This window comes from Cydia fagiglandana, chromosome 1 (assembly GCF_963556715.1).
Source record: "Cydia fagiglandana chromosome 1, ilCydFagi1.1, whole genome shotgun sequence".
Taxonomy (NCBI): domain Eukaryota; kingdom Metazoa; phylum Arthropoda; class Insecta; order Lepidoptera; family Tortricidae; genus Cydia; species Cydia fagiglandana.
Genome location: NC_085932.1, coordinates 26,543,001 through 26,769,418, shown reverse-complemented (window position 1 = coordinate 26,769,418; position 226,418 = coordinate 26,543,001). Strand labels below are relative to the sequence as shown.

At 38.1% G+C, this 226,418-nt stretch overlaps 7 protein-coding genes and 1 long non-coding RNA gene across 10 annotated transcripts; 5 read left to right on the top strand and 3 right to left on the bottom strand.

Moving 5' to 3' along the window:
• Positions 1 to 2,124: 2,124 nt before the first annotated feature.
• Positions 2,125 to 46,210, bottom strand: LOC134668821 (eukaryotic translation initiation factor 2-alpha kinase-like). The gene is made up of 17 exons (XM_063526282.1): positions 45,938 to 46,210; positions 45,344 to 45,461; positions 42,946 to 43,096; positions 38,572 to 38,749; positions 31,253 to 31,418; positions 30,292 to 30,432; positions 29,395 to 29,572; positions 28,295 to 28,440; positions 26,182 to 26,286; positions 25,725 to 25,912; positions 8,319 to 8,459; positions 7,674 to 7,835; positions 6,779 to 7,019; positions 5,784 to 5,942; positions 4,331 to 4,547; positions 3,709 to 3,902; positions 2,125 to 2,328 (listed from the first exon to the last, which is right to left on the bottom strand). Exons 1-17 carry the CDS (start codon positions 46,075 to 46,077, stop codon positions 2,188 to 2,190), a joined length of 2,766 nt encoding a protein of 921 aa, XP_063382352.1. The 5' UTR covers positions 46,078 to 46,210; the 3' UTR covers positions 2,125 to 2,187.
• A 588-nt stretch (positions 46,211 to 46,798) lies between these two features.
• LOC134668293 (zinc finger CCHC domain-containing protein 10) lies at positions 46,799 to 49,359 on the top strand. Its single transcript, XM_063525778.1, has 3 exons — positions 46,799 to 47,037; positions 47,119 to 47,295; positions 47,713 to 49,359. Exons 1-3 carry the CDS (start codon positions 46,994 to 46,996, stop codon positions 47,900 to 47,902), a joined length of 411 nt encoding a protein of 136 aa, XP_063381848.1. The 5' UTR covers positions 46,799 to 46,993; the 3' UTR covers positions 47,903 to 49,359.
• A 1,403-nt stretch (positions 49,360 to 50,762) lies between these two features.
• Positions 50,763 to 71,333, bottom strand: LOC134668267 (DNA replication licensing factor Mcm2). The gene is made up of 17 exons (XM_063525755.1): positions 71,211 to 71,333; positions 70,916 to 71,085; positions 70,261 to 70,424; positions 69,158 to 69,347; positions 68,467 to 68,599; positions 67,845 to 67,992; positions 67,290 to 67,501; positions 66,561 to 66,764; positions 65,918 to 66,149; positions 65,155 to 65,246; positions 64,953 to 65,038; positions 57,453 to 57,620; positions 54,798 to 54,959; positions 54,129 to 54,282; positions 53,541 to 53,640; positions 52,593 to 52,732; positions 50,763 to 51,700 (listed from the first exon to the last, which is right to left on the bottom strand). The coding sequence occupies exons 1-17, from the start codon at positions 71,211 to 71,213 to the stop codon at positions 51,413 to 51,415; spliced, it is 2,646 nt and encodes an 881-aa protein (XP_063381825.1). The 5' UTR covers positions 71,214 to 71,333; the 3' UTR covers positions 50,763 to 51,412.
• Positions 71,334 to 72,375: 1,042 nt separating this feature from the next.
• On the top strand, positions 72,376 to 73,137 carry LOC134668256 (mitochondrial import inner membrane translocase subunit Tim16). The gene has a single exon (XM_063525747.1). The coding sequence runs from the start codon at positions 72,525 to 72,527 to the stop codon at positions 72,906 to 72,908; it is 384 nt and encodes a 127-aa protein (XP_063381817.1). The 5' UTR covers positions 72,376 to 72,524; the 3' UTR covers positions 72,909 to 73,137.
• Positions 72,954 to 75,476, bottom strand: LOC134668246 (uncharacterized). Its single transcript, XM_063525740.1, has 2 exons — positions 75,230 to 75,476; positions 72,954 to 74,895 (listed from the first exon to the last, which is right to left on the bottom strand). The coding sequence occupies exons 1-2, from the start codon at positions 75,329 to 75,331 to the stop codon at positions 73,774 to 73,776; spliced, it is 1,224 nt and encodes a 407-aa protein (XP_063381810.1). The 5' UTR covers positions 75,332 to 75,476; the 3' UTR covers positions 72,954 to 73,773.
• Positions 75,477 to 75,685: 209 nt separating this feature from the next.
• On the top strand, positions 75,686 to 78,522 carry LOC134668278 (3-hydroxyacyl-CoA dehydrogenase type-2-like). Of its 2 annotated transcripts, none has more exons than XM_063525761.1 (6): positions 75,686 to 75,801; positions 75,883 to 76,047; positions 76,187 to 76,351; positions 76,725 to 76,857; positions 77,335 to 77,434; positions 78,283 to 78,522. In XM_063525761.1, the coding sequence occupies exons 1-6, from the start codon at positions 75,793 to 75,795 to the stop codon at positions 78,491 to 78,493; spliced, it is 783 nt and encodes a 260-aa protein (XP_063381831.1). In that variant the 5' UTR covers positions 75,686 to 75,792; the 3' UTR covers positions 78,494 to 78,522. The 2 variants fall into 2 exon arrangements, with proteins under 2 accessions (XP_063381831.1, XP_063381838.1); XM_063525768.1 differs by having other exon boundaries at positions 77,330 to 77,434; positions 78,283 to 78,509.
• Positions 78,523 to 102,760: 24,238 nt separating this feature from the next.
• Positions 102,761 to 103,884, top strand: LOC134668238 (uncharacterized). Its single transcript, XR_010098749.1, has 2 exons — positions 102,761 to 103,372; positions 103,520 to 103,884. It is a non-coding gene; the product is annotated as an uncharacterized LOC134668238 (long non-coding RNA).
• A 14,538-nt stretch (positions 103,885 to 118,422) lies between these two features.
• On the top strand, positions 118,423 to 216,406 carry LOC134668702 (F-box/LRR-repeat protein 7). Of its 2 annotated transcripts, XM_063526145.1 has the most exons (8): positions 118,423 to 118,830; positions 194,443 to 194,661; positions 195,633 to 195,824; positions 196,246 to 196,390; positions 201,945 to 202,130; positions 209,697 to 209,842; positions 210,751 to 210,924; positions 216,130 to 216,406. In XM_063526145.1, the coding sequence occupies exons 2-8, from the start codon at positions 194,452 to 194,454 to the stop codon at positions 216,340 to 216,342; spliced, it is 1,266 nt and encodes a 421-aa protein (XP_063382215.1). In that variant the 5' UTR covers positions 118,423 to 118,830; positions 194,443 to 194,451; the 3' UTR covers positions 216,343 to 216,406. The 2 variants fall into 2 exon arrangements, with proteins under 2 accessions (XP_063382215.1, XP_063382223.1); XM_063526153.1 differs by lacking the exons at positions 118,423 to 118,830; positions 194,443 to 194,661 and adding an exon at positions 194,762 to 194,844.
• Positions 216,407 to 226,418: the final 10,012 nt, after the last annotated feature.

Genomic DNA, 226,418 nt, shown 5'->3' with positions numbered 1-226,418 from the left:
AATTTTAAGAGATTTATACGGGCGTCGAAATCATGTTAAAGCTAACAAAAGGGGTAATAAAAGACAACAACAACAACTTTGCAACTAAAGATACAATAACACAGCAAAAAACTAGAATTTAAAACTCAAGCTAATATACAAAATCGAAAATAGCCTATCTGCATCCTTAATTGTCACTCTAACGAGAGAAGAGACGACCGAAAAACCGCCTGCCTAATTAATAGAAACATTCCTTTAGAACAATGTGGCAAGTTTAAACTTTGAAATTTTCAACTTGTGTTTAAAAAGACCTTACCTCTGTTAGCTTAGACTAAGATTTTGAAACCCGTATATTTCCATTATCGCACATCAATACCTCCATACAAAGTAAGAGGTAAACGCTACAATTATCGCACCCTCGTTACTACATCCGACGGCTACCTTGAGTAACTTTGTCTCAAAAATAATTACAATAAAATGACCAATTAGGCCGCATTCCCTATAAGTCGTAACGTGCGTATATATTTACGACGATAGACGACACGATAACGGTAATTAGGCTTGTTTATTTAAGGTGTTCACATATACATAGGACGGTACGATTACTGTCGTTACGACAGCGACATAGTAGGAACGCGGCCTTAGGCGTTTCAAGGAAAAAAATATTAAATATAGTTTTGAAACCACTTGCACCATTCCACTAATCCGCGGTTAACCGGTTAAACCTGGAGTTACCATGGTCACAAGTACAATTTGACACTGGGTTAACGGTTTAACTAACTTATCTCGAAATATTGCCCATTTTAGATCTGTCAAGTTTCGTAACATAACAAATCTGAAATGGGAAATATTTATCGACATATTAAAAATATCCCGAATGCCACCTTCTACTATAGTTCGTTTTTTACCATCTTCATGTGTCTTTTTATTGAAACACACGTTTTATAAATAAGTTACGGCAATATATATAGGTAACAATTCTGCCCTCCTAAGCTGAAAAGCGCTATCTCAAAAACAAATGATTTTGAAAATAGAATTCTCAGTTATAGAAACTAAAGTATAAATTAGCAATGTATTTTCTTTTGAGATAGCCACTCGGCTTAGCAGGGCAGAATTATGAATCTAATACGATCATTAATATTCTTCTGCTTTCATAAATAATAGTTACTGCTTTTTATTTAAAAAGCGTTTTTCAATTATAAGACATGTCAAGATCGCTTACCATCTTTCTAATGCTAAAAAAACTAACTATAGGTGTTACAGCTGTTATTGGACAACACAAAATTTTGACGCAGCATTTTATTTTCGATATATAAAATTACGAGTAAAAGGCTTTGTCAAAACTGACAAATTATAGCTGCGACATGTAATGCATAAGAAATACTTACATATACTTATATCTAAATATCTTTAATTACTCTTTGTAATTCACGTTTCCTTAAAATTAAAATTAAGTTTGAAACTATACTTAACTGAATTACTACTTTGGAGACTTGATAACTATTTTGAGTTACAAGATACGGAAAATAATAACAACGCAAAGTAAAAACATTCCGAAACATTCGTCAAAAGCTTAGCAGAAAATTACTGGCACATTCCGTGTGCCTCTAAGAAGTCATTAAAACGTATGCAACAATAAGTCAGTAAAATGTACGGACTTACTTTTGTTTAAAGTTTGACTGATAAACAATATAACGTATTAATTGTGATACTTTAAACTGGAGTTATAAATGCATCGCGTCTTATTTTAAAACAATAATTATTGATTGTATGCAGTCATGCCATTTTCGCACTAAATAGCCATTTTTATATATTTTATTAAAATAAGTCATATCTCTCTGAAAACGTCTCTTAAAACCTACCATCGATTGATCTAACTAATCCATTCCTTCAAATGAGCAAAAGATATTTCTACAAAATACAATAAGTGACAATTTGACTTCAAAACTTTATGGCAGATTGCCTGCCGATCCGGTTCGAAGGACCAAAACCGGAAAAATTGGGGTAACTTGCATTCAAAATCAGTGGCGCAGCTAGGTGTGGGCGAAGTGGGCCTCGCGCCCCATGGGCGGCCTCGCGAGAGGCTCCTTCGGGCACAGTGAAACGAAAAGGCCTCGCAGATGCGACTTCGCCCACGGCTAGATTAATTCACGCTACGCTACTGTTCAAAACGAAACTGTAAAGTAATGGTATAAGGTTGGAAACGGCTCACGCGACCACGGGGGAGGGCGGCAGGGTGAAGTGGAAGGCGTGGTCGGTGCGCTGGTAGAGCGGCGCCCGCGCGCGCACGCCGCTGGCCGTGGGCCGCCGCGACGGGTCTTCGCTCAGCATCAGCTTCAGCACCTCCACCTGAAATGTACAGATAACTTATACTTCTCCCATCCTCCTTGCGTCGTAATCCTCAGTAATGAGGGCGTGACCTCCCTTTTGAATCGCCTTCTCTCTCACAATCTCTCTCCATCTGGTTCTGTCCTTGTCGGTGTGGAGAGCCATGTGTACTGTGGAGTCAAGAGCGGTGCGGATCTGGTCGGACCAACGTATTGGACTGCGTCCACGTCCAAGTCTTTTCCTATCCACTTTGCCGGTCACAAAAAGCTTTTCGAGGCTGCCACCGTCTTTCCTTGCTATAAGACTGTATACTTTTCCTACTTACATATTATTTGAACTTTATATAATAGTACATTATTGTCGAGGCTCGGAAGTAGCTACTTGCAGGCTGAGGATTCGTTTTAAACGGACGACCTTGGGAGTCCGTTTAATTGAATCCGAAGCCAGCAAGTAGCCTTCCAGCCGAGTCATATATAGTGCTTTTCTCAAAAATGGTGCAAGAAATATAAATATCATAGAAATATTTTACAAAAGCAACATTCTTACGTATATATTTTCACAGAAAAAGGCCCTTGCCGCGTTTTTATTTTTTTAATAAAAAAATAGAAGTGTATTTTCCTGCCGAAAATACGCCAACCTATTTGAGACAGCTAAATAGTCGCGGTACTAAATCATCTGTTTGGCTGTTTAATGGGCCTGTGCCTTCATTTGATATGGCTACTTCAACTTTTAAAAAGTTTGGAACTCGACAAATAATGGAATTTGTATGCAACATTGCAGTCCCAAAATCGAGACTGCAATGTTTTTAACTTTTTAATTTTTGACTGACCATAAACTACGCGTTTCGCGACCTATTTTTTAGATGGCAAAGTCGATTTTGCCGTCCATTTTTGAGAAAAGTCAGTTGACAACCAAAACTCTCTAATTACTACCACAAGTTACTAGTTATAGTGAACCATATTCATACCTAAATAATTAGTGAGTTTTGCTTGTCACCTAATATATACTATAGGATAATTAAGGCGCTTAATGCAACATGGCATTAATCTATTTGATGCAGACATAAGTTTGGCGACACGCTCGGACTCAGTATGAAACGGTTGTAGTAACTTGAATAATATAATATGATCACACAAAGAGAGTAGATATTGACTTAATAGCTGTACAGCGCTTGTTATGGCAAAATGTAATGTACTAGCTTTGACATAAGGTTTAATTTCGCTCACCTCACTGGGACAGTTAGCGGTAAAATCAGCGAGGTAGTGGCAGTTTAGCAACACGTTCTGATTCGGTGTCGAATGGCTGTAGCAACTCGAATAGGATCACGACGAGAGAGTAAATGTGCGGTCGCTATGGCAATATGTAGCGTAGTATGTAGACATAAGGTTTAACTTCGCTCACCTCACTGGGACAGTCAGCGGTAAAATCAGCGGGGTAATGCGCAGCCCTGAGCGCAGTCAGTTTAGCAACACGTTCCGATTCCGTATCGAACGGCTGTAGCAACTCGAATAGGATCACCCCGAGGGAGTAGATGTCCACTTTGTAGCTGTAAGGCCGCCCCGCCAGTTGTTCTGGCGACATGTATAGGTGGGTGCCTAAAAAAAGAAAAAAATGGAGATAAGGCACGCAGGGCTTTCAAAAATCCCTTGAGAGCGAGAGGGATGATGATGGTGTTCTTATTAATAGCCTTTGGCTATTTGACTGTTTTCTTTAATTCAGTTGTCCAATAAAAGTGTTACTGTGTTTATTACCTACAATAAGCTCATAGAAGAGACCACGAGCCGAAGATTTTTTTTGCGTATTCGGGGTTGGTCCCATAGTAAAGGTTGCTCAGTATAATCCCAAAACCTCGCTGGCAACGGGAATGTACTTTTTCTTAGCCAACCTGTATATGAAACAGAATTTCTCGTCGAAATTTCTACGAGCAATTGCAATTTACCGACTTTTAACCTTGATCCGGCCATCGGGAACGTACATTTGACTGAGGGTTTTTTCTCTTTGAAGTAGTTAGGCAGTAACTTACCGACTTTATACGTATGTCTAGCATACACATCCATCTCCTCCGGCGGCGAGCCGTCCGACGAGCTGTCCCCCATAGTGGTGACCAGCCCGAAGTCCCCCACCTTGACCCGCCCGTCGGGCGCGAACAGTATGTTGCTGGGCTTAAGGTCGCGATGGATGAGACCCGCTAGGTGCACGTATTCCACCGCGGAGACTATTTGGCTGAAGAGGGTTTTTATCTGAAAATAGATGTCAGTCATTACGTTATCGAACACTGATTTTAAAGAGCACAGGGTTGTTATGGTTCTTAACGGTATGGTATGGACAAGTATGGAAGAGACAGGTCAGCAACATTAGGACATGATGTCACGATCCTCAGCATTGAGGGAACGACTGAGGATGATGATGATAGTTCTCAATTGATCTGGATCTCAATTTTCATGTATGTTCTCGAATTTTTCCAAGACTGCTCCGAATCCGATTAAAGTCATCTGGCGGCCTAGCCAAGGTGACAATCGCTATCGCTTCGCCATCGATTCGCTTTGTCTCTCTATCATTCTTCCATATTGCGGCACAGTGACATTTGCGTTTCGTTCGCTACCGTTAGCGATTGGCATGTTGTCTACGGGGCAAGTTAGAATCCTGGGGAAATCCAGGGAACTCTTCAGTAATCTAATTGACTAATTAAATATTCAATATATTAAACTCTTGCATTTGTTCTTGGAAAGTAACATTTGGCTATAAAAAATTTAAAATACTTTTAAGGCTTGGCCACACACAGAGCGCGACGCAGCGCCGCGTCCGCGCCGCGTGATGCCGACGCGAAGCCTGGTCAAACAGGGCGCGCGCCGATCGCGCCGGCCTCACGCTCTCAACACGCCCTCAAGGCGCGCGTGAACGCGGCGCGGCCGCGCGGGAACGCGGCGCACCGCTCGCTGCCTAACGTCCGATCCTACTGACGTGACTTTGCGAGACGCGGCGGGCCGCCGCGTCCGCGCGGCGCAGCGCTGCGCACGCGCCGCGCGGACGCAAGGAGCCGCGCGGCGCGGGGCGCGACAGAAGCGGGGCGTGATACCGGCGGGACGCAGTCTGTTTGACGTCGGTAACCTGTTAGCATGTGCCGCGGTCGCGCGGCGTGGACGCGGCGCGGACGCGGCGCGGACGCGGCGCTGCGTCGCGCTCTGTATGTGGCCAAGCCTTTAAATTTTAGTAAACTCGGTTATTGTTTTGCTAAAGGTTACTTTAACAAATAAATATAGAGGTAATTACTCTGGTACACTCACTTTATCAGCCCTGGACTCCCTTGTCCTGTTCTGCCTGAGCCAATCGTGCAAGCTATCTCTCATGCACAGCTGCATCTGTATGTAGAGGTACATCTTGGACGCCGTCGGTGTTGCACTCTCTCGCACCACCATGTCGAGCGACCAGTGACGGGTGTGGCCCTTCATGTTTGAGAAAAGGATTAATTCACTTACTTTATCAGCCCTGGACTCCCTTGTCCTTATCTGCCGGAGCCAATCGTGCAAGCTATCTCTCATACACAGCTGCATCTGTATGTAGAGGTACATCTTGGACGCCGTCGGTGTTGCACTCTCTCGCACCACCATGTCGAGCGACCAGTGACGGGTGTGGCCCTTCATGTTTGAGAAAAGGATTAATTCACTTACTTTATCAGCCCTGGACTCCCTTGTCCTGTTCTGCCTGAGCCAATCGTGCAAGCTATCTCTCATGCACAGCTGCATCTGTATGTAGAGGTACATCTTGGACGCCATCGGTGTCTCACTCTCTCGCACCACCATGTCGAGCGACCAGTGACGGGTGTGGCCCTTCTGTTGACAAAACTTATGGTAAGTACTTATTTCAGTATAAATATAATGTAAATTTTACCGGTATCAACATATGCAGTATATAGAAAACTAGTCCTTAACTAAACCTTTCGGTCACTTTAGACCAATTTGAGCAGCAGCGTCTAGAAGACCTAGATGCTAAGCGTCATATCCGCAAGACTTCCTACACATACACCCGCAACTCGACTAGACAACTCCATTGCGCATCGTGTGACCGCATCTTCAAGACAAAGTTTGGTTTTGAGTGCCACATTAGGGCATTTTATAATCCGGATAACAATTGTTGATGGAGTCGTCAGTTCGCCTGATAAGGCAAGGAAGATTGAGAGTTAACAATGTATTAGAAAAACCGTCACATAAACTGGCCTCCAACTAACCTTCTTCATCTTCCCCGTGCTACTCGTACTCTTCACATAGCTATCGCACTCTTTCACTCTCTCCAACCTCTTGTCTACGGAGCCGTCTCTCGCTTCTGAAGCCTTGCTGACTTCGTCTTCGTTGGCGAACACTATGAAAGAATTGTCGGTGGACTTGGGAGGGGGGTGGGGTAAAGTGGGCGTGTGGCCCGTTGGCTGTGTTATTTTAAAACCGTGTTAAAAACTAACCTATAACCTATAACTCACCTTCTTCTTCTTCCCCGTGCTACTCGTACTCTTCACATAGCTATCGCACTCTTTCACTCTCTCCAACCTCTTGTCTACAGAGCCGTCTCTCGGTTCCGAAGCCTTGCTGACTTCATCTTCGTTCGCGAACACTATGAACGAATCGTCGGTGGACTTGGGAGGGGGGTGGAGTAAAGTGGGCGTTTGGCCCGTTGGCTGCTCGTCGAACACTATGCTGAATGATTCGTTGCAGCTTAGTGACCTGGGTGAATAACATTTTATTTAGAAACAAATCTATAAATGCAAAATGAAATCGGTGGCAAATGGAAAAACAGTAGCAAACTTATGAAAGTCAGCAAACTCAGACCGGTGAGTCATGTCACAAAAATTGGAGTAAAACTGATAGCTTATTTAATAGGAAAAATTGTTGCCTGATAAAAAAAATGCTTGTGACTCGATCCACTGGTCGAGCTCAATTGGCAGGTTCCCAACTCAGAATATGATCTTGATCAAATCTCCTATTGTGAATTTCCACATACATATACACATACATACAGACATAACACAATGCATTGAACGGTATTCATTGCGCAGTACGCGCAGTGAAAAAGCAATCACCAGCAGTTTGGCTTAAAAGCAAACTCACCTGCGTAGTTGCCCTGCAATACCTTAATCAGTTCCAATACTTCCTTAGGTCGATCAAACTACACAAATTATCGACCGAACGAGTCTCTGGCGATACCGGAGCACTTTTTACCAACTTATCTTAGCGTCCTGATAATAGTTTAGGGTCTTGTGGAGGTCGAGTTGACGCTGTCTTCGAGCGGCGCGGGCGAACCCATGCCATGGATACGGGCGAATCCATGCCATAGATACGTTAAGTTTAAAGGTGAATGAGAAACGCTAGTTTACTAACCTGTTTCTCTTAGCGGAGAGTTGCTTCTCAAAGTCGAGCGCGTCGACGCATTCGTCCAAGGTCTTGTGGAGGTTGAGTTTGACGCTCTCTTCGCGCCGCTTGGCTGGCGTAGGCGACTCCACTGTGTAATCTTCCGACATTTCCACTGATACGTTCAGTTCACTGGGGACGAGAGACAGAATCAAATGTCGGTAAGTGGGACGATGCATCAAAATTCCTTTTAACTTCAATCTAAAACTTGAAACTTTGAAGGCAGTACTTTGACTGACAAGTTTCGACCTCTGGGAGTTAGATAGGTAGCGCAGAATTTATTGTGACTGAATATGCATATACTTATACGTTTTATATGCTAATAATATAAGCAGCTGGTTAGGTTTAATAAGATACAACAGTAACAAAAGTTTAAACTTTTTTATACGGGTCATAAACTGTCCTTGAGTGTGAATTGTTGCACAACTTGATCATTGAATGCCTGAGATTCTCGGCGTTCAACTTTACAAATGCAATTGTAAGATGTTTTTATCCAGTTAAATTTTAATTTAAGGCCTTTGCCCAGCAGTGGGACATTCAAATAGGCAAAGAAAAAAATTACTCACTAGTTTAACTATAATGTCATGCAAATAAAATAAATTGTTGAAGTCATACCGTTTCCACACGGCATCCCGCTGCTCCTGCCAGTTGGGTGGCGGCTCCTCGACCCACGAGTTGAAGTACCGGACTATATTCTCGTGTTCGAGCTTCGCTAGCGCGCGGACCTCGCGCAGAACGCGTTCACGCTTGGACTCCCTGAAACAAGTATGGAGTAACGGTGTAAATACACATGATATTAAGTCGACGACGAGCGTATGATAGTGGTAGAAAAAAATGTCTAAGGGTGGTATTCCACCTATCCAATTTCTTTGTTTTTGCTTTAATGAGAGTGAGACGCACTGACATTGGACTAAGAAATTGGACAGGTGGAATACCACCGTAAGTGACATTGTAGGTTAAATCCGTCGCACGCGTCCGCGCAAAACGAGTTAACGAAAATGTAAATGTAGTAGTGTGTTTATGCCGCTCCGAGATCAGAACTTTTCCGCCAGAGGGCGACAGTATGTATGCGTAAGGTAGTGACAATTTAGTTCACCCTACTCCCCGCTAGATGGCGCCACTGTCTATGCGCAACGTTAGTTCCAAAGGTCTCCGCTAGATGGCGCCACTGGTTAGTTCACTCTACTCCCCGCTAGAGGCGCCACTGTCTATGCGCAACGTTAGTTCCGAAAATATCCGCCAGCCCCGCCGGAGGGCGACAGTATGTATGCGCCGCTGGTTAGTTCACTCTACTCCCCGCTAGAGGCGCCACTGTCTATGCGCAACGTTAGTTCCGAAAATATCCGCCAGCCCCGCCGGAGGGCGACAGTATGTATGCGCCGCTGGTTAGTTCACTCTACTCCCCGCTAGAGGCGCCACTGTGTATGCGCAACGTTAGTTCCAAAAATCCCCACCAGCCCTGCCTGGGGGCGACAGTATGTATGCGCAAGGTTAGTTCCAAAAATCCCCGCCAGCCCTGCCTGGGGGGCGACAGTATGTATGCGTAACGTTAGTTCCAAAATTATCCGCCAGCCCTGCCTGGGGGCGACAGTATGTATGCGCAAGGTTAGTTCTAAAAATCCCCGCCAGCCCTGCCTGGGGGCGACAGTATGTATGCGCAACGTTAGTTCCAAAAATATCCACCAGCCCTGCCTGGGGGCGACAGTATGTATGCACAACGTTAGTTCCAAAAATCCCCACCAGCCCTGCGTGGGGGCGACAGTATGTATGCGTAACGTTAGTTCCAAAATTATCCGCCAGCCCTGCCTGGGGGCGACAGTATGTATGCGCCACTGGTTAGTTCACTCTACTCCCCGCTAGAGGCGACAGTATGTATGCGCAACGTTAGTTCCAAAAATCCTCACCAGCCCTGCCTGGGGGCGACAGTATGTATGCGCAACGTTAGTTCCAAAAATCCCCACCAGCCCTGCGTGGGGGCGACAGTATGTATGCGCAACGTTAGTTCCTAAACCATCCGCTATGAAATGAATAAAATTATATGTGAGTTTGAATTCTGCCAGCCCCGCCAGAGGGCGACAGTATGTATGCGCAACGTTAGTTCCAAAACTGCAGTATCAGAGGAGAAACGCAAAAAGTGACGGGGTGGTCTCCAGTGGCGAAGGTCGGATTCGAACCGGCGCATCTTTAGCTAACCGGGGATATCGTCACCACACACTGTATGAACCCTCTAGGCCACCCCGTCACGGTAGGACCAGCCTCAATTTCTCGACTACATTCTCATAATCACCTCGCCCCCTACACCCTGCCCCCTGCCCCCTACACCCCGCCCCCTTCCCCCTGCCCCCTACACCCTGCCCTCCTGCCCCTACACCCCGCTCTCCTATGCCGCGCTCCCTACACCCCGCTCTCCTATGCCGCGCTCCCTACACCCCGCACTCCTATGTCCCCGCTCCCCTCCACCGGGTTTATAAAAGAGCATGTTCAGTCATAGTAAACAGTCATTTCACCACATTCTCACTAGAGTGTCACTACAATTATCGTGTTGAAATAATATTCTACAACAATGGATCCACAAGCTTCATCACATACCAAATGTAAGTTTCTTTTCAAGTATAGTTGTATCATACTAATTTTTTGAGTATATGAACTCTGTTCTGTCTTTGTAATTAAAAACTTCTCAATTAGAAACACTTTTTGCTTACTTTTAATATAAACAATAACAATATTTTTATTACATCTTCCCCAGCTGACATTAACAGTACCATGACCGCTTGGTGCTGCCAGTGCTGGTTGTCCACGACCACAGGCGGCGGCGGCTGTGACGGTGGTTGCAGCAGCTCCACTTCACACTCACCACCCGCACAACCGATGGCAACAGCGAAAGCACAAGACGACGGGGGCAAGGAAAAACACACCAATCCCTTGTACTACGGCCACGAGAGCGATTCCAGCAACGAAGTGAAATCTTTTCATCAACAATGTAAAAACGAGTGGATGGAAGCGTTCCAAAAGAACACATTGATTAATAGATGGCGCGTCCCCATGCCATTACACTCATTTAGAGCAGAAGTGGCGAGATTGTTGAAAAGTTTATATGTCGAAGGTCACCGTGACGATTGTCATATTTACCGTTTAATTGTAATGTGGGACGATTTAAACGATGAAGCGGAAGAAATAGTGGGAGACGCCCAAATCAATTTTCAAGACTGGATTGACTTACTAGGCGGTGTTACAGCGGAACTTTTTTCACGCGCAGTGTGCAATTCGGAATCTTTTACATATTTAATTAATGTCATATTTTGTGTGGTAGGTCCAAACATAATAGATTCTGGTGATTATTAATGATGGTGTATTTTTGTTTCCTTTTCATTGTTTACTTTTAAATTGCTAGCTCACTGCACATGTATTATAATTGTACACGTATAGGTATACTAATAATAATTAATAACAATAAATATATATAATATTACTGAATATAGAGATGTTTTATTGAATGAAACCTCATTGATTTAGAGTAGATAAATGTTTATTGAACATAATAATAGTTAGACAATGTTATCTTTATCTATCCAACTTTTTTCATTTAAGCCGAGCCATTTTACATACACTTTATTTCCACGACGTTTCAACACTTTTTCCACTAGATAAATGTCATGGTGTTTAGTTTTCTGCAACTCTTGTTCATAGAAACATCCAGAGATGGGTTGGTGATTAGCGTCTTGAAGTAAATATGTCACTGGATTAGTAGTTTGCACTCTAGTTATTGTAAATATCTCCGTAGTCCAATTGCCGGTGTAGCCTTTGGCGAAGGTGGATTTATATTTACTAATTCTCACGTGTTGACCCACCTTGAACTTGGCCCGTGGTTTAATTTTAATGTTATTGTAGACTTTATGTAACAACTGTTTAGAGTTGTTTTTATTCACACTCGCCGGCGCCATACCGATAGTACGATGCGGTTTGTTATTGTAATAATGCTCCACTTGGCTTATCAGTTGTACCCATGTGTAAGAACCATTCAAGCTAAATTGCTTCCAAATCCAATGTTTTAAGGTTCTAATTAGTCTTTCCACTATGGAAGCTTTCATGACGCTATAGGTAGAGTAGTGGTTGATATGATGACGTGTCATGAGCGATTTAAACTTGAGATTGAAGAATTCCTTGCCGTCATCTGACTGAATATTCTTGGGCCTTCTCCCGCCTTCACTCAAAATTTTGCTCATTGCCCTTGTAACATCGTCAGCGCTCTTGGATTTTAGCGGCTGCATCCAAGCGTATTTCGAAAAAGTATCAATGCACACTAGAATGTATTTATAGTTGTTATTATCCTTGGAGTACTTTTGCATATCAATCAGATCAATCTGCCATGTGTCATCGAGCCCCCTCTGAATGAATCGTCGACGTGGAAATGTCTTTCTCGCATACTTGTGTATCTCGTCGACTACTTGAGCCTTACTCATTTTTCTTCAATGCAATGCGCTTTCCTGGAACTGTTGCCGCTGTCGATGGTGGTGTTTGAGGTTGTGACGGAGTTGGTGCAGTAATTCTTTCTGATAATTTTTCAAGCTTTACCCGTAAATCTTTTATATCTTTAATATTCGCCTTTAGCTTTGTGTTTAAAAATACTACTTGTTCATCTAGTTCAGCTCTACAGACGGCATCAGTTTTGAGGAAAGACTTGTGAATTCCTGCCACTCGTCTATTTTCAAAATTGACTAAATCTCGTTCCACTTTTATATCGTCACGGATTGTAGATTCGCTGCCCAAGTATTGTCCAAACTTGTTAAGAGGCATTGTGAAAGTGAGCGATGGAGGGAGCCTTCATCAGTATTTATAACAAGGTAACCAGGGAGAAACAGATCGGTTTTACCGGAAAACAGCTTTTAAAACAACAAACAGAAGCGGGTCTGTTTTCTTACTTTAAAATTATACCGCTCTCAGTCAGTTCCTCAACGATTGCATTGATCTCGTTCGAATGAGAGGTGTTGCCAGCGTTTTGTGATGCTATCAAAAGCTGTAAACGGCTCACCAGCTCGTTGGGGTCATCCCAATAGATGTAATCGGTTTTTGGATAAAAAGTTTTAGTTGTTAATATATCTCTTTTACCAGAGTTCAAACATCCACCTTCTTTATGTTTCTTTGATTCTTGTGGTTGTTTAATGTAGCGCAGATACTTTAAACTTCTATCTCCACTCAATTGGCCGTTGGGTGAGAATCCTCTACGATGAGCGTTTGTCATGTCTAAAATCTTATTGTAATCATCTACATCTTTTTTCAAAATTACATTCTTGTTTGGTACTCGTTTAAAGATAAGTTCCAACAGTCCAGGAGTCATGTTGAATCGTGAATCTTTAATATACAACACGTCATCAATGATTCTAACTCGACTATTACCAATATGCATTTTATCATCCTCGAGATAAACACCAAATGGTATCTTTGGTGTTTTAACAAGATGTTTAATATATTTATTTTGTAGATCATCAATACTACTATTACCACCTTCATCAATTTCAAGAGCCGATTTCATATCTTCATCATCATCGCTAAGCTCTTCATCTCCCTCTGTTTTTTTCTCTTCATCTCCCTCTGTTTTTTTCTCTTCATCGTCATCATCATCATCATCATCATCGTCATAATCATTAGAATCAACATCATCATTATCAATCTGGTGTGTTTTTGTTAAAGGATGATTACTCCACTTGATCAGTTTACTATTGGGTTCTTCGGTTTTGATCAGATATTTCCTTTTACGTGAACGTTGTGGCAATGGTGTGGAGGTTTTTATCAAGGGGCCATGAGGTTTATTCATAACTGCTGGTTTAGCATTGTCATCGTCATCATCGTGATTCTTATTACCCTTGGATTCCAAAGCTTTATTCATTAAAACATTGAGCGGTTTTGTGATTGGTTCAAAGGTTTGCGCTAGCGAAGTGTCAAGCGACGTCTTATCTGCTCGCAACGCCTTTACTTTTCTCTTTACACTCTCAATTGAATTTACGAGTTTCCGTTTCAACTTTTTACTACCAAACATGTTTGCTTTTGTTATTTTAGATAAAGAGGTTGTTCCTCAGTAGCTGACAACATAAAACTGATGATAAACCGGAGATGACACTAAATTTTATACAATAATGTAAACGTCAAATCCTTTACGATATCGACCCTTGTCAATGTCTCTCTCCTTGTCGATTGTTAAAAAAGTGTACTTTTTCTGCCAACACTCGCGACAAATTCCCTTAAACTTTCCCCAACTCATGTCGGTGTTCACGTGATCGTCATAGGCATGTTTTAAATTCAACTCGTCCTGTTTGAATAGCAATATAAGATTGGCATTGTCACGTACCAACTGTTTAGGTATCCTACTATATGTCTGACACAAGTAGAAACAATCCAACCAACGATGCCGTCCCATTGCAAAGTACTGACGAATGGCATCTTGATCTTCCAAAGCCACATCATCGAATACAATGACGCTGTCCTCGGCGGCTTCCTCCGGTGGGACGACTTGACTCTTATCATTGTACGTGTGAAACGGAATGTCACCCGCTTGCTCTAAAACTGTACTCAGAAACTGGTATTTGGGTTGATTCAATGATTTCGAATAAAGATAAACATTATGAAACTTTACACCGTTCGGATGTAAGAGCAGAGTCAATAGAACATTTGTCTTGCCACAGTTGGAAGGTCCACAGATGAGACATCTAATGTTATTCGCCAGCAACGAGCCGTGTTTAAAGGAGCGATGAGTCACTGTTTGTTTCACATTATCATCCAGAACAACACTCCAATCTTTAATAGCGAGCGACGTGTTTTGTTTTTTAAGCTTCATTTCACTGTGACATATCAAATCATTAGGACGTGTATTTTATACTCACACATATACGCACCCAAATATTAAATATATATAGGCATACTTTATACTCACGTACACAGTCAAGTATAGGTATTTGAGATGATAACACACACTGGTGGGGTTAGTGTTAAACATAACCCCAAACTACGTAGACGTAGACAGCAGACTCACATAAGCGGTGGTGGTATTATAAATAGTTTAATTAATAATCTACCATTCGAAGCGCACATACCCGGTTACAATTATTGCGGTCCCGGTACTAGATTGAAGGAGAGATTGGCTCGCAACGATCCCGGTGTGAATCCGCTCGACGAAGCTTGTAAATTACACGATATTGCCTACTCGCGTGACAAGTCATTGGAGGGACGTCATCAAGCAGATTTACAATTGGCCAAAGCTGCTGAAAATCGTTGGCGTGGTCACAATCCAATTGGTGAACGCATTGCCGCGTTAGCGGTAGATAAGATTATGAAGTATAAAGTTAAACACGGTATGGGCATGGTCCCCATATCAAAAGTCATAAAAGCAAGTCGTGACGCTGTAAAAAAACACATTGCGAAAAGGAAGGATACAACTGCTAATAAACTACTCAAAGTGGGCGTAAAAGCGGCAAAACATTTTGTTAAAGGGAAAATTGTCAAGGGACATCAGAAACAGCGAGTCATCCCAATACCTAAGAGAGGCGGTTTCCTACCGGCTTTGATACCGCTACTGGGTGCATTAGCCGCCACGGGAACTTTGGCCGGTGGTGTTACCACTGCTGCTAAAAATATTTATGAAATGGTAAAGAATAGAAATAATAATAATAATACCGAAAGCAAGATTGTCGGTAGAGGTTTATATTTAGCACCTTATAAACGTGGAATGGGACTCTACATTACACCGGCTAATGGAACAGTAGCGGCAGCAACTGCAAAATTGATGAAGAAAAGAAAAAAAAAAACAAGAAAATAAATTTACCTCCAATGGATAAAGCTCTCACCGATTTGGACATTGTGAGATTTGCACGTAGAGAGAAAATCCCCTACTTTAGAGGTGTTTTCATGCGAGATAATCTCCCAAAGAATCCTCACTATTATGAAACTGGTATCATTAATTTAGACTCTCAGCGTGGTGAAGGTACACATTGGTGTGCCTATGCGAAAAAGGGTGATTATTGTCTATATTTTGATAGCTTTGGTGATTTGAGACCACCTCGAGAGTTTATTGATTATATAAACGGTACCAAACTACAGCGCAACATGCGAATAGAGTATAATTACAATCGCCTACAGAAATTTAATACTGTAAATTGTGGACACTTGTGTTTGGATTTCCTGTGTACCAATGCTAAGCGTTTGTTTTAAATAAATATCATGAGCATTACATGTGTAGTTTCATTCTTACATTAAACTTCTACCCGTCAGCAGCAGCAGCAGGTATCATGTCCATGACATCATTCACAATAAGTCTGAGCGGTAACGAGTCTGTGTTGAATGTAGACTTTCAACCGGCTCTAGAATTGGACAATGATGGTTTTTACGAGTGTGCTCTCGTGTACTTTAAGACTTTCAACACTATTCCCAATGTTGATAAGAGCAATAATCTGTTTCACTATGGAGATGATGTAATCGCGATTCCTGAAGGTTCATACGAGCTCTCCAGTATAATACACCTCTTGAAGGAGGAAATGACCAAGAGGGCTAAAGGCCCAGAGGGTGAAAGAATGGCGGTGGCAGATATCTTTGTAAACAACAATACCTCCAAGTGTATGATATTCTCGCCAAAGTATGATATTCACTTTGACAAACCAAACAGCATAGGATCATTGTTTGGTTATTCACCGAAAAAGCTTAAAGCAAAATCATCACATTGGTCGGATAAAACAATAAACATAATCATAACAAACACTATAAGAATAGAGTGCAATATTGTGGAGGGCTCATTCGTAAACAACAAGCCGTCGCATGTTTTACACGAGTTTTCACCCGACGTCCCGCCCGGCTATCAAATTATTGAACAACCTACCAACATTATATATTTACCTGTCAAGAAGAGTAACAATCGCATACAAAACATTGAGTTGCGCATTGTAAACGAGCACGGTAATACGGTGAATTTTCGAGGTGAAAGCATTGCACTTCGTTTGCATATTCGTAAAAAGTAAAAAATAAAAAGAAATGATTATTCATAACAATAAAAGCCTTGGTAACAACACTTCTACAATTAGTCGAGATCTTGCTCTCGTGGGGGCAAGTACTACTCGTCGTCGTCGTCGTCGTCGTATTAACAACGAGAGACAGCAACGCCAGTCACTACAACAGCCAAAGAAATTGACTAGAGAAAATAGTGCATTTTTACAGAGTATCGGTTTCCAAGTATGTCCTCATCATCTATCTTAAACATTGGTGAGAAGGTGTTATTCGATGATAGTATAGAAAGTATAGAATTTCACCCGTACACTCCGTATAATGACTCGTTCAAAAATAACGAAAACATCCACATATGTATCAACCGTCAAGATTTAATTCTACTACCGAGTCACAGTCAAATATTAGTGGAGGGCACAGTGGAGAAAGGATGTCTACTGATCAACAACGGTGCTGCATTTTTATTTCAAGACATTCGTTATGAATTGAACGGTGTGGAGATTGACCGCGCGAGAAACTGCGGTATCACGTCCACCATTAAGGGACTAGTCTCATACACCAAGGAAATGGACCATAGTCTTCAGACGGCGGGGTGGGAAGTTGGTGCTAAAAAGATTCAAGACAAGTTTACTGTGACTATACCACTATCTCATTTCTTGGGTTTCGCCGAGGACTATAAAAAGGTTATAATTAATGGGAAACACGAGTTGATATTAAATCGCGCCAGTACAGATGTAAACTGTTTAGATTTAGCACCCGTTGATGCGGAGAAGGTACCGCAACCGCCAACACCAAATGGTGAGATTGAAATCACCCGTGTCACATGGAGGATGCCAGTCATAAAAGTATCTGATAAGGAGAAATTGCGTCTAATGTCGTATGTTGAGAGGGGCATACCGGTTCAGATAGCGTTCCGCACCTGGGAACTGTACGAATATCCCATACTGCCTGCCTCACAACGTCATATTTGGTGCATCAAGACTAGCACTCAGCTGGAGAAACCTCGCTATCTCATTGTTGGTTTCCAAACGGCTCGTAGGAACGAGAAGAACAAAGATATGAGTATATTCGACCATTGTAATCTTACCAATTGCAGGGTGTATTTGAACGCACAGTATTATCCATACGATCCCTTTTCGGCTGAATTTAAAACAAACAACTATGCGCTCTTATATGACGCATTTACCAATTTCCAACGGTCGTACTACAACCGTCATCATACCAGCCCTCAGGTAAATTACGCTCATTACAAGACACAGTCTCCATTAATTGTCATTGACACGTCAAGACAGTGTGACAGCTTCAACTCGGGAGCTGGTGCTATTGATATTAAATTGGAAATGGAGTTTAAAGAGGATGTGCCGGCTAACACCACGGCATACTGTCTCATCATCAACGATTCACTGTTTGAGTATAACGCTCTCACCAGTACCACTCGTAAAATTATTCAGTAGACCATTGACCGTCCTCACTTGTAAACGTGTCGTGGAGCCTTTAAAATAAAATAAAAAATGAATTATTCAAACATTTATTCACCTTCTTACACACCGTCGATTGATTGTTCCGGCAGCGGTGAAGGTGTCGGTCGCTGTGAGCTGAGCAAGAGTGTCTACAATCTCAAACGCTGTCCTGCTGGTGCAAGTGCTCTGATTGAAAATATCCATGTATACTTGAAGTTGCAGTTTATTGAGGCTAAAATCAGACTAGATGTCTGTGTCAATTTTAATGAGCGATATGAACTCACCAGTGAAGAATGGAATGCAATGTTTGCGGAAAAAGTTGAAGTCATTGGAAACTTCTTTCATAACCCAATGAGTGTTTCACCGCAACTGATACAGTGCAATCGTCTTCAGATGTGTATCTCTCCGGTGCCGTTACTTTTACTCACCTGTGACGATGATCACGAACCTATGACAAACTCACACCCCTTGGTGATAAACCACATGGAATGGAGCCATATCGAACATGTCGTGGAGTGTATTAACGCACGTATCGGATACTTGAACAAAACAAAGTCTACCTACGAGAACCGTCTCAACTTTTTCAAGAAACATTTCAAGATATATCACCCCGTCAATATTCAACAGGCACGCAATATCATAGGTAGTTTGTGCAATGTAAACGATATTGTCGACTCTGAAATCAAGTGTTATGCCGCCGATATTTTGTGTAATACCTATATTTTCCATTGAATCGGTTAAATTTTGATGAAAAATAAAAAATAACTAAACGAAACCCATCTTCTTTTATTTCACAATAGAAACTTCCAGAGAATACTTACCCGATGACGCAATATTGAGTCACTCGCAGTCGAAAGAAACACGCGCAAATTGCACAACATTGCGCAATATTGCGTCACTCTCAGTCGACTGAAACGCCGTAAGCGCCGTGAATTCCCCGGCGCTTACACGTTTAGGTCACGAGATTCACACCCCGCTTCTGTAACGATGTAAGCGCCATGAATTTCACGTCACTTACGACGTTTTGATGTTGCGATGACCGGGGGGCCGCCCCACATCACGCGACATCGGCCTTGATGGCGCACCTGGCCGGCGAGTCTCCCCTCCTCCCTACGCCCGCCGCCAGTTGTGGGTTTGGAAATGCTCCGCCATTTTGGTGCCACCCGACACCTGACACCTGCGCATGACGTCACTGCTCCGCCGGGGCAAGGCACACGTGCACATTCAAGGTCGATGTCGCGTGATGCGGCGCGTCTCCCCTCCCCCGCTCTGCCGCGCTCCGCAGCCGCACGCGCAGGGCCTGGCAGTTGCCCGCGGTCCGCCACACGGCACACCCGCAAATCATTTCCTTTCGCGTCAGTCTCAGTGTAGCCACGTAACAAGACAATTGAAAATGTTTCCGTGTGAATATTGTAATCGCAACTTTACTCAGAGAGCCAACATGCTTAAACATGTGACTTACTGTATGAAGTATTTAAAGTCGGATAAGTCAGCGAGTTTAAAACGTGAAAATACCATACCTACCAAATGTGAAAAATCAAATCAACGGTTGGTGGGGGAGAAACGCAGTCGAGTTAGCGATGAAGGGCCATCAGTACGAGCTAATGATGACGCATCACCCTCCAAAACGCAAAAATGTGATACTTGTGATATAGAGGTAAAATCATTGCATAATCATCTGAAAAGTGCAATGCATAAACACAGTCTAAAATGTAAGATGTATGACGAAGACACTGAAATATTAACATCAGCGTTCAAGAGCCGGATCATCTCTTATAGACTGTTTACCAAGGAAGAATATCTCACTCCTGACGATTTCATGGACAGTGTACGCCAACGAGTTGTTAATCTCATAGAGGAGAATATATCTAGGGTTAAGAGCGCTGTTAAGGTGAATTTGCAACTTTTCGGACGATATAGTAAATGGATCAAGGTGAATGATAATGATCAGGAGGTGGAGGAGGTGAAATCTTTCAACACCAAGAATAAAGTAATTTCATTAGATGGGTGCAACGTAAATGAAATTTATCAATTGTTTATGGAGGAGATCAGAGTTAAGGCTGAAGACTTTCAAGAACGGGACAGTGGGTGGGCTATAAGTAAAGTGTTACATCTAGAAGTGAATATTAACAAATATCAACCTTTGCGAGGATCATCATACCTGCCCCTACCAAAGTGGGTGCAAGGGAGGCAAGCCTGTATTAATGTTAAGAATGTTGATGACGCATGCTTTGCGTGGGCCATTGTTAGCGCTTTATATCCAGCAGATGAAAATGTGGATCGTCCCTCGTCATATCCCCACTATAAGGAGATACTAAACCTAGAGGGGGTGTCTTTTCCCATGTCATTGTGCGGGATTAAACGGTTTGAACAGTTGAATAATATAAGTGTTAATGTTTTTGAAATTATTGATGAGTCAATAGCAGGACCGGTGTATCATACAAAAAAGCGACGCGACCGTCATATAAACATGCTCATAATAGAAGATGGTGACCAAAAACACTTTTGCTGGATTAAAAATATAAGTAGATTGATAAGTGCGCAGCTTTCAAAACATCGTCATAAGATGTGGTTTTGTGATGGATGTCTTTTACCTTTTTCCAATGAAGTAAAATTCAAGGAACATATAAAACGCGACTGTTCCCATGTAAAGACCATTTTACCGAATGAAGGAGAAAATATATTAAAATTTAAAAACTTTCGCTATCAATTACGAGCACCAGTTGTCGTGTATGCAGATTTCGAGGCTATGTTAAAACCTATTATACCCACTTGCACGCCATCTCAATCTTCCTCATATACTGTAGACTATCAGTCACATGAGCCGTATAGCTTTGGTTATTATATCAAATGCTCATACGACGAATCAAAATCTAAATATGTGACATTTCGCGGCGAGGACTGTGCGAAAGAGTTTATTAAATCATTGGAGACCGAGTTAGCGCCCTTTGCGAGTAAGATTAAAACTATAATACCTATGCGTTCTCTTACACGAGAGCAGCAGGTGCAATTCCAGTCTGCAATAAACTGTCATATTTGTGGGGGAGTGTTGGGAGATGATAGGGTACGGGATCACTGTCATCTCACGGGTGAGTTTAGGGGTGCTGCACATTCTAACTGCAACTTGAATTATAAAATTTGTAATGAGATTCCAATAGTGATGCATAACTTCAGTGGGTATGACTCACACTTTATAATTAAGTCCTTGAAAAAGTATGACAATGTTAATGTTATACCTCAGAATAAAGAGAAATTTATATCTCTTACTTTGAAGAGTGATGTTTTAGAGTTAGATCTTAGGTTTATAGATTCTTTTAGATTTATGGCGTCCTCGTTAGATACATTAGTGCAAAACCTTCCAAAAAATCAGTTTAACATTATCACCTCACATTTCCCTCATGATAAACTCGATTTACTAACACGCAAGGGGGTGTTCCCCTATGAGTACGTACGGGGGTGGACGCAGCTTGAGGAAACTTCACTACCTCCTCAGACCGCCTTCTATAACAGCCTCGCCAGCTCCCCCATTTCCGATGAGGATTACCAGCATGCCCAAAATGTTTGGGATGCCTTCAAAATTGGAACTCTGGGGGAGTATAGCGACCATTACCTTAAGACTGACGTCATGTTATTGGCAGAAGTTTTTGAGAACTTCCGTGACGTCTGTCTTGAGACGTATAAGCTCGACCCGGCTCACTATTATACCGCCCCTGGACTCAGCTGGGACTCTATGTTAAAGCACACTCAAATTGAGTTAGAGCTACTCACTGACATGTCAAAAATTAAATTTATTTCATCCGGAATACGAGGGGGGTTGAGTCAGTGTTGTGGGAAATTTGCAGTAGCAAATAATAAATATTTAAAAAATTATGATTCAGATAAACCCTCTAATTATATAGTTTATTTAGATGCAAATAATTTGTATGGCTGGGCTATGTCCCAGTATTTACCTGTAGGAGGTTTTCGCTGGCTATCTGAAGAGGAAACCATCAATTTCGATATGACTAAATTATGCCCCGAAAATGAAAAGGGTTACTTTTTTGAAGTAGATTTAGAGTATCCTACGAGCTTACATGATTTACACAATGACCTCCCGTTTTGCTTTGAAAATAAGGCTCCATCGATAGGGACGAGTAAAACAAATAAATTATTAGCTACACTAGAAGATAAATGTAATTATGTAATTCATTATATAAATCTGCTACAGGCTATAAGACATGGGTTGAAAGTAAAAAAAATCCACCGCATCCTTGAGTTTACTCAACGTCCATGGCTTAAATCGTACATTGATCTTAATACAGACAAAAGAATACAGTCTAGAAACAAGTTTGAGAAAGACTTTTATAAATTAATGAACAATGCAGTCTTTGGTAAAACTATGGAAAATGTTGAAAAACGACAGGATGTTAGAGTAGTAAGTGCTTGGGAGAGTCAGGGAAGACGGTTGGGTGCGCGCGCTCTAATCGGTCGTCTTAACTTTCATAGCTCATGCATAATCAATGATGATGTTTCGATAATACAAATGACTAGAAATTGTATAAAATATGATAAGCCTATATATGTAGGGTTTACAGTCTTAGAATTAAGTAAAACCCATATGTTTGATTTCCATTATAATTATATGCTACCTAAATATAGTGAAAATATACGACTATTATATACAGATACAGACTCATTCATCTATGACATTAATACAAATGATTTCTATGAGGATATCAAACCGGATGTACAAGATAAATTCGATACATCAGATTTCCAAATAGATAATATTTACGCGTTACCTAGAGTTAATAAGAATGTATTGGGAAAAATGAAGGACGAGGTTAGTGGGAGAATAATTTCAAAATTTATAGGAATAAGATCAAAGTGTTATTATGTGGAGAAAGCAGCAGCAGAGGATGTTTTAATGGGGAAAATGGGGGGTAAAGAGAAGGAAGGGGATAATGTTATTAAAAAAATCAAGGGTATAAAAAAATGTGTCATAGCTAAAACTGTTTCCGGTGAGGATTATCACAATTGTATTATGAACGCTCCACCTCAGTATAGGAACATGAATGTTATCCGTAGTAAAGGTCACCAGTTATATTCGCAACCTGTCAACAAAATTGCTCTCAAGAATTATGATGATAAGCGATTCCCAATCCCATCCAAACCGCATCAAACATTAGCCTTAGGACATAATGAAATAGATACCTATTATAGATTATTTATAGATTTATGCTAGATATAAAAATATTATGTGAGTAAAAACATTATTTTATTATGCCTCTCCTTACCCATTGGGACATGTGAAAAAAAAAAACTTATTGAGTCTTTTTGCGGTCGGTAAACTACAAACTCTATACATTTGATAAGCACAACCGACAAAACCAAACGCAAATAAAAATGCATCCGTGGTAACAATAGAATTCGCAGGCGTCCATGGGCTACGGTGACTGCTTACTGTCAGGTGGGGTCGTCTGCTTGTTTGCCACTGACGTGGTATTAAAAAAAACACCGATATATGCCTCATATTTTAAAACAAAGTTATTGAATCTTTGGGCAGTCGGCAGCGCGCTTGTATCCACCCTGGAGTTGCAGGCGTCCAAAGGCTACGGTAACAACTTACCATCAGACGGACTGTATGCTTATTTGCCACCAATGTGGTATCATAAAAGAAAAACCCCTTTGCAGTTGGTAAACTATAAACTCCATACATTTGATAAGCACAAGCGACAAAACCAAACGCAAATAAAAATGCATCCGTGGTAACAATACAATTCGCAGGCGTCCATGGGCTACGGTGACTGCTCACGTGTCGCCGAGGCGCTTACCCTCTCCCCTCACCCCGTTAGGCACCCTCCCCTCCCGGTCCCCCTCCCCTCAAGGTCACGCCCCCTCAAGGTCACGCCCCCTCAAGGTCAAGGTCACTCAAGGTCAAGGTCACTCAAGGTCAAGGTAACTCAAGGTCACTCAAGGTCAAGGTCACTCAAGGTCAAGGTCACCCAAGGTCAAGGTCACCCAAGGTCAAGGTCAAGGTCACTCAAGGTCAAGGTCACTCAAGGTCAAGGTCACTCAAGGTCAAGGTCACTCAAGGTCAAGGTCACTCCCCTCCCCCTCCCCTCCCCTCCCCCCCACCCCCGCGGGGGGACTTGAATACCTAAACTGAGGCAGCTCTCTCAAGCAGGCGTCCAAAGGCTACCGTAACAACTTACCATCAGACGGACTGTATGCTTATTTACCACCAATGTGGTATCATAAAAGAAAAACCCCTTTGCGGTTGGTAAACTATAAACTCCATACATTTGATAAGCACAAGCGATAAAACCAAACGCAAATAAAAATGCATCCGTGGTAACAATAGAATTCGCAGGCGTTCATGGGCTACGGTGACTGCTTACTGTCAGGTGGGGTCGTCTGCTTGTTTGCCACTGACGTGGTATTAAAAAAAAAAAAAAACGCCGATATATGCCTCATATTATAAAACAAACATGATGGGCCTTTTTGCGTTTCTCCTCTGATACTGCAGTTTTGGAACTAACGTTGCGCATACATACTGTCGCCCCCAGGCAGGGCTGGTGAGGATTTTTGGAACTAACGTTGCGCATACATACTGTCGCCCCCAGGCAGGGCTGGCGGATATTTTTGGAACTAACGTTACGCATACATACTGTCGTCCCCAGGCAGGGCTGGTGGGGATTTTTGGAACTAACGTTGCGCATACATACTGTCGCCCCCAGGCAGGGCTGGTGGGGATTTTTAGAACTAACGTTGCGCATACATACTGTCGCCCCCAGGCAGGGCTGGCGGATATTTTTGGAACTAACGTTGCGCATACATACTGTCGCCCCCACGCAGGGCTGGTGGGGATTTTTAGAACTAACGTTGCGCATACATACTGTCGCCCTCAGGCAGGGCTGGCGGGGATTTTTGGAACTAACGTTGCGCATACATACTGTCGCCCCCAGGCAGGGCTGGTGGGGATTTTTAGAACTAACCTTGCGCATACATACTGTCGCCCCCAGGCAGGGCTGGTGGGGATTTTTGGAACTAACGTTACGCATACACAGTGGCGCCTCTAGCGGGGAGTAGAGTGAACTAACCAGCGGCGCATACATACTGTCGCCCTCCGGCGGGGCTGGCGGATATTTTCGGAACTAACGTTGCGCATAGACAGTGGCGCCTCTAGCGGGGAGTAGAGTGAACTAACCAGCGGCGCATACATACTGTCGCCCTCCGGCGGGGCTGGCGGATATTTTCGGAACTAACGATGCGCATAGACAGTGGCGCCTCTAGCGGGGAGTAGAGTGAACTAACCAGTGGCGCCATCTAGCGGAGACCTTTGGAACTAACGTTGCGCATAGACAGTGGCGCCATCTAGCGGGGAGTAGGGTGAACTAAATTGTCACTACCTTACGCATACATACTGGCGCCCTCTGGCGGAAAAGTTTTGATCTCGGAGCGGCATAAACACACTACTTGTATGATGCAACTGGTTGCTCATACAATTTTTCCTTAACCCGCTCACCCGCTCGGTGCAACCGCGGCAGCTAACGGATGCCTTAACGTTAGGGCGGGTTAAAACAAAATAGCAACGTACCGTCTGGGTAGAGTGATCCTCTTGACGGCGTACGAGCAGTGGTCGATGTTGTTCCTGGCCTCGAACACCACGCCGAAGCCGCCTTGTCCCAGGCAGCGGAGCGGCGTGAAGTCATTCTCGTACCGACCGCTGTACTCGGCGCCGGTTGAAGGGGGGCGGTCGTAATGACGCTCTACTATTACCACCTCCTAAAACAGTTGAAACATATTAGAAATTGAATAAATCTGCGTACACTTAGGAGACGCAGTTATCCTGATATTTTTCGGCGAATGTAGATGGCGCTGTATGACTCCGTACATCATGCGGTAAACCTAACTCTCAAAAATGGACGTTTGATAATTCAGTCTTCAGCTGTCTCGAGGGCATATTTTCATAGACTTAATCAATGAATATTTGAATGAATGAATGAATAATATAAAAAGTTGAGGTTTATAACTTAGAATCAGCTTCGACTAACCTGGTCTACAGGCATCGGAGTATGTGGCCTGAACTTGGGCGCGAAGAACCTCGGCCAGATCATCAGGTTCATCAGCAGCGCGGAGCTGACGGCGATCAGCAGCACCTAAAAAAATTACAATTTGTTTATTTAATTCAATTTTAGAGGTACCGTGGAACTGCCATTTGTAATAAATAAGTAAGGTCCGATGTTACAGGAGTGTTGTTGTTTGTATATCAGTCAGAACTCAGTTATAATCTCTAAGTTTGGAGGTTATCTTAAATAAGTTTAGCTTTAATTAATAGGTAAGTATTTTATTGTTTTAGGTAGATAGTATATTTTAAAATAAAAGCTTTCGTAAAAACTAGTGCGTGCGGCAATTGGCCTGATGACAGTAACAAAGAATCATGGAAATAATGGTTTCAAAGAAACGTATATGTTAATATGATTCTAAAATATGGCCCAATCTCAGTATAAACTGAAGGATTATTAATATATTCAATAAAATAAAAGTGTGAAATTCTCCACTCGGCCATTTTGACTGAAACACCAATCAGAGGCGACGTAAGAGTTGACGTCATCAATGCATGACATAATTTCTTAGAGCAACATAGACAACCTCATTGACTGTAATCCATTACGTACTCGCCAAAGAGTTTGGAGGTTCAAAAAAAATATTGTTTCGCCACTAAACATTTATTACGTCCAAAAAATATTATTACACGATATAAAGTAAATATTTATTTGTTATTATATAAATAAAATGCTAAATAATACGATATTTCACCAAAAAACTTTTTAATTATTTGGCTGAATGGAACTATCATTGCCATGTTGGCTGTCGTAACTAGAAAAAATTAAAAATTAAAAAGTAAAACCGGCCCTCGGTGATTTTCACTCAAAATTTACATGTATCTAAATAATTCATCTTAAATTGCAACCGTGACTCTCAGTCTTTGTATAAAATGACTTACTGTGAACAATTTCTGTAACGTATTTATGATCTCTAATCGTAATCTATGGTGCTGAATTAACAATATCATTCGGATTCAAGGGAAATTCGTAACTGTAAGTATGTAACAATGTCTACCACCATAATTTATGACGTCACAAATGGCGTGCGAGGCGTTTTCGCGCGAGGTTTAAACTAGCTATAATAAAATGCAATTATTTATGTTAAATCTTATGAGTATAGCTGAAATATTGTGTTTTTTGGAACCAATACAAGTGTACCGACAATATTAAAAGGGATTTCAAAATTTGTCATCAGGCCAATTCTTGTTATTAGTTGCCAAGGGGACCCCAAGCTCCCACGAGCCGAAGAATGCCGGGATAACGCGAGGAAACATTAGTTCATATCAGTCAGTGCTTTCTTAAGGGCTCATTTAGACGATGCGAGAACTCGCATGCGAGTTTCATTACATTGCGGTTTTTGATCGGTCGGTTGAATTGGACGTACCAACAGTCCGCAATGTAAGTAAAATCGCATACGAGTTCGCGCGTCGTCTAAATCAGCTAGAAGTGTGTCTTTACTTTTATCAGGATATTCTAACCACCTTTCACCAGAACCAGAGCGAGGAGACGTGCACGTGGATGTGGTGATGCTCGTTGGTGACGGGCGGGGGCTCGGGGAAGTCTCCCGTCACTTGGACGGCTTGGTCGCACTCTTGCAGGTAGAGGAAGAAGCCGTGGTTCGCTGGATATCATGATTCAAAGATAGTACTTTATCAGGATATTCTAACCTCCTTCCACCAGAACCAGAGCGAGGAGACGTGCACGTGGATGTGGTGGTGCTCGTTAGTGACGGGCGGGGGCTCGGGGGAGTCCTCCGTCACTTGGACGGCCTGCTCGCAGGTCTCTTGCAGGTAGAGGAAGCCGTGGTTCGTTGGATATCATAATTCAAAGGGTATTTTTTACTTTATCAGGATATTCTAACCTCCTTCCACCAGAACCAAAGCGAGGAGACGTGCACGTGGATGTGGTGGTGCTCGTTGGTGACGGGCGGGGGCTCGGGGGAGTCCTCCGTCACTTGGACGGCCTGCTCGCAGGTCTCTTGCAGATAGAGGAAGAAGCCGTGGTTCGCTGGATATCATGATTCAAAGATATTACTTTATCAGGATCAGGATATTCTAACCTCCTTCCACCAGAACCAGAGCGAGGAGACGTGCACGTGGATGTGGTGGTGCTCGTTGGTGACGGGCGGGGGCTCGGGGAAGTCTTCCGTCACTTGGACGGCTTGGTCGCAGGTCTCTTGCAGGTAGAGGAAGAAGCCGTGGTTCGCTGGAAATAATGATGATTGATAATTTCAGCCTATATACGTCCCACTGGTGCACAGGCCTCCTCTCATGCGCGAGAGGGCTTGGGCTATACTAGTCTCCACGATAGCCCAATGCGGATTGGGGACTTCACATCCACCTTTGAATTTCTTCGCAGATGTATGCAGGTTTCCTCACGATGTAGTTCTTCACCGAAAATCTAGTGGTAAATATCAAATGATACGTACATAAGTTCCAAAAAACTCATTGGTGCGAACCAGTATTTGAACCCACGACCTCCGGATTGAAAGACGGACGTCATTCAATCGGTCACCACCGCTTTCGGGAATAATGATTCAAATGTAAATGCTTTTTTGAGTGGAGTTTAACACATTCACTGCCAAGAACTCGCTAGTGTGTGTTAGAGTTAGGTTATTTTAAACGTCAAACTTCTATGAAATCATTAATGGGCATTTTCATTTTAATTTGTGTCCGAAGACTAAGCTTTCTCAAAGACAAAAACTCGTGGCTTGGGCGTCACAAAGGTAGTAGACTATATCGCCAACCCGAAATAGTTTTATATAGTTCTACTTTCTTTTCGCAACTCTCTCATCGCAATTATGCCGCAACAAAGAAGGCCACGATTATTTTAGCTTCCAAAATATTTTTCTTTTCAACTAACCCATGCAAACGCCGTCATTTATTATCAAAATTAGACCTTATTACAAAGCAGTTAAGTCTCTACTCACAAGTCGCCGGCGCCGTGTATAATGTGACGAGCGAATTGGCCGGCGGGTCCTTGAGTGAGAGCGCCGTGTCGCCGCCGTTTAGTAACGGCCGTGTTTCCTTCAGCTTCCAGGGTATTGGTGATGCTGCTACGGAACTTTCGAGTTTTTGGGTGTAGTGGTGGCTTTCTTGGATTTCTATAATTTATTATCAAAATTAAACCTTATTACAAAGCAGTAAAGTCTCTACTCACAAGTCGCCGGCGCCGTGTATAATGTGACGAGCGAATTGGCCGGCGGGTCTTTGAGTGAGAGCGCCGTGTCGCCGCCGTTTAGTAACGGCCGTGTTTCCTTCAGCTTCCAGGGTATCGGTGATGCTGCTACGGAACTTTCGAGTTTTTGGGTGTAGTGGTGGCTTTCTTGGATGTAGAGCTGTGTACAAAAAATACAATACTTAAACAAAGCAACAACATATACCGGGTGTGGCCTGTAATATGAGCAAAAAATTTAACTGCAGGCTGCAACATTTGTTCAGCGACTTTTAAAAATAACTTGTGGTTTGATTTTTAATACACTTTAAAATTTATTCTAACACGCAATGTATTGCGAATTTTGTTATGTTTAAGGCGTGACAAGCAACGTTAATTACAATGATATGGCGCGGCGATGGCGTTCATTGAAGATAATATTTATTTTGAATGAAAAATATGGAGTCTAAATACCTTATAATTGTTAAAAGTTGAACAAAAATGTCACCGTTTGAGGAGTACAATCTATGTTTTAATTGTTTTGCTGTTTTTCAAAGCACCCGCTTGGAGGCGCCAAATGTCTGCTACTAGGCCAAGTAGGAGTTACCTGAGTGCGGTGCACCCCAATATAAAGTTGTGGGGGAAGAGAGCCATCGTCTGTCAGGGCTCTCGTATATTCCCATAGTATGTCGATGGTTTTCAAAGCACCCGCTTGGAGGCGCCACATGCCTGCTACTAGCCCAAGTAGGAGTTACCCGAGTGTGGTGCACCCCAATATAAAGTTGTGGGGGAAGAGCGCCATCGTCTGTCAGGGCTCTCGTACATTCCCATAGTACGTCGATGGTTTTCAAAGCGCCCGCTTGGAGGCGCCACATGCCTGCTACTAGCCCAAGTAGGAGTTACCTGAGTGCGGTGCACCCCAATATAAAGTTGTGGGGGAAGAGCGCCATCGTCTGTCAGGGCTCTCGTACATTCCCATAGGACGTCGATGGTTTTCAAAGCGCCCGCTTGGAGGCGCCACATGCCTGCTACTGGCGCTTCTAGCTGTAAATCGAAAGCCGACATTAGAAAAATAAATTTACTATAAAAATATACAGAAATTAGAAAGAGACGATGAAATGTATTTATGCGCGACAATTATTTTAAAATCAACAAAATCTCATTTCTAGTGATAAATAATTCCTTTGTGAGCCCGATTTACTGTGGTCGTGATTTTTAGAATAACTTAATAAAAAACCGTTTTCATGTTTTATGAACACTACCTTATTTGACCGGTTTATAACACTACCAGGAACCAAGCAATCCGGTGTGGACTGACCGGTAACTGATGCTGTGCTTTACTTAAGGATAGTATTCCACGTGTCCAATGTGTTGCGTCTCACATTTTGTTTAATGAGAGTGAGACGCAAGCACATTTGAATAAAAAAACCGGGCAAGTGCGAGTCGGACTCGCGCACGAAGGGTTCCGTACCATAATGCAAAAAAAAAACAAAAAAAAGCAAAAAAAAATGGTCACCCATCCAAATACTGACCACTCCCGACGTTGCTTAACTTTGGTCAAAAATCACGTTTGTTGTATGGGAGCCCCATTTAAATCTTTATTTTATTCTGTTTTTAGTATTTGTTGTTATAGCGGCAACAGAAATACATCATCTGTGAAAATTTCAACTGTCTAGCTATCACGGTTCGTGAGATACAGCCTGGTGACAGACGGACGGACGGACGGACGGACGGACGGACGGACGGACGGACGGAGAATAAATAGATATTATAGGATATCTTTACACAAATTGACTAAGTCCCACGGTAAACCCTAACCTACGATTTTGAGTGTAGTACTGATCATAAGGATGGTATTCTGTACCTGCTGCTGCCATAGATACTCGGTCTCGCCGGGCCGGGCGACGCCGACCGTCCCCTCCGGCATGGCCACGTGCACGGCCACCGGTCCGGCACCGGCGGTTGCCGGACCTAAGCAGTCCGGACTGGCTGATAAAGCTAGCTGATGTTCTGCCACGCTGAAGTTCCATCTGTGAGCAGAGCAATATCATGAACGTGTGTAGTCGAATTTACTTTTCTCTCTTTCTCTCTCTCTCTTCTCTCTTTTTAATAGACTTTCTCAAGCACTAACAGTCCTAAGGAGACCTAGGCTCTCCGAAACATGTCGCTCGAGTGACTAACAACAAGTGAGTCTAAACCGTAAAATTATTCAACGTGTGTAGCTTATAGATGAACAACCACAGTACGTATTAAGGACTGTTGTAGGATATTTTTAAGTTGCTATGATTATCAAAAATTTCAGCTGAAAGTGAATTATTCAAAACACAACAAAAAATATTCAGCACTATATATTACTTCGTAAAACTAGCGCATGCGCGATGTAGCAGTCTGGCCATTCTCTCTGCACGTGACAGCGCCATCTCTTGAACATATGAGTAAACGTCACTTTTTTTTTTTTTTTTTTTTTTTTTTTTTTTTTTTTTTTTTTTTTTTTTTTTTTTTTTTTTTTTTTTTTTTTTTTTTTTTTTTTTTTTTTTTTTTTTTTTTTTTTTTTTTTTTTTAATGGCTTTTACTCCTTGCTAAATTTAGCAAGGTGGATTCTGCCAATGTCGAGGTATAGACTTTTGACTTGTGAGACGAGAATGTTCGGTAAAATTTTGATTTTTGTGGAAGGATAGACGGGAACCTAAAACAAACAAATTATTGTGGACATCACAGACAAATACATTACATGACACAATTAACACAGTAGCAACATTAGTGAGAAAGAGCGGAAAGCGGATGACAGATTGTTAAGGCAAGCAACATAGCGGATGAAATGGAGGAAAAAAACGTAAAAATTAAATATAGATAGATAGAAGAGCTGTAATAATTAAAGTTTTATATTATGTTCTTGTACATACTTAATAATGACAGAAGTTAGGGGAGGGTCCATTAGAGTGAGAAGTGAGTAAAAGTTAATGGGTCGCGGAATATTTGAAGGTAACACATCATACAAAGAGTAACTGAATCTCGGACAGGAGAAGAAAATGTGATCTACGGTGCCTTCGTCTAACCCACATTCGCACAGTGACGTATCCCGGACCCGTATCTTGGCAAGAAATACAGGGGTACAAACTGGCCCCAAGCGTAATCGACAAATTGTAGACGTGACCCATTTAGGATAGACTCGGAATCTGAAAAACCATGGTTTACGTGGAATATTGGGTTGAATGTGGCCATAATGTTTTCCTACCTCCAATCTGGAAGAATTCCAGAGATTTTGCCACGTGTTAAACATATCAGTCTGTGCCTGGCTTAGAAGGTCAGAGCTGTATATCCTGTAGTGACCTGGTGATCCCATCTCAATAGCTCTCTTTGCCCACAAATCTGCAGACTCGTTTCCAGGAATGCCACAATGACCTGGGATCCACCCGAGCACTATTTTTAACCCCTTTGAGTCACATTTTCTTAATAATGTTTTGATCTGAAGTATTAAGGGGAATTTTGCCTTCATTTTAAACTGATTGCCCATAATAGCCTGCAGGCAACTCCTGCTATCTGTAAAAATGATCATTTTTGCTATATTGTGAGAGTCAGCATATGCAATAGCTTCCAAGATGGCAACTGCCTCGCCGGTAAAAATGGATGATTGAGGAGGGCACTTGAACATCAAGACAATGTTATATTTTGGAATCACCACTGCTGCTCCAACACAATTTGCGGGATCATTTTTGGATGCGTCAGTAAACACTGGTAAGTAGCCTTCCCACTTTTCTAAAAGATTTTTAAATTTGTTGTTAGCTCCCGGGTCATTTTTAAATATACCAAGGTCTAAAATAACACTAGGGGTGTAAATTAAAGTTTCAAATTTTGTTTCAAATAAGGGGTTTGTTCCTGATTTATATAATATGGGGTTTATACGGTTTAATTTAGAATAAGAAATAATAATTTTTGGAAACTCCTTATGCATCCAATATGGGTTTTCAGTGACCAATGAAGCAAGAGCCCGCAAGCGTGTAATCAGCAAGTGATTGGAGTTGGAGATAGCTCTTATGAGGAACCTGTCAGCAAGATATTGTCTACGCAGCACCAGAGGAGGCTCCACACATTCTACTTGCATGGCATTTTTTGGGGAAGATCTCATGGCACCAAGTATGATTCTTAAGCATTTAGCCTGTATTAAATCTAACTTTTGTAAGGATTCCTTATTACATGGTTCTAATATAAAGGATCCATAGTCCATGTGGCTGCGAATAATAGCATTATAAAGTAGCTTTTGACAATATGGATGAGAACCCCACCAAACTCCTGATAGAGCTCGCAAAATATTGATTCCTTTTTCACACTTGTCCTGTATATATTTCAGATGAGGTTTTCCACTCATTTTTCGATCCAAGATGATACCCAGGAATTTGGTTGATTCTTTATTGGGAATGCTTTCTTCACCATAATGAACATCTGCAGTTGGCATGTTCCTTTTGCGACTGAAGGTCACAGCACAGCTCTTGGAAGGTGACAAAGACAGACCATGCTCTTCAAGCCAATCCTTCAGGTAACTCAGGCCCATGTTCAACCTTGCAGACGCCGTATCAACAGATTTTGCAGAAGTGTAGAGGATTAGATCATCTGCATACTGTAGAATGTTACAGAAGGGCAACACAGATTGTTCCAAATCATATGTATATATGCTGTAAAGTATTGGACTAAGAACGGATCCTTGAGGAAGGCCCTGCCACAGTGTACGAGGAGAAAGATAAGAGCTGCCATCACGGATTTTGATGGTTCTTCCTATGAATAGATTGGAGACAATTTGTACAATCTTCACGGCAATGCTCAGATGTAGCATTTTTGCTCTGAGCACCGGAAGAAGGACATTGTCATAAGCTGCTGAAATATCAAGAAAACATCCTAGAAGGTCCTCATTGTTAGAAAGCGAAAGTCTGATATCCGTGGTTAGTATGTTTAAGCTGTCCATTGTGCTCCTACCTTTTCGAAACCCGAATTGGGTGTTTGCTAACAGTCCCCTGCTCTCGACGTACCACTCTAGCCTATTCTTTACTAGATGCTCAAGTATCTTGCCCATCGTAGTGGAGAGCGCAATCGGTCGGTACGAGCTGGCCTCTTGTGGATTTTTAGTCGGTTTCAGTATTGGGATGATAATTTGAGTTTTCCAATCTTCTGGGATCTCTCCTGAGTCAAACACGTGATTCAGAATGCCAAGGAAGTATTCCTGTGAGAATGAGCTCAGTTCTGTTATGAAACAGTAAGGAATACCATCTTCTCCTGGTGAAGTGTTGCGTAGTCCATCCAAAGCTATTTTGAGCTCCGCAACCGAAAACGGTTCGTCAAAGGAGGTCGACGTAGGAGGGAGTGGTGGTGACTCTACGCAGGATAATTCTGGGGCAGTTGGGGGTGCCAGTTTGTCAGCAAAGTCCAAAAGCCAAGATGACCTGTCAGAAGAACATATGACATCCGGTTTAAAAGACCCTCTGAACCGCCTTATATTTTTCCATACGACTGATGGGGGAGTTCTAGGGGACAAGCTCTCACAGAACCCTTTCCAACTCTTCTTCTTTGTTTTGGACAATAAGCGTTTAGTGCGGGCCGAGGTTTTCCTGAAATTGATGAAGTCCTCTATGTCACCTGATTCATTAAATCTTTGTTCAGCTTCATCTCTCTCTTTCACGGCAGCTGTGCAGTCAGCATTCCACCATGGAGGTGAAAGAATTTTATCCTTTTTGTTTTTTTTCTGGGGGATAAACTTATCAGCTGCTTCTAAAAGTAAATTTTTGAATTTTGAGTAATTTTCCGTATTGTCATTTAAGTTAGAGTCCCATTCTTTAATTTTTGTTTCGACATAAAGTGAAAATTTCGACCAGTCAGCTGATTGTAATCTGTATTTTAGAAGCGGTTCAGGAGACGGGGATGGAAGAACAGATGAGGGCTTGGAAATAACAATGGGAAAGTGATCGCTGCCATAGGACTGACGAAGCACAGTCCAAGATAACAATGAGGCCAAATTAGGGGAGCAAGCTGACAAGTCGGGAACGGATTGTGGGTTCTGGCCTGGATAGACTCGATGTGTGGGCGAACCGTCGTTTATAATGCAAACGTTGATTTCATCGAAGATTTCTAACAAGAGTGACGAAAACCCATCCGAATGGTATGATCCCCACGAAATGTTGTGTGAATTAAAATCGCCTAAAACTATATGAGGAGGAGGGACAGAGGTTAGGATCGAAGATAATTCAGGAATAAGGTCAAGTTCTGGGTGAGGAATATATATTGAAATGAAATTAATGCCCATAACTTTAGCAGCTACGGCATTAATTTCATTTCCATGAGGAGGTAGGGGAATTTGAGAGAAGGGGTAGGATTGCTTGATCAACAAAGCGCATCCTGCACGTCCATCGACGCGGTCATCCCGGAGGCATGAGAAGCCCGGGAGTCTAAACCGAGACCCGGGTCTAAGCCACGTCTCCGAGATGGCCGCGACAGACACAGAATGGTTGTTGATCAGCTGGATGAGGTCTGGTTTTTTAGGAATAATACTCCGGCTATTCCATTGAAGAAATGTGGCCTGGCGGTCCATGGTGGTGAGGGAAGGAGAGTTTTTCTACTAGGGTCAACATTAAAGGTGCAACGTCGTTCGGTAGTATATCACTCCATTTTGCGATGATATTCGTTAACAGTTTAAGGAGGAGCTCCATGAGGTCCTCATTAGGAGTTTCTCTGGTGTATGAGTTATTGAGGGCTTGTCCATTAGGGGTTTGGGATGGAGGGGGTCGGACTATATTGTTATGGGCTTGTTGGTCATAACCTGGGGATAAGGAAGGTCTTGACCGAGGTGACAAAAATACTGTCTTGCGGTGAGAGGTTCTGGGAGGGGTAGAACTGGTAGAAGGTAAGTCTGTTAAGTCAACGGGAGATTGTGATGGGGGGGAAAATTCTCTTGTGGGGCCAAACATTATATTTGCAACGTCCGCATAGGGTCTACGAGTTACAACTGGGACTTGTGTGGATGCTTCAGCATATGAAATATTTCTTTCAGACATTATCAGTTTGATGGTCTTTTGTCGGTGATGTTCTGGGCAGTTTCTGTCAGTGGCATAGTGTCGGGCAGTGCAAAAAATACAGGATATGTGTTCGGGAGCTACATTACACCCATCACCCGGGTGTTTCTGGGCACATTTGTAGCAGCGGGCATCTGAGCGACATTGAGTCTGGATGTGTCCAAATCTAAGGCATTTTCGGCATTGAATTGTTGGCAGTAGGTATACCTCCACAACTAGAGAAGTATAATAAGCAAATATTCTAGATGGCAGAGTTTGACCTTCAAAGGTAACTACTACAGTCTGGGTTGGAACCCAGGATGGAGAGCCATCCTCCTTGGTCACTTTCCTTTGTAGTCGACGCGCTTTCAAAATCCTACCTTTACCTTCTATTAAATTTGTACCCTTAACAAAATCAGTCATGGACCAATCTGTTGGAACTCCTCGAACTAGACCCATACGAGATATGTTGTATGTTGGTATGTTTGCTGATAGTTTATATTTATCTAGCATAGGGTTTTTTAAGATAGAGTTAGCATCAACGGCTTTATTGAATGTAACTGAAACTCTATTGCGACCTACAGATTTTATCCCGTCCTTCTTAATATTTGTGACATTTGCCTGTGTTAAGAGCATACCTACGTAGATGGCTTTCAATGTTGACCTGGAGTCAGTAGAAGATTCCTTTGAGATGTGTACCACAAATGGGCCATCGTCGTCTGCATTGTATCCTCGGCCTTCTGTGTCAAGATCAGGGTGTTTGTACAAAAGTGGGTTAGCATTCTCATCGCGTTGTTTATCTACATGGGGGTTGGTGGCATCCTCATTTACTATTGTTACCTGTTCCGAGACCTCTTTGTGGACGTCTGTTGTAATTTTTTTAAGAGCCGGTTCTTGTGGACTACTGACCGGTGATAAGTCTAATGTTTGCAAGTTTCTTTTTCTAGAATTATTTTCAATGTCCATACCTACCATAACATTAGAGTTACCATCGGTCTCGTCAGGGGGCTTTTCCTTCTCATTCCCCTCCATTGGCCCTAAGGCCAAAAAGGCCTTACCCTAGTTTTATATCAGAACAAATGTATTAATAACCTAATTTATGTAAATAAACCTCAACCAAGTTAATAAATAAGGATGAAATTTACAAAGGATGTTATTTATAAAGGAAAATAACCTAAAAATGAACAGACTCACACGGCGCTTCTGTCAAAAGTCCCAAACGTCACTTACTTCTCCTGCCCGGTGCGCGAGTCAAATATAGTTTGTCAAAGGACTATCTCACTTCAATCATAGACAGAGAGAATTGTTGACTTTAGCTAGTACTAGCACCCAAAAGAAAAGGATGAGTATAGTTTTCCTGGTTTTTACTGACTGACAAATTGCTTTGCCCAAGTATATGCTACTTTTCTGTAAAAACGAACGCTTGCGCGATGTAGCATTCACTCCGCGCATAACAGCGCTATCTCCCGGACAATTTAGGTAACTTCACAGTATATTCACTTTCTTTTCCTGTCCGGAGTGCGGCTCAAGCGCTCGCACTGTATTCGCATGACGGCGAAGCACCAACACATGTCTTCCGGCAGCGGTCGCTTGCTGTTCGCTGCTACAGCCCGCGGAACCACATTCATAAAGCACGCAAGGGATTGAGGTAAGTAGTATCGAGTTACCACATCATACCTAGGCATGAAACATCTTACAATCCCCCAAGAAACAAAAAATTCCCAGCACCCTCTATACTTTTCCTTAAAACAAACGCTTGCGCGCTGTAGCATTCGCTCCGCACTTAACAGCGCCATCTCTAGGGCAATTGAGTAAACTTCACTTACTTCTCTTGCCCGGAGCGCGGGTCGAGCGCTCGCACTGTATTCGCATGACGGCGAAGCACCAACACGTGCCTGCCGGCGGCGGTCGCTTGCTGTGCGCTGCTACAGCCCGCGGAATCACATTCATAAAGCACGCAAGGGATTGATGTAAGTAGTATCGAGTTACCACATCCTACCTAGACATGATAACGTCTCACAATCCCCCAAGAAATAAAAAATCCCCAGCACCTTCTATACTTTTCCTTAAACGAAACGCTTGCGCGCTGTAGCACTCGCTCCGCACTTAACAGTGCCATCTCTAGGGCAATTGAGTAAACTTCACTTACTTCTCTTGGCCGGAGCGCGGGTCAAGCGCTCGCACTGTATTCGCATGACGGCGAAGCACCAACACGTGCCTCCCGGCGGCGGTTGCTTGCTGTTCGCTGCTACAGCCCGCGGAGCCACATTCGTAGAGCACGCTGCCCGTAGTAGTGTCTATGCCTTGCCAGAGAGTTTCTTTAGCACCTATAAAAAGACAAACACATAGTATTTCTCATTCTCACCTTCATCATCTCAGCCATAAGACATCCACTGCTGAACATAGGCCTCCCCCTTATGGGGGGTGAATGCCATAATCGCCACGCTTGGCAGGCGGGTTGGCGATCGCAGTCGAGTACACCGAATTTGAGGGACGCTGCTGCCCGTCCACCGGTGGTCTTGGACGTAGTTTAAGGACATACCCGGGTCCCATTCTTCTCACCTTAATAATTGATTAATATTTAACAAAGGTCCGAAAGTCACCTATGGCAGGCGTGGCTCACTCCGCGATTTCGTCGCTTTGCTACAGGTAGCTAAAAGTACATCCGTTCCACACCAATTTTGGGGAAAGCCATATGCCGCGCGTGGCGCTGTCGCCACCTAGCGGCCATATTTGTGCTGATCGTAACAGACGCGTTTTGTTAGAGAGTGAGTCTTCTGTACCTAGGACTATTATTTATTCTGTGCCTATGGGCCTCATTAGTTATTTGAAAGATGACAAAATTCAAGTAGTAAGAAGGTATACGATTATTGCGCTCATTCAAGTTCCACACCATAAGTACCATAACAAAACATAATTTTATATTTATGTATTGAGCCCAAATAGTCTCTTTCCAGGCGCGAAAGGAGAAAGAAGTCCAAAGACGCACCGAAAACGCCTGGAAGCTATTGGTCAATGAAACACCTGATGAAGGGAGACCTACCTCTATCACTCAAGCGTAGGCTCATGGACATGTGCGTACTTCCAGTTCTCACCTACGGTGCTCAGACCTGGTCATTGACGGAAGCTCAGAAGTCCAAACTCGGGGTTTGCCAGAGAGCTATGGAGCGCAGCATATTAGGTGTAAAATTAAGGGATCGAGTCCGAAACACCACGCTGCGCTCTAAAACTCGAATAATAGACGTAGCTCGGAAAGCGGCCAAGTTAAAATGGGACTGGGCTGGTCATGTCTGCCGAATGCCGGACGACTTGTGGGCCAAGTTAACCACAGAGTGGGAGCCCCACGAGTCTAACCGGGGAGCCGGCAGGCCTCGTCGGCGATGGCGGGATAACTTGGACTCCTTCTTGAGAGGCTGGCCAGATATTGCACTAAATAGAGACGAGTGGAGAAAGAGGGGGGAGGCCTTTGCCCAGCAGTGGGACACAGTGGGCTCTGAATAATAATAATAATAAATAAATAATGTATTGAGCGGAAAAGCGTAACAGAAGAAAAACGCACAATCGGTAACGTATATTTTTAACAAGTATTCCTGTGTGACCAATGTGAAATTTTCAGAAAATAATTTATTTCTGATTTGTAATAGGTATATTTTGTCAATAACGATTTGACCGCTTTACGAAGTAATATGTTACCTATGTTAGAGTTGCCTACATTTTGCTTCATAACAGCACAGTTAATATGATTCAGTGTTTTTAAATATTCTAATGCATACTTCCAAATTTTTCTTATTTTATAAAATAGACAAAAATCAACGGTTTGCACTCCGGGAGTGCCGGCAGAAGTAAAAACTCAATGACAGTATTACGTCTTACGGTCACGTGACACCTGTTACGAGTTTAACATTTTTTCCCCATCACAAAAAGTGCACAGCGCCGTTAAAGATGTTTTCACTCCAAATATCAATGTACCTAATATTAAAAAAACAACGAACACAGCTAGCTAAATAAAATCGTTTAACAAACTGATATTGTTGTTATAATTATAAAAGTACCTATATGTTGTGTAGGTAATTAATAAAGCCTTGAACGCATTATTGACTGAATGTAAGGCATAACTCTCGTTTTACGATGAGTCACCGTAGACTTTTACTTTGCTTTGTCAATATCACAGAATTAGTCATAGCCGTAGCGCGCCTGAAAACGAGTTTAAACACGATCACTAGGCACGCTTAGCTCAAAAAGAAACCTTAATACAAAATAGTAACATCTAAATTCCAATGTTTTATTTTGTTTAGATAACGTTTTTTGTGATTTGTTTGCATAATATCGTTCTATCGGGATATCTAGATACCTACAAAGTTATCTAAGTTCGGAAACCTTAGTAAATCAATATTCCATTTCATTGGAATCGGATAATCTTCACTAAGCACAACCTTGAACATGTTTAATGCTCTTAGAAAGAAATAGTAATTAGTGTTAACTAGAGCAGCTGATGAGAATAGATTTTTAATAGGTACTTTGACTGAGCAACCATAACCAGTCTAGTCGTATCGTGTCTAGAGTTCGTCAAGCTAACACTGCACTGATTTTGGTGGACCTTATGCCTTCGCTATAACCTCCTAAGGCTCAAGGTCCTACCTATAGTACTTATTCAGTTCAATGAAATTTAAATCATATTCGATTGGAACAGAGTTGCTTTTGCTTTGTTTCATTCAGTTTTTGAACAACGCATAATCAACTCTATTTCCTACACTAAAGGTTCAAATTTCTGTGGCAAATATTGCATTTTTCATTTGTTTGGCTGGGCCTTAGGAGAATAAGGTGTCCAAATGGTCCGTGTGGATGATAGAACTACACGGAAAATCACACCACCATCATACATATATCTGTGACAAAGCGCACACTGATATTCTCAATTATGTATCCTATCCCATGGGGCTATTCATATATTACGTCATTTCAAATTTGGGGGGGGGGTCTGGATATCGGATGATGGTAGCATGACGTAGGAGGAAACGGGGTCATTCGAAGCATAATTTTTGGATGATTTTAGGGGGGGGATTTGGATGATTTTATTATTTTAAGGGGTCATCCATTAATTACATCACACGTTTAGGGGGAGGGAGGGGGTCAAGAAAATGTGACATATTGTGACATGGGGGGAGACACAAACTTTGTGACGTCATTTTAACTTCATCAGTAACCGAAAATTTATTTAAATTATTTTATTCGCTGTACATTTAAATAACAAGTTTTTAAAACGATAATCGTTTTTATTCGTTTAATTTTCTTTCCTAAGCAGTTTTGGGTTATAAAATTACTAATATTTATATCGTCAAAAATATTTTTATAAAATATTAATAATACTTAGGTACTTACTTAATTCGATTTGGCGATTTCGTAGAAAAAAATGTGACGTCACACTAGGGGGGGAGGGGTTTGCCAAATGTGACCAAGTGTGACAAGGAGGGGGAGAGGGGTCAAAAAACCTAGAAATTCGTGTGACGTAATTAATGGATGACCCCTTAAACATAGGATTTCTGAAGTCATCCGGCATATTATACTAAAACATTTTGATATATTTATATAACCCAGTAATGCATGGACCTAACAAAAATTATTATATATTTCATTAAATGTTTTTTCACAGTTAAATTTCTATGAAGAAAGGCTTCCTACCAGTTTAGGTAAAATAGAGATATTTTTGTGTTGTCTCCTCACAACTTTATCAATCACGCCACGCAACCTGTCCACATTTGATAAACAATTAAAAACTTGTGTGAGTGGATTACTCTTATCAACAATGCTTGATAAGAAACTATAGTACTCCCAAACAAAATGTTGACTTACTGAAGATGTTGTATTTTATAACAAGAATATCAATCAACACGAAGATATACCTCTCTAGAATTACTTGTACTTAGTCGAGTAAAGTCAATTACTTTCAAAATTTAAAAAAAAATAGTTTGTCTTCAAAAGAGGTAAACACAATCATTGTAACTAAGAGAATCAGAATCAAAATCTGTTTATAAGCTAGTTATCTTGCTGGTCACTTAACATGACATGAGCATTTCTATGTTATATAAAAACATGGCTATTTTAATTTAATAAATACATACTTCTCTCTCTATTGTGAGTCTTGTCTAAACTTACTACTATAACCGGTCTTAATTGCGTATATGTACTTAAGTTTAAAATTACGTCCAACATTTAAAGATCGTCGTCCCCATGGTCTTGGAGATTTTTCTTTTAATCTAAGTATATGCGATTAGGTCCTGCGAAAGTAAAAAAACTAAGGAGCAAAAATATGGTAAAATGCTGTGTTATGGTGACAGTAGCATAATTATTTCTTAAAGAACATATTTGCAAATGCATGCATAAATTGTCTAGCCTAAAGGCTTGTCAAATAGCTTTGGTAATTACAGTAGCACAGTAGTAATCTCTCGCAAAGCAATTTAGAAACAAAGAGTATAAGTTTAGTATACATATAAAAACTGTAGTTTGTTCGGTTGTAGTTACTTACCAGCTATGACTAAGTCTTCGGAGTACTTGAATGAGGATGATAAGAGCTGGTCTGCATCAAAAGGTAAAGGCTCAATGTTGTCTCCGCTGAGGCTGTACAGGGTTCCTCGGAGAGATGGGACCAGACGCACCCACTTGCCTCCTGCTGTGAGCTAAAAATATTATAACTCTTTAGTTCAGTGCAATTTGTACTTACCATATTTTAATGGCTACTCTCTATACCTATATGTTGGTGTTGCAACTTATTGCTAACACATTTTTACACACACATCTTGTTGGGTTGTGGGAATTAGACCTCAAACTTACTATTTTTGGACAACTTTATTTTAATAATTTTCGGGTGTAAAACATGTTTAATTTTGCAATGTTTTTCATGTTATTTACCTTCTAGAACTAAGAATATGGGTGCATTTAAGGGATTGTAGTTGACATTTGAAGGTAATTTGCTAATAAAATAATCATAGTTACAATTCTCACATGCAATAGTATAATTAATTCCAGATTATAAAAAATAAAAGGCAGACAACCGGTCTGGCCTTGTGGGTACTGACCCTGCCTATGAAGCCAATGGTCCTGGATTCGAAGGTAAGGGCATGTATTTGTGTGATGAACAAAGATATTTCTTTCCTGAGTGATGGATGTGTTTTTTTATGTATTTAAGTATTTATATATTATATAATATCATTGTCTGAGTACCCACAACTAGACGTGCGCGCCGCCGCGGCGCGCCGCCGCCATAAGGAGTCAGCGCGCCGCCGCCGCCGCCGGTAGTTTAAAATTCGCGCCGAAACAAAGCCCGCAAGAGTACAAATTTAAAATCAATTGACATAAAGCGCGTGCGACGTGCCTAGCTTTAGCGTTCCGACTGTTCCGTTTTTTTTAAATTCATTGCTTGATTTATTTTAACTCTTAAATCGATAACGTCCACTATAATGGACATCCCAAGAAAAAATTCTGCACCAAATATTAAAGCATAGCGTTACTTTCCTCTGGTAGCGTACTTACACTACCAGGAAACTACTAATACTACTTGAATGATATGTTATTTTTAAGTATGAGTATGTAAGAAAATATTGGGAACCAGTGTGAACATAATATTTTTGTCAAAGTCCTACAGAACGCAGAACTTGCAAGGAAGCATCCGACAGACTGATATTTTACCCATATTTAATTTTTTTTATATGACAGTATTAAGCAACGTTAAAATAAAATAGATCATAATACTGACCAGTTACTGGTCTGTTTATTACGTGGCAATATGATATACATAAGAATGTTTTATGGGTAAAACAAGTGTAAAAAGTGTAATGTCCACTATTTTGCCCGTTGTAATCGACAACACGGCACTTTTGCTAAGTCCAATATGTTAGACGTTGCCAAGTATGCAAAGAGTAAAATTATTAAATTTTCTGGTAGTTTTTGTAGTAAATAAATTAATTTTAAAAAGTCATTACTTGCCGTATTACGTAATGAAGTAAGTAAGTAAATATTCTTTATTGCACCAATAATCATACAACTTACATACATGTAAAATTACAAAGAAATTTTAGTGGAAATGAACCAAATAGATAAAAATATATTTTTATGGATTTTTTCCCTGTGAATGTGGTGTGTGTGTTTGTTTCCTGTTTGTGTGTGGATTTGTTTTCATTAAGAGAGAGACCCGATTTCATTTGAGAAATTTGTTAGGACAATTTTGATAAAAGTGCATGCATTATTGTAAAAACCATTGCTTAGATGTTACTGTTTCCTAGGATAACCCGCTGTTTGATTTAATGTTAAATAAATGACGTCAATGACTGGTAAAATTTTACCACCTACGAACTATAAAGTTATTCCAAAAATATAAAATAGGTTTTACTTCAATTCATTGCATAAGTTGACATTATCAGTAAGTGTGTTTCTAATTAAAATATGCAATTATTCTATACATATTTATTTTAAAAAACATGAATTGGACTAAAAAAAAAACCTTATGCACATAAAGTAAGTACTCTATACTCGGCAATGTCCAAAATACTGGACGTCTTTTCATTACGCGGCGTATCTTTTTATTTACACCGATCCTGGCAACGTCCGACATACTGACATATGTTTTTTTCATGATATTTCTACAATAAACCAAAAAAACGATGTAACACAGTTTTTTTGATATTTTTCCCGTGTTGATTTTAGAGTTAATCTTGGTTGCTCATTATACGTATATTGAAAAGTTGAAAATCCCACGCCGCCGGCGTTACGCCGCCGCCGTGGATTTTTTCGTGGCGCGCCGCCGCCCGATTTTTTTCGACCGGCGCGCACGTCTACCCACAACACAAGCTTTCTTGAGCTTACCGTGGGACTTAGTCAATTTGTGTTTGAATAATGTTAATTTGTATTTATTAAAAAATATTTCTTACTTCGACATGATGTAAATTAGATGACAGAAGGGGTTGAGTCTCAATTTCCCAAGCCTTGGATCCGTCCACTGTTGAGAATGCTGTCAGCTTGCCGTCTAAAGTGCTCACTATCATTAAGCTGAAAACATGGCTGATATTAATCAAGTCACTACTCTCTTTACTTCCAAGAAGTCCAAATTAAGGTAAGGAAGAATCAACGGAAGTATATAAAATAAAATCAATGAATGTGATAAATAAATCGTATATAGAATACAGTAATAAAATGAAAGCATATGTAATGCAACGCTATTGTGATGTATAAAGCAAACAATACGTAAAAACAACAAATATTATTTTTCTTGAAGATAAAGTGTAAAGGATAGAATACTTTATATTTCAGATCACACATTATAACTATGAACAGGTCAGGCAGGCAAATAATTTAATAAGCTATCACTGTTAAGGTCTAAAATAAGTCTATGAAAGTAAACGGAAATAAGATATATAAAAGTTTGTTTACAAAATTTAAGCAACTATTTCTGTCCTTATTTAAGACAAATTACAGGTCTGAACGTGACTGGGAGCTGGTAAATTAAGTAAATAGATGGTACTTACTCATTTTTGTCAGTATTTACATTGTGAGGGTTACAAAACGGTAATTCATGGACAGTATCTTCGGCTCGAAATGAACTTACAAAGCATGTAAGAACGAATGCGGCCTTCAAAGCTATAACCTTCCAATACCATTCCGACATTTTACTACCGTAAAATTATTTTCGGACATTTCAAACTGGAAAGATAGTTATTATTTTATTATTACGAAACTTTCAATAATATTACAGCCCTCGCTCCAAGGCTCTCGCAAAAACTGTCCTTTTTCCACTGGCTTGGCTTGACGAATACACTTAGAAATCTATCTTATTTTGGGTTAACTGAACCAATCAGTGACAAGTTCACTTCGCTATGATTGTAGGAAATTATATTTGACATGTCAACGGATGTCGAAAAAAACAGGCAAAAGCAAGTCCGGGCACGTCCACGTAATTGACGTAAAGTGTCATTGAAGTAACTGACAGCAAGCGAAAATCGCTAATATCGTTATTTTTCCATAAATAAAATATTGAAAATTAGTCTTTATGTTGTTCCAGTAAAGACTAAATTTAAATATCATATTAATAACGTAAAGTGACAAATGGTAATGGTTCAAAATTCATCACAGGAAATAGACAATAGACAATTCGTTCGGAATACTCCTGTTGCAAGCATGTTGGAAGGAATACTTAGACACAGTCTAAAAATTAAACATTAATTTATGAATTAGACATTTCATGCATATTACACTTTCAAATTGTAATAGTTTCAACGTAAATCAACTTTGAAGTCGAATCTTTTTCATTGAAAAATTATAATCCATAGGAAAGTACGCCTCGTTCCATTGTTTATGAACAGACATAATATTTCAGAACGTAAATATTTTGACACTTAAGTTGTCGTACGTTTTCCACGCTCGACTATTTTTGTGAAGATTTGTAATCATTATTGTTTTGGGAGCCACGAGGACCGGTACCTTAAAGAAATTAGCTGGCCAGTCATATTTTCCGTTTTGCGACTACCTACATAAAAAGTAACCGACTTTTCATTTGAATCTCGAAGGTTCTTCAGCATATCAAGATGACTCTGGGGCCGTACAACAGACACCAATCTGATAGGAAAAAGTAAGCTTTCCCTAAATATACTGCATGGTTTAGTGTAGTTTAATAGTTTTTCCAGGTATTTACGGATTTTTTTTATTGTAGGCAAGCAGCCTTGGCCGCGGCATTCCCTCAAGGCATCAAATGCCAGAAGTGCCTTGAGTTCGGCCACTGGAGCTACGAGTGCAAAGGAAAACGCAAGATTCTGGTTCGTCCGTCGCGTACCCAGGTCCTCAAGAAGAATTTGAAGGCTAAGGAAGCTAAAGAGGAACCACAGTGCAGGTAAGAGGCCATCTGTTGGCAATAGTATTTCTGAGCTCAACCATCTCTCTTCTATTCTTCTATTTTTAGGTAATGGTTATGTGCCCAACGTGAACGAATCAGTTATTTAAATGCAATTAAAAAAACGTGACTTTTTTTTTCAATTTAAATCTGAAATAAATTTAAAACTACCCTCAGATTTAAATGAGTTGTAACTGACTACTGATTTCAAATTAATTGGGTATCTGCATTATACCTCTAGATATTATTAGAAGTTTTAACAAATTTAGTTTCAATAACAGTTATTTAAATAAAATGCTACTTTAATCGTCAACTTTCTATCTTCTTTAGTCTTCAGGAAGAGCTGTGAGCATATGACACATTTTTCTGCACCCAATGTAATAAATATCACTGTTTTAATGTAATTTTTGTCAACAGTGGTGGAAGTTGCAAAATTCCAAGCAAGAAAAAGAAGTGCGATGGCTCCAGCTGCTCCGATTGCTCTGACAGCTCCTCAGACAACTCCGACTCCTCAAGCTCCGGCTCCAGTTCCTCGGGCAGTGACAGCAGCAGCGATTCGGAGAGTGACAGCGAAAGTAGCAACTCGGGCTCGGGGAGTGATGCATAAAAGCTCATGGTAATTGTAGGACCTTCTCACAGTAAAGTTTTCATTAGCATTAAATTTCTCAATCAGTTGGCTTAGAAAGGTGTGCGGTGTCAATTTTCTGTAGGTTATTGAGCTTTCTATGCCAAACTGTTAGTTATCTATTATCTGTATCTTTACTTTATTTTGAGACAGAACGGAAGTTAGCCACTTGTTTTTGGTGTTAGATATGAGATCAAGGGTCAAATTGTAGAGAACAGAAATTAACTGATGTAGAAAGCCCTTGTAAAGTTGCATATTTAAACTACCCCCTACTTTATGCTTATGTTTTGAAGTAATGTGAAGCTTTACCTACTACCATAGACATTTACTGTGAGATAGGTTTAGAAGCAGTAACAATGCTGGTCATTTTATTTAAAAAAGATTATTTTTTTGTATAAAAGTGGTTTAGACATTTCATTTTGCTGGCAACAGCCTCCTGAGATTGTGTTTTGTTTGTTTTACCAGTGCTACAATACAATAGAACTGAACCTTAGGGCTTACTGCCAACATCCAAATCATTATCTGCCTCTCTGTATTACTCTTGTATATCCGAGTGTGGTAGAGGCAGATAACGATTTTTGAATGTTAGCGGTAGACCCTTTGGACAAATTTCATACCAGTAACTTGCATCTACAGACCTGTTTTGCCAGTAACTGTTATAGTCTAAATCCACTTGATTGATAATTTTTTGTGTGATTTGATTTTTATTTAATTCTTTACAATGCTAGACCTAGGTTTTATGAATGTGTAGTTTCTGACTTGTGATGTCTGTTACCTAATTGCTAATAAACAATTAAATTGTAACTTCAGTGAGTTAGTTTGTGTAATGAAGATATTGTTGAAACATTGTAATTTGTTTATTGGTGATGAGGGTAATTTTATAAAAAGGATTTTAACTTATTAGAGTAAGATTAGTGAAGATACTATGTTTAGGCACCTGAAATATTTGCATGGGTAATTTTAGAGTTTTTGACTAGTATAGGTCAAAGACCAAAAGGTTTAGATAATTGAACAAAACACGAGTCCATGATATAGAATTACCCATGTAAATTTGTAGATGGATTTATAGCAGATTATACTCTTGGCGTCTGGTGGAGATCTATGCGGGCGTAGGATATGATAGAATAAAATTATAATCTTATTTTCTGTGTTATTCTGTACCTATTGAACTAAGTTAAGATTTTACAATATTACTCATGACATGTAATGTTAGTGTACTATTGTTTCCATGCTTTGTACTATACTTGCAGTGACGTAAGATAGCAGTAGTAACACCACAGTAGAGTACATGTTTAGAATATCTGTATGTATGCATATTTTATAAGACTTGTATGATCAAATAAATGTCTTCAAGTTATCATTACAAATACATTTTAATTTGTTTCTATAGTCAACTCATGAATTTTGATAAAAAAGTAAATTAAATAATTGATGGATGACATTATGTGGTTTCATTTGTATGAGCATAAACGAACTCCTCACACTTCTTGCCAGTTCATTCTGGTTCTACACAAAAGCTTGAGACTCTGGACCATAGAAAAGAGAATAACTTTGCCCTTCTTTTTTGGTCAACTTCATATCATTTATTCAGACAGTAATAGTTCCTTTCCTTCCTAAGTGTTCCTTTCGCAACATCCATTGAACTTTCTTGATTTGTTTACAATACTTACATTTCTTTTGCAATTGACACGTGTCTAAGCACCTAACTGAATACTAATATTACGTTCATTTTTGCCCAACTACGACAAAATGTTTTTTAGGTTTGGATAATAAGCCTTTGCTACAAAGTCGATTTTGATGCGTCTCGTCAGCAGTGCTTGTCCTGACGAGGGCCTATAGTCCGTTTTTTTTAGCATTAGAAAGAACTTCGCAGAAGTAAGCTTATGGTTCCAAATACGGCACTTTTAGCGGTAATAATTTGAAGTAAATTATATGTATTGACCATGCTACATTAGATAATTCTATAATTATTAACAATTAAAGAGCCTGATAAAAACTGCACGCTTGCTTCTGTGGAGTTCTTTCTAATGCTAAAAAAAACGAACTATAAACCACGTTGAACGTGTTGCCTCCCTGTCACATGTACGAATTTACAAGTGCGACAGAGAGGCAACACGTCGAACGTGGTTCGCGGTAGGCCCTTTGCTAGCATGTCTTGCTATGGGATCTGCACTTCGTGTCTCAACCTGGCACTCCGGTATTTGGGTTTATGTGAAATTTTATACGTTTGCAGGTTTTTTTTTCAAATCGTGAGCTACATACTTGTAGATAAAATAAAAGTTGAATAAACTGCATTACTATAGAAAAAATATTTATTGAAAATAAAGGTCAAAAAGTAAAAGAACAGATGTATTTTGTACTATAAAGTAAGGCACTTACACGCTATCTTATTTTAAAGCAATACAACCTTAAAATCTAAATACATATTACAATGAGGTGGGTAGTTCTACTAATTATGTCCTGCATAAGTGAACATTATGTACAATGAAAATGACTTTTACATGTACACGATTTACATTGATTAAACTTTTAAAAATTACAAGAGAATATGTGATGATTCGAGTACATCTTCAAAACTTACAAAAATATGACCCGAGTAATACATATTTTTGACAATTTCGACTATAGTTCGTTTTTTTTAGCATTAGAAAGAACTTCGCAGAAGTAAGCTTGTGGTTCCAAATCCGGCACTTTTAGCGGTAATAATTTGAAGTAAATTATATGTATTGACCATGCTACATTAGATAATTCAATAATTATTAACAATTAAAGAGCCTGATAAAAACTGCACGCTTGCTTCTGTGGAGTTCTTTCTAATGCTAAAAAAAACGAACTATAACATCAAAAAGAAAATTTCAATATGTGATGTTAAAATCAGCATCTGCAAAATCTACAAGGCAAACTTTAATGTACCATTCCATTCTTTGCTAATTTGGTTTACGGTGTAAGAATGTTGGCAAATATAACAATGTAACATTTTAGCAGATATTGTCGGTGACCATTCGCAACTGATGATTTAATTTCAGATAAAATAGTAGTACAGTATTCACTGATAACTGACCGAACTTAAATTAGACGAGTTCGCAAAATACTTTCGAAAATATCCGGCAATTTAAACCGAACTATCGGCCGAATACGAACATTGAAAAATATGCCGATTAATTACCGAATATTCGGCCCATCTTTCATTCATACAATGCTTTCCAATATAAGCCATACAAAACAATGGTTTCCAAAACTATGCCTCAGCAGGCGCCTCGGGCAGCGTATGTATAATCACCTTCCTCTTCTGATCATAGCTGAAGCTGTTCATCTTGAAGATGCGGCTGTCGTAGAAAGGCTTCAGGTCGGTAATGTTGATCTGTCTCGCTCGCTCCAGGAACCCCGGTCTGATATTTCGATGGTGGACTGAGAGTGGTTGTGGAGACCGCGCATGTAGGCGAGCTGGTCCATGGTGAGTTGGCGGAGGATACAAAACAATGGTTTCCAGAACTATGCCTCAGCAGGCGCCTCGGGCAGCGTATGTATAATCACCTTCCTCTTCTGATCATAGCTGAAGCTGTTCATCTTGAAGATGCGGCTGTCGTAAAAAGGCTTCAGGTCGGTAATGTTGATCTGTCTCGCTCGCTCCAGGAGGTCCCGCTCAGATATTTCAATGGTGGACTGGGAGTGGTTGTGGAGCCCACGCATGTAGGCGAGCTGGTCCATGGTGAGTTGGCGGAGAATGTAGTAGAGGAGCTCGCTGTGGTCCTTCTTGTAGGAGAGGTATTTTTGGAATGTCTGGAACAAATGGAAATGATTATGTGTTTGCATAGAGAATTTGTAAGAGGACAGATAGATACAGATGTGCAAGTTGCGGAAAGTTTCAGGACATTCCAATCTCAAGGGTTCCACTAGTAGCCACCATTTCCACTATCCAATTTCTGGCTCTATCATCAAAATCATCAAATCAGCTCAATATTATATATAGGTAGGTAGTTATTTGAAAAGTTTCGGATCGATTCATATATTAGAAGTGAGTTAACTAATTGCAAGATTTTATTATATTGTACGATAGTACCAAGTTTATATGTTTGAAAAATGTAAGGACCTCTATAATTCTCCATGTGGATAATTGCGCCGTTTTGTAAACTGAAATAGCGCATCATTAGAATACGCAAAGCTCTGCGTAGAGGGCGTCACTAGGTCAATCACATGGCCTACCGTGAAACCTATTCGATCGATATAGACAGGCAGATAAAAAAAATCGAATTTCCTGTGTCGCGGTAGGCCACCTATAAACAAACTACCTTGATGCATCAATGTCATAGTGAAAACTTGTCAAAAAACTGTTCAAGGCCTAGTATGTATCAGTTACTCTAGGCCAGCGGTCGGCAACCTTTTAGCAGCCAAGGGCCACATAGCAGTTAACGAAGTGGACGCGGGCCGCACTTTGTTAATATTTATGACTTTATCAGACATCTTCATTAGTTAATATTACGTACAAAATAGCCAGGGAGGCTCGCGGACCGCATGTGAGAGGTTCGCGGGCCGCATTCGCAGTCGGTTGCCGACCGCTGCTCTAGGCCATAGAGTCTATGGTTTACTAAACAAATTAGTACTGCACTCTGGCGTCAGAACTTGGGCAGAACATTGCAGTAATGCATTGAGAAGAATTTAGGCTATGTAATACCTGTCGCATGGCGCGCATGACGCTGTACTTCTGCGTGTCGACGAAGCTCTCGAGCATGGTGCGGATGGCCATGTTCACGTCCTCCTCGCTCACCTGCGCGCGCAGGTGCATGCGCGCGTGCGCCTCGCTCATGCGGATCACTGACGACCAAACATTATCATGAGTGTAACACGTTATGAGGCTGTTATTACCAGTTTTTTTTCGGTTAAGTTACAAAATAAATAATAGTACTATAGTTCGTTTTTTTTAGCATTAGAAATTAGGTAAACAATCTTGATTTGTCTTTTAATTGAAAAACACATTTAAAAAATAAGTTACGGCAAATACGATCATTTATATTCTTCTGCTTTCATAAGTAATAGTTATTGATTTTTAAAAAGCGTTTTTTAATTAAAAGACATGCCAAGATCGCTTACCTTCTTTCAAGTTCTTTCTAATGCTAAAAAAAACGAACTACAGGTACAGTCAGCAGCAGAAGTTGCTAAGCGGGCGAGGTGTTAAAAATTACCTTGACACGCTCTTATTCTCTTAACAATAAAGTCGCGTCAAGATCATTTTGAACACCTGGGCCCCTTAGTAACTTCTGCTGCTGACTGCACAGAAGATTCACTCTCTAACAAAATGCATCTATTACGAGATACAAGCGCAAGCGCGAGCAGGCGTCGTTCCATAGGGGTGCGCGGGAACTGCTACTGCTAGACACCAAAACTGGTGTGGCCGCATGTACTTGTAGAGACGTGACGAAATCGCGCCTGGTTAAGTCTAACTTATACTTCGCGACTTGAGTATGTAGATCATATTTCTATGGATAATTATTTCGATGTATTCTAGATTAGTATTTTCGAGTAATCAACTAATTAAAGACCATCTTTGAAAGCACAAAAATTGACCAGCAATTAATTAGTTTGCATATTGAACAGATATATTTCCAATCGAATGATAACTTACCAGATTCAATGTGTCTGACTGTGATGGGTAAGCTGCCTGTGGCGAGTGATTCCTGACGCAGTTGACTGTACATCTTGGCCACTTTGTCTTGATCCATATTCTGAATAAATAAATCACATTTTGCTTAATGAGAGAGTGAGACGCAATGACATTGGACAAAGAAATTGGACAGGTGCAATACCACCCTTAGCCCCCATTCCCACGGGCGCTTTTCCAACGCGCGTTAAAAAAGCGTTTGTATGACACAAATGGATACATGTGTATTTATTCACACGACAGCGATAGCGCTTTTTATCAAGCGTTGTTGGATATTCGACTTTAAGCCTTGGTCGTTAAGTCGAAATTAGAGTGTGGACAGATTCAAGCGCTTTTTTAACGCGCGTTGAAAAAGCTGTCGTGCGAATGGGAGCTAAGGCCAGAGCCTATTTGTACGGGTTTAGATCAGAGTCTAAACCCGTACAAATAGCGCGTATCTTTCTCTTTTACTCCAATTAAGAGGTAATTAGAGTGACAGAGAAAGATGCCCGCAATTTGCGAACTTCGGTTTTCGTGGTAGGCCCCATGGTTTTCTTCTTTTCATATTCGTACCTGTAGTTTAGGTCGCACGTTCTCCCTCGCGTACACGATGTATTTCTTGAGCAAGTCTTGGGGCAGCGCGAAGTCGGGGTCGGTCAGCTCATTCTCTTCAATGGCCTGCCCGCGCTGCGTCGGGTGGTGACGGATGTGGGAGGATACTACGAATCTGAGAATTGAAGATGTATGTTAAACACGATGTTGGAATAGTGTGTAAAAGGGATAGCATTAGTGGATGAAAGATATGCTCTTTCAAAATGAATTCACTATAAAGATTACTTTTCTGAATTGTTTTATGCATCCGGATAGGTGGGTTAGTATAGCCACCAGCCGCAAAATAAGCGTGGCAGGCAGTCGTGAAAATAAAAGGGAGGGCCTTTGCCCAGCAGTGGGACACTATAACAGGCTATAATTTGTACGTAAACAGGAAAATATATATTTTTTAAATTATTAATTTCGCGGATAGGATAAAATTCTAGGAAAGCGGACAACCAGAAAGGTGAGTAGGTTGTTTATACGACTCGCGGCGACTGCAACTCGAGCACTCGAGCCTGAGGAAGGACCCCCGACGGGCCCGAAACATGTCGCCAATAGCGACTAAAAATTCAAGTGAGTGAAACCGTTGTCGTATAAACAATTTAAAATATGTCTCACGAAAGTTTAATAAGATGAGTAGGTGCTTACTTGGCGAGGTGCGCGTCCCGCATCGGTTCCGGCTCGTCCCGCACGACGCACAGCACGTCGAAACGCGACAGGATCGGTTCCGACAGGTTCACGTTCTCGGAGAACGTTAGAGACGCGTCGTACCGCCCGCCGATCGGATTGGCCGCTGCTATTATTGAACACCTGCGGAAATCATTAGTGAACTAAAATTAACGTTGAAAATCAGACGCTAGGGGATTTCATATCGGAGCTGAAGAAAATGCAAATAAACAGATGGCTAAGATCTTTGAAAAATACGTGCAATACATACAAACAATCTTAATATATTCACGATTTTAACTACAAAGAACAACGACATCAAACGATCGACGGAAGATTAGCATGCATCTGGAGTAATTATTCCAAGAAAATCTCGATAACCGATAACGCGATTTAGGATTTTTGATAAAAGGAAGAGCGCCGTCTAACATTCGTATACCAATCTGTATGAATCAGGGTCATTATCACAAGAAAAATCTCGATAGCACGATTCAAGATTTTTCCTGGACGGTACAGCGCTATCTAGCGACCAATTAGTAAACTACACACAATCTGTACGAATCAGGGGGTCATAATCCTAAGAAAAATCTTGATAGCGCGATTCAGGATTTTCACTGGACGGTACAGCGCCATCTAGCGAGCAATTAGTAAACTATACACAATCTATACGAATTAGGGGGTCATAATCCCAAGAAAAATCTTGATAGCGCGATTCAGGTTTTTTCCTGGACGGTACAGCGCCATCTAGCGAGCAATTAGTAAACTATACACAATCTGTACGAATAAAGGGGTCATAATCCTAAGAAAAATCTTGATAGCGCGATTCAGGATTTTTCCTGGACGGTACAGCGCCATCTAGCATGCGATTCATTAACTACAATATGTACATTATTCGGGACTATTTGAACTTTAAGATCAAATATTACGCCCAGATACGATATAGATTAAATATGTCAGTGTCAAAAGTGTCAGTCAAATAATGTAGCGATGCTACATAATTTCCTATACCAAACATATACTTCCTCATACAACGTGACCTATACAACATTAGTGTCGCATTTTCGACAGAATAACATACACCAGAGTATGACACTTATGTAAAACTGTAATGTACCTTCGCAGCTGTAGGTTGATTAGCATATCCTGCCTCCTGGCTAACTGGTTTCGAAGAAACAAGTCTAAAGAGTATGCCACTCGAACGGAACTTGTCACCCAGATTGTGCAGAGGTTGTCGAACCAAACCTGGCTTCACGTATATCAAAATGATCCTCGTGATACATCCTAACTGCCCAAGTAGGTCACATCCTAATTTAATTTGTATTTTAGAATCATTTTCGGAATTTTTATGAAACATAAATGACGATTTTGACGGTGTCAATGAGTTGAGATTTTTGACAGATGAACTGTCAGAAAATAAATTATGCGTTTAGTTACCGCATCGGAAGGAAGGTATTCTGAATGAAACAAGGTAGAAAACGTACGATAAAAATGTAATTATTAGTAATTATTATTAACCACTTAAAATATTACAAGTATTAATGAGCATTGATATTTTTCGAGAGTCATTTGATTTGGAAAAGATTTAAGTTGGTTTGACGTTTAATGTGTTGATGTGAATCGAAACGCAACGTGACGGGTAGGGGAAGATTTCGAGACTGTCACTTACACTTGGAATGGGAATACGCTAGGATGTAGAGGGTTGCTAATTAAAGATTAAGAGGGATTGCCTCGTCTCCTTCCGCCGCCTGGTCCGGCTGGTGGGAGACCGATTTGTAAAGTGCGTATATCGCTGTGCGTGAATTGTGCGCGTGATTTACTTAGTGCGTCCCGTGTCGCCGATGGACATGAGCACGGTTGGTGATCGTGTTCCCTGGCGCGCTGTTGCGCGTCCCCGATTCTGCTGAGCGTCATGCTGACGCTGCTTCCACGCCGTAGGACGCGGCCTCGACCTGCAGGCCGTGTGTCGGATGGCTATGCTGCCGTCCGACGACTCCAAGGTGTCTTCGTGCGGGTCCTTCCTGTAAAACTCCGAGCGCCGCGGGTTGTTCTCGCCTTAGCTTGTCACAGCTGGGGCTCGATGAACGCCCGCCGCTGATCTACGTCGATCTGTCTGCTACGCTAAGTTCCAGGATGAAAGCTACACCCGGTATCCGTGAGTGCACTAGACTTTTATCCTAGGTTTTGGCCCAAAACCCCGCGTCTCGTCCGTCTCGCGACCGTAGATTAAGGTTTACTATGGTGTCACCCCATAACCGCCAACGGTTTATAGAAACAGATTGTATTTTGAGTAGCGCCCGCCCTGAAGCGGAGTGCCTTGTAAGTAGTTAGCGGAGTATATTAAATTGCATGTCAGATATTTGGTTTTATCTTTTCAATATCCTACCAAGTTCCCATTAACCAGGTTAGAATAACAAGAGGACCCTTGTACTCCAATAGTCCAATGTTTCACCGCGGATCTCATCCGAGGCATTATTCTCATTAATTATTTAAACATTTAAAACCTTATTATTTTTTTATTCACTACAAGGTCACGCTACTTTAAAATCGAATTATTTTTTTATTCACTACAATAAATCCATATCGTATCTAGACGTAATATTTGTCGTATTTTAAAGTTCGAATCGGGCGGATTATTACCTGGCATGCAGGGAAGTGACGATGCCAGCCTTGGAGATCGAGATGGACTGCTGTTCCATGGCCTCGTGGATGGAGGTGCGGTCCTGGTCGTTCATCTTGTCGAACTCGTCGATGAGGCACACGCCGCGGTCCGCTAGTACGAGCGCGCCGGCCTCTAGCGTCCAGTCCCTGAGAAATTAATGTTTAGCTTAAAAAAACTGGTAAATTATAGTTGGTCAAACCAAATCTGTCAGTAAATAGGAACAAAACAACTGTATTCACCCTTTTCTTTTGGGTGCTAGTACTAGTGTAAGACAAAGATAGTATGATTCTCTCTGTCTATGTTTGAAATGAGACTGTCCTTTGACAAACTATATATATTTTGGCATGCCCTCTAAACATCTAAAAATGTCCCTTAACTTCACAGTTATAGTCCGGGAGCCGGCTGCATGAAACAAACCTCATCAAAAAATAGAATATACCTACCCTGTAGAGGTACCTGACATTTAGTAGATTCCAATGCACTTGGTCGGCCTAGGCTTAACCTGGCAGATTTTGTACAAATGGCAAAAACGTTGGACAAAAATTCATCAAAAAAAACCTCATCGAAAAATAGAATGAAACTTGTATGGTAGGATACCTGACCTTGAGGACAGTAAAAAAAAAGTGGTCGGCCTCACCTTAGCCTGGCAGTTTTTGCAGTCCGACCAGATTTATTGGGTCACGTGAGAGCTACAATTTACCTCATCGAAAAATAGAATGAAACAAACGGATTATAATAGCTAAAATAAGCCTGTCGACGTATGTCTTGGTCGGCCTCACCTTAACCTGGCAGTTTTTGCAGTCCGACCAGATTTATAAAAAAATCATCAAAAATTTTTTATCGATAAATCGTATGAAACTTGTATGGTACGATAGCTGCCTTTGAGGACAGTAAAAAAAAATGGTCGGCCAAATCCTGTGTTTGCAGGTTCCTGTGTCCGACCAATTTTGTGGTACCACGTGAGAGCTACAATTTACCTCATCGAAAAATAGAATGAAACAAACGGATTATGATAGCTTAAATAAGCCTGTTGACGTATGTCTTGGTCGGCCTCACCTTAACCTGGCAGATTTTGCAGTCCGGCCAAATTTATAAAAAAATCATCAAAAAATTTTTATCGAAAAATCGTGTGAAACTTGTATGGTACGATAGCTGCCTTTGAGGACAGTAATAAAAAAATGGTCGGCCAAATCCTGTGTTTGCAGGTTCCTGTGTCCGACCAATTTTGTGGTACCACGTGAAAGCTACAATTTACCTCATCGAAAAATAGAATGAAACAAACGGATTATAATAGCTTAAATAAGCCTGTTGACGTATGTCTTGGTCGGCCTCACCTTAACCTGGCAGTTTTTGCAGTCCGACCAGATTTATAAAAAAATCATCAAAAAATTTTTATCGATAAATCGTATGAAACTTGTATGGTACGATAGCTGCCTTTGAGGACAGTAAAAAAAAATGGTCGGCCAAATCCTGTGTTTGCAGGTTCCTGTGTCCGACCAATTTTGTGGTACCACGTGAGAGCTACAATTTACCTCATCGAAAAATAGAATGAAACAAACGGATTATAATAGCTAAAATAAGCCTGTTGACGTATGTCTTGGTCGGCCTCATCTTAACCTGGCAGTTTTTGCAGTCCGACCAAATTTATGAAAAAATCATCAAAATTTTTTTATCGAAAAATCGTATGAAACTTGTATGGTACGATAGCTGCCTTTGAAGACAGTAAAAAAAAATGGTCGGCCAAATCCTGTGTTTGCAGGTTCCTGTGTCCGACCAATTTTGTGGTACCACGTGAGAGCTACAATTTACCTCATCGAAAAATAGAATGAAACAAACGGATTATAATAGCTTAAATAAGCCTGTTGACGTATGTCTTGGTCGGCCTCACCTTAACCTGGCAGTTTTTGCAGTCCGACCAAATTTATAAAAAAATCATCAAATTTTTTTTATCGAAAAATCGTATGAAACTTGTATGGTACGATAGCTGCCTTTGAGGACAGTAAAAAAAAAGTGGTCGGCCAAATCCTGTGTTGGCAGGTTCCTCTGTCCGACCAATTTTGTGGTACCACGTGAGAGCTACAATTTACCTCATCGAAAAATAGAATGAAACAAACGGATTATAATAGCTAAAATAACCCTGTTGACGTATGGCTTGTTACGGGCGGCTTTCATAAATTCAATGTGGCAGTGTGCGGCAGAATCCACTTGCATCAAATTTGATGCAACACATTGTGGCTGGACATTAAGAGATGAAATGTATAAGATCAAATGGTTTGAAGGAAACATAACGCCTTTGCGAGTCGAAGAAATAACAATAAGATAATCACTTAATATATGTGAGGTTATCTTGTGTATTTTTATTTATTTATATTTATTGAGAAGTTCAACAGCGTTTACATTAAATAATATACAAAAAACATGAGAACTTATAGCATAGCCAATAACAGAACTTCCTGTAATTTATACATAATAAAAAATCATCTGTGGGTAGACTTGTAACTTGTGCTGTACAAAAATCGTAAATATAACTTAATTTGAAAGTCTTTAAGGTACAAGGAAAAAGAGAAAAAATTAATAATAACTGTAAACTGGAAAAAAAATCCTAAAATAGTAGGTATACAGGGTGATTCAGGAGACGTGAGCAGGACTAACACTGCGCATTTTGTAAATTATAAGCAACTGTTTCCTATCAGTATTAGTGAGATTGACGTAAATTTTCTACTAGTGTTGAAAAAAAAATTTTTCAATTTATTTACGACATGCATGGTCGCCCTAAAATTAGAATACTAAACTACAGATATTCTGTGTCAAATTCAATGTCATCACTGTCATCACGCTCTGGTTACTTTTGAAAACTCGTATCTCACTAAGGTTTGACATTTTATTTCCTTCGTAAAAGAGGTTTTATGTTTATTAATTAGGTCTTGTAGGGTGACCATGATTGTAGAGAATTAAATTTGCCCTCACCAAAAAGTTGAAAAATAGGAAAAAGTGTAGTTGTTTTACCTAAATACGACGGAGATCGATCAATTATCAGTTACTGAGTGTGCAGGATTAGTCCTGCTCACGTCTCATGAATCACCCTGTAGCTCTAATTTTGCGTAAACAATAAATAAAAAATAGTAAAATAAACATACATACAGTACCTACATAAACGAGCGAATCTATTAGTTTGTATGCATTTATTGGAATTTATGTGTTCGTGTGTGTGTGTGTGTATGTGTGTAAGTGGGTGTGATAGTGCGTGACTACCAGGAAAGTTGCTTTGCAATTTGTGATTTGAAAACACGTCTGGAGGAGAAGAAAGGGTCAATGTTTTGGAACGATTTATTATAGGTACGTGCGATTCTACTCAGAATTTAATAGAATAGAATTTTGGCCATAATTGGTACGATGACAGGGAATATGGAATAGTGTGGTGTGACGAGTTCGGCGCGTGGGAGCGCGGAGCCCTAACTGTGACAGCAATCCAACGCAGTCTAGATGCCCGTTGAGAACATCGTGGAGGAACATTTTACCATTTATTTAAATTTTGGAAGGATCACGTGCAGTTTTTCCTCTTATATTACAAGTGTTCGATTGAAAACTAAGCTTTGGTGTATACCTGGATCACCTGCACGTACAAGAAGGCGTTTCATATACGCCCGCCCATCAGATAGGTACACAAAGTCATGATGCGTATGGAATACAGCATGTGTGGTCCTATTCTAGCTGTCACGTGGTATCACAAATTTGGTCGGACTGCAAAAACTGCCAGGTTAAGGTGAGGCCGACCAAGACCTACGTCAACAGGCTTATTTTAGCTATTATTATCCGTTTGTTTCATTCTATTTTTCGTTGAGGTAAATTGTAGCTCTCACGTGGTACCACAAAATTGGTCGGACACAGGAACCTGCCAACAAAGGATTTGGCCGACCACTTTTTTTTTACTGTCCTCAAAGGCAGCTATCTTACCATACAAGTTTCATACGATTTTTCGAAAAAATTTTTTTGTTTTTTTTTATAAATTTGGTCGGACTGCAAAAACTGCCAGGTTAAGGTGAGGCCGACCAAGACATACGTCAACAGGCTTATTTTAGCTATTATAATCCGTTTGTTTCATTCTATTTTTCGATGAGGTAAATTGTAGCTCTTACGTGGTAGAGTCTGTGCGGAAAGAGAAGAGTCGTGGGATTTGAGGGCGCGCCAGTGCTATTTTATGGTTTTTGCTATGCTGACAACACTGGTCACGTGATTATAGTACGACACTAAAGGTCATGATACTTGAATCCCTTTTGTTCCAGTTTTTTACCACGGCTTACTAAACGGAGCCTGGTGGTGGTGTCGGCTCATCAACTCAATCCCCTGATTTAGCGCAGGCACTAGTTTTCTTTTTAAAACACACTTGTTTTTATGTCTCAGATACTAAAAAGTGACAGTGCGATTGACAAAAGTGCTAAAACTAGTTAAGAATCTGCCCAATACAATTGTAATTTTAGTACCAAACAAGATAGAGTCTCATTTATGTACTGCCTAATCTGTGCAGTCCAACAGTTATTAAAACCGGGTAGATCGGGTAGAAATTCGTCACACAAATTTCTAGGTTTTTTGACCCCTCCCCCCCTCCTTGTCACACTTGGTCACATTTTGCAAATCCCTCCCCACCTTGTGTGACGTCACATTTAGGCAATTTTGTTTTCAACGAAATCGGCAATACTAACTCGGCTTTATTTTTTGTATAAAAAAATATTTCATTATGTGGTGCACAATAAAGAATATATTATTATTATTTGTTTGTCCTTTCCATATCTCGGGACCATGGGGTCCCGGACCTTTGGGAGGCGTGCGTGGGGCCGAAGCCAACAGCGCAGAGGCCCTTTAAGACAGTTTACTTTAAAAGCAAGGGATACACATGGCAGATACTATCCCCGAGCGCACAATATGATACATCCGGAGATGGTCTCCGCCAGGTGCAAAGACTATTGCAGTGCAGCACTTTTGTGCTGCGATGGGAACTAAGGTCATGGGCTATTGATATGCAAGTTGGATGGACTGGATAATGGGTTATGGGAGGAGACTAGCGGACACCTGCCGTGACAATCAGTCTCAAAGTTGTGTAAGACAGGTGGTGACTCGCCTACTCATTTAGTGGGCCCTACAACGGCCGCACGCACAGTGCGACAATAGGGCAACACTTCGGAGCGGCTGTAAGGTTGTCGAGAGGTGAGTCTGCGGTAGCCAGATCCCGGTGATCCGTTCAGCAGGCCGCCGGCGTTATGACATTTTACACTTCCAACCTGGAGCATAGGTCCCGCTCTTGCGACTCCACTCTGGCCGGCCAATCAAGGCAAGCACAGAGGCGGGGGCCAGATGACAGGGCCCTCTGGAATAGGGGTCCGCGGTGTCGCCACAAGCTGCCCCCGCGGGGTTATTATTATTATTATTATATTTTTTGTAAAAGAAATATTAGTAATTTTATAACGCAAAACCAATTAGGAACGAAAATTACCTACCTACTTCCAAAAACCTCATTATTTAAATGTACAGCGATAAAAAAAAATATATATATATATATATATATATAAATTAATTTTCGGTTACTGATGAATATTGATGAAGTTAAAGTGACGTCACGATGTTTTTGACTCCCCCCTCCCCTATGCCACAACATGTCACATTTTCTTGACCCCCTTCCACCCCTAAACGTGTGACGTAGTTAATGGATGGCCCCTAAGTAGGTAGGCCTTATTGGGATATGTCCGGTTCTCTCATCTCACGATATTTTACTTCACCGAAAAGTCACTGCTAAATATGAAATATAATTTCGTAACTAACAGAACCTACAAACAAAGAAATATTTTATTAGAAAAAGTTTTATTCTTTGTAATCGAAGTCTGAATTAAAATATTCAATGTCACTTATGTTTGAGCTAGCTTCAGAACAACCAGGGACACTCATAGAACTATCTTCATCTGAACTGGATGTGGTTGAATCCGGCACGTAGATTACGAATTCTTGCATATGACCTACTTAGCGGTCTTTTATTCGAGATACCGTAGGTACTTTTACACAATCCTGAAAAAAAAAATTACATATAAATATGCATAAAATGGCAAGTATCAAGACTATTTGTCAGTTATTTTAAAGACCATGAATGACCTGCATATTTATGAAAATTAATATATTTTGAATGAATATACTTACCGATTATGTACCGGAGACAAGTTACTTAGGGGGCTTATTAAATAGGTAATTATTTAATGTTAAATACAACATCAATACCCGCGAATAGCGGAAACACGTTCCGCGACTTTTTGTAAGTCGATAGTCGGCTTTTAGCCGTTTTCTTCCCGCTGACAAAACCGAACAATGTTAAATATAATTTTCCTTGTGGTTTTATGTACGCTTTTATCGTGTTTTGTAAATATTTTATACATAAAACTTGCGGTTTTTGTTAATAAATATACAATGACAGAAGTTTGTTTACTTTTTACATGACAAGGTGTCAAAGGTTTGATTGCCATATAAAATTTAAAATGTTAGTTCCCGTTTCTGCCACGACTCTTCTCTTTCCGCACAGACTCTACCACAAAATTGGTCGGACACAGGAACCTGCCAACACAGGATTTGGCCGACCACTTTTTTTTTTACTGTTCTCAAAGGCAGCTATCGTACCATACAAGTTTCATACGATTTTTCGATAAAAAATTTTTGATGATTTTTTTATAAATCTGGTCGGACTGCAAAAACTGCCAGGTTAAGGTGAGGCCGACCAAGACATACGTCGACAGGCTTATTTTAGCTATTATAATCCGTTTGTTTCATTCTATTTTTCGATGAGGTAAATTGTAGCTCTCACGTGACCCAATAAATCTGGTCGGACTGCAAAAACTGCCAGGCTAAGGTGAGGCCGACCACTTTTTTTTTACTGTCCTCAAGGTCAGGTATCCTACCATACAAGTTTCATTCTATTTTTCGATGAGGTTTTTTTTGATGAATTTTTGTCCAACGTTTTTGCCATTTGTACAAAATCTGCCAGGTTAAGCCTAGGCCGACCAAGTGCGTTGGAATCTACTAAATGTCAGGTACCTCTACAGGGTAGGTATATTCTATTTTTTGATGAGGTTTGTTTCATGCAGCCGGCTCCCGGACTATTAATAAAATCCACAAAATTTAATATTCATAGTATAAACGGCCTAAATGGGATTCAAACCCAGGATTGCCGTATCGATACCCTAGTTCAGGGGTCGGCAAACTTTTGAGAAGAAAACAATGGTGTTTTCAATAGTATAAGAGTTGGGAATGTAATTTTTATAGTTGCTTGAAGAGCCGCAATCGAACCTCCAAAAAGTCGCAGTCGGCTCGTGAGCCGCGGTTTGCCGACCCCTGCCCTAGTTCACAATCGTACTAATTACACGCAAAATTTGGTAGTAATTGACTCTTCGTTTGTGCAGTAAATTAAGGTACAACCATAGATAAGCCTTAACCTTACAGCATACCTTGTGGTGGGGTTCTTCCTCACATAAGCTGTCAAACCGACGGCGCTAGCGCCTTGGCCAGTGGTAAACACCGCTCTTGGAGCAATCTAAAACAAAAATAAACTTTAAGACATGAAAACAAAGTTGAATTTCACTCGGATTAATACTTAAAACTTACGGCTACGGCTTTAAATATTTAACTTCAAATATAAAATACATTTACCTTTTCCGTGTACTTGAGAAACTGTGATTTGGCAGTACCGGGATCGCCACAGATTAGTACGTTGATATCGCCTCTCACTTTGTGCTTCTCGCCTGTTGAAAAACAATTTATTTATTACATAATCATATTATATATGTTACTTAAGTATTTCACATGTTACTTAAGTAACAAAAATTCTATAGGTCCACAAATAGCAATCGTCTGGTGAAGGGCTTATGAGCAATAACTAGAATAGTCGCCAATGTGATACCCGCTTAAGTTTGTCAGGAACTCCTTAAGTTACGATTAAGTTTCTAATTACAGTTCGTTTTTTTAGCATTAGAAAGAACTTGAAAGAAGGTAAGCGATCTTGACGTGTCTTTTAATTGAAAAACGCTTTAAAAAATCAGTAACGATTACTTATGAAAGCAGAAGAATATAAATGATCGTATTAGATTTATAATTGTTATATATTTGCCGTGACTTATTTTTAAAACGTGTTTTTCATTTAAAAGATACATCAAGATTGTTTACCTTTCTAAAGCTAAAAAACGAACTATAGAATAGTCGCCAGTGTGATACCCGCTTAAGTTTGTCAAGGACTCTTTTAAATTACGACTAAGGCCCACATGCACCGTTCTACTAACCCGAGGTTAACGGATTAAATCTGAAGTTACCATGGTTACCAGTACAATTTGACACTAAGTTAACGGTATAACCACTTAACCCTGGGTTATCGGGGTGGTGTAAGTGGGCCTAAGAATCTAATTAGTAATGTACACACCTGGGTTCTTAGATTCACCACCAAACAGCGCCAACGCAAGCCCTCTCTTGATATAATCATGCCCATATATACTAGGTGCCATGCTCTGCACTATACGTTCTCCAATGCGAGGGTCCTTGGATAACTTGACGATGTTAGCGACATCTTCGTCGGTTAGAGATTCTACGATGTGCTTGCAGTCCTTCACTACTATGTAGTTGGCGATGATTACTGTTGCGAATACTGGGAAACCCTGGGAAATTAGTATGAGAATATTAGATATATAACATGAATATAATTATAAAATTGATAAACTTACCTAAACCTACATTTATCCGTATATACAAAGTCACAAGTTCAACCAAATTGTGTAAGTCTAGTTTGAGCAACAATAAAGTTATTCTTCTGCATTCAGAAGTAATAGTTACTGATTTTGAAAAAAACGTGTTTCAATTAAAATACATGTCAAGATCGCTTACCTTCTTTCTAATGCTAAATACAACAAACTATACATGTGCAATAAAGATCATTCTATCAGAATTTCTTTTGGAATATCAGATAAAATGGTCCTTATTGCAATTGAAGCACCCTACTGTGATGGGAAGCCACATATTTCTACATAAACTTTTATGAAATAGAATACAAAACAACCGAAAACAATTACCTGTTCCGTGTTAAGCGAGCCATCATAATTATTAGTGTAAATGCCAGTAAGGTCCACTTCATCGCCCGGCTTGCAGCGGTCGCACAGATCAGCCAACAGTATGCAGTCCTTGGAGCGCGGGATCCGGCCGGCGGGAATACGCCCAGGGGATTCTTGGATGGTCACCTTCTGATAGTTTCTGTATACTGTCTGCTCCATATTTACCTGGATAGAGGGAGTGATTCGTCAAAATCATGGACAAATAGATTGTCCAATTATTTTTAGGGTTCCATACCCAAAGGGTAAAAACGGGATCCTATTACTAAGACTCCTCTGTCTGACTGTCACCAGGCTGTATCTCATGAACCGTGATAGCTAGAGTTGAAATATTCACAGATGATGTATTTCTGTTGCCGCTATAACAACAAATACTATTAACAAAATAAAATAAATATTTAAGTGGGGCTCCCATACAACAAATGTGATTATTTAAAATGATTTTTTTCACTTAAAAAAATGCTTAATTTATTCTTTTTTTAACAGGTTTAAATTTATTTCAATAATGTTAAGTGTATCGGGATTTGACACTATAAAAATAGTTAAACGAAAAAAAAAACTTGCGAAAGTTAATTAAATCCTCAACTAAATTAGGGTTACAAGTAAAAAGTAAGAAATGCCTACTTGCGTCAGATGCCTACGTTCGCCGCGCAGATAGTTATTCTAACAATTTTTTTTGTAACATAATCTTACCATGAAAGGCCCAGCACTCTGACACTCGGGACAAGACCCAGGCTTCACTTCAGAGTTCTGCGACTGCACAAACGGACCCAAGATGTATCCGCACCGGTTACAGTCATACTTCACGACTGACAACTGAGGCAGTACCCCGGTGGTAGCCGTGATGACGCCTACAGTTCGGACCAGCTGGTTCAAGTGAAGCTTGCGGAAGGTTCTGAGTTCCTCTGGAAGAAAGATGATTGATTTTCAGCTGTCATCATTTGCGATAATAGTTTTACAAGGTTTGCTTGTCCCTGCCGGCACAGAATAAATAATAGTACTAGGTACAGAAGACTCCCTCTCTAACAAAACGCGTCTGTTACGTTCAGGACAGATATGGGCGCTAGGTGGCGACAGCGCCACGCGCGGCTTATGGCTAGCCACCAAAATTGGTGTGGAATGGATGTACTTTTAGCTACCTGTAGCAAAGCGACGAAATCGCGGAGTGAGCCACGCCTGGTTTTGCTTGTAAGTATAATACAAATATAATGCAACATCATAACTATGATAATAATTGGGTGGCCATACCAATGAGTGGCAAGTCCGATATCCGCACGTGTATCTCTGACGTGACTCGCTCGTAGCTAGGGAACATCTGGAGCACCACATCTTTGGCCACCTCGTCGAATATCTGCAGCATCTGGAACGGCGCCTCGGGCAAGAAGTACGCGAGCACCTGGAAATAAATATGGTCAAGCCACATTTCGTTATACAATAAGTCATGCAGCATAAAAATAATTATACAAAAGTCTACCTTGTTTTGTTGTTAGTATGGTTCACTATGGCTCTGTATTCCTGCATATCTTTAATTACTAGTTAAAGGAGATTTGAATCTTCTTAACCATTGTTCTCCGAGCTTATGGACCACGAGTCTTTACTAAATACGACCTGCGGAACGGAATCCTGACTCCTGTTCTTAACCATATTGACCTTACATCTAATATCTTTAAATCAGCAATTCTTGTTTATATATATATTTCGGGGATCTCGGAAACGGCTTTAACGATTTCGATGAAATTTGCTATATGGGGGTTTTCGTGGGTGATAAATCAATCTAGAGGTCTTATCTCTGGGAAAACGCGCATTTTTGAGTTGTTACTTTTTTCGAACAAAGCTCGGTCTCCCAGGTATTATGTACAAATACACGTACCTGCTCTCGGCGGGCGAGGACATCAAACTCGACATGGAAGGAGGCTTGATTGTGTTCGCACATACGTCGGATGCGCTCCTTGTACACATACTGGCCTTTGCTGTTTGTGAATGTGCGGAGGAAGTTCTTGAATCTGTAGACACGCAGAATGGGCAGGATGCGTGAAGAGTATATTATAATGTGTGTTCAGTAAATATATGTATATATGTCAACACCAAAATTAATCCGCAGATTTCTGTAACTTTTTATTAAAGATATTCGACTTTAAAAAAATAAACTTTTCTCATATCTAATACCTTTAAACCAGCGGTCGGCAACAAGCGGCCCGCGAACCTCTCACTTGCGGCCCATGAGCATCTCTGGCTATTTTGTATGTAATATTGACAAACGGCAATGTCTGATAAAGTCATAAATATCAACAAAGTGCGGCCCGCGTCAACTTCGATAACTACTAGCCCTTGGCTGCTAAAAGGTTGCCGACCGCTGCTTTAAACTAAACTAACAATTCTTGTTTTTTTAAATATATATATCGAGGATCTCGGAAACGGCTCTAACGATTTCAATGAAATTTGCTATATATTGAGTTTTTATGTTTTCCGAGCAAAGCTCGGTGTCCCAGATATTTATTTATATTGATCAAATGCATATTAACTTATAGTAGTGTGACTTCCTTGGTGTTGCCCATGTTTACCTGTTAGCAATCTCTGTCCTGGGCCCCAGCATGGACACCCACTCCTTGGTGGTGTACCCCTTGGTGTCCTCAAGGTTCTCGATACTCTCGATGCCCTCCTCGACCTGTTCCTCGGCGCCGGTGGCCGCCTTCTCGGCGGCTCGGCGACGCTTGGCGCGCGGGGCGTCGCCATCCTCTTCATCTGACTCATCTATATTTTGAAATAGAAAAAAAACATTACCCGTTCCAATTTTAAACAATGTAATTTTTTTATGTGGAACGTGAATGAAATGTCTCTAAAAACCTGTAGGGGTCGGCTCAAAAACTAATTAAGTCAGACTCACGCTTGACTGCACATTTTTAAGAGTTTTTTCTGTCACCTACAGGTAAAGAACTATTTTGTGTGTTTTTTCAAAATACTCAGTGGTTTCGGAGATAATGGGCGACTGGTCGGACGGACAGACAGATGGTACAGAACCCTATAAAGTCAATGTAAGAAATTTCTTGATATTTTCTGTAAAATACTAGTTAAAATTTTACGGAAAGACCTTTGTTTTAGAGAAAGGATTATTGTTACCTTTATTTTGTACTTACTTTATCAAGACCTAGTTAGACCTTGGGAGAAAATTCAGAAGTTAAAAGTTATGTTTATTTATTTATTATTTATTTATAAATAAAATAAGCCTTTATTGCTGTGTAACATAATAATAATATAAGTATTAAGTTGCACTATGTTTCTTTTATACTACACTATACTATTATAGTGTAGTATTATTTATTTATTTATATATAACTACAATCAATTACAGTAGCACAATTCAAAATATAACTATGAGTATTGCTGCAACCAAGCTGTTTAAATTAAGGCTTTAATTCACTCTTCTGTAGCAAACTATGTGTTATTTAACCCTCAATTCAACAACATCCAAAATGCTGAAATTCCAACTCTTTTTTTGTTTTTTTTTGCACTTGAATCATTCCAACTATTGTGACAGGTTTGAACTCGCATTCCGTTTTGTCAAAATGTATGACCATGTTTCTTTCAACTGCCATAATTCAGATAAGAGATACGAAAATAATGGGAATAGATAGCAAGCCTATGATATACAGGAGTAAATTCTCACCATAAAGCAAGCCCTGGTCATCCCGCCTCCTCCCTTCCTCTCTGTCTCTGCGGCGGAGCTCTTGTTCAGCCGCCCGCCGGTCTTCGATGGACATGGGGTCATAATTGTCATCATCGAGGTCTGCGGCATCATAGCGATCCAATCCTGGCATGGGGCGGTAGTCCCTGGATAATAAGATGTTTATGGTAAAATATCACAATTTAGCACTTTCAACAAATTACAGGTTCAGAGGTAGAATGCTGTGATTATATAAAGTAAAACAAGATTTCTTCTCAATCTTGTTTGTCTAATCTTCATGATAGATGAATATGACTACTGGGGTCAATCTTCTCCTGTGCTCACAAACCACTTTAATTTGGCCCCGTGTATGTCCGATGCTATTCTGTCCACCTAATGCGTGCCCATACATCCCCTGCTACCTTGCCATACTTAAGTAAGCTTTAAGAAATGGAAATATAAATAAGTTTAAATGGAAGTGCTCTTAATAATTTAAAGAGAGGGGCAAAGTTCAGAGATTTGAAAACTCAGAACCTTAAAAGCTTTTTCATCTCATTCTTTCATTTGTCATTTGTGGCAAGAAATAACTGTAGCATACATATTATGCACTACTGGCTTCAGTATCATACAAAATAAAGAGCAGAAATGATAAACTCACGCCTCCATGTTATCATTGAACAGCTCCTCTCCATCTTCCTCTTCCTCCTCGAGGGGGTTGTCTCCGAGTATGGCGCTCTCGTCCTCAAACATCTCGTAGTCGCGCGCCGGTGAAGTCATGCGAGACCGCGCCCCGTCTCGGTCTGATGGCGTGTCTGGCGCCGGGGAACTCTGCACAGACACATACAAGTACCATCAAACACCGGGATATCCAAGCCTTTGTCTGATGACCAACCGCAAAGCACCACACGATTTAACAACAAACTACTTAAATTCCAGTACAAAAAACGAATTACCATTGTTACTTAAGCGTATAAGATACTTGTTTAAGGTACAACACTGAAACTTAACACAAATTTAACACAATTACAACAAAATAACAGGAAAACACGATGCCACTCAACAACAAACAGGTTAAAACATAAAATGTCAAAATGCGCGCGAAATATCAGTTAATTTGTTCGAGTCTATGATTTTGTTGAAAACTTTCGTTACATTCAGCGGTTTAATAAGTAGTTGAAATAGTTTATTTGCTTAAAAGATGCGTTCTAAATCAAGGGCCCAACCTTTTCTGTTCTCTTTCACGACGCAGCAACTAGTATCATTTCTCTCACCTCGCTCTTTTAAAATGCCGTTTGTCAAAAAAGGACAACCATACTGTTGACAAGGCGGACTTCAAATCAAGTGTTGCCTTTCTTGATGCGCCCACCCTGTGTATGTGTGCGTAAAAGCGTATATGTGTGCTCTTTTAGGGATGTGAAAAGTCGATTTTAATCATGTTATATATCGATAAACGCTACACAGCGGAACGAAATAGCGATTAATTGAAGCTTCAATATCTTCGTTAAACATAAACATTATTGAAATGCTAATGGATAATGAATATATTATAATATAATAATATAATTCAATTATTGCTGAACACCTATTTTAGGAGGTATTTATGTATTTTAATTAAATATCTGAACTTTCCCTTGGTTCCCTGCTGGGGCGTGACTATAAAATTGTGATCTGATAACCACAATAAAGAATAAAAGCGTTTTTGGTCATTTTAGGTATCGTTAAGCCTTTGAAGTAAAATTAAAATTGCAAGAAATGTCGATAGTTTATCGATATGACTTTATCGACATGGCTACAGCAACGTGGGCCTCATTGTTAATCGTACACTAAACAAAAGTGGCAACAGTGACAGCTCGCTGAGACTACGTCTATATATATATTATGTCTATGGTTCTAAATATCAACCTTTGTAATAAATTCAATTGAAATGAATTTATAATGATTATAATGAAGCTTTTTCTTTGACAATAAAAGCTAGTAAAAAAAACGATATGATACAATTTTTTTAGTTATTTATTTATGATTTATACAAATATTTTGCCTTTAGATTATAGCTGTCACTGAATACACGAATGAACCTTAACCTATAAATATGGCATGTCAATTAGTTCAGTCACTTCAGTCTATCTTTCATTTCAAAAGTCATTTTATGTCGTAATAATATATTTAGTGGATTTCCATATTAATATTATGGACCGAATTTAGTTTTTCATCTACCTTATTCATGCTTTAACAAAAAAAGTAGCTAGTAGATAACCCTAGCAATAAATATGGCAAAATACATAGCTCAAATTATAGTACTTGGGGCTCAAGTTGTTGGTCGGGCTTTTGCTAGAGCTTTAAAACAAGAAATAGCTGCATCTCAAGAAGCAGCGAAGAGAGCTGGTGGTGGGGAAGCTGGGGCCCGGAGAGCTGCAGCTAATTTGTCAACCGGACTCACATTAGAAGAAGCTATGCAAATATTGAACATAGATAAACTAGATCCAGAAAAAGTGAAAAAGAACTATGAACATTTGTTTTCCGCCAACGATAAAGCCAAAGGCGGCTCTTTCTACTTACAGTCCAAGATTGTGAGAGCTAAAGAGAGGATAGACACAGAATTGAAACAGAAGCAGCCTGACCCGGATCAGAGTAAAGCCAAAGACACCTCTTAATCTATTTAGTGTAGTTTCCTTGAATAGAGTAGTTTAGAACAAATATTGTTTTGTAAAATATTTTATTGCATATAAATGGATACCACAATAGTGACTAGAATACATCAGTCTTCATTACAATGCTGATTATGTTGTAAGTTAAATATACAAAATTTATGTTCACTCACATAATGCTGCTCGCAAACAACTATAGCATTATAGAAATCAATAAATTTTCCTAAGCATATGATTTAAACGTTTCACTTGCTTTATTTACCTTAAACTTATCTCTTGGATATGTAAAAATATTACCTACACAATTTATCTACTTCATGAAATCATATGTATATAAAATATTAATAAATAATAAAATTTGACTAGAAAATTTATAAGTCTAAAAATGGAAGATAATTGAGTTACAGAAGATCCTATATAACTTATAACTGTAAACTAAAATAATATTATATTTCAATAATTTAAATACAGTCATTACTGCTAATATAAATAAAACAATTCTAAATATTACTTAAAACTAGAATACATCAGTCAACTTACATACTAAGAGATTTATGGCAGTATATACTTTTCAGCAATTTTTAGCAAAGTTTCATAAATTTCAAATTGAAACTAGAACTAAGACAATATTATAAATATTGGCTTCTGAACAATTTGCATTTAAATAGTAATTACCAACTTTTACAATACACAATGTAAAAGTGTAACTCAGCTTACATCACTCAATCAATACAATACAAAAAGCTATTTACTATTTATCTAGCCCTTCTCAGACAATTAGAGTTTGTTGTGGTATATAATGGTTTTCATACCTGAAAAGAAAGCAGTATATATTCCTGCATTCAGTCTGAACAGGGCATTAAGTTTTACTTTATGGCTTAACATCCATAAGTATAACAACCTCATAAGGGCTACACTCTGACATACCCAAAGAGTTACAGAGCCACCCATAAAAACCTTTCTCAAAATCACATACATCCTTCCACCAATTTGCTCCGCTGAATGTCAGCTGCACAATACCTGCATACAAGCCAAGGCCTACAGTAAAAATCACTATCAAAAATGGATAAGACAATATCACTATTGGTGCCAACATTGCTTTCTTAACCCAATTCAGATCTTCAGTAACATGGGTAAAGATGTTGTACCAAGTAATTGTGCCCATGTAAAACGAATACAGCGCAGACACACAAGCCACAAACGGTATGCATAGGAGACTGAAGAGAAAAATGTGTGGACCGTTGTATACTGAGCATTTGGATATGTCCATCTTGTTGTACTCTTCTGCTACGATAGCTGCTTCAATGATTTCAAGTTCTTCTCGGGAAATATTTAGTTTGACGTCAACATTTTGGCCTTTCTTCTTTCCTCTTTTTATTGTTCCCGTCATGGTCAAGTAGGATTCTCTGGAATAGTCTGTCAGCGAGCAGTCTGGTGTAGATCCTTCTGACTCAATCCGCAAAGCTGTGATCTCTGTGTCAGTATTCTCAGTCTCAATTATTTCTTGCACAATGTTGACTCGCTTTTTTCGTTTGGCACTATTTTTAAGGCTGTCGGTAAGTGGACCCATTTCGAAGCTATTTTCAGATTGGGTTTGCGACATGCTGTTTGGAGTAGCGGAGGAACTCTCATTGTGTTCATTAAGAAATTTGCAGCTTTTCTGTATATCATCATTAGCCTCTCTGAGGTCATCATGGCTTGAACATGCATCTGAAGAGTTCTCATAAATTGGAGACAAGTCAATGATTTCTCGGCTATTCATGATGGAGAGGGCCTGGTAGCCATTTTTTTGTGAACTCTGTGACTTCTGTGGTTCGGCCTCTATGTTCGAATCATTGATGTCTTCATCATTTACATCGGTTATTATCGGAAGATTGATTTTCATGTTGGACTTGAGTCCCTCCATGGTGGAGTGTATGATTCCATTAACAACATGTTCTGTGACTGGTGAAAGGCCATTTTTGTATTTGGTTGGCAAATCAGTCTCAGCTCCCTGTTTGAAAAAGAAAAAAACATATTACTGTAATAGAATCAACAGAAAATTAAGTAGGAGTAGGTACATCTTTGAACAAAAGTAAGTAATTTGTAAATAGGTCTAAGTATATAATATAGGTATATATATTAGACACAATTTGTAGTATAACTTGTTTATCAAGGAATGAAATATTTTTATAAATTACGATGAACGACGATGACGCTATCGCTTATTGGACCAGAAATCGCTCTAATATGATTCAAATTGGTTAGTGACTCGCTTATGGGAATAAAGCAAGTTTGCCTTATCACAAATAAGTAAACTTATGTGCTAGTTGTTACAAATTACGAACCTGAACAGCAATTATGTGGTCTACATGACCGGTTATCGAATTTTGTTTTTTGCCATTGCGTTTTTTCGGCAATATAAACATGGGTTGCTCCACTTTAGCCATTTCCACTTATAGTATACTTCACTATTGTCGTTGTAAGTCAAAATTCAGTATTAATTATGAAAAAATCACACAAACAAACACCATAATAAAATGGTGAAAAGAATTATTGAATTTGGCTTGTGCTGTTCGAGCTACGGCGAGGTCGATGTTTTATTTTATTTTACTCATTATTCTACTAAAAAAGAAATGATTCGTGATATATTATTATGATAAATAAAATACTTATATTATATAAATGATTACTTAGTATGTGAAATCCAAATCCATAAAAATCCCAATTACCATCCTGAATGTTACCAAATACGTCGTTCATTTCAATGCCTCGAACATATTTTATTTGTTTTGACATTTGCAAAAAAAGTAAACTTGCCGAAGGAAGGAAAGGAAAATTAAAAATTGTATTGTATTTGAATAACTTGAATACATTATTAAATTTTAACAGAAAGTAATATTTAAACAAAATGCTTAAGGTATATAAATAATTTGGCTGTGGTCTAATTAATACTATGGAAATAATTTATCAAACATAACCTCACATTGTAATATTTCAGGGTATGGTTAGTTTAGTTACCGGCGGTGCTTCAGGTCTGGGTAAAGCCACAGTTGAGAGGTTCATAAACCATGGCGGAAGAGTTGTTATCCTTGATCTTCAGGCCACACGAGCAGAGCAAGTAGCAAAACAATTTGGCAGTGAAGCTTTAGCTTCCCCAGGTTGTGTAAGTATTTTAACTATAAATTGAATTCGCATATTAATTAAACTCGGGTAACGTTTTCAACTTTCCCTTTAAACTGACATAAATAGCTACTTGACTCCGATCATTAGTTATAACTGTTATAAAGACAATTCTTCTTCAGATCACATCCGAGGATGATGTGAAGAAAGCGCTCCAGCTGGCCAAGGACAGGTTTGGGCGGCTAGACACACTAGTCAACTGTGCCGGACATGTTGCGACGCACCAGATATACAACTTCAATAAAGACAGACCATGTGACCTGGAAGGTTTCCAGAAATGTGTTAATGTAAGTGGCTCAATTTAAACTTAGAGGTAGTTTATTGGGGTTTCTTCCAAAAGTGCGTTGATCAACTATTTCTTGTTATTCTGTCCTATCAGCCAGGAGACAATATTAGCACAGTCTGTTAGAAGAACTGTTGTTCCACATTATCAATGTTATAACATTTAACTAATAAACTTATCAAACCTGTGTTAGTCTTGGACTTTGCTCGACGGCATATATTAATACTTAACAATAAAAAGCTTCACCCAAACAATAGAAAAAAAAAACAGTTCTCTGACAAAAACCTAAGAAAATATGAAATTCTTTGTTGTAATCCTTTCTAAATAATACTTTGGAAAAGTTAAGGCCTATATAAAATGAAAGTTTATAATTTCAGATAAATACAATAGGCACATTCAATGTGACCCGCCTAGCTGTGGGACTGATGGGTCAGAACAAGCCCAATGAGCAGGGACAGAGAGGGGTGGTCGTCAACACTGCTTCCACAATAGCATATGAAGGTGATATAGGTAAGCTTTAACAAGTGATTGAACTCGGCTCCGGCTTTGTGTTCTTCTCTCACTGAGTAAGTGTGAGCGAGATGGATGTGCGTGCCCAGGACCTTGGATATAATGTTTTTAAATTTTAATTTGTAAGTTTAAAAAAAAGAAATTGCTGAGTTCCCTCAAAAAAATTAATTATTTCGATATATGAAATATTTTGATCTTTACGTTTTGATGATCCTACCAGCTGCATCATGTAGTAGTTTTCAATAAAACACCTTCTGAGAGTCCACAATGGCAGTATATTTTATCAAACAACTTATGAAAAAGAGTACATATTTTAGATAGAGGACAAAATGCATTGCAGTTGCCGCCATTAGCGAAAGTGGGCTGGGGCTGTCATAGCTGTCATAGACTTTGTTAAGGCAGCGTTACACTGTCTATTAAGGTAATTAAGTAAGACCTATTTGCATAAATATGACGATAATTTATTTTAAAGGGCAGGCCGCCATCGCCGCGTCCACAGCTGGCATTGTGGGCATGACGTTACCCATAGCCAGGGACCTGGCGCCCAGAGGGATCAGGGTGGTCACTATTGCTGCTGGTGAGTTGAGAATGCAATAAATAATTATATTTTGAAGGCAATCGCTGTTAACTCACATTTATAGACCACTATTGTGAATTTATTTTATTACCTTTATTTCCCGTCTATATATGTGAGTTAATATGTGTTCAAAACGCGAAAGTTATCAATATTATATGACAATTGCTATATTATAACGAAATTGGCTTGAAAGAAAATAATTCTTATGTTAGGTCTTATGATGTGCTGAAACAGTTTTATGTGTACTTAAGTTTATGTGGCTTATAGTTGCGCCTTTAACTAAGAATATAGTCTCAACATATTTACACATACTCAATAAAACAGCGTTTTATAAGTAGTTTAGAGAAAAGGACCCATCCTTAAAAAAATTGAGATTTAAATAAATGACTTTGTTTCGACAGAAAACCCCTTTCCCTAAATGACGTCCATTTTATATTCTGTATAAGTTAAGTATTCTGATAATATGACTTGTGTATAAACAGGTTTATCAAAAGCTTGTAACTTGTAATACAAGTGGAAGTCCTTTTTTGACAGCTTTTGTTAGAAAGGGACTTCCACTTGTTTTACAAGTTACAAGCTTTTGATATACAGGGCACTGGTCGCGTTTTTTGTGCTACTGTTACTTTCTTAACCTCTAGCCGCCCAGAGACCCATAAAAAGGTCTCCTGTTCCATTCTAATTTGAACTTTGTGTTGACAAAATAAAATTTCATTTTGCTTATCTAATATACCACTGGGAAGCGAATATACCACAGGGAGGCAATGCTACCTGCAGCGTGCAGTTTGTCACATGTGGCCAATGCCTTACTGATAAAAAGTTTGTTAAAACTGCAAATCTTTTGTCTCCAGGTATTTTCGACACTCCCCTAGTCTCATACTTACCAGAGAAAATGGTAGAGTTCCTCAAACGTATGACCCCATTCCCCTCAAGATTAGGCAAGCCGGAGGAATTCGCCCATCTCGTGTCAAGTATCGTAGAAAACCCGATGTTGAACGGCGAGGTCATACGATTAGACGGAGCGCAAAGGTGGTTCCCCCTGTAATATTAGGCCAAAGTTAATGTTAAGTTTGTAGAAATAAATACTGTAGATATTATCTTTGTGTTTTACGTTTTAGAATGTATTATACATAACCTAGAACTTCGTTACTTATAATCCTTATCGTCCCGTCCAGTGTTGGTCCTATGACTCCCCTAAGATAATAATGTATTTCATTTCATCTATTTAATTATAATCTATTTCATTATTATATTAGGTATATTGTAAAGGGCCTAAGGAGCCTAGTCGACAGTGGCAGTGGCCCTGCCCTGCCTACGAAGCTGGAGGTGCCGGGTTCGAATCACAGTAAGGGTATTTATTTGTGTTTATCGCCTAGGTACATCACGTTAATCGAGAAATATCTGAACTCGATACGTTCTACCCAAAGTGTAAGTAAAGCCTAAAGGGGCCCACTGATTACCGCTGGACAGTATCAGCCTGTCAGTTGTCCGGAACTGTGAAATTTTTGTTTAAACTGACAGGCCGATAACCGTCCGGCGGACAGAGGGCCTCTTTATGGTGCCTATTTAAACCTTTAATTTATGAATACAGCAAGTAATCCCCACATATTATCGTTATCTGGTTCGCATATGCTAACCAATCATATAAGTCGTCTCATTTAACTTCGTGCTAAGTAGGCAGTTTAATCTTAAATTATCTCAAAGAAATAATGCATTAAGTCACAGCTATGGACCGGTTTCCTCCCGTACGTAGGTAGTAAATGATAATATATACCTAATGTATAGTTCGTTTTTTTTAGCATTAGAAAGAACTTCGCAGAAGTAAGCTTGTGGTTCCTAATCCGGCACTTTAAGCGGTAATAATTTGAAGTAAATTATATGTATTGACCGTGCTACATTAGATAATTCAATCATTATTAACAATTAAAGAGCCTGATAAAAACTGTACGCTTACTTCTGTGGAGTTCTTTCTAATGCTAAAAAAAACGAACTATAGGTACTTGCAGTCAAGTGTAAAAGATAATCTGTTTATTTGTTTATTTGTTTGCCACAATACACACAGAATAATCAAATACAAAAATGACAGAAAAAAGAACAAAAAAAAAAACAATCAATATTTAGAAAAAACAGAAAATACAAGCACAAATAAGAGTAAGACAGATTTTTACAAAAATAGAAATAGAAAGAAATATACGTATAAATATTGATTCACACAGAAAAAATATGGGTGTCGACACTTACTCAAAAATAGGTCCCATAGTTCTTAATTCGCTGACATAAGAGCTTATGGGACATATTTTTGAGATGATCTGTGCACCCATATTTTTACACTTGACTGTACGTAAAAATAATACAAACCAATTTCTAAAACTCGTTCGTAAATTCTTGTCTACCGCTTAAAACACATAATGTACAATGTACATGTATACTTACTATTACATTACGTAGGTTGTGCATGTATAATATTTGAGCTAGGTAATTCTTTTTTTATATATGATAATTAGGATGCAAACGAGTGGACGAATCAACTGATGGTAAGCAATTACCGTCGCCCATGGACACCTGCAATACCAGAGGGAATGCAAGTGCTCTGAAATTGATTTCCTAAGTACCTATATAAACATGTCAAATTTTAAAAAAGCATGTTTGGGACTTAAAACCTTCGCTAGGAACGTCGCATTATACCTATTATGTTTTATTTATATTACCTACATCTCTTACACAAAAACTAGATTATAAATAGACACAGTCGACGACGTCAAAGATATACACTTTTGGCCTTATTACAAAGGAGTAAGGTGCAAAAGTGTAAAAATATATTTGACGTCGACTGTACCACAAAGTACCTTAGTAAACGTTCCCATTCGTTGATTTATCTTACTTCGCTAAGAATTTTTTACTTATTCTCTCGCTACCTACTGCAATTTCGAGTCAGCAAACCGATTATCTTTGCTTACAATGTTACACTACTCCGTGACCTTTACTGCTATGCACATAAGAACTATTTCAAAACCATCGTAACTCAAGTAATCTGCTTCTATAAATCTATACTTAAGCCTGTCTGGTTTTAAGCTAGATCGTCAATTAGGCAGTTATTTGCTGTAATTTGTAGTTCCCGGTCGTCGCACAGATGGGGACATGTGTTTTTCCTATTTTGTAATCGCAATAGAGATGATAGTTTATCAGTACTTTGAGTGTATTTATGAACCGGCGTTGTAAGTAGTCAGGTACATTCCTTTTAAATGATAACTATGTACGAGTACATTTATGTAGGTACCTAATGTAAATACTTGGACCACACTTGGACCATACACACTATACTGCAAAACGTAATTCAAGACCAAAAAAAGTAAGAAAATGTTGCCACTGCAATAATTTGTTTGTAAAATAGTAAATTCATTTTAATAAATAATCACGCTAAGATAATTTATTCATTAGTAATTTTACTCCTACTATTTAAAAAAGTACTTTTATTTACTTATTTGTATATAAATACAAGAATCGCTAGTAAAAAAGTGGCAACATTTCTTACTTTGTTTGGTCTTGAATTACGTTTTGCAGTTAGTGTGCGACGGGACATAGATTTTTTTTGCCGAAATCAAAGGTTCGGTTTTGCTCGAGTTCCGGCTGTAATCGAGCCCTCGTAGGAAACATGATTTTTATGCAGGAACCGAAATTTCCGATACAGTCTTTAAAAATGTGATTGTGTGTACAGTCAACGGCAAAAATATGGGTGTACAAATCATTTCAAAAATATGTCCCATAACTCTTATGTCAGTGAATTAAGAACTATGGGACATATTTTTGAGTCAGTTGTCTACACCCATATTTTTACTGTTGACTGTACTTGTCCGATGCGATTAATATGCGAAGCACATGACCTCTGAAATTCTCTTGATTTAAATACATAAACAGTGTACTGTGCGCTCTAGATCTAGAGCTTGGCTAGTTGAAAATTGGTGTGCATTTGTTTCACTGATAAACTAGGTAGGTATGTAACTTTTGGAAACAGCTGAAAGACCAATTATGCTGTTCTGAAAGAAAAGCTGTGGAAGCGTCCTTGGAACTTTACTATTACATTTCATCTCTTTTCATCTCATTTTTGCAGCAGCTATGAAAGAGAGAGAAGCAAGAGATTTTGAAATAAGTCAAGGTACTGTTGATTGTCTCTGTGTAGAGCCGTGTAAAAAGTGAGACGCTCTTTATAATGTTTATGGGCATTGATTAAATACTGGGAACGGACACACTGGGAGAGCTGAACTTTACCGCAAAAGGCTCTTTTAAACTAGTTTATAGCTCTCTACGGTAAAAATATATGATCTACCTTCATGCTTATATTGTCTGTTTGTGTAGTGGTTATACTCGTATAGCTACAGTAATTTTACTTTTTTAAATAATTATATTTTAAAATTTTGATTGAATTTTGGGGTGACACCCACAATTTCCGCCCCGGGTGCCACCCATGCTAGCTACGCCACTGCTTCTATGCGATTCTTGTTCAACTGTACATTCACTGGTGTATCCAAACAATGGGTCAATAAAAATAGAGAGCTGTAGGGGTCAATGGAGCAAAAATTAAATCGAAAAGATGACAAGTGAAAAAAAAATGATGGATTACATTTGAACTATACGTGTTAGAGCCACTTGCACCATTCGACTAACCCGGGGTTAACCGGCTAAACATTGAGTTACTATGGTTACCAATACAATTTGACGCTGGGTTAACGGTTTAACCGGTTAACCCCGGGTTAGTGGGGTGGTGCAAGTGGCCCTTAGAGTCTTAGTATGAAACAGCTTCGATAGATAGGTTGAAGTTTGGAATAGGTAATTTATATGGTCATTGCTTATTATACTCTGCCTATATAATACCTTTCTATAATGTTTCTTCAAATGCCGGTACCTGTATTAATATTGGTAGTTTGTATTTAAATATATTATGCAAATATTAACCTTTGCATGAATGTTTCCGGGAGCTGCAATGCGATGATTTAGTAATAACTCTTAGTCGTATACATTTATTATCTAACCCAGTCGGCAACCTTTTAGCAGCCAAGGGCCACATAGTAGTTAAGGAAATTGACGCGGGCCGCACTTTTGTTAATATACGTGACTTTAGGGGTCATCCATTAATTACGTCACACCAATTTCTAGGTTTTTTGACCCCTCCCCCCCCCCTTGTCACACTTGGTCACATTTGGCAAACCCCTCCCCCCCTAGTGTGACGTCACATTTTTTCTACGAAATCGCCAAATCGAATTAAGTAAGTACCTAAGTATTATTAATATTTTATCAAAATATTTTAGACGATATAAATATTAGTAATTTTATAACCCAAAACTGCTTAGGAAAGAAAATTAAACGATTAAAAACTATTTTCGGTTTAATAACTTGTTATTTAAATGTACAGCAAACTAAATAATTTAAATAAATTTTCGGTTACTGATGAAGTTAAAGTGACGTCACAAAGTTTGCCCCTCCCCCATGTCACAATATGTCACATTTTCTTGACCCCCTCCCTCCCCCTAAACGTGTGACGTAATTAATGGATGACCCCTTATCAGACATTGTTGTTTGACAATATTGCATACAAAATAGCCAGGGAGGGTCGCGGGCCGCTTGTTGCCGACCGCTGATCTAACCCAAGGAAGCTACTAAGATCATAGGGACAGTCGGCAATAGAGAAATATAAGCTTAGAGAAGACACCTTTCATAATTTCAATTAAACTTTGCGTATTAAATTCAAACAGAAACATGAAGATTCCATGGTACAAAAGCAATCAGCGCCATCTGTCACCGGCCTCGTAAAGCGTATTGATACCATAAACGATACCGTATTTATTTCCATGCGTTTGTCTTGCTTGCTTGTTTATCAGCCATATTTATACTCGCAGCAAAATATCGCGCACAGTATTGTGACTCCAAAATCTGGATTGGAACTTGGAACTGGTCATTCAAGATGAATTAAAAATACACATACTTATTATTCAAATAACAGGGCCTTAGAACTTATGTAGGCATGGAATCACTCACAGCAAATGGGAATAAACATTGCACAGCTTAGATAATACTATAGTCTAGTCTGGGTCGACCGACACCTTTCACGATTTCAATTAAACTTTGCCATATTAAATCCAAACACGTACCTGAAAGTTCAAGCACAAAAGCAATCAGCGCCATCTGTCACCGGCCTCGTAAAGCATATTGATACCATAAAGGATACCGTATTCATTTCCATGCGTACGTTGTTTATCAGCCATATTTATAGTCGCAGCATTTATTATCGCGTATATATGTATCTACACAGTATTTTCACTTAGGTACATACAATTTGGATAAATATTGTTGAATGCGAGTATGTCGTAGTGGTATCTGTTTTAAATATTTACTAGATTACGAGTAGACAATAACTATTATATTAAAAATTAAAAAAAACGCTACATGCCAACGAAATCCATGTTATGCCAAAAATACCTTAAGTACCATCATTTAGGAAAAGAGTTGATACCTACTCTTCAAACTGCTGCATCAATTTCTATCAAACATAGCTTAGAACCACCGCAAGAAAACTCGCTTTCACTTAAAAATACAGCATCGACATCGGCCTATTCTTTTTAGAGCTATGACTATGACGCCACAGACTCTTTGATTATTTTTTCTAGCCTACTTTGGTGTCCCACTGCTGGGCAAAGGCCTCCCCTCGTTTTCTCCACTCGACCCTGTCATCGGCATTTTCCCACCATTTGGGGTAGAATGCGTCCAAGTCGTCCCGCCATCTCGTTTTCGGTCTGCCTAAACTCCGGTCTGCACCGTCTACTGTATTCCGTGGGTCCCACTCAGTAATCATTTTGGCCCACCTTTCTGGGTGCATGCGGCAGACATGTCCGGCCCAGTCCCACTTAAGCTTAGCGGTCTTGACGCCTACATCTACAACTCTAGTTCTGGAGCGTAGTTCCGTGTCCGTGTCTTTGAATTTAGATTCTCTAAATAAGTTTTTATGTTTTGAAGTTGGAGTGAACTTAAAATACTGATTATAATGTCTACATTGCGATTTATAGCTTTATTCGATGTCGGAATGACAGTCGCAGGCGCCCCGGGGAGTCGCGGGAAATTCATGTCACCCGTCAAAAACAAAATAGTATTAAATTATCATACAAATTGTTGCAATTTTAGACTTAATGTAAACGCATTAAGATTCATTATTGCTCTCGTCTTTAAGAATGCTCTTTCAATAGTCGTGGTTTATTGAGATATCGGAGATTGGGCGTCGCTCAATAATACAGTTATCAAATAAAATAATAAGAAGTGTGTAAAGTGGAATAAATAAACATATATATACTTAGGTATACTCTGTCAAGCCATTTCCGTCAGTAGAGAGCGGTAAATTTAAAAAAATGTAGGCGCGAAGAGTTATCGTCATAAAGAATTTCGCGCGTTTTTCTGCTGACAATAAACTTGTTTATACCTATTACTAATTGTAAAATAAACTCACACCATTTAATCAAAAAGGATTAATAATTATATGGATCGACCAACACTGACACTGGCTTCCGACAAGTGTTTCTCGAAGTACTTATGTGGAGTTCGTCAACATTGTATGAATAAATTTTCAAATATGTACATATAGCTTGAATAATCTCAGGTGAATTTTTCGGGCTCGGACCCCAATCTTTTAAACAAAAGATATTGTTTCCTTTATGCAGTGGTTACAATGCTTACTGCTAATAGCCCCGACTTAAGTAATGGGAACAAACCCATTTAAAAAGCAAATTTACCATTCTAATTATATGGTTCAAATTCTTGAATCAGCTCATTCGGAGATAACACGTTTTTGCTATCTCTAAAAACAAGACCACCCTAATTGTTCTCTGAACAAGCTGTTATATGAATTTGAACCTTAATACTATTACGATAGTTGCTTTTTAAACGACATGGTTGCTTTGGCACGTGGCTGTAGACCGCTCCTAAAAGAAACAAAGGCTTTTGTTTAACGGATTAGCACCCGAACTCGAAAAATTCACCTGAGATTATTCAAACTATACCTACCTATAATTAACATTTTAGACTAATTACTTTTTTGCAATTCACTCATGATTATAAAAACCTAACATAAAAGAAATAAGCTACTGGCAACTTAACACTTGCCGGATACCAGAATTTTATAGATCATGAAAGAAAATCCTTAAAAAACTCCGTTTAACTCGGTCGTTTCGGTAAGTCGTTAAGTTATATGACCACGCAATATTTTAGGGAAAAGCAATTACTTAAGAAGCTAGCTGAAAATTTTATCTTCCTGAGTACTTAATTTTATGGCAATTTTATACCCAAGGTAAATTAACTGTATCTAACTGTTTTCTTATTCAATGGAGCTAGCAAGCCTTGTCTGCAAATTGTGTAGACTAGAACTAAGCTAATTATGCACAGACTTAATAATATGATGTCAAAATGAACTGTAAGAATATGACGTTTGGCTCTACCTAATTATTTTCAAATTCAACAACTTTTTCTTTAGAATCTTTGTTAGCTTAATTGTTACATTGTTAGCTGAACCCTTTACCAGGCTGACGTTTCAAAAATATGACAATCGCATCTCTGTCTTACTCATCGAAAATAGAACACAATAATTTTCAATGTTTGAAGTGCCGTATGTGGTACACTTTTATGTTACTTTTAAGTGAAAATGCCTATATATCCCGCCTGGTAAAGGATTAACGGACGAGTTCGTCATTAAATGTAATAACAAGGCCATATATCGTAATATACCCGTATAGCCCGTGGGCAGGTGCACTCTTAAAACATGACTTCAGCGACCATGTTCGTAAATGTGGCAATGTCACAAGTTGTCAAAACAACGTCAAATATTGCTTCAGGCACAGTCTCCATGTCATTTGTCATGTTATGTATCTATTGTATCGACGTTCCAATCAATGGGCGCAATCAAAAGCCATATGTATAATATATAAGGTGTAATTTAGATAATCAAATCCATTAACATTCTATAAAACTGTCATGCATTAAGCTAGGAACAAGTTTGCGGGCCTCGGGTGTAGTGAAATCATAGATTATCTCCTAGAGACTCCACATCGTAAAGTTACCTGTAACCGCGACGAAGTCCAGAAAGAACTACACTTTTAGCACTCTCACTACCCTCAGCAAACGGTGTGTGTATAGGTAAACTAACGTTTCACCGTTTTTACGTGAAAGAATAACACATAGGTACATCCAGGATAGGTAGGTAATAGGTATACACCACCAGCATCCAGGATAAATATCCTTCAGCCGCCCAACGGCCTAAAAACGTGTCCCATTCCATTCCATTCTATTTTGAATCTTTATTTTGACAAAACAAAATTGTATTTTGAAAGTTTTGACGTATGGACGGCTATAGGATATTAGTTATGACTATGAAGCATAAAGGTACGAATGGCTACAGTTACCACACACACTAGCCACATCACTAGTAGTAGTAGTAGCTACTTAGTAGTTTACAAGTTTCATTCTATACCCATTTGTACAACATTACGGTCCATTTTTAGAATATTTGATTGTTGTTTGATATTTATACGAGTCATTAACTGGGAGACAGGGACGCAACGATTAACAGCGCTCCTTTGTTCCAAATGAGTAGGTACATGCCCGTGGCGTGGGCGTGGTTGCTTCATCTAGTTGTCAAGTAATCTGCGAGTGAAATTTATTCATTACAGACTGGATAAATGCTTGCAATTATTCAAATAGTGGGGATTTAATTAAAAAGTGAAGATACCCGTATTGCTAGAGATTGATTAGTGTGGACAATGATTTATTCAACAACCGACCGCTAGGCTTGACTTTGCAATCTGCATGCTTGTCAAAGCCACTGTGCAATACAAATGGTTTTCTTCAATTAGTTTTGGGGCTAAGTGGTTTACAGATTTCACAGTTCTACGCTTGTTTTATGACTTGTGGTGTTTGGTATTATTACTTGTATTGTTTTCTGTAATGAGGTATGCAATAAAGAGTATTGTAAAGTGTATTTGTATTGTATTTTATTGCATTGTAGGCGCTATAGTTATCAACGTATCAACTATGTATACTCGTACCTGTATACCTACTGGTACCTCGTGATTTAGCGCTACCTTCCTGGTTCTCCAGGCAAAATAAAAATGCTCTATTATCCGCGAATTCTGACTTTTTCGGTCAAATGCCTTGATGTGTCTTTGTGTGGCTGCCGTTTCTGAGACAGTCGTTGTATGATGTTAGCCTTAGACCTCTGCCATTCTGCACTAACGAAGGCATCTCTCATATTTTTACTAGAATCGTTCGTGTTAATGAGGCTTGCTCTTTTCTCTACGATTTGTCAAGAAAATATGGATATTAGATATGTAGTTATGTGTGTAGCGGCACCACTATCGTAGGTATTATTCCTTTCTATATGCATATAATTATGTACCTAAGATTAGTGACTAAAATTGAAAGACATAGACATGGATTTGATATTAATCTGACATTACTCTCAGTGCATGGCCGCGGTACTTAGCGTTAGCGAGACGCATCAAAATGTGAAATCAATATCAAATCTAGATCAGATTTAATATCTGTCATCACTCATACAATGAATGTAGAATCGCAAGCAATATCAAAGCTTTGTTAATTTGCAGTCCTTAATAGATATACCGGGTGTGGCCTGTAACAGGAGCAAATAATTAAAACATAGATTGTACTCCTCAAACGGTGACACTTTTGTTCAACGACTTTTAAAAATTATGAAGTATTTAGACTCCCTATTTGTATTGGGTATATATCGCCTTAAATCGACTCCATTCCAGCATTTGCTAATCGGACCTTACTCTTCCCGAATTCGGTTTAAAAAAGGCGGTAATGTCTTCTTGATCTTCGATTGCTACATGTGATAATATCTGTCATCATTAACCGCCACGCCATTGTCATTACACGCATCATTATGTACGAAAAACTGCGGCCGTTTAGTGGTGCTTGGAATGCCACCGCCGTGTGGTCTTCACTCATTAGGTAGACGTGGTTGGAACAGTAATGCAATTCCCAAGTAGCACGAACGCCGAAAAAAGGATGATTACATGACTTATCTGCAGCTCTAAGTAAACCGTAGGTACTGTTGATATATAAAGGGGCACTAAACTTGCACTAAACAGCATTTGCATATATCAGCTTGAAGTTATTATAAAACTGTATTAGTAGTTACAAATTTCGTTCCTAATATGTAGTTCCTAATGTATAAGATACTCTGCCCGCTCTACCTGGTTCTCTGACTTAACAGACGCATCATTATGAAAAGTTTTAGAGCGGTAAGGACATATAAGTTAAGTATTAGGCGTCGTAAACGTGGACTGACTGAAATATGCGGTCGGTCGAGATTCCATATTATTAAAGGTTGGTCCAAACCGTCTGTAACCGCTAAATTGTATTGTTTGGGGGGAAGTCTCATAGTTCACTGTCAACTTAATCAGTAGGCACAGATGCAGTGAACAATCCTAATCCTATTATGCCATCGTATTTTCTCAGAAACGTTCTCAGACTTTTTGTAAACAAAAACAGCTACTGAGACAGACTGAAATAACATAACACGTTCGTGCGTTTTCGTGTTGTGTTGTGAATCCTAGTTGTCTATTATAGGTACGCGGTTTTATACCTAGTTGATGAGTTATCACTTGTGGTAATAGGCATACTGAATATATCTGGTGACTTTGGCTAATTTTTAGCCACATAGTATTCACTACCACCGCGGCGCCATAGCAACATTGTTGCCAAAACCACCGCTTTAACTTTAGACTTTATCATATTACTATTACGGTTCAAATTTGAATATTTTATTGAACATGTGAAATTTCTCTGCGAACAGTGTGGTCTTCTAACTTTCTAATAGAGTTCCGTATACGTAAATGTAACTAATTATTGCCCCTGGCGTTTGAATGCTGGGCCAGTTTAGGATATACGCGATACGATACCATGTATAAGGTGGGACTTTTCACCTAATTTTCCATATAAAGGTGAGTAGCGTACCTATCTACAACACAATCATGGTTTAATCAAGATTAACTTAATGTTGTATTCAGTAACTTTCTCGCACACATTTGGTTAAAGATACCGTAAAATCACCCAACTATAGTCTAGCACTACAACTTAGGTCCACAAGTCCAACACGTACCTAATTATGTAATGAAGGGCCAGTTGCACCAACCACAGTTAACAGACTGATCAACGTCACGCAGCAGAGATCTATGAAACTTCCCAATGCAATAAAATTTAGCGAACGCTTTAACGGTGACAGACGGCTTGGTGCAACCGACCCAAAGTATCAATTCTATTAAAAATATTAGGATTTATCGGGTTTGACCTCCAAACCCTCGATTTGTGGTGTTTCCTGCATTTATTCTTTCTTTTGACCTCGGGACTTCCTGCTTCGGAGAAAGGGACACTACCAAACTACTAAGGCCCACTTGCACCATTCCACTAACCTGGGGTTAACCGGTTAAACCTGGAGGTACCATGATTACCAGTACAATTTGACACTGGGTTAACGGTTTAACCGCTTAGCCGCGGGTTATTGAGATGGTGCAAGTGGGCCTAAGTAGGCTATGAGGCTGTTAAAAAGCTGAACCATCTAAAACACAGTTACCTGTCCCTTTGATGTTTATCTCGACATTTCCCAAACGCACCGACTACCAAGCATGCCTCCCAAAAAGATAAACTAATACTTCGGCTCATACAAAGACATTCGGCGCGATTCGGGAAATGAATTAGAGATTAACTAGAAACGATATAGTAAAGATATGTGACGTCCCCACGGGTAAAGGTACCTTATGGCAGTTGGCGCTTACGCTATCATTAACGCCGCTCCAATATTATTGCAGCGCTATGCGACGTAAGCGCCGGCCGCCATAAGGTACCTTTTTCTGAGGAACGTCACATATCTTCACTATTTCATATCTAGTTAATATCTTATTCATTTCCCGAATCGCGGCGATTATCTCGATCAGCATCAATAGACATATGTATGTATTTATTACAATGTAAGTAGATACATGTAATAACCGAAAACTTTAAAAGAGATTCCACGGGAACCCCATACTGCGCCGCATAGATACAAAATACAGTTACAGTAGTCGTTAAGTCAAAGGCGTAAGGTCGGTTTGTATGTCGGCTGGATGTATGAGTGGTTGGTGGAATTGAGGGTAACCATCAATCATAAGTGACGCAGGACAGTTCTAAGCCTTTTGTGGTTTTCGACTGGGTTTAATGGAACTAGTTCACTTCTTGGTTTGTTGCGTAAAGCTTTTGTCAGATTTTTATGGAATACTTTTACTTTTAGAGCGTTTCTAAAGTTTGGAGAGTATAGGCTTTTTAAGGGTTCCGTACCCAAAGGGTAAAACGGGACCCTATTACTAAGACTCTGCTGTCCGTCCGTCCGTCCGTCCGTCCGTCTGTCACCAGGCTGTATCTCACGAACCGTGATAGCTAGACAGTTGAAATTTTCACAGATGATGTATTTCTGTTGCCGCTATAACAACAAATACTAAAAACAGAATAAAATAAAGCTTTAAGTGGGGCTCCCATACAACAAACGTGATTTTTTGCCCGAAGTTAAGCAACGTCGGGCGGGGTCAGTACTTGGGTGGGTAACCGTTTTTTTTTGGCTTTTTTTGCATTATGGTACGGAACCCTTCGTGCGCGAGTCTGACTCGCACTTGCCCGGTTTTTTTAATAAGTGAACGAAGGGCAAATAAGCAAAATTAAAATCTTTCGCTTTAAACGTGAGAAAACAGTGTTCGATGTTTATCATAAGTCATGAAGGTCACAAGTTATTTGTGACGTTCCACGACAAAAGGTACCTTATGGCGGCTGGCGTTTACGTCGCATAGCGCCGCAATATTTGGAGCGACGTTAATAAAAGCGTAAGCGCCAACCGCCATAAGGTACCTTTACCCGTGGGACGTCACAATACAATACAATACAAATACTCTTTATTGCACACCTCAATAAAAGAAGACAGTACAAAAGAAAACAGAAATACAAGCAGAGGTAAACAACAGGCGGTCTTATCGCAAAAAAGCGATCTCTTCCAGACAACCTTTGGGTAGGTAGCGGAAATTAATATTCAGCCGTCTCGATTACAAATTACAATAGAGCCGTCGTTTTTCGCAGTCAGACTAAAACACCACATTCTCAATTAAAAGTTTTCATTATATCGAACGAATCCTTTTATAACTGAACCATAGGCATACATTAACAAACTGCCGTATTCGAACTTCAAGATATTCACAAGAGACGACACGTACCTACTAGATCCATTTCTAGATACGTTATAGTTTAGATATCAACTAGTTCTCTTTTGCAGCGTGATTCGGGCAACCAATGTCACTTTTACGTTAGATAGAGTAAGATATCTATTAGATGTGAATTGGATCGATCTCTAAGTCATATCCTCTGGGAATCGTTCAAGATCTCCAGAATCGCGCAAATGTCAAATTTGACAGGTTAGATCTTAAACATATCGTTATCGTATCTTGGTGATGTCTAAAACATATGTAATTAATATATGTCTATTTCAAAATCCGAATCGGGCCCAAAGTTTTACAACGTTTATTAATTAAGTCGTCATGTTGACTCGATTGGAAAGCGCGATACACCACGTATTCCATATAGCCTTTATGTTTCCGTACAGCCGCCATCAGTTATATCGGAGCGGCCGAGGTACTCAAAAATATCTGAACACGCACTCTAACACCTTGACAATAGAGGCGTGTTCAACTATTTGTGAGTGCCTTAGCCTCTCCGATATATCTGATGCCTCTGATGGCGACTGCACCTCGTCGACCTATATTGGGGTTATCGAGCAACGATGTCGGGTAATTTTCAAGTAAAATTTTGACCTCCAGCACAGAATAAATAATAGTACTAGGTACAGAAGACTCACTCTCTAACAAAACGCGTCTGTTACGATCAGCACAGATATGGCCGCTAGGTGGCGACAGCGCCACGCGCGGTTTATGGCTTTCCCCAAAATTGGGGTGGAACGGATGTACTTTTAGCTACCTGTAGCATAGCGACGAAATCGCGGAGTAAGCCACGCCTGCCTCCAGTGTCCTAGGTTGGTATTCCACCTGTCCAATTTCTTGGTCCAATGTGCATTGCGTCTCACTTTGTCACCAAGCAAAATGTAAGACGCACATACACGTTGGACAAAGAAATTGGACAGGTGGAATACCATCCTTAGTGTCTACGGAACTTAGGGCCAGTTGCACCAACCACATTTGACAGACTGATCAACGTCAGCCGGCGCGCCCCAGCGCTTTACTATGAAACTTTCCATACATAAAAATTTTGCGAACTCTTTAACGATACGAGCAGTTTGGTGCAACCGACCCTTCGAATATTGGTTCTTTCTGGAAGTTATAATGAAGGGAAAAACTTGTGTGCCTATATTCATTTCTGTCACTCCAATATTGCAAGAGTGATAGAGATGGAAACAGAAGATCTTCGAATCTCTCCGAGCCACACGCAGTGCCGCGACTAATTTACAGACTAATTGTGACGACAATTACATGCTTTTCGAAGGAAACGCTCGTTTTAAGCGATCCGACAGACTCATTATTAAAATATACGCAAAATGCCGAGCATTTGAGTGTGTTATGTGTTTCGAGAATTGTTTGAAATGTGGCTTTTCGAGTATGAATATTTTAAGGACCGACTGTAGCTGTGGGAACGAATGACATGGGGTTTAATTAAACGCAAAAAAATACAAGTCGATTGTTTATTTTGTAACTGCTCAATGATCTCGTGTCTTTGATATTACTTCTTATCACCTTATAGTAGGTACGATTACACCTTATAGTAGGTACGAATGGTACGATTAACGATTAGACTGACGGACTTTTTGTCTTAATGGCTAACCTATATAGGGTAGGGTAATCAAGTCTGCGTATAAAATACCGTACCTATAGGATCAGTAGTTGCGACTGCGACTACTGAATTTGCATAAACATCTGACCGATTTGCTCACTTTGCTTTCACTCAGATATTTAGTCTATTGGTGATAAATATATCTAGCTACCTTATCTAGAACCCATGGTTTGATTGAGGCAGTAAACTCTATAAGATTAATCATTTAGATGTTTATCGCGATCGTATATCTTGTTTTATTTGTAGGTATAACTGGTATAAGTTGTGTAATATGGATCAAATGAATGCCATATTGGATTTCAGTTTCTATTAATACAATTTCTAATTGCTACACTTATTTGTGATAGGATTATATTCATCATAATTTGTGTCGTTTTCAAGTCATATAAAGTACCTACCTGTATACCTAATATAAACTGGGCTATTATATATATTAATTCAATTTCCCTTATAATTTGTATCGTTTTATAGCCATATAAAGTATCTTTAATAAAAACGATGGTTTCTAGTTTCCTCATGGAGTGTGTCACATTGGTCGATCATGATGTTGGTCCTTTTGAGTGTTAAATAATCTTATGTGAGTGTTAAATAATACCTACGTATTGATTGTTTTTAGAAACCGTAAACTGGAGGTGCCATAAAAGGTGATTCAGAACGCTATTTAATGATTATTATCATCTCTATGGGCCTACGCAGTAATAAATAATGTATATCTTGTCAGTAGAAAAAGGCGGCAAATTTGAAAAATGTAGGCGCGAAGGGATATCCTCCCATAGAAAATTTGAATTTCCCGCCTTTTTTTACTGACAAGATTTGCTTGACCAGCTATACTTTAGGTATATTATTATTGACCAGTCAGTGTGCCAGTGTGTCGCACATTGTCGTCGCCACGTGGCCGTTCCTCGACAGCCCGTTGCACAACATGCACAATTGCACTTTCATAATACTTAATATAGAATACGCTCGTAAACGCCGCTTTTAATGCTTACCTTATTAATTGTACCGGTACTATTGTGATTGTTGTTTGAAATATCTACAATTGTTTTCATGTCCGTAATGCCTTGGGCAGCTTTTCCATTTATCTTGTCTTGTCTCATAATTGGTTCCGTAAAATGTACCTACATAGCTTCCCACTGGGTAAAATATTGTGCTCCAACAGTTTTAATATAGATGGTCAAGCGAATCATGTCAGTAGAAAAAGGCGCGAAATTCAAATTTTCTATGAGACTATAATCCCTTCGCGCCTACATTTTTCAAATTTGCCGCCTTTTTCTACTGACAAGATCTGTTTGACCAACTATATATCACAACGTCATTTTGTGATGGCATATGTGTTACCCTCCTTGCATCCTGTAGGAGGCCTAGGCTTTCAGCAGTAGCATCTTGCCCTCCATCCCCTGATCCATCGATGGACAACGCTTTGACGGGCAGTTAAGACTGTTGTACTACCTACTAGATAGAGTTAGATCAAGAAAAGTCTGCAGCAATTTGACACAAGCACACGCAGTGCACGAGTTTTTTATAGGTCATAATTTTATAGAAGTTGACGTTTAAAATAACACATGCACTGCTATCAAAATCTCTGCAGACTTTTCACGGTCTAATTCTGAAATACCTATAATGATTTTATTCGTAAGCACAAACGAGATATTATGGCTCCTCTACACGATGGGCCAACACCGGACACTCCAAGGGACGCAGCCATGCGGTAGAATGAGATAGCAATATCACTTGCTCCCTCTAACGCATAAATGCGTCCCTTGGAGTTGGCCCATCATGTAGAGGAGCCATTACATAATAATACTTATTACTTTACTAATCCCATGATACGTCAAATCATGGGATTAGTTATCAAGCGAACCCCAGGCACCCATGAGCCGTGGCAAAATGCCGGGATAACGCCAGGAACAGGACTTTACTAGAGTCTGTTCGGAAAGAGAAGAATCGTGGAATGTATGGGACCTCACACATTCTCACGATTCTTCTCTTTCCGAACAGACTAGTAATTTTATTGTTGCGAAGTGGTGTCCGTGCTGTTGCAACGTGTGCCGCTGGTGGCGCTCAAAAGCTCATCCTATTTCACCATCTCTACCTACTTACATTATAATAAGCTTTCAATCAAAGCGGGGATGTCCCATTATTTATGTCCCATTCGTCATCGAATTACTCTAAACCATTGACGTATAAAATGTAACGACGGGTCTTACGGGCACTAAAAATGGTACTAGTTCCGCGGTGTTACTTACGAATTCCAGCCAATCGTGCAGTCTAACGCAAATAGTTGCGACCAATAGCGCGCGTAATGCGAACTTATCAACCAATCGCGCGCGTGATGCGAACTCATCAACCAATCACGTTGTAGCGGTGTCACACCGCTGTACTGGCCCATGTCATGCCTCATTATTATTGCCAGTAAAGCCAGTCCCTAGATATGTCAATGCTCTAAACATTTCAATTGTCGCCCGGTTTCCAATGTTGTTGTAGTGTCCCCATTGCAAGGTATGTTATGCAACAGTTGCATAAGACAATGCCGGCGCCGGCGCAAAGCTCTGTCTATTTCACCATGTAGACAACTAAACTTATGTTATAATGAGCTTTCAGTCAAAGCTGAGATGTATTCCATTAATCCTGCAAACGTTTTTGAAGTGGCGTAAACTTGTGGACAATTTTTAATGGGCAATTGAAAATTGGGTAATGTATGGAACCCTTGGAACGCGAGTTCGACTCGCACTTCACTGTTTATTTTAATTGTTTCGTGAATATTATACTTGTCTCTTTACATAAATAATATTATGTAACAACATTGGGATTCGGATTTTGAAATAGACATCTATTAGATATCTTTTAGACACCACCAAGATACGATAACGATATGTTTAAGATCTAACCTTTTAAATTTGACATTTGCGCGATTCTGAAGATACTCTTGAACGATTTCCTCAGGATATGACTTAGAGATCCAATTCACATCTAATAGATATCTTACGCTATCTAACGTAAAAGTGACATTGGTTGCCCGAATTGCGCTACAAAAGAGAACTAGTTGATATCTAAACTATAACGTATCTAGAATGGATCTAGTGAATATCTTGAAGTTCGAATATGGCAGATTATCGTTTCCACTAACTCTGCTGCTGCCGACACGTAGCGTCCTGACGAGCAATGATGGCCGCCGACGAGCTAATTATCGCCCGTCCTAAACAAACTGAGACATGGCGACCGGTCCCGACACTCCCAACTGGAACGTATGGAACCAAGCCTAGAAAGAGTCGCATTCAAAAAGTGAATAGAATCAGGGCGCCGATTTTTGAAATTCGAGCGCTCGATTTCGTCACTCGAAAATCGGTGGACAACAGTGAAATGCTAATTTTTGAAATACGAGCGATAGAAATTGGGAATCGAGTGGTATTGACCACTCGTTTTCAATTCTATTAGTAGAATTTAAATGCCGGGTACTGGAGGTATTATTGAACGAAATACACGAAATCGAGCGGTCGAAATTCAAAAATCGGCCCCCAGGTGTTACTTTCCGGAAAACCAAAATATTACTTTGCTAATCCGCGAATTAGCAAAGTAATATTTTGGTTTTAACTCTGCATTCAAAACTTTTATTTCATCATGTATCCAGGATCAGGATTCCAATTTTTCATCTATATAAGGCTGCAGCGATTTTAGATAAATGCTGGCTAAGTCATCATCATCATCATCCTGGCGTCAATGCCGGCTGTGCCCCCGCGCGGGGCGCGAGGACCCGGGGTCCGCCTTCCGACTCCTTCGTGACCACTTTGCCCGATCTTCGGCATCCCTGGTGGTGAGTCCGTTGGCACGCATGTCCTCCTTAACGACATCAAGTCATCGCTTCTCGGGCCGGCCTCTTCTTCCCGTACCGGGAGGAGGCGGCATGGCCAGGCATTTGTTACCCACGTAACTTGCCGGTCTGCGCGAGACGTGGCCATACCAACGAAGGCGGCACTCTTGCAGTTTGTCTGCGATGTCACGGACCCCAAGACTACCCCGAATGTGGGCGTTTCGGACGCGATCGTTGCGTGAAACTCCGCACATCCACCGTAGCATCTTCATTTCCGTGACACGCAGTTCCTGCTTGTGCCGCTCTAGTAAAGGCCAAGTCTCGCTGCCGTACAGAAGGGCACGTCTAATGCTGGCTAAGTAGGAGCATCAAATTCAATATCGATCAAATCAAATACCGCAACGTATTGCAAATCGCATGCGAATATTGGTGAGGAAAAAGTCTGGGTAACATTCCATTTCTGAACGCAGCTGCACTACTAATACGAACGCGTCGGTGTTATTGTCAATTTCCATAGGACTGTCACCTTTACACGGCTCGCGAACTCGCATGCGAACCCGACCGATCAAAACCCGCAATGTAATGAAACTCGCATGCGAATTCTCGCATCGTCTAAATGAACACTAGAGGCCAATGTTATTTAAATCGGAAAATAATCGTTTAACTTTACATACAGCCAAAGACACACTGACAAAGGTGATCCCAAAGGCTACTTTTGCCTTGACAATACAACTTAAAATTTTATTTTGCTGGTTAAAATTTGGTGACAAGGTTTACGTCCTTCGCCACTTATTAACGTACCTACTCTTAATTTCGTCCGTTTAAAATTAATAATAAACCTCAAAATGGGTGCCTCCGCGCTATGACAATAATGAATTATTTTAAGCCACGACTGATTCATAATATAATAATATTGTTTTACTTCTTTATTGATTAATCCATTGCACTTAGAATTTAAAATAATGACCAAGATGTCTACTTTACTACCTCTTTGGTTACAATTTAACAATCTTTTTATAACAATGGCTTTATCAAGCGTGGGAGAAGCCAGCATTTCGTCACGCTCAATATAAAAGACATAAACGCGCATGCACTTAGTGACGCAAATTAATGTAATTTAATCGTAACTTTGATGACTAAATAAGAATTTTAGACATTAAACAAGTCAATTTCATAATGATTACATAAAGTAAGCATTAAAAAATTAAGTACACAATTATTTTTTGTCGACAGTAGTAGGATTTGTACCTGTGACATATGTATACGGAAGTATAATATATGTATCACGTAACGTTACCCGACTGCCAACTTGAAGCGAACGGGTAGTACTCGTATGTATATTGAAACTTGTATTATTCGTGAATAATAGCAATTTGCCACTTTACAGCTCTGAGTCTTGGAATTGCACGTATATATATTTAAATGCTATTTTGTAATAAAATTCTAGTTCCTGAAATATCTTAATTGGCAAATCTTTACCTTGTGATAGACCTAGTCTAATTGGGTAGATAAGGGTCTACAATAACAGTACAATTAAATGGGGAATTGAGTGTAATAAAATAGGCTTTAAAGAGATAACATTTAATTTGAGTGTCTGCAATACGCAATACAAACCTTTCTAGATGCATCGTATGCAGTGTATAATACGTAATAACGTATATGAGTATATAGTACCTAAGGGGTCACATATGTGACATTCTACGGCGAAATGTACCTCATGGCGGTCGGCGCTTACGCCACTATTAGCGGCGACTCAGTACTCCAGTAAGGCCGACTTGCACCATTCCACTAACCCGGGGTAAAGCGGTTAAACCTGGAGTTACCATGGTCACCAGTACAATTTGACACTGGGTTAACAGTTTAACCGCTTAACCCTGGGTTAGTGAAATGGTGCAAGTCGGCCTAATACGCGATGTAAGCGCCGACCACCATAAGGTACCGTCCGTCGTGGAACGGCACATATGAAGATGGTCTTTTTTACGACGTGGGCATATAAACATATGATCCACTTTTAACAACAAGAGGCTTGTCTCTGCGAATAAAAATAACAGCTTCAAGTCGTATGCAAAATCAAACTGTATAAAATTTCTTTTAAAATTAATTTTTCATTGTCCACGTAACCATCTCCGCAAATTCTCCAAACCTAATTCAAATTTAAACCCTATTAGTAACAACTTACAGTCCAATTTTCACTAAAGCTTAAGCTTCGGATGTAGTTGACAAAGTCTTCCTCATTCGAGACAAGCGAGTTTATACTCTGTTGTCAACATTTATAGGTCCATTTTTGATTGAATTGCAGATAATCGGTTAGAGTTAAGGGAATGTTTTAATTAGGTTAACGATGCCAATGCGCTCGCGCAGCGTGACGTCAAGAATATAGTGATGTGTAAGTACCGTTTCCGGGAATTATGAAATCCCTAAATTATTAAAACAATTAAAAATCCCGTTTCATGGGAGTACTTCCTTTACGTTAAGTTTATATCCCATATATGGAAATTCGGGAAATTCCCGTGCCGTGTGCTCTAAAACATAAAAAAATATTACGCACCTACCTAAGTATAACTTAAATAGATTAATTAGATTATAGGTACCTTGTTTTTTTTTTCAATAGAAAAAAGGTAAACAATCTTGACGTAATTTTTTATTGATAAACGTTTAAAAAAAAAATAGTAACTGTTACTTACGAAACCTAAATAATATAAATACATATATGTCCTTGCTATATTATTGTTACATATTTGCTGCGACTTATTTTTCAAAAGTGTTTTGTTAAAAATACGTGAAGATTGTTTACCGTTTTCTTAAAAAAATCAAGCTTAAGTAAAACATTAAATTACGATATATCCAATTCTCACTGTGTGTGTTTATCACTTTAGAAAAAAAATGAACTTTCACCTAAACTAAAACACTTACGGTCGGTTGCACCGAATCGTCTGTCACCGTTTTAGCGCTCGCTTAATTTAATTGTATGGAAAGATACATAGTTATCTGTTGCTTAACGTTCATCAGTCTGTTAATTGTGGGTACAACTGGCTCTTAAACTAACAATTAAAAAGTAAACTACAATTTTTATCTTCACATAATTTAAAAAAAAACGGACAAGTTGGAGTCGGACTCGTCCGCCGAGGGTTCCGTAATTTTTAGTATTTGCTGTTATAGCGGCAACAGAAATACATCATCTGTGAAAATTTCAGCTGTCTAGCTATCACGGTTCATGAGATGACCGACGGACGGACGGACGGACAGCGGATTCTTAGTAATAGGGTCCCGTTTTACCCTTTGGGCTATGCTTTGGGTACGGAACCCTAAAAACGAATGGGGAATAATTTCTGGAATGGTAATACCCACAATACAACACAACACATCACTAGTCACGTCAAAGCATACTTTGAGCTGAGAAAGGCTACCTACTAAAAATCGCTAGAACGCTCGCGCAGGAACAGAGAAAAGGAACCTTCATATAAGGCGGGATATGCCATCACACTCTTGCCAAAAAGGGTACCTACTCCAATATTGTTAGGTAGGGTGACTGCTATAATTATCGGTCACTCCATAGCAATTGGCCACTCTTACTCTTAATAAGACCTATTGCCTTGTTGCTCTTATGCTCATACTCATTTTGTCTCTTTTCCAACTTAGCCAAGTGAGGATGCTGATTTTTTAGCAACTGCGGCGTTTGTCAAGGATTATGTTACAAAAAGAAACAATAAAAAAAAGTTAAATAGTTTTTTTTCAAATTAGTTGTTTCACCCCGGAATTTCTTAACAAAAGTTAAAAAATTCATAACTCGTAAACTACGAAAAATCGGCTAACATACATGGGGTATATTCTGAATATTCTGATAGACCGTGAGGTCCATGAGTCCATGACGTGAGAAATTAAAAAAAATTTTTTGGACTTCAAGGCACGTCAAGGTTTGGACCAACCTGTATCAGAATACTAAAAGCTAAAGTGTCGCTACCAACATTTATAGCCGATATTAGTATCTGCTTCTGCGTAACTTTTTATGCTGAAAATATTATAAGCAAACCAATAAAATAAAATGGTATCTACGTATTACCACCTACATTATAAATCCTTACATAAATAAACAAATCAAACCTAACATAATTTTGCATTCCACGCGCGTCTATCTCTCTCTAATCTATGGGAAAGTTATTCCTGGAATGGGCGATAAAGGACTTCCATTGGTAGCTCCGTCTCGTTTTAACCCTTGCTTAGCCTTATGTCAGTGAGAGATGGAGGTATAAAAGAATGTCTCATACTACATTTATATTATTTATCGAAAGTTACCGATGAATCGCTCGATGTGGGATGACTTTTAAAAATATTGTCTGTGGTTTTGCTTGTTTAAGCGCTGGATAAAGACGCTACCCCATACAAATAAAGGTAACTTAATTTAGATCGATTTATTTTCGTTTACTGAACATTAATATTCTAGGGAAAAGTTTTTTCCGTACTTTTTAAAGTGTCTGTGGTATATTTTTTATATTTTTTTTCCGAATTTAGTTCGCAATTTTACACACGTGCGTGTGAACTGTGAACACCGACTTTAAAAAAAAGTTGAAAATCCAACATACATAGCTACAGAGCATTAAGTAGCTAAAATTAGGGAGCCATTCAATTTGCTAATATATGGCACTGTAGACAAGGAAACTTCTGGTCAAAAATCTTTCGTGTTTATAGTTGCATGAAATAATTTGAAACGGTACGTAACGTACCCTCGGTGCGCAAGCTAAATTAATTCGCACTTGACCGATTCTTTTTTCTAAGTGTCAAAACCTACTTAGGGCCCACACATCTATTAGACATCTTTTAGACATCACCGAGATACGATAACGATATGTTTAAGATCTAACCTGTCAAATTTGACATTTGCGCGATTCTGGAGATATTCTTGAACGATTTCCACAGGATATGACTTAGAGATCCAATTCACATTTAATAGATATCTTACTCTATCAAACGTAAAAGTGACATTGGTTGCCCGAATTGCGCTGCAAAAGAGAACTAGTTGATATCTAAACTATAACGTATCTAGAATGGAGCTAGTACTTGTCGTCTCTTGTGAATATCTTGGAGTTCGAAAACGGCAGTTAAAATTGAATAAGGGGTTGTGAGCCAAGTGTACGGCTGCCGGCATCGAGTGGTCGCGACTAAGGGCCTCTGATTTAAAGCGTAGGTGGCTGAAGGCGTAATTTAATTTCTGACGTTTCTGTATAATTGTTAAGTGGCGTTGTAACAACATTTACTTTATAGCCGTCGTCAATAAAATTTGGTTAAAGAGCCCTCGCTTCTAGCGCTACTACAGAGCTGTTATGCGAGGAAGTAAATTATTATTATTATTTGGAGACTTACGTGTCCCACTGCTGGGCAAAGGCCTCCCCCCAATTTCTCCACAGATCTCTTTCCGATCCTGTGTCTGGCCACTCCTTCAAAAAGGAGGAAGAAGAAAAAAAAGAAAGAAAAAAAAGATGAAAGGAGGAGGAGGAGGAGGAAGTAAAACTAATAACAATTTTAAACCATAATAAATATAAGAGCCTCGGTAGAGAGTAACATTTTGAGTAGAAACTCTAGGTCCATGGCGTCCCAGCGCGCATAAGTAGAATAGAATAGAATAGAATAGAATAGTTTTTTATTCGTAAACACACAGACAACAGACATACATAGAAAAAACATAGTGAAAAATAAAGTGTCACGAAATGGTCCCATCTCAGCATGTTGCTGGCGACTTCCAGCGCTGATCTTCCGATTAGACCATCAAGTGAGAAATAATCACGGAAGGTAACAGACAAAAAAAAATTAGTAAAGAAACATAAAATAAACCGAAAAATAGATTACACACATTTTACACAGCTAATACAAAAAGAGATGAATTAAGTACACGGATTAACCGATCGAACTTGTACAATCCGGTCGGGTCACATCGTGGCGCGGCATTAAGCGCGCATAACTAGCGCCAGCGGTAGCTACACGAAATTAAATTCGATGACAGATTTGACAAACAATAAAGTGAGTGAATCTAATATAATATTATGTAAAATCTCAATCAGTTTTAACTTTTTAGTCATGAAAACAATGTTACAAAGTTGGCTAAAATATATAAACAAAAACAACACCAAAGTTAAACAAATAGAAACATAATGAAAATGACACAGATAAAAAGGATGGCGTGTCGGGAATGGTGTTGACTCCTATGCGGAAGGAACAAGAACATTGTGGTAAGTAACAAAATTTACAATACAATACAACAACAGCAAGAGTCTTGACTACAGGCAGCTGGTTTCTAATCTGCAGGTTTCCTGGTTAAGCTGGTGATTGAGCATATACTGTTTGAGCTTTGTTTTAAAACTATATATATTTTGCAGGTTTCTCACTGGGGGCGGAATGTTGTTCCAACAGCGGGACGCAGAATATTTAAAGCTTCCTCGGAAAGCGGCTGAGGCATGACGCGGCGTCAACAGATGAATCCCACAATCACGGCGTTCGCGGAGCTTGATGCAAGATAGCTTGTTGAAGAGATATGAAGGAGTTTTATAGTTCAGTACGCCAAAGAGCAAACAAGCCAAGTGTAGTTTACGGCGGTGTTGCATTTTGAGGATGCTATGGCTATTCAGATATGGGGTCACGTGAGCTCTCAACGGAATATCGAAACAGAAGCGAGCACAGGCATTTTGAACACGCTGTATGAGTCGTTTAGTTTTTGCAAGAAGTCTTGGCCCAAACACAACATCCACGTAGTTCAGCTTTGATAGGACGAGTGATTCAATTAATTGAATGCGCAAGTTTTCACTTAAATATGGCCGAATTTTATATAGTACCTTAAGTTTATAAAAGCAACTCCTAATTGTCTCAGCGGTATGTTTCTCATATCGTAGTCCGCAGTCCATTATGAGACCTAAGTTACGCGCCTCATACACCCTCTCAACTGGTTTGTTCATTAGCAGAACATCCACTGAAATGCTGGCACCGGCCAGTTGCTGCTTGCTGCCAAACACAAGGTATTTTGTTTTGCTAGGGTTAAGTAGTAGGCAGTTTTGTGTAGCCCATCCAGCAATTCTGGTGAGATCTTCATTTAGTTTCCCTATGGTACTGTTGATATCGGCGGGCTTACATGATATATATACTTGTATGTCATCTGCGTAGATGTGGTATTTGCAATGCGTGATGTGAGATGTAATATCTGCAGAATATAATATAAACAGGAGCGGGCCAATCACGGATCCTTGCGGAACTCCTCTAGTTAGCTCGGCTTTCTCAGAAAAAAGTGAAGAACCATCACTGAGATGCACTTTTACAATTTGCGATCGGTTAGACAGATAGCTGGCAAACCACATTACAGTTTTATGGTCAAAACCATAGTAGCTCAACTTCGATAATAGCAGGTTAATATTCAAACAATCGAATGCCCTCGAAAAATCGAGGAGTACTAAAAGTGTGCACATTCCCTTGTCTTGAGCATCCAAAATGTTATCAGTGACATCCAATAGAGCAGTCATTGTACTACGTCCTTTGCGGAAACCTGATTGGACATCTGGCAAAATATTGTTTTTTTCTAGGTAGGTGGTTAACTGTGAGCAGACAACTTTTTCCAATATTTTAGATAGGCAGGGTAGTATGCTTATGGGCCTAAGGTCTTTAGGCATGGTTGGGTTTGATACTTTAGGCAAGGGGTTTACTAATGCTAACTTCCAGATATCTGGAAAGGTGGATGTAACAATAGAGGTATTAATTAGGCTTGTAATGATCTCAATTGTGTATGGGAAAGTTAAGATAAGCATATTCAAATTTATCCCATCAAAACCCTCGGCGTTAGATTTTAGACATTTAATTATTTTGATAATCTGGCTAGAATTAATAGTATCTAAGTGGAAAACAGAGTCATTGTGCTTATGGAACTCAAAATAAGTTAGCTGTGATATAGTGACACCTGTAGTTCCCGGCAGCTCTAGAAAATTTATATTTAAGATATCGGGGTTATTGAAAAAAGTAGGTAATTCTTTATCCTTTTTAGGCAAGACTGCTGATTTTAAGTTTTTCCATAAAGCTTTAGGTTCTTTTATTTTATTATTTATATTGTTAGTCGTTCGCAGAAATCGCGAAGCGTCTGTTTGACTTGGTAACCGAAAAGCTGGCGGATACATCGCACAACGTATCAGCATTACGATACAGCGAGGAAATGCCGCCTTCAGCATCCTTGTTACAATGCCTCAGGGGCCTATTTTAGATTTAAGCTTTTTGAGAACAGATATCACAATAACAGGTGTCTTTAAGCAGAAGAAAAAATCTTAAAATTTACCTCTCACTGTATCTGGGTTTATACATAAACTTTTTATCTGTGACAAGTGGACAAAGACTATAATAATATTCTTTTTAACACTTCAAAGTCGTTCCATTGCTAAGCCAAAGTAAAAGGGCGTAAGAGGCTTTTATTATTATCACACATACGTCCTTTTTGATGTGAGATGGAAGAATAATAAAGCTGTGGTCTGAGCTGGTTCCATGCGGGTGTTATGAGTGCTTTAACAGTCGCAAACTGTACACTTGTACAGTTACCTGCATAAACTGCATTTGTATTATAAAAGTCACCGAACACAATATACATGGTGTGTCTTACCATGGGGCTTTAAATCCAGGGTTTGATTTTACTCGCTAAACTGAGCTACTTTTACTATGGGACCAACCCTAATATCTGGGGAAATTTTTTGGCTTTTCCATAGAAAACGTCGACATCTGATCAGCAAAATGTATGAAAAAGTAAAAAAAAAATTCGTGATTTCGGGGTTGGTGCCATAATAAAAGTATCTCAGTTTAGCGAGTAGAATCGAGCCCTGGATTTAAAGCCCCATGGTCAGACACACCCTGTACAGTTACCACAATATTGCAGCATACTGTACCTATTCTACCTATAGCATTTTAAGGGCCACGAATCCGCCGCCAAAAAGCCGCTCCCATACAAAAGTTGCGCTCTCGTTTTAAAGCGACATGCTTAATTTATAAAAAAAGCGGGGGTGCTAAAATCTAATAGTTTTGCTATCTGTACGTAACATATATCTATCTCTGAAACTAGTTTTCTAGTAGTAGTAGTTCTGGAACTAGTAGTTAGTTTGCTAACAATTGTTATACAAAGAAAACAGAGCGATTAGAACTTATCAGCAAATAAGTCGTAGAAGTCCTTAGTATATTTTTCACCTCAGCAGTTCGAACAAGGGTACTTTGCTTCTTAAAAACAGTGAGCAAAATGCGATTTTGCTCACTGAGTGAGACAAAATGACATTCTAGTGACCTTTATAGTCAAATGTCATTTCAACATGCGGGGTCTAATACAAGTTCGATATACTTGGGTTCTATTATCTCTGTCCCTCTAGGTATGTTCTCACTGCTTAGGGTGAAAAATTTTGTGTACTACACGAGATCAAAGTTATTTACATCTCGTGCGCTTTTGAATCCCTTACTACGCTCAAGATTCTAAATTAGATTCACTCGCTACGCTCGTGAATCTATTATAGAATCTTTCGCTTGCACGGGACTCAAAATAAGGTGTGCTACTCTGCAGCGGCGCCACCATAATGAATACCAATGAATTATATGGTGAAATGATGTACCTAAAAAGTACATCATGTACCTATAATGTTTATGGCCGTACCTGTGCTAGGAAACGAAATAATCGGCATTGAAAGTGGCGCCGCTGGGGAGCATACTCCCCAGCGGCGCCACACAGTACTCATAGATAGAAATGATATTAGCTATTTTTTTCTTATGTAAATTGATGTACTAATGCTGTTTATTACGTACCTATTGAAAAAAAGAATTATTTTGCATTGATTAGTGATTTTATTTACATTTTAATTCCGCGTTCCGCCTAAACGGTATGAGTTGTAAGAGAGGCGCGCGGGTGAGCGAGATGGAGATAGAAATTCTTCCCGCGGGACCGCGCTCCCGCGGCCGCTCCGATTTTCAATAATAAATATATGTATTTGTTTATGCTTTCGTTATGTTTCTGTGTCTGTACTTCTGTATCAAAAGGAAAATTATATTAAGTACGTTGTATTTTTTTATATTTAAAAGTATATAATTAAATAACATTTTCTGTATGATAGAGTCAGACCACAGAAAGTATGCAGCGCTAAATAAAAAGTAGCTTTTAGAAATCAGTGTGTGCCAACACCATAGAAAATGGATTAAATAGTCTTGATACTTGTGAAATTTCGACCATATTTCGTCATACGTTGTATTTTTTTTATAATTAAAAGCTGATAAATAAAATAAAATGTTAGCTTGAGATAAGAATTTTATCTTGTTTCATTGCGATTTTCAGTAGTCGGGTTTTAGTTTTTGAACTTATTTTTATCAATAATATTTTTGTTTTGGCTTTCGTTATGTTTATATTTCTGTAGAAAGAAATTTAGAGTTTGAGCAGCAGCATACGCAGGACTTCGGGCCTTTAGGCGTTGGGGTGGTGGGTAGAAAAACTCATTGTGGGTAGGCAATACTGGTTTGGAACTGATCTGCTCCGCTTCTTTCCTGAGTGCATGTTTTCTCCTCAAGCGTGGAGGTGCTATGTGGCATAGTATTGGTAGCCAATGGGAAGAAGTGGACTTAACCGTTCCTGATATACATCGCATAGTCTCATTCAGTTTGGTATCCACCTTGCCTACGTGAGCGCTTTCTGACCACACTGGGGCACAGTATTCCGCTGCTGATTAAACCAGTGCGATACCAGTGGTGCGCAGGCAATCGGCAGATGCTCCCCACGAGGTGCCACATAGCCTATGCAGGATATTATTTCGCGTTGATAGTTTCTGGGAGAGCTTCGCAAGATGTTCCTTGTACGTGAAATATCTATCCAGAGTAATTCCAAGATATTTTGGGTGCTGGTTGTATTTGAGCTTTTTCCCTTTGTTTTTCCCAACGGTCTATGTTGGTTAATAGGTAGCCATTTGGTTACTCAGATGGAAGCACGATACCTTCAGTCGTGCTTGCACTGGGTATTGGGCGCCAGTGTTGAAAGCATTTTGTTAGCCTTTCTAGGTCGTCGGTATAAGGGTTGTTTCTCCAGACGTGAAATTTTTACACTGGGCTACTAGTGCAATGTCATCAGCGTATATGAATTTTGTAGCGTCTGTAGGTGGGAGGTCGTGGATATATAAATTGAAGAGCTGAGGAGCTAGAACAAACCCTTGTGGCAAGCCATTATTTAGTTTCTTTCTCTTGCTTTTAGCGTCTCCCAACTCCCAAGAACACTTCGAACTCCCGCTCGCTCAACATACCAGTTATGAGATCCGCTATCTCATTGCTTGGAATCACCGATAATATTTTGTAAACTAGACATTGTTTCCACATGATATGCTTATGATACGGATAAGCAGTTGTCAGGTCTATAAACACTGCTGTGGACTTCAAGGCTTTTTAGTATCCAGCTTCAATATGAGTCGTAAGGGCCAGTACTTGGTCCGTGCAGCTTCTTTCACTTCGGAACCCAGCTTGTTCAGGTGGAGTGACAGCTTCTATGTACGGTTCAACTCTAGAGTTAAACCGTACAATCGCGGTAACCGAAGACAATACATACCCCCCAAGTAACACACAAGCAGGATAATAGAGTAAAATTATCATCTTATTCAAATTAAGATTGCATAAATTTTGTGTATATGCGGTGGAAATTACTAAATTCGGAATAAGAAAATATGTGGGCCTAGTGGGGCCTTTATACCAATAAATGCTGAATAAATTTTGCATAGTATCGGTTTTGCATATTAAAGCTGAATAATACTTATTTCTTACACAGTTACTTAGACATTATTCAGCTTAAAGCATTTGTGGTTACTAAAAGCTGCATAATAGCAGCATTAGCAGCAATTAGCTGTATATATTCTGTGTTGTATGATTTTAAGCAGACAATATTAAGAAAAATGTGATAGTTGCTACTAAATGCTGAAAAGAAGCGTCGGTGAAGACTTTCAACTGTATAAAAGCGGTTGCAGTTTCTGTTTTAACGCTAGTTTTTGAATAAAGGTGGACGCTATTACTGGAAGCTGTAATAAAATCCACATATTATTTGTTATTCAGTAGCTGCATATATGGGTTAATTATGGCTTTTATTGACATAACGTCTGAATAATAAATACTAAAACAACACTTATACTTAAGTTATAGCGATTTTAGTACACATATACTATATTTTCTTGCTAAAAGCTGCAAAATGAACGCAATGAGAAGCGTTATTCAAATTACTGCTTAGTATCAACAAGTGCGCAGTGGAGAGGGTTCCGTAGCTTTATACACGGTCAACAGTGCTACTTGAGTCTGATTGCTTTGAGCTTGAGCGTGTTTTTATTTTATTTTGAACGCATCAAGAATAAATACGCATATTCTTTAATCCAACCATTATTTAAAAAATCGAGGTTAAGTTTTCTTAACAATTCTCTTCGATTGGTTATTTTACACAAGATGCATAGTCCTTTTTAATTAGAGATGCACCGGATATCCAGTTACTATCCGGCCACTATTTTACTATCCAGCCGGATACCGGATAGTGACCTTCTATTCGGCCGGATACCGGATAGTAACATTGCATGATTTCAGAGTAAACAAATTGGATTTAAGAAACAGACACGGTCATAATCGTACTTGTTTATTATTTTAAAACAATTTAATCATTCCACTGACTTGCACGCGCACTCATTTCGAACCTAGAAATGAGTCCGCGCGAACGTTTACTAGGAAACAGGTCAAACCTGCAGAATGCGCACCTGAAAAACCGAAATGTAGGTATAGTTTCGCCGGCCAAATATCCGGCGGCCGGATACCGGCCAGTGTCCAGGCCGGATATCCGGAATCCGGCCAAACAACTATCCGTTGCATCTCTACTTTTAATGACGTAAAACAATTGCTAGTTACCATCGTAAACACTGTTAACTGACCATTTTCATACCTTACTGCAACGAGATAAAGTTTACCAATGGCCATTTAAGGTTGTTGTTAGTTGGCAAACAATGTGTCAAATGCTAGTTATTCATATTGTTGCATTAAAAAGTTGTAGACTGGACTGGGTATGAGAAAAATAAAATAATCACCCTCATAGCGAAATCGATTCTCCTGTCGATTTTGAACAGACTGTTTTTAGTTTTCAAGTGGGTCTACTCATACCCATCCCACACTGTACTCGTCTCGTACTCATACCTAAACAATACTGCCCATATCAAACTATACTTGGGCCAAGTAACACAACGTAGCTGAATATTGTTTGAATAATAGAGCATGCCGTACTTAATGCTGAATAAGGTAGCTGTATAACAGCTGAATAAGCGTTATACAGACGTTATACAGAAGGTTTGGGCGCAAAGTGGGCAGTGCCCACGCCGCTTATTTCTGAATAACAGTAATGTAATAGCTATATAAGTGTATGCCCACACATTGAATCGCTGAATAACACTTGTATAGAGGCTGTCAAAAGCTTATATACCGCTTTTAAACCAAAGTTATCCAGCTTTGTACACAATGAATCAGTTATTCACACGTTATGAAGCTTTTGGTTCCAAAGTGCATTTTTACAGAAAATATATTCAGATATTTGTGTTAAATCAATGATTTGTCTTCCATTTTAATTTATGAACTCGTGTCAAAGTGTAGTTTCTGCAGTGAATACTTACAAAATAAGGAGGACATCACCCATATATTTATTTGATGTTTACATAACTTCAATTTCATTGCGCATGCGACTTTACTGTTAATATATATATACATTTTATTTAAAATTTTAAAGCGCCGCGTAAATAATGCACCGTTTCAAAAGTAAATATAGAAAATTTACTACTCCACATTTAAATTTGTAATTTTTCTGCGGTGTTTAGATGTTTTAGTGATATAAAATGTACTTTAACAAGTTATGCTACGATAAAACTAGTTTTATAAATGAATAAAATGGGTTTTTCAATTCATTTTCAATTCCTATATAATTGTAGAGGTTAGAAAGTGAGCAACCGTAATGGCGTCCGACTGTGCTGAATATAAGCTGCTGCCACAGCTATTATTGTGCTAATTTCTGAATAAGCATTCACGTTATTCGCGTTACTAAGCAACATGTTAGATAATAATGGTCTTAACACAACAAGTTTTGAATAACATCAGTATAATAGTAATTGTTTTCTCAATCTTAAAGCCTATTAGGGTTCTATACACAAATAGTAAAAACCACATAGATCCTCACTACTTTGATGATAAAACATTATAGGTATGTAACACGGGCAATATTCAATCCTACTTCCCACTAATATTATAAACGCGATATAATATATAAGTTATATGATAAATCTGGGGGCACGGCAGTTTACACAGTTATTTTTTCCGTTATCAGTTCCGACAAATATGTAGTAGGTAAAGGTAACGCAAAGATGTACGACGTGAGTACGAAGATGTATATAGTATGAGTGGTATGGTTACGAGTATGGTATGAATATGAATATGGTATAGGTGCGAAGGTGAGGGTATATCATTCATTCATTCATATTAGTAGCGGGTATCACGGGTATGAGTACAATTAAGTATAGTTTGATATGGGCAGTATTGTTTAGGTATGAGTACGAGTACAGTGTGGGATGGGTATGAGTAAACCCACTTGAAAACTAAAAACAGTCTGTTCAAAATCGACAGGAGAATCGATTTCGCTATGAGGGTGATTATTTTATTTTTCTCATACCCAGTCCAGTCTACAACTTTTTAATGCAACAATATCAATAACTAGCATTTGACACATTGTTTGCCAACTAACAACAACCTTAAATGGCCATTGGTAAACTTTATCTCGTTGCAGTAAGGTATGAAAATGGTCAGTTAACAGTGTTTACGATGGTAACTAGCAATTGTTTTACGTCATTAAAAGTAGAGATGCAACGGATAGTTGTTTGGCCGGATTCCGGATATCCGGCCTGGACACTGGCCGAATATCCGGTATCCGGCCGCCGGATATTCGGCCGGCGGAACTATACCTACATTTCGGTTTTTCAGGTGCGCATTCTGCAGGTTTGACCTGTTTCCTAGTAAACGTTCGCGCGGACTCATTTCTAGGTTCGAAATGAGTGCGCGTGCAAGTCAGTGGAATGATTAAATTGTTTTAAAATAATAAACAAGTACGATTATGACCGTGTCTGTTTCTTAAATCCAATTTGTTTACTCCGAAATCATGCAATGTTACTATCCGGTATCCGGCCGAATAGAAGGTCACTATCCGGTATCCGGCCAGATAGTAAAATAGTGGCCGGATAGGCCGGATAGTAACCGGATATCCGGTGCATCTCTAATTAAAAGGACTATGTATCTTGTGTAAAATAACCAATCGAAGAGAATTGTTAAGAAAACTAAACCTCGATTTTTTAAATAATGGTTGGATTAAAGAATATGCGTATTTATTCTTGATGCGTTCAAAATAAAATAAAAACACGCTCAAGCTCAAATCAATCAGACTCAAGTAGCACTGTTGACCGTGGATAAAGCTACGGAACCCTCTCCACTGCGCACTTGTTGATACTAAGCAGTAGTTTGAATAGCGCTTCTCATTGCGTTCATTTTGCAGCTTTTAGCAAGAAAATATAGTATATGTGTACTAAAATCGCTATAACTTAACTATAAGTGTTGTTTTAGTATTTATTATTCAGACGTTATGTCAATAAAAGCCATAATTAACCCATATATGCAGCTACTGAATAACAAATAATATGTGGATTTTATTACAGCTTCCAGTAATAGCGTCCACCTTTATTCAAAAACTAGCGTTAAAACAGAAACTGCAACCGCTTTTATACAGTTGAAAGTCTTCACCGACGCTTCTTTTCAGCATTTAGTAGCCACTATCACATTTTTCTTAATATTGTCTGCTTAAAATCATACAACACAGAATATATACAGCTAATTGCTGCTAATGCTGCTATTATGCAGCTTTTAGTAACCACAAATGCTTTAAGCTGAATAATGTCTAAGTAACTGTGTAAGAAATAAGTATTATTCAGCTTTAATATGCAAAACCGATACTATGCAAAATTTATTCAGCATTTATTGGTATAAAGGCCCCACTAGGCCCACATATTTTCTTATTCCGAATTTAGTAATTTCCACCGCATATACACAAAATTTATGCAATCTTAATTTGAATAAGATGATAATTTTACTCTATTATCCTGCTTGTGTGTTACTTGGGATATTATACCTAATACGTAACGTATAAGTTAACAACTCAAAATTTGCATTAAGTAATTTAATTTTCACTACACCAACCGGTAAAAGCTCTCTTGATTGTTCAAAAACTGATAGCAAAGTTGCATTTTATTCACATGTGAGGCAAAGCAATAAAATGCAAATTTTGAGTTGTTTTCTTATGTTTGCTAGCAGAATTGACTTTTAAACTATCGCTCATGCTTTGAAACCATGCTTTAGCTTGAAAACGAGCGGTTAAACAACAACTTTGCCTCCTTGTAAAACAACTATTTTTCTTTTTACAGAAACATAAACATAACGAAAGCCAAAACAAAAATATTATTGATAAAAATAAGTTCAAAAACTATAACCCGACTACTGAAAATCGCAATGAAACAAGATAAAATTCTTATCTCAAGCTAACATTTTATTTTAAATATCAGCTTTTAATTATAAAAGAATACAACGTATGACGAAATATGGTCGAAATTTCACAAGTATCAAGACTATTTAATCCATTTTCTATGGTGTTGGCACATACTGATTTCTAAAAGCTACTTTTTATTTAGCGCTGCATACTTTCTGTGGTCTGACTCTATCAGACAGAAAATGTTATTTAATTATATACTTTTAAATATAAAAAAATACGACGTACTTAATATAATTTTCCTTTTGATACAGAAGTACAGACACAGAAACATAACGAAAGCATAAACAAATACATATATTTATTATTGAAAATCGGAGCGGCCGCGGGAGCGCGGTCCCGCGGGAAGAATTTCTATCTCCATCTCGCTCACCCGCGCGCCTCTCTTACAACTCATACCGTTTAGGCGGAACGCGGAATTAAAATGTAAATAAAATCACTAATCAATGCAAAATAATTCTTTTTTTCAATAGGTACGTAATAAACAGCATTAGTACATCAATTTACATAAGAAAAAAATAGCTAATATCATTTCTATCTATGAGTACTGTGTGGCGCCGCTGGGGAGTATGCTCCCCAGCGGCGCCACTTTCAATGCCGATTATTTCGTTTCCTAGCACAGGTACGGCCATAAACATTATAGGTACATGATGTACTTTTTAGGTACATCATTTCACCATATAATTCATTGGTATTCATTATGGTGGCGCCGCTGCAGAGTAGCACACAAATTAAGCACTCGAAGAAATATCAAACTTTGATCTCTTGTTGTACAAATAACTATTGATTATGTTTATTAATCATGGACTAGAAACGCTTAGATACTATATGTTTGACTGTACGTATCAAAGTACAGGTTGAATGTAACCGCTGAGCTGAGTATACTCGAGTGAGATGTCGCATACGCATAGAAGTAGAACCGGCTCCTATTTGTGCCAAGTGCCTAATCATGCTGAATGATTCTCTTGGCTCCTCTACACGATGGGCCAGCGCCGGCCACTCCAAGGGACGCATTTATGCGCTAGAAGGAGCAAGTGATATTGCTATCTCATTCTACCGTATGGCTGCGTCCCTTGGAGTGGCCGGCGGTGGCCCATCGTGTAGAGGAGCCATCTAGCATAGAGCATAGGTATGAGAATAGAATAGAGAGCGTTTATTCCTGGGAAAATAAAAGAGAAGACAACACGTAACATAACATATAACTAAGCCACGAAATGGTACCGAGTCAGCATGATGCTAGCCTGGCTGGGCTAGCGCTGGGCTACCGCAAAAATCGAAGTTCGCAAATTGCGGGGATATTTCTCTGTCACTCTAATTACGCCTTCATTGGAGTAAAAGAGAAACATCCCCGCAATTTGTGAATTTCGGTTTTCGCGGTAGCCGCTCTGGTCTTCCGTCGCAGCCATGATCTTGTGCAGCACGAATAATACTGCCGTATTCGATGTTCAAGATATTCACAAGAGACGACACGTAGGTACTAGATTCATTCTAGATACGTTATAGTTTAGATATCAACTAGTTCTCTTTTGCAGTGCAATTCGGGCAACCAATGTCACTTTTACGTTAGATAGAGTAAGATATCTATTAGATGTGAATTGGATCTCTAAGTCATATCCTGTGGAAATCGTTCAAGAGTATCTCCAGAATCGCGCAAATGTCAAATTTGACAGGTTAGATCTTAAACATGCCATTATTGTATCTTCGTGATGTCTAATAGATGTCTATTTGAAAATCCGAATCGGGCCCATACAATATATAAAACAAAATAATAAAAGTAGTTGGAGTATTAGAAACTGTCAAAATGTTGTACCATTTCGTATCTTGTCACAGTGACAATCAATGTGAAAGTCGCTAGGGACTCATACTATTGTCAGTATTGTCACTGTGACAAGGTACGAAATGGTACTAAAATGTGATTCCTTGACTGAATTAAAAACTTCCGGATTTTACGGTTTTTGAGCAAAGTTTAATGTTGTTGCCAGGCTGAAATGTGGTGTGGTGATAACCTCCCCTTGAATTTTCCCCATAAAATTTTCACAAATGATACTTAAGTGATTCTAGGCGTTCTAGGTCTTAGTGCAGGTACCTAATTGCACTACCTAATTGACATTGGTATTAATTTGAAGTAGGTACGTTTAGTGCCTTTTCATTATAACCTAGGACCTGGGTATGTCCTTAAACTACGTCCAAGACCACTGGTCGCGTCCCTCAAATTCGGTGTACTCGACTGCGATCGCCAACCCGCCTGCCAAGCGTGGCGATTATGGCATTCACCCCCCAAAAAAGGGGGAGGCCTATGTTCAGCAGTGGACGTCTTATGGCTGAGATGATGATGATGATGATGACTATTATATATAAAATACTGTGTATGTGTGGGTGTGTACTGTTATCGTTCTAAAAAGCCTAGTCAGTCGTATGATGTAACGTGAGTGTTTTTATTTAAATCGTCAGTTAACAAATTACAGCTTTTCTCTGGGACAACCTCATATTGGTTGGATGGCTACTACTTTAATATTGTCACTTTGAGTGATCAAATTGTTACTTCTTATTACTCAATATTTTTATATTTTTTATTCAGACTGTTAGAGTTAGAACGTAATACATACATGATATTTGAACTAATATATTTAATGCTACTTACATGTTATATTTATAGTGATGCTCATTTAGATTTAAAAAATGTTACTACTCCACTATATAACATGTAAGTAGTCCAATTTAAAACAATTATGTAGGTATTAAGATTTTATAAAAAAATCCCCATGGTCTAAAAGTCTCTGATTAATTAACGCTCGCCATTACAACAATTCCTATTTTCATCATCATCATAACCTACTCTGTTTGGCACGAACCTATTACTATATGGTTTTGAATTTCTTTGAAAGTTTGAAAGGTTTGCAAGTTTCATCACTATTTTCTTTAAGTACCGAAACTGGTCGAACATAAGTTCCGAAACACTCAAGGATACTGTTTCAAATCCACAATCCATTGCTTCATCTTATTTTGCAAGCTTTAAGCTTAAACTATTGTTTTGACATCAGCTGACGGACTTCACAGAGTCTAGTTACACGGCGACCAATCAGCCCACTATCCCCGTAACAAACGATACCCACCAGTCGCCAACCCGACCGCGTTAAAAACACATTTTTTCCCACCGCACTACTCCTCCAAAACCACTCTTCAAACCTACCGGCTATTACCTAAACGACCGTATTTCTTATCGTTAATAATTCCTCAGTAAAACCACTTCGAGTTCTGCAAATCTTAACTGCAGTTGTAGAAATCTGGTTGTCTCTTTCTTTTGTACGGTTAGTGGGTCGTGTGAGCGAGAGCGGAAAGCTCGAGTCTTGCTAGCGGGACATCGACCAGCAGCTTTCAGAAAAACTTAGGTGAGATGCAGTACGTTGCAACTTGGAAATTATGCTTAAAAGCTTTCTACGTATTTATCGTGTAGTTACCCATTAGGGAATGCAATCTCGATCTCGCAATTTCGAGATCTCGCGAGATCTTGCACGAATTTTCGAGATTCAATCTCGTTGACCGTAAATCTCAATTTTTGTAATCTTGGTTGAGATCTCGATTAATATTTTCAAGATCTCGAACGAGATTGAAAGATTAATTAGTGTGAATTACTTTGTTTAAAGTAATCTTTTTGACGTTCGATTCATGTTGTTACGGCAGTGCTATTGTGTGCGGCCGGCTTTAGCTGACGATAAAAGCACTGTGGCGCGTTCTGTGCGGATCAAATTAGAAGCTATATTTTTTAAATAAAAGTTTATTTTTTATTCAATGCTGATTTAATTTGTTCTTTTTATCTTGAAAATATAACATGACGTACCCTAAATAAGTAGTATGTACAGAATCCTTAGAGATTTTTGATCAAAATAACACATTTTTAGTTATTTTGTCAAATCTCGATCTCGTCGAGATTAATCTCGATCTCGAAAGTCAGACGGTCGAGATCTCGAAACACCCAATCTCGATTATGAATTTACGTGCGAGATCTCGAATCGCCAATCTTGGTGCGACATTGCATTCCCTAGTACCCATCTATCAATATTTAAAGTGGGTTATTGTAATAAAATATAATTAATATAAATTGTGCTTTAGCATCTCTTTCTACTAAATAGTAGGTAATTGTCTTATTTCTAGCCAAAAGCTTTTCTAAAAGGGTTTTATGAAAAATACCTATTTAAAAAATGGTAAAGTATTTCATTACATTACACATTCAAAGTTTTTACTAAGTAAGTACCTAATTACCTATGTACTTAGTTTCAGCCCAATTATATGTTTATTTTATTTACAGGTATACAACCTAGGTATTTATTAAATAGAAAAGTCTTGAAAAGGAGTTGATAGAGGTACATCAATAAAAACAAACTGCATTTTGTACATCAGCTTTTTAAACATTTTTCCTAAAGTAGGTATTTATTTACCTAGTATATTAAGAGTAGGTACTGCAATAAGCAAATCATCGTAGGTACAGCGACAGTTTAGCAAAAATTACTTCATTATCATTAGTTACATCCCAAATTCTTTGCAACAAAAGCTCAAACAGGTCAACCTAAAAATAAAAACCAAACCGAGCTACAACGCCACACAACTGCCGCTACTTGCCCCGTGGACATCGACAAAAACCGTGCAGCCTGCCTTCGTGTGTGTGCGTGCATACCAACGCACACACACAGCCGCTCCGCATACCGAGGCGCGCGGGCGCACCGATCGCTACGTTTTGCATCGAAGCCTCAGTTCTAAAGCTACTTTTAGGGTCATCAAACGCTTTATAGATTTAAAACACGTCAAAACTTTATAGAATTAACAACCCTAGTTCTAATTTTAAAAACAGAACAGTGCGTGTAACGTGAAGTGCGATGAAAGTTTTGATTGTAACAATTTCAACGTGTTAAGTTTTAAATTAAGGTTGTGTTAAGTTTGTGGTTAAGTGAAAAGTGCTGGTTAACTAGGTGTGGTGACATCAGTGCTATGGCAGGGTTTGCGAGGGGTTGAAAGATGTGGAAGAACACTTTCTACGTGAAATCTGTAAGGAAAAAGGAGACCAGCATATAGGTGAGTTTACAATGGGAAAATATTGGAAAATCATTGATAATTTAGGCTTATTTCCAATGCCTGCTTAGCGACACTTACACCATCCGACTAACCCGGGGTTAAGCGGTTAAGCCGTTAACCCAGTGTCAAATTGTACTGGTAACCATGGTAACTCCAGGTTTAACCGGTTAACCCCCGGTTAGTCGGATGGTTCAAGTGGCCCTTAATGAAATAACAATTAATCTATTGTCTGTGTTATATGATAATGACCCTGACCTAATTTTTAGTCATCTCGCATTTTTTTCGAAAACGATTTTCTGCTCTACCTAGGTTTGAATTTGAACCCAAGATTTTTGATCACATTTAAGTAAGTACCTATCTAAATACTAAAGAAGAATAAAGTTCATTCTAAGATACATATTTATGTACAGTCAACAAAAAATCAGTACCATTTCGTATCTTGTCACAGTGACAATCAATATGAAAGTCGCAAGGGACTCATACTACTGTCACTGTGACAAGGTACGAAATGGCATCTACTGAAATTAAATTCCTTACCCGTACCATAGAGCTTTGACATTTTGTCACAAATTAACGGCCTGTGTCGACTTTAAGGCACGTCAAAAATTTGCTAAAGATACGACATGGATCGGATCCAATATCCAATTTATATCGTATGTTTAGCAAATTTTTGACGTATCGTAAAGTTTGAATCAGACCGTTAAGTCCTTATACCGGCGTGGTCCAATCAAATAAGAGGAAATTGTGAGCATTATGCTTTTTAAGTGACCTTTTTTATACCGTGCGTGTACAAACAAGCATATCTGCCCGGTTAAAGTAAGCAAATACCGCAGCTTATGGATATTTGTAACTCCATGTGCTCCATGCTCATGGCCTTTGTACACTCCTTTTTTGAAGAAATTAAAAATAAGTAAACTGCGCTATAGCAGCATACCTGTTCTAAAACGCCTGAGTACAGTCACCTGCAATAATATGTTACTCAACGAAGGCCGCAATAATATCTGACACGATCTTAGGTATTTGTAGAGACATAAGAGCGTGTTACATATTTTTGCGGCCTTCGAAGAGTAACATATATTATTGACTGTACACAAGTAATACCTACCTACCTTAACCTTAAATGATATACTTAGGTACACGATTACTTAGTACTTAGGACCTATTTTCTTTGAATTTTGAAGTCAGTTCCATTTTTTTCCCAAAATATTACACCAGTGTAAGTTTATTAGAGTTGGACCATAATAAGTCTGCAGCGAATTTGTTAGCCCAGACTGTGCAAGTATTTTAAACGTCAAACTTCTACGTGGGCCTTTCGAGGTTATGAAATGACAAAGGATGTAGAGATTTTATACTGAAATACCCTGACTCTTAGTCAGATAAGGGCGTAAATCAGTTGAAAACGCAAATCCACTTGAACTTTTTGCACCTAACACAGAGTAGTCACAGACTGCAAGATACGTGCGGTTCGGGTGTCGGACTGTCGGTCTAATTCTTACAATAAAACCCAACTCAGCTGTCTGTCCTTAAATTAAATCAACGGTCAGTCAGCTGTTTGGTATGGGACCTTTGTAAAAGTTATTTTTGGGCCTTTTTTTTTAATTCCAAAATTAGTTGATTAATAAACTGTTCCTGGTCGGCTACATTATAAGAGGTAAAATACACATTTAGTGAGTAAGGCCCACTTGCACCATTTCACTAACCCGGGGTTAACCGGTTAAACCTGGCGTTACCATGGTTACCAGTACAATTTGACATTAAGTTAACGGTTTAACTGATTAATCCCGGGTTAGCGGAATGGTGCAAGTGGGCCTAAGTTTTCCCGCTAGTTCGCATTTCGAACACAATAATGGCATGTCAAACGGTCCTGTCGCAAAACCCGTATTGAGACGTCGGAAATAAAGCTAAATTAATTATGTTGAATCGCGATAGTCGCTGTTGACATACCATTTTCGTGCTAGAGTCGAGGGCGAGGTAATAAACACGCGATCTTAAGCTTTCTTAGTTACAGTCTGTAAGCGAAATTGTACATCTTTCCCATGATAGTTTTCTGCGATATTCTGCCCACGTTGCGTTTGTGTTTTCTCTCCAATTTCTGAGTTTATTATAATATGATCAGGTGCATGTCACGCATTGTATTGATCGTTCTCTATTGATCATAACAGTTTTCAACTGTATTTTCTCTATGTCTCAATGGATAATGGTCTGCACGATGAACGTTCTAAGGCAACGCTTTATTGACGTATCAAAGCAACTCCATATTTGGCTTATAACGTTAAAGAATAGGAATAATAGAGCGGACAATGGTACTGCGGATAGGCAACTCGCGGGGTAAGATGGGTAGTATACCAGCACTATAACATGCCCATGTCTGGGGAATTTAACTTTATTCTCAAGGTAATACGAACATTATCTGAAATTGTGGGACGCAAGAGTTATGGCAACCTGTAGCCTCCAAGTGATAAATATTTATCAAACTCTTTTACATATCCTGAGGGGTTTCAGGGCGATTTTATATCCGAGAATGAATTAGAAAACATTTTTCTTAGGCCATTATTGTTATTACTTGGAAGCTAAGATCAAGGATGCCTACGCTATAATCTCTTAAAATCTTCACTCGGTCTCTGAAGCAGGTGTGTAGGTACACTTTTGTTCATACAAAATTCCATTAACCGATTTTTTTGGGGGCGATTGCTTCAGACTAGTTAGTAATAATAATAATACTGAATAGTTACAAAGCTAATCTCGAACGTACCGGCGTAAAATTTAAGTAGTACCTATATTTTTGTATTATGAATTATTTTTATGCGTACTTAATATTATTTATCTTCATAGTTAAGCAATGTATATCATCTCCTAGTACCTATCCATAAAAGCTCTAGGTCGGCCTGTGCAGGAATTAGTCACAGCGACACTTGCACCATTTCACTGACCCTGGGTTAACCGGTTAAACCTGGATTTACCATGGTTACCAGTACAATTTGACACTGGGTTATAGGTTTAACCGCTTAACCTCGGGTTAGTGGGATGGTGTAAGTGGCCTATGAATTAAATCAAACTGAGTGAAGATAATGACAATGTATTGATAGTACAATATTATCCCGGTTCTGTCCCTCAAATAATCAGTAACTCATAACTCTCGTCTCTTCAACATGGTCATCTGAAACAGGATTAAAATTAACTCACTTTCACATTGAGGCTTTAAGGATGAGCATTCGCTAAAATGAGGTCAATGCTATTTACTGCCTTTATCCAAACCAGAATACACACCGTGAGTTCCAATAACCCGAGAGATTTAAAATTTAAATCAGTTATTTCGTACGGAATCGGAACGAGTAAATAATGTTATACTTATCTCAAATATATCCTATATTGTTAATAAGTATAAAGTGCGTTATTTTAGTGGAATAAAACAATTATTTTGCGATTCTTGCGGTTGTTCCTCGTTAACAACACGTTTAGTTAGTTACATATTGTTATAAAAATTAGAATTGAAATGGTACGGTAATAGCAATTAATTACTGTCAGTGGGCGGTGACGTTCAATTAATTATGCACAATCTGGGCACAATCCTGTACTGTGCCTGTGAACTGTGCATTTTTGTCCATACTTTATGAAGTAAAGTAACGATTTTGTAAGAAGCATTGTTGAAGTTTGTCAGTTATTCGGGCCCACGGCGTATACTTAAGACATGACAAGACGCTATAAGTAGGTACCTACCTACTTATTACTACTGAGAATATTTAAGAACTCTAAGTTCCAATCCAATCCAACAACCAAGAAACTTTAAATCTTTGTTTCCAGTATGTTGCAGAGTGCATTTTTCTTTGCTCATAGCTAGCTCTAGCTCGCTGGTTCCTATTTATTTCCTTCGCTGGTACATATTTTGATGGGTATTGCATCGGAAAATACTTCCGGTAAACATTTGCTAAAAAGCTTGTGGAAATAAATTGCAAATTTGGAAATAAGTAAACACGGTAGTTGCTTACATTCATCGCATTTTAACAAAAAAGTTAAAACATATTAGGTACCTACAGTGCTTTATGTTAAGATAAGTGCCCTAATGGATAAACTTATTTGGGTTGAATTAATTTTGGTGTTATCTTAACGCCATTAGGCAGTTCATCAGAATTTCAAGCAGGGAACTTGTTTATGATACAGTTTAGATAAAAATGTATACTTTTTGCATTACACTTAATTACGATCATGTAAGCAAACATATTTTTGGCTTCTATCGCGTAGTGTTTAGACAGTACTTATTGTTATGAAGTAAAAAGTATTTTGCTGCACTGGCATCTTACAGTCGTATTCGAACAATGAGATACGTCAAATACTAAATATTGAAACGATATGGATTCGATATGTCAGTGTCAAACAAGTATCAAAATTTACATTTCTTCAAACAAAAACGTCACTTTTGACACTGACATATCTAATCCATATCGTTTCAATAGCTAGTATTTGACGTATCTCATTGTTCGAATACGGCTGTTAGCTCAACTTCGGTAGCTCAGTGGCAAGAAGCCGCTAGTTTGAATCTCGTCTGAGGACGTTTTTTAAACGTTTTTCCTTTATTGAAATAAATCTAAACTTGTTGATACAATAACTCAATATAATATATCTCAAATAATATACACTGTTTTATAATCCAATTACAATATGTTTGAAATCGTGCTAGAATGAATTAAGTAAGTACCTACAGTATAAAGGCTACAGAAAACATTATTTTCTCACCGGATAACTAGTTTCGCACATTTCAGACTCTAAATAGCCTGATTAGGTTAAACACAACACAGTCTCGCCTAATAAATAAACGTCAGAATCACTTAACGCAACCGGACATCTGGCTGAGCTCTCATCATTGTATTCAAAGCTGTTTTTGCTTCCAATAAACATGTATTGTCTGTATTTACAACTTTGTTGCATGTAAAAATGCGTTGGAAAGAAACGTTGGCAAACAGCTTCCTCCTCACTTCTCGTTATTGTATTTAAATGGGGAAATAATATTTCGATAAATACGTTTTTACAATGGTTATCAGTCACCTGACTATTAATATGTTACACAACGAAGGCCGCACAAATATCTGACACGATCTTATTTGTAGAGCTATAAGAGTGTGTCACATATTATTGCAGGTGACTGTACCAGTAGTGTGCTTAAATCTCCGGTGGATAAGAAGTCAATCCTGACACCTGACACTTCATATTAAACTACATACTACTACTACAGCCAAAATCTTTAACACTTGCAAAATATGATGTTTTTTGTAACTGTAAACAAGATAAATGAATACTTAGTCTAGGTTTCAAAGTAGGTAATTATTGTAACAATTCTATCAATATTATATGTACCTACTTCAATAAAAATTCAAAACAAATGTAATTTCGATAATGATATTTCGGTAACAACACATATCGAAATCAGAACATTTGTAAGGTTCCCAACATTTGCATAAATAGGTAATAATCCATATATTACTTCCTATCCGAGGCAGAGTGACGCCGGCAAAAGTGTGTTAATGTTTAGAAACCGTGCAAAAACATATTAATGACTTCGTTCAAAGGGTGATCTGATACGGTTCCAATATCCAACAAGCCGAATGTTTGAGTGGTTCATTCATTTGAGTCGACCATATTGAGGAAGTGACACCGAGAAAGTGATAACATCACGTTACGTCACTTTATAAGCTTGTAACCTCCATTTGTATTTTTTATCTTTTTAAATAATTTATAGATTGGATTGGAAGGTTTTGGCTTGGACACAAAATGGTTTGAATTTGTAATTTGCCTATCGCTTTTAAGCTTCAATTATTAACAGCCATGCAGTTTTCTTTTTCTGGTTCATCAATACTTACGACTTTTTGCATAGAAACGCTTCATATCTCCACAGAAAATAAATGGATAATTGAAACAGCTATCTTACTAAAGGTGACGGTAGCAACTGCCAATCAAAGTACAGTATCCTTCAGGAAGAAATGGACGGACGTAACAACTAGCTGTTCAAGTTATCTGACTTTATAGCTCTTAGCTCGACATTGCTCAGAAGACGCGTTTAATAGCAGGAAGTAAGAGTTAAAGCCAGGCGGTCTAGACACCATATCTATCACATCAAAAAAGACGTAAGAGCATTACCATTTCAAAAACACAACATTCCTTTCGCATTAGGAAAGATATAGCCAGTATTCTAGCGAGAAATTTTAAAAGGGCGCAAGATACATAAAAACCTAGGCGCATAGGTTGTTGTGGAGAGAATGTCGGTTTATCTCCGATCGGCAGATAAAGTGACAGAGTGATAAAACACGTTTTGCTTCATAAATGGGGAAAGATAAAATGCGCTAATAACTGAACTAACGAAGTCGTTTAATATGTATGCGTCAAAGATGAATAACGTAGTGAATGTTTTTAATAACGGTTTTTTCATATTTCTACACTTATATCTGATCTGACCCTTATGAACTAGTTGCTCGAGGTTCGTCGATGCATTGTTTGGATTGCGGGCAAAAGTAGGTCTTGGCATGTGGTACAAGTATGTCGCTTTTTGCTTTTACTATTTTATCCCATAGACAATTAAGTTTTCATAGTCAAAGTGATTGCTGCCTGGCAATTGTTTTAAAATGTTTGTAAACTTGACTATACTTCGTTTTAGTTTGTACATACCTTCTACCGAAAAGTCTTTAGCTCGCCACGTTACTTTTTGTTATGGCTCCTCTACACGATGGGCCAACGCCGGCCACTCCAAGGGACGCATTTATGTGTTAGAGGGAGGAAGTGATATTGCTATCTCATTCTACCACATGGCTGCATTGGCTGCGTCCCTTGGATTGGCCGGCGTTGGCCCATCGTGTAGAGGACCCATTAGTATAAGATTGCTTGATAATGCCCACATAGTTAGAAATTTTGTTCTCTAAGGGGCCCCCTTGGCGAAACCCATGACAAAACAGAATCATGCTAACCATTCTGGTGTATAAGTAGTAGGTAAGTACTTACCTATGCTTCAGTAATCGTACATTTATATATATCTGAAATAAAATATGACTCCACAATTAACACTAAGATTAGGAACACGTGGATAATTTCTCTTGCAATCGAAACCTCACCCTAAGCTTTAATTTGTCCGCAACCACTAATGAAAATATGTATTTAAGCATTAATCTAGAAATCGACATTTCACTTCAGGTTTCTCTTCATAGAGTACGTGACGGGAATTATAGGCCAAGAGCTTACAGTAAATCAGTACTCCAATTACTTCGTACACGTATATGAATTTATGTTAACGAGTAGGGCTACCGTTTATAGCTGATATTAGAACATCCGGTAGTGTAAGGTTTTATTATAATTGGGGAGAAGTTGATGTTTGTGTCGGTGACAGACCAGTGCAGCCTGTTAGCACTAATGGTGGTTTAACCTTCCATATTTAATGTATATTGTGGTCAAAAATCGTGGGTCCCAACCTCTTGTTGCTTGTTGTTGCGAGTTAAGTGATGACTAATATTTTGTCAGGATCTTCATCACGCACGTATTTATGGTGTAACACCAGAGAGACAATAACCTCTCCATAGACATTACACCGCCTGGGACGGAATTACAAGCGGTTAAATTAGTCATGATATAATTATATTTTATATATAATTTAAGAGCAACACTGCTACACGCACTACACAAATTCGGGATCATGTTTATGAAACTTGTCAATTAATTATCATTGTTGGTTGCAAGTTATTGCAAAAACAATTTTCAAAGTGTCAACTAAACAATTTTTTTTCCATATAATAACAAATAATTATCAGCTATGTTCTCAGCAAGCTCAGATTATCGTTATTATATACTGTTTTTCTTAATACTAATACCGCATAAATCACCCTGGCAGTAGACAACCTGGTCAATTTGCCAACTGGTCGCTCCCAGAGTAATCTGGAGAGAAAGTATCCACAACCTTCAATTAATGATTAGTTATGCCAGTAAAGCGAATGAACGCTGATCCGCTTTTAATTGTAAAACACCTTCATTAAACGACCAGCCTCTTCTACTATAAAGCCGCGCTCACGGAGTTTGCATGGGCGCTTGATTCTCATGACATTTGATACTACATACATTGTATTTATAGTTTGTCAAAGCAATGTCTCATTTCAATCATAGACAGAGAATCATAGTACCTTTGTTTTACACTAGTACTAGCACCCAAAAGAAATGGATGAGTGAACAAATTGGTTTGATCAACTATAATATTTACTCGTAGATTTTCAGGGTATCTTTTTTACTATCCTGCGTATTCGGACTGCGGTGGGGAGCTTTATGCGTTACAAGTTGCATTATGATTATGCTATGTGCAGTGATCGCCACACAAATACCTAATTATAACCGACATAGTGGCAAATATACATTCAGAACGAATGCATACCCACTTAATGAATGTAATTCATAAACTGCACTTTTGCAGCTCGTTGTAATTTAGTGTAAGTTAGTACTTTTTAAATGGCATAGTTGCTCCACAAAAACACCTTAATCAAAGTAATCAAACTGATAAAAAATAACCTATAGATTGAGAGGGTTCCGTTGATAAATATAACCTAATTAGATCGAGTAGATACGGGCATAAGACCCGCATTGGAGAAAGTAGAAAGAAAACAAAAAACTTTGTAGCGGCCTTTATTTTATTCCGATTTGTTCGGTGTTTGCCTGTAATCAAATTTTACCTAAAGTTAGCCTAACAAGACTTAGTTTTCAAGTAGGTAGTAGGTACCTATAGCAAGTCATTAAAAGAGGCGTGCATGTATTAGGTGCTGGGCTGATGATGGAAAACCCGAAGTCATATAGCTATATAATAGTTTTTTTAGTGTAATAATTGTGGGCAATCAAATAAATATAGTTTTTTTAGAACACAAATTTGCTTTAAAGAATAATTTACCCCAATTAGATTCAATGAACCTTGAATAAACACATGAATTCTAGTCCTAATGTTGTTTAAAGTAGTTTGTGTCAACATGGGATCGATTAAGTCCGATTAACAGCATCCCACGCACTCTAATTAAAAGCTTCTGAAGCTTCAATGGCCGTATGGTCGTACAGATCGTGTATACACGGCTTTAGCAGGACTGGGTGCTACAAACGCGTCAGATGTGAGATAAATGGCGGACAACTTTAGATCAATTGAAGTGGATATTCGTACCGTAATGAATGTGGGGAGAAACGCTACTTAATATGCGGTTACTTTCCTAAGCTACTTAATATTGTTTAAGGCGGGGTTGAGGGTTTTAGTGGGAAGTGGGGTAAAATTGTACAAAATTTGCAAAGGTTTGGTAAACTGCGATTTTGAGTTTCCGTTCTCGCCTGTTTTCTTCTTTTGATTAGGTTTCAGTATAAGATTAAAACTAATTGCTATACTCTGTCCGGGTTCATGTTTACAGAGGTATATTTATAATGTTGTATATGATTGCAATGATTAAATGATTAAATATTTGTAGCCTTATAAATATATAGTTCGCTGCGTGATAATGAAATCTAAATGTATATACTTAGTATACGTAGACAACTCTGCAATTGGCACGTGTTCAGGCCGCTGCAGTAGTGACGGTGCAGTAGGTATTGCAGCTGCGCTCGGAAATGGAACGTTACCTTTAGTGTGAAACTGACTAAATTAGACATGAGAATGCCTAGAGCTACATAAGCAATGGATAGCGAAGGTTGTGAGTACCGTTATCGACCATCTTTCTTTTTATCTAACTGTTGGAGTGAGATCACAGGTTTAGCGCCACATGTGAGTAAGAGCAACACTTAACTAATCTTATGTAGGCCTTATGTCGTTTCAATAAGATTCACGATTAGTCAGTTAACAGTGTAGTATTTGTAGGCATATGTGCGACTTAAAGGCAAGTGAACCTGTTAAGTGACTTTGTTGCCGGAATTATATTGGATTTAAGTCCTCAATATCTCGGAGAAGGAGCCATTTTTCTGGGAACAGATGCTTGTAGGCGCGAGGCGTCAAATAGCTTTAGTGATTTAGTAATAAAACAATGATATAAAAAAACCGGGCAAGTGCGAGTCGGAAAACAATAAAAAAAACAATAAAAAAAAGCAAAAAAAAAAAACGGTCACCCATCCAAGTACTGACCACTCCCGACGTTGCTTAACTTTGGTCAAAAATCACGTTTGTTGTATGGGAGCCCCATTTAAATCTTTATTTTATTCTGTTTTTAGTATTTGTTGTTATAGCGGCAACAGAAATACATCATCTGTGAAAATTTCAACTGTCTAGCTATCACGGTTCGTGAGATACAGCCTGGTGACAGACGGACGGACAGCGAAGTCTTAGTAATAGGGTCCCGTTTTACCCTTTGGGTACGGAACCCTAAAAAGCCAGATTAAAATGAACTACACTTGAATCTAAAGTAGTTTTACACGTTTTACACAGAAGTACAGCGAGCTGGTAAATTGCATGGACACATTATGCCATTTATGACTGAATATCGGCAGAAGGTTATACAAATTACAAAGTAGAAACGATTTTATGTATTGCTAAAAAGTTCCCCGCAACCCGTAAGGCACTTTAAAGACGTAAAACAATAATGTTCGCCATAAAGGGGCCATTTTGGGTTTAAGTTCACACCCTATAACATATAATTGGGCAATTCCCAAACTAAAGCAGTAAACTGAATACTCGGACAATCGGGATCGCGTGTCTTCACCCATCATTTCGCAACTCACGCCATCTCGTGGGAACTGAGGAATCGATTCACACAGATTAGTTATGATCAGTATCTTGACTCAATAGACTTAGGTAGGTACCTATGATTCATAAACTACAACGTCCGTCAAATGTAACAAGCTACGAGTATTGATATTGTTTGTCCCTATCTGTGATTTTTCTAATTTCATTTCTGTTTCTAAGAAAAAAAGACAAAACATTACACAATATTGCTAAGTTTTTTTAATAAGGAGTTTAGTAGGTTTCTTCAATCTAGTGCTCATGAAATTAAGTTAATATGACAAATCTCATGGCTACTTCCTGTCTCCATCATCAGATGAGCTCCATGTGATAACATATAATATGATGATACTATTGCATTGTCAGCCGATTTACTTATGTATGTAAAATTTCAGCTCAATCTGAAATCGGGAAGTCGGTCAAATTTAGCTTCCAAGATTTGACCCACACTAACTAACCAACATACATGGGCAAGTTAAATTCAATATATTCTATTCTATTTTTAAACAATCTCAAGAAAAAAGGAACTTTGAAGATTGGTGTTTAATTGTTTACTAATTTGCTATCTTTCGTCTGCTTTCAGTAGTTAAAATACTGTTTCTAACTCAACCGTGATTGATATCTTAGAAGCGATTAGCTAACGCGATTTATATATTTAGCCGCAGATCTGATATGCTGATTCGGTTCAGTCACGACCAAAGCCGATGGATAAACAATGGAAGAAAGCATTTTATTGTTATTGTAAAGCCGTGTTCAAACACGGGCATAAATATGTATACACAGTTAAACCTTATCACGGCGGTATAGGATGAAAAATTATTAATGAAATGAAATGGCTGTATTTGGCTTTGTTTGATTAGATCTTAGTATTTTTGCGCATCTATATAAGTCAACATGATTTAGGTGTTGTAAAAAATTGATAGACCAACAATGGTTAATCTTAAACATATACATAATAGTCATATATCTTATAAAACAAAGTCCCCCGCCATTGTCTGTATGTTCGCGATAAACTCAAAAACTACTGAACGAATATTCATCAATAGGGTGATTCTTGAGGAAGGTTTAGGTGTATAATTTTTAAGGTTTACCCGCGCGAAGCCGGGGCAGGTCGCTAGTTATAAATCCGAAACTTAATTTCAACACGTAATGGCTCCTCTACACGATGGGCCAACGCCGGCCACTTCAAGGGACGCATTTATGCGTTAGAGGGAGCCAGTGATATTGCTATCTCATTGTACCGCATGGCTGCGTCCCTTGGAGTGGCCGGCGTTGACCCATCGTGTAGAGGAGCCATAAAATTTTAGAGGAGGAGACTGTGGGGACCCATCAGAACTTCGAAATCAAAGTTTGTGTACAAATTGAACTCAACCTCAGTGGCGTAGCGTGAGCTAATCTAGCCGTGGGCGAAGCCGCATCTGCGAGGCCCTTTTCACTGTACCCGAAGGGGCCTCGCGCGCGGCCCCCATTGGCCCCACTTCGCCCACGCCTACGCCACTGCTTAACCTCACGCTTCCTTATTAGATTAACGCTGTTTTATGTCACATTTCGTCTTATCTTGGTATGTTGGAAAGTGACGGCAAATATCTTGATGGGGCATAAACGCGTGCTTCCGTCTCATTAGTCGCTTATTTATCTTTTATGACTTTGTCGCAATAAAGTATAAAATGACTCGGAAAGTTTTAACGGTCACAACGGGCAACGTTAATATGTTAATATCAGTTATATAAGTTATATTATACGTAAATCTTCGGACTTGGACAGTGCCTGTATAACACTTTTTCTTTCTCTCTAATGTCTAAGGGTGGTATTCCACCTATCCAATTTCTTAGTCCAATGTGTATTTGCATTTCACATTTGGCTTAGTGAAAGAGTGAGACGCAATGCACATTGGACCAAGATCATGGACAGGTGGAATACTAACCTAAGTAATTATGTATGCATCCTCAAGAGATTCGGAGCCCTGGAGGCTTATTCAGATAGTTAATTCTTGGTATGACACGGTTATGGGTACCTATGATTTGTCAGCTTAGTCACCTGTCAACAGTGACGTATATTCGTCAACCAGCACGGATATGATGGTCGTTCTTGTCTGTCTACGTGACAGCGTGATAAAATGGTGTCCGTCACTTTCTATCCTACGGTGTTAAAAAGTGACAGTTAAGTATTTTATCACGTGGAAAATGATGGATAAAGCCATCCATAATACGCCGGCAGAAATATCACCTTTGACTGCTGATATATCACATCCATAACAGTTTCATAACAAGATAATATAAAGTTCGAATCGCCCTTCAGGGTCCGCTTAATATTGAATTAATTAAATTATACTTGTAATTAGCGGCCGTTACGTAACTTTGGATAGTACGTATGTTATATCGGCCCATTAAAGTTATCCAAGCATTCAAAGGTACTATACCTACTATGTTTACGTAGATACTTAGGTTTCGCATCTGAACTAAAATGTGTCTTTAAATGATAATAAATATGTCAAAGTGACGAATAAAGGCAAATACTGTTTAAATCAATTTTATAGCAGTATTTTGTATAGCATTTAAGTACCACCGTTTCAGAAACAAAAGTCGACAAACAACCATAATTTAAAACAGGCCAATAAACGTATAAAATATTCCAAAACTCGCCTTTATCGTCTCCAAGTTAAGGTTCAAAATGAAACATTTTAGTTTCTATGATGCCGTATAATTAAACTTCACATAGACTAGCCATGTTAAAAATGTTAGCAAAAATGTCGCAAATCACTTTGACGCTAAAACTGTCCGGTAAATGGAGGTAAATGTGTTGGATATCCAGTTTCGCGGTTACTCGAGCTTTTAGAGCCGCGATTACAAGCCGGCCGGGGTGATAAATATGTATGGTGCCGCCACAGAAAATATAAGTGGGCAGAAACTTGACTTCACGCTCGTAGTACTTTGACAGTTCTGTAAAATTACTTATAGGTACATAGACAAATGTCATGAGTAAAGTTGAAAAAAATATTCGTCGGGAGTGAAATATTAGTTAAATTAATACCTAAATGAACAAATATTATGGGATTTTTTTTACAAAAATTGACTAAACCCTACAGTAGGCTCACTAAGGCTTGTGTTATGAGTTACTTAGGACGATATGTTTGCATGACGTTACAAAAAAAAATTAGGTTAGGATAAAAAAATATAGCTTGTTGTAGGGTGAGGTTTCTCATAAAGATACATTGAGGTACACAGGAGATACAATATTTTTATGAATATTTCGTTTAAATTCGCTAAGATCCACCAGCAATCCTGCCGCTCACAAAAAATAACTGGGATGTCTACGCACCCTGACTAGGGAGTGCTCCCCGGTACTAGTTTTCTATACAAATACAGTACCGGAACCGGGAGTTTCCAGTTCTCGCCATACAAACTCAGTACCGGGAGCATTCCCTAACCCTGACGCCTTAACACTACAGACGGCTATCGTGTGCGTGCGGTTATATGGCATTCCGAAATTCCAACCTAGTTGAAATTCTGCAATATTACGTTGTATGTCATGCCAGAGTTTATGTCCATCGTGAACGGGATTGGACGATTAGAAGAGTAAAACGCGACTGCGAAATTATTTTACTGTTTTGTTTCCGCCATGTTGGATGCAATGTCAAAATAATATAGCTTAAGACAGTAGAATTGTTATTTTAATATAATATACCGGGTGTGGCCTGTAACACGAGCAAATAATTAAAACATAGATTGTACTCTTCAAACGGTGACACTTTTGTTCAAAAACTTTTAAAAATTATGAAGTATTTAGAGTCCCTATTTTTCATACAAAATAAATATTATCTTCAATGGACGCCATCGCCACGTCATTATCATTGTGACTGACGTTGCTTGTCATGCCTTAAACATAACAAAATGTGCAATACATTACGTCTTAGAATAAACTTTAAAGTGTATTAAAAATCAAACCACAAGTTATTTTTTAAAGTCGCTGAACAAATGTTGGTCAGTATGAGGAGTACAGCCTATAGTTTAATTTTTTGCTCATATATGATCATCACCCAGTATATGATCATTGTCAAGAGGGCGCTGTTATTCTCGTGTATAGGGTGACGGTTCAGTATATTCGTAGTACGAAAAAAATAGTTCCAGTGAAAATCCGCAACATGGCGCGTGATTAATTCCTGGTCAGGCTTTACACACATACAATGTGCAGGTCAAATACCTAACCCTTTTTAAGCTTAGCCGTCGTGTCTTCAAATTAGTACTCTCGGCAGTCTTTTATCTAATCCGATGCAATTTGTAATAAAACGAAGGGGACGTCAAATGGCGCTTGTAATAGGTAACATCCTTGTTCGGCTGTTAACAGCTAGTTGAACACTTATTTTAGACATAAAAGTTAAGCTCATTACTTTAACGCCGTCTTTTGTTGACTTCCGACTTAACGTTTAACATAATAACGGTAAAATGATGTTATAGCAGTCATTGCACAAGAACTATTTACGAGGGATTCTAGGTCAGAAACTTTTGAAATGTTAGGTATGTTACGTTCCTCACAATGCTTAGTTGTTGGAATATGCTAAAGATCCAAGTCAAATTTGTTCAATATCTTTGCCTTTTTATTATGATTTAGAAAGTAAACGAGTAGACGGATTGGTAAGCAATTACCATTGCCAATATCTGCAGCACTAGATGGGATGCAAGACTTGCAAGTGTGTTACAGGCCTTTGATATGACACTAAGCTCTTTTCTTGAAGGCAAATAAACGATCATTTATTCATTCAAAATTTGAAGGTCGTATCGGCTCGGAATTACCGCGGGCGACCGTTTATTCCACAGTTTAGCTAGTTGAGGGCTGCCAAGTGCCAACCATCTAAGTAGTGAAGATGGAAATGTTGTCTCCTCATAATAAACGAACGCTTGTGACGAAGCCTTAAAAATTCTAGACGCTGGGAGCTCTTATACTTTGTAGACCACTGTTTTATACTGTGTATTCTATCCTTAGCAAAATTTTTGCGATGTGTGATGTGAGCAAATCTCAATATGAAATTTCGATACTTTCTTATGTTTTTTATCTTTTCTTACTTCAAGTTTTTATATCTTTAAATCGTTTAGATTTGTCTACGCCCACTTTATTATGCTAGTTCCTTCATTATTTAATTGCAGTAGGAGTGTTATAAAACTACACCTACGTTTGAAATCGGAAGCATTTTATGGAACATTACAACACTACATACTGATTATAGTGATAAGATACACGTATACTGCCCCGAAATGTGAGATAGAGCATTTTTAAATTTTACGACCGCAGAGAAAACTATCGACCATCTCTATAAAATGTCATTGGCCATAAAATTTTATCTACCAGAACTTCCGTGGTGAAAATTTTATACTTATTAACAGAATACATATAAAGATATAAAAAGTGTCTGTAATTCTGTAAATTGTTTTTATAGTGTAAAGTGATTGAGTATTCTAATAGGTTAGGCGGGTTTTTATAAAATTATATGAGAAAATAAAATACACCCAAAAAAATTCTAAAATATTGGTGTAAGTACTATAAATATGTAATTAAAACTAAACTGGCTTGCTGAATTACTTAGGTACTTATATATTATTATAGTTTCGATAGCGGTAACATACAGGGTGGAAAGATAAGTCGGGCGCTGGAGGGAAACTACCTTAAATCCTTAAGCTGGCTCATTTTACTTGAAGGAGACATTCCTTTATTTTTAAAAAGAAACAAAACTGCGGCCAAATATTTTCTAAAACACGCTTGCCTCGCCCGGGACTCGAACCGACTAAAAATTTCAAAAAATAAAAACTCGCAATTTTATTCTACTAGTCGATACAGTTACTGTTAATGATAACATTTCTCCAAGAAACATTACGTCTTACACTCGTCTGTCGTACAAAATATCCATAAAATCGAATATTTAGTACTTAAGATGTTTTTAGACTAAAGCCAAATTGAAGAAAAAAAGAAAAATTCTTTGAATGCAGTTTTGTTTCGTTTTAAAAATAAAGGAATGTCTCCTTTTTAAAGTAACATGAGCCAGCTTAAGGATTTAAGGTAGTTTCCCTCCAGGGCTCGACTTATCTTTCCACCCTGTATAATATTAATAATATTACATATTATAAGCATCTACCGACTATCAAGTAGGTACCTTGTTTTGATATTTATACCGCTTTTGCATCAGTATTTTTATATAGTGGTCGGTTTCCCTCAGTTAAACTACCTTACAACGCTAATGTACGTAAGGTAAACGTACTGGTGCTCGACGCGGTCCCAGTACATGTCATCTTGAAACTTAAGTCATTGTCAATAGAGGTGACAGCAAGGTGTCATCTATTGGGCATTAGCATTGAGCACTAGTACGTTTACCTTACTAAATATTCATTACATAATGTATTGACGTTTCTCACTGTGCATCTCACGCTCACCAATACCTAAGCAAAAGTACTATGAGCAAGATTCACTGCGCGTAATAATTTCAAATGAATCAGTACTTAATTCTTAATGACTATATTCCAGACTCGGGCTCGTTGAAAAGCCAGTTATAGTGCTGATCCGCAATGACGGCAGTAAAGTAAGGGTTTAAATGTATGAGAAAGTGGTTCAATTAAGGTCAGCTTTAAGTCTATTGCGGTGACACATCATTACGCCGGACGCACCGCACGGTGTAAATATTAGGAACAGCTAATCTAAGCATTTAGCGCAAAAATCGAAAGTTGTACATGTATATATATATATACCCGATACCCGATATATTTACATATACCGGGTATCTCGGAAACGATCTAGCGATCGATCTACTAGCTTGATCGATCGCTAGATAGAGTATTATCTCGCGTTTTTGAACGCGCATTTTTGAGTTTTTATATGTTATCCGAGCAAAGCTCGGTCTCCCAGATATTACTTTATTAGCTAAATAAGGTACTCATAATAAATGGGTCGACAGTGTCAACACAAAGCAATCGTTCTTGCATTTACACTTGTCAGTAAGATAATTTACAGAGGCATGTAATTTTAATAATTGCCATTACATGATGTCATTTTTATTTATTTTATCAATCTTTGCTCTGATAAAAAATATCCGAAAAAATATCGCAACGATATCGTACCAAGTACCTACTTGGTGGTGTGAAGAACAATGAAAACCGGTGACGTTATATGCAGTTTTCTACAGAAAGTGGCCACTGTTCACTGCTCAGCTTTACTAGTAAATTAACCGTTAATTGCTCGACAGATGTATTGTTCGGGCATTAGCCGCCGTCGGCAATCTCGCGGGAATGTGACCCGCGGGTCATACCTTTCTGTGCTACAAAGTTATCGTAATTCCAGACAGACTAGATAACTGTAAGGGTTCCTAACTTGGAATCCAAAAAACAACGCTCTTTGTACCTAGAAAGTGGTAATTGCTTGCAAAAATATTGCTGAGGCGTTAGCTTATTTTGTGGCGATACGACCAGCGAGGCATAGCAAAAAGCTATCCCATTTAGACAGGCAGATAAAATGCCGTTGTAAAACTATGAGGATTTCTATTTTAATTACGATAACGACTTATTTATAAGTAGTTTGATAATTCCTAATAACGGACCTGTTGATGTATTGTTGTTGAAGCATTTCTGCCGCTGGCCATTTCACGGGAGTATAACCTACGGGTCACGCCTTTCTATGAACTAATTACAAAGTAACTTCTAGATTAACCTATACACGGAGAGACATGGCGAATTATAGAGCTTCTACTGTAAAGGGGCCCACTGGTTATCAAAATTTGACAGCTCCGAACAACTGACAGGCTGATATCGTCCGGCGGAACGGTAATATGTGGGCCCCTTTAGACCAAGAAAATTCTGCAGCGATTTTGATAGCCCACTCAGTGCAAGAGTTGTTTATACGTCATCATTTCATAGAAGTTTGACGTCTTGGTCTAAATCTAGTTTAACAACGAAATTAACAGTGATATTTTCCGCAGTTGCAACGCTGCACGACCAACACTGCAGCAGTAACGCTGGTGCTGTCGTCATCCAAACGTCACCTTTATTCGTTATAACCGTTAATACCCGTTGACGTATTGTTCAAGCATTAGTCCCGCTGGCTATTTCGCGAGAATGTGACCCGCGGGTCACACCTTTCCATCCACCAACTACAAAGTTACCGCCAGTTTTTCAACATCGCTATTGTTTATCTTTATTTGTGTGAATGTTACTTGTTGTTGGTTCCTATATGTTACCTACCAAGTTGGGTGTTTGCATAGATGTTTGATCTTACAAATATATAGTACCTAGTTTAGCAGTTCAAATCATAATATTCAGTTGTATCATGGGTACCGTTCCTTATTTTAAGTACTTATCTACTTTAATACCTACGGCCAGTACGTAAGTAACGTCGGCTCCAGGCGCGAGTGCCCTGACATGTATATAAACTTATACGATGAGAAAGTTACTTTACTACACAGCAAGTACTCGTACTTAACACAGAGACAATACAAATAATGTGTGCAAGGGCAAACATATCTTAAAGGATCTCTCCCAGCTAACGTTTAAGCAAAGTAAAATATAGAAATGAAATAAATAACATACCTATGCTAGACTAGAAAAAGGCGATGAAAAAAAATCAACCGTAAATATAAGTACAAAAGATCCGATCCGAAGATGAAAAAATGCGTCTATATCTGGTAGAACTTTCACATGTAGGTACGAACGCTATTACCGTCACACATAATACAGCAAGTTAGTACACGATAATGATAATATTCGTACAAGTCATAATAAATAGCGCGGTGTCTGTTTTTGCAAAAAAGGAGACTCGTGATCGCCCTTAATCGGTCCCCGGCTGTATCTACATCTCGCGGGGGCTTAAAATGCTGCAGCTCCAATCGTAGAGTACAGATATAGATCGTCGCGTGACAAGCAAAAGTCAATAAGTACTATCAAAAAATTCAAGTAACAATGCACTTCATTACACTTGTAACACGGTTTATTGTCCAATAATTTCAATGGAGTTAGTTAGTGACTTTTGCTTGTCAACCGACGAGATACAGTCAGCGTCAAATAGACAGTAACCAAATATAATATTGTAACAACCTGTAGGTTTTGGATACTCATGCTCTTTAGACTTTATAAATACAAAAAAATATAGGACAGTTTTACACAGATCAACCTAACTCCACAGTAATCTCAATAAGGCTCGTGTTGTGGATGTGGGTACTAGACGACGATTCGTCTATAGTCAGACCGTAAAAAGTCTGCAGCGATTTTGATAGCCCATGCAGTGCAAGTGTCATTTTAAACGTCAAACTTCTATGAAATTATGACGTATACATAACACTTACACTGCGTGGGCTATCAAATCCGCTGCAGACTTTGTTTGGTGCGACTATATGAAAATAAAACTTAGGTTTCGGAGTTCTCGTTAATAATTGTAAACTTAATGTACTTACATATGTTTGCAATAAGAAATCCGCAGCGCAGGCTTCGTCCGGTGGCTACAAATGCAAATCAGCAACATGCCTCGTCCCAAACATACCAAGGATGATATCCGCAACAGGTTTCGTTCGTGAGTTCTCGTTTCATCCTACAAGTCGGAATGTTTTGTTTACCTAGTTTTTAATTGTGTACCTTCTTAGTCAAGAGGTATACAAAAATTCTAAATCATGATCTAAGAAGATCTAATATTTCCCAATATAAATCTCTACAATACATATTAGAGATGCACCGGATATTCGGTTACTATCTGGTATCCGGCCAATATTTCAATATCCGGCCGGATACCGGATAGAGCCTTACTATCCGCCCGGATAGCGGATAGTAACATTGCTTGATTTCGGACTAAACAAATTAGATTTAAGAAACAGTCACGGTCATAATCGTACTTGTTTATTATTTTATAACTATTTTTAATCATTTCACTGACTTACACGCGCATTCATTTCGAACCTAGCGCGCGAAAGTTTATTAGGAAACAGGTCAAACCTGCACAATGCGCACCTGAAAAACCGAAATGTAGGTATAGTTTCGCCGGCCGAATATATGGGGGCCGGATACCAGATATTCGGCCGATGGTCAGGCTGAATCCGAATATCCGAATATCCGGCCAAACAACTATCCGTTGCATCTCTAATACATATCGCGGTAAAAGAACATTGCTACATTATAAAATAACACCTTAGTAATGTTACAAAAAACTTGCTTCCTAGCGCGGCCGCGCGGCAGCATTTTAACCGCCCGGCTCGATACCACGATTTTCCTGCGGCAAAACTGTAGCAAAACGCCAAGATATTTTTTAATCGTGATGCGTTTTATAGTTGCCAGGAGCAGCGGCCATGTCCGATGGGACCAAATTAATGTGCTAAGGTTGCAGGACCCGTGTGGCCTATGTTTATGACTGCTATAAGGGGAAATCTAGGTAAAATGGATATTTTTTCCAATGAAAATGTTAGATACTGCATATTGGAAAGTAATAACCGTAAAATATGAAAAAGTTAACCCAGCTATTTTAGTTTTATATTTGCCCATCCATACTAGTAACTAGGTACTTTTTTAAATAATTAAATAATTCTTCACATGTAGTGCATTAAGAAAGTATTTATTAATGACGACCAGTCTGGTTTAGTGGGTAATAGTGACCCTGCCTATGAAGCTGATGGTCCCGGGTTCGAATCCTGGTAAGGGCATTTATTTCTGTGATGAACACAGATATTTGTTCCTGAGTCATGGCTGTTTTCTATGTATATAAGTATGTGTATTTATCTAATATATACGGATGTATATATTTAGACCTAGTACCCATAGTACAAGCTTTGCTTAGTTTGGGGCTAGGCCGATTTGTGTAAGATTGTCCCCAAATATTAAATATTAATTAAAGGGGTGAACATTAGAAATATTCTTCAATGGATGTACCAGTTGTTGAGCTCTATTAAGAGAGTACTTTTGAAATTCAACATGAAAGTCGCGGGCAAAGGTTAGTTTTTATACTGGCGTCCATACAATCGTCAAAGACTCCTTTTGCGATTTCAGGGTTGTATAACAGTTGCTCACGGTTGAGTGCAGTCACATAGGTATAGTAGAAGAGCCGGCCGCAAATTTTCTAACCGACTTGATACCACGATGAAATGCACAATGGTTTCCCATAAAAGTGATGCTAAGTCCGAATTCGATAGTCTGCCACGGCGGAACTTGCCGAAAGTACGAAAAAGAAGGCCACTTCCGGTGCGAAAAAAGGGGGCTGATTTAACCCATCTGATACCGAAATAATAGTTATGGCAGCAGTTAGAAATTTACATGTAGACACATAAAAGCGAAGTCTGCCAGTAATTTTTTTGCCGGAAGTGCTTGGCAGACGCTCTCAAAGGTGGCCAACGGGACCCCTAATTTAACCCATCTGATACCACCATGAAACCAATTCCAGTCGGTAGGTATGAACCCTCATGTCAGGAATATATAAGTCTGCCAATGCTTTTCCTGCCGAAACACCTTGGCAGACGAGATTATGTAAGCAAGGTCGGCATCGGTTACCCTACACTAACCCATCTGATACCACCATGAAACCAATTCCAGTCGGTAGGTACGAACCCCCATTTTAGGAATATACAAGTCTGCCAAGGTTTTTCCTGCCGAAACACCTTGGCAGACGAGATTATGAACAAGATGACCATCGGTTACCGTACACTAACCCATCTGATACCGCCATGAAACCAATTCCAGTCGGTAGGTATGAACCCTCATTTCAGGAATATATAAGTCTGCCAAGGCTTTTCCTGCCGTAACACCATGGCAGACGAGATTATGTAAGCAAGGTCGGCATCGGTTACCCTACACTAACCCATCTACCACCATGAAACCAATTCCAGTCGGTAGGTATGAACCCCCATTTTAGAAATATATAAGTCTGCCAAGGTTTTTCCTGCCGAAATACCTTGGCAGACGAGATTATAAGCAAGATGACCATCGGTTACCGTACAGTAACCCATCTGATACCACCATGAAACCAATTCTAGTCGGTAGGTATGAACCCTCATTTCAGGAATTTATAAGTCTGCCAAGGCCTTTTCTGCCGAAACACCTTGACAGACGAGATTATGTAAGCAGCATCCACATACGAGGGATCCGTATTTTGGGATTATACAGATTACGGACATTATTAATAGCTGTAGGCTTATTTATTACTTTATGCTTATACATATTTGTATATTATTATGTTATTAATAAAATATGTTTATAATTTATTAAACCTTAACTTAATACATTGGGAATTCATTACCTGCTTACGGCAGTAGTAGGGATAAGTGGGTCAGTTCTGGCTCACTGAGCCAGGCCAACAGTCCCTCCCCCTTTTTTCCCTTGTTGAGGCCCTGCAACCTTGCCTTGAACCCAAACTAATGTCATTGTAGCTCGAATCTAACCTAATCTATTTTTATTGCTTTTAGAATATTTCAATTATCTACTTTTGCAAAGTTAAAGGTTGAAATCTCTATTTCGCAAAATGGAATTTTAATGTGACTTTAATGTATGTGCAGTCTACTTAGTAATTGGGTTTAAAGATATAAAAACACACATTTTATTTTCTATCCTAAGTATCCTATCCTAAGTTTATTCAAATAATATTCTGAACATATATAGTAATTAGACTGGTCATATTTTCATAAAATCAATTTCGACTGGTAAAGCATATTACTTTTTGGCATCCGGGTTTTTTAACCTAATTAGACCCCGCTGAATCCGAATTTGCCGGTCGCTTGATCGAAATCTTGACCGGAAGTGAGATATTTGACATTAAAGGTCCCTTTTCTTCGTTTTTCGTAAATAACTCATAAACGGTGGCCAATATCAAAAAATGTTATTAGACGTTAATAATCTACACAAGATTTTGAACAAAAAAGATTCAGTACACTTTTTGCAGGGATCAATATTTAAAAAGATAATAAAGAGGGAAAGTTAATTATACTAAATTCTAAGGTTCCTTGTTTTTATTTTTCGTTAATAATTTGAAAAGTATGACTCATAGCAAAAAAAATCTTAAACATAAATAATAAACGTAAAATTTCCTACAAGAAACATGCAGGACACTTTTCGCTAGGATCAATATTTAAAAAGACAAAGCAGCGGGTAAGTTAATTATAATCAATTTTAAAGTCCCTTTTTAGTTTTTTGTAAATAACTCATAAACGGTGTCCCATAGCGAAATAGGTTTTTAAGAATAAATTATCTACATAAAATTTCCTCCAAAAAACATCTAGAACACTTTTCTCTAGGATCAATATTTCAAGCGATATTAAAGGAAGAAAGTTAATTACAATCAGTTCACAGGTCACTTTTTTTAGTTTTTCGTAAATAACTCGTAAACGGTGGCCCGTTGCAAAACAATATTCTACATAAATATTAAACATAAAATTGTCCACAAAAAAGGTTCTGTACACTTTTTCGCTACGATCAATATTTAAAGAGATATTAAAGGGGGTAAGTTAATTATAATCAATTTCTAGGTCCCTATTTTTAGGATTTCGCAAATGACTCGTAAAATAAGGCTCATAGCAAAATAAGTTCTTAATGTTCTTAAAAATAAATAGTCGATATAAAATTTTCTACGAAAGACATATGGAACACTTTTCTCTTTTTAGGGTTCCGTACCTCAAAATGAATAAAAACCGGCCAAGCGCGAGTCGGACTCGCGTTGCAAGGGTTCCGTACCCAATTTTTAACAGTGTATATTATATATGTGAAACGCGAGTGAATTGCCTTTAAAAAACCTGTAGGGATCGGTTCAAAAACTATAAGTAATGTCCGACTCGCGCTTGACTGCATAATTCTAATAGGTTTTCCTGTCATCTATAGATTCTATTCTGTGTATCTTTTCAAAATTTTAGACCCAGTAGTTTCGGAGATAAAGCCCCCTTCCCCAAAATTAAACATTAAAATACAAAAAAATACCACCCCCCCCCTTTATCTCCGAAACTACTGGGTCTAAATTTTGAAAATAAAATAAAATAGTTCTTTACCTATATAGACGTAAACCTAAAAATAGGGACCTGGAAATTGATTATAATTAACTTACCCCCTTTAATACCTCTTTAAATATTGATCGTAGCGAAAAAGTGTACAGAACCTTTTTTGTGGACAATTTTATGTTTAATATTTATGTAGAATATTGTTTTGCAATGGGCCACCGTTTACGAGTTATTTACGAAAAACTAAAAAAAAGTGACCTGTGAACTGATTGTAATTAAATTTCTTCCTTTAATATCGCTTGAAATATTGATCCTAGAGAAAAGTGTTCTAGATGTTTTTTGGAGGAAATTTTATGTGGATAATTTATTCTTTAAAACCTATTTCGCTATGGGCCAACGTTTACGAGTTATTTACAAAAAACTAAAAAGGGACTTTAAAATTGATTATAATTAACTTACCCGCTGCTTTGTCTTTTTAAATATTGATCCTAGCGAAAAGTGTTCTGCATGTTTCTTGTAGGAAATTTTACGTTTATTATTTATGTTTAAGATTTTCTTTGCTATGAGTCATACTTTTCAAATTATTAACGAAAAAATAAAAACAAGGAACCTTAGAATTTAGTATAATTAACTTTCCCTCTTTATTATCTTTTTAAATATTGATCCCTGCAAAAAGTGTACTGAATCTTTTTTGTTCAAAATCTTGTGTAGATTATTAACGTCTAATAACATTTTTTGATATTGGCCACCGTTTATGAGTTATTTACGAAAACCTAAAAAACGGGACCTTAGAAGTGATTATAATTAAATTTCCCGCGTTAAAATCTCTTTTAATATTGATCCTAGCGAAAATTTGTACTGAATCTTTCTTGTAGGCAATTTTATGCATATTACTTATGTAATAGAACATTTTTTGCTATGCACCACCGTTTAAGAGTTATTTACGAAAAACGAAAAAAACGGACCTTTAATGTCAAATATCTCACTTCCGGTCAAGATTTCGATCGAGCAACCGGCAAATTCGGATTTAGCGGGGTCTAATTAGGTTAAAAAACCCGGTTGCCAAAAAGTAATATGATTTGCCAGTCGCATCAAGAAGGAGAGCGATTTTGATTTATTTTGTCTAGTCTAAATATCATTACTTATTCTGTGTACAGTGGATAAAACGAATGAAATCATGCAATTTGATTTTGCTATTTTTAAATAAAGAGTAACTAAACAGTATTTTCCACAGTTGTTGGTAATGATACCATCTCTTACAATTTCTCTTCATGAACATTTTATGATACCTAACCTTCCAGTTTTCGCCCGAATTAATCAAAAAATTCACCAACTCCATTTACACCAACCAAATAGAAAACGGGTCCATGTCCGAATTCGCGATCTCGAGTCCGGGTCCGCGTCCGGGTCCAGGTTCAGGTAGAAGTCGAATTCAAAATCTTGCTTGTTTTGCCAGTGGGGTAACTTGCTTAACAATCAATTAGAAAAAGACAAGTCGTCGAGGAGTTCCGTTCTGATCACCATCAGCAATACCACTTCATCAAATGCCACAGTTCTTAATGTAAATCCTTGTTTGCCTGATGAAAATACAAGAGTCAGTATACAATGCCATTAAGATTTGTAGAGTTCCCTCGTTTCCTTGTGGATCCCATCATCAGAACTTGAGCTTCACGATAATATGACTTAAAAATCTAACGTGCTTAACAAACATAACGAAGAGGACAAATCCCCAAACATGAGCTATGCGTTGTTGAAGAGTTCCATTCTGATCATCATCAGCAGTTTCACTTCATCAAATGTCACAATTCTGAATGTAAATGCTTGGTTGGTTTAAAATACACCAGTATCACTATATGTTAGGGTGGTTCAAAAAACATTTTTTTTCCTAAGGGGCACCCCCTTATTTTGTTACACTTATTATGTTGGTAAAATACACCAAGTTTCTTAATTTATCTCAACTATACTTCGTTTTTTTTAGCATTAGAAATTAGGTAAACAATCTTGATGTGTCTTTTAATTGAAAAACACATTTTAAAAATAAGTTACGGCAAATATGTATGTAACAATTATTAATCTAGTACGATCATTTATATTCGTCTGCTTTCATAAGTAATAGTTTTTGAATTTTGAATAGCGTTTTTCAATTAAAAGACATGCTAAGATCGCTTACCTTCTTGCAAGTTCTTTCTAATGCTAAAAAAAACGAACTATACAAGGGGGTGCTTAACCACGTTGAAATTTTGTATGTTGTTTGAAACCCAACAAAAAGATTCAGAATTTTATTTAAATATCTGGTTTCACACTATTTGCACATGTGATGTATAAGTTTTGAAGTAGAAAAACATTTTCTTTCAAAATAATATCTTTTAAATCACACTTTCAAATAATGTGAAAACTACTACTTACATAAAAATCAAAAAAATAGTAACTTATTATTTTTTGATTTCATACAATTTGAAAAATTTCAAAGTGTTTTGAGCACCCCCTTGTAGTTAAGATTGTAAGATTACAAACTTGGCGTATTTTGTCAACATAATAGGTGTAACAAAATGAGGGGGTGCCGCTTCTTCTAGCTAGAGTTTGAATTTTTTCCATACAAACGTGAACCACCCTTACAAGATTTGAATAGTGCCCTCGATTCCTCATAAATATCACCATCAGAACTGGGTTTTGACAAAGACGGAACCAATCTGTATGTATATACTTACAAGTTACAACTCAACTAAAAAAATAATTTTCAAAATCGATCCCGAAATGACGGAGATATCAAACATTAAAAAACCGAATTAATACCTCCTTTTTAGGGTTCCGTAGCCAAATGGCAAAACACGGAACCCTTATTGATTCGTCATGTCTGTCTGTCCGTCCGTATGTCACAGCCACTTTTTTCCGAAACTATAAGAACTGTTGAAACTTGGTAAGTAGATGTATTCTGTGAACCGCATTAAGATTTCAACACAAAAATAGAAAAAAAAACAATAAATTTTGGGGGTCCCCCATACTTAGAACTGAAACTTAAAATGTATTTTTCATTAAACCCATACGTGTGGGGTATCTATGGATAGGTCTTCAAAAATGATACAATACAATACAATACTCTTTATTGCACGCCTCACATACACTTAGTTTACAATAAATGGACAATAACATAAAAAAAGACAATAGAGGTAACAACAGGCGTCTAATAGCTTATGATATTGAGGTTTCTAATATCATTTATTTCTAAACTGAATAGTTTGCGCGAGAGACACTTCCAAAGTGGTAAAATGTGTGCACCCTCCCCTCCCCCTTTAACTTCTAAAATAAATTTAACTTCGCACTGAATGATGACATCGTACGGGGCTTAAAGCCCCCGTAACGCAGTGAACGTGTTAAAGTCAAATTAAAATTCCATTTTTCGAAATAGAGATTTCAACTTTTAACTTTGCAAAAGTAGATAATTGAAATATTCTAAAAGCAATAAAAAATAAATTAGGTTAGATTCGAGCTACAATGACATTAGTTTGGGTTCAAGGCAAGGTTGCAGGGCCTCAACAAGGGAAAAAAGGGGGAGGGACTGTTGGCCTGGCTCAGTGAGCCAGAACTCACCCACTTATCCCTACTACTGCCGTAAGCAGGTAATGAATTCCCAATGTATTAAGTTTAGGTTTAATAAATTATAAATATATTTTATTAATAACATAATAATATACAAATATGTATAAGCATAAAGTAATAAATAAGCCTACAGCTATTAATAATGTCCGTAATCTGTATAATCCCAAAATACGGATCCCTCGTATGTGGATGCTGCTTACATAATCTCGTCTGTCAAGGTGTTTCGGCAGAAAAGGCCTTGGCAGACTTATAAATTCCTGAAATGAGGGTTCATACCTACCGACTAGAATTGGTTTCATGGTGGTATCAGATGGGTTAGTGTACGGTAACCGATGGTCATCTTGCTTATAATCTCGTCTGCCAAGGTGTTTCGGCAGGAAAAACCTTGGCAGACTTATATATTTCTAAAATGGGGGTTCATACCTACCGACTGGAATTGGTTTCATGGTGGTATCAGATGGGTTAGTGTAGGGTAACCGATGCCGACCTTGCTTACATAATCTCGTCTGCCGTGGTGTTACGGCAGGAAAAGCCTTGGCAGACTTATATATTCCTGAAATGAGGGTTCATACCTACCGACTGGAATTGGTTTCATGGCGGTATCAGATGGGTTAGTGTACGGTAACCGATGGTCATCTTGTTTATAATCTCGTCTGCCAAGGTGTTTCGGCAGGAAAAACCTTGGCAGACTTATATATTCCTAAAATGGGGGTTCGTACCTACCGACTGGAATTGGTTTCATGGTGGTATCAGATGGGTTAGTGTAGGGTAACCGATGCCGACCTTGCTTACATAATCTCGTCTGCCAAGGTGTTTCGGCAGGAAAAGCCTTGGCAGACTTATATATTCCTGACATGAGGGTTCATACCTACCGACTGGAATTGGTTTCATGGTGGTATCAGATGGGTTAAATTAGGGGTCCCGTTGGCCACCTTTGAGAGCGTCTGCCAAGCACTTCCGGCAAAAAAAATACTGGCAGACTTCGCTTTTATGTGTCTACATGTAAATTTCTAACTGCTGCCATAACTATTATTTCGGTATCAGATGGGTTAAATCAGCCCCCTTTTTCCGCACCGGAAGTGGCCTTCTTATTCGTACTTTCGGCAAGTTCCGCCGTGGCAGACTATCGAATTCGGACTTAGCATCACTTTTATGGGAAACCATTGTGCATTTCATCGTGGTATCAAGTCGGTTAGAAAATTTGCGGCCGGCTCTTCTACTAGTACATGTACCTTGTATCACCTAAGAAATATGTAGTATAATATATACTATAGACTATATATGTAGTAGGTATATAGTCTACAACCATAGCCTCTACCCGCCCATACGTCAAACCTTGCCAAGCAAAATCAAATTTTATTTTGTCAACACAAAGTTCAAATTAGAATGGAACAGTAGACCTTCTTATAGGTCTCTGGGCGGCTAGAGGTTAGAATTCAATTACTGGTTGACAAACGAGATAGTGGTTATCTTGTTGACAAGGCACGTTGCGTTTTACATGTGTTGCATATGCAAAAGTCTAGAAATACTTAGTTCTAGTTTTATCTATCTATGTCCAAGTCCAAGATGTCCATCTAATTGAAATCGAGACGATAGCACAACTATTTTTTGTATGAAAATGTATACATTACAAACACATATCGTAGTCTGATAGTAGCAAAGTTGCTTACAGAGAGATCTATAAAAATAGAAAAAATCGATCTAAGTATAAAGGTAGAAAATATATTTTGCTCGTAGGATGTTACAGAGATATTTATTTTATATCCTGTTAAATAAACCCTAAAGCTGCTCGATCTTATTCTGCTAGGATTTGATATGTAAATAGGGCCCTACTCGAGCACTTATCTAGGCTTTACCTTGTCCGATATCCTAACTCCAAAGGATACCGATAACATAAAAAATAACGCTATACCTAAGCCAATTCCAGTGCAGGTTCTCAGGAATAAAGGATGACTCACGTTAGACCGGGCCGACCGGGCCGTGTCTAGGCCGAAGCTTCCGGCGCTTACTTTTCTATGACAGATGACAGGGCCTATGCAGCCAGACCTAATTGTTAACATTCACTGTAGCCTAAGGACGCTCGCAACTACAGGGAACATAACGCGTTGCCTAGTTTAAGCACATTCTTACAATACTAGCAGTGCCGGTTCTCCTCCTTTCGGGCGTTCTCGGCTCCGTTCGGCTCAGCAATGCTTCGAGCGATTATAGGGTTGACATAACTTGACGTCCCCTTGCGTGCACAACCACAGATATAAGATAATGACTTGAATTTTGACAACCCTAAATAACCGAAAGGGACAGTATGATTCGTCCCTGAATCGCTGACAAACTTCCGTTTTGTAGGAAGTGCCCTTTCTGTACGGTAGTACTATTATTTATTCTATGATACTAGTACACAGGGCTCGGAAACCGTTCTCATTTATCAAACCGGTTTCGTTCATTCGCCCGGGAACGAAAAGTATTTCGTTTCTGTTTGCGGTTACCGGTTAAAGAACTGTTCTTTTGAGATAACGGTTTATGCCATATAAGAGCTCATTTCGTTCTCGAGGAACGAAATGAACCGGTTAAATTGAGAATATCGAAGCGAGATAGAATGAGTAAGTATTGCTATCTCTTTCACGTATGGTAACGAGTTTAACCGAGAGTCTCCGAAAGCCAAGAGTAACCGGTATTATATCGTTCCCCGCGAAAGATAAAGTTCCGTTCCCTCTTCTTACCGGTTAGGAGAGAGAACGTAATTTGTTAAGTTCGCGTTCCATCAATTAACAGTTTTTTAACGAATGAAATAATATATCGGTTTTGGAACGATATTAACAGGTATTTCAAAACCGGTTCCGAGCCCTGCTAGTACATACTTTCTTCGAAAAATCCTTATTGCCTCTAAAAAACCTCGACCTCAACGGGACTTCTCAGCAACTCGTATTTTACGTTTGGTGATTTGTTTTCTGTCTTAATGTCGCTATAAAACTTATTTTTATAATAGTGCTAGAGGTAATAAAGAGGTAGTGGCCATGATACCATAAAATGATTAACAGAAGTGAAACACAGCGGGTATATTTCTTAGCAGTATTATTTATGGCAATAAATATATAATGTAAAAGTCGTTTTCTTTTGTTTAAGACTAGCAACCCGCCCCGGCTTCGTACGGTTTACACAAAACCTTAACAAACTATACACCTAAACCTTCCTCAAGAACCACTCTATTGATAGGTGGAAACCGCATGAAAATCCGTTCAGTATTTTTTGAGTTTATGGCGAAGATATTTACATACACATAAACACACAGACGCGGCGAGGTTTTGTTTTAAAACATGTAGTGATTTACCCATAGGTGTGTACTTACTTTCAAAAGTCAGATATGTAGAGTCATCATCAGATATATCGGAGCGGCGGAAATGCTCAAAAATATCTGAACACTCACTCTAGCGCCTTGACACATTGACAATAGAGGCGTGTTCAGATATTTGTGAGCCTGGCCGCTCCGATATATCTGATGGGGACTATACTTACAGGTATTTTCCACAAGTTTGAAGTTTATACAATATATTTAGCCCAGTTTGGCCCATTTACAATCAAATCGCCTACGACAAATGTTAACCCTTCGCCTAGACACGTTATTTGCATAGAAATTGATTGAAACTGCGCCGATATGAATAACTGATAATCGTCGAGAATATTGGAGCGGACATGTTATTTTATAGACATTATGACATTTACAGCTGGTATTAAGTTGGTGTCGACCTAGTTGCCTTAGTAGGTATGTACACGAGATTAATTTGATAGGTAAACACAGCGCCTTGGATTGTATTAATAAAATCGGGGGGCACGGCAGTGCCCCCGCCAAGTCGAGCGCGAAGCAAACACTGCCGTACCATCCTTTACTGGAACCATTTCGCCGCATTTTCAGGCCCCTATTTGAGAACCTCTGGATAAGACCTGAACGCAGAAATTTTGGTCATCCAGTAAGCTATAATCACATACTTAAAATCCAAAATTTCAAGTCTGTAGGTCATTTAGTTCCGAAGTTAAGCGAAAGCAAAGTTTCGCATTTATGAAACTCACTCATGATCATCAGAATAGAACTAGTACTTCCCATAAACTCAGAGAGCTGAAATTTGGTACAGAGTTAGGGTTTAATGGCCACATAAAGGGAAAACCTAAAAATATTGCAATATCAGTCACGTTTTAAAGATCTAAGAACTGCATAAGTAAGTTTGTAATCCCATATAAATATATGATATTACAAAGTTACTGTTGCAGTTCCTACAAATAGTAGGTAAAGTAAAGGTATACTACGATGTACGATGTGAGTATGAATGAAGATATGTTTAGTTATGATATGTGTATACATAGTATGGGTATGAGTACCCGAAAAGAAGGACTGCCTACAAAAAGAGATGAGATCCCATCAAAAACATTACATGTAAAAAGGTGCACGTCTCGCAACGCTTTTACTACAAAAAAGTTTTGAGATGTAATGTGAAACCAAGTCGGTTATTTTAATCAGTGCCAGGGGGTGTTAAAACCGTATCAATAAGATATCTTTAATTTGTAATACGTATAATGACTTGGCCATCGCACGGCTGCATAATGACAAAAGGATCATCGTCACCTATTAAAAATAATTCTAATTGAACATACTTAAAGCTAGCGCTAAATGCAGTTTGAGCATTACACATATTTACGAGTACGGTACGAGTAAAGCATTATGTGCGATTGCCAAGTCATTATATGATGATTAGTGACGGATTACTGATTATTATTTAATTATTAGATTTAATGAATGGGCAATACGAAAAACTGTTGCTACTGTACAAGAATCAGAACCGGAAAAAAAGAAAAGAAAGATTTGCAATAATAAAAAAACTACTCTTAAAAAGAAAAAAAATGTGTTAAATAAGAAAATCTAATAAAATAAATCAATATGCCCACGTTTCTACAAAAAGAAGTGAAATCCCACCAAAAACATTCTGTAAAAAACTAGCCAAGTCTCGATGGAGCTGCTTGATTATCTCTAAAAAGTAATGAAATCTAGACAAAGTCGTGCCAAGTCTAAGGTTCCTTACTGCGATTTCTTTATTATTATAGTTAATGTTGTGTGACTTGGCCGTTGAAGGGTACACAAGGGTACAAAACCAGGTGCTCCATGACACCATTGCACCAATCTGCCATTGCACCAAAAAGAAGTGTTTGTTTCAGGCTCGCCCATACATAAGTATTATTGAAATACGCAGCTTTATCAAGCCTACAATTGACTGGTTATTGAATCAACGTTTTCCAAGTGGCAATTTTCCATCGTCAATGGGTAGCGGTTCTGGCGACAGATTGGTGCAATGGTGTCATGGAGCACCTGGTTTTGTACCCTTGTGTACCCTTCAACGGCCAAGTCACACAACATTAACTATAATAATAAAGAAATCGCAGTAAGGAACCTTAGACTTGGCACGACTTTGTCTAGATTTCATTACTTTTTAGAGATAATCAAGCAGCTCCATCGAGACTTGGCTAGTTTTTTACAGAATGTTTTTGGTGGGATAACCTTTGTTTTGATACTTAAGAGACACGCGCATCTTGTCATACAGTTACCTGCAATAATATGTTACACAACGAAGGCCGCAAAAATATGTGACACGCTCTTACGGCTCTACAGATAAGATCGTGTCAGATATTTTTGCGGCCTTTGTCGTGTAACATATTATTGCAGGTGACTTTACAATCGAAGTTAATCATCACTCTCATTTAAAAAAGACATTCTGAAATAACATGATATTTGACATAAACATATTTTACCTATATCTATACATATATGTGGTCTGGTACTAGTTTACCGTTGCTAGCATGCCAAGTTTGTTATTTGACCATGTCGTTTTAAAATGAGAGCGTACCTTCGATTGTATGGGAGCGGCTTTAAGCGGCTCTTAACGAGTAAGGTTTAGAACAATTTGGACACCTGCCCATTTAGCTACTTCTGCTGTCATGTATGTATTATAGGTACTAGAGTCAGGCCAAGAATAGTCTGCAGTGGATTTGATAGCCCACGCAGTGCAAGTGTCATTTTAAACGTCGAACTTCTATGAAACTATGACTTATAAAAAAACACTTGCACTGCGTGGGCTATCAGATCCGCTGCAGACTTTTATTGGTCGGACTCTATCTAAAGTATTGGATTTTACTTCAATGTCGGTAGGTAATCTGTTTGGTACATGATGTTTTTGAAAGGCACGATGCAGATCCAAGTTAACTGGCGTGGGCGGCTGTTGGCGCCGTCAGCAAGGTCTAATAGTTGGTACTTCATTATACACTGTGTCATAAACCTGGTATTAATTCTATAATAACCTTACTAGATGACCCTGTGGTATACTTATCCATCCTAAATACCGCGTTCACTATTCGATTTGTTTAAATTGATATAAATGAGAAGGTAGATGATAATTAGGTGACGATGAACTAATTCTTGATTCTGAGGACAACTTTTATTTTAAGACCTACGATTGTATCAATCAAGCTCTATGTTCTCGCAATAAACATATTTCATATTCATATATTTCATATTTCATATTTCATATTTCATATTTCATATTTCATATTTCATATTTCATATTTCATATTTCATATTTCATATTTCATATTTCATATTTCATATTTCATATTTCATATTTCATATTTCATATTTCATATTTCATATTTCATATTTCATATTTCATATTTCATATTTCATATTTCATATTTCATATTTCATATTTCATATTTCATATTTCATATTTCATATTTCATATTTCATATTTCATATTTCATATTTCATATTTCATATTTCATATTTCATATTTCATATTTCATATTTCATATTTCATATTTCATATTTCATATTTCATATTTCATATTTCATATTTCATATTTCATATTTCATATTTCATATTTCATATTTCATATTTCATATTTCATATTTCATATTTCATATTTCATATTTCATATTTCATATTTCATATTTCATATTTCATATTTCATATTTCATATTTCATATTTCATATTTCATATTCATATTTCATATTTCATATTCATATTTCATATTCATATTTCATATTCATGTTTCATATTCATGTTTCATATTCATGTTTCATATTCATATTTCATATTCATATTTCATATTTCATATTCATATTTCATATTCATATTTCATATTCATATTTCATATTCATATTTCATATTCATATTTCATATTCATATTTCATATTCATATTTTGGCTCAATATTTTCTTACAGATGTAGTGCATAATTATTTTCCATCGTTTTTTCACGGAAACTTACGAACGTGTCTTGCTATTTCAGTCAGTTTCGCTACAAAAAGTACTGAGGTTGACTGAAGTAACATGACGAATACGAATGTTTCCGAGAAAATAACGATGGAAAACAAATAAGTACGAGTATGTACTACCTACATCTGTAGTAGTTGTATATTTGGCTCCTCTAGGTAATGATTTATTTTATCGGTGTGTGTAATCGTTTGTGCCTATCTGTCATTTTGACATTTCTGTTAGAAAGAGACAAAATTTAATAGAAATTTGTAAGTGGTTGCTAAGTTTCATGAAGGGGTATACATAGTCAGTAATAAAATAATAATGACAAGAAGGTACCTATTATGAAGTGGTTTCATCCATGTTGGACTGTTTTTTTAGGAAAAGTAAGTACACACCTAATTAAAATCAAATGTCAGTCACAATTTACAATTCAATGTAGGTATTCAAAATGTTGAAAGTCAGAGTTAAACGTAATACCCTTTCCTTTTCTTTCCGCTAACTGACATAATGAGCTTTCCTTTTCTATAATCTGTAATTAGGTATATTCGAAAAACACCGGGCTATGAAATTATAGTAAGTAAAATAATAATAACGGTAATCGGCCCCAATAGAGTTAAGCTTGCATAATTAATATTTAAAGTGTTTTATTGAATAAGGTAGTGTTAAACTTGAATCTGCGGTCTGATCTAAACTTCAAGGCGCCGGCGCAGCCATTAGGTTGGCGTAATTAAGTTCCAGGGCTATTTCCCATCGCTCAACGACCAATAGGCTCATGTCCACCAGTATATGCGTGACTTCGAGATCCGTTATAAATTCTACGGTAATATACCATTTGGTACTTTACGAGTACAGCTACATTATGATATACCGGGGGTGGCCTGTAACATGAGCAAATAATTAAAGCATAAATTGTGCTCCTCAAACGGTGACACTTTTGTTCAACATCTTTTAAAAATTAGGATGTATTTAGACTCCCTATTTTTCATACAAAATAAATATTACCTTCAACGGACGCCATCGCCACGCCATATCATTGTGATTGACGTTTGCTTGTCACGCCTTAAACATAATAAAATTCGCAATACATTGCGTCTTAGAATAAACTTTAAAGTGTATTTAAAATCAAACCACAAGTTATTTTTAAAAGTTGCTTAACAATTGTTGGTCAGTATGAGGAGAACAGCCTACAGTTTAATTTTTTGCTCGTAAGTATTACAGGCCAAATCCGCTAGATATATGAAACTTATGAAAATGCGCGGAAAAACAATTTTTAAATCGGAATTTGGTTGGGCTCCGTGTCATGTGTTACGGGAGACAACATGATTCGTGACCTTTCGCTATTAAACATTTTGCTAGACAGAGAGAACACTATCTAGAAGTATCTATTTTGTGCCTATACCCTGTACAACTTATACTGGTTACACTGATATGTGTAAAAGCTATGTGAATAACTGCCAAGTATTCGTAGGCTGGTAGCAATGTGAATTGGCACGCTGTACCGATAGATTATACTTCATTCTAAACAAATTTATACGCCTACCGACTTCATTTAAGGTATATTTACTCTCAAAGTTTGGAGATTCGGTTTGTAATTTTAATATTGAATACTAATTTGAGCTTTGTTGTTTCAGGTATGGTTTATAACTATTTACGGATTCTATCGATCAGTAAGTAATATACCTCTATGAAAACTAAATATATTCTTCACTTTGTTATTCGAATCAAATTTATAAAATAAATAAATATTTGGTAACAATCTTACCCAAACTAAGCAAGGTTTGTACTAGATTACAATTTAGTGACTGAATGATTCATTTCAGCAATGGCATTTAGGCTCAACTAACATGCCTTAACCTACCTATAATTGTTTGGCTCCTTAATATACGAGTGGTAGGTACATACGTTTTCCAGCCTTTAAACTAAATGCCGTAAATGCTCATGGCTATTCCAAAAATAAACTCTAATCCAAAGGAATAAGAACTTTAAACGTGCCTATACCCTGTACAAATTATACTGGTTACCCTGATATTTGTAAAAGCGACGTGAATAACTGCTAAGTATTCGTAGGCTGGTAGCAATGTGAATTGGCACGCTGTACCGATAGATTATACTTCATTCTAAACAAATTTATACGCCTACCGACTTCATTTAAGGTATACATATTTACTCTCAAAGTTTGGAGATTCGGTTTGTAATTTTAATATTGAATACTAATTTGAGCTTTGTTGTTTCAGGTATGGTTTATAACTATTTACGGATTCTATCGATCAGTAAGTAATATACCTCTATGAAAACTAAATATATTCTTCACTTTGTTATTCGAATCAAATTTATAAAATAAATAAATATTTGGTAACAATCTTACCCAAACTAAGCAAGGTTTGTACTAGATTACAATTTAGTGACTGAATGATTCATTTCAGCAATGGCATTTAGGCTCAACTAACATGCCTTAACCTACCTATAATTGTTTGGCTCCTTAATATACGAGTGGTAGGTACATACGTTTTCCAGCCTTTAAACTAAATGCCGTAAATGCTCATGGCTATTCCAAAAATAAACTCTAATCCAAAGGAATAAGAACTTTAAACGTGCACCGAATTACTAAAACTTATAAAATCATTGCTTCACACGCACGACTTTGATTTTCAAATGTTACTGGAGTGCGAAAGAGCAATCCAGAATTAATTTGTCACGTCGAACTTAAGTCTAAATAAGGCAGAATAGCTTGTAAAATCTCAATGGGATATAGGAATTCTGTGCCAATCAAGATAGGTATTGCAAAATCGTATCGATTGAATTGACTAGGCACTACTACAATGCATTTAATTTAGAACACCTTTAGACTATTGTCACGACAAGAGCTAATAAATATTATTTGATGTTTGATGATATGTTTTAAAGGTCTCGCTAATTAGCCATAAAAAATGTATGGCTAATTGGCGTATTATTGTGAATATGATGCTGTTAGGTATATAAATCACTTCGAGCCCACGATACCCTGAAAGGTTGAAAATGCTGCACTTGTAATTTGTTACAAATACAGAACATAATAAAATAAGAGTTTAGCCGAAACGGGTCCTGTACGCGTACGCTAGTCAGAGCGGCTACCGCGAATCCGATATTTGCAAATTGCGGGGATCTTTCTCTTTTACTCCAACGAAGGCGTAATTAGAGTGACAGAGAAAAATCCCCGCAATTTACGAACTTCGATTTTCGCGGTTATAGCCCTGATACCGCCCTTAGTCACACCTTGTTAGCATTATTTTATTACATCTCCCTATCATACCCAAAACTAATCGGCCGAAGCTTCAAACAGAGTGTTTCGCAAGGTATCCCATAAATGGAGACGTATTAAGTGTCCACGATTTGTTTAAATAAATAAGCCGCCATCAACGTACCCACTTAGAGAGCACAAGTTTATCGTGCGCCTGAGTTTGATGTATGGGACAGGTTGACTGACACAACGGGGTTTAGAAAATGGCGGAGGTGCCTAGAGTCAGACCGTGAAAAGTATGCAGCGATTTTGATAGCTTACGCAGTGCATTAGTGTCATTTTCAACGTCAAACTTCTATGAAATTATGACATATAAATAACACTTACACTGCGTGGGCTATCAAATCCGGTGTAGACTTTCCTTGGTGCGACTCTATGTTGCTAGTTTTATATCCATCTTTGAGAAAAAGAAAACCACTACGAGTAGATTAGATATATGCGCGACAATAGTGCCTGTCTAACTGTTAGTTTGTTCCACCAAAAAATCTGGAATGACGCTTACGCTTAGATATAATTGAAGTGTGCAATAGGAAAGCCTTTGCGCATTTTCATGAGTGCGAAAGAGGTAGACTACAAATGAAAAAAAAAAAACACTTTTGGCATTTTACGTTAATGGCCCCTTGAATGTACCAAAAGTTGTATTCAAGAGGTGGATCTTGAATTATACTGTTACAAAACCATATAATATACCTACGCAATTACCATATTATTTTTAAATTCAATACTTTCAATCAATCAATCAAATCAAAACATTTTTGCATTGCAAAACATTTAACCGCCGAAATATCACACCCTTCGGCCAGAAGTCCGTGCTCGCGATGGCTTCCAGCAGCGGCCGCGGCACGAGATATTAATGACACTTGACATATTTAATCCGATTTTCGTCGCACTTTTGATATTAAATATATCTGTCAAATTTCCGACGGCAGCTGCATTACTGTTCATTTTACTATGGAATTTGACAATAACACCGACGCTTTCAGTATCAGCAGTGCAGCTGCGGTCAGAGATGGAATGTTACCATTACAGTTGTAACAATGATTGGGAAACTCACTCAATTGTTTTCAATATTCTCACGCAATAAATTTCAAATTCGAGCTACTTTTTACCCGACTACGGCAACGCAAAAGGAGGGTTATGATTTTGACCGGTATGTATGTGGGTATGTATGTATGTATGTATGTATGTATGTTCATCTGTTCCCTCATAACTTCTAAAGTACTTATTATAATTTAACAAACGATGTGTCATTCGAATCGTCTTAATCGTCCGCTGGTTATAGGCTATATGGCGTCACAAAAAAATGAACACTGCGCCCTCTAGAGGTCATAAAGTCACGAACCAAAAAACTAAAATTAAGTAATGATGATGTGTTATACATCATTGGAAAGAGCTCAAATAGCACATTTCAAATATATAAATATTGTTAGCTTTTGCACCCGGCTTTGCTTGCATGCGCCAGATAAAACATTAATTTATCGGTTAGGTGATTCGAACTATGAATCTACAAGCGCTCTGGATTCTATCCGCGTGTTACGCGACTACGGCGATACAAGAAGGTTTTTGCAAAAGAAATTTGTTTGGCCGCTATACATGGTGTTTTTTTAATGTCCTGCAACATTTTATAACGTGAATATGTATAGAAGTCCTGATCAGCCAAAATGTATGAATCAGTAAATTTTTTTACAAGATACGTACGCGTTCCAAAGCCGGGCGCCAGAGTCGGGCGTAGCCCGACATACACGTTCCAAAGCCGGGCGCCTTCGGCGCCCTCATACTAAAAGAGTCGGGCGGAGCCCGACGTACAAGTTTCAAAGCCGCCCTCATACTAAAAGTGTCGGGTGTAGCCCGACGTATGCGTTCCAAAGCCGGGCGCCTTCGGCGCCCTCATACTAAAAGAGTCGGGCGTAGCCCGACGTACGCGTTCCAGAGCCGGGCGCCTTCGGCGCCCTCATACTAAAAGAGTCGGGCGTAGCCCGACGTTCGCGTTCCAAAACCGGGCGCCTTCGGCGCCCTCATACTAAAAGTGTCGAGCGTAACCCGACGTACGCGGTCCAAAGACTGCCGCCATCGGCGCCCTCATAGGCACTAAAGGAGTCGGGCGTAGCCCGATATAGGCGGCGCTCTGCGTGTATTTCTGTACTGAGGACGCCTTCGCAAAAGTAATATAAAGTGACTTCAAAAAGTTAGTAACGAAATCATGACCCCAAAATTAATTAAATAAAAAATAAGTTCAAAAACTAAAACCCGACTACTGCAAATCGCGCTCTAAAAAGTATGAAACAAGATAGAATTCTTATCTAAAATTATCAAGCAGAAAATATTATGTATGTTACCATTTTTTTTTATATAAAAATACAACGTAATATAATTTACTGAATTTTTTATATATTTACAGAGATTCAGAGGATAGCCGTGGTCGTATGCCACATTACTTTTAAGTTTATAATCGTGGCATACGACCACGGCGATCCTCTGAATCTCTGTAAATATATAAAAAATTCAGTAAATTATATTACGTTGTATTTTTATATAAAAAAAAATGGTAACATATATAATATTTTCTGCTTGATAATTTTAGATAAGAATTCTATCTTGTTTCATACTTTTTAGAGCGCGATTTGCAGTAGTCGGGTTTTAGTTTTTGAACTTATTTTTTATTCAATTCTGTTAAGGCTATGACCATCCATACATATTTGACAGTTGATCAAATGCTATGAAAATTTTTGCACATGAAAGTTCACAGGTTTTCCACAACCTGATATGTATATTGTTTACTTTAACTAAAGTATTTCATACATAAAATTAGATTTGTCTCACACTAGAAAGTGATCTTTTCTTCGTAGTTATAAGTATTTTTGGACTACATCAAGCATTCAAACATTCTTATAAATAAATTCCACAATTAGGTGCTCAAAGAGAATAATTGTATTTATTTCCAAGAGCCCAGTCTAGACAAGATCACTTTATTTGTTAGAAACAACTCAAGCACTCCTAATAACGTCAATTCAAGAAGGTACAGCAATCTCTGAGTCACTAATAGAACTGCCTTGATATTCAGAATGAAAAAGAAAAAAAAATACGTTATTACGTTTGTGGGCGTGTAAATGAAATTACCGCGTTATTGTACGTACCTAGGTATCTATTTTTTTTACGAGTTAAAGTAATATATAAATTCATGGTTTTCCTCTTTTTTTCTATCGCTTACTCTTTATTTAAAGTCTGCATCACGCTTGAGTGTCTATGTTATGTTTACAAATAAAAAAATTTACTTCTAAAAAAACAACACTTCAGTTCATATTAGTTGGTTTGATTACGTATTAGTCCAAGCTGTGATTTGATCTATTTACTCGTATCTCATCTGAATATTTGGAAATTAAACTACTAATATCCGAAGTAAAAGTCCCTTTTTATTATTGGATTACAACCCATACCTATCCTTATATATACCTACAAGTAGCTCTCAATTACGCATTTTGCATTACAAAACTCGCCTAACGTGTTTTTTTCCAATCTGTTGTTATTTCACTCTGTTTCATTCGGAATATCAGGTAAATATCCTTCGTCTATAAAGATCCTTGTCGACGTGACAGATAGTGTATGTCTGTATGAGCCTGGGCAGCGATAACATCAAAGAGACTAATTTAAACTACACGATACAAGCGTAGATATAGCGGTCTAATTATTAAAAAGCCAGTAGCGACGGCGATTACCAATTTACCAGTGAACATCGATCGTTTAAGGAGAGGCTTTCAACTTAATGTCCGAATACAGACACTCGCTTATTATTTATAAAGTAAAAGTAAACTGAAATCAAGTCTGGATTTTATTTAAGTCTTTAATTGATTATAACGCCAATATCCGTTAAAAGAAAGAGTACTACCTAACATTTACCAATTTTATCAAACTGCACAACGGGACTTAATCGCGTATTTAAGTTTTAAGATTTACCTCCGACGTTTCGAGGACGGCGTTGTCCCCGTGGTCTCGGAGAAGACACGAAGACGTCGGAGGTAAATCTTAAAACTTAAATACGCGATTAAGTCCCGTTGTGCAGTTTGATAATGTTTAATAATCGTGAAAGTTTAAATCAGTGATTTACCAATTTCTTAGTAAAAATGATTTGTTACTCACACTTAAGCGTTATTGAAGCTGTTCCACCCCAATCATGTTCGTACTCATATTTTAGTCGCTTTTTAACATAATATATCTGACGTAAGTAAATATAAAATAAAAATAAAAAATAAGTTCAAAAACTAAAACCCGACTACTGCAAATCGCGCTCTAAAAAGTATGAAACAAGATAGAATTCTTATCTAAAATTATCAAGCAGAAAATATTATATATGTTACCATTTTTTTTTATATAAAAATACAACGTAATATAATTTACTGAATTTTTTATATATTTACAGAGATTCAGAGGATCGCCGTGGTCGTATGCCACGATTATAAACTTAAAAGTAATGTGGCATACGACCACGGCTATCCTCTGAATCTCTGTAAATATATAAAAAATTCAGTAAATTATATTACGTTGTATTTTTATATAAAAAAAAATGGTAACATACATAATATTTTCTGCTTGATAATTTTAGATAAGAATTCTATCTTGTTTCATACTTTTTAGAGCGCGATTTGCAGTAGTCGGGTTTTAGTTTTTGAACTTATTTTTTATTTAATTAATTTTGGGGTCATGATTTCGTTACTAACTTTTTGAAGTCACTTTATATTACTTTTGCGAAGGCGTCCTCAGTACAGAAATACACGCAGAGCGCCGCCTATATCGGGCTACGCCCGACTCCTTTAGTGCCTATGAGGGCGCCGATGGCGGCAGTCTTTGGACCGCGTACGTCGGGTTACGCCCGACTCTTTTAGTATGAGGGCGCCGAAGGCGCCCGGCTCTGGAACGCGTACGTCGGGCTACGCCCGACTCTTTTAGTATGAGGGCGCCGAAGGCGCCCGGCTTTGGAACGCATACGTCGGGCTACACCCGACACTTTTAGTATGAGGGCGGCTTTGAAACTTGTACGTCGGGCTCCGCCCGACTCTTTTAGTATGAGGGCGCCGAAGGCGCCCGGCTTTGGAACGTGTATGTCGGGCTACGCCCGACTCTGGCGCCCGGCTTTGGAACGCGTACGTATCTTGTAAAAAAATTTACTGATTCATACATTTTGGCTGATCAGGACTTCTATACATATTCACGTTATAAAATGTTGCAGGACATTAAAAAAACACCATGTATAGCGGCCAAACAAATTTCTTTTGCAAAAACCTTCTTGTATCGCCGTAGTCGCGTAACACGCGGATAGAATCCAGAGCGCTTGTAGATTCATAGTTCGAATCACCTAACCGATAAATTAATGTTTTATCTGGCGCATGCAAGCAAAGCCGGGTGCAAAAGCTAACAATATTTATATATTTGAAATGTGCTATTTGAGCTCTTTCCAATGATGTATAACACATCATCATTACTTAATTTTAGTTTTTTGGTTCGTGACTTTATGACCTCTAGAGGGCGCAGTGTTCATTTTTTTGTGACGCCATATAGCCTATAACCAGCGGACGATTAAGACGATTCGAATGACACATCGTTTGTTAAATTATAATAAGTACTTTAGAAGTTATGAGGGAACAGATGAACATACATACATACATACATACATACATACCCACATACATACCGGTCAAAATCATAACCCTCCTTTTGCGTTGCCGTAGTCGGGTAATGATATGATAATGATAGTTATATTTTAACTTGCTATTATCACAAAGGTTTATATTTGTAACTGACTTCACATAAGGCCCCGGTCCCGGTCCTGGTGAAAACAATCAGTCAACTATTAGAACTAGGCAGTCAAATACTAGGTTTATTTCATTGAAAACCTCCGGCAGGCGTGGCTCACTCCGCGATTTCGTCGCTTTGCTACAAGTACATCCGTTCCACACCAATTTTGGTGGCTAGCCATAAGCCGCGCCTGGCGTTGTCGCCACCTAGCGGCCATAATCTGTCCTGATCGTAACAGACGCGCTTTGTTAGAGAGTGAGTCTTCTGTACCTAGTACTATTATTTTATTCTGTGCCTCCGGGTAGAGAGTCGCCTTAACTCAGCGGCATCACCTGCCGGCCACGACATATTTCGGCGCCCGGCATCTGCCTCCGCATCCGCTGCCCTGTAATTTATCAATTAATTAATTTAACTAAAATTGTGCTGGCTCGAGGAAATGCTGTTCGGTTAATAAGTTACTACATAACTAGCAAAGAGTTATAGTAGAAGAGAAATAATCTGAGGAAACTTCGGCCTCTAATTTGACAACTGACGTGGATATTGCTGTTCAGTGTACGGCTGTCGGTACATAATGCTGTTGTTCTGATTGTGAAATCTTGTCGTTTGTCAATTCAGTTATAGTCTGTCCGTTTTCCTAAGATCAAATACGTCATAGTAAATGTATGGCAAACTTGATCTTAGAAAACGGATAGGCTACACCACAAACCATAAGTATGACACCTTATAACGCCATCTAGTAGTAGTTGTAATTATCAAACTTGAAGAACTATTTTTTTAACACTTTATTACGTCTCACGGCCCCGACACTATCATGGATACTGACATTACTTTGACGGAATGACGTTTTTAGTGATAGTGTAGGGAGTGTCATGAAGGAATGACGGCAAGTAATGAAGTTTATTTTAATAATTTCCGTCAGTATTGGAGTTATGTCAAAGTAATGATACTAGAAATGACATTATACTGACAGTGAATTGGTTAGAATGATGGAATCAGAAATGACAGAAAGAATGATGGACGATAATGAAGTTATTAAACATTTTTAATATTTTTGAAGAAATGTCAAAATAATGACATTATACTGATAGTGAGTGGAGCGCATCACTCTAATCCCTCATTCCGTCATTTAAAGTACTTTAGAAGAAGGTTTTATACTAACAAGAGTCATTACTGGCATTTGAATCAATAAGTGAAGTATACCTACTCTATTATCATTTCTCTAAAGTTTATTTTCACTTGACTCTTAAAAAAAAAAGGAAAACATGCAGAATACGATGCACAAAGAAAATCTCTGTCCCTTTCTAAAAGTTTCCATACATGAAATAAAAATTAAAAATCTTTTATTTTATGTTGTTTACAACAATTTAATTATATTTTTACCGGGAAACGCGAAAATCTAAATTTAGTTATCTGCCTCTTTATCGTTCGAATATGCAAAAGTGAGGATGATGATGATGAAAAGTGATAGAGAGGTTAGATAACGAAATTTCGTGTTTCGCGGTAGACCCCCAGATTGTGATGGATTGTGGTAGTGGCGCCCCCTACGCAGAGTTTCGAGTAATATTCCCTATTCAGGGAAATAGAATAATATTACGCAATACTCTGCGTAGGGGGCGCCTCTAGCACATACTGAGGGCTTACCGCGTAATTTCGTTTTCTGCCTCTTTATCACTCTTGCGTATTCGAGCGTTAGAGACTGATAACGAAATTTCGAATTTTCGCATTTCGAAGAGACCCTCTGAATTTGCTAGTGGACCCTACGCCGACTTTTGCGTAATATTCCCTTTTGCGTTTTATTTCGTGCATGGAGTTCAATATATTTTTTAAAATATGGTCAACATCCCTATTTTGTATATTCTGTATATGGCCTTATATAATAACATGTTGTAAGTATGCATCTATCCTATATAAGTAAACTCTCTGGTTTATGGCATTATGTATTTATACTAGCGTTACTGGCCTGAATTAGCTATGAATAGTTTTGATCTTCTCGTTTTGGTCTTTATCTCTCATTTTGACTTATGTATTTGTAAGAAGGATAAAACATATTAACTAAATCAGGCCTGTAAAGCTTAAAAAGTTTTATGACTAATTGAAAATGAATAGTTAGTGTTTATGGTTGAATGTTCCATATAAGACTATCCCGTTCGAACTTGCTTTATGACGGACTCTTTTTTTATACCTCCTTACTTCGAACCTCCACAGATATTGTTTTTACTAAACGTCAAGTCAACCGCAGAAACCCCGACTAGTTTTAATCAGCAAAATCCTAACCAGTTTTTTAATAATTAATATAATTATGTACAAGTATTAGTATTTCGGATACCCCAAAAACCTGTGCCTTAAAGTGGGCTATAATGGTTTGTACAAAATAAAACGAAAGAACATGTACATTAAATTACAATGAAACAACACAATAAATTGAATATAAACCAATCCAGTACTTACGGTGCACGGAAATCTCAACGCTACGACTACACATATTTCGTCGGCTAGAAGACTGGCGTCAACTAACAAACAAGTTGTTGTGTTGCTGTTTGCGAGCGAGAAAATTTGAATATTGGCGAGAACTTTTAAATTTTAGCAGTGTTTTAAGCTGTTATTTCATATTTTAGCGCTTTGATTCACTTTACCGGATCCGAGACCGGATCCGGTGAATTTTGCCGGATCCGGTATCTTGAAAAATGTGCCGGATCCGGCCGGATTACCGGATCCGCCGGACCGGATTGCAATCCATACATATCAGGTACCTTTTTTCTTAACCAAATACGTATACATTCTTACATAGGTAACAGAAGAATCCAGTAGGTACAGTCAGCGTCGTATAGTAGGTGGCATCCAAAGTATTCAAATAGTTCGGTACACCATATAATAGGTATGTATGGCGTACCGAACTATTTGAATAGGTACTTTGGATGCTACCTACTATGTGATGCTGATTGTACTTTAAGAATAGTTTGATTCCCGGTTCGTGGTAAGAATAAAAAAAAAATTTGGATACTTTTTTTAACTACCAATCTTTCACACAGTCATGGCACGCACGCACGAAAAGGTTGAAACAAATAAATATTCTTTTTAATTAACTATTTCTTTTTCTGCATTTTTCTGGCTCATCGGGCATAGAGTTGCCACAGTACATAGTATAATTACGACAGGTTAGAAATATTTGAATCGATGATTGAATAATGTCTTGGTTTTGTGTTCTTCAAAACGTACACTACAACATAACTAAGAACGGTTAGGAAAATAATAACTTAAAATTCCCCGTGAAAGGTAATGATGAAAATACTGATAGAAATACTGATAAGTGTGTGGGGAGATTTAGGAATGTCATGACCTGAATGGACCAAACGCTGGAGCGTCATGAAATTTCATGTCATTGCTAATGATAGTGTCGGTGCCGTATTATATAAATCAATAACTCTTTGATGACAAGTAAGAGTGGGGGCGGATACCTACCCGTAGCAGTGTTGCCAACTCGGATTTTGAAAAAAAATGCTAGACTAATTACTAGATTATGCCAAAATTATGCCAAAGATTTTTGAAACACCTATGCTAAAAAATGCTAAAATATCACTTGAAATTAAACACTTAAAAAACATACTTTTTTCAAATTTACTGCCTTTTTCTACTGACAAGATCTGCTTGACCAACTTTATATAGTCCGTTGAAGTCCATCCGTCCACAAAAGTAAAAATTCATATGAAAATATGAACCACATACATAAGGCGATGGCGCATATTGTTGCTGCCAAGTTGGTGCAAACTTGGCTTAGACTAAATTATGCTAAAAAATATGCCAGATGCTAAATGGTAAATTTTGGTGACAAAGCGAGTGAAAATATGCCAGATCTGGCATCATTTATGCCAAGTTGGCAACACTGATCCGTATTAACGTAGCTACGGGTGTCTCTTTGAAGGCAGATCAAACAGATGAAAGGGGATACTAGCTATTGAATGGACACTGTCCTGTGTATTTGTATCACATAATCGAATTTAAACTCTTGTGAGTCATATTATTAACTTCAGCCAAAAAATATGGCTGCGGAATGTCGCACGTATTTTTTGGCTTATGTATCAGTATCACATAGTTTCGGATATTATTTGAGCCATATTTTAATTTTTTTTTGTTCGCTTGGAAAGTTGGATATGCCGCAGGCCACTTTGTAACACAGCGCGATTGAAAGCGACGGATACGGTTTTATCACGCTGTCACGTAGACAAGAACGACCATCATATCCGTACTGGATTATTAGGTAGGTAACTACCATATTTTTGGAACGCATACAGTATATGGGGTTGCAATAGATGTCCTAATGTTTGTCTCTATTTGACCCGCTTTTATGAAATACACTTCTACATACAGGATGTCCCTTTGAAGGCAGATCAAACGGATGATAGAGGATATTATTAGCTAACGGATGGACACCGTTCCGTTTATATTACTGTTATAGTTTCGGAGATTATTTGAGTCGTCTTATTTCAAGCATGTTCTTGTTTTGTTCCGCTGAGAAAGTTATATATTTTGGATTACCTAACTATAATTTTATTGGAACGTATAACATTTGGGGTGCCAATAAAGGCCTAGCATTCGTCTCCATTTGACCCGCTTTTACGAAAGCCTACCGTTATGATAATACTATTACTTATTCTGTGCTACCGTTATGTTTAGTTGTATTATTGTGATTTTTATGGATTACTAATGGACATACATAAATCAATCAGGATTATCCGCTATTACATCAAATAGTTATATCAGACTATTAGCGCGTGTAACTGGTATTGGTTAGGTCGAAAGAAAATAAGCACAATGATTAATGTTTATATACGAGTATATGTATATTCACTTATAAGGACCCCCTTAAATAAAAATAGGTACCTATACTAAGCTAATGCTGTTCCTTTCTCCGTACCTTTGGCTGTTGATTTGAAAAACAAGTATGTATATGTAACATAAGTATTTTTTGTTGCTTACTTATAGGTACAGTCAGCAGCAGAAGTTGCTAAGCGGGCGAGGTGCTCAAAATTACCTTGGCGCGCTCTTATTCTCTTAACAATAAAGTCGCGTCAAGATCATTTTGAAAACGTGGCCCGCTTAACAACTTCTGCTGCTGACTGTACGTCGCATTAGTAACTTTACACAAAATAACTGTGATTAAGACAAGGTAATAAAAACTTTTTACAAAAAAAAGAAAACCGACTTCAAAAAGGATGAAATAAAATATTATCCTTTTTAAGTCTATGCGTTACCAACTGATATGTTTGAAGTCGGTGCCAAGCCAACTTTTGAAGCATACCATGATTATGGTGCGATTCGATAAGGATATACGTTGGATTGCTTTACACGGCGACAATGAACGTGCTTTCTGTAGATACAGTCGACGTTAAAAATATGTTAACACTTTTCGTCTTATTACAAAGGAGTAAGGTGCAAAAGTGTAAACATATCTTTGACGTCGACTGTACCTAAAAACACACCTCAGAACACACGATCATCCTTCTTGGCACAGTCCGTACCATGTTTGTCGGCACGTAAGTGTGGGATTGGGACTGAGTTATATCCCGTCCCTTATTCAGAGGACTACATTTCAAAATATAAAACAATTCAAGGAATTTACTTTCTTGCCAAATTTCACCTAAAGCGGTTCAGTTGTTTAGCCATGAAAAGGCAACAAAGAGGCAGACAGAATTACTTACACATTTATAATAGTTATTAGTACAGTTCAAATGGGATTTATAGTCATAAAGCTGATTATTTTTAACGGGTATTGTTACTACTTAGCTTGGCACCGACTTCAAACATATCAGTTGGTAACGCATAGACTTAAAAAGGATAATATTTTATTTCATCCTTTTTGAAGTCGGTTTTCTTTTTTTTGTAAAAAGTTTTTATTTTTCCATTTTTAGTTTTAATGCATTGTTAAGAGCGAGACGCATGAATGAAAAACAACATCATGATTAACATTAAATGCGTGTACCTACTTTAATACATATGTAATCACAATTAGGAATTTTCTCGAGTCCGTCTGGGAAATTATAATTCCTGTCACTACACTAAATTCATCCTCCGCCCCGCCACTGACCCAATCCCTCAACCCCTCGATCACTCTACCTACCTCATAGCGCATCAACCCCTGATCCATGAACCCCTCGACCCTGAACTAGCAGCCCTTCAACCGCCATTCCCCGACCCCTTAACTCCTAACCCTAACCCCCGATCAGTAGCCTTACCAGCTTACCAAGAGTTTGACATTGATTTATTCGCTAGCGTGTAACTTACTTTCTTTGCATCTCGCTCGTACTGGCATGTTAGTGCGAGCGAGATGCATAAAAAGTAAGTTACGAAGACGTTAACGTCGCTAACTTAGCGAATATGTCAATGTCAAACTCGTGGTAAGGCTACACTTGCACTACATCAAATTGGCGGTTTTCGGAAGCAAATGCTCGAGTTACTTTAGAAAACACCGAAATCACTTTGCACGTGCCTTTAAAAACTGAGGAGTTCCCTCAATTCCTCATGGATTCCATCATCAGACCAGAACCAAAAACAATACGGAAACACCTTGGAGGTAACTCCTTCCAAACAAAAAAAGAATTACTCAAATCGGATCACAGGTGCCGGAGTAATCGCTGAACACACTACATTTCAAAAATCATCATCATTATCATAATAACAATCATCATCATCAGGTCTACTTCATCAAAGTGGAGGTTTTCGGGAGAAAATGCTCGAGTTGCTTACGAAAACGCCCAAATCACCATGCATGTGCCTTTAAAAATTGAGGAGTTCCCTCAATTCCTCATGGATTCCATCATCAGAACAGAACCAAATTAAAATGGGACCAACTCGGAAGTAGCTCCTTTCAAACAAAAAAAGAATTACTGAAATCGGACTACGGATGTCGGAGTAATCGGTGAACGTACATAGAAAAAAAAAAAAAAAATAGCCACAACCGAATACAAAACCTCCTCCTTCTATGAAATGGAAGTCGGTTAAAAATGGGCATAAAATTAGAAATGAGGAGATCGACGGTAGATGTTGTAGAGACGGTAAGGGGTCATCCATTAATTACGTCACACGAATTTCTAGGTTTTTTGACCCCTCCCCCCTCCTTGTCACACTTGGTCACATTTGGCAAACCCCTCCCCCCTAGTGTGACGTCACATTTTTTCTACGAAATCGATAAATCGAATTAAGTAAGTACCTAAGTATTATTAATATTTTATCAAAATATGTTTGACGATATAAATATTAGTAATTTTATAACCCAAAACTGCTTAGGAAAGAAAATTAAACGAATAAAAACGATTATCGTTTTAAAAACTTGTTATTTAAATGTACAGCGAATAAAATAATTTAAATAAATTTTCGGTTACTGATGAAGTTAAAGTGACGTCACAAAGTTTGTGTCTCCCCCCTCCCCTGTGTCACAATATGTCACATTTTCTTGACCCCCTCCCTCCCCCTAAACGTGTGATGTAATTAATGGATGACCCCTAAGGTACCGGGTGTGGCCTGTAACACGAGCAATTAAAATTAAAACATAGATTGTACTCCTCAAACGGTGACACTTTTATTCAACAACTTTTAAAAATTATGAAGTATTTAGACTCCTTATTTTTCATACAAAATAAATATTATCTTCAATGGACGCCATCGCCACGCCATATCATTGTGATTGACGTTGCTTGTCATGCCTTAAACATAACAAAAAACGCAATACATTGCGTCTTAGAAGAAACTTTAAAGTGTATTAAAAATCAAATCACAAGTTATTTTTAAGAGTCGCTGAACAAATGTTGGTCAGTATGAGGAGTACAGCCTACAGTTTAATTTTTTGCTCACATTACAGGACACACCCGGTATTGATAGTATCTTTCCTTATAATTTTTACTTGTAAGTACCTATTGTAAATGTTATGATGATAGTCTGTAATAAATGTTTTTTTTAAATACATAATACCTACAGAGATATCAGGAGGCTCCTACCTGATATTGTACAATGCTACTCGTAAGACGACGACGACTTTTCTGTTGGCACCTCCACTATTTTCCATTACCGCTCCACGGTTCGCATACTATCAACCTCCCACGCTGTATTTTGAAGACTTGCCGTGTCTCTATAAATATTAAAACTGTTCCCGATAATTACTGCTAAGCTTTAATTCAAATTAGTGTACTATTTATTAACGAGCAATAGTTAATACATGTCGAACAAGAGATTGATTTAATACCTGTCAAAATTATACACCTGTTTTGAAACGGAAGTGTATGATATTACCTTGAAATATGACAGTTTTCCTTGTAATAAGCGCTTCCTCTTTTAGATTTGCATATAATTGATCTTTTATGCTTTTTTATTTAAATATTTTACTTCAAATTGGATAAGGGAAGTATTTTATCCTTATTTTATGTAGCGTTTTGGTGTACCTACAAACCTCATTGTACGTGGAGCCTGAGGAAGGACCCGCGACGGGCCCGAAACATGTCGCCAATAGCGACTAAAAATTCAAGTGAGTGAAACCGTTATCGTCCCAACAGTTTAAAATATGTCTCACGAAAGTTTAATTTCGCTCATTGTTCGCATATTTAAAAGCGTGTTTATGACGGTATCTTTTATACTATTGATAAAACAGTGCATGCATTTGTTTGACAGGAATCTCGTAGAATTTTGGCGGCATTGTAGTCGATTAGTCAATTTTAATTGGACGTTAATTGACCATTACGAGTAACTTTCACTGATTATTTGATACGCTAAGCACCACTTCAAGAAGGAAATATTAACTGGATGTAGCTCATTGAGCCGTAATCTTTTTTTAATTATATATAATTGTAATTGTATTACAGGCCGATAAATTTCTGTGTTCATGGGTCGTCCCATTCGTTTTCCGTCAAGTTCTTAAATTAGTCCTATTCTGCTTTCGTCACGCATTCTACATTGAAAGCCACCGACGATTGTGACGAATGTTAGAATTATTATATTATTAAAAAAACTGGCAGCAAAATCAAGCCACCCAATAAAAACTATAGGGTAGGGGATTGTGACGAATGTTAGAATGGGTGACGAAAGCAAAATAAGACTAATTTAAGAACTTGACGAAAAACGAATGGGACGACCCAAGACGATACCTAAATTTCTATTTTATCAATTTTATCATCCTGAGGCCCAGCCATACAAATGAAAATTCCAGAATTTTCCACTGAAATTTGAACCTTTCGTGCAGGGAATAGGTTTTAATTGGTTTTATTTGAAAATTGAACGAAACAAAACAAACGCGACTCTGTTCCAATTGGATATGATTTAAATTTCATTTAACAGAATAAATACTAGGTAGGACCGTGAGCCTTAGGAGGTTATGGAACTGCTAGACAAATAAAATTCAGGACTTTATCGTCGGGTGACAAGCAAAACTCACTAAGTACTATCAAAAATTTAAAGTAACAATGCACTTTATTACACGTGTAACACGGTTTATTCTCCAATAATTTCAATGATGTTAGTTAGTGACTTTTGCTTGTCACGCGACGTTATGTGAGTGCTCTGGCAGTAATCTAATGCAAACTATTGTCACCGCTACTGCAAATGGGCGATTTAAATTCTCAAACGACAGCCAAAATATTACCATACCTTTCCAAGTAATAAAAATATCTCCAACCGTTTTTATGACACCATCTCACGGTTTTGTAATATATTATATTAAACAAACACTTGTCCGACTGTCACTTGTTAAATATAACGGTACGGCCACTAAATCTGAGGGCCTACCGCGAACGACGTTCGACGTGTTGCCTCTATGTCGCACTTGTGAATTCGTACATAAGTGTGACAGGGAGACAACACGTCGAACGTGGTTCGCGGTAGGCCCTCTCTGTAGAGGCGCCGTTCGGTTGGAAACAGGTTCGGATATTTTCAAATAATACTTTGCTTCCGCTTAAAGCGCTCGGGTTTGTGTCGACCGAATTGTTACGCTGGAGAGACAGCGACACTGAACTTTTTTAAATAAATAAAAAATAAATGATATAAAAAAAATCCGTCATTTGTGATGTTTTAGTTCATATTCGCAGTAAATTGGCTCGTTGTGTTGGTCTGGTGGTAATGTACTCCTAAAATTTAACTTAAAACTGATGTCTCTCCAATGTTTTTACTCTGACAAGTCTCACATCCTAAATGTCTTTATTAGTGGGAATCGTTTTGTTTTCCTTGTTTTTACTCTAGCTACACTTTGCCAAATGGCGGTAATAATAACTATGAAATTTTTTCATTACATTACGTAATTGTACAAATATTATTTTTAATAATGCCGCATTTAATGAAATCTATTTCATTGCTCTCATATTTGGTTAATAATTTATTGATTATTACTGAATTGTATTAGGAACCTATACATATAGTAACAAGTTTGAAAATTAATTTCATATTTGTACTCATTGGTGGTAGGTGCGTACCCATAACGATTAAACTTTACCGTTGTTAGACAAAAGACAATAAATGTTTCGTCAGGATTAAGTTGCGTTAGTTATATGGGCCGTATCTTTTGTCGTGATCGACGCAGTGGCGCCATTGTCATCTTGTAAAATCAATCATCCATCTTAAGCTACACACACACATACACACACACTATACACACTAGCTAGGGTATGCCTGCGCCGTTTTGCCTACTGCAAGTACTGCACAGGTAATACTTAGCGTATGTAGCAATAGACTGCTGTAATAATTGGTGCAATACATACTTACTGCGTGCGCAGTTTAGGCCTCTACGGAGCCAATCGCAGTAGAAATCATTACTTCTATATATTTCAAAAATGTTGTTCAGTAGTTCAAGTACGGTGTGGAAAAGGCTTAAAGAGCCACGTGAAGCTCGCTAGCCACAGTTTGCAAACTCCTGGGGCCTTACTATGATACCCTTATTTCGATTCTGTTTTGCAGTGTTGGCCGAACGTTAATTGCAATTGACCATTAACCGGTATAAATTGAACCGTAAACGGTAACGGACGGTTACAGTTGACAGTTCAATTTGTACTGGTTAATGGTCAAGAATGTTCAATTGCATTAACGTTTCGGACAACACTGCTGTTTAGGACCTAAACTAAATTGGTAAGGGACGGAATTATGCGTCTTATAGCTCCGTTCTTTAGCAATTCAGTTTAGGTCCTAAACAGAATCGCAATAACGACATCATGGTAAGGCCCCTGGTCTAACTGAATAGGACAGGGGTCGGCAAACCATGGCTCACGAGCTGCTTGCAGTTCTTTAGAAATATATTTGCGACTTCTTGAGTTTCCCAGAAATGTATAAAGATAAAGCCAGTGGGGAGACACTCCTCACTTCGGTCGAACTCGACTCCGTTCGGCTCAGCATTGCTCTGAGCAATTATTAGGGTTGGTACCACTTGACTTCCTTTTCCGTGCACGACCACAGATAAGATAATCACTTGAATTTTGACAACCCTAAATAGCCGAAAGGGATAGTGCTATATATTAGAAAGGGATAGCGTGATTCGTCCCTGAACCGCTGTCAAACTTCGGGTTTGAAGGAAGTGTCATTTCTGTACGGTAGTACTATTATTTATTCTGTGATAAAGACTAAATTAGAATCTGCTAATCTGCTATACGATTAAACTAACAATCCTTGTTACAGTGCTTAAAGTCCCTAACTAATGGGGTTGGCAACTGTCAAAGGTTTGCATAGATGGCGCCATCATTTAGCTTGCCCCTTTTTCTATGAGATTTGGCCTATAGAGCTTGCATCCAGTCCAAGGTATTAAAAAAACAAAAATTTGACACAATTCTAGGGATTGACAGGGCAAACACCGGCCAACCCCATTAAGAAGTTTCGAGACAGGATGAACACGATTCACTGAATATTTCGCTAAGGTCTGATACAAAAGGAAGCAAGCGATTTGATTTTAGTTTCAGCACCCTTGGAATACGAAGGAAACTGCAATGCAATTGATTCTTAACATACTGACTTCTTATGGCTCCTCTACACGATGGGCCAACGCCGGCCACTCCAAGGGACGCATTTATGCGTTAGAGGGAGCAAGTGATATTGCTATCTCATTCTACCGCATGGCTGCGTCCCTTGGAGTGGACGGCGTTGGCCCATCGTGTAGAGGAGCCATTAAAGTCAGAATTTTTCATACAATTAATGAAGAGGAAAGTTTCTATTAAGGTTGTTGACCTGATGTTATTTTTGAACCGAATGTGATAAAAGTTTGTCTTGTTTATCGGAATTTGTAGTTTTTTGACTGTTTTGTAATAACTGTTGCGTACGCTACTGTATGCATGTACTTAAATAAAGTGTCATAGCGAATAAACGTTAATTCGTTGGTATCTGAGCAGCATTTGCAGCTTCCAACCGGCACGTATGGAGGTCCAAGGGGGAGGCCAATGTTCAGCAGTGGACGTCTCATGGCTGAGATGATGATGATTTGCAGCTTATAACATATCTTTTCCAATGCTTCATATTGTTGCTCTCTTCTTTTCAAATAATAAACCTTTCAAATAATCCAAGTTCAACAGAGAACTTTTTTTGTAGAAATACCTTTTTTTCTTTGTTCAATATGAAAATGGCTAACGATTGATGTTTATCGCCAATTTGAAATATGTAGTTCTAACTTGAAAGCTATTATCCACATAGACAGCTGTAAGCTCTAACAATTCATGCAATCAAACGGAATAATGGTTCGCAATTAACAAGCTCGCTAGACTTTTATCTTCACGTTCGACTTGTTGCCTCCCTGTCACACTTACGTACGAATTTACAAGTGCGACGAAGACGCAACACGTCGAACGTAGTCGCGGTAAGCCCTCAGAATTTCACACGCAATTTCTCATAAAATACATCACCTTTGTCTAGATAGTGGAGCTAAATTGGAAATGGTTGTATCACTTCATCTCATAAAAGCAGTCAGTAGATGTTGGAGCATTGTCGTTAAAGCCGGACATTGATTTATAGTTTCCCTGGCGGTGGGTTTGCGCTGCGCGTGCGCTTGCTAGTATAATGGTAACATTCCATTTCTAACCGCAGCTGCACTACCGGTACTGAACGCGTCGCTGTCATTGTCAATTTCCATAGTAAAATTGACAGTAGTGCAGCTGTCGTTGGAAATGGAATGTTACCCTAAAGCAAATATATGTGACACGCTCTTATGGCTCTAAAAATAAGATCGTGTCTGATATTTTTGCGGCCTTCGAAGAGTAACATATTACTGCAGGTGACTGTACTATTCTCGGGTGAACCAATTGTAGACCCGCTCTCTACCCTCGCTAAATAAAATCCCCAAGACACCTACTTTATTCTAAAAATTCAAAATTGTATTGTATGAAAAATTGTGTTGACCTCAGGGGCTCTTTCACAATTCAATACAATAATAAATAAGTTTTTGGCAAAAATTTCATTTTTGGTACAAGCTTTTATCGCTGACTGTACTTTTCTTACGACAGACAACTAATACTCATCGAGACAATTCTAAAAACCCCTAACACAATTAGGTTGCGTTGTTTCATCACAGAGTTCCACCAGTGGCCACCTCCTGTCTCCATAATCAGATCAGCTCGATGTTACCATAATATTGCATTGTCATCCGATTTATACATGCATGCAAAATTTCAGCTCAATCGGAAACCGGAAAGTGGATCAAGTTAAACTTGTAAGATTTGATTACAGACAACGGGACAGGTGAAACTAAATATAGCTGGTCAACCAAATCTTGTCAGTTGAAAAAGGCGCGAAATTCAAATTTTCTATGGGGCGATATCCCTTCGCGCCAACATTTTTCAAATTTGCCGCCTTTTTCTACTGACAAGATCTGCTTGACCAACTATAAAAGCTTGTAAAATTAAATTTTTCATCGTATTGCTGCTTAAACGCTATTTTGAGGCTATAAATATACGGCACGGGCAAATGTATGAAAATACATATTCTTAATTGTACTAGCGAGGATCAGCGCTCGGTTGTATCCAGTTCCAGCCACATCCAGCTAAGCTGATTTGCTCTACATTGCTAAGTTTGGTTAGGCCTAGTCAGACCCTAATAACTGTATATGCAGGTATGTAAACACAAACCTGCCTACATCGAGTTCAAAAACAATAGATACTAAAGGAATTTAGAGCGGTGACATTGAGGTCTAGTGTTCCTGTGCCCGTCTATTGAAGCTCACGGAATCTAGCCCACTTATGTAGACTTGCTTAGTTTAGGACCGAATTCCTTGCCTTTAAGTATACTTTGATCGCTAAAACGGCGCCTAGGTGTCGCCAGTCAACAATGGTATATTTAGTGTGTCATAAATGGTATTCAAATATAGACTTTAAAGAAAGAATGATAGAGACGGGTTTGTCTTGTTTTATGTTGGATATTGATTTATGATGAGCGTAATATTACTAATATTGATTAGTAGGATTAAAGTTACGAAACTACGTATAAAACGATGGCCTGCCACTGACGTAAGGTATATTCTTTGAAAGAATAGTTTTCAAACATATATATTTAAAATAAGTCTTGACTAGTTAATTAATGAAGAGTGTCAAAACATAGTGTGCTTAAGAATGTTTAAAAAATGATCTGAGATAATATGAATATTATGATAAAAGAGTTTTTACGGTTAATTTATGTAATCTCGACTTAAAAGTTTCTATCTTCATGCGCTCAAAATTTGGTTGATGACGTTTACGATAAGCTGAATTTTGGCCGCAAATTAATTGGTCGGGTTTTAACCTCTAGCCCATACGTCTAACCTTGCCAAGAAAACTGAAATTTTATTTTGTCAACACAAAGTCCAAATTAGATTGGCACAGGAGACCTTTTTATAGGTGTCTGGGCGGCTAGAGGTTAACTAAGGCTGCGTGTCGTTAGATTGGAATGTCTATATATATGTATGTAATTATAGTTCGTTTTTTTAGCATTAGAAATAAGGTAAACAATCTTGATGTGTCTTTTAATTGAAAAACACATTTTAAAAATAAGTTACAGCAAAATGTAACAATTATGAATCTAATACGACCATTTATATTCTATATTCTTCTGCTTTCATAAGTAATCGCTTTTGATTTTTAATAAGCGTTTTTTCAATTAAAAAACATTTTAAGATCGCTTACCTTCTTGCAACTTCTTTCTAATGCTAAAAAAAACGAACTATAGTCCGGGCTATTTCCACTTTAGAATCTTGTTAATGTGATTTATTAAACATTTACTTAGCCCTACTAATATTAATACAAATGCGAAGTCACTCGATAATGTATGTATCTCTGTCTATTACTTCTTCACGCTTAATCCGCTGAACAGATGATGATGAAATTTGGTTTTGAGGTGGCTCGAAGCCCGAGGAAGGACATAGAAAACCTTTTATCAATCATCATCATCATATTCATAATTCCACGTAGACGAAGTCGCAGGCAGTAGCTAGTATTATTTATGTAAAGAGAGTCGTGGAATGTATTGGGACCCATACATTTCCCGACTCTTCTCTTTCCACACACACCCTAGTTCTCTTTGAACACCATTCACTTAAATTATAAACCTATGAGTTATAATTACGATTACCTTTATTTCTTACCTACAAAAACAAACGCTACTTTTATAAAAGTATGCATTACCAAACCCGAATGGCTATAACGCTCCCGGCAGGAGGGCTCTCGAGCATATTATTATGTGTACATGTTCTTATATAAACATGTCAAAATATTTACGGTCCTTTCTAAAGCCTCGAGGAGGTCCCACGCCGCCCCGGGTGCCAGTGATTAGGCCGATATTGGCTACCAAACATGGTTACGTTGTAAACGGGGTCTTAGGTTACCTATTGTATTTTATACTCCGTTATAGCAATAAGGAAGCATTTCAGAGATTACTTTGTAAGAAGTCAAGTATTTTTTTTCTGTAAAGATATGTTTTAGGTACAAAATAAAATAAAATTACTATATTATGAACGAGATTTGATAGCTACGGGTCCACACCAACCCACCTACTATAACAGACTGGGGAATTGGGCATTGGCTGTTGGTAATTGTTTTTAACCGACTTCCATTTCATAGAAGGAGGAGGTTCTGTATTCGGTTGTGGCTATTTTTTTTTTTTTTTTTCTATGTACGTTCACCGATTACTCCGACACCCGTAGTCCGATTTCAGTAATTCTTTTTTTGTTTGAAAGGAGCTACCTCCGAGTTGGTCCCATTTTAATTTGGTTCTGTTCTGATGATGGGATCCATGAGGAATTGAGGGAACTCCTCAATTTTTAAAGGCACATGCATGGTGATTTGGGTGTTTTCTTAAGCAACTCGAGCATTTTCTCCCAAAAACCACCACTTTGATGAAATAGACCTGATGATGATGATTGTTTTGATGATAATGATGATGATTTTTTAAATGTAGTATGTTCAGCGATTACTCCGGCACCTGTGATCCGATTTGAGTAATTCTTTTTTTGTTTGGAAGGAGTTGCCTCCAAGGTGTTTCCGTATTATATTTGGTTCTGGTCTGATGATGGAATCCATGAGGAATTGAGGGAACTCCTCAGTTTTTAAAGGCACGTGTAAAGTGATTTCGGTGTTTTCTAAAGTAACTCGAGCATTTGCTTCCGAACACCGCCAATTTCATGTAGTGCGAGTTTGACATTGACATATTCGCTAAGTTAGCGACGCTAACGTCTTCGTAACTTACTTTTTTTGCATCTCGCTCGCACTAATATGCCAGTACGAGCGAGATGCAAAGAAAGTAAGTTACACACACGCTTGCGAATAAATCAATGTCAAACTCTTGGTAAGCTGGTAAGGCTACTGGGGTTAGGGTTAGGAGTTAAGGGGTCGGGGATTAAGAGGTCGGGTAATGGTGGTTGAAGGGCTGCTGGTTCAGGGCCGAGGGGTTCATGGATCAGGGGTTGACACGCTATGAGGTAGAGTGATCGGGGGGGTTGAGGGATTGGGTCAGTGGCGGGGCGGAGGTTGGATTTAGTGTAGAGACGGGAATTATAATTTCCCAGACAGACTCGAGAAAATTCCTAATTACATATTTATTAAAGTAGGTACACGAATTTAGTGTTAAAATTGTTTTTCATTCATGCGTCGCGCTCTTAACAATGCGTTAAAACTAAAAATGGAAAAATAAAAACTTTTTACAAAAAAAAGAAAACCGACTTCAAAAAGGATGAAATAAAATATTATCCTTTTTAAGTCTATGCGTTACCAACTGATATGTTTGAAGTCGGTGCCAAGCCAAGTAGTAACAATACCCGTCAAATATAATCAGCTTTATGACTATAAATCCCATTAGAACTGTATTAATAACTATTATAAATGTGTAAGTAATTCTGTCTCCCTCTTTGTCGCCTTTTCATGGCTAAACAACTGAACCGCTTTAGGTGAAATTTGGTAACAATTCCTTGAATTGTTTTATATTTTGAAATGTAGTCCTCTGAATCAGGGACGGGAAATAACTTCAGTCCCAATCCCACGCGTGCGTGCCGACAAACATGGTACGGACTGTGCCAAGAAGGTTTGATCGTGTGTTCTTAGGTATAGTCGACGACGTCAAAGATATGTTGACACTTTTGCACCTTACTCCTTTGTAATAAGACGTAAAGTTTAAACATATTTTGAACGTCGACTGTACCTACAGAAAGTACGTTCATTGTCGTCGTGTAAGGCAATCCAACGTAGGTACATCCTTATCGAATCGCACCAAAATCATGGTATGCTTCAAAAGTTGGCTTGGCACCGACTTCAAACATATCAGTTGGTAACGCATAGACTTAAAAAGGATAATATTTTATTTCATCCTTTTTGAAGTCGGTTTTCTTTTTTTTGTAAAAAGTTTTTATTTATTTTATCGAGAATGTTTACTTAAGTAAATAGTTAAGCTCATGACAGAAGTACGGAGCATGTGATGTAGGTACTTATAACCTAATATTTTTGGGGAGTCTATAATTATTGAAATATGTATGTAGGTAACAGATTGGTAGTTTACTACCGAAGATTTGATAGCTGATAGGTAACACGGTACCAAATTTCGAATCAATCATATGGAAGGTAGTCAGATCCCCTCATCAACGAAAAGAGCTGATGATCTTCAAACGGCTGAACAGATTTTCATGAAACATGGCTAAGAACACTCGGGGTAAAATTATCTATGACACAAATCAGATCCCCTCATCAACTAGAAAAGAGCTGATGATCTTTAAACGGCTGAACAGATTTTCATGAAACATGAAAAAACAAGTCAATCTATTTTATTTAAACATAAAAGATTTTTAAAAGCGTGTTGGACGAAAAGCGTGTTGGACGTAAACTGTGTTGGACGTAATGCGTGTTGGACGAAAAGCGTGTTGGATGTAAACTGTGTTGGACGTAATGCGTGTTGGACGTAAACTGTGTTAGCCGTAATGCGTGTTGGACGAAAAGCGTGTTGGACGTAAACTGTGTTGGACGTAATGCGTGTTGGACGTAAACTGTGTTGGACGTAATGCGTGTTGGACGAAAAGCGTGTTGGACGTAAACTGTGTTGGACGTAATGCGTGTTGGACGAAAAGCGTGTTGGACGTAATGCGTGTTGGACGAAAAGCGTGTTGGCCTAAAAGCGTGTTGGACGAAAAGCGTGTTGGACGAAAAGCGTGTTGGGCGAAAAGCGTACTTAAATTCATTTGGACGAATCGCGTTTCGGACCAACAGCTATCAAATCGAAATTACGGAGTAATAACTAAATTAGTTACTGTTGTCGACACTATAATATTCAATGTATATTTCGACTAATATAATAGGTATACACTCGTATACCGTTCATTCAATTAAGTCGAAAGCAAGATCCGAAGATACATCCGAAGATACCACTAACGGCACTAACGCTAATAGAGGGTAACTAAGGGTACCTATAATATGTAAAATCAAATCTAACGGCTCGATTCGGGAAATGAATAAGAGATGCACTAGATATGAAATAGTAAAGATATGTGACGTTCCACGGAAAAAGGTACCTTATGGCGGCAGGCGCCGCGATTCGGGAAATGAATTAGAGATTCGCTATATAGATATGAAATAGTAAAGTTATGAGACGTTCCACGACAAAAGGTACCTTATGGCGGCTGGCGCTTACGTCGCATAACGCCTCAATAATATTAGAGCGACGTTAATAATCGTAAGCGCCAACCGCCATATGGTACCTACCTTTATCAGTGGGACGTCACATATCTTTACTATATCGTATCTAGTTAATCTCTAATTCACTTTCCGAATCGCGCCGTAAGTTCCGACATCAATGGGAATGACTGAACGCGGTTTAGTAAACTCTTAATTCGATCACGGTTTCGAACCCTAGCAACGGAAGCCTTTCGTAGCTTACATGAAGTATTGCTCTAGAATCCCTAATAGGTCAGGAAATGAATGCTCAAAAAACGTTGTAGAGGGAAATGCTAGGAACACAATTTTTGACTCCGTAACTTTGTTTGGACTAGTTAGGAGGTGAACATATAAAAAGTCCCCGGCTGTAGCCCCGGTGCTGGGGGGTAGAGGGGGGTAAGAAGGTCGAATTTTTCGGTTTTTCATTGATATCTTGGAAACTTTGCGTCTTAGCGACATGACTACTAAGACAAACCGAAAGCTGATAAAATTAGTTACAAGTTTTATCCAGTCAAGTATTTCGATATCTTGTATAGTTTTTGAGATACCCGCTCTTGAAAGTTTATTTAGGGATTTTAATTTTATCTTGATATCTACATCAGTGAAGCTGTTAGGCCATGTTTGGTATCATTTTTGTACAAATCGGGGGTGCTGAATTCATTTATGGTATCACATTGACACTATTTCGAAGTAAAACAAAAATTTAAAAAAAACATTTTTTTTTAAATCCCTCTTCACGCTTAAACAGCTGAACCAATTTCGTTGAAATTTGGTACAGAAATAGTTTCAGTCTCGACAAAGGACATAAGATAGTTTTTATAACCAAAAACATCTTTTGAGGGTGTGAAAAGTGGGGTGGAAGTTTGTATGGAGAGTCAATAACCGCTAAACCGGTTTAGACGAAATTTGGGGTGGTATACATCTGTGATTTAGATGAAAATGATACCAAACATGACTTCAAACCTTACCTTAAGCAGTATTAACCTCAGGAATTCAGTTTCGTCGACGAAGTTGAATTCCCCCCATACTCCATTTCACAACTTTAAAGGATGATTATTGAGATAAAAAGTATCTTATGTCCTGCTTGGGACTCGAAATATCTGTACACCAAATTTCAATTAAATCGGTTGAGCGGTTTAAGCGTGAAGAGGTATTAAAAAAAAAAGATATTTGTTTAAAGTTTACATATTTTTTCTTAGGAATGGTGTCAATGTGATACCAAAAATGAATTCAGCACCCCCGACTTATACGAAAATGATACCAAACACGGCCTAAGAGCTTCACTAATGTAGATATCAAGATAAAATTGAAAGCCTTAAATAAACTTTCAAGAGCGAAAATCTCAAAAACTATTAAAGATATCGAAAAACTTGACTGAATAAAACTTGTAACAAATTTTATCAGCTTTTGGTTTGTCTTAGTAGTCATGTCGTTAAGACGCAAAGTTTCCAAGATATCAATGAAAAACCGAAAAATTCGACCTTCTTACCCCCCTCTACCCTCCAGCACCGGGGCTACAGCCGGGGACTTTTGATATGTTCACCTCCTAACTAGTCCAAACAAAGCTACGGAGTCAAAAATTGTGTTCCTAGCATTTCCCTCTATAACTTCTTATTGCTTGGCCTATAACTATTTAGATAGTGATGAAAGTATGAAATATACCTAGTTATAATAATGAAAACTTCCATTTCTAATTCTAACTCTCGGCTATTCTTTCATAATTTAACTTATACACCGTGAAATTTTAGTGGTTGTTTTCCCGCGGCAGGGCGATTTGCTATCGGTAGTACTTTCGAATTATGATAGACAAAATTATAAATAAACTGTTTTCCAAAAAAAAAAATTACAAAAAAATAATCTAAACTCGAACAAGCGAAAAACAATAGTAACACACTAAAACTGCAAGTCGACGACAGTTCCCGATATTGTAAACAGATAAACAAATAAACAAGCACATGTTACTTTTTTAAACTGTGTAACAGGCTAGAGTGCTTTACTGTTTGACAACTGAAAATAAAATTTAGTTAGACTGTTCCTTCACGATTAACAGTTGAAATAAAACCTTTTTATTAGTTTGATGATTGCCATTACGTTGTGTCAACTTTGGTAAATCGAATAATTACATCCTCTTCGCTTATTAAACTAATGTGCTAACAGATCCTGTCAATGTCATCACTGCTATTTCTAGTAAAATGGATCGACATAACGAATATTCTAATTTAGAGTACGTCGCGATGGTGCAGCTGTACGCTAGGGCTAACTACGACTCCCACGCCGCCCGGCGACTTTACGCGGAACCGGACCATTTACAGTCGCTGCGTCTTCGGGGGATTTTAAACCCCCAAGTTCCACACGGACGAACAATTGTCGCCGCAACACAGCGGCTGCTTAACCACGGGCAGTTTCAAACGCCAGCACATGCACAGGGCAGAGGTGATTGTGTATTGAACGTGGCGGATTGCAGTTCGAACAATTATTGCGGTATCGGGAAGTTTAAGTGTTTGTTTAAGTTTTTGATCATTAAAAGCTTGATCTTAACTTGTTATGTTTACTTTTAAGGATCTGCAAACTAACTGCACGTAAAATGTGTGAAGGTAAAATAAATGGAACTACTTTTTAGGTTATTTTGTTTCATTCACTCAAAAGAATTAGGTAGGTACTACTGCAGTGCTACTACTGGTGTTAGGTCACTTTCGAGTTTCGTTCGACACATTTATAAATCTGGCATTTCTTAACATTATTTAAAAAAAAAGATTACACATCGACTGTATATCGATAGCAGAATCATTTCGTTGCGGGAAAACAACCACTAAAATTTCACGGTGTATATCTAAAACAGTTTTCTCAAATATTCTCTTAGTAACTAAGCGTTACTTTAAGTAGATCTCTTGATTGTAACACTAATTTGACTTTTGGCCAATGGTTTTGCAGTACTCAATTAATTTTAAGGCCGAAGTGCTCCGTGAACAAAGTTTTGTACGAAGTAAAACTATAAAAATGCTAACAATTAACACCGCCTAGAGGGCAATGGGGCATCTAATCTATAGTTCGTTTTTTTTAGCATTAGAAAGAACTCCACAGAAGCAAGCGTACAGTTTTTATCAGGCTCTTTAATTGTTAATAATTATTGAATTATCTAATGTAGCACGGTCAATACATATAATTTACTTCAAATTATTACCGCTAAAAGTGCCGGATTTGGAACGACAAGCTTACATCTAATGCTAAAAAAGTTCTTTCTAATGCTAAAAAAACGAACTATACATATTAAATAAAATAAAGATGAAGTACAGCTCGTCATAAAATAAATATATTATAGTTTTATATATTTAATTCCTATAGACGATTTTCTCAATAAAAATAATTGCGATCAAGCCCATCCTGTGTACACGTATTAATAAGGAAATTACTGCATTCACTAAATGCTTAGCTACTCGTATAAATCGTATTGGACATCGTAGAGCCCAATAAAGAGATCGCGAAGTCTGACTGAGCCATTAGCAAACCAGTTTCTTACTTCGCGATTTCCCATATGGTCTAATTTATAGAATTAATTAATCTACATATCTTTTCTAAGACCGTAAATGCAGAACACGAAAGACTCGAGCATTCGTAATTTTGTGCTAAAATGTATGCCTGGTATGTTAAATCAACAATTTAAACACTAACTATATAGGTACCTACAAGTGATAATTTCATAGTTTTTTTATGGAATGGCATCTTGCCGTTTAAATACCTTTTTTAAATAAGTAGGTATTTATTACATAAGCTTATAATACAACGCAAAGCAACAAAATAAAGAGTATTAATAATGTGATAAAATTTCGATAAGTTAAACCAATTCTACGGCTTGATTGGTAAAATGCTGTCTTGACCGATTAATCTGTATTATAATCAGTTGTTGCAAGCTCAAATATTTCTTCGTGTTATATTTAATGTAAGTCGGGATGAAAAAAACCCAAACTTAGCAATAAGGAGCTGTTGCCACTTTGGTAAAAACAGTTTATATAAAGCCTAAATACGTAACTGTCACTTGATCTCTTATGGATCCTAATTTAGAGTGTAGGCACGATGTAGACAGCTTTTCGTAACTAGATCAAGAATGTAGCCAATCCCAGCCGGCCCGATATGACAGCAGTTTGATAACGCAATTGATTTTATTGGCCATGTCGAGTTTGAGTGATTTATGGTTATGGATGTAGTGCACATATGTCTTGACTTACGTGTGACGGCCTGACAAGTAATTTCTTGTATTGCATGAAGGAATTTAACCATTCTGGGAGTAAAAATATGGCTAGCGGTATGTCTCCATTACGTGCCACTTATAAGTTAGTGGCAATTATATAACGATATGTTTTGACCTTTGACCTTCGTATTTTTCTGACTAGGCTTCAGAGAGGCTAAATTTTTTCATGAATAACTATGGCTGTAAAAGTTTGGTTTCATAAAAAAACCGTTTTGCACTAGGATTTTATATCCATTTTACTGAGACTCTCTAGTCACAAAAAAACTACATTCTTCCTACTCGTAGGTACCTAGCTGTAAAACCTTTTTCTAGCCCTACACTTTTGTGGAATATCTGTACGGTAAAGCTCGGTGCTCAAACCTGATAGAAATGGGAATTAAGAAAATGGATATGTTTCTTTCGTGGAAACCTCATTCGTTGAAATTTTGGAAAGCTTGCTAATACCAATATCTGAAATAGTGATTTTATTTGTGACTTGACGAATAGTGCTTTGTTATTTATAACATCAAAGAAATAATTTTCACTTCAACCTAAACTTGTTTTATTTTTGATAAAGATATAATATTTTTATTCGTGACGATCACAAAACATATACACACATGAACATATATAACACATATAACATTTATATGTAACATATTTTTGCATTATGTAGCACCCTCAAACTGTCAATTTCTGATTTATTTTTCGTAACGTCACTTACATGTACCTCGCTGATAATGCAGACCACTTCGCTCTTTCACCTCTTTATGATAATGTATGTACTTTTCGCTACTTTACCTCCTCGACCTCGGTCCCCGTTTACAGCCTATGTCCACAAGGCTGACGTTTTACGGCTGGGAGGGAATTTTCATACGTCGCTTCAACGATCTAAGTCTCGGGCCCCGAATCTCGGGCTTGATTGAAGTCCATTTGAGATTCCATGGACGTGATAGGTATTGAGATTAGACCGACAGAACTGAAATTGTTTCAGCCATCGAAAGTACTATTTCTTTACTAGCGATCCGCCTCTGCTTCGCCTGAGTTAACAACTTATAAACCTTCCTCAGGAATCACTCTATTGATAGGTGAAAACCGTTCAGTAGTTTTTGAGTTTATCGCGAACATACAAACAGACACACAAACAAACAGACAAACAGTAGTGATTTATTTTATTTAACCTTTATTGCATAGAAGAAAACCTTACAGTACAAAAGGTGGACTTAATGCCATACGGCATTATCTTCTACAGATATCGTCATCTAAAAACACCTTAAGAGCTTTATAAAATTTCGTTAGATGTTATTCTGTGCTACTGAGTACTTTTTTATAGCAGATATTTACAACAGAATAATGGAAGCAGCCATTTAGTATAAAAGTAGCACTTAAATTAACGAGACAATAAAGCGAGACAAGAGAAAAATAAAACTAAAGAATTCCACGTCAGTAGCAGAAAAGTAAAGATTACCCGTTTAATCAAAAGAAAAATGGTAAGGCGAGATTTAGCAGTTATGTTCTTAGAAGTTTAATGAGATTTAAATAACTCCTCTTCGCCGTCACTAATAATTCTATCTTTTATCTGAAGTATCTTAAATTTAAGTCTTTCTCGTCATTAATCACAGGGAATTTTGTAAAATATCCCTAAATTATAAGCTGTTGACAAGACTTTGCGTTCGCTTAGACTGGCAATGAAAGTACCTAACCCGTAATTTATAAAAATAATTATTAAATTATCTAGTCAAACTGGAATCTAAGATTTCAAGCTAAGATATAAAGAACCGCTAGCATGGCCTCAGGCCGATCTAGTTTTGCGTAAACAATTTCCATAGAAAAATCACAGTGATCTTTTTGTAATATCATTTTCTCAAGGAACCTGATCTTACGTTAACGAATTCCGTAAAAGGCGTAATTGCATCATTGTGCGGACTGATAATGGTGGGAGATTATTTAATTTCCTATATAATTAGTTATGACACTACATTGTATCCATGTTTACATAGTAAACATGTGTTCTGTCAGTCAGTTATTACATTTCTATTTGCTCGCATATTACTGCTGTCATAAAGAACGAACACAATAGGTTCGCTGTTCGGTGGGTAAGCCAGAAAAATGCTCGATCCAAATTAGTCTGGCAATGAAGGAGTCATCTCCCCAGCAGACTTATATGTCTCAATTGCGAAGTAATCGTTATTCCAATTGCTTACAGAACATAGGTAAGCGAAAGTTCCGCAGCCAAAATGGCATTGGCATAAATATTATTCAATCAGGCAATCAGCTAATAATGAGGTTTTCCAAAAACTAATTTCATTAAAACGACGCGACGTACGTGGCGCGAAGATACGCCCTTCTGCTTGTATGGCTTGTATTATATGAATTATGAAGGTACAGGTATTAAGGATGACTCACGTTAGACCAGGCCGTGTACGGGCCGGAGCTTCCGATGCTTACTTTTCTATGACATGACAGGCGATTACGTGATGCTTTCCATAGAAAACGATGCGCCCGGGCACGGCCCGGTCTAACGTGAGTCATCCTTTATGCGTGGTCCAACGCGCACTTGGTCGGTTTTTTTATCAGTGATGAAATAATTAGAATACATACATACACATACATCACTGGCTCAGTGACCCAAAGAGGATCTTGGCCTCTGACACAAGAGAGCGCCATTCTGCTCTATTCTGCGCCACTTCACGCCAGTTGGGTATTCCGAGGGCGGACAGGTCTTTTTGGGCTTCGTCACTCCAGCGGTATCTGTGACGCCCAGACGAAAAATTAATAATAAAAATTAATTAAATTAATCATTATAATAATTAATTGGAAGAGAAATAATTAGAATATAAATCTAAAATCGTAACTATCCGGCTTATACCTACATCCGGCTTATAACAAAAAGTTAGAACAGCCTCGAGTTATCGAGGGAAGCTGTGGGAGTTTACCAAAGGGCTTTTGATTACCAACTCCGGCTAGAGATCTACGAAGTGGAGCTAAATCTCGTCAACAGGTAATATAGTCCTTGATTCCTGCCACGCACGGATCTGGGGGCCATATTCAAGTTGTTTAAATATACGCTCGTTATATAAGTTTTGTGTCATTTGCACAATTTTTAGCATAAGTAACGTAAAGTAATATATGTATTAGCATTTTTAGGAAATAGTCGAGATGCCTAAAACTTATTACAAGAATGGTGGTTATAGGTACAGAACATTTTGTAGCATTGCATTGCCGGAGCAGGGATTATTTGTCCAAATCCAGAAGAATAAATTCGTCAATTGTCATTTTAGGCAATAAATTGGGTATTCCAGTGTTTGGGCCACTGATATGTAGTAGGTAACCAGAAGGATTCTGCAGAAGTGATAATGTGTAGTTTATAGCCTAAAGTTTTAAACTTAATATGAAAGGAATACATACCCACCTTCACCTTCTGGGCGAGCTCGCTCCATCGTAGGCCACGTCTACGCCTCGGCTAGTCTGTGGCCATGAGTAAGCCCATTCATAATTAAAAAAAAATATATATATAGCAAGCAAACAAATAGAAGCTACAACATCTGACTTAGTTAACCGACTTCACCATCAATATACGGCGGCAATATCACAAGCTGTAATTAAAATGTATTGAATATAACCGTGGTTATCGGCGTGCAATATCAAGGCGCCGGCGATAGAGTGGGCGGGCGCACAATGGAATGTAGGTACTTAGTCGATTTCAAGCTGTATTTTAAATGCTGGTTTAGTATGGAAAATAGCTTCAAAATCGAATCGTCTAGGTAAGATGAGAAGATTACGGTAACATATTGGTATGTCTATACATTGGCGTAATTCAGAGTGCGAACGATTTTCGATTTAATGCAATTGAGTAGGTGCTGCTAATAGTTGCAGGCAAATTCAACTAGGCTCGCAAATATGAACTAACTATGCAAGTTTAAACATTCTACATAGTGATAAGGTCATATAAAAGTATGCATAGGTACCTATTTTGAGTTATTGAAAAGTTATCGAGTTAAAACTTTTAGACAGTTTAATTGGTTTTGGTAAGTATATATTTTAAACTTTCGTGTAAACTGAGTTCATCATTCTGAGATGATAAGCTAACAGATTCTTAATTTTGGACAGGTATGGTATATGAGTAAAATTGCTAAAATGGTTGCGATATACGTACGGATAGACCGATGGATATTCACAGTCAGATAGTTATGACGAAACTACATCAATTAATTTGGTTTTTGCCATTTCAGTTCCGAAGCCCTAAAGTATCATTGGTCTATCTATAGACCAATTAAATTAGTAAGCAAGTAATTTCTTCACTGACAGCCTTGTCGTCATACAAGACGTGTTGTAAGTATATGTATACATTACAATAACCTGTAAAAACCTCAGGAATCCTGTTAGACCAGCTGCGAATCTAAATACCTATTTGTTACATGCTTCAAAACCTTTTTCAAATGCAACCTTATTTCTAAAGCTTTAAACGTTTTATTCGCTTATTGTAGGTTAGGTTGCCAATATTCTACGTATCATATGACAGAAGCACAGTAAAATTATAATGAGCCGTATTTCAAGCTCGTAAAACGAGCGTAAGGTATCGGTTTATGCAGACATCATGGAGTTTTTACAAGTTAGTGTTCTAGTTCATACGGTTTATTACGCGAAACGAGAATGGGTATTATAAAACCTGATGGCTTATTCAGAATCTTACAATGTTTTCCCGAATTATAGAATTAAAAGTCGTTTGGAGGCATGTATTTTATGAAATTATCATGTTTTAGTATAAAGTATGAATTTTCATAATTCAATAGCTTAGAATTTATATTTTTGTGTAGCTCATTGCAATATGTGTGCGAGGGAGATGTACCGATATTGAAATACATTGGTACCATATTTCCCGTTTATGAATACATCTCCTATAGTTATTAGTAAGAACGAGTTGGGTAAGCGTGTCTTTAAATAGGTATAAGTAGGTACTCAATATAATGGTTGAGTCTGTACAACTACGTAAGTATCTACTTAGGCATAGGTGCTGTTTGTACGTATTTTATTACAAGACCTATAAACTATAATCATCTGATTTAATTTATAATGTATTTGTAATGTAAAAACTCGTATTTAAAAACCCGTAAAAGCGTGAAATACTAACTTGGTATGCATATTACAAACGTTCCACGTACTTATGTATTTACCGCGTTAGTTAAAACCCTGTGACTCAGTAGAATGGTGCCGCATAAACAAATAATAGATACCTACATCTGTATGAAGCTTAAACTCCACAATCAAGTATTTATTAAGTATATATGTGGAAGCTTTTAATTTGCAATGCAGTAGATAAGTCTATTAACCCTTCGGAAGCCGGTGTTGCTCGAAGTATTAACCCATGTTTATTAGGCAGTAAGCATCCCGAATAAAAAAAACAATGGAACAACTAAACCTACGCTTAAAGTTAAAATACTGTATATTATAAGCACCGCGACAGACGCGACATGTCGAATGACAAACTAGTTTGATTTATACATCCATTGTGAGGTTTAATGGTAGAATAAGGTCAGCGATGCTATGGGACCCGCAATTATACTCCTCTATAAACATGAGCCTGTTGAAAAACTTGCGCAATTTATATCTCATGTTTATTCCCTTTAGGAAATTCGTTCGACACTTTCGATTAATAATTAATGTGGACCTAGTTATTATATGTTAATGTATTTTCTTTGTCTACAAGTTTTATTGAACAGTTATTTAAAACTTCGTCTATACCTTTGTTATAGGTTATACCCTGAAGAATACTTATACCTAGAAGATTAGTTAATAAAAATGAAATCGCAAAGTGAGCCACGCTTGCCACTGGTTAACATCGTAACGTGCCCTCTAAAACAGTGTCAGCTTTCAAAAAGGGTACGGTGCACCTAAAAATGTGACGTTCCACGGTAAAAGGTACCTTATGGCGGCTGGGACTTACGTCACATAGCGCCGCAATAATATTGGAGCGGCGTAAATAATAGCGTAAGCGCCAACCGCCATAAGGTTCCTTTACCCGTGGGACGTCATAAATAGCGTACGATTTGATTGGAACCTCACAGTTATTCTGTGTACGTCCGTCAGAAAAAAGGTTTATACCAGTGACTGCGTCCGTCAAACTGTAGAATCCCACCGAAAATAGTCACCATCCTCAAATAAATGAACTTATATGAAACTCAATAATTCTGATTTGATAAGGTATTTACTATGGGTTGGTTATAGCATTTAAGTTGTGCTGTTGATAGTTTAGAAAACTCAATTAGGTAAGTACCTATTATTTCTTGTTTCATTTTATTGTATTCTCCTATTGTATCGTGTTCAATAAAAGCACTTTAAACCAAAATTAAACAATGAAGAATATTTAGCACAATTAGGTATCACATTATAAACTCAAGAGGTAATTTGAATACCGCTAATACTGCCTTTCTAAGTTCATTAAAGTTTATTCTTCACGCATTTCAATATAATCTTAGGACTGTCCGTAACTAAAGTATACGGTTAATTAAGCTATGGCATGAATGTTGATAGACAAGGTCGTAAGTACTTTCTAGAACTGCGCCTAAGCCAGGTTTTCACCGCTTTCCTTTGGCACTAAAGGTCCGGACGTGCATTAGCTGCCCTTGCATTTCCTTCACCTCTAATGAACCAAGATATCTGTGACCTGCGATTACTTAGATTTAACTGATATGGGGGTATCTTTTATACTGGTTTATTCCACGTGAAGCGCTCGATCGGTAATCGGATTAGTGATTCGCCGGTCGTTAAAAGAAGCACTAACATAATCCATACTAATAGTCTAATAAAAGTTACGAAGGAAACTAGAAAATAGTAATTGAAAATGTTAATGGTTAAAATAAGTTGAATGGTTTAGTTGCATACCTTAAAGTGATTCACATAGGGAACCTACATTTCATAAAGGGAACCTACATTCTTACTTTTAGTAAAAACACTGATCTACAGTATTAGAGCTCACCGATGACATTGAAATCGAAACTGTTTTTATACGCACTTCATTTCTGTTGATATAAATAAGTCCCACTCCTAGAATATTTGTCCCTTGAAAAAGCTACCGTGGTTACTTAGAATCCGTACAATGAATTAAGTATTTAATAGTGTGTCCTTTCGATTGCTTCTTGATTTATTTCGACCGAGAAACTGAATACCCAACTGTATGTATTTTAATCCCGTTACACAGAGAGAAGCTTCACTAATAGAGAGAAGAGTAGGTAGGTTTCCGAATCTCGTAAGTTTACTAAAACAAACGGTTTTTTTATTAACACTGGGATCTTATAGTGAATAAAGTTGTTTTAGAATATCATAATATACTTTACGAAATGCACAGATATGTAAAAATAGGCAAGCAGCAATAAAAATTATACCTAAGTAAATTACATGTTAACAAACATAAAAAAAATATCCTAATCATAACTAAAATTGCAGAGGAAAGTGCCACGAAATGGCCATGCCATATATGCCTCGTCTCGAGTCACTGCATCGCCAGTTATTAATATTTATGTTAGTCGTACGTAAAGTTCCTGATACTATACAATACAATACAAATTCTCTTTATTGCACACCTCATTACAGAAAACAATACAAATAAGAAGAAAGAAAAGGTTAAAGGTTAGGTTGAAAGAAGAGGTTAAACAGCAGGCGGTTCTGATATAAGAAACGTTAGACGTTAAATTTCCTCATTTGTTTCCAGGGTCTCACGATGTCCAGCTGTTCCGGGCCCGGCGTGTGCGGCGGCGCGCGCCGGCGGCCCCCGCCGCCTCCCGAGCCAGCTCTGTCGCTCGCCGCCGATCTGAGCGAACTGAGCTTGGACCAGGGTTATCACACGTTAGCTGACTGTGGACCGCCAAGAAGAAGAAGGGATAACACCCTCAGTGATGCTATTTGGTTGAAGATACTTTCGCATTTAGAGGTGAGTTTTGAAACGAATTTGTTTATAGCTTAGCACGCGCGCGACGTTCAGCTGCTGACTCTAACCGAGCTAACTTTAGACCAGCAGGGCTGTGGTATCCTAGCAGTCTGTGTACTGTTAAGGAGAAGAAGGGATATCACCCTCAGTGATGCTATTTGGTTGAAGATACTGTCAGATTAAGAGGTGGGTTTTTATATTTACCGCCTCTGAACGGGTGAATTAGGACTATCCTATCCTAGCAGATCGTAGAGTTACCTAATTACCTAGTGTAGTAAACTTTAGACTCCCTTGGGAGCAGAAGGTGTAACGGTGGAAGGCAATAGTAGATTATTTTACCTGCATAAATTGTAGAGAGTATATTTATTTATTTAAAATGTTTGTAATAAAACCTTAACGTACCAAAGGCGGATTTTTTGGAAAAGGTATCGTCTACCAGTAAACTTACTGAAATACAACTTTGTGACTTGCGGTCAGAAAAAAATAACTGATTTGCAAGACCGAAGTGATCCCATAAGTGTTCCGTAAACAAAGTTTTGTACGGAACACTAAAAAATTGTAAAGTCTTGCTTATTTCTGTAAATATTGATATTGATACGCTTTTATGATGCTTCAAAGTTATCTAAATAGAACCGGCGTCAATATTTGTATCTTTTGTTTACTACGAGATATTGCAGTTGATGTAGAAATATAAAAATCTTTATTGCAAGCTCAGTTATTACTTTAGAAAAAAAAACTTAATATAAGGCGTATACGAATCATCAAATATTTGCCAAACTGCCAACTACTTTTCATTCTCGTTTCAGTTTAAGTAAAATGATGTGTTAGTTTTACGATATACGCTTTCGAAACTAGATTTTGGCAGATTTTAACTCCTTAAATATTGTTCCGTTCTTTGTACAGATACCAATCAAGTACAGTTTATAAGTTTAACTTTTTAAGACTAATTATAACCAACACCAATAACATTTCAGGTATCAGACCTGTGCCGCATGTCGCGCGTGTGTCGACGCTGGGCGCGACTGATCTCGCGCCTGACCGCCAGGCCCGAGGTTTGGAAGAAGATCAGAGCGGCCGGGCCGTTGGAGGTGGCGGCTCGATGTGCCGGGGCGAGGGCGGGGCCCTGTGTTAATGGAGTCAGAGAGTGGCGGGCGAAGAATTCTGTGGTTAGTATGCGAATACCCAGAGAATGATGTCATGCCTGACCGCCAGGCCTAAAGGGTGGTGAAACTGGTGAAGATCAGTGCCGCCGGGCCGGGATTTACGGGCGCGACGGTTGGGCCTTGGACAGTATGAAGAGATCTGTGGCTAGTACGCGTTTGTAGAAGTTGAAAGCCAGCGTTTCTCTAATTTAGAAACGCTTACTTAATCGAATGGATGGTCATATGATTGTCTCAAAGAGCACAATACCTAAGCGAGGCTGAACTCTTGGGTACGTTAATTAAATGACACAGTTATATAGTTGGAATCGTACTATTTAAATAAGGCATAGAGGCTAAAATATCACCAGTAAAACTTAGCAATTCTTCTCTTTTCCTTTGTTTAGTTATCTTGTGGGTATCTTCATTTAATTATATCCTATTACAGGTGACAGCAGCAGGCGCACAGCTCCTGGCCGCTACGTTCAGAAATCTAACGCATTTAGCGGTCACCGGCTCAAGCAGTATGGATGCGCGCGCACTAGCGCCGCTCATCACCGACCTGGTGGACTTAAGGCATATTGACCTTACTGGTAAATCTTTCTTTACTCTCTGTTGAAATGAAGAGATATTGTGGTAGTAATCTTAATTTCGCGGCTTGAATTTCTTGTTCGTGTCGATCATTAGGAGTGGCATAAGTACAGTCAACTGTAAAAATATGGGTGCACAAACGCTGAAAAAAATATGAGCTATGGACCACACATTAAAATTATTTCATTACGATTAACTGCTATTACAATATCAACTAATGTACGTTCGTTCGTACGTAACGTACAAGCAGTAAACTTTACTGCTTGGCTCGATAGGCTCATATGAAACTGTTTAAAGCATTAAACGTTAATGCAATTTCAATTATTTTAAACGATTTATTTTCTCAGTGAATCATCTCAAAAATATGTCCCGTAGCTCTTATGTCAGTGAATTAAGAACTATGGGACATATTTTTGAAGAAGTTGGCTACACCCATATTTTTACAGTTGACTGTACAGCAGTAAATATTTCCTGTCTGATGGAGTATCAGAAACGATAAATGAATATCGATCTCGACCAAAGGAAGTCAAATGGTGTATATTTGTCATCAATGTACGCTTGTTTGTTACACGAAACAAATCCTTTGCACTTGTGGTAAATTCTTTGACGTATAAGGTCTCTTCTCTGTATCGATGTTTAAGTTTTTTTGGTGTCGAAATATTGCTCACTTTCATAGCTAAAAAAATATTGGCGATAGGCGTAGCGTAAAAGAGCAATAGCCTACATACTTGAGAAATATTAGTGGTACGTGCAAGTGGCAGTGCGTTGGCAAGGTAATTGCCCACTCACTAATCGTGTACTTAAATAAAGTACTCAGTCATTACAGAACAGGACACTCAGGAGCATCCCTTTATATTTATTCTGCTGACCATAATTGCTGTATAAACGGGTATCTTAGTATGAACCTTGGTTACCACTTGGAGGGACGTGACAGCATCCGTCTAATTTGTCGCAGTACAAATATTAGCACTAGTATACTGAGTCGATAACAGAGAATGCAAACAAAACAGGAAACAATGGAATAACTACACTTTTGTATATTTGTTTTCTAAACGGTGTAATAAGCTTTTTGACATTGTTTGAAATATCGTAGAGCCAAATTATAGACAGACTGACTGACAGACGGAGGGAGGGAAGGGGACGTCACTTTTGACATGTGAAATGCTATAAGAAGGGATAACATTTGAAGTTGTTACATAAACGTAGAATAAATTTTATCGGCATTATTTACGGCATTATTTTATAAATACTAATGTCGAAAAAAATGCGATTTTCACAAATTTATCCTCAAAACTTGATATCAAAGTACCGATAATTCGGTCTCACCTTTTTTACAATACAATACATTTTAAAATTGTGGGTTGTGTTCGAAGAACATAACAAACTTTTCTGTTCAAATTAGCGTTATGAAAATGAATGTACCACTCCTTTGCGACTTGAAATTACCTACTTAAGAATTTGTTCTTCTAAGTGGAAGATAATGTCCCGTTTCTGGTGAAAATTGGTTAATGAAAATACATTTTTTCATTTGGCTCCGAGCTTTAGTCATTATTTAAATTGCACAGCACTTTATTTTTTTTTATATCATAAATTAGCTAAAATTTTAAAATTTTAGGACTAGACTTTTGATATGACATTATCATAAAAGAAAATAACTACTTACTGTAAATTTAATTGATACACGACTCTTGGGCTTGTAAATAAAAATATAAATACAAATGTATACAATTTGTAAGATAGAGATCTGATATAATATTAACAATAACATTAATAATCCTGTTAAGTATGCCAATATAGGATTGGAACTTAATATATTCTCTCTTAAAACTATTCATAATACTATACAACTAGACTAGATAGATCTATATAGTACACGTTAGTATGCAAATATTAGTTAGGAAAATAACTTACTGTGCTCTTATCCCTTATTAGTGCACATAATTTTCTTCTTGATACAGTTCTTTACGGAAATCTAGACGTGCAAATGGGTCGTTATTCTAGGAATTATCGTTTGAAGTTAACTGTGTTTTTAAGGTTTATTTATTCAGAGAGAACGGCTGCGAAGACTAAAATCTTTTAGAGCACTACTTTTCTTACTTTCAAAGCACTCGCTGTTAAATATTTCATGTACTTACTTTTCTGGCCTGCAAAAAATCAATGTTGCTATGGGCAGTGATAATAAAGTTCACATTTATTTCTTGTGTCACATATTTACAAAGGTGAAATAATGGGAAGTAGATAGAAAACGAGGCAAAATGTGCACCTACACAATGTTTCTAAAAAAAAGTAAAAAGTATCAAGGCTTTGTCAGATTACTACTTAAAAATCTTAAAATATTACACGAAGACAAGAAGTAAACTCCTTATAACTAGAGATGCCACGAATATTCGGTATTCGGCCTATTCGGCCACTTTGCCGAATATTCGGTATTCGGCCGAATATTGCCTACTATTCGGCCGAATACCGAATATCTGTTGCACCTACCTAAAAAGAAAAAACTGGTCAAGTGCGAGTCGGACTCGCGTTTCAAGGGTTCCGTACATCACACAATTTTCAACAATTTTTTTGTACGTGAAACGTGACGTGAGTGAAACGTCTTGAAAATGGGTCAATCAAAAAGCTAATGTAACATGATGTTTTCTGGCGTGGTGGCTTATATCTCTACAACTCTGAAGACTAAATGTCGAACAATAGTACAACGGCGCGATTCGGGAAATGAAATAGAGATCCACTAGATATGAAATAGTAAAGATATGTGACGTTCTACAGTAAAAGGTACCATTTCCCCGGCTGAATATTGGAGCGGCGTTAATAATAGCGTAAGCGCCTGCTGCCATAAGGTACCTTTTGCCGTGGAACGTCACATATCTTTACTATTTCATATTTAGTGCATATCTAATTCGTTTTCCGAATTGCGCTGCAAGTGTCCAAATGCGAAGACAGAGCTCCGCATAGAGCTGAAAACTCGGAGCGTCCGACGGGTCGTGCTCTCCTGCTTCCTACAACTTCCGAAAGTGTTATAAAAGCGAAGGTCGAAGAGAGATAATACCTACAGGTTGGCCAAAAAATAAGTGCATTCCCGTAGCCAAGGAGGTTTTGAGATTATACTTAAGCAACTTTTAGTATGAGACCAACCCCGAAATCGCGAAAAAAAATGTATGCTCCCATAGAAAACGGACGAGCCAAAATGTATGAAACAGACAAATATTTCTTCGAGATTTCGGGGTTGCACGTTGGCAACGGGAATACACTTTTTTTTTGGCCATCCTGTATAGTGCTTTTTAAAACACGTAGCAATAGTAACCTAATCAATCAGTACTACAAGTAGCTAGAGATGCACCGGATATTCGGTTACTATCCGGTATACGGCCTATCCGGCCATGATTTTAATATCCGGCCGGATACCGGATAGTAACATCGCTTGATTTCGTATACTGATTTCGTAAACTAATTGGATTTAAGAAACAGTCTTGATCATAATCGTACTTGTTTATTATTTTAAAACAGTTTAAACATTCCACTGACTTGCACGCGCACTCATTTCGCACCTAGAAATGTGTGCGCGCGAACGTTCACTAGGATACAGGTCAAACCTGCAGAATGCGCACCTGTAAAACCGAAATGTAGGTATAGTTCCGCTGGCGGCTGGAATATTCGGCGGCCGGATACCGGATATTCAGCCGATGGTTAGGCCGAATATCCGGTATCCGGCCAAACTACTATCCGTTGCATCTCTAACAAGTACCATTGCGGCTGTGTGCCAGATACAGCCTAGTCGCATTTTTTATCTTCAGTCCGACTCACGTATGAAGCTAAAGGCACGCCTCTTCGGGACGCTACGGGCCTTCGGCCTTATGCAGATATCGGCCTAGGGCCTTCGCAATAGCTGTCTACATCACGTTTCACTTAAACCATTGCGGCAGTGTCCCTAAAAAAACGTAACTGCATTTTTGTTCTTAAATCTGACTCACGCTTGACTCTAGACTTCTAATAGGTTTTCCTGTCATCTTTAGGTAAAGGACTATTTTGTGTATTTTTTTCAGAATTTTAGACCCAGTAGTTTCGGAGATAGAGGGGGGGGGGGGAATGGTCATTTTTTGTCTATTTCCTTGAATAACTTCTAAACTTAATATTGTAAATTTATAAGAAAAATATATTTGAGATCCTCACAATGAGCTCTTTCGTTTGATATGTAACACGATATTGTTTTCAAAACTTTGTTTTTTAATTTTATCGTTTACCCCCCAAAAGTAGCCCCTATGTTTAAAATTCATTTGTTTACGTTACATATCCGTCTTTGGGTCACAGACTTCCATATGTGTACCAAATTTCAACTTAATTGGTCCGGTAGTTTCGGAGCAAATTGGCTGTGACAGACGGACAGACGGACAGACAGACGCACGAGTGATCCTATAAGGGTTCCGTTTTTTCCTTTTGAGGTACGGAACCCTAAAAAAAATAACCAAAAACTATTTATTTCAAATGTATTCTTGGAAAGGGGTTAAATACGAATTCATGCACGTTTTTGAGCATTTTGTTGATTCCAAAATATTTTATTTTTATCATGGGTATGATTTGATTGACTCTAACTACATTTATTAATTCTGTTCGACATAAAAATATATCTTAGCTAACGTTGTGCTTTGTTGGCGAACAGTTTTCGTAATAATTGTGACTCAAAATGTTCGCATGCAATGCCGAATATTCGGTCGCCGAATATTCGGTATTCGGTCGAGAGGGGGACCGAATATTCGGTATTTGGTATTCGGCCAAATTCACTATTCGGGGCATCTCTACTTATAACCGCGTAGTCTGATGGCGAATGTACACTTCACCAATGTTTTGCCAAATGCGACATATTGAAAAAGCATTTTAACAGCGCTCCAGATTACGATAATGTCCCCTTTGTTGCATACGTTTATGGTGCCATGAATCGTTTTTATGACTTCTGGTTCTTTACTGCTTTATTCTAAACGCCAAGTGCCAACGCTAAGTACTTCCCTCGTAAAGAACTTGCGTTTTCCGTGGTATTTTATTTCGTGGTCAGTCAAGTAAGAACCTCACATGTAACCATTGTACGATTACCTGCATCCGTTCTACGAATCAACGATATACTTCCTATTTGACGTGCGGAAGATATGAGATCGTCCCCTTATTTAAATAAAATAAAAACCGGCCAAGTGCGAGTCGGACTCGCGCACAAAGGGTTCCATTACGTAAAAAACGGCAAAAAAGAAACACGTTTGCTGTATGGGAGCCCCACTAAAATATTTATTTTATTCTGTTTTTTTAATATTTGTTGTTATAGCGGCAACAGAAATACATCATATGGGAAAATTACAATTGCACAAAGCTATCACGGTTCGTGAGATACAGCCTGGTGACAGACAGACGGACGGACAGACAGACGAACAGATAGACGAACAGCGGAATGTTAGTAATAGATTTTACCCTTTGGGTACGGAACCCTAAAAAAGAAATGTACTTATCCTTTTACCCTTCATTTTGGGTGGAAAGAGCTGTAACCTTATCTCAAGAATTCATGGTTGCTTACAGGCTGCCCATCCGTGGACTGGCCTGAGTGGGCATGGCTGGAGGGTCGGCTAGCGACGCGTCGGCCACCGGTGGAGTACATAGACCTCACGGATTGTGGAGCAGTCACCGACGCTGGCTTGTGTGCGTTGTTGCACACGTGTCCCTCGCTCCAGTACCTCTACCTACGAAGATGTACCCTTGTCACAGGTAATTCTGACATTAACAGGAACGGATATGGCTGGAGGGCCGGCTAGCAACCCGTCGGCCACCGGTGAAATACGTACCGATTGTGGAGCTTTAACCGACGCTGGTCTGTGTGCGTTGTTGCATTCTTGTCCCTCGCTCCAGTACTTGTACCTACAAAGACGTACCCTTGTCATTGTCACAGGTAATTCTTAGACTAACTGCAGTAGATAAGGCCAGAAGGCCGGTAAGAGACCGATAGATGTAACATACATGACCGACTGTGGAGCAGTTACCGACGCTGGCCTGTGTGCGTTGCTGCACACGTGTCTCTCGCTCCAGTACCTGTACCTAAGAAGATGTACCCTTGTCACAGGTAATCCTAGACTAACCGGAGTGGATATGGCTGGAAGGAATTCCGCCTTTTGTATTGTACGAGTAAATATTTTGTAAAATAAATAAATCTATAATATATCTGACTAGCTTACGTGCATTCTGCATACGAGCGTGTCCTTTTGATCCTAGTACATCTAAGTATCTCTTTGTCAGGTATCAGGAAAAAGCATGTAGATGAAGGTTGTGCAATTTCGATACCACACAATCAAAAATGTTTTAATTGTGTAATTTTTTATTCACCTAGTATTGCTAATTATAATTATAATGCTATTCTACATATTTAATGTAGGTACACAGTTTTTGACATCTTGCATATTTAATATTTTTGTGCTTACGTGACGGTAGCATACCTTTATATATGATCTAAAACACACGAAAGCAAGAAATTCTTTGCACTCTGCGGTCGCACTTTATTGCATTTCGATGTCATACTACGTAGAAAACAAATAAAATGGAGCTTTATTGACACGAGCAGTCAAGCGTATTTCGTATAGTAAGGTACTGGTATTTATATTTTAAAATGCTTGACAGTACCTACTGAGGGATGAAAACTGACTTATATACGAGTTGTAGGTAGCAATGTACAAATTGCAGAACATTCCCAAAAAGCGGAAACGTTCTCGAGAATGTTCTCAGAACATTCCTGCAACATGGAAATTATTGTTTAAACAAGAGAATATACTTACTTGAAATAAAGTTTAAATAGGCATAACTTAAAACTAAATGTTATTATCAAACGTCGGACTATAGGGGGCAGTTTGAGGGCAAGGTAAGGTTTACAAAAAAATCTTAACTTACGAGTATTATAATGTACCTAGTATTTGTAACATAGTTAATTAAATTAGTTACCCGTTATCATTTATTCATCTTTAATGTGTAAATACTCTTTGAAGTGATGACTGATAGCCCACTGAAGTGGCCACTTAAAAAACAAATAGATAGCTGACATGCGTCATTATAACTGTTGTTCATACTTATATTTGTTGGTAGAGTGCCGTCTAATCAATAGAAAGATTTGCTTTATTTGTTACATTATAGATACTAGGTACCAAATACTAAGTACAAATACTCGAAAGTGAATTGATTGATTTGCGAACCCTACCTATCATTCTGACATGCCACGAAAATGCCCGCTGGAGTCCGACGTATGGTTATTATGCATATATTATTGTCTATTACAGTTAGCTATTTTGTTGATGTGATAAGTTTACCAATAAGTTGCTTAAATTCTCACTGTATTTCAGAGAACATTTCGACTTTCGACAATTTTTTCCAAACATTTTTTTTTGTTTCATTATAATCTAGAGGCCTCTGTCTCCCGCCATGCCAAATCTCAGCGCGCTCGGACCAACTTGAAAAAATTAAAAAAAAAATCGGCCATTTTGATTTTTTTTAATGCAGTTTATTTTGTCTCGGGGCCCTCTATGACATTTGGTCGAGCAAGATAGGTGGGGGACCTATCACGCACCGTTTAAAAGTTGCCATACAAAATAAAAGTGGCCAGTTTTCCCGCAATTGTAGATTTTTCCAAAAAAATTTTTTTCATACGTATGTAGGGGACCCCGAGATTCAGTGACCAAAATTTCAGCGCGCTAGGACAAAATTAAAAAAGTAAAAAAAAAAGTCGGCCATATTGAAAAAAAAATGGCGGCGTCAAAAACTGCCAGGGTCCGTCTATGACATTTGGTCGAGCACCCCCACCTAAGTCTGACCGTTTGGCCGGGCCGTCATACATTTTTCTGACCGGAAGCGGACGACCAAAAGTCGGAATTTTCTGGGGGTAAGGACTACACCTAAACTATCGTGAATATTCATGGTATAAACTACGATAAATAAATAAATTCTCGTTCTCGAGAACATTCTCAGAAGTTACCGAGAATTTCTCATGTGGAAAGTTTCGCAACTTTGGAAAGTTCTCGTGCGTGCATTGCTAGTTGTAGGTAAAATTGATAAGTTTAAATTAAGAAATAACGTTAGATCTAAAAGCTTACATAACTGTAGTTATCCAATACCTTTTTATCCCTAATTTGATTTTTAGTTTCTAGATTTACTAAACCAAGATGTTTTCCCTAATTTGATAATTGTATCTAGAGCTACCACGCAGAGTTTTGGATGAGCTTCACATATATTTTCTAAATTGTTTATTAAACGAGAGCGAGGCTTTCTGATACCGGTACACTATACCTACTAGAAGGTCTCGACCCCTTGTATTATGTATTAGGTTTGCTTGCTTGCTTTAGGTTGAATGAAATAAATAAAAAAATAAAAACCAATGGCCACAAGGAAGTGTAGTAGTACATTCCGCTCCCTATTTCCTGAAATTTATATAGTCATTATAGTAATTGATGTTGTAATGTGTGGGATTAATTCGTTGAAATGCTACCATAACAATACATTTCCATGATGTAAGATGTTTTGCTAAACATGGTTGTATGTGAGAATTTATTAAGTTGTAGTGTTTGTATTCATGGGTTTGGACATAAAATGTAATTGCAAGATACGTGGAGGAGAATTGGCATGAAGGAGCCAGAGGGGCTACCGCGAAAACCGAAATTTCGCAAATTGCGGGGATCTTTCTCTTTTACTCCAACGAAGGCGTAATTAGAGTGACAAAGAAAAATGCTCGCAATTTGCGAACTTCGCTTTTCGCGGTTATAGGCCAGGTTTTGACGGCGTTGCATTTAGACGGTGGCGGTGCGAGAACTCGTATGCGAGTTTAATTACATTGCCGTATTTGATCGGTCGGCTGAATTGGATGAGACATAAGAACCCTAGGTTAGGTTTTTTATAATGTGTTTATATGTATTTTTTATTGTTTTGTAAGTGTTTTTATATTTTACTTTTATATTCATATTATAAATGACCTAGCCTAAGAAGAAAGATAAAGAAAAATATAATAATAATAATTCAGCCTATATACGTCCCACTGCTGGGCACAGGCCTCCTCTCGAGCGCGAGAGGGCTTTGGGCTAACATTGAATAATTTTACGGTTTAGACTCACTTGTTTTTAGTCACTCGCGTGACTGCCGGCGGCCGCCATGAACTCTGCTCGGACTGTTAGCGCTAACACTGACTTCCCGTCACCTACAAACATTTTACTCATACATAATTTTCTCTGAAACTTCCGAAATAGGTAATGCAAATGCCTCTTACAATACTTGGCCCCTTTATACCCCTTATCCCTTACGTGTTTCTGATAGCAGAACATAAGTCACTGTGCGATATAAATCAGGGGAGTATTTATCACGCGAGGGTTTCCGTGTTGTTTCGCAGTTTCGACGATATTTACGCACAGGGCTATAACTGCGAAAATCGAAGTTCGCAAATTGCGGGCATCTTTCTCCGTCACTCTGTTTACGCCTTCACTGGTGTAAAAGAAAAAGATGAATATGTAAATTTCGGTTTTCGCGGTAAGCCTTCAGTATAGATAGTACTCGTAATTTCTTCGTAATTCTCACTATCAAATAAAACCGGTGTTCGACAGCGAATCAAGGATAAAAAAGGCACAATTCATTAGAGCTGTAACGCTCGAGTGATCCACGTTTAATATTGAAGTACTGAGTGGCTTTCAATAGACTTCGTCATTCATGCTTCTTTGATTGTTTTATTGACGTTCCAATAAAGAATACATTGTAAAACACATCTTTAGGGTTCCGTAGCCAAAATTGCATAAAAGGAAAGGTTTTTGCAATTTTGCACAGTATTTTTTCTTAAGTGAATACTTTTGAAAATAACCAGTAACCCCAAACATTTTGAAATATTAGAAAAAATTGCTTAATAGGGTCGAGTGGAGAAAACGAGGGCAGGCCTTTGCCCAGCAGTGGGACACCAAAGTAAGCTAATAAAAAAAAATTGCTTAGTAAATATTTTCCACGTAAATTGTGTTGAACATGATCGGTCGAACCTTTAAATAGTTTTATCCATAAAAAAATATTTTTTCTCAAACATGCAATGAAATATTGATGTTATGTTCCTTATAATAGGCTGCGAAGTATGACGTTTCAGGTGCGGCTAGGACAAAAGGTCGTTAATGGAATTTCATACACATCTTGCAGGTCTAGGCCGGCAAAGTCCTCTTTATTAATTTTCATTTCACAGATATTTGTGACACAGCATCGTGGCATTCATCCATTAAAAAAAACTAGAGGCAGTATTTGCTTTATGGTTCGTAATGACACTCTGCCACTACGCATATAAAAAAAAAAACAAAAAACCATGTTTGCTATAATTTGCAGTTTTATTTGTATAAAATCAACATGAACTTACAATAACATAAATAATACATTCTATAATTTTAAATTATAAATTTAACTACACAAATAAAAACATTTAAAATATTTCATCTAAACGTTAGCGGTAAAAAGGTCTACTCAAACACGCGTAGTTATATTTTTTTCTCAAACATGCAATGAAATATTAATGTTAATGTTCCCTATAATAGGCTGCGAAGTATGACGTTTCAGGTGCGGCTAGGACAAGAGGTCTTTAATGGAATTTCATACAAATCTTGCAGGCCTAGGCCGGCAAAGTCCTCTTTTTTAATTTCCCTATCACAGATATTTGTGACACAGCATCGTGGCATTCAGCCATAAAAAAAAACTAGAGGCAGTATTTGCTCTATGGTTCGTAATGACACTGTCACTACGCGTATAAAAAAACAATGTTTTCTACAATTTGCAGTTTTATTTGTATAAAATCAACATGAACATAATACATTATTAACCAAATTCTATAATTTTAAATTATAAATTTAACTACACAAATTAAAAATAAAAAAATATTTCATCTAAACGTTAGCGGTAAAAAAGTCTACTCAAACACGCGTAGTTATTTTTTTAAATTGTTAAGTAGCTAACACACTATCGCACCGCACCAAGGTCATTGTGGGACACACCCATAAGTAAGAGGGAGAAAGAGATATCGCTTTCTCCCTTTTACTTATGGGTGCGTCCCACAATGACCTTGGTGCGGTGCGGTAGTGTGTTAGCTACTTTATGGAGGCAAAGTTGAAAAATTTTCATTCTGTATTTCTGTTTTATTGGATTTATGGTGCGTTGTTGATTTATTTACTTTAATATTAGTTCCGACTAGGTAATTGTAATCGTAGGAGTTGGAATTGGCAGCGTAAGCAGAATTGATTTTTATTAACTTGCTGCCTCTGCCGCCACGTCAAAGACGAAGTACGAGTATGTATATGGTTGCTTATGGCAATTTTATTATTTGAGAAACTAAGAAAAATGGCTTATAGTTTATTAAAAACAGTTTTGTGGCATATTTTAAAGAAATGAAAGCAACTACAAAATGGTTAATGTGGAAATTATACTTATTTTCTCCATGCATAAAGCAACGATGTAAATATGTGAAACATGTTATCAACATGAAAGACTATGTAAACTTATGTGACGAAAACGACAGTCAGACGGATACAAGGCGAAAAAATCAAAGATACATGAAAATATACGGATAGTAAAAATACACTGACTCGTATAAAACATACGCGTGATAAAGATACGTGTTAGTTATATTTTGGGTGTAGTTTACTTTTAGTTTTTTCAATAAATAAAACTTGGGTTTCGTGGATTTTTTATTTTATTTATTTCATTGCATGTTTGAGAAAAGCACTATACATACCTCGGCGGGAAATGGGGTTGCCCGCGCTCAGACCTATCCGCGCTCAGTCTATATGTCTTCGGCCGGCAACCCCTTTCGTCCCGGCCTCTGTAGTAATGTACTATTATTTAAATGACGCACATACTTATAGCCTATGGCTTTTTCATTTCGTATCGACACGTCCTTTGCCGGTTTTTTTATTTCATTTATTTGACATCATATATAGACTCAAGTAAAGCGAAAAACTCTTTGATCTGTCTACAGTAGGTAGCCTGTACATATTTCACTGTACGAAACAATAATGAATTTCAGTTGCCAAACTCTCTCGTCCGAGGAAACCATAGATAACTCCTACTAGATTTCACATTAGGTACGATCTAATCTACGATCCATCGTTAACAATATATCCAATATTGCCTACAAGTTCTTGCGCACATCATCATTTCAGTCTATATACGTCTCACTGCTGAGCACAGGCCTCCTCTCATGTGCGAGAGGGCTTGGGCTATAGTCCCCACGCTAGCCCAATGCGGATTGGGGACTTCACATACACCTTTGAATTTCTTCGCAGATGTATGCAGGTTTCCTCACGATGTTTTCCTTCACCGAAAAGCTAGTGGTAAATATCAAATGATATTTCGTACATAAGTTCCGAAAAACTCTTTGGTACGAGCCAGGATTTGAACCCGCGACCTTCGGATTGAAAGTCAGACGTCATATCCACTCGGCCACCACTGCTTTTGCGAGCGTGAAATAATTTAAGATGTATTGACTGGTGCGCACAGGCGGATTTGTGAAATTTTCGGTTCGGTTTGCCATCAATTCAACTAGCGAAATCACTATACAGTTCGAGTTCGATCGAGTGGAACTTCTTTGAAAGTTATTACGCAATAAGTAGATGTTGGTAGTCTAGTGTCCAAATGACGCGAGGAACCGCAAGAGTGTTCAGCGGGGCGTATATTTCCTTATTTTCTGATCTGGAAATACCTCAGTCCTCCTGCGCTCACTGGATGCAGAGATCTGTGGAGGAAATGTTCTACATTATTTGAGTTGAAACCTTTGTCGGAGCCTCAGCGAATTTTAAACTAGATGTATATTATGCAGAATTTCAGTATAATCGATTTGAAACTTTGCTACGGCTTTATTAAGGAGCTCTCGTTTAATTATATACGGTAAATTGTTTTGAAATTCTGCAGTTAAAAGCAAAGGAAAACTGCTTATCATAAAAAAACCTTAATCTAACATTAATCTGTTAACGTGGTTAGTTGGTTACTTACTTCGCTGGCTCAGCGACCCGAAGTGGACCTTGGCCTCCGACACTAGATTTCGCCATTCGTTCCTATCCTGTGCGAACTGACGTCATTCAGCCGCTTGTATGCCACATAGGTCTTTCTGGACCTCATCGATCCATCGGTACATAGGCCTTCCGACCGGACGTCTCCCAGTTGGTCGCCCCAGATAAGCTTTTTTGGCCGCACGATCCTCTCCCATCCCTTTATCCCCGATATTGGATTTCTATACTTATCTTTCTGATTAACATAGAATATTGCGCGTACACCCAACTAAAATTATGATTATTTCAGATGGAGGTGTCCGGTGGATCCCTTCGTACTGTGCGCTCAAAGAGCTCAGCGTGTCCGACTGTACGGGCGTCACGGATTTCGGTCTCTACGAGTTGGCGAAACTCGGCCCGGCGCTGCGCTACCTTTCCGTGGCTAAGTGTACTCAGGTAAGGTACCACGGTATAGTTTACACCACTTTTTACGTCTTAGGTTGTGAAACGGTTATGTTTTTTTCTTTTTTTTTTAATGTTTTTTTTTTTGTTTCCATACACAGTGGAATGCAAAGATAACATTTTTCTAGCAAGTACCTCCCAACGGTTAGGGTCGATACGGTTCAGGGTATGGATATAGAGATACGTAAGGCCTACTAGTACATCATCAACGCGGCTTTCTCATCTCTCGAATCTTCGAAGCTACATTGGGCCAAAAAGAATCCCCACTTAGTAGTGGGGATGTAGTCATCTACGGAGACTTCTGGGTTAAGGTTCCTAAGCAGCATAGCCAGACAGCCAGTCATACCACTTCAGCTTTTTCAGGGCGTAGGTAATGAAACATTTGCGTTCTGCTTTAGTTATCTGGAAAAATCTGGATTTTAAATTAATTTCCCTTCTATAGCATAGCTTTTTGAGCACGCAAATATTCGATATAGGTATGCCTTAGGGGCAATTATGTTGATTAATATTACCAAATATTACTGTGCGTAGAAGGTACCCATTAAATAAATGTGTCCCATCATCCAGCGAGTATCAATTGTTTATGTCACACCGAGGACTCACCGGTGCCGACACGTTAGGTACCTAAATGGTATGCGGGATATATGAACGAAGATCTCGGCTGAAAATAAATGACGTCATTAATAAAGTAAACGGGGTTCCGGGGAAGATGTGCGAACATTAGAGCAATGACTCAATAAACGTGCAAGTGTGTCTTTATAATTCCTTTTTTACATTTATTTCTATAAAGAAGAATTAATTTAGTAATTTTACAATGAAATACAAAAACAGTTTTACTATTATAGAAATGTGTGTAATCACTTTAGTGGTAAACTCGATCCAACAAAACGTTTATTCCCCAGGTGTCAGATTCCGGAGTACGGACACTAGCCCGCCGATGTTACAAGCTGCGGTATCTGAACGCGCGCGGCTGCGGCGCGCTGGGGGATGACGGCGTCGAAGCCGTGGCTAGAGGATGCTCCAGGTTACGAGCCCTGGACCTCGGGGCCACTGACGTGTCAGAGGCTGGGTTACAGGTAACCATACTATACAGATACTAGTTCGCCGATGCTACAAGCTGCGGTATCTGAACGCGCGCGGCTGCGGCGCGCTGGGAGATGACGGCGTCGAAGCCGTGGCTAGAGGCAGCTCCAGGTTACAAGCCCTGGACCTCGGGGCCACTGACGTGTCAGAGGCTGGGTTACAGGTAAACATGGTACTAGTTTTTACTTGGGTAAATTAAAGTAACCAGCGCAAGCTCGTCAGGTAGATCTACTACGCTACCCTACCTTAACTACTCTAGATTTGAGAACCACTGAGGCATACTCCATTTAAATTAAACATTTTGCAAAAAGTTATTACATGATACATTTACAAATTATAATACAGCTTCTTCTATTCAACTGACTGGCCCTTATTATTCAATAATAATGGTTTTGGCTTAATTATAAAATGTAACGATAAAGGTAGGTAACAGTTATTTAATATTCTAAACAGAATCTGAATAAATAAGTAAATGAAAGGCAAACAAATAGGATTCTTAATTAAATCTAAGCTTATATCATCACTGATAAGTAGCTGGAAATGACGTCATTAGATTCATTTAACTTTTATGAGCCCGATAAATATTATTTTAATTAAAGCTCACTTCAATATGATTTCCGCTCGTGACGAGTATCAATAGTAGGTACAGGGTGGCAGAAAAGACTTCAACAAAGCATTTTTATTAATATTTTTCTTACTGTTATTAAAAATGATAACTACAAGTAGCTTTTCATCACAGAACGGTCCTTATGTTTTCCTGACCATTTTAACTGAAATTCCAATAGAAATTCTGAGAGAATGGTCCTCATTGCATATGAAGCATAAGGACCTTTCCATGACATTTACGTTGAAAGCCAGTATTACTCTACTGAATGTATTCTCGTCACAATATTCTCCTTTAGGCTTTTATACACAATACGTAAAATTTGTTAAAATTATCATCAATATGCACAGTAAAAAATCTTTGACAAAGTATTATTGATCCACCCTGTGTGTTATACTGTATAGGTAGTTCCGTTATTGTTGATATTATATCAATATATACTTAACGAGTATCTATACAGTCAAAATAAAGATAAATCAAATACTGTTCGAATCCAGAACTTTCTTTTTGATCTTTTACAAAAAGAAAACCTAGCAGACCAGGCCGCGTAGCCAAGACGCCAATCGCTTACGCTTCGTAGCGATCGAAACGCAACTGTCACTTTCACACTAATATGGAAGAGTGATAGAGAGACATAATGCTTTTCGTTGTCGAAGCGATAGCGATTGTAACCTTGGCTAGGCCGGCAGGTAGATAATTACGGCGGTTGACTTGACGCGAAAATTTTGACTTTCAACTATCAGAGAACGCATTTTACTTAAATACGAATTCGTCGCATTTGGCGTCGAGACACTTGGTTCGTGGGGCAGAGGCGCACATATGCTCATTAAGGCGCTTGGGAAAAGGTTGAGGGAGGCAACGGGTGACCCCCGCGCGGGCAGCTTTCTCGCGCAGCGAATTGCCATCGCAATCCAGCGCGGGAACGCTGCCTGCGTGTTGGGCACCCTCCCGAGGGCACCAAATTTTGATAGGTATTTTTAATTTTTTGTTTTAGTTATTTTAATTGTAGTTAGTTTTAGTTTTATATTCCTATTTATGTCTTATAGTAATTTATGTAAAAAAAAATGTTTATTTGTGTCTTAAAAAGTTAATAAATTTTACTTAAGGATTTTAACCTTCTATTGAGCCCCGAAAGGGCTTTAAGAGGCAATGGGTGAAAATTTCTTTATATAAATGAGTTTCCGAAATTCAGCGCACCTTTCGCACTGCCACGTTTGACAGTACTAATTACGAATGTTGTATTAAATTGATAAGGGTATGAAAACCTTTGTTGTTTGAGTTGAAGCTTTTTGAAGTCCCGTGTCTTTCCGGAGTGTAATAACTTTAAAGCCTCGTTCCTTTGATTACGTTTTACTCATTAATTTTAAAGCATTTCATTACATTGGATGTCTTCAGTTTAACAGGTGGGATGATTAAATCCTTTATCTTGCCTGTTGTGCAAGATTGCGTATTTTTGTCTATTTTTTTGATACCTTTTGTCTATTTATTTTTGGCAGATTACATTTTGTTTTACTCGCAAATCCAGTGCCTTATTTTACAGTTGTCCACAAAACCTGTATTTTAATGATTTTGTATAATTCAAAAAGTTTTTACCATAAAATACTATGGTGCAGTGGTTCCCAAAGTTGACTGGGCTCCGACCCACCTAACAAATACTGCTAAATTCGGGACCCACCTCTTGGCCGTCTTATAAAGGGGGCATAAAATATTATTAGTAGCGCTCAGATTCCCTAGTAGTTACAGGGCCCACTAAATATTCGCTCGCGACCTTTGTTTTGGGAAACGCTGCTATGGGATTTTAGAATATAGAGCGGCTGTAAAAGTTTGCCCCCTTATTCATAAAAAATTAGAAGACTTTTTTTAGTTAACTTACGTTTTATACTTACACTTTCTTTCAAACACACAAGTCATGCTTAGTTTAGTTTTTATTTGTACTTTATTTTGTTTAGTATACATAATTTTTATAGTTATTTAAAAAAATACAAAATTACAGATTAGGGCAAACGATAATTAATGTAGTGCATAATTCTTCTTCATCGTATTTTCTCAGAAACTTTCGTATTTGTCATGTTACTTCAGTCGACCTCAGTACTTTTTGTACCGAGACTGACTGAAATAGCAAGACACGTTCGTAGGTTTCCGTGACATTACGATGGAAAACAATCATGCGCTACATCTGTAGCTATTTGAAGCTTATATCGATTTTATGAATAATGCCAGTCTGCTAAATTCTGCTTCCATCATTTGTTAAATTTGGAATCATGTAGTAAAAGACACATCACAACATATTAACAATAATGTCAAGCGGTAGTCTTACAAGAAATACGACAAAAATAATGGCAACAAAGGGATATATCCAGCCAGATGGAGGGCCCAACAGTCAAACATGTCACTAGCTAGTTATTCCGCTTTGTGTCGCTTATTGAACGTATGTTTTGTGTTGGCTGCTATTGACTTGGACTTCCATTTCGTAGCAGGGATACATTCTTAAGTAGTTGTAAATCGAATTCAAATACGTTCGACTACCTACATTTACAATCCCTGAGCGGGATTTGCACAATGAAATCCGGTCAATTGTCGTATGCAAATAACATACCTACGGGTATCGACACCGATACAGCCCCTGTAAATAAGTACCTAAAGCAAATCTCATATCACAGGATATTTTGGGCTATAAATACCTGAGTAGTTACAAATGTGAACATTGCGGAACGTTTCAAAAAAGTTGGAATAGTTCTCGGAAATATCAAGAAAATTTCATAGGTAATTACTTTCATTTTTAAATAAAAAATGCGATCCCCGTACAAAAAACAAGAGAAGTTTCCGAAATTTTTCAATATTTTATTTTAGCAAATAATTATGTAAGTGTGTAACTAATTGTAAGTTGGGCAAAAACTTTCTATAATTTATCATATTTCTATAAGTGAGAACCTATAATTGGCCCTGTGATTCTATTTTAAACTAAAATAAAATAAAATAATTACTGTATAATTTCAAGTTATATTTTGTAGGTAGTTCTGAGAACCTGTTTAGTGGAGCTTCATTACTTAGTGTTTGAATCGATCTCTAATATTAGAAGCAGTGCTTCTAACCACTCGACTACCGGTGATTAAAATATTTAATAATTTAAATTAATAATTAGGTACACCTGATATTTTAATATAAAGGTCATAGAATGTATTTAGGTTGACTAATAAGTACATTTTCCATGAAATCTGGGGAATACCTGAATAATCTAATACTTTCGTAAAGTTGTAACTAGCTGGTAATACCGCAGGGAGCGCAAAACTTATTTCTAGCTGCTAATCTACCTACATAGGTATCAGATGTTGTATTAAGCTCGACACTAAGACCTTAGGGATTGCCTACCGACTGGCTCTGAATAGTACTCGTAGGTAGCAGCCTTGATGTATTATTCCACACGTATGCGTCGGACATATTGCTTATTTGCATTATTTTGCATCTTGTTAATATTCGGTGAAATGAGAACTAGAACATCGTATAGTTCGTTTTTTAGCATTAAAAAAAGACTACGCGATCTTGACGTGCCTTTTAATTAGAAAACGCTTTTTAAAAACTAATAACTACTACTTATGAAAGTAAAATAATGTAAATAATCGTATAATATAATATGATCCATAATTGTTACATAATATATCACGTACAATTCCAAATGTTCCACATCCATCATAGAAAGCACGATCAATCAAACATCTTCCTACAATTCGCCTATTTGTCGATCACTTTTACAAGCAAAAATGACACCTATCTAGATTAATTTAAGAGTCATATCATACATATTGCATTTTGATACATTTTCAAAGTCAAGCGATTTCGCACATCATGATTATTTTAGTTCCAAACAACTGAAATTCTATTACTAATCCTCTTATGTCCGTCTGTCCACCTGTTAGCGGGCTGTATCTAAATAACCGTAGTAGGTAAGCAGACATTTGAAACCCCATTCAAAATACGTGTTTTATTGTTTGTTTGAACAAGTGTGAATCTTCGTTAAGAAAAAAAAAATCAAAACCGGGCAAGTGCGAGTCGGACTCGCGCACGAAGGGTTCCGTACCATAATGCAAAAAAAAAACAAAAAAAAAGCAAAAAAAAAAAGGTCACCCATCCAAGTACTGACCACTCCCGACGTTGCTTAACTTTGGTCAAAAATCACGTTTGTTGTATGGGAGCCCCATTTAAATCTTTATTTTATTCTGTTTTTAGTATTTGTTGTTATAGCGGCAACAGAAATACATCATTTGTGAAAATTTCAACTGTCTAGCTATCACGGTTCGTGAGATACAGCCTGGTGACAGACGGACGGACGGACGGACGGACAGCGAAGTCTTAGTAATAGGGTCCCGTTTTACCCTTTGGGTACGGAACCCTAAAAACTGTAAAAAATGTGCTAACTCCTCCAACTAGCACTTGGCTGTTTTTTTTGTGTGTCCAATTCAATAAAATCAACATTTTTTCCGGAGTCAGCTGGATACGGGTGGCGCAATACCGGTCATTGTGGCACTCTTTGGGGAGGCCTATGTCCAGCAGTGGACGTCCTCTGGCTAATATGATGATGATGAACACTTTTTCACAGATCCTCGCCCGATGCTGTCCTAACCTGAAGAAGCTGGCCCTCCGCGGCTGCGAGCTGATCGGAGACGACGGTCTAGAGGCAGTAGCGTACTACTGCCGCGGTCTGACGCAGCTCAACATCCAAGACACGCCGGTCACGCTCAGGGGGTACCGGGCAGTGAAGAAATACTGCAAGCGATGCGTCATTGAACATACTAATCCTGGATTCTGTTGATGATAAATAGAACCCATTGTATTGTAAACTGGTTTAAACTAAGACCTTCCAGGACACCCCTATTGGATGTAACATCCCTTGGAATAGCAGGCATCCATAGGCTACGGTGGCCGCTTACTTACCAGCAGGCGGGTGGTATGCTTGTTTTCCAAATAGTATTCTACCATCGGACTTTTAGACGCACGGCTGGTCTCCATCCTTACTTGGTAGATATTCCACCAATTCGCACGAAGCGCTTTGCTTCTTCTTTCCTTATGCGCAGTGCCAAGGAATGGAATTCCTTGCCGGCGTCTATATTTCCGTGTTTTTATAACCCGGCAATCTTCAAATCAAGAGTGAACAGGCACCTTCTGGGCGAGCTCCATCGGCTAGTCTGTAAAAAAAAAGTATTAAAAAAAAAGAAGTGTTTGTATAATATTGGCAAGGTATCACGCAGCTAAACGTATCAGGATACACCAGTCACGCTGAAGGGATACCGATATTTCCCAGGAGTAGTCGTAATAACAAATAATTATGACATTTCATGACGTTGCGAATTTGAATGTTAGAAGATGATCCGATTCCTGGTTTTATCATTAACGTTGGATACTATCCAGCGTCGAAGGATAATTGAGATATGCGTTGTATCGGAAATAATATTCCAGATTCGTAGGAAACTAATTTCTTCGCCTTTCGCCAGATAGGTACCTACACGTTTGGATTAAAGCTTGAAAATGGTTTCATCTTTTAGCCATCTATTTTGTGTTAGTGAAACACACTAGGAGATATAATCATAGTTCGGCCATGTCAAAACAGGTTTTATGCCGAAATAGTTCATCCGTATTCGATTTGACTTAATTTTAGAAGCTCCATCTCCATTACAAATTGAAGTTAATTGTAATTTCCAATTCTACTTATCAAGTTTAATAATAAAAAGTGGCCCTCAGCGCTTAGGTAGCAAATTAAATATAAAAATAGAATCCGCCCGAATCCTCCAATTATGTATAATAAAGAGTATAAAAGCGAGTATTTTTGATAAACAAGTTATTCATAAATTGAAAGGAATATTTGAAAAAAATTTCGTAGATATTATTACGCAGTCTGTAACTTTTTGTGTACCTTAATTAAAATATTTTTGCTTGCTTTAATTTGTTTGGAATAAAGCAGTTTTAACGTTATGATTGCTATCTTTGATACCTATTTTTAATCGGTTTAGTTTATCATTAAATCCATAGACGATGTAAATTGAACAATTTTTTAAAAATTGATTGTTATATTTCGCGCATTCCGCGTGTAAGTAAATTGCCCGCCGCATGTAAGTCAGGTTTGAGACCTATAATTTAAATACTGTATTTTGTGTAAAAAAAACGTCATTTTACACATACATAGTGTATTGAACTAATTTATAAGCGGTGGGTAACAGTTTAAATAACAAACGCGTCTTTTTTCTCTTATGACGGCAAATATGTAACTAATGTTCGTTAAGGGGTTAATAATTTTATTCATGCTCTTTGTATATGCTTTGTACTTTGTTGATAAGCTATACTAAAGTATTTTTCACATTGTAATGACAGGTGTCACCATACCCAAGTTAAGTGAAAAGTAAAGTTGTATATAATTAACCAGAAAGTGCCAATTCGAAATTCGATCGTACGTTTTGAACTCACGATGGTTTTATTGAAAAAGTGCAGTGCCTTGTCAAGGCTGGCGTCCACTAGACTTGCCGAGTCGAGTCAAAACGCGTAGCCGCAGAAATTCGCCTGACGAGCAATACGCGCGGAGAGTCGAATCGGCGCGCCGCAGCTATTCGTCAATGGACGCAGTTGCATAGAAAATATAAGAGGCGAAATATTGCGATTCGATTCGATTCGCCTCGGCGAGTCTAGTGGACGCCAGCCTTCAGGCGGTGTTACATAATGATATATTCGGCCCGACATGAACTTTAAGATACGTCAAATATTACGTCTAGATACGATTATGGATTAGAGATATAGGTATGTCAGTGCCAAAAGTGACTTTTCATCAAACAAAAACGTCACTTTTGACACTGACATATATTTAATCCATATCGTATCTAGACGTAATATTTGACGTATCTTAAAGTTCGAATCGGGCCGATTAAATATCTTTTAGTCACATATCATGTAAGTATACATATATTGTAGAGAGATATGGAGATGTAATCAGTAATCACAGCCACAGCTTTTACACGAATATCAAATTCACAGTATAGTAACAATTTTGTTAAATATTAACATAGACTTAATATGTGCCATAGAGATTAAAAAAAATTAACACAATTTTAATGAATTCTACTAAAATACGTTTTTGCGGTTGCATGAAATTTTCCTACAATAGGTTATATTGTATAGTTTTTATATTATTTGTAATTATGTAGCAAAATTCTTGAAAATATACAATATTGTTTTATTATTAATGTAAAGTGAACTTTATTAACACAATTGCCATTGTTGATTTAGTTATTATTTTATAATAAATTATAATTTTCAATTAAAATTGTCTATGACTTTATCAACCCATTTTAGCCATTCTGCGTTTAGACATTATTGATTTGTTTTCTTTTGCAAAAAGAATCCTGCTATGCCGCCTAGAGCATAGTTTTGGTAGACTATTCATATTAAGAAAACTTATGTAGTTTTCTTAAATACTTATTTCTTAAGGGAATATCCAGCTCGGAACTTTAAAAACTCTTTTTTGTGTGGAATATTTGGTATCAGTATAGGGGTAACTTGACGGGACTGACGAAATCAGTCGATTTGTTCACGAAAATAATTGGTCAATCTCATCTAGCATCCACACGTACACAAATTAAATCACCAATTTGCATTCTACTATGAAAATTGGCATTTTTGTGTCCGCACTTACTGATGTGATCGGGGAATCAAATTGGTATCTGTGTCCGCACGGCCCTGTTCGATCGGAGAATTTCATCAGATTGGCGAAAAATTGTCTCGTCTGGATACAACTTATGGCTCGTTTCATTCGTTTATTTCTTATATCGTATCATTCACAGATAATGATAAAAAACGAACAAAACTAATAAAGAACGAGTGACGAACACAGAATGATACGAAATAAGATGTAAACGAGAAACTAATGAGACGAGCGATGATGATACCGTTACATAGCGTAGTTTATTATTTACTAATTAATTACTTAAAGTTTGTAGAAGGTTGATCATATACAATTACAAAGACACAAAATATGCATATGTATCTACAATCGAAAAATATTATCATAAGGGAGGGTTCTTCTGTCCCTGTCGGGAAAAAAGGAAAAGTAAACATTACATACATGAAAGGGCAAAATTTATGTTATTGTTGAAAAGTCGTGTATTAACATAAAATTATGAATATTCGGGGTTCGAATCAATTACATATATCAATTTTTAGGCAAACCATATTCAGTGTATTTTTAATTAGTTGTCACACTTAAAGTACTTTTGATTTTATTTAGTCTAGATAATTATTTAAAGTCGAACCCCCGCTGGACTTGATTGCCTGCTAAACTAATACTATTAGTTCTATTACAGTAAATAAAAAATAACAATATTATTTGAAAAATTACTTTCTTAAACCTATTTTGTTTTTACAAGCATTTATTTAACTTGCAATGTACCTATGTATTTAAAATAACCCTTTCCGAAAATACAAATGACTGCATTTCCATCAATTAATATTTATATTATTATTTAGTTTGTAGAGTGTATGTATGATTATATCGCTTGATGTGTTGCAATAGCAAGTACATTATGAAACAGGTGCGAAGAGTAAGAAATTCGCACGTGTATTGTACAACGGCCCTTTAATTTTTCGATATATTTCAAATAATACTTATTACATCATCCTACCGACTGCGCCATGTAATAAGTATTATTTGAAATAAACAACAACCATATCTAGTTTGGTCTAAGAATGATTCTTTATTCTTCTGTTCAATCATAGACACAAAAGTCAAAGACAAACTAAACATACTCTACACGTATTATGCCAATTGCAGCCCCAGGGCGGTAAAATAATCTGTGTGCTACGCTGGTTGCTTGGTATGAGGGTATAAGATTAGAGTTTCATACATCTCGCGTGCCTTAATAAGAGAGCGTGCCCTGTTTGTAAACAACACTATTATCGTTAGCATGAGATTGTGTTGTGATGTTTCTGTAGTGTGCGTTGGGTATGTAATCCGGGACCCTAGTAATTTTAAAAATAGTGTAGTTTGATATAACCTAATTTTATCGCGAAGATTCTTTTTAACCAAAGGGGTATTAGGGCCACCCCACACTAGCGCCAATGTTCCGTCGAGCAGCAGCCATGGAGTTGACTAGACGCTGACGCTCAGGAGCCGCTAGTGTGTAGTTACAATAATGATCACTAATTCTGCTGAAATTTATTTCGTCTTACACGATATTTTTGTAAGCAAAATATTCTAGTTTCTCCGTTACAAGACCAACAGTAGATTGCTATAGTTCGTTTTTTTTAGCATTAGAAAGAACTTGCAAGAAGGTAAGCGATCTTGACATGTCTTTTAATTGAAAAACGCTTTTTAAAATTCAAAAACTATTACTTATGAAAGCAGAAGAATATAAATGATCGTATTAGATTCATAATTGTTACATATTAGCCGTAACTTATTTTTAAAATGTGTTTTTCAATTAAAAGACAAATCAAGATTGTTTACCTAATTTCTAATGCTAAAAAAAACGAACTATAAGAACTTACTGTTACAGATGGTAACAGTTACAGACAGTAACTGTTACAGATAGTAAAATTAAGTTCTAGTTTCACAAAAAAACTACCCTTTCAAATAAAATTTTAATTTAAATAGGCCATCCCTGTACAAATTAATTACCTACACGTAAGCGGGAGCTAAGTAACCCCTAATGTTCATTTTATTTTATTTTATTTTATTACAAGGAGATAGAACAGAAGCATGCAAGTGAAGAACAATGTGGATAGAATATACGTAACTAGTACAATACAGATTATGCTGTTTCCTTAAACATATCTCACCGAGAACATAAGTGGTATTAAAATGTAAACCTAGTAACATGCAGACACTTAACTATTTTAACTACAACTACTAAAACGACTTTAATTTACAGTTAAACATAATAATGTATATTATGAAAGTTACGATCCATAAAATATCTATCTTACTGTGTACTTACTGTGTTTTTTTTTTGTACAATTTTGTGACAGCAGCCTTGAATGAGGCGCGGGAGCATGAGAATAAATCTACATTAGAGAGTAGCTTGTTGTGGTGGTCGCAAATTCTGTGTATGGGAGCCCGTTTGCCTGCGTTGGAACGCGTAATCGGGAAACTAAATAAATGTTTGGACCTGGTCAACTTCTGCGGAGTGCGGAACTGTAGGGCCGCGAGGAGCTGCGGGCAGTCTACATCGGCTACGCAGATGTTGCGCAGCATCACTGCGTCAGCAACGGCTCGTCGGTCCTCCAGAGACATAATGTTATACTTGATCAAAAGATCAGCGTATGAACAACGTGGACTCTTTATTTTAAAATTTAGGAAACGTAAGAACTTCTTCTGCACCATCTCTATTTTATCAATGTAAATTTGATAGTATGGGTTCCACGCTACTGAAGCATACTCTAGATACGATCTTACAAGTGATTGATACAGTAGAATGAGAGTGTCCTGTTTTTTGAATGGTTTAGATGTACGTATAATGAAGCCGAGCATCTGGTACGCTTTTTTTACAATGCTATCTACGTGTACATCAAGGGTCAATTTTGAGTCTAAGTGCATACCTAAATCACGAGTGCTTTCAATAGTTTCCAGACGGTGTTGATTTATATGATATGAGTTATAAATTATATTTTTCTTTTTTGTAAATATCATATGTTTACATTTGTTGAACGCTAGAAATAATTTATTTTTTTTGCAATAGTCATAATTTGCATTCAATCTCTTATTTAGCGAGGCCAAAGAGATTAGACCCTTGGTAATTTACTTGTAACTTGTATTCCTCAATTACTTCAGGGACCAGTCAGGGACTCAATACATATACACACCAGTACTCTCCAATTGTCCGTTCCCGGACACTCCTTAATAATTTCTTATCTTTTGCACCTAACTCCGACTTGTTTGCCGACGAAAGTCATAAACTTTTTAAAGATTTTTTACGTTTTTGCGAATCAAACATGTAATATCTTAGTAGCTTATTAATTGCTTTATTATTTACTTTACTTAGGTACTTAATTTTACTACTTGATTTTACAGTGCATTGGTGTTAGCTGTAATGCTGTAAAATTTGATTTCAATAAATATCAAATATCAAATATAGTTATAGGAAGGAGTTGGACCCTTTCGTCCCTTGACCCTTTATGCCCCGGGCGAACATTGGAAGGGCATTTTTGTCGTGTTAGCGAGAAAGCTAGTGGTCGCGCCATCAGTTTGATTACCGACAATGTGCCCGCAAATGAGGGTAGGCGGCGTGTGCGTGGATGACATTAGCTAAATATGAGATTTGAATAATTATGATAACAGACTTGTAGCACGGAAAGGGAAAAAAAGCCTTTAATCTGAAGCAAAAAGAATAGATAGTATAGAGGGGTCCTGTCATTGTAAATTTTGTAGTCATAGTAAATTTACTGCCATCTATTGACACACGGCTAAAACTCAAAATGAAAACGTATAAAATTATCCAAAAAATGTACTTATATATATATGGATAAATGATTTTATTATTTTTATATCATTTTGATCCATGTTCATTCACTGATATCTATGTGTTAAAATTGTTAAATATGAAACCGTGTCGTCACGCTATCTAGCCGAGCATAGGCTAAAAGTGTGTGCGGCATCTATCCGAGAATGAGTTTTTCTTGATTTCCGGGGCAAGCTCTTCCTTACACTTATCCTCTAGCCGCCCAGAGACCTATAAAAAGGTCTCCTGTTCCATTCTAATTTGAACTTTGTGGTGACAGAATAAAATTTCATTTTGCTTGGCAAGGTTTGACGTATGGGCGGCTAGAGGTTAGTTACAAATGTCTTTGATCTGAAGTGAACGATACTAAAATTGGATAGAGAATACCTCTTTAGAGGCCTAATTTGCTTTGGTTGCGGAATAATGGCCAGCCGTTACCCTATGATACATTTTTGAAGCATCAATGTCATATACTCGACGTAACTGGCGTGGCAACGAGCCTTTAGAAACTGAAAATAAAGAATAGTATTAATACGAGTATATAGCTGAAAATATTCTTTAAAATGCAATGCAAACTACGTTGCCTTTAATGGAGCGGAAAGGCTGTTTTCCGTATATTTTATTAGGACTTATATCCCGTCAGAAGGTGGAAGACGCTATCCAGGCAAGGACAAAACAAACTGGGCTGTTCTCCTCAAAGTAGGCTTAGGTGATAGTAATAGATACATACCTTGACCTAACCATTATGTGTATAGTCCGTTTTTTAACCGACTTCCAAATCTCAAAGAAGGAGGTTATCAATTCGGTTGTATGTTTTTTTTTTATTTTTTTTTTTATTTTTTTTTATGTTTGTTACTCCATATCTCCGTCATTACTAGATCGATTTTGAAAATTCTTTTTTTGATTGAATGTATATGCATACAGATTGGTCTCGTTTTTGTCAAAACCCAGTTCTGATGATGGGATCCATGAGGAATCGAGGGAACTCCTCAAATCTTAAAGGCATATATATAGTGACTAGCTGTTGCCCGCGACTTCGTCCGCGTGGAATCTAATCTTCAACATTTTACATCTTTAGTACCTATAATTATCATATCCAAGCAATGTTGAAATTAAATACTTTTCTTTTTTAGCAAGTTGTATGAAGTTTTAAGTCAAGTGGATTTTGATGTTGGTTGCTGAAATTACTTTTCTTGTATTCTCATAATAGGTACCTATGCCCTTATACAAAGATTCAAGTTCCGCACTCACAAAATATCTGATCTCCATACAAACTTTCAACCTCTTTCTCACCACCTTGGGGGATGATTTTCAAAAATGCTTGAATTCGTTTTCAAGTTTTTTATTTTAATACCTTTTTTTTGCAAAAAGCTCAAGTTCTTAGATTAAAATTAAATTTACACCCCAAGACGAACTTTCATCCCCTTTTTAACCCCCTTAGGGGTTGAATTTACAAAAACGTTGCAATTACTTACTTTTTTTTGTAATCGGCTTATCGGCTATTATGTCTTTCTAAGAAGTTTCAAAGCATTTGTAATGGATTCAAACTTTGAACCCCATTTTAACCCTGTTAGGGGATGAATTTAACAAATCGCTGAAATCATTCTTATTGTCTTCTAATAATATCCCCAAATACAAAGATTCAAATCCCGCGCTCGAAAAAATGTATGATATCCATACAAACTTTTAACCCCGTTTTCACCACCGTAGGGGATGAATTTTCAAAAACGCTGAAATTAGTTTTCTTTTATTTTAATTTAATACCTTTTTACAAAGTTTCAAGTTCCTAGCTCCAAATAAAATTTGCACCTGAAGACGAACTTTATTAACTTAGGGGTTGAAATTCCAAGAACATTGCAATTAGTTTTTTTTGTAATCGGCTATTATGCCTTTCTAAGAATTTTCAAAGCATTAGTAATGGATTCAAAATTTGGAACCCATTTTAACCCTGTTAGGGGATGAATTTTACAAAACGCTGAAATTACTTTTATTGTCTTCTAATAATATCCCCAAATACAAAGATTCAAGTCCCGCGCTTGAAAAAAATTTTGATTAATATACAAATTTTCAACCCCTTTTTCACCACCTTAGGGGATGAATTTTCAAAAACGTTGAAATTAATTTTCTTGTATTTTAATAATATATCGTTTAACGACGTTTCTAATTCCTAGCTCAAAAAAAAAACTTCAACCCCATAAAAACTTTCATCCCATTTTAACCCTGTTAGGGGATGAATTTTAGAAAACGCTGAAATTACTTTTATTGTCTTCTAATAATATCCCCAAATACAAAGACTCATGTCCTGCGCTCGAAAAAAATTTTGATATCCATACAAACTTTCAACCCCTTTTTCACCACCTTGGGGGATGAATTTTCTAAAACGCTGAAATTAGTTTACTTGTATTTGAATTTGATACATTTTTACAAAGTTTCAAGTTCCTATCTTGAAATAAAGTTTGCACTCGAAGACGAACTTTCATCCCCTTTTTAACCCCCTTAGGGGTTGAATTTCCAAAAACGTTGCAATCACTTTTTTTGTAAGAAGTTTCAAAGCATTTGTAATGGATTAAAATTTTCAACCCCTTTTTAACCCTCTTAGGGGATGAATTTTACAAAACACTGAAATTACTTTTCCTGTCTTCTAATAATATCCTTATATACAAAGATTCAAGTCCACCACTCGAAAAATTTTTTGATTTGCATACAAACTTTCAACCCCTTTTTCACCACCTTAGGGGATGAATTTTCAAAAACGCTGAAATTAGTTTTCTTGTATTTTAATAATATATCTTTTTACGAAGTTTCAAATTCCTAGCTTAAAAGAAAACTTTCACCCCATACAAACTTTCATCCCCTTTTTAATCCCCTTAGGGGTTGAATTTCTCAAAATCGCTTCCTATCTCTTGTACACTTTATAAATGCAATCTGGTGTGCAAATTTCAACTTTCTGGGTTTTGTAGTTTCGGCTCTGTGTTGATGAATCAGTCAGTCAGTCAGTCAGTCAGTCAGGACACTTGCATTTATATATATAGATTTTTGGGTTTTTATCAACAAATCAAGCATATACACCCAAAAAAGTGACATTTGATGAAGTGGAACTGCTGATGATGATCAGAACGGAACTCTTTAACGACGCATAGTTCACGGTTGGCGATTTGTCCTCTTCGTTATGTTTGTTAAGCAAGTTAAGTTTTTAAGCCACATTTTTGTCAAGCTCGAGTTCTGATGATGGGATCCATGAGGAATCAAGGGAACTCCTCAAATCTTAAAGGCATGCGTATAGAGATTTTTGTATTTACATCAGAAAATCAAGCATTTTCATTAAAAACTGTTGCATTTGATGAAGTGGAACTGCTGATGATGATCAGAACAGAACTCTTCAACGACGCAAAGTTCACGGTTGGCGATTTGT

Excerpts from the sequence above, each read along its gene's own strand:
- LOC134668702 (XM_063526145.1), top strand. The coding sequence starts at position 194,452 with ATGTCCAGCTGTTCCGGGCCCGGCGTGTGCGGCGGCGCGCGCCGGCGG. Across the intron at positions 195,825-196,245 it reads GGCGGGCGAAGAATTCTGTG|GTGACAGCAGCAGGCGCACA; the intron begins GTTAGTATGCGA and ends ATCCTATTACAG. Across the intron at positions 196,391-201,944 it reads AAGGCATATTGACCTTACTG|GCTGCCCATCCGTGGACTGG; the intron begins GTAAATCTTTCT and ends GGTTGCTTACAG.
- LOC134668293 (XM_063525778.1), top strand. The coding sequence starts at position 46,994 with ATGACTCTGGGGCCGTACAACAGACACCAATCTGATAGGAAAAA. Across the intron at positions 47,038-47,118 it reads CACCAATCTGATAGGAAAAA|GCAAGCAGCCTTGGCCGCGG; the intron begins GTAAGCTTTCCC and ends TTTTTATTGTAG. Across the intron at positions 47,296-47,712 it reads AAAGAGGAACCACAGTGCAG|TGGTGGAAGTTGCAAAATTC; the intron begins GTAAGAGGCCAT and ends TTTTGTCAACAG.
- LOC134668821 (XM_063526282.1), bottom strand. The coding sequence starts at position 46,077 with ATGTCGGAATGGTATTGGAAGGTTATAGCTTTGAAGGCCGCATTCGTT. Across the intron at positions 43,097-45,343 it reads CTAATTTACATCATGTCGAA|CTCACAGCAGGAGGCAAGTG; the intron begins GTAAGAAATATT and ends TAATATTTTTAG. Across the intron at positions 3,903-4,330 it reads TAGACATACGTATAAAGTCG|GCACCCACCTATACATGTCG; the intron begins GTAAGTTACTGC and ends TTCTTTTTTTAG.
- LOC134668256 (XM_063525747.1), top strand. The coding sequence starts at position 72,525 with ATGGCAAAATACATAGCTCAAATTATAGTACTTGGGGCTCAAGTTGTT.
- LOC134668267 (XM_063525755.1), bottom strand. Across the intron at positions 66,765-67,289 it reads AGAGTGCTGGGCCTTTCATG|GTAAATATGGAGCAGACAGT; the intron begins GTAAGATTATGT and ends CCCTCTATCCAG. Across the intron at positions 57,621-64,952 it reads AGGAAGAACCCCACCACAAG|GGACTGGACGCTAGAGGCCG; the intron begins GTATGCTGTAAG and ends TTAATTTCTCAG.
- LOC134668278 (XM_063525761.1), top strand. Across the intron at positions 76,048-76,186 it reads CTTTAGCTTCCCCAGGTTGT|ATCACATCCGAGGATGATGT; the intron begins GTAAGTATTTTA and ends ATTCTTCTTCAG. Across the intron at positions 76,858-77,334 it reads AGCATATGAAGGTGATATAG|GCCGCCATCGCCGCGTCCAC; the intron begins GTAAGCTTTAAC and ends TTTAAAGGGCAG.
- LOC134668246 (XM_063525740.1), bottom strand. The coding sequence starts at position 75,331 with ATGGCTAAAGTGGAGCAACCCATGTTTATATTGCCGAAAAAACGCAAT. Across the intron at positions 74,896-75,229 it reads ACCACATAATTGCTGTTCAG|GGAGCTGAGACTGATTTGCC; the intron begins GTTCGTAATTTG and ends TTTTTCAAACAG.